The sequence below is a fragment of the Beta vulgaris genome, chromosome 9 (genome assembly GCF_026745355.1).
Source record: "Beta vulgaris subsp. vulgaris cultivar EL10 chromosome 9, EL10.2, whole genome shotgun sequence".
NCBI lineage: Eukaryota > Viridiplantae > Streptophyta > Magnoliopsida > Caryophyllales > Amaranthaceae > Beta > Beta vulgaris.
Genome location: NC_079210.1, coordinates 39,417,714 through 39,681,791, shown reverse-complemented (window position 1 = coordinate 39,681,791; position 264,078 = coordinate 39,417,714). Strand labels below are relative to the sequence as shown.

The 264,078-nt window shown below is 34.5% G+C and overlaps 13 protein-coding genes and 1 long non-coding RNA gene across 29 annotated transcripts; 8 read left to right on the top strand and 6 right to left on the bottom strand.

Annotated features, from left to right (window-relative positions):
- The first annotated feature begins 32,335 nt into the window (after window positions 1-32,335).
- Window positions 32,336-42,091, top strand: LOC104883143 (NADP-dependent malic enzyme). Its single transcript, XM_010667610.3, has 20 exons — window positions 32,336-32,614; window positions 32,788-33,059; window positions 34,905-35,025; window positions 35,143-35,217; window positions 36,057-36,208; window positions 36,308-36,413; window positions 36,547-36,612; window positions 38,224-38,319; window positions 38,407-38,478; window positions 38,590-38,673; window positions 38,760-38,858; window positions 39,280-39,327; window positions 39,420-39,473; window positions 39,567-39,665; window positions 39,767-39,856; window positions 39,970-40,047; window positions 40,378-40,452; window positions 40,536-40,626; window positions 41,423-41,551; window positions 41,630-42,091. The coding sequence occupies exons 1-20, from the start codon at window positions 32,585-32,587 to the stop codon at window positions 41,716-41,718; spliced, it is 1,926 nt and encodes a 641-aa protein (XP_010665912.1). The 5' UTR covers window positions 32,336-32,584; the 3' UTR covers window positions 41,719-42,091.
- Window positions 42,092-77,098: 35,007 nt separating this feature from the next.
- Window positions 77,099-78,681, bottom strand: LOC125493170 (uncharacterized). Its single transcript, XR_007269674.2, has 3 exons — window positions 78,442-78,681; window positions 78,108-78,189; window positions 77,099-77,198 (listed from the first exon to the last, which is right to left on the bottom strand). It is a non-coding gene; the product is annotated as an uncharacterized LOC125493170 (long non-coding RNA).
- Window positions 78,682-90,256: 11,575 nt separating this feature from the next.
- LOC104883142 (transcription factor MYBS3) lies at window positions 90,257-96,234 on the top strand. The gene is made up of 3 exons (XM_010667609.4): window positions 90,257-91,132; window positions 93,392-93,600; window positions 95,453-96,234. Exons 1-3 carry the CDS (start codon window positions 90,784-90,786, stop codon window positions 95,987-95,989), a joined length of 1,095 nt encoding a protein of 364 aa, XP_010665911.1. The 5' UTR covers window positions 90,257-90,783; the 3' UTR covers window positions 95,990-96,234.
- Window positions 96,235-102,318: 6,084 nt separating this feature from the next.
- Window positions 102,319-103,839, bottom strand: LOC130590222 (uncharacterized). The gene has a single exon (XM_057392263.1). It carries the CDS (start codon window positions 103,837-103,839, stop codon window positions 102,319-102,321), a length of 1,521 nt encoding a protein of 506 aa, XP_057248246.1.
- Window positions 103,840-108,663: 4,824 nt separating this feature from the next.
- LOC104883140 (histidine-containing phosphotransfer protein 4) lies at window positions 108,664-123,000 on the top strand. 11 transcript variants are annotated; one of them, XM_048636947.2, is made up of 11 exons: window positions 108,664-109,623; window positions 112,890-112,963; window positions 116,020-116,105; window positions 116,211-116,696; window positions 119,187-119,227; window positions 120,805-121,370; window positions 121,482-121,612; window positions 121,727-121,795; window positions 121,899-121,970; window positions 122,513-122,585; window positions 122,730-123,000. In XM_048636947.2, the coding sequence occupies exons 6-11, from the start codon at window positions 121,311-121,313 to the stop codon at window positions 122,775-122,777; spliced, it is 453 nt and encodes a 150-aa protein (XP_048492904.1). In that variant the 5' UTR covers window positions 108,664-109,623; window positions 112,890-112,963; window positions 116,020-116,105; window positions 116,211-116,696; window positions 119,187-119,227; window positions 120,805-121,310; the 3' UTR covers window positions 122,778-123,000. The 11 variants fall into 11 exon arrangements, with proteins under 11 accessions (XP_048492904.1, XP_048492910.1, XP_010665907.1 ...); XM_048636953.2 differs by lacking the exons at window positions 116,020-116,105; window positions 116,211-116,696 and having other exon boundaries at window positions 120,980-121,370; XM_010667605.4 differs by lacking the exons at window positions 116,020-116,105; window positions 116,211-116,696.
- Window positions 123,001-128,603: 5,603 nt separating this feature from the next.
- Window positions 128,604-133,436, top strand: LOC104883139 (protein PAF1 homolog). The gene is made up of 12 exons (XM_010667594.4): window positions 128,604-130,241; window positions 130,526-130,594; window positions 130,943-131,050; window positions 131,164-131,344; window positions 131,431-131,507; window positions 131,599-131,718; window positions 131,894-131,999; window positions 132,225-132,311; window positions 132,416-132,481; window positions 132,577-132,648; window positions 132,759-132,902; window positions 132,984-133,436. The coding sequence occupies exons 1-12, from the start codon at window positions 129,319-129,321 to the stop codon at window positions 133,131-133,133; spliced, it is 2,103 nt and encodes a 700-aa protein (XP_010665896.1). The 5' UTR covers window positions 128,604-129,318; the 3' UTR covers window positions 133,134-133,436.
- A 168-nt stretch (window positions 133,437-133,604) lies between these two features.
- LOC104883138 (MMS19 nucleotide excision repair protein homolog) lies at window positions 133,605-151,447 on the bottom strand. Of its 6 annotated transcripts, none has more exons than XR_788510.4 (22): window positions 151,201-151,444; window positions 151,023-151,085; window positions 150,835-150,889; window positions 149,279-149,376; window positions 148,432-148,590; window positions 148,243-148,302; window positions 146,870-147,058; window positions 146,157-146,210; window positions 144,432-144,518; window positions 143,607-144,327; window positions 142,692-143,071; window positions 142,451-142,524; window positions 141,673-141,778; window positions 140,680-141,539; window positions 140,081-140,156; window positions 139,861-139,972; window positions 138,408-138,484; window positions 136,436-136,516; window positions 136,061-136,140; window positions 135,879-135,932; window positions 135,182-135,270; window positions 133,605-133,807 (listed from the first exon to the last, which is right to left on the bottom strand). XR_788510.4 is itself a non-coding variant. In XM_010667592.4 (21 exons), exons 1-20 carry the CDS (start codon window positions 151,270-151,272, stop codon window positions 135,917-135,919), a joined length of 3,420 nt encoding a protein of 1,139 aa, XP_010665894.1. In that variant the 5' UTR covers window positions 151,273-151,444; the 3' UTR covers window positions 134,940-135,270; window positions 135,879-135,916. The 6 variants fall into 6 exon arrangements, 3 of the variants coding, with proteins under 3 accessions (XP_010665894.1, XP_010665895.1, XP_057247810.1); XR_788511.4 differs by lacking the exon at window positions 133,605-133,807 and adding an exon at window positions 134,940-135,065; XM_010667592.4 differs by lacking the exon at window positions 133,605-133,807 and having other exon boundaries at window positions 134,940-135,270.
- Window positions 151,448-165,056: 13,609 nt separating this feature from the next.
- Window positions 165,057-177,665, top strand: LOC104883137 (cysteine-rich receptor-like protein kinase 10). The gene is made up of 8 exons (XM_057392262.1): window positions 165,057-165,908; window positions 174,924-174,981; window positions 175,123-175,260; window positions 175,855-175,973; window positions 176,078-176,288; window positions 176,387-176,624; window positions 176,710-176,860; window positions 177,282-177,665. Exons 1-8 carry the CDS (start codon window positions 165,057-165,059, stop codon window positions 177,609-177,611), a joined length of 2,097 nt encoding a protein of 698 aa, XP_057248245.1. The 3' UTR covers window positions 177,612-177,665.
- Window positions 177,666-185,087: 7,422 nt separating this feature from the next.
- Window positions 185,088-185,642, bottom strand: LOC130590221 (uncharacterized). Its single transcript, XM_057392261.1, has one exon. It carries the CDS (start codon window positions 185,640-185,642, stop codon window positions 185,088-185,090), a length of 555 nt encoding a protein of 184 aa, XP_057248244.1.
- Window positions 185,643-191,565: 5,923 nt separating this feature from the next.
- LOC104883153 (uncharacterized) lies at window positions 191,566-192,150 on the top strand. Its single transcript, XM_010667623.1, has one exon. It carries the CDS (start codon window positions 191,566-191,568, stop codon window positions 192,148-192,150), a length of 585 nt encoding a protein of 194 aa, XP_010665925.1.
- A 5,322-nt stretch (window positions 192,151-197,472) lies between these two features.
- On the top strand, window positions 197,473-201,008 carry LOC104883136 (clavaminate synthase-like protein At3g21360). Its single transcript, XM_010667589.4, has 3 exons — window positions 197,473-197,977; window positions 198,707-198,960; window positions 200,493-201,008. The coding sequence occupies exons 1-3, from the start codon at window positions 197,609-197,611 to the stop codon at window positions 200,851-200,853; spliced, it is 984 nt and encodes a 327-aa protein (XP_010665891.1). The 5' UTR covers window positions 197,473-197,608; the 3' UTR covers window positions 200,854-201,008.
- A 16,102-nt stretch (window positions 201,009-217,110) lies between these two features.
- Window positions 217,111-218,417, top strand: LOC104883135 (protein OXIDATIVE STRESS 3). The gene is made up of 2 exons (XM_010667588.4): window positions 217,111-217,565; window positions 217,932-218,417. Exons 1-2 carry the CDS (start codon window positions 217,249-217,251, stop codon window positions 218,236-218,238), a joined length of 624 nt encoding a protein of 207 aa, XP_010665890.1. The 5' UTR covers window positions 217,111-217,248; the 3' UTR covers window positions 218,239-218,417.
- A 4,272-nt stretch (window positions 218,418-222,689) lies between these two features.
- On the bottom strand, window positions 222,690-225,699 carry LOC104883134 (uncharacterized). Its single transcript, XM_010667587.4, has 3 exons — window positions 225,506-225,699; window positions 223,900-225,389; window positions 222,690-223,052 (listed from the first exon to the last, which is right to left on the bottom strand). The coding sequence occupies exons 1-3, from the start codon at window positions 225,615-225,617 to the stop codon at window positions 222,993-222,995; spliced, it is 1,662 nt and encodes a 553-aa protein (XP_010665889.2). The 5' UTR covers window positions 225,618-225,699; the 3' UTR covers window positions 222,690-222,992.
- A 13,835-nt stretch (window positions 225,700-239,534) lies between these two features.
- On the bottom strand, window positions 239,535-242,670 carry LOC104883132 (protein IQ-domain 26). The gene is made up of 3 exons (XM_010667586.4): window positions 242,036-242,670; window positions 240,628-240,807; window positions 239,535-240,371 (listed from the first exon to the last, which is right to left on the bottom strand). The coding sequence occupies exons 1-3, from the start codon at window positions 242,435-242,437 to the stop codon at window positions 239,781-239,783; spliced, it is 1,173 nt and encodes a 390-aa protein (XP_010665888.2). The 5' UTR covers window positions 242,438-242,670; the 3' UTR covers window positions 239,535-239,780.
- Between the last annotated feature and the right edge of the window lie 21,408 nt (window positions 242,671-264,078).

Sequence of the window (264,078 nt, the reverse complement as noted above, 5' to 3'; positions counted from 1 at the left end):
TATGGCTAGTAGCCTATAGAGAGGGAACGTGAATCCAGAGTCTTTCACTAAATCTCTTTTTTTCAGTTGTTAAATCTAAAAAATCTATAAGCAAGTGATTTGATTATAAACTTAATATTGAGAATGAGGTAGGATGTTTAAACCTTGACCTCTCTCCTTTTCCAAAGTCCACCAATCAATGGTAATGGCAAATGCCTTTTTAATCTGTTAAGTTTCGTATCAAAATAGACATTATCATCCAAAAACTACTTTACTTTGGACAAAATTAGCCAGAATACAACATTGAGTACCTATTCTCATTTCAATTTTTAAGTGAAAACGGATCTAATTATATTATCCTCATCAAATAAACTAATATTATCACATATTCACACAACATCAACTTGGCACTAGACCTGGTTCTTGGACGGGTTGGTCATGGTCGGGACAGGTCGGAACGGGTAGGCTTGTAAAAGGGTCGCCTCGTAAAGGTTCATAGCATGCTGCATGTTGGGTCAATAGGGGTCACGAGTCAATTAACGGACAAGAAAAATAGAGACAAAAGTGAATTTATTGAATATGATTTCGTACATGTTTTTTTTTTTAGCAATATCTATTTATTTTTCAAAATTATTGAGTTATTTTATTACTCCTGTAATGACTCTATCCAATAATAATCCTGTCCATAAAAACCCTAACCAATAAAAGCCCTATAAATTGACATTAATTCTTTAGCCATTTGACTACCCTCTCCAATAACCTGGTCTACTTGATACCTCCCCTCAATCCTTAACTTTTTTTGTGAAAAGTTGTTCTAAAGAACCCCCCTAACTACAAAGCCTATGCGGCTATATCATACCGTATACCCAATTGTATCATATATTTAAGGCTATTATTGTTCATATATTTCCTCTTTTAGTTGAAATATTATAGCTAAAACTAAAATAAGACTTAATATATTAGTTGTATAATTTCAAACCAAGGTTGTTTAGAAATCCCCACATGTTTCCCCTTATTAAAAATAATTGAATAGTAAAACTATGGATTTTTTTTACTTTAACCACTTAATAAAATCACAAAAAATTCAAACTTAGAGTCACAACAAATTCCCTTTTTAATTATGACAAACACATAATACTTCTCCCTCAAAAATAATGTATCATTAATCATATTAAGGAAAAGACTTAACACCACTTTTGATCATACACAAAAAACATGATAACATCATAAGCATGATAATCAGAATAGATAGCTTAATATTCGCATGCAGGGTAATTCCGGTCATTAGTTTAAGTATTATACATTTATACCCATGTTTTTCCTTTTGACATTATCAAAAAAGAGAACAGCAACATGTCCAGCTATGTAAGAGGAGATATAGTCAGCAAGATAGTTCAAGTAGCTAAAGCAAGTAGTCTAGTGATGCTAGTGCTACATGTTAACTAGCTCACAATCCACAAAAGTATACAATGAGCATCCACAATAGGTCACTAAAATATCAGTTTTAGAAACAGTGTTGATGAAAAACATAGCCCAAAAGTAAGGAACCAAGCTGCCGTAGGAAGAAATCAAGAAGCAGAAGGTGGGTTCATGATCATGGAGAGGAGGTTCCTGATTTTTGCAATGTTGCTGTCCAACCACCTTGTCCCTAGCTCGGTCGCGTGCCAAGAGCTGTTGTAGTGCCTTGTTAACCTTAGAAACCTATTCCTGCATCTTGAGGCAGCCAGCACAAGCCTCCTTAGGCTGAAAACCCAAAAAAACCTTTTTTAACAACTCACCACCCATCAAACATAATTCCATCTTGCTGAGGACCCTATCACTCATAAGATCCCTTGGACTAACACCTTTTGAGGCCAGATCAAGTACCTCGTAACTCGTAAGCCCGAAAAATTTTGGTTAGTCACATACCATAGGGTAGAAAAATGGGTGTAAGGGGCAAGTGGCGCATATAATGGATCATGAGATGTGATAAACTAATGGGATGTCCATGGTCAAGCAACCACAATAATACTTGGTCCATAATCAAGCAATCCCCATTATTTTAAACTCTATGGAGAAGGGTTTTTGTGATTAAGCTTCAAGCAAGCTTATACTTTGCACTAGGAAGTGTTACAATTCATAGAATTGAATTGAGAAGAAAACATAAAGTATTCAATAGAAGACACATGAATTTTCTTCCTTCACTGCTCTATATTGGGAGCTCAGGACTTAGAACTAACTTCTTCGTTATTTGAGCGAGTTTCTTACAATATGTCACATTCTAATTCTCTGAATGAATGTGAATTAATGCTTATTCAAACTATTATATAAAAGTAGGAGAGGAAAGAAAGAAGGCTAACAGAAAGAAAAATACTTAACATAACTATTACAAAAAACTAACTAACTAAATGTAAGATGTGATTGTTTGTTGCTGAGCTGGTTGTTGCTTGTTATATCTTCTGCTTTTGATGAATGACTTCGACATTCTGCAACGTTTTATTTAACAGGAAGAGAGGCAGGGAATGTTTAAGCATTAAGGAGGGGTTGTTCAGTCAAAGTGCGAGAAATGGTGGTGTTATTAATGCCCTCAATAAACGGCCAATTTTTTGTATTGTAATCAGAGAAACCAGAAAAAGGAACTCCTAAAACATGGGCCAGGTTAACAACGTCCAGTTTAAGAACAACACCATTAATAGAAGACATCATCAATTGTCAAATTTCGATAAAATTGTCTAACTTCATCCTCATAAATAGCATCAGTGTAGCTTAACAAAGAGAGTTAGTGTTAGAGGATATTATGGGCAAGGCCCATTAGGTTAAGTTTAAGTTATGTTCTATATATAAGTAATGTAATTGTAGTTATTAAAGACACAATAATACAACATCTCTTCTCTCTATATTTAACATTTGTTAATAAGCATGCTATGTTATTGAGAAGTTTTAAAGACCATTATCATTACCATTATTTATTTCCAGTGCCAAAACTTGATTAGTACATGACTTAGCTACTTCACAATAGCTAAAGTATCTAAAACTACACAAACTTTGATCTTCCAATTTTGCAGCATATTAAGCTCAGTGCCAAGCGATGCTATCTTTACAGGGTAAGTGTTAATATTATTATGTGCACAAAAAATTATCAGGATAAGCTAACCATTGTACAATAGTGCTTATAAGCCTATTTGTTTTCTTTTGAATTCGCTCCAGTTGAGGGTTTTGATTTAGAAAAATTACTTGTCACATTATATGACTTATATCATCCTTTTGAGTTAGATAATATAAAACAAAACTTCAACAAATTATATATGAACAAATCATTTTTTTTTTCTTGTCACAGAATGCAACATGATAGCTCCACAATGGAACATGAACTCCCATAAAATAATCTACTGTATTCAAGGGAGAGCCAGAGTACAAATAGTAGGCAGCAGTTCCCACAACAGCAGGCCATTGTTTGATGGTGAGTTCATGGCCTTGTGATTCCTCAGAACTTCGCTTCGTTAGCAAATGTAACGGCAATAAAACGAACGTTATAATTGGACAAATAACAATAAAAAAAACACCAATAAAAATAAAACCGAACTCAAATTCTTGAATTCTTCAATTCTTTAAATCTTCAAGTCTTCAATGAACAAACCTCATCTCAAGATACAAGGAGAACCCATAAACCGTGTCTCACGACACACGGAGAGCCAAAACATGTCTCACAATCTGTTTTGAAACAGATCTGAAATTGAGACCAAAGAACCAATTTTTGTGAAAGTTGTGATGAAATGATCATCATCACGGAAACAAAAGAACAAATTTTTCGATTGAATGAACGTCATCAATATTTTGAAGAAACTCGTCTGTTTTGTAACAGATTTGAAGTAAAACCGAACAATAAACCTTAAAGCATTAAAAAAATAAGTCTCACATGAGACTTATTAATCAAGACCAACCCAACTAAACCCCATCAAGAAAAAAAAATCACACAAAACTCAGAAAACACCATTATCTCCAATTCTCCAAACTCACAAAACTATGCTACTACGCAGTGCATCAACTCCACTACTAAACTCATGGATCCCATCTCACACAAATCCGATCCCACAACACCCACTTCATCCTCTTCTTCTCCAGATCACAAACCATCCATCTCTCTTACGACATCGTCTTACCCTTCTAAACTCATCCGCGCTTCTTCCGATTCAGATCTCCGCCATCTCACCGCAGTTCTCCCAAATCCAACCTTTTCGGGTCGGGTATCGGGCCTGATTTCAGGTCGGGTACGAGGGTGTTGACGAAAAAATGGGTTTGGGTTTGGAAATTGGGATTCCAATTATGAGAGTGGGGAGAGTACGGATTTGTATTATCAGAAAATGATTGAGGCTAATCCTAGAAATTCACGTATTCTGGGTAATTATGTGAGGTTCTTAAAAGAGGTTCGAGGCGATTATGCGAAAGCAGAAGAGTATTGTGGGAGAGCAATGCAAAAAAAAATAGCACAGTGGACAAATATCCTGCCGGTGGGGTTAATTAATCAGCCACCACCCACTGGCGGGAGAAAGAAGAAGAAAAAAAAATTGAGAGGAACCCTAAATCTTAGGCTCTGATACCATGTTAAATATAGAGAGAAGAGATGTTGTATTATTGTGTCTTTAATAACTACAATTACATTACTTATATATAGAACATAACTTAAACTTAACCCAATAAATTTAACCTAATGGGCCTTGCCCATAATATCCTCTAACAGTGAGTCTTGCATACTAACAGAATCAAACAGGAAAGCAAACTCTTGTCTCGACACCTAGGAGGCCGAAAAAATAGAAACTGGTAAAATATTTGGAATAGAGGAGTCTGGTCTTTCGACCTCTTGGCTATTTTGGAAGTAGTGGCTTAATCTAACGATGGAGAAGCGGAGAGGCAAAGTCGTCGTTTCCTTTTTGGTGGAGATACTTAGTTGCTTATGGTGAAGTGGTATGAGTCATTTGTTGTTGTAATGTTGTTCTTCCATGTGAGTGGAGCGTTGGTAACCGGTGGCAGTAACAGTAGTGGAGGATAGGTTAGGGATGGGGTTTGCTAGTGGGTCAGTGGCCCTGTTGATGGTGGTGGAGATGGTGGTGGTGGTGGCGGTGGAATGACATGAGGAAGCTGGGGTGCTTTCTTCGCCGGAGGTTTGGCATTGTTGGTGAGTTGGGAGAAGCAGAGAGATGAAGGGGATGGGAGTTTGACAGGAGAAGAGAAAATGAGAGAAAGAGGGGGTTTGGTTCGATGGGTAATAGTGAGCTAGGCTTGGGTAGGTGAAGGAGATGGGCCAAAAGATGGAGGGGTGGGCTACGTGTGTTTGTGTTGCATAATAAGTCCACCGAGAGCTCTTTATTTTGTGAGAAATTATTTTCAAAGAAAATTTTGAGAAAATCATTTTTATTTCAAAACATTAAAATTGATTTTTCTTCAAAAATGAGGTCACTTGTGTAGATTTTCAAATTTATTATTGAGGCAACTTAAATTAAATCTATTAGGACAGCATCAATATCTCATTGTGAGTCCTTTTTATATCACGTAGACTTTTTCTCACAATGTTTCACGTAGACTTGTATTCCTACTCCAATATTACACATTTAAAGGATAACAACATGCAAAATACTTGACTAGTTTCCAAAAATTAACCCCAAAGCCACTCTAAGTTTTTCAAACCATTTACAAGCAATTGGCTTTGTGAGAATATTAGGTATTTGATAATCAGTGCAAACAAATTCAAGTGCAATATTTCCTTTTTCGACATGATCACGCAAAAAATTATATCTTTTTTCAATATGCTTGGTACGTGAGTGTTGAACATAATTTTTTGAAATGTTAATCGCACTAGTATTATCACACATGATTTGCACATTACCAACTACAACTCTGAAATTTCGAAGTTCTTGTCTTACCCATAAAACCTGTGCGCAACATAAGGCAGCAGCGACATATTTCGCCTCGGTTCTGGAAAGTGGTGCTCTTTCGATCTACAAGAAAACCTGCATATTCTACATCTGAAATTCCAACCAAATCAATGTTTCCTTCTTTAGGATACCATAATTACAGATTAGTGGTGCCTTTTAAGTATCAAAGAATCCTTTTCACATCTTTAAAATGGGATTCTTTTGGATATGATTGAAACTTGGCACAGAGACACACACTATGCAGAATATCTGGTCTACTAGAAGTGAAACAGAGAAGTGAATCATTCATGCCTCTATAGACCGTCTTATTTATCCTCCTACCATTTAAATCAAGATCTAGTTTAGTAGCAGTAGGTATGGGGGTAGAATGAGTCTTGGGATCTTCCATTCCATACTTTTTCTGAAGCTCCTTCACATATTTTTGTTGATGTATCATTATTCCTGTCTCAAGTTGTTTGACTTGTAATCCTAGGAAGAAGCTCAATTCTCCCATCATAGACATTTCAAAATCACTTTTCATTAGTTCAGCAAAATAATGACATAACATTTTCGTGGTTTCCCCAAAGATAATATCATCAAATAATTTGGGACAATCAACAATTCTTCCCTTTTAGTTTTTAGAAACAATGTCCTATCAACCAAACCTCGTTTGAACCTGTTTTCCATTAGAAAGATAAAAAAAAAACATTCATACCAACTCTAGAAGCTTGTTTTAAACCATAAAGAGTCTTATCGAGTTTGAAAACATGGTTAGAAAAATCGGGATCAACTAAGCCAGGAGGCTACTCTACATAAACAGTCTCTGTCACATTGCCATTAAGAAATGCAGTCTTAACATATAGAGCTTAATATTTTTAAATCAGCGAAGGCTATCGAAATTCTAATGGCCTCCAAACAAGCCACAGGTTAAAAAATCTCATCAACATCAACTCCCTTTTGCTGATTGAATCCTTAAAATACAAGTCTCGCTTTATTTCGAACAATCATCCCACTATCATCTAATTTATTTCAAAAAACATGTCGTACTTACGGCCTCTGTCCGAAACTTTCTAAGCAAGCCACTATATAAGAGCATAGTACGCGACATGTATTACAAAGTACGATTTGTTCTTTCCATCACTCCATTTTGCTGAGGAGTTCTTGGAGCGGATAATTTATAACGATCGATTCCATTTTCATTGCAGAACATTTCAAAATCAAAATTTTCAAACTTAGTGCCATGATCAGTTCTGACAGACAACAATTTGCAATTTGTTTTATTTTGGACTTTACGGATGTGGACAAAAAATAGCTCAAAGGTTTCATGTTTTCCACCAAGAGATAGAGTCCATACACCATGCAAATCTATAAAAATCATCCACAAATACTAGTACATATTTGCTACCACCTCTACTCCTTACTTTCATAAGACTACAAAGGTCCATATGACTCAACTCCAAAGGTTTAGAGGTGCTAACAAATCTTTTTGACTTAAAAGAGGATCGCACATGCTTACATCTAGCACATACTTTACAAATTGTTTCCCAATCAAAATTTATGGAACATCTACTATTTTCATTTTTCTCAGTTTGTTAAGCAATCTCGCGCACATATCCAAGTCTTTTATGCCAAAGAAAAGGATTATCTTGCAACACACCCATGCATGAAATGGTATTGTTAGGTACGTTGTTCAAACAAGTTACGTTGACATTATTTACCCACTTTCCTTCCAATATCATTTCACTAGAATCCTTGTTTATAATTTCTACAAATATATCAGCTAAATCAACATAATTAGCTCGATCACACAATTGTGATATGCTCAACAAATGTACTTACCAACCACATTCTCTATGGATTGTGTTAGGGATTTGCCGACCTTTTCAATACCACTTATTCTCCATTTTTATTATTGTCAAATGTAACACACCCTCAATGGTGGGCTACTAGTAAGAGGAATTGAGATTTATCACCATTCATATGTCTTAAGCAAGCGCTGTTGAGATACCATAGGCTGCTTCCTCTTACATTCACCTGCAAAAGGATCACTTGTTAGTTTTAGGAACCCAAATTTGATTGGGTCCCTTTCCCTTCGTTAATTGAGCTTCTAGAGATCCTTTATAACCCATATTTGATTCACGTACTTTATATTTTTCTCAACACACTTTTTCTTGGCATTACTAGAGATGGCGACGGGTCGATGACCCTATCCTAATTGAATGTTATGGGTCTTAATCTTTTGGACATTATGGTAAGGGTAGGGTATTGATAAGTCCTTTTTATATATAGTTTTTAGGTTTCATTTAGGTTATATTTTAGAGCATTTAGTTTCATATTTAGGTTCATTATTGCATTCTATTCTTAAGTTATACTTTTCTACTCCTATTCGGTATGTTTTCTTGTTTTTGATGAATTTCAAGCATTAAGGACATATTTGGAGTATGATTAGCTAAACTTGACGATTAGGAGCACGTGGAAGGAAGATACGATGCATAAGGATCACTTGCATACTTTATCGTACGAGTTTGAGCTAAAACAAAGCGGAAAATCATTAGAAGAAATGTGAAAAAAGAGTCACATCTACTTTTCTGATCATACATTTTGATGTGTTTATTCAAATCGAGTAATTCCAGCATATTTGGAAACTATACTTGAAGAGCTTTTCAACGATAGGTGGCACACCCCGAGGAGACTTCTAATCAAGGAGTTGTGCCTTTCGAAAGATTGCACTATTTCTGCTGGAATCCGCCATGCGTACGCGCGGATTACTAATCCGACCATTAATGATTTATTTAAGACTTTCCTTATCTTGTAAGTTAATTTCCTAGTCATATTAGGTTATTGAATATTATTTAAATTAGTTTTTCATTCTTTCTCTCTCCTCCCATCACGTTATTCTTAGTTTTAGTTTTTGAGGTTTTAGTTTTTCTCTTCTCTCTTTCTCTCTAGTTTTTAGTTGTAAACCCTAGTTTTTATTCTTCTTCATGAATTTATGAGTTTCATTAGTTTATTTTCTTAATTTTTTTAATTATGCTTTTCTTGGTAGATTTAGATTTCACTATTTATTTCATGATAGAGTAGTTTTTATTTCTAGGGTTTGGGAATCCATGTTTATATGATATGATTATTGATTGATATTTATTTGTGGTTTGATTAGTTATTGATTTCTCTAATTAATTAGTGTTTTATTATTAATCATGCAATCTGATCAATTGTTTGATTAAATATTGTTAACATCGTGTCATCATAGATCGAGAGATAGTATTCTTTAGAGGCTTACCTACAATTAGCAAATCTGATTATGTTGAGCGACCGTACTAGCATATGCTGATTTGACAGCGTTAATGCCTGAGCAAGGATTAACATGTGCTCTAGATATCTGATTGAGTGAACTAGTGGTGATATTTTGATAGATTATAGTTATAAACATGGTGAACCATTACCTTAGATCCTATTTTAGTTTGATTTTCGTAATTTGATTAGTTTGAAACTTTAATTCAAATATCTGTGATCTTGTTTAGTTTCTCTATTCCTTAAAAACTAGATAAAACGACCATCTCTCTGTGGATTCGACCCTACTTACCCTACTACATTGTTAGGAGGTTTGCTAGGAATCATTTTTGACATGTGTACGACAACCTATCAAATTTTGGCGCCTTTGCCGGTGAGACGGTATAGTTTTATTTAGTTTTTATTGTTGGTGAAATTAAACTGTGTATATATTTTATTTTTCGTTCTTTTTGTGAAAAGTTTTTTTTGTTGTTTTCCTCTCTATTTTAGTGTGTTGTTATGGAGTCGTATAACTATAGTTCAGATGGGGATGTTTTTTCTAATTATCAAGGATAATATGATTATTCTGGGTATTATAATGCGAATGATTATGTTTATGATGCATTATATGATTGTCAAAATTTACGAAATCCGTGCTTGAATTCTTTTGAATATTCTCATTACCTAATGAGTTTTATGTGCCTGATTATACCCAATGTTATCAACCTGAAGAGAATAATTATTTTCAACCTGAAACATCAGAGCGTCAGGAACTTTTTGACATGATGAAAGAGTATATTGTTAAAAAACATGAAGATTTAAATGAATTAGCTCATGATTACCAAAATATAGCGAAATCTATTGAATTCCTTGTTGTGCAGCAGTCTACTAACCAAGAGGTTATACTTGATGATACTGATAATAGTGTTGAAAATTATAATCCGAAAGAGAAAGACGTTGATATGACTCATGATAATTTGGTAGAAGGTAAGGGTGTAATTGGTGGAGTTGGTAGTTTGTGTCTCAATGATGACGAATCCATAGTTGAGAGTGAAGTGTCTGACACTTTTTCGATAAACTTTTCATCAGCAAATGAGTCTAAAGTTGAGAGTGAAATAGTGCACGAGTATTTGTCGGTTCCATTTGATACTGTTTTTGAGCCTCATGTTCCATTCTCTCGAAAACTTGACATAATTCCTTCATCTCCTATATTATACCCTCCATCGTTCCTTCTTTCTCCCCTTGTAAATAACTGTCATGCTGATAATGTAAATAATGTACAATTAGTTTCTTTTCCTTCTTTTGAGTCATGTAAAAAGACTAACAATTTTTCTTTTACTTCTTCTTGTAGATATAATTTTTCCTTTGATTTTTCTTTTTGTAGTTTTAGTAATTTTTTAGTACTAATTTTTTCCATTTTTCCTTTTCACTCTTATATAATATGCTCTGAGATGTCTGCAGGAACATATGATAAGCTTCTTAGAGCATTAAACTATTATGAGTGATCTACTAGTCTTAAACGGTCATGCAAGACCTTAAATTTGAATTTCTCGGGAGGCAACCCGAACATTAACTTATTTCCTCTCTTCTTTTCTTTACTCTTTTTTAATGATTTTTTGTCTTTGTTTCCTCCTTATTGAGTGAGTTTACTCACTTTGGTGTGTTTTTTTTGTGTTTGTTGTAGGTGGACCGAGATTAAGAAAAGAAATCAGAAAATTGTCGAAGTCTTGACGGACGAGAAAAAAAATCAGAAACACAAAAATCTGCCCAGCCCGCTGGTTGGTCAGCGTTCGCTGGCCACATATGTCCAACACTCGTTCTTCTTCCTCACGCAGTCCTTATTTCTCAAGCACCCCCTCCACCAAGAACTCTGCACATCAGACACCACCATCATCGGCGAACTTCTCTGGTGCCCACCACCGTCACCTCTTTCACTAACGCCAATCACTACGCCCTACCCAGCCGCCGCCCTGGGCTGGACAGCAAACTAGTCGTTCTTTATCCTCCGGCACCCTCTTCTCCATTTGTACTCTCACGCTACCTCCCTGGCTTCCCCTTCGTAGCACCACCATCAACCCCGCAGCCACAACACTACTCGGTCCTCTCCCTCTCTAATCGCGTCCTCCTCGCTCTTCTCCCACATCGCCCCTCCTCTGTCCCCGTTTCGTGTTTGCCGCCAACCGCTACCAGCCTGCGCCTCGATCGACACTTCCTTACCGTCAAAATAGAACACTTAATCCCTTACTGTCAAAATAGAATACTCAATCCCTTACCCTAGCAATCTCATCTTACTAGTGTCTTACTCTCTCGCTCTAAACTATTTTCTTTATTCATATTTAGATGTATGATACTTTTGGGATGTCAAAAAACTACGCATTCATATGTAATATGATATTTTTTGTGCTAATTCATAGCTTTAATATTGAATTGTGCTTAACAATTATATATACACGTGAAAATAAAAGCGATAAAAACATTTATATTGGACCCATTATAAACCCTACTCATACCCTATTGGACCTTATGGGTACGGGTAAGGATCCTAAGAAAATTTACCCTATGGGTATGGATAAGGGTCTAGCCTTACCCTATCCAAACCCTACCCATTGTCATCCCTATTCATTACACTTATCCATAAGGTGTCCATTTTTTCCACAAAAATAGCAAACTAAATATTTAGGCAAATCAACATATTTTCTTTTGTGAAAGTCTTTTTTGCCCCCACAATGTGTTTCTAGTCAATGTATCCTAGTCCTTATTTATCCCGATTATTAGCTAGACTAGTTATTTCTTTTACGATACCATTTCCAGAGTGAATCTTGCATGCTTCTTTCAGCTTCAGCTTCAAGGACTCAATATTGATCTTTAAATCTTCTTTTGTGTCGTTTAATGTTATTAAGTCCCTTTTATCCTTTTCAAAATCATTTTTCAAATCTAAATCTTGAGATATCTAGAGATGTGTAGTATTAGACTCCTGTCTTTTATTTCTCAACTCAGTTAGCTCTTGATTTTATTATTTGTATGATTAACAAGGGAACCAGATATACCACTCCAAGGCACGGAAACTACGCTTTCCTATTAGTTTAATTTCGCCCCTCTAGGATCAACGAGTTAACACGAAATAACCAATAAGATACAATGGAGAGAACGATTCACAAAGATGATATTTTAAGTCAACCAATAAGAACTTTGTGTTTAATGTTTGTAAAGAACACTTGAAAGAAAAAGTACAAAATTTTCTCTCAAGAGAAGCAATAGTTTGTTTTGTGAAAAATGAAAACTGATTCTCTCAAATCACACCATTTGGAAAGAAGTTAATCTTCATATATTAACTTAGAGAGGTTAATTATGAAGTGTCTACATCCTAAGTGAGTGAAAAGATACTTATTCATTCACATAAAACTGGATAAAAACTAACCATCACAAAGCAACGGACTGAAACCATCAAAATCAAAACTCGCAACGAAAAAGGCAGAAGCAAAGTGCATGGTGCGATACAGATCGCACCTCGCGACTAGGCATGTCGCAAACAACGACATATCTTGCACCCCACAACCTGGGCTTCTGAAGCTCTTGTTCGCTTGCTTTGTTTCCTTTCTTTTGTCCAACCTCCGTAAAACAATTCCAAACAACCTAAAGCCTATTTAACTATAAGTGTTCCAACAGATTTGACGTTTTAATTTGATTTTCGAAATCTGAGTTTTTGGTTTCTAGCACAGTGTATGGTATAGTGTTATTAACAACTTCTTTTGTAAGAGACTTTTTATACCTTAAGACGTTTAGCTCAATGTTTTCTCTTCAATAATTTTTTCTAGTTCATCATTCTTTTTCATAAGTCCTTCAACAAGTCCTTATATTCCAATTCCAACCTGACCTTTTGCTTGGATAAGTTTTTCGCTTCCTTTTTCATGTTTGAAAATTCATCATTCATTTCTTGGCAATTGTTGATGACATTTCCAAGCAAAGTAACAAGTTGGTTTTTTGAAGAGTTTTCATTTGAAGGTTTTCGAGAAAGAAGACTTACCTCACCATCTTTGTCCTCATCAAGTGAGTTTGAATTTTTCGCCATAAGACACAAGTGAGAGTTGTCCAGGAACTGTGCCTTTATCTAAGTTGTTTATACAACATCCAAACATAATTTTTCTTCATGCCACTATGTCTCTGATTGTTCTTCTTCGGAATTCGAATCTCCCTAAATATCAGCTATCATGGCCTTTTTTTATTCTTTCTTAGATTGCTCCCTTTTTTCTTTGGGCTTCTCATCATCCCATAACGGACATTCCTTAATCTTGTGATTGAACTCTCCACACTTGAAATAACCAGAATTAGTAGCACTTTTCTTAAAGTTAGAGGTAGTGTTCTTATCTTTGAAGTTTTCACTTTTTCTAAGATTGTTGTTTTTGTTCTTATTTGAGAAAATTTTGAATTCTTTGACTACATCATCATCGCTATCACTATATTCATTTTCCAGTTCTGTTCTCAAGGCCAATCCTTTATTTTTTGGTTCATTTATCTTCGTATCTAAAACAAGTTCATGGGTCATTAATGATCCAATTAGTTAGTTGTTCTAGTGAGAGTTTTGTCAAATCTTTGGCTTCTTGGATAGTAGTTATTTTAGGAAGCTAGCGATTTGTTAAAATTCTTAAGACCTTTCTTACTAAATCTTCAGAAGTATAGATTTGGCCTAGAGAACGCAATTTATTAGTGATTAGTTAGCGGTTATCATGGGCCAAAGCCGCGAGCCGGGCCAAGTTTCAGGCCAAAAAATCTGCGCCAAAGCTTGGTATTTCAGGTCGGACCTAGCGAGTTTTTTGGACCATTTTCGAGACGGGCCGAAATTTGGCCTATTTTTCCAAATCTTTAACTGATTGTTCCATATTCATAGTAAATAATTCATATTGTTGTACAAGTAAATCAATTCGAGATTGTTTTACCTCATTTGTACCTTCGTGAGCCAATTTTAAGGTATCCCATATTTCCTTTTTCGTAGAGCAAGCAGAGATGCTTGAGTATTCATCGAGTCTAAAACCATATTGGAGAATACTCATGGCTTTAAAGTTCTTCTCGGCATTTACGTAGTCGATTGAATCGTACTCGTCTTCGTCTTTGTTAACCAACTTTCCTTCAGCATTTTTGTCTTGGATAAGGATTGGTCCTTTTCTTATAACTTTCCAGTATCCATAATCTGATCCTTGGATGTTAATTTTCATCATAGCCTCCCACCACCCGTAATCTTTTCCATTGAAAATCGCACACTTCGAGTGTCTTTCTCGAGAATCATCTTGCATGTTCACGACTTATATTCTCTAGAGATGAGCCTTTCGAGTATAGCTTACTCTGATACCACTTGTTGGAGTACAAGGTGACATTCAACAAGGGAGTTTAAATCTATATATTGACAAAATTTAATCGATTTTCGCAAAAACAAAACTATAGCATTGTGCCTCACACAGTGTTAAATACTTGCGGATTTGTTTTTAAAGTTTCTCAAATGAATTCGTATAGAAACTAAAAGCAAGGAAATATAAGAATGAGACACGGGATTTTAACGTGGTTCAATCTCATCTCTGAAATCTACGTCCATCGTACCTATTCTATTATTAATTGAATCTTGAAATATCATTCTCATAATGCAATATAATCCCCCCTACTACTAGCTCTAGTAGTGCTCCCCAACACCTAACTCTAAGTGCTACTACTCTTTATAACGATAAAATCACAAAAAGATTTAATCATCACAAGTGTGCTTCTTAAATAAGCCAATTTAGAAATAAGGCCCTGTTCTTTTGAACTTATTTTGGCTGAACTGAAATGAAATTAACTGAACTGAATTCAAATTAACTGAACTGAAATTAACTAAATTGAACTACAATTTACTGAACTGAACTTAAATTAACTGAATTGAACTGAAATTAATGGGAGAAACTGAACTGAATTGTATTTTAAATTTTATAAAATTATAATAATCGATAATGATCCATAAGTATTAACATAATATTATCAATACTTATTATTATTGTTATTATTATTATTATTATTATTATTAATAACAACAACAAAAATAAAACAAAAAAAATGACAATAGAAATATAAAACAATAAAAATTATTATCATTATAATTATAATATTAATAATAATAACAATATTAATAATAAAAGTCACCAACAGTCATTAGAATACTCCCCAAAAATAAATCGACTTTACAAACAATATTTATAACACCTTACAAGCAATTACTAAGAACGTAGTAAAGGCAAGTCAAGGATCGGCCCACAAGGAAAATAGGGTTAATTTAAGTCTATCAAGTCTAAATTACCTAATTGAGGAATTTGGGGGGTTTTAAAAGATATGGTAACAACTAATGACTAACTACCATCAAAGATTCTAGCAAATAACTAGAGATGAAAATATCAATAGGGAAGACATTAGAATTAGGGTTACTAGTATGAATAAGAATGGACAACGACCCATAATGCAATTGTGATTCAAAGGAAACGATTATGCAAGATTAAGTTTTCCTCTAAAATACTCGAGTCCTTTTTTGAATGGTCCTCAAGAATACTCGCTCAATCAATCAACTAAATCTTCTCTCGAATGGTCTTTAGTCAATTGATTAATTCAATGAATTTGAAAAACCCCTAATAAAGGGTCTTCTTAATTTCTACTCAATATCTTGGCCTAGAAATTAAGTTGATTCATGGGGATGATAAAAGAGTTTAAAATTCGATTAAGAATATTTGAAAACACAATAAAAGGGTTACTATAGCTGAATTGAATTGAACTGAACTAAATTGAACTAAACTGAAAATAAGCCGGGGAGACCAGGCCCTAAAGCATAATCCTCAACTAATAAAAAAAATCCAATGTTTTCAGGCAAGCCTCGTATTTTTCTTCACGGATACAAATGGTGCGGGCGCACCAAAATCAGGTGCAGACGCACCATTCTTTTTGATCTAGTCGGACAATTTAACTTAAAATGGGCATAACTTCTTCGTTTTATATCCAAATCAAGCTTATGACCAGTTGTTGGAAACATATCGAAACGTCCTTTCACCTCCAACTAGAATTACCTTCATCTATTTTTGGTTTGAAATTTATGTCAATTTGAAATTCCCCATAAAAGATTTTATGGCACTATGGGCTCCTTTCTGCGAGCGAACATGGAGCATGGTGCAAACACACCATTTCTCAACGTGTGATCTATTTTCATTGCTTTATTTTGCCAACTTTATAACTCATATCCATCTTAGGTAGTTCCACATATATTAATAATATCGCAAAACATGGTGAAAGCAAATGTACTAGAAATTCGGTCAAAAATGACTGAAAATGTAGCAAAATATTACTATGATCAAGAACGATCAAGTGAATGAAATAGAAATGGAAATGGAGAAGAAAGAGAATCAAAAGGAGCTAAAAAGAGTCCATAAAGTGCGTTAAAAATGCACTTATCATGGTGTTTTCTTAATGGTGCATATGCAAGCTTTTTGTGGTTTTGCTTTCGCCTATTCTATTGACAAGGTTTGTCATGCTCTTTTTTCCTATGTTGTTGAATTCAGTTTTAGAGTGGTTTATTTCCTTCTTTTGTAGCCTTTTAAGAGGCATGCAATTTGGGGTGAGATTTGTGCTTCTCTTGCCCTTGGTGATATGAATAAGATCTGGGATGAAGTTTTAAGCAAAATCTCAGTATTCAACTAAAGTAAGCAGGAGATTCGACATGTCCTATATTTTAGCGAAAAAAGGAAGAAGCAAAGAAGAAAAAGGAAATAACCCCAGGACAAAAAAGCAAATGTGAAAGGGGTGGAAGAAAGAGAGAATGAGAAGAATAATGAAGGTGATGACCAGAATGAAGGTAAAGAAAAGGAGGAATGAGTTGGTGATGGTTAAGATCTTTTTTGTATAGAAATTAAAACTTTATTATTTTGCTATGTGATGGTTAAAATATTTTCTTTATTTTAGTGGTTGGAATCAGATTGTTTTGGTGGTACAAGTATCATAGCACTTGTTTTAGTTAACCAAAAAATTAGTTATCACTTTTAAATCATTAGTTGTTGGTTTTTGTGGATTGGTTTATGTTCTTTAGCCCTTACATTCTATTCATGATATAAGTTAATATTTTTGGCGTATTAGTTTAAACATTTTGGCAAATTAGCTAAGTATTTTAACCCTATAGTTTAGAGCTTGAAATTTATATGTCGACTTACATTACTTTTAGTTAACATACTCATTACATTAATTAGCGTTTTTTAATAATTAGTTAAGATCTAACACTTTTAATCTTTAGTTATTGATTGTTGTGGATTATTTAATATTTTTATCACTTATATTATATTCATCATATATTGGTTAATATTTTTGGTGAATTAGTTAAGTATTGTAGCACAATAGTTTAGAGCTGTTAATAATCTATATGTAGACTTGTAATTTTTTTTAATTAATATATCTTGTATATTAGTTAGTGTTCTTCTATAATTAATTAAGAGCTATTGAAGATTATTTAGTTTTCAATATAAACGAAGAAATAACTTTATCGTAAAATCTAAAATGTCAAATACAAAAGACAACCAGAAAAAAGAACTATAAAATAATTGAGCATTTGTAGTGATTATGTTCATTCAATTTGACTTTGAAGAAAAAATCAGGATCATCGGCTGCCTTTTGGTATAGGCGTATAGCATGTCAATCACAGCTTGTGCGTTGCCTCAATTTTTTTTCATTGGGCATAATATATATGATCTCTAACAGTGTGCCCAACATTCTATTATCACCTCCGGCTTCATTACACATGTAGCTATATGAGTCAAATAGTCTAATTCTAGAGCATATTATCAATTTGGCTTTATCATCACTCATTCTTCTTCCAAACCTGAAATTTTATTGTTGGTTAACTATTGTCGGATTAAACATAACTATTACTGTCAAATTTATAACTAATGAAAATTTTCATAATTTTATCAAAATATTCAACTTTCATACCTGTCAAATGTTGCCAAGATGGTTTTCTGAGTTGACGATTATGTATTAGGATATGATGCTTAACTTCAAAAACTCCTTCTTTATTGAGCTTAATTCTCATTGCAGCTCTAAAACTTGTTCGTGTAGCTGGTCTTTGCCTTTTCTCTTCATTATTTTACGACGTAGAAGAATTGTAAAACCTAGTTTGTGGTTGTCATTTGTGTTGGTGTGTCTCCATTTGTTGTCTTCCTTGCGTCTCCATGGAATGAACACACATAATATATATTGTTCTTTGACTTGTTTTGTTCCAACTTCTCTCCTTTTTGTAATTTGTGCTTTTCCTAATTGAAAATCCCAGAGGAGTAGCATGCTTGTGATACAACTCATACATCTCCTTCTCTTCCCTCGTAAAGCCCACTAGAGATCGTTTTATGTCATCTTCTATTATGATCTCTACAATTATATATTCGACTTCCAAGGTAGTAATGATAAAAGGCAATGTAGTAATTTAGTCGCATATTAATATAAATTAGTTATTTTTGAGTTTGCTTTAGCTACATTTTGCATATTGAGTGAAATTAGTTTAGAAAACAACATTATGTAAAGTTCTTTAGTTAGTTCTTTATGTCGTTTTCATTGAATTAATAGTACAGGGGAGTTATCTTGCTTGTTGAAGGATGAAGTAGGTTGAATTTCCTCATGTATTAGAGGATTTTGATGTAATTAAATTTTCATCCAAGCAATTAGGTTACGTCTATTAGTGCAAAATTGAAATTGCAAAATATGATTTTTGATACAATTTACTTGCATTCAAATTAAAACAATGAATTCGTACCATTCTGGACTACTGACGCATTATGAAGTTTAGATCTCAATGAATCAATGCAATATTTGTGAGTTTTAAATTTTTTGGATAATCAATGTAGGTTTTAGGAAGAATTCGTGGATCTCAAATCATCAAACAATTGAACCTCAATATTTTAGACATAGAATAGAGGAAAGAAAACAAGTTATGATTTCAACTTTTTGTAAACAATGTAGGTTTTAGGATGAATATGTGGATCTCAAATTATCAAACAATTGAATCGTCATGTTGTGGACAGAGAGGGGAGGAGGAAAACAATGTAGTTTAAACGACGTGTCGATGGACTAGAGAAAAAATAAAGAATGATTTATGCGTGATACTAAAATTCAGACCAATAAAATGTGTTATAATCTAATTTCTATGATATAACTACATCAATGCTTAATTAATACAATTCAACGCTTACCTAATAAATTGTAGCGATGAACTAATTCACTCAGATTTAATTTAAGATTAGCATAACTTATAAGTACAAGCACTTAATTAATTTCGCTACTGATTTGATACAGGCGTATAATGTTAACATAATATGAGCTAGTGTCATACAAACAATGCGTAGATGGTGCACCAAGGTGTAGGATGAGCATCCTGCACCTTGTCCAAAACGCAAGGCAAGAAGAATAAAACGCACCATTTAACATGCAAAAAGTAATTGATTTGACAGCCAATGTACATTCCCCTTACATCCAATGTACAAAATCGAAAATTCAAAAAGTAAATGATTTGACATTTACTGTTCACCATTTAATAACTGATTTGATGTCAACTGCCATCATTTCCCCCCATATACTGTTCACCATTTCTCTCTTTTCCACACTCAACCCACTCTTCCATGTTTAATGATTTTGTTTTTTAAATTTCATCCTCTAGTTACTAATATTTTTTGAGGTTGCAAGAACACAAAGTGAAGAAATACCATTGGCCACCTTTTGAGAACAAAGGGAAAAAATCTGAAGAAATATCTGAACCTCTACTTTGAATGTCTGTTATTGTTCATTGTGTGTTATCACATTGTTCACTATATCACAAGGATTGTACTTTGGATGTCTATTATTGTTCATTGTGTGTTATTGACGATTTTATGGGGGATGTCATTGTACATTTTGATTTTGTTAATGAACAACCACGAAGCCAAGAATGTACAAAGAAACATAATAGAATAAAAGTAACCCAATTCCTATAACTGATGTCAAGTGAGTAATTTGCAATCTTTGTGCACTGGTGTGTTGATTATTAAAATCAATATGAGTATTAAAACAAAAGGTCAACATATAACAACATGATTATAACCCAGTTAATGTACATGAATGTCAACAAAGTGTACATGCAAGGTACGTGCATGTACATGCAACTGTATGTGGAGCTAATAATAAAAAAAGGTACCGCAACCAACGTAAATAAGGATAAATTACAATATACACCGATGGTCATTACTTTGATCACTGAAAATAAGGATACATTATTGTTTGATTGAATGTTCACTGGATATGACTCAATGTACAAATTTTCTAGCAAGATTGTTCAACTACTAAGCTTGAATGTACAATGTTGTTATGACTGGATGTTCAAGTTATTTTATAAAACTGACTTTGTTCTGTGTACATTAAAGTTGCGTTAATGATCATTGTGTATGACTAAATATACATTAGCTTCACTAACATGCATGCATACCATATTCTATAGACACAAATAAAACAAAACAAAAAAAAAAAAACTCAATATGGGTACTGGAACAAAAGGTCAACACATAACAACATGATTGTAACCCAGTTGATGTACATGAATGTCAACAAAGTGTACATGCAACTGTAGGTGCATGTACATGCAACTGTAGGTGGAGCTAATAATAAAAAAAAAGGAACCGCAACCAACGTAAATATAGATAAACCACAATGTACATTGATGGTCATTACTTTGATCACTGAAAATCCCTAAATGTACACTCGTATATTATTGTACATCAAACCATATGCATTTGTACATTAAAAAAAGTTTTTAAAATGCAAAACAGAATATAAAATCAAATATCAACATTTGGAAATTTATAATAGAAATGAATGAAAATAAGGGAGAAATAAATGAAGAACAAAATAAATGAGAGAGAGAATTGAACCGCAACCAACGTAAATAAGGATAAACCACAATGTACACTGATGATCATTACTTTGATCACTGAAAATCCCTAAATGTACACTCGTATATTATTGTATATCAAACCATATGCATTTGTACATTAAAAAAAGTTTTAAAAATGCAAAACAGAATATAAAATCAAACATCAACATTTAAAAATTTATAATAGAAATGAATGAAAATAAGGGAGAAATAAATGAAGAACAAAATAAATGAGAGAGAGAATTGAAATGGTTCTTGAAAAATAAATGAGAGAGAAAGAGAGGGAATGAGTGAGTGATGAGAGAGAAAGAGTTGGCCCACTTTCAAAAATACTGCCAAAAGTCTGCCAAATTTTGGCTCTCTTAAAATCATCAAAACGACGTAGTTTTGCACGAGGTGCAGGATGCTCATCCTACACCTCGGTGCAGGATCTAAATTGCGTCATACAAACACTAATCGAAAAAATCAGAGAGATAAATCTTGGAGTATTTGTAGAATTATAGTTGGGACTTGATGTTATGGGACCAGCCAAAAGAAAAAGGAAAAAAGGGATTCCACTGAATTTTCTATCGAAGCAATATCGTTTCGCAGCGTCTCGTTGAATGTCTGGTTGCAGAAATCACACGCCTTGAAGACGCGTCATACATCATCATCCCATCTTTCCATCATTTTCAGCTCCTAATTCCTATTTTCGCTTTTCTTGGAATGAGAAAGGACAATTTTGTCTTTTCAATTTCTAATTAATGAGCTTAAATGTGACCTTTTTTGTCCACTGGTTAAAAACTAAAGAGAGAGGGGGGCCTCCTCTATGAAGGAGAGAAGTCTTACTACTAACTCCCATCAAACGAAAAAGAAACAAGTCTTTACTATGAACAATAAAATTTTTATTGATTAGGATGTCAAATTTTCAAATGAGATAATTTATGGTAAAATTATCAAATTATTTATATAGAAGTATATTATTTCTTGTTTACGCTATTTTTGAGTAAGCCATTTATTTGATATTATAGCCTTAATACCATCTATATTATGATAGTTTTCCCTCTGTTTCAAAATACAATGTACACACGATATTTGAGGTCAAACTTTGACTGTTAATTACTTGTAGTTCATGTTGATAAAAAAATATTTTCTCCGTCCTGCGACCTGCATAGTCTGAATACTTTCCTTTGATGTTTATCCCAAATTAGTTTGGACACTTTTGTTTTTGACACGACCCCACTATTATTACACTTAGGGTGCGTTCTATTTAACTTATTGGCTCTGAACTTATTGGACCTTATCTGAACTAAACTTATTGAACCTGAACTGAACTTATTGGAACTTATTAAACCTGATTGGACCTGATTCAACTTATTGGACCTGATTGAACCTGATTGGACCTTATTGGAACTTATTGACCTTATTGAAACTTATTAGACCTTATTGGCCCTGATTGAAACTTATTAGACCTTATTGGACCTGATTGAAACTTATTAGACCTTATTGGACCTGATTGAAACTTATTTGACCTTATTAGACAAAAAAATTGATCATTAATAACATAAATATTACCACTAACGTAAATACTACCCCTCAAAATTTTTTATGGAGTAATAATTATTATAATTCGTCCTTTAAAAAATAATGATTATTAATTATCTCTCATGATAATTAATTTAACAAAAAAATTTACTATTTATATATTTGCCTATACATAACTTTCACCACTAATATATCTAATAGTCTTGTTTTGATTTTATAAAACACTAGTAGAAAAGCAAAAATTTTAATATGAATAATAAAATAATAGACATAATACAAATAAATAATAGACATAATACAAATAAATAATAAAATAATGTAATTATAATTAATATTGCAAAATATTGTAATTATAATAATTATTATTATTGTTAACCTTAATTATTTGACCATGATTATAATATTATTTAATAGCAATATGAATAATCAAATAATAAACAATAATACAAGTATAATAATATACATTGTGGTACTTTAATGAAAATTCTAATAATAACATAATCAGCTAATAGTAATATGAATAATAAAATAATAGACATAATATAAATAAATAATAAAATAATAGGCATAATACAAATAATAATAAAATAATAGACACTAATACAAGTATAATACTATTAATACATTGTGGTACTTTAATTAAAATTCTAATAATAACATAATCAGCTAATAGTGATATGAAATTATGAATAACAAAATAATGGACAATAATACAAATTTTTATTAAACATTGACTATTTGGACCTTATTAGACCTGATTGGAACTTATTGGACCTTATTAGACCTGATTGGAACTTATTGCACCTGATTGGAACTTATTGCACCTGATTGGAACTTATTGGACCTTATTAGACCTTATTGGAACTTATTGCCCTTATTAGACCTTATTGCAACTTATCTGAACTTATCTGAACTTATTGGACCTGAAACTTAATTTTTTAAGTTGAACAGAACGCACCCTTAATCCATTCTAAAATATATATAACGAACTCTTCATTTCAGCTCTTTGAGAGAAATATTGTAATTATTCTAAAACGGAGGAATATCACTTTTCTTACAATCTTTTGGCCTGCATTCTAACCTGATCAATAAAAAAAAACTACCTAGTGTTCTCTCTCCTTTAATAAAACATACTCTACCAACTCTTTTTATATTTCTTTTTTAATAAAATAACATTCGATAATCACACTACAAGTTATCACCTTAAACTATGTGTCCCAAAAATTGTTTAGATAAGGAGTGATAAGAAAATATTACTATTATAGTTTTTTTTCAAGACGAATCCAATGTTATGATTTTTTTTTAAAAAAAAATCAAATTATAAGAGATATTTGTTATCAAAATAAATTTTCATAAATTATGAATGCCTTATATTTTAAAACAGATGGAGTATAATACTTTTTGACTTCTTTTTGTTCTGATTTGATTATAATATGCAAAAGACACATAAATTAAGATAAGAACATAGACAGGAGAAAGAGATAAAAAGAGTAAAAAACCAAGATGATCTATGTGATGAACAGATATATAAAGAGAAATAATTTCCAAAAGAATTAATATTGCAACTTAATTAAAAGGCCCAAAAATACAGAGAACGTAACTACATGTAATTAGTGGCTAGCTTACCCCCTCTTAATAGACAAGTAAAAAATAATTATTGATGATGATCTATATTCCACCATATACTCCTCAATTTATTTAGTTGCACGATTTGACATTTATTGTTATTTATCAACCAACTTTGACAAATTTTCTCACCATTATATATGAAAAAATATAGTTAAATAAAATCTTTTTAAATTCGTCTCAATGTGAAAATTTCAAATATCATATTTTTATAATTTTTCTTATACGCAATCAGAGATATTAACTCACAAAAGAGTGACTTAACAAACGTGAAAAAGCAAATGATACAATTAAAAAACACAAAAAAGTATTAGATTTTATTAGTAGTGGATAAACTATCCACTAAGGCTATGTTCAGTTCACCTTACTTTTACTTATTTGATATCAGATCAGAAAAAATAAGTTCACATCAGATTAGATCAGATAAGTTCGAATTATACTTATATTTAAAAACTTATTATTATTGTTATTATTATCATGATTATAATGATTATTTGTATTACAAATGCTATTATTATTATTATTATTATTATTATTATTATTATTACTACTACTACTACTATTATTAATATTATTTTATACGATTACTATTACTATTTACTAGTATATTTGCTCAAAAGGATTATTATTCTTGTCGTTGTTGTACTTAATAATTATTAATATTGGTATTTATTATTAATGTAGTTGATATTATTATAAATGTCATTGATATTACTATTTGAAGTTATTTGTGTTTAAGAATAAGAATGTTCTTTTGGCTTACGTGTTTTTATTATATTTGCTATAATTAACAATTTTGATATGCGATGTTCTTCTTGATGTTGTACATGCATGTAACAAACATGACACTTGTATATGATGTTTATTTTTTTTAACAACTTTGGCAGATTAATAAAAAAATATATGTTACTAGTTTATATATAAAACATGAGTAGCATGGGATAACCTAATAGTGTTGGTATCACGTTTAAAATTTTTCCTACAAGGGATTTCAACTTACCTTTAAAAACAAAGTTTATATAAAACAAGACTACGATATAAGAAAAATATCAAACAATAATTTTGTTCAAGATCATATGATTATATATATTAATAGGTTTATTTATAATAAAAAAAAGAACAAGTTATTGATAATAACAAAGACCATGTTGTTTGTTAAATTTACATATCATCAATATAAAAATAACATCTATATTTTAATTTTAGATTGTGTATTTTAGATAAATTTTGTATGCTCTTTCAGTATATGTTCTTCTTTTTTTTAATATCATTATATGTTCTTTTCATTATAACATAAATTATTATGATAAAGGATCTTGGACATGAACAATATGTTTTCTCTACCATGAACAATATTTTTTTACCTAAAATATGTGTTCATATATTTTTTAATTGTATGTCATATAATAATGTGTTTTTTTTTTCCGAAAAAAACTAATTATGTTATTATTATATTATTCACATTATTATTAATTATATTATTATATTGTTTTATTAGTATTATTATATCATTATTACTATTATGTTATTATTATTAAAAGTTGCTCATCATAATGAGATGGTAGTAACAGTAATGCTAGTAATGAAATACAAAGCGATAATAATATTAGTAATAACATGTTTTATAAAAGATAAATTCATATCAAACTAGAAAAATAAGTACCAATTAGTAAAAATAAGGTGAAATAAACATAGGGCATGTTCTCTTCGGCATAAAACAGCTGAACTGAACTGAACTGATCTGAACTGATTGGAGCTAAACTGAACTGAATTGATTGGAGTATAGCTGAACTAAACTAAACTGAACTGAATTGAATTGAATTGAATTAAATTGAATTGAATGTCATAAATATATAAATAATATTTAAACAACAATAATATGAATATTAAATAATAATTATAATGATAAGTAATAATAATGAATAATAATAATAATAGTATTTTGGATATTTTTAAATGATAGTTATAAACAAATAATATTAATAATCATAAATTAATAATAATAATTAATGATAATAATGATAATTAATAATTATTATTTTATATTATTTGTAGTAATATATAGTAATACTTTTTTTTTTGAGGGGAAAAGTAAAGTAGTGCATTAATTAATCCAGGGACAAAACATCCATAAGTACATAAGAAGAGACAATGCTGGGGAAATGAAATTCCCAACGTTGTTCATAGTCAAATGGCACTACTTTTGCTAAATGATGAGCTACATAATTCCCATCACGCCTTACATGCGAAAAACTAATGATATTAAACCATGAGCAAAGATTAATAATATCTCCAAGAATAGCATCCAAATCCGAGTGAAAGAGAGCTGCCGAGGATAAGCGAGACACAAGCACTTGGGCATCTGATTCAATAACCACCTCCTTCAATCCATGATGCTTCGCCCAAAGCACAGCCATATAAATTGCTTTGGCTTCAGCTACGTCAGGTGGCCACCACGCCCTGGTTCGACGAACATCCGAGAAAAGGACACTCCCCTTATCGTCACGAGCCACCGCACCCAAGCCAACCCACCCCTCACCATTCACAGAAGCATCGGCATTTACTTTCGGGCGCACCATTTGTTAGGACTAGGCAAAGACTGTTTTCGGGAGCCTACATAGATCCGCTCGACATATAAGGAGTATTCCTCGGCTTGACGAAACACTCGCTGGGCAACAACTTCGAGGGGTGTTCATATGTTTTCAAAAACATACTTATTCCTTTCATTCCACGGATTCCACGCTAAAAAACAACCACGCTAATATATAGTAATACTTGATGATGATATATAATAACAATAATATTTAAGAAGTAAGTTAATATTACTATTTTAATAATTAGATTTAATAATATAATAATATTTAGTAATAAAAATAATGATTGGGTTGGACCGCGAAAATTACATCATAAACCGTTTTGACGCGATTTGATTGGTTTATGGGCTAAAAAACGTGGGTTTATTTGTGCTTTGACCTAAACCATGTTCCTCCTAATAATAATAGTAATAATAACGAGTAAAGCTATAATAAACAAAATAATATATATATAAAAATAATAATAATAATAATAATAACACTTAATAGTAATAATATAAAAATAAATATATAATAATAATAATAATAATAATAATAATAATAATAATAATAATAATAATAATAAGAGTAATTAGTAAAACAAATTATACCAACATAATAATAATATTTAATAAAATGGTTATAAAAGAATAGAGCTGAACTGAACTGAATTGAACTGAGCTGAACTGAGCTGAACTGAATTGATTGGAGCTGAACTGAACTGAAAATAAGGTGGGAAAAACATACTCATAGTCTAAATAAACCAAGGTTTTATATGGAAAAAGTTGTATTAGGTGATATTGTTGGACGACATGTTATAAATTAGGCCTCGAAGTTAGTTGATCTATTAATGGAATAGATAGATAGGTCATTCCCCTAACTAAGCTAGACATAGTTGTTGCGTGTAGCCACTAGTCACTAGCAGTAGATCATCCTTTTATTCCTCCCCCAGGTATTGCCTTGCTCACCCTCCAAAAACAAAAAGAAAAAAAAAAGAAAAAAAAGTATCGCCTTGTTCTCCCTCTTAAAAGAAGGGGCGTTTGGTTCATATAATGGTATGAGTTTGGAATCAGTATTGAAACCAAGGTGGTATGGGTTTAGAACTTGATACTTAATACCTTGTGTTTGGTTGCATTTAGGAATGAAAAATCTTCTTTTATTTGATACCTAAAGGTAAGGTATGAGCCATACCCACCTCCCCCCATGGGTTTCTAACCCCATACCTTATGGGTTTGAGGTATGGGTTTAAAATTTAGAAATAAGTTAAACAAACACTAGGTATGGGTTTTGTTCATTCCAAACCCATACCTCATACCTAAAACTAGTGAACCAAGGTATTGCCTTGTTCTTCAAAGAATATGCAAAGCATGTTTCGGAAATTAGGGGATTAAATAGACAGATTTAAATTAGGACTTCATTCAATAAAAATAATTTGATCACTTAAATTTTATTTAGTTGTTTCATTTTGATCGTTACACTTGTTAATACTACCTCTGTTTTTTTAGTTGCAACGATTTGACATAAAGTAGAGAGGGAAAATGTCTAATCGTTGCAACTAAAAAAAACAGAGGTAGTATACAACTGTAACTAATTAATTAAAAAAACAAAAAGTTATACCATGCCTTATTCTCTTACGTACTTTTTTCGGTCTTATGGTGTTGATTTTTCCCTCTTGGATCATAAGAACTTTTAGGTTGGCCCCCTTGTTTAGGGTAGCTACCTAGTTTTTTTCCTTGTTCTTAAAAAAAAAAAAAAAACTAAACGAAACTTGTGACAAGAAGTTAACTAAAGTAAAAAAAAAAAAAATTAAATGTACCTAGTGCACACTAACTTAGTGTGTGTACCGAGTTGGGAATGATATTAATTTATATATTGAGTTTTATAGAGATATAGTGAACTTATACAATATGAAATTTCTTAGGGGAAAACATATAGTGAAATTACATACAATATAGTGGATGATTTAATTTCAAGTTTTAGCATGCAGGAAAGTATAGGTTATGTAGTATACATCGTGACACGTGCTTTAACATATAAAAAGGTGTAGTTTGTGCGTGATATAATATGATTCTGAATGATATAGTGACTTTATTCTTGATATAGTGGGTTTGTGAGTGATATAATTAAATGTTTATAAATGATAATGTAGTTTTTGCATGATGTATAACGTTTCTAAAAGATATAATGAATTTATAGGTTTCTGCATGAAATAATGGATTTCTGAATAATATAGTGGCTTTCTGAATGATTTAGTGAATTGTTTATAGATGATACATGCTTTCAACATGGTGTACACTAAGGTATCGTTTGGTTGCACTTGGGAAGTTGATCTTCCCTTGATTTTTCACTTCCCATGAAGTTTCACTTCCTAGGAAGTAAAAAAAATTGTTTGGTAGGCTATGGGAAGATGGAATTCCCATGGGAAGTGGCACTTACCTAGGGGGAACTAGGTAAGCAACTTCCCCCATTGTGTGGGAAGTAGAACTTCCTACGAAGTGCAAATTCCCATGATTTTGCCAACCAAACAACTTCACATACTTCTACTTCCTAAGAATTTGCACTTCCCATATTTTGTTTTGTCAACCAAACAAGGCCTAATATTAACGCGAACTAAGTTCACAAAATTCGTTAACTAAATAATTAAAATAAACTGAATAGAAGAATAGTGGAATTGAATTGGGCTTAATAAACAGAACTGAAAATCTCAATTGTTGAGTCAGCTTTTCGTTAGATATGCATCAGTCCACGTGTTCTAATTAACCCAACAACCTTTAGGAATCATTTCATCCGTTCATCCTCCACCCAAAGATCACAAAAGGCACAAGCTCACTTATTTCTTTTATTCTTTATCTGCAACAAACACTGTTTTTCCCGACAAACTAGTAACCCCATAGTCTTGGGACCCACGGATTATGGCCTCGGGTCATTCTTTTTCTTATGATAAGGAGAATTTCTTTGTAAAAAGAAGGAGAATTTGAAAATCTTTCTTATAAGAAATAAGAATCGAATTCCTCTTATAGATGTATAATGAGGACCTTACAACTAGGGGTGAAAGTTCGATGTACGGTTTGGATTAGGGCCTAATCCAATCCGATTCGAATAAAATTTGGATTTTAATTTTTCAATCCGAATCCAAACTAATTAGGGTTTGAATCCGATCCAATCCAATCCAATCCGAATTTTTGATACTTTAGATTGGATCCGATCCAAAAACTGATTTTTTTTTTTAAAAACTCTAGTTTTTTGATGAAATAAAATAAGCACAACAGCAGCCTAGTAGATTTAGAAATGAGGAATTATGTGCAGTTAGTGTTTTAGGGGAAGGATTGAAGTGCTATGTGTATTGGGCTATGGAGTAGTTTTTTTATAATAAAAAATCAGTTAAGCACTTAAACCCAATCCTGATACATAATACAAGGCATATTACATCGTATATTGAATTTTTGGATCCAATTACCCTCAATCCAATCCGATCCGAAAATCCAAATTTTCAAAAAATCTCATTACGAATCCAATCCGAACACAGTTCGAATCCGATCCGAATTACTAATTCGGATTGGAATGGATTGAATTTTATCCGAATAACTTTCACCCCTACTTAACACTATTAGATCAATCTTAATTCTTCGTAATTTTGAATCAGATGGCATTTTGATAGTGTTATATTCATATAAATTATAATGATATATTAGACTATAGGGGTGGATTTGGTTGGATAATAGAAGTATGAGATTTTGGAAAAATAAATTGCAGTAGTAGCATAAGATATATATGTAGAATTCAATTTCAATAAACTTTACTTTCTTTATACCGAAAAAAAATCTAAATGTTTACTAAAGCACATAATTTAAATTAATAATCCTTTCATCCCTTATTAGATTTATTAATTCTCTTGTTTACATGTTTAATGTATATTTTGTACCATTAATATTTTTAGTTACATATTAGTAAAAGTTATAAGGATTTGATTTTTCGTAATGTACACAACTAGTCGAACCAAATAAGTCTCGACTTGACTATGTTTTTTGGTTGATATTTTTTTTGAAAGATTTCCTTACTTTTAAATTGTGCAAAAATTAGAAATTAAAAATATATTGAAGGAGGGAGGAAGTAAGTTGTAATGTGGTATTAAATCTTATTTTATTAAAAAATAGATGCGTTAAGAGTTGATTGGATATTTTTCCTTTAAAAAGGAGAGAAAGTTATATATTTTTTCCTTTATACTTTTTCAAAGGGTTTAAGAACCCTAATATAATAATAGTATGACCATGCCAAAAAGGAAAGTACTCAAACTAATATGAGACAAATGAAAAATGAAAGTTTTAGACAGTTTTGAGACCAAAAAAGTTTTCGGTAAGAAGTATACAAATATTTGGTTGAGTACGAAGAATTTTTCTTATAATGGAATTTTATTTTCCCCAATGGTAGAATATCTACTTAAGAGAGTTGCAAAAAATTAATTTCTGCCATCCTATATAGTGTCGACCAAACAAGCCTTTTCAACTTTAATAAGGTATTTCAGTTTTTATACAATTACAACATCTTGATATTATGTTTCTCAACCCTTAATTTTAACCATTAATATCTTCAATATTTAATCAATAAAAATTATAAAATATTGATATCTTAAATATATATGACATCAAAATTAATCCAACAATATATTATATGCTACTACATTGAAGTAATATTTGTCATTTATATACTTCTATTAGCATATAGGAGAACATCTATTAGCATGTAGGAACACTTCTATGTGTTTACAGATGATTTATAAGAGTGGCAAAATATGTTTAGGTGATTTTTTATTAGATTTTCATTAATGTATATTATCAATATTTTTATAATTTTTTTTATACACAAGAAGAAGTTAGAATACCTTTTTCTCAAGTTAGAGTTTTATAATTTTAAATATTAATAATAAAAAAAATACTATTACATCTGTTTTATATTAGATGCTACACTTTCGAAAGCACAGAATTTTAGGTAATTTTTGGAGAGCAAAGAAATAAAGAGAAAGAAAAATGAAGGCCTATGTGATAAAACTCATTTAGGAGAAAGATAAAGAGGAAGTATTTTCAAAAAAATAAATAAATTATAACATCTATTTAAAAGCATCCTCTTATAGTACTCCATTCGTCTCATAATATAGTTCCCATTTTCATTTTAGGTGTCCCAAAATATAGTTCCTTTTTCATATCTAGTTCCACATTTTTTTGTAATTTGTCTAGAAAAATTGTGTCCCATCATTTATTTGCTTCTTGAATTTTGTTAATATTACAATTAATGCTCTTTTACCAATTATTTTTAATTCTCTCCTAAAATCATCTTTTTTCATACATTTATTTAAATAAATGATTTTTTTACTATTCCTCCTAAATTTTACCTACATAAATTACCGTAAAAAAGAGAATTGTGAACTCTATTTTGGAACAAAGGGAGTAATATAAAACAAAGGTGGTATTTGTTTGACGGCTGACGGAGTGGGTAAATTGAGAAGAAATGATGGTTAGAAAACTACTAATACTAGTATATAATAGTAAGAGGCAACACACGGTTTCTTCTCTCTGGCTCTCAAATAATCTGCAGCTTCTGAAGATCTGTGAGCTACACACCTCCAAAGGGCAGGTGGTTAGAGAGAAGAAAGAGTATTACTATTTCCTAGTAGGAGAAAACCAAGCAACACTTTCTCTCTCTTTCTTCATTCTCCATTATTTCAGCATATATATAACATATACCCAAACAAAACAAAAAAAAAAAACTCAAAACTTTCAACTACGCCATTCAACATGATCTCCCTTCACAGAGCCAATTTCTTGGTAATCTAACACAAACCCATTTCATAATTCTCAATTATATGAATACCCATTTCTTCAATTTCGTCCCATTTCTTTATTTTCTGATCTGGGTCCTTAAAATTACCCATTAATAAAAGTTTCGTCATTTTTTTAAATATAATTTTTGTAAAATTTTGGATTTTTTTTTATGGCAGAGCAACAAACCAAGTGTATCCGGGAGATCTTTCGGGTCGACCCAGTTGCAGAGAAGAGGTCCATCGGTGGTTAGGGTGGCGGTGGGACCCTCAAAAGGTCGATCAGGGGATGAAAACGGCATCGTTTTGACGGAGGAAATAAAAGAAGTTTCTTCTGTAATTGACTTGAATGAGAAATCAACGGTCAGCACTGGTGGTGTGGAAGACGTGTACGGTGAAGATACTGCCACGGAGGATCAGCTTGTTACACCTTGGGCTCTCTCTGTTGCTAGGTGAGAATAATAAAGTGTTGAAAAAGATCGATAATTTCTATGTTTGTTTTGTTAGATTTTCTATTTTTGTTTTTTTCTTTCTACTTTTATAAATCTTATGAAGTAATTATCATTTGTTCATACATCTTTTGTCTTGTGTGTTTTTGTCAAAAATATGGTATGGTCATTTTATGACGTTTTTGTATATTGTCTATGCTTTGGTGTTGTCCAATATTACCACTTATAAATTATAATTGTTTATGATATTGTCACACCATTTTTTATGTTTCAATTTTAGCTGAATATAGTGGAAATAATATCTCCACCACTTCTTAAGGATGTCATTTTTAAGCTGAGAGGTTGAGGATTTAAGTCTTATCAGCGCTTTGTATCTGAACCCCCAATAGTAGTAGTTATTTTAATATACTCCTAGATTTGAAGGAAGGAAGCATATTGATGTTAAAAAGCTCGATTTTACCCACTGGAGATAGACATTACTCCCTCCGTTTCATTTTAATCTACACACTTTGATATTTTACACTATTCACAAATTTTACTTTGACCATCATTTGTGATTTGTACGCGGATGAAAATATAGTCATGCGGGATCTTGTTAGATTCATATGTATTTTATTAATATGTACTTTTTGTAATTTTTACAAATACAAAACTAAAGATATATGTCCTCAAAGTTTTGCATTGGCATGCGTGAAAAGTGTAAGTGTGTAGATTAAAATGAAACGGAGGGAGTAATATCTAGTGGAATTTAACTCACCAACAGAATATCTTTTAATTGTCTATTTGTAGTGGGTGGATTATTGGGGAGATGCAACAATCTCTATCTTCCCTCACTATTGATATCTACAATGTTTGTTGTATTTGTGCTGTAAATCAAGTTGTTCGGATTATATTAATTGGGTTTAATTATTAGTAAGGATCAGATTCTTTTTTTTGACTTGAGATTTCTGCAAATACTTTCAATTCTCCATTGTCCGGTCTCATGTGGAAAATAACAAGTAGTGGAATTTGGAATTTAAGGTATATCACCAATTGGGAAGGTGCTGTCTTAGGCCCAAAAGAGTGTATTATGCAGTTGCGTGATTAAAAGATTTGAGGTTTGTTACTTGTTAGGGACTAGGGAGAGGTAGAAGTAGTAGAACTCACCGACTGTTCTTCCAAGGGCGTATGGTGTTACATTAATTAGACAGGAATGTTTGACATAGTAGGACATTTTCACTGTATTGAACTACTTTCACGAGGATTTTTTTTAAAAAGTAATATAGTAATTAGTAAGTCTTGTGTAACACTGATTTACACAAAAAATTATTGTAGATTAACTCACGTTTTACTCTATAGGGGTCACTCTTATGTGAAAGGGGTCATTTTTGAGTAAAAATGGTCACCTTTTACCTTAAGAAAGGCCATTTATACTGAAGTGAACGGGCAAAAAAGTTACCCTATCTTACCATAAATTATTGAAACACGGTCTTATATGAGATTTTATTGAAGTAAAATTAGGGAAATTGTAAAGAAACGTTAAATGGAATGTTATCTAATTTTTATTATATTAAACTATGCTGCTAAGAGTTAGTGACAAGGAAGGATCAGTGCTTATGAGGGTTGAATGTGATTTTTTCTACCAGTAGAGGCTGAATTGGGATTGAAAAGTCCTAAATAGTAGTCCCATTTTTCTAAATTTAAATTTGAATAAACCAACGTGGGTATGGGAATTAAAATCTTTCAAGGATCTGCTTATGCTATGGCATTGTATAGTACACGTGTTAATTACTTTACATGAACTTCTGTTATGAGGTTCTGGTTTTCGGAGAGGCAATAATGGACCTTTTTCCTTGTTCTTGGTTGCAGTGGTTATTCATTGTTGAGGGATCCTCGTCACAACAAGGGGCTTGCCTTCACAGAGAAGGAAAGAGATGCGCACTACTTGCAGGGTCTTCTTCCCCCAGCTGTTGTTCCTCAACAGCTTCAGGTTAATATCTCAAAAGCAATCCCAGTGATTAAATTTGTAGTTTTACATATATATTGTTGTAGGTCCATTTGTTGTAGTTGTTGTAACTGATCTATGTGCCGGGATAACAATTTGTAGGTGAAGAAAATGATTCATAATATCCGTCAATATCAAGTGCCCTTGCAAAAGTACATGGCAATGATGGATCTTCAGGTATATTATATTGATCACCGAAAAAGCTTTCTCTCCCGTCATTTTCTCTCTTTCTTGGTTAAATGAATCTCTAGTTGATGTCGCATTTTTTGCTGGTCTTTTTCTGGTTTTTGATGAAGATGTGATCGGAGCTCTCCATTTTGTGATAAATTGATTTTTGTATTTAGCATTGATTGTACAAAATACTGATATAGTATGATAATATTTTTTTTTGAGGGGTCCCCAGATGAATGATCTTGTCAGATCGGAACCTCCTGCAGGTTTGCGGGCACACACTTTGAGAGTGTGGGGATGATGAGGGGAAACCCTCTTCCAAAGTACCCTAGTAGGGATTGAACCCCCAACCTTGAGGGTGGAAGGTTCTTTCCTTACCACTAGGCCAAACTTAGCTTGGTGTATGATAATATATACTCTCTCCGTTTTTTAAAAGTTCTAGTTGCTTTCCTTTTTCATTCGTTTTTTAAAGTTCTAATCACTATGTTGTATTCCTCGTTTGGCAAAAGATATACATAATTTAATCATCCTTGGCCCACACACTCTCTTTCTCTTCCATGCTCTCTATCTCCCTTAAAATATAATAAACCCACACTCTTTCTCGTCATAACAAAATAAAATAAAGAAACCAAGTGGACCTACTTTTAACATGCTCTCTCCAATTTGCCTTAAAGTGTGTATCTATAAGAACTGAGTAGAATTTTAAAAAACGGAGGGAGCAATTGGTATTTAAGCTACTACAGGATTGGGTCTGTATTGTTGACAAATTACTTGAATAAAGTAGAATAGGACAATTAATTGGTTTATGGAAACTTAATGATGTCTGTATTTTCTGCTTTGTGCAGGAGAGGAATGAAAGGCTTTTCTATAGGCTCCTTATTGACAATGTCGAAGAGTTACTCCCAGTGGTCTACACCCCAACTGTTGGTGAGGCCTGTCAGAAGTATGGAAGTATCTTCAGGCAACCTCAGGGTCTCTTTATCAGTTTGAAGGAAAAGTACGTCTATAGTCTTATCACAAGTTTGATGGATGTATATACTCCTTTAGTTAAGTTCTATTGCTCAATTTAGCTAACAATTGACTGGGCTATCCACAGAGGAAAAGTCCTAGAAGTTCTGAAGAATTGGCCAGAAAGGCACATCCAAGTGATTGTTGTTACAGATGGTGAGCGGATTTTAGGCCTTGGAGACCTTGGGTGCCAAGTGAGTTATCTGTTAGTTTATAGCTGTATATATTTTATGTATAATTTAAAGGTCTGCTCGTGTTCGCTTTGAAGTTGATCAGCTCAGTTGTGAAGATGAAGATGACTGACTATAGTGGGTAATATCTGTACAGGGAATGGGAATACCAGTTGGGAAGCTTGCTTTATATACAGCTCTTGGTGGCATTCGTCCTTCAGCGGTGGGTGATTCCCTATACAATTTTATGTTCTTTATTTCTTTCATTTATGTCTCTTGATGAACCGCAAATTTTTCTTACCTGTAGACTGTGGTAGTTCAATCCATTTCTGAAGGGCGGATTTTATCTTGCTTTCTACTGGCTCTGGCTTTTTAGCTCCGCCTGAATAGTTGTTTATAATACTAAAACTAGTTTTTGGGTGCAGGCTGCCCCGGGATATTTTTTATATTACATTTTAGTAGTTCGAGACAAATAATGTCATTTGTGTCCATTAGGCAATTTGTTTCACCTTTCATTGTGGCTTGTTTTTGTTTGTTCAGATAGTGCTGATTGCAATGGTTATTTTTGGTACATAATGCTCCGAGTGATATGGTGGTGGTTATTGTTCATAATTAGTCATATCACTCCACTTTGTGATAACCCATGTTATTTTTGTGTGTTCAATGAGTTCAAGAAATCAACAGTCCTAATGTTTCTATAAAGCCAGTGGTTTTGGCCTTGGTTGTAGCTTGTGTTCATGTGTATTTGGTGCTTATTGCATGAAATTTTTCTTTGCCATAGAAAAGTTCTCTTTTGAGGAAGTTTCCTAAATGTCTCCTTGTACCTTTTGAAATCTTTTAAAATTTCATCAATTTGTAGTTCTTAATACAGTTTCCTATTTTCGGAACTTTAAAAAAATCTTTTAACTTCGTGGAGTTAAATCTTCTAGAGCAATTTAATTTCTTACAAATTTGTTTGTTCATTTTTTCAAATTAAATTCATTTCAATACTAAGACTTGTAAAGCTTGTTGTCAATTCATTTAGACTTATTTATAGTTTTTATTTTTTAAACAAGAGGCAAAAGCATATACTACCAGTTTTTCTTATTAATCTATTCACTTTGTACTTTGACACTATTCACATGCTTTACTTTGACTATCATTTGTGATTTATCCCTAAGGAAAAACATAGTCATATGGGATTTTGTTAGATTCGTCCCAATATAAAGTTTCCTAAATATCAACATTTTATTAATTTTACTTGTTCGTAATTATAGATATTAATGGTCAAAGTTTTGTGTTAGCAAGCGTGAAAATCAAACTGTGTAAATTAGAAAGAAACATAGGTGGTAGTATTTAACATTGGAATTTGTTGCAAGAAGGAAATTTAGCATGGTGGTAACTTAGATCATATCCCGTAAGGAGTTAGGGGTTTAAAACCTCTTACTCAAATATTTGGAACATTTGAAAGAGAGATGACATGTCACCAATACAATAATGCATATGACATGGGATCGCATGTAGCATTCATTATTAATATTTTGTTGTATTATTATCTTGTGATTTTTTGAAGGCCAATTTACCTTTGTTGCAATCATAGCATGTGCATATGTATTTACGAGCTAGCCAAGTTCCCCAGCCTATATACACACAATTTGTATTGCACCTTTGGGTGCTTCTTTCCTGTTATATACTCCTGTAAATCGTCGTACTATCCTTTTTGACATAGAGGGTGCCACAGAATGTGACATCAGATGGTGCATAGCATATGATTAAACTTGAATGCTATGTCCTTTTCGGGTGTGCTTGAATGTGCAAAGAGAAAAAAAGTTGACGTAACAATTTATTTTTTCAGTGTCTTCCTGTCACTATCGATGTGGGAACAAACAATGAGGCATTGTTGAAAGATGATTTCTACATTGGGCTTCGGCAAAAGAGAGCGACTGGACAGGTGGTTGTTTGTTACTAACATTATTAATATGGTGATGTTTAGTCTGAGTTCCACAAGGTACCAAATTCTGATGAAGTGTTGAAACAGGAATATGCTGAGCTCATGGATGAATTTATGGCGGCTGTGAAGCAGATATATGGGGAGAAGGTTTTAGTTCAGGTGATTTTATAAGATTTTAATTTGACTACTTGATGTAAACTTTTTTCTCTTTGCTTTGTGATGTCTTTACGTCTTTCTTCCCTAACCTTCTGTATATGTATGTGTGAGCAGTTTGAAGACTTTGCCAATCATAATGCATTCGACCTACTTTCAAAGTATGGTAGTACGCATCTTGTCTTCAATGATGATATCCAGGTAAATCAGGTGTCAGTAGTTTAAGTCTTCGAACCACATTAGCTTCAGGTTGAGTCATTTTTAACCCTGTTTCCTTATATGTTTAGGGGACAGCCTCTGTTGTCCTTTCTGGACTTCTTTCAGCGCAAAAGTTGGTGGGAAAGAAAGTAGCCGACCAAACTTACCTATTTCTTGGAGCTGGAGAGGTACATGAGTCATGACAATTTACCTTCTTTTAATGGATGTTGTATCTTTTAAGCTGGAATATGTGTTCCTAGGGAAGCAGAAAGTGGGTGGACGATATAAGGTTTTCAGAATGAAAAAGCTTCAACTTTTTTTCTTTTGAGATGAAAAAGCTTCAACTTTTGGATCGCCAATAATTCTGTTTAACTGCCATTTATTGCTTAGACTTATGTATTTTTTCCAGCTATGTTTCCCTTACTAAACACATGCATTGATATAGAATTGGGAATTACTATTCTAGATTAGAGCTTCTAACTTCCTTACCTTGAACACTTTCTGGTAGTTGGGTAAGGATAGTTTAATGCCTCTTTTTTTCCCTGCTCATCTTTGCTCATAGTGTAACTGCTGATGTGTCTTTATTTCTCATTATTACTGTTATTCCAGGCGGGCACTGGTATAGCAGAACTCATAGCTCTTGAAATTTCAAAACAGGTTAGAACACATTTCACTTTATTGATATATATAGTTCTTTATGGATTCTTGTGGTGATGTACTGAGTGAATGTTTACGGCTTATAAATGCAGACCAATACTCCTCTTGAGGAGGCTCGTAAGAAGATCTGGCTTGTGGACTCTAAGGTTCAAAAAACAGGACACACTATTCTGGATCAATGTTTTAGTCTTTGATCTTTCTGTCCCGTTCTGCTTTTGTAATGCACAATGTATCAACAGGGACTTATAGTCAACAGTCGCAAGGAGTCATTGCAACATTTTAAGAAGCCTTGGGCTCATGAGCATGAACCTGTGAACGGACTCCTCAATGCTGTCAAGGTGAGACTCTTCTACCCTGTTCATCTCAAATGCTTTCTGTAGAGCTTTAAAATGTCATATTAACTTTCTTCTCTTTGCTTCTTTTTAATTTCTGTGTACAGGCGTTGAAGCCCACTGTCCTGATCGGCTCATCAGGAGTTGGGAGGACATTTACCAAGGATGTGATTGAGGCAATGGCTACATTCAATGAGGTGCTGTTTTGTCATCCCCCCCCCCCCTTCTTGCTCTCTGTTTTTCCCATTCTTCTCTAGTCTGGAAGTGCTTGTTTTTGGAGAAGCCTAATTCGCTGTTCGACTTCCTTCAGAGACCTGTCATTCTTTCACTGTCTAATCCAACTTCACAATCAGAGTGCACAGCTGAGGAGGCTTATACATGGAGTAAGGTAAAGTAATTTGCCAATGTGGAATTTTCACAATCTTCATCATTAATTCTCCCTAGCTTGATCCCATCTCAAGTATCCCAGTTGATCTTCTTGGTTTTCAGCACACATTTTTATATTCTGTCAAATATCAGAGTTTGTTTATTTCCAACATTATAGCTCAAAGTTAGAACACTTTTCCCACTATATATTCAAAAATTATGATGATTTGCTTGTAAGTTCAACCAGAATAGTTCATGCGGGACTATAAATGTGGGAACTGATAATATTCTAGCATTGTTTTTGCCTCTAGTACTATAGAAATAACCCATACTGCTCTTCTTCAACTTCCAGGGCCGTGCAATTTTCGCAAGTGGAAGTCCATTCGATCCCATTGAATATGAAGGGAAAACTTTTACGTCTGGACAGGTCCTTACTAATGACTGGATAATGCTGTAAACATTGTGTTCTACATGTGAAAAGGTTGATCAGTTTTTAGTTTCCTTCTTCAGGCGAATAATGCATACATCTTCCCTGGCTTTGGTCTTGGCTTGATAATCTCTGGTGCCATCCGAGTTCATGATGACATGCTCTTGGCAGCCTGTAAGTGTATTCCACTATTACTACAAACTCCCAATTATTTGAAAAGGTGTTCTCCCCCTTTTTTGGCTCACGAGATTTAAAACCACCCACCTTATATGAATTGATATTGGTGCTTATTATGAGGGTGTTTGGCTAGTTTGACCAGCTGCACCTTATATGTTTTGGTAATTGGTGCATTGGATAGGAAATTATGGGGGTGTTTGGCTAGCTTGATTAGTGTTTGTATTGGCGATTTGTGTTGTTTGACCAGCGTCTGTTTATTGATTTATGATCTATTAGTCAACATTGTAATCCAAATACATCAATCGCTAAAGAACTCATTGTGATCTATCCCAATTGAGAAGTCTTCGGCTGCCCATATCACCTGAAGAGGAGGATACTGCCATAATAGTCACAAGAGATTGTTGGCAACTGTGCTTACAGAAACAATTGGCAAGGATGTTGCGAATCACATAATATTGTTAAATGCTCCATACATTTTGTAATTGATAGTCACATAACAATTCTAGGGTGTCTGGAGAAAGTTGTCACATAACATACAGTAATGGTATACAATTAGAGTTCCTGATGTCTCAACTCTCAACTACCACCAAGAGTTTTGGTGTCAAATCATGTCATATCCTTAGTCACAAGGAGACAGGGGTTGGGACAATGTAACTAATAATTTTGGATGGAGTACTGTTTCTCTTAAGAAAAAATTATAATTTATTTATTATCGTTATAATTATTTAAGTTATTTTTAACTTGATGTTCAACTTTTTTTGCTTACAAGTCATGAGACAATTTTTTGGTGCAGCGGAAGCCCTAGCAGCCCAGGTGACCGAGGAACACTTTGCTAAGGGTCTTTTGTACCCCCCATTTAAGAACATCAGAAAAATATCGGCCCACATTGCAGCCAGTGTGGCAGCTAAAGCATATGAACTGGGTGAGTTTCATTTCTTGCTGAAGGTTGTTTGCTTGATGTCATGCTAATGCAAACACATAATTTTTGTTTACCTTCTAGGCCTCGCAACTCGAATGCCGCAACCAGAAAATCTGATGAAGTATGCCGAGAGTTGCATGTATAGCCCTGCCTACAGAAGCTATCGCTGAAGTTTTCTGGATCAATTTCTGCTCTTCCCTCTTCCCTCTTGTTACACTTTGTTGTTTGTGGAATTTAATTACATAGTATAATTGCATTTGTTCGCTCTTGTAACTGGAGAAAAAAAAGAGGAAAATGAAAAAGAGGTGAATATACCTCAATGGTCAAAGTAGATTAGAAACCTATTACAGTTCAAGGAAGTTCCGATAATGATGAAAAGGGGAAATTCGTAATGTTGAACTCTTTAACTCGAACATATTTGCAGAAAAAAGGGGAAGAACAAACTAGGAATGAGAGTAGTGAATTCTTTTGTGTAAGCAGTTAACTAGTGTCATTATGCTCATTCATATGATAAATGTATAAACTTTGTAGTTTGCATAACCATATCACTTTATCTGCTTGTTGAGGTGCGCTTGAATTTGTTCAGAATGAATTAGTGTCAAATTTCATCCAGAGCTGGCAAGGGGGCAAGGTGGGTGGGGGTGTACAAACCGCGCTTGGCTACTGTTGAACCTCTCCTTATGATGGTCGATGTCGAGTGTCGACCACCGTACCTCTATCTTAGATTCTTGATGGTAAGATTGGAGCACCAAAAGTCGGCGTGACTGCTGAGAGGTCATTGAGAATAGAATACATAGAAGAGAGGAAGACGTTGCAATTATATTGAGGATAAAGGTGAAAAATCTGTTAATCTATAACATTAATATACTAATCTTTGTTTCTCAAAAAGTGTAATATTTTTTTTAAATAAAGGTATAGAGAAGGGGTCCTAATTGGATTGAAATCTTGCATAGGTCAATTCGGTTTGGGTTTGCACGCAAGGCTCCTTGGGAGCATGGGGAATGGTAAGGGGAAATCCCCACTCCCAAAGTGCCTCTAGTGGGATTTGAACCCAGAACCTCAAGATTGTGAGATACAAACCAAACCACTTGACCAAGTACTAATTGGTCTTAAAAAATGCAATATAGAAAAGTGGCAATCAAGACAACTAGAGAGAAAAAGTTGGGACCGTGCCTAAGAGAGAATCAACAACTTAATTAAATGAGACCCTTAACTAATTACCCAGCAAATTCGTATACTCATCGCGCACACGCCATCTACCACTATTCACCAATATCACCCGCCATCTTCCATCCACCACAGCTTGCTGCTACTGCTACCATCCCTTGTCCAACCCAGCTCCCCCATTGCCACCAGTCCTTTACCCAACCCACCTCCATCACCACCAGTCCACCACTGCTGTTAGATGTAGCTACCAACCCTAGCCCCCAAACCTCCTCTATCATCATTACCATCATCATTGCTTGAGATGACTCATAAAAGAGGGAGTCGGATGGGTGGATTAAGAGATGAGTGGTTGAGATTAGGGGTGTGCACTGGTCCAGAACTAGACAGATGGATCAAAATCTGATTTTTTTTTACCGAGACCGAAACATTGGTCGGGTGGATTAAGAGATGAGTGAATGAGATTAGGAGTGTGCACTGGTCACCAGAATTTTTCCGACCCGATATGGTTTTGCACAAGTTGGACCGAAATTTATATTTTTTTATTTAAGAAAATCTTTTTTTTTGCTTGGTTTACAAGATACTAGCTTTATATGCACGCGTGCAAAAATACGTATAAAATTAATTATTTTTAGGGAACGTAGAAAATTAAATTAATTGTTAATTATTTTTAATAAATTAGGGATATTTGAATTGTTGATGGTTTTCCTTTTGTAATGTTTTTTTTATCTTTTAAATTAATTAGGTAGTTTTCTTTTTTATTTTTAAATTTTTTATTTTTTAATTAAAGTAAGTAGTTAGAATAGAGATGTAATGAGGGTAAAATGGAGTTTCTAATATTTTGGTGTCCTATCCTTCTTTCCATATAGAATATAGATTTATAAATTCAATAGATTGAAAACTAATAATTCTAAAAGCAATAATCTTAAAGGCAATAAAAATGATGTTTTAATTTTCTAATTTTTCTAAATTTTAAATTTTTTTATTCAAACCTATTTTTACAAAGAAAAAAATTACGTTCCATTCCGGTTTAGAACGGATTGGACCAGAAACCCGAAATTCCAAATTTTCATGGACCAGAGATCGGATCGAAAATTTTCAGTATGGTCCATTCCTGTCTGGTTAGGTTCCGGTCTAAATTTCGTTCCCACTTCAAAACTGCACACCCTGAGCTGATATGACTAATGAGGAAGTAGGGTTGGATGGATCGATAAATTAATTAAGTTGAGGATATTAAGTAATGACATCTCTATTAATAATTGTTTTTTTGCATTTTTAGTTTGGTTGCACTTTTTATGACATTTTCCAAAGTAGTAAATGTTACACAGCTTGCACTTAAAAAGAAACGAATGAAATATTATTTACCCTCGATTTGAACATCTCATCATTGAATTCGTGAATAATTATTCTCAATTGAAATTTGAAATTCTAATTTGAAGAGATGAACAATTTTTCCAAGCTCAACAAAATACCCCAAAAGTGTAAACACTAGCTCAGACTTTTGAGCAATGACTAATAGTAAATATTAGGATTCAGAAATTAAAATAGGACAATGATACAGTAATTCTAAGGGTTGGCAATCCATATGTGAGAGATAGAGTGAAAGTATAATAAATATGTTAGTTGTAGGTAGGGTTAGGTTCAGGTTGAAAATTTCAACTCGAAAACAAGCCACCTAACCCATTTAATTGATTGGGGCCAATCAGGCAGAGACAACAAAATGATTTTACTGGGCCAAGCCAAATGAAAGGATGCATGGACATGAAAATCTCTCGAAATTAATTGGCCTTTGAAGTTAGTTAAGAAGACATTTGAAATCAAAATACTATATGTTTGGGTCAATTTCTAATCCACCTATTCTGGGACCTAGGAACAAATTTTCTTTAAAATATGTTTTACGTGTCGGGTTCAGGTCAACTCATTTATAAATAGGTCAGGTTTGGGTTTGAATTTCTAACCTGTTTGGGATTGCTGACCCGTTTATATAAACAGGTTGACCTGAAAAATACATGAACCGACCCGATTTCTAGGCCTAGTTGTAGGGACATTTTCTCTCTTTACAATATTAAATTTATTATTATGTTTTCTTTATCTCTCTCATAAAAATTACCAACCTGTTAAAATCACCCAAACATTTTCCTTAAAACCTTAAGGGCCTTCACTTCATTCCTTAGATGACCAAAAGATGATGGATTATGAGTGCGCCTAATTTAGTGTTAGGGCCTTCAATTCCTTAGATGTGCAAAGATGATGGATTATGAGTGCGCATAATTTAGTGGACTACGTAGGAATACAACAATCTACGAGAATGGAAAATTTGCAACGGAATTAGAGAAGGGCAAAAAGTAGGGCCGTAGGGGTCACTGATAAAAATTGGTGATTGTGGTCTTTAATTGGTAATGTTGCTCAAAAAATAATAGTAGTTAATAGTTTTCTTTTCTGAAAAGAGAAAAAAAAACTTATGAAGTTCTAGTTGTTTGGATGATGAATAGCAATAGTTCATTTTTTTATTCTCTTTTTAGATTTTTATACTTTTGTGATTCACTTTCAAGATAAGATTAATATTTCCTTCTTTTCTTTGGAGCATCATAATCATCTTAAATAAAAGAGCAACCATTTCGCTCTCCTGTTTCTCTCTATGAAAAGTATCACCCCATAATCTTTTCCCACCTCCCTCCTTAACAAAGAAAAACATAATCCCAACTTCTTTTCTCTCTCTCTCTCTCTTAATTTATGACCCTAGTTGGATAGATGGTATACACAGATATACCATGAAAATGGTGCACAATGGTCAAAAGTGGGTCAACAAAGCATAAAATGTAGTTTCATCAAACCAATTGCACACGAAAATAACATATTTTAATCTGCAATGAAGATCGAAAAATATAAAACCTATTTTTTGAATTGATTACTTTCATTCCCCACACAAATTCCCAAAGACTTTCTCTATCTTCTTCCCAAATCTTCCAAAATCATTCCAACCTCTCTCATTAAACTCTTTATTTTCTTCCACAATTCTCATACATGAATATGAAGACAAAAAGTTGCAAAATGAAATCGACTACAAAAATACAAGATTTATGCGTTTGCTAAGAAATGAACATGTTTTTCATCAGTGGCGGATGTACTGCTGGTCATTGTTGGTCATGTGACCAACTAATATTCCTAAAAAAAAAAATTGAAGCGTTTTCTGATTCTCACACGCTCACCCAGACCACTTCCTCTTTCTCTCTCTTTCTCATTCGCGAAACTCTAAGTCTTCGGTAAATCAGTAGTATTGAGCGACGCGCCGACGCCGCAACTGAAATTATATTTTGCCGGTGAGTTTGCCGACGCCGCAGTTCAGTCGAGTCGCACAGTAGCAGCGGTATTCAGTCGAGACTCGAGTCGAGTCGCACTGTCGCAGACTCGCATTCGGTCAGTCGCCTCCTCGCCGGTGCCGGTGAGTTTATTTTTTGTTTGAGTTTTTTAGGGTTTTGTTCAAATTTTGTGTTGTTTGATTTTGTTTTATTTGATTTTGTTAGGGTTTTGTTGTTTCAAAGATTAAGGAATCTGATTTTGTTAGGGTTTTGTGGTGTCTCAACTCTCAAAAAACAGTCAGTTCTTCAAGACTTCACTTGAATCACTTCTTCACTGAATCACTGTCGCAGCGGGCGGCAGGCGGGTGGAAGGCGGGCGGTAGCAGGCGGCAGGGGCGACAAATTTCAGGTATTCTTCTCATTCAACCTTTTTAATCTTTGCTTAATCGCTTCTTCAATTATTCTTCATTGAATCATTGTTGGGTTGTAAGTTGTTGCTAAAAATTGATGTGTATTTGTGTATTTTTGTCAATTTGATTTCATTAGGATTTGATTGTGTTGTGATTTGGGAATTAGATTAGGATGCCAAATTGACAAATGATTGTGTATTTATGTATTTTTGTCAATTGGATTTTATTACGATTGTGGTGTGAATTGTGATTTAGGAGTTATATAGGATGCGAAATTGACAAATGATTGTGTATTATAAATCGATATCAAAATATGAAAACTCGTCGAGAACAATTGTAATATTTTCTAAGTACTATTTGGTTGTAAGAAGTACTATTTTTAGGTACTATATATTTTATTGTAATATGAACTATTATTAGTCATAAATTGATTTTATTTGAGGTAGTTTTCTTTAAATTCATGGATTATCTTATATGGATACGCGTATCCGAACCCGTACCCGTATCTGTCTCTGTGCAACCTAGTTGGTAGTGACCAACTATTCATATATTCCTGGATCCGCCACAGTTTTTCATGTTGAACTTATGTTTCGTATTTTTCCCTCTTTTCTAGTGAACATTTCAAAATAGAATTATGACGTTGATGGTGGTTTAATTTGTGAAAAATGAAAACAAACTTGCAATTAATGTTCTAATGAATGAAGGAGAGAGCCTAGTAAATGAAGGGCATGAATTACTTCGACATCAGAAAAAGAGTGCAGCAAGAAAAAAAGCTAATTTCATTGTACTGTATATATGTTTGTTTGTATATTATTATAATATGTTCATTGGATTCACATTCGTCATACGTGCATTACATTTAGCCATATATTTATAGTGTGTCTTCATATGTTATGTACATTAGATCATATGTTTATTGTGCATTTGGCACATATTAGTTGTATTAATAACATGAATTCTGACATATGTTCATTGTCTTATTAGCATGTGTTCACTACAAAGATGTTGGTCAAATGTTTGTTGTATTTAAGTCATATGCTCATTGTGTATTTGTAATATCTTCAATGAAACGATTAATCATGGGTTAATCATCATATATTATCTACGGATTTGTGATATTTGTTCAAATGTTCTTTGTATGATGACATGATGTTTATTGTAGTATTTACAATTACAAAGTGCATATTTTTGGGATAGTGTTCATTATATTATTAACATGTGTAAATCATTTTAGTGAGATGCTCGTTATATTTTGTCATATATGCATCATGTGTCTGGGACATGTTCATTGAATTATTAAAATGTATTCATTGTGAGTTTGAAAGATTATATATTTTCGTTGTATTGTAAATGCGAAGAATTTTGTTTTGACTACTGTTCTTTTCTTTCTTGTATCAATTCAGTTCGACAGGATCAGACAAGTAAGGATACATATGGTGTAAAGATCTCACTAAACAAATCTATCATAAAAGGGAGGAAGTTCAAAAGTAGGAATATATTCTTAATCAACTCAATAGTTTTAGTTATAATAGATGTTCTTTTTTAAAGTCCTAATGTTTATATGAGACTTATTGTATTATTTTGATTATATTTCTGCCTTTGGGTAATACATAGCGTTTTGAATTTACCATCTTTTGTAAACCTGTGATTTGGATATTTATATAACTATTTATTGGGAAGTTCGTTATAGATAGTATGTTGTTCTTTGTAGAATCATATTTGTTTGTTACTAAGAATAATAATGACATCATATATATTCATCACAATATATGAACATATAAGTAATTTGAAAGAATATTTTGAATAACTTGAATGAACAAACTAATACTTTGATGGAGCAATAGACTAAATGAACTGAAAATGAATCAAATGAACAATAGTCAATTTGAAACATATTTTGAAAGTTGAAACTACGACCACAAACTCGTGTTACGGGGATCCTAGCGTAGGTGGGCAAACCCCTTACTTGCACATAAAATGGCTTTCAAAAGGTCGCCCGTTACTTACCGCTTGTGCGACTTTCGAAATGCAAACCCTTTACTTATTGAGAATCGCCTATCATGAAGGCAACCTTGGCAGCCTAATACCATCAATGAACAACCGCCTATTGACTCGCCAAGGCTTCGAGAGCAAACCCCCTACCAACCGCTTGTACGACTTTCGAGGAAGCCAACCCTTTACCGATCAAGAGGCTATGTTCAGGGGTCAACTTTGGAAACCTAGTGTTATGGACTTTGTTTTTTCACGACAAGCATCCCAGGCCTCGGTTAAATAACTGAACTTCTATTCATCGCCCTACTATTACTTAAAATCGCCCAAAAAAAATTTAAAATTACATTTATAACCTTTTTCTTCTATTCTTAAATCACCACCACCACTCACCTCCTGTTGGCTACCACCACCACCACTCATCTCCTGTTGGCTGCCACCACCACCCACCCACCTCACTCCACCATCCCCACCTCCATTTGAATCACCCTTCTCTCTCCTTCTTCAACACCATGTGTACCACCACCCATCCACCTCACTCCACCACCCTCACCTTCACTTCTTTTGTCGCACACAACCACCACCACCTATTTTCCCACTGCCACCTGCGACGTCCACCACCTCCACCTCCACGCACACGCTGAAGAAAACTCAATTTTTTTTAAAATGCGAACGTCCGACCAGGACGTTCGCCCCATGGTTCGAACGTCCGGCCAGGACGTTGTGGCCATGGGGCAAACGTCCTAGCGGGACGATCGCCCCATGGCCAGAACGTCCTGGCCGGACGTTCGAACCATGGGGCGATCGTCCTGGCCGGACGTTCGCATTTTTAAAAAAAATTGAGTTTTCAATAAAAATGTGTTGCTGTTGAAAGATTCAAGATCAGAGTTTACACTCTTCTTGCAAGGTACAAAATTTTAGCATAAAGTAGAACCAAGCTTGCATACTTTGAAATACGAACTTTACATGTTAACATGCTTATCACATACCATTGGGAAGTAATGAATATAATTTGAAGAACACTGTACCAGAGTCTGTAATAAGCAAGTTCTAAGAAATTCAAGTCCAAGATGTCAAACAAGAACAATAGCAGTTGTAGAAGGATAACAATGAGTCCAAATACAATGAAAGCTGAACAAGAAATTCAATGCCGAACGTTTGCGTTTTTAAAAAATTGAGTTTTTTTAGCGTGTGTGGAGATGGATGTGGTGGACATCGCAGGTGGCAGTGGGAAAATAGGTGGTGGGGGTGGTGCGTGGTGTGGAAGAAGGAGAGGGTGATAGGGCAGTGGTGGTGGTGGGGTGGTGGGTGGTGTGAAAAAGAGAAGAGGTAAAAGGGCGTGGGGGTGAATACCGGTGATGGGTGGTGGAAAAGAGGAAAGGGTAAAATTGTCTATAAAAATAAATTTTGGGCGATTTTAAGTAATTTCATGGCGATGTTTAACAATCCTCTTAAATAAGGGTACCCCCTCCCCCTTCCGAGGTGTTGCCCCACACACACCGCTTAGTGATAAGGAAGACAACTCCAATAGCAACACGGGTCGTCAAAGTGGCATCGGACCAACCGAGCATCAAATGGCGGCAACAAGGGTCTTTCCGTCAATTTCTTAGTTACACCGATCATTTACCGCTGGGCATAGGCCATATACACGGCTCTACTAGAAGTTAATGCATAGCTTGGGAGTATGGCATGACCCTTCATAAAGGGGATTTCAATTCTAAATTTGTAATGAGAAGTTCATACTAAGAGTTGAATTATATTAAGTAGAGGTATCTTTAACGAATTTTTGAAATTGGGTTTCTGAGATTGATAATCTATGCTAAAATGGGTGTTGGATAAATAGTTAGTTTGAGAAATTTTGTTTTGGAATATAAGATGGCATGTGAGGAAACTAGCAAGAATATCTTCTTAATAACTTAGTAGTTTTTTCCCATGCTGTTGTAATGGCAGATTTCTCTGCTAGCTGTGATTAATAAAATTGCTCCCTTTTCTTGTCACAAAAAAAAAACAACTTAGTAGTTTTTAGTTATATTAGATGTTATTTTGTAAAGCCCTCATGTTCATATGAGACATATTGTATTATTTTGAGTACATTTCTGCCTTTGGATACACAACATTTTGAACCTACCATCTTTTGTAATTACTGTTTTTTGGATATTTATATAACTATTCATTGGGAAGTTCGTTATAGATACTATATGTTGTTCATTTCATAATCATATTTCTTTATTACTATCAAGGATGTCTTGGCCTAGTGGGTAAGATTGAGGTGCTGTGAACGATAGGTCACAGGTTCGAATCCCCCTTCCCTTGTTTGTACTTTGTACTGCTTTCGTGGCTCATATGGATAAAAAAATATATTTGTTTATTACTAAGAATAATAACGACAACATATATATTCTTCACAATATATTAATATATGAGTAATTTGAAAGAATATTTGAATAAATTGAATGAACAAACTAACAATTTGATCAGTAATAGGCTGAATGAACTGAAAAATGAATCAAATGAACAATAGTCAATTTGAAACATATTTTGAAATTTAAAAAAATCGTAAATATTTTGGATTTTGAAAATCAACAACAATTTTGAATTTTAGAAACTCGTAAGCATTTTTGAATTTCAAAATAATTCCAAAATGTTCATTCGAAAATTTCAATTGTTCAATCAACAATAGCGTGTGTTCATGATATTACAATGTTCAAAAAATGATGTTATTTTGTTTTAGAACATTTTGAAATTTGGAAAAATTTAAATGTCCGAAATTGCAGTTGTTCAATCAACAACAGCGTGAGTTCATTATACTACAATGTACATTGTAAACTTGATGCTCTTTTATTTTAAAACATTTTAAAATTTGAAAAATTCATAATGTTATTCTAGAATTGCAACTATTCAATCAACAATTGTGTGTGTTCATTATACTATGATGTCCATTATTTTGCTGCTAGGTCACTCAGAGTATAACAAAATAGTACCGTTTTGTACTGTGCACACCATGAGGAAGATAGACCCTTGCCTACCTTCTAAATTGCGTACCCAATTGAATAATAAAAATGGAATGAATTAGATATAAAAAGAGCAAAATAAGAGGATTTTAGTAAGGGATGAGAAAAAAAGTTATAACCAAAATATTACAAATGGGACTATATTCGTAGAGTTTGGAAAAACAGAGTCGTTGATACGGGTTACCTCTCATGTACTGTAAATGACAACATCCAAGTGGCTCTGACATGCGTGTCAACAGCCACAATAAAGTTAACTTTTTTAGTCTACTACTTGTTGCGTTGTGACTAATTGGGGGGAATATTTTAAAAACTTGCGAGATTAAAAGTGGACCCTAGTTCCATGACAATTATGGTTTCAACAGTTGAATGTCCAATTTTCACGATTATCATCATTCAAACTTTATTTTGTTTGTTGTTAAGAGCAAAAAAATGAAAGATTGGGATCATAATTTTTTTTTTCAATCACCATTAAAGATGCTCTTAAGTTTCTTCATACGTTCATTTTCCAATAAGGTTTTTCATAAAGTTATTACTAAAAGAAAAAAAAATAGAAGTAACAAAAAGTGAGAGAAAAGTACCAAAATATATGAAGGAAGAACTAGAAAAATAAGAGAGAAGTTTTAAAAAGTAAGAAAGAGATTAAAACAAAAGTAATTATTTATTTATTTTCACATTCTTTACAAGTAGAGTACAACAATCATCATTGCTTAGAAGGATTAAGACTTAAGAGTGAGGGAAGGGAAGCCTCGAAGGTGGCCTCTGGCCTGAAAGATTGGGGTTCAAAGTTCAAACTAATATTATACTTTATAAGTTTTAACTTGAACTACATGAAAGTAATTGACCAGATTTAGCTTAGATGATATGAAAGCAAACCAAATAAAAGTGCATTTTCTATGACATTACTATGCAACTTCCATGCTATTATATAATCCTGTGAGTTTGTTAAATACTAGTAAATTGAAAATTGAGTGGGATGTAAAGTAAAGCCGTCAGATTCGATTATTCGAAGACCCAAAATTGTCACATGTCTAGTTTTGGGCTGACTCCTTCCTTCATGAATTAACCGCGTTTGTTTGGACTTTGGACTGAGTTACATTACAGCTATTTTCGCTCTAACAAAGTCTTCAGGAACCAGGGTAATTCTCTTCGCAACTTACAACTTGCAAAGCACGACTATCTAGTATCTATTGTACTGTCTACCTTATCTTTCCGATAATTATGGTTTGATTTTAAAGGGAGAGGGGAGGGAGTCGGGGGAGTTCATAGAGCAAATAGTATAGAATATAAATGTACCATGTAATACTTCATAAGATGGTCGTAGGATCAAATTTCATTAGAGGTACTTCGGGATAGGATTGCCTTATCTTTTTCCTACTTTCAAGTTTTCAAATGGTCTTAACTATATAGTTGGGTCAGTTAGATTAATATGTGTGAGGTTTCGATCTAATAGGACATTTCTTCTTACCAATTGAAAAAAAATTTAAAAATATTAGGAAAATTTGTCAGAAACCAACTTTTATAATCACTTTTTTGTGAGAAACCACCTTTTAAAAAAATTTGGTTAATTAGCCACCTTTTTTGTTCTTTTTTTTTGTTGGAAGCCACCACTTGTCGGAATCCGGCGTTGACCTTGATTTTCCGGCGTTGACCATCAGATTTTCGCCATTTTTTTCCAGAATTTTCGCCATTTCTTCCACCTAAGATGTCGGGGGATGCGAGGGAGGTGGTGGGCTTAGGGCTGGGAGGGTGGGGATGGTCGTGGGGGGTGTTTGCCGGCGAGTTGCGAGGGAGGAGGGGGGTTGCCAGGGATGCGAGGGGGGAGGGGGGGTTGCTGTGATGCGAGTGGGGAGGGGGGAGAAAGATAAAGGGGGAAAAATGGCGAAAATCTGATGGTCAACGCCGGAAAATCAAGGTCAACGCCGGATTCCGGCAAGTGGTGGCTTCCAACAAAAAAAAGAACAAAAAAGGTGGCTAATTAACCAAATTTTTTAAAAAGGTGGTTTCTCACAAAAAAGTGATTATAAAAGGTGGTTTCTGACAAATATATGATGTATAATTTGTCGTTTATTATTAGTAGTATTGCTTTGATTTTTATTTATGTCAATGCATAATTTTGCTTATCAATATTTTTAATTGTTTATATGTAAAATGGTTGAAAACTCTATGTTTTTTAATATACTTTGAGACAACAACAATATTTTTTATATGGACATGCTTATAATAAGGGTTGAAACTTTTGGATCAAATTAAAGCTAGTATGTACAAAAGTATTTTGTTACAACTAATACAAAATAGAGGAACTGAGGATCAATGTTGGCCTAGTGTTCCACCCATGTGATAGAGGTGCCCTCCTTGCAAGGAGTTCCTCTTCCTTACAAAAATTAACCGATAATTATTAGTCCACTAATATATGAAAAACTTGTAATAATACATTAAATGGTTTTTTCACTAGGTACTTCTGTGGTATGTCAAAATTCATGTGGTACCCATATTGTTTGAAAAATGCAGTAGGTATCCTTATTAATTTAAACAAAATGCATAAAATGCCCTTAGTAACTAATGACATCATGATTCCGTTAGCCATTAAGCCCTCTAACCCTAACCCCCTAAGTCCCTAACACCTAACCCTCACCTTCCCACCCCTAGGCCCCCTCCAACACCCCTCGCAGCCCCCCCCCCACACCCCCGTAGCCCTAACCCTAACGAATAATCTCTCTATGTGTGCACCAGCCAGTTGCACTATTCCCTCTCCATCTGAAGGCGCACCACGCCATCGCACCAAACCATCGTCCTCCATACATCATACTCTTTCAGTATTACTCTGTGCGAGTGGGCCATCAATAAGTGAAAGGCCTCAGAGCCCACGACAGAATTACCACCGTCCACCGACCAATTAAATTTACCTCTGTCTGCCTCAGCGACTACCGGGGGTTTGGGAGGAGGGTTGGGGGGCAGCGGGGGTAAGGGAGGGTGGTGGGATGTTGGGGTGGGGGGAAGGGGTGGGAGGGCAGAGGGGGAAGTGTGGTGGTTGGGTGGTTAGGGTTAGGGTGGGAGTAGGTGTTAGGGGGTTATAGTTAGGTTTATGGTTTTGAGGTTAGGGTTAGAGGGCTTCATTAGGATTAATGAATAACGAAAACTTGACACCATTAATCATTAAGGGTATTTTGTGCATTTTGTTAATATAGTAAGATTATCTGGTGCATTTTTTAAACAATAGGGGCACCCTATGAATTTTCAAATATCACAGGAGTACCTGGTGAAAGAAAATGATATATTAAAAGTAGAAGTCCTTCTTATGGTTACAAGTGCACTATGTAATACCCCGATAATTCTCTCTTTTCCAAAATACCTTTTCAATATAAAACTTAGAGAATTATCAAAGCATTATCGCCCGTGTGATAACATATCAGCTTATTCAGAATTTAACAGCGAAAAACATATAACTAACTTTAGAGTTGAAATTTAATAAATAACAAAGTCAACTTTAAAACCAACCAACAACGTTAATGTTAACTTCAAACCCAACTAAATATAAAGTGTATCAACTAAAGTACGATAAATAATCAATAATTTACACAAGCTCTCCATTCCCGAACCCAATTATGCATCATCTTCACACCTGTAAATGATAATGCACTAGAGAATCTGCTCGCCAAGAATGGATCATCACATGATCAATAAGGCAAAGCCATGATCAACACACACAAACAAAGCGTGTAATCAGCAAAGTTGAGTACATACTAAATAAATAAACAATCCTAACATGATACTAATAAATAGTAAACAGGAATAAATAATAACATAATAACTTGTTGATAACTTTTACTGAACCAAACTTTAACAAACATTCCGTATTACTTTAAATGGAATAGTCATTGGACCGAGTTGTCTAACAAAAACCAGAATTCCCTTTGGACGACGAAATATGGGCACGACTCCATATTCCCATGACCTACGATATCGAGGAACCTTTAAAATAAAAATAGGAACGGTGATCAATCCGAACCTAGAAAAAGCCATGGCACGCTCACTATGTACCCCAACTCTTGTTTGTCCAACTTCAAACGTGCACTTGTCTTTATTACTATCCAAGTTTCACTTTACGTGATTTAGCATTTCTTACTTGTTACGACACACAAGCAACACAGATAATACATAATCAAACAATCACAAAATTTATTATTATCTTAGGATTAGATAAGTGATCACACAACTTACAACCCAAGATTAATTCCTTCTTTAATCCAATCTTCCTTATTTGTTTAACCTAGCCAACAACCAACTTACCTTTCAAAGGTATAAAATATCAACTTATCAAATAAGGCTCTCGGTCCTCATAGAGTAGTGAAATAATAATAAAAGGGAATACATGATTCAATCATGATCCATACCAATAAATATATATATTAATTCCCCCATGTGGACTAATAATATAGAGTTCCCAACCAACATACTTGCATCAATCTTCCATACAACATGATATAAATCTCATAATATATTCTTATAATTAACATGTTTGCACAACGGCATAAAACATGCAAATTTTAACATTATAGCAATCATATATGAACCCAACATAGTCCCTATACATGATACTCCCTCCGTCTTTTTTTATTTGCTACAAGCACTTTTTCACAAAGACCAAGGAGGGAGTGGGGACCATTGACATAAATGGAATTAACAAAAAAGCAAATAGGTAAATTGTGGGACTATGTATTATATATGGAAACATTTACAAAATCAAGAAGGGAGTGATGGCAAATTTGTAAATAAAGTGTGGGACCTATGTACTATATATGGAAATATTTGCAAATGTAGCAAATAAATTGAAACACCCCTAAATGGCAAAATGTAGCAAATAAAAAAAGACGGAGGGAGTACTACATAACTTTCCTTCTTAAAATCATGATACTACATCAATCAACATATAAACATGTACGTACCTTGTGTAGACAAATTGATAGGCCATTTTAACAATCTTAAAATTCGCCTAGAGAGAATTCTCCGCCTAAAACAATCAATAAAAATTCATAATCAATACTCAAATAATTTTCAGCAACTTTAAAAATACTTTAAACACTAGTAGAATATATAAATGCTATTTGCTGCGGTTTAACCTATATGCAGCAATATTACACGCAAAAAGAAAAGAAAAAATAGAAAATAACAATATTGTTGCGGTTCCCGCCCAAAACCACAGCAATATTGTTCAACGAATACATTTTGAAAAAAATGTGGGGCCTGGGGAGACTCATATTGCTGCGGTTTTGGGCGGGAAACCGCAACAATATAATAAAAAATATTTTTAAAATATATATTGTGGTTTCCCGCCCAAAACCGCAACAATATTGTCTGCTCTATAAAAAAAAGGATGCGGCCCAATTAGGGTTTATTTCTTCTTCCTTTTAACAACTCCTCCCAGCCGTTTTTTCTAAACCTTCTCTCCTCACTCTCTCTCCTCTCTCTCTCCCTCTCATTTCCTCCTCATCAATTTAAAAAAAATTACGCTCTCCTCACTCTCTCTCTCCTCTCTCTCCTCACTCTCTCTCATCTCCTCCTCAGCAACGACGACATGTCTCCGTCGCCCAGTGGTGGTCATCTCTCCGTCGTGTTTCAACATCGTTGTCTCTCCGTCGTGCTTCAACATCGTCGTCTCTCCGTCGTGCTTCAACATCGTCGTCTCTCCGTCGTTTGTCTTTAGATCTCAGCGAAATTTTCACCCTCGTTGCTTTTAGATCTCAAGCGCGTCGTCAGCCCTCTTCCCTTGCCTCGTCCGTGTCTCCGTCGCGAGAAGAAGCCTCGTACCGGTGGTGGTTCGTCCATGTCTTCTTCGCGAGAAGCAGCCTCGTCTCCACCATCGCTTTTTGCCTTTTTTTTCGTTTTTTAATCTGTTTTTAGATTTTGTTTCAAATTTTTTTTGATTTTTTGTAATATATTTTTGTCAGATCAGTTTGTTATTTTTTTCAGATCCATTTGTTATTTTTTTCAGATCAGTTTTTTATTTTTTTTGTAATATATTTTAGTTTTTATTATATTTTTTGTAATTAGTCATTTAGTTGTAAGGTTATTTTTCTTATTTTTGTAATTAGTCATTTAGTTGTAAGGTTGTTTTTTATGATTGTAATTAGTCATTAGGGTAAGGTAATTAATCTTATGTTATTTCATCTTCAGTTTGTGTGAATTTGGTGGGTAGTGAATGGGTAAGTTGTATGGTTTTAATATTTCAAATTTAATTGCAAATTGATTTTTTTTTTTTGCCAGTTCTGGGACCTATTGCTGCGGTTTTGGGCCAGAAATCGCAGCAATATTGTGGAATAATATTGCTGCGGTTTCTGGCCCAAAACTGCAGCAATATTCCGTGTTAACTAGATAATAAATAAAAATATTGTTGCGGTTTGTCCTTAAAAACGCAGCAATATTTGTAGATATTGCTGCGGCTTTAAACCGCAGCAATATAATTAATACCTATTGTTGCTCCCTTAATTGTTGCGCGCCCAAAACCGCAGAAATATGCCACTTTTTGACCACATCAAATAGCATTTATTCTACTAGTGGAACCTCCTTTAAAAAATATTTAAAAGTTATTTCCATCATTAAAACTTCAATTAGTAACACTTCCTAGCATAGTACTCCCTCTGTTTTTTTTTTTGTCATTCTCCTTTAGAATCTTGACACTATTCATACTTAGAGACTTCTCAAATTTTTTCAATTTATAAGAAAAAATATAGTCATATAGGGTCTTGTTTGATTCGTCTTAACTAGTATATTATTAATATTCAATTGTTAAATTTTTTACTAATATATAATAAAAGATATTTAAGTTCAAAGATGTGCACTGGGAGATGTGCACAGAAAAGTGAGAAAGATAAAAAAAAAAACAGACTAGTCATTAAAATCTTTAAACTCCATTAATAATATTCTTTTTAAAATTCCAGCAACATATAATTTATTAAAACTTCGTTGAGACATACTTAAACTTATAAGAATAAGTAATTCCATAGTTTATAACATACTACTATGATTTTCCAATTCTTTGACACCCTAAAAATCCATGCTTTGATAATTAGAAATTCAATCCAACCATAAAAAATGAATTTGAATTTTTATTTCTTCAATGCATAAACTATTTAATCTTAGATTCATAATCAAATCCTCAAATTAAAGCTTTTAAATATAATTAAACTAAAACAAATCTTAAAAGCACAATCTTTAAATAAAACTTGAGGAGAAAAAAGGTAATCAAACTAAAACAAAGGAAAAAAAAGACACAGGGTTGCCGGCGTGATGATGTGGTAGCGGCGGCAGTAGTGCACGATGGTTGGCGGTGGTTTGATTGAGGAATGGAGGTTTCTTGTTGAAGAAGAAATCATTTCTTGGAAGGGAAGAAAGAAGGAAGAAGAAACGTGAGAGAGTGAGAGAGTGAGAGAATAATAGGGGCGCCGGTTATTTGTGTGGAGTGAGGAGAGAGAAAATTACGTGTGGGAATTTTTTTGGGTTTAATGTATTTATATATGTGTTTTTCTTGTGGGGTTAGGAAAAGACAATTGGGCTTTAAATAGAGTTTAATGATGAGTAGAATTGATGATTGAACTCCTAACACAAGTAGAAGTCCTTTTCCTAATCTAACCAGTGTTTGGATTTCTCAAGCCCATTAAGACTCCTTTTTCAAATCCAAAAAGTATTTCAAATGTTTTTCGAAGCATTAATAAAATATATTAACTTCTTTAATCCTTAAAATAATTTCTTTGACTTTCAAATACTCAACCTTTTAAAGATGTAAATTATTTTAATACTAAATAATATTTAAATATCAATTTATATACTAAAATATATTTATAAAATTCATAAATTTATGGGGAATTATGATGGCCTAATGAAGAAGATGGACCGAAATTAGGGGATGGTTTAGGGGAAGTCACATACGTGAGCCGGATAGGAGCAGTGGGCTGGGGACGCGAGAGGTTCGAAGGAGAATCGGTGTGGGCCAAAGTGTTGTTTTGGTCCTGGGAGATGTTGGGAGGTTGGGTAAGGGGAAGAGAGGAGGAAGGAGGAAATAAGATGGGTGTTTGGGCCTGCTGTGGTGAAGCGGTGATGGGAGGAGGAGAAGCGGGGGCAACAGGCCCACGAGAAGATGATGAAAAAGGCTCTCTAGGGGGCAATTGTGGAGGTATGGGTTGGGTAGGAGAGGTAATTTGTGGAGTTGGGTCAGAGGGTGTAGAGGGATGAGTTGGAGAAAGTGATGGACCATGAAATTCAAACATGGCAAAATCCTCATGAATGGGTGTATCGTAATGAGGAACTAAAGAATATGGGTCAATGTTAACATCGTCAGGAGTAATAAATTGACAAACATCTTCAAAAAAATTCACAACTCTAGACACACAAAATTCCTCAGTATCAAGATCAAATAATTTCCAATCCTTCTTGCCAAAAGGATACCCCACAATAACACATTTTCGACTCCTACTAGCAAATTTGTCACCCTTGGTTTTATGATTGTGAGCAAAGCAAAGACACCCAGAAGTTTAATGGCCTCATAAGCAGGTAAAGAGCCATAAGGACTTCAAAAGGAGATTGATTATTTAAAAGAGGAGGGAGTTCTATCAATGAGGTGAGCTGCAGTAAGGACACTTTTCCCCAAAAAATAGATAGGCAAGTGATCTAGCTTACGTTGATGCTTACGTTTCAACTCTCCCATTCCGTTGATGGGTGGCCACACAAGAGGTTTGAAAAAGAATGCCAGTAGCATTAAAGTAGTCATGGAGGCAATTGAACTCATTGTCATTGTCACTTTACACAATTTTAATAGTAGAAGAAAATTGACGATCAACCATGGCAACAAAATTCATTAACATACGAAAAAGTTTAGTTTTATCATCCATTAAATAAATCCATACAACTTTAGAAAAATCATCAACTATGATTAAGAAATTACGGGCTCCACAAGAGGAGAGATGCCTATAGGGATCCCATAAATCACAATGTATTTTCTCAAAGATGCGAGACGCTTTATTAATACTAATAGGAAGCTTATCTCTAGGATGTTTAGCATGAAACAAAATTTCACAATTATGATCTAGACAACCCTTGTGACCACGTAAAGGAGGGAGTAATTTCACTACTTTCTCAGAAGGGTAGCCCATTCGGCGATGCCATAACGCGAACTTCGTAACAACAACATGAACAGAAGCCTGAGAAGACACATTGTAATAGCCCTGTTTTTAAGAACCTTTATTTAAAAGCTAAAAGTGGATAAGACCATCATTCTTAATGGTTAAGCAAGCTTGTGGATAAGCATTACCATTCTTAATGGTTAAGAAAGCTTGTGGATAAGCATTATCATTCTTAATGGTTAAGAAAGCTTGTGGATAAGCATCATCATTCTTAATGGTTAAGAAAGCTTGTGGATAAGCATCATCATTCTTAATGGTTAAGAAAGCTTGTGGATAAGCATCATCATTCTTAATGGTTAAGAAAGCTTGTGGATAAGCATCATCATTCTTAATGGTTAAGAAAGCTTGTGGATAAGCATCATCATTCTTAGTGGTTAAGAAAGGTCAAAGAGGATAAGAACCATCATTCTTATTGGCTATAAGGCTTTGGAAACCAATAGATAAGTTGAGAAAGTCCTTGAGAGCCTTAAACATTAAGATTATGAAAATCGTTTGGAGATTGTTTTATCGGGTAGGATGAACTTCCAGTTAAAGAGCCTTTGGGATTGAATCCGAGCTCAGAACCCAACCAAACTTGATATATGACATGCTTGGGATGTCTTAAGGTTAAAATGGTCATTTATCCCAAGAATTACGTGGCTCAATAGGTAAATTGCTTACATAGTAAAACCTGGCCAGCTGAAATTACAGCTCAGACCTATCCTCAAAGAAAGCTGCTTACAGCTACTCAAGTGTCGATCTCTCAAAGAACTTTTTATGCATGAAAGCCAACACCTTAGGCTAACACCTCAAGCAAGAATCACCCAAAAACTCCAAGAAACCGACCTTGCCCAGAAGAGGTTTCCCTCCCCTGGGGGTACCGCCAGAACAGACTATAAAAGCCTGTTCTGGATTTTCGTCTCTTTTCTCTTATTTCTTCCTCTTGGACACCCACTTTTGTTCATATAACTCTTCTAAATATCCATACAAAGTAGTTAAGCTTTGGTTCCAATCTTTAGACCTTAAACTCATATAGAAAACCTTGCTGAAAGATCACATAAGTTGCTGTAAGTTCAACAGTTTACACCTCTTGTATTTAAGCTTAGTTTTTCATATCTATAAGCTTGTTGAAACTAATCTTTAGCATTTTATACATTCAGGGGGAACTGTAGGAGTAGTTAACCAAGTGGATTAAGGAATTTCGTGGCTTTAAGCATCCTTAGTTAAGGTACACACTTAGTTTGGTTTTACCCTAGAGATTTCCATACCTATAGTTAGGTGATTGTTTCTTTCTAGTGTAAAGTCTATGAAATGAATTTACTTATGATTGTATTTTATTATGTGTATATTGAGTATATTACATGAGTATAACATGCTAAGGTTCATTAGAGATGTTTCATTTGACCTAAACAACACTTATACACTAAGTATTACGATTATGTTCTTAATGGAATATGTTTAGTACATGGACTTGTGGAGTAATTATGATGATTAAGGTGGAGTTGTTATGTTATTGTTGTTGTGGAGTTGTTGTGGTGGTTGTGGTGAAGTTGTTGTGGAGTTGCTATTGTTGTTGTTGCTCTGTTGTAGTAGTGTTGTTGGGTTATTGTTGTTCTGTCATTGTGGTTGTGGTGGAGTTGTTGTGAAGCTGTTGCCTATTGTTGTTGTTGTATCGTTCTTATTGGATAGTCGTTGTTGATGATGCGAGGGAAGTCCTAATCTTAGAATTGGGAAACTGTTATAATTATTGTAGTTGGAGTTGATATGTATGAAGTCGAGTTATGAGTTATGGGAATGACTTCATTAATTTCTATTTGCGGGATTCAGTTTTATTAGCATAATGGTTGCGTTAGAAGAAGATAATTAGAATAGTTAAGATTGGTTGTTGATTATTTGTTATTGTTATGAGGTGATTATTGGAGGATGATTTTGGAATGGAGTATCATTCGGAATTATGAAGGAGATTATAATGTTGGAATTGATATATTGGTTAAGGATTTGAGTGCAACATAGAAATCAGTTTATTGAGGTTTATTTACGAGTCGAGCTAGCTTTATATTCTCAATATAATTGTTGGTAGCACAATTAGGTGCTTGATTTAGGTACAGTTGTGAGTTATGTTTAGTTTGTTTAGTTATATAATTTGGAATTATGATTATGAATTGGGATGCAAGTCGATGTAGCTAATATCATCGAAGTAATAGTATTAATTAAGGATTAAGGAAATTAGAATGTTAAAGGTTGATAATTTGTGAATTGGGAATTAGTTTAAGTTTGGTTATTGATTATTGATGTTATCGTGAGATGGTTGTTGGAGAATGGCTATGTAGACGTATATAATTCAAGATGATATGGGAAATCAAGTTATGATGCTTGGAGGTTTCGTATAATTGTTATAGAGTTGAGGTAACCTTTGGGTTCAGCAAAATATATTTAAATGCTCCCGTGGGCGTTATATTGAATTTTGGATATCATATATCGTTTGTGGTAATGGCCATGATTATAGATACATCTCTTGAGTTAGTTGTGAATTGCTATTGGATTGTTATAAAAGTATCATTTTGTTCAATTATCGAAATCGTTCGAAAATACTATATTTCTCAAAATATGATTTGGTATGATAATGAGGAAATGATTCAATATGAGTTAAGACCAGATAAGGTCGAATATGGTGTTATGTTATGAGTATTGAGGATTCAAGTATGAATCATTAAATATCTTATTTTATAAATATGAAAGTGAGGCATGAATAGGCACCCCGAGTTAGGGCGGGTAGAGTCCCTAGCTGTTGCCTTCCAGGAGGGGCAATTCCTGGCGTTATAGGACATGTCCGGGTAAGTCTTGCAAGCATAACAATAAAAGGCTGGGTGACGACCCTCAATAGTTTGGAGACAGCTGGTACTGCGTGGTACCCCTCTCCACTCGCGTTCATGCCAAACGATCTGATTTTGTGAAAATATATCAACTAAGTTGAGTGTGATTATCTGTTACTATAACTATGTGTTAGTTTTCAAAATACACCTAAACTTGTATTTTCTATTACACAGTGTGTACTCAGCTTTGCTGATGGTGTTGTCATTTTTGTGGCCTGTCACTTGGTGGGTGGCAGAGTCAAACATTGTTGCAGGTTTGGTGTTGTGAGCTCAGGGTTCTGAAGTGAAGCAAGATAAAGATGTCGTCGTAGCTTATGGATTGAGTTTGTATTTTGATAGTCAATTAAGGAATAGTCTCTGATATATTTTGTTGTATACAATATTTGGGAATATAGTCGAGATATCGGTGTAATTGAAGTCTTATATAAAGGATTTTGTTTTGTGGGCCAATAACCCACAGTCCAGATCGTTTTCTAGGTTATGTTTCCGTTGCGAGTAAATGTTTAATTCGAGGCTTATTAAGCATTGATTGTGATTAGTGAATCTTAAGTGTATTTACCTAGCAGCTCGGGAAAACGGGCTGTTACACACATGACCGCTTCCATCGAACTAGTAAAGTCCATCCTTTCTACATCCCGTTTCAATCAGTTCCCTCAGTGGGTCCTGCATAGCACACATAGACGAGAAAAATTGAATAATGCAGTGCAAATCATTAGTGAGTTAAGAAATAGAAAGTAAATTGCAACCAAATTGAGGAACCAACAATACATTAGAAAGAGTAATAGTGGGAGATAAGGAGACAAAACCCTTTTTAATAGCAACAACAGATTCACCATTAGGAAGACTAACAAGACAAGGGTCAATATCAACCATATCAGAAAACCAAGATTGATCACTTGTAACATGATGAGTTACACCTATGTCAATAATCCAGGAATTAAAGTCAAACATACTATTAAGCCTCTTAGGGGGTAACTGAGCAATACCCGGAAGTCCGACAAGAGCCTTCCATTGATATGCAGTGAAGAGAGTGGCAGGCGAAGAGGAAGAGGAGGCCACAGCTGAAGGAACAGTGGCCACGACATTGGTCTTGGCTGGGCCTCGGCCACGGCCAGATGAATTACGCCCCCCAAGAGTAGGCCGAGAGGAGTTGGAGCCTGCTTTGGGATAGCCCACAAGCTCATAGCAGGTTTGGATTTCATGGCCTATTTTATGGCAATAGAAAGACACTAATTTGGACCTCCATATCGAGGCTTCATGGTTCGACTTATGAAAAATGGAGCAGGTGGGTTGGTCTGTTGGACCACGCCCACGAGGAGGCTCGACGCGGGCCGCAAAATCGATCGCATCACTCGGCTGGGGATTATCCGGTTTGGCAAAACAGACTCGTTCGTCTTGCGAAACAGTTTGTAGGCTCAATCCAAGGTGGCAGCAGATCGGTAGAAGGAATTTGCGTGCGTAGACGCGAATTAAATTCAGAATTTAAGCCCATAAGAAATCACGTCATTTTTTCAGTTTCACAGCGTTCTTGATGAATAGTTCCAGCAATATAATTAGAACAACAATTGCAGAAAATCAAAGGAACATGACGAAATAATTCCTTCCACAAAGAATTAAGTTTCCCATATTAAACAGAAACAGGCATAATCTAGTTTGTTCACAGCGAGCAATCAAGGGATGAATTAGTTGAATACGAGGGCCATTAATAGTAGCAAAATGAGTGGTAAGATGGTCCGAAAGACGCTTAGCCTTGCGATATTTAGTTTACGTAACTTTGACCTCGTGATCAATAGTATTCATAATCCATAAAACAAGCATAGTGTTGACAGTAGTCCAGTCAGACAATGTGAAGGGGGGCGTGCATCCATGACTGTGCCATCGAGAAACCGGTATTTGCGGCGTGCTTCGAGATCGAGACGAATATCGGTGGACCATTTGTCGTAGTTGCCAAGTTGAAATCATGTAGGAGTGATAAAATCACCAGGTCTATCCCCCGCCCCTAGGTAGAACGGAGAAGCGACGTTGAGATGCGGTTGTTGTGCCAGAGGTGGGGTCGGCGGTGGTGTGGCCTTGCCATCGCTAGCCATGGATTATAATGTTGGAGAAAAATATTAATCTTGCTGTGATACCATGTAAAATATATTTAGGTTAAATTTGTGATGATCTTCTCATTGATGATCTTCTCATTGAAGGAAAGGGAATCCTCACCCACATAGAAACAATATGAAGAGACCTAAGATAAGGAAAGTCCTTATGATACAATATTTCCTAACAGTATAGAAGTCATTTCATGTGGATTCCATTTATTCCCCTTCTTTTATATAATAGAGATATAACTGTATGGGAATAATAATGACGCCACCTAAAGCAGTCTTTATTCCCAATTACCTTAATAATAACATATAGCCCCGATACGAGTATGCTCGTTCCTCTATTAGGAATAACTTGTTATATGGGCCGTAGGCCCTAAGAGGCTCATTTACTTTATTTAACCTAATAAATCACTATTATAAATAGGGGACTAACGGTCAAGGTAAAGGGAGATCTCTCCACACTCTCTACAAATTACCCTACTTTCTCCGTCGGAGGCTCCGCCATGGGGACCCCACCCCATGTTTGGAGTTCATCTTGCAGGCACATCTTATCGGCGAGGTTCAAGGACTATTATACAGGATGACCTCGTGATATCAGGTACCCTCTTGTTCAATACCGAAACAATTGGCGCTAGAAGGAGGGGCAATAATACTTAATTATTGCTCCAGAATCTTAGGGGAGAGATAGTGGTGGATATTGGTGGATGAACAATATGTGATTACATACTTATCTATGACAGATTTACACGCTAATAATTAATTCTAGATTTTACTAATCAGAATTAACAACTCTTAAGAATTAGAAAATCGGGGAACTTGATAATCATCACCATGATCGGTGAAATCTGTCGTCTTTCCGGCAGCAAATTGGTTCATTATTTAATCAAAATACCCGATTACCAGCGGAAATTGGATAGAAATCCATGAGAAATTTTATCAAAAGTGGAGCTTTTCACCTACTATACACAAACAAACGAGTATCACTGCCGCTTTATTAGGATTTCAAGATGATTCATTATGTAATCAAAATACCCGATGATTTATACATGGTGTCAAGGTGATTTATTGCTTCAAATTAAAAAAAAAAAAAAGGAAAAAAAAGGAAGAGAGGGATAGCAACAGCCAACAGCGCACTTCGTTTGAGCAGTAGTACTGGCACCGCTATATCACAATCTTCTCAAACAGAAAGCAAGCAACATAACCTTCACAAACAGAGGGCACAAATTTTATGAACCGCGATAATTAACATATGCATAGAGATAACAGATAAGTATGAAACTAATGTATGGGTAAATATATGCTATGGTAAGGCCAATTTTTGATCCAGTTGCTTTCAACCTTAGCTTATTCGACTTGGGTTCGAGCTAATTCAGTTCATTTATGGTTAACTTTACATCTTCATAACGCGTATATTATGATAAAAGGGAAAAGGTAACATTGGGTTATGAAAATTTAAGTTCTGGGTAACTTTCGAATTTTCTTGGAGAAATTGTAATATTTCTACATAAAATTGTAAAAAGAGGATTTGCGAGGGGAAATAATTATATATATACGGGATGGATTCGCTGAAAACCAAGACAAAGTTGAAAACTGAAAACTTGAGATCTGGACCGTTGGATCGAACAAACCAAGATCTCGCGGCTGATATGTCTTGTTGTTAGTTTCTTGCACCATACTAAAACTTAGCTTAATTTTTCAAGAGTACAGGCACGCTTCTCTCTCTCCCTTTCTCTCTCCCTGTCTCTCTCGTGAAATTTGGATTCGCCTCAAGAAAAATCTAAGAATTATGATTCAAAGTCATCCGATTCAATTTAATCGAGATTCAAAGGAGTTTATTTCACTTGCTTGCTTCAATTTTAGTTTTCGAAATCCCTAGCTATCGAAATCCCTAATTTTTCGATTGCTCTTGATTTCGAAATCTGTGATTGATTGAAGATTGTTGAAGATCTGAAGCTATTGATCCAGACTAAGATGGAAAAAAGGTATTTTCGATTTGTACTGGTGTCCGATTATTTTCTTCAGATTATTAACATTCGTGGATTAGTTGTTGCTTTTCGTGGATTTGTTTTTGCTTTTTGTGGATTAATTTGAGTAGTTCAATTTCCTATAATTTCGAATCAAGCTTAGAATTTCGATTTTTCAAGAAACTTCATACTGCTTTAGTTTGAGTGCTTCAAAGTAGTGATTTTTGGTTTTTGTTATCAGTTTTTGTTATGTTTGTAGTTTATATGTGATGTGATTCTAAATGCTATGAGTTATAGTATGATTAATTTATTGAATTCATGAATTTGTATGTTAGATATAGCTAAACTATTGAGTTCTGGGTTTAATCAAATTGTAAAGATAACTATCGTTAGATTTCATCTTCTTGTATAAGAATATGTTCATTTTTCTGGTTATGAAATATATCAGCATATGCAAATTGCTCGCCTTTTTCAGTTTTGTAATTTGGGGAACTTATTCTTTTGGGTAATTTTCAGCTTGATATGGGTAACTTATACGAATAAATGCGCAACTGAGTATATGTCGTTAAAACTTATGTTGTAAAACTCTAATTTCGCTGATGATGATTCTCGTTTACTGGAACTCTGTATATTTATGCGTGATTTTTGGGGTCTCAACATGTAATCTTGTAATTCCAGTGGAGTAATCTATCTACTATTAGACTAATTTAGCATAGTTTGGTATGACCTATATGATGTTAATAAGACATAAGACAACTGATCTCCAACGTTGTTTATATTAATGTCATGTCATATGAAGATGTAGTATCACATCGCATGAAGTAGCCAAAGTAGCAGCTTTTGTATATCTTCCTTCATTAACTCATGTACGGTCAAATTTAGGCCTAGAAAAATACCTTTTACGAAGTAGTTTGTAAGGTTGAATTAGCAGTGTTAATTAGAATTAGGTGCTTTATGTTTAACTTTTTATTACTAAAATGTCAACGTTGTCCCATGATTATTCGATCGGTGTATGTGAAGCGTGTATGTGTCTGGCCTAAGTCACAGTGTGGTGCTGCTGCATCTGTTAGAAGTGATCAATGAGAGAACCGGATATCCCACTCCAAGGCACGGAAACTACGCTTTCCTATTAGTTTAATTTCGCCCCTCTAGGATCACCGGGTTAACACGAAATAACTAATGAGATACAATGGAGAGAAACAATCCACTTAGATGATCTTCTAAGTGAATCAACAAGAACTTGTGTTTTGTGTTTGTGAAGAACACTCAAGAGAAGATTGCAAGTTTCTCTTAAGCTAAGCAAGAAGTATTTGAGAGTATAGAAAAATTCTGATTTTTTCTAACCCTTCACTCATAGGAATCCCAAGGTTTATATAGGAGAATATAAACCTTTCATTGACTAGAGTAGTTAATCCATAACCCCCATTTTAATCACCCATCAAAGGCCTTTAATCAGCTGATTTAAGGACCTTAAAGGTCATTAAAATGAGCCATAACATCACAACGGACATAAAACCGTCAAGGCATCTTTTCGCATTCCAAGGCAGAAGACACGTCGCGACTCGCGAAGAAGCTCGCGAGTCGCGAGGCGCTGGTCGCGACTCGCGACGGCCACTGGTCGCGACTCGCAACGGTTGTCGCGACTCGCGGCCAGTCTTCTGTCTCCCTTGGTTTATCAATGCGTTTTGCCACTTGATGCACTCTAGCCTTTTGCATACTAGACCTCCTCCTCTTCTAGTACATACCCTTATGAGTTTCAAACCCATTACCCTATAAATGTTCCAACAATCCTCCTCCCATTTATAGGGTAATGTTGAAAAGTTTTTCAACTTGCTATAAATCGCAAACACACATGTTCATGCATCATGGAAATATCTAACGATTGAATTTCCATTTAGTAAAAGTAATCTTTACAATAATTTAGATCATAATGATAGACAAAGCTTTGAATCATATAACCATTACAAATTATTGAAGTTACTAATACACACAAACATAAACTAGGTTCTTAAAACCTCCGACACCTATGAAGCCTTGGTGTCCATATCCATTCATAAGCATTCCAAGTCAAGCCCTAGACTTGATGAAGCGGCCAAACTTCTAGCTTACATAGGTAAATCTTTCCGGACATGCTCCTACAATTGAGCACCTTATCAAAGATTTATTAAGAATAAAATTCAACCTCTTTATCATTGTAGCAACAAGCACTAACCTCGGGATGTATTAAACAAGTGCTCCCAACCTCTTAGAGAAGTACTATCCTCCTTGAATTTGAGATCTAACGTTGTATTAGACATCAAATAGAGTTTTCCTTCACCATAGGTTGATCAATAGGCTTAAGACCCATCCCTTTGTTCATTTTGTTCACTAGTTCCCTTGACAACGGTTTTGTAAACGTATCCGCCAAGTTCAAACTAGACCGAACAAAATTAATAGTTATACAACTATTCCTTATCATTTCCCGCACATAGCTATGTCTAACTCCAATGTGCCTTGACTTGCCATTGTAGACTTCACTATATGCTTTAGCTATGGTTGATGCACTATCACAATGGATAGCAAGAGGTGACATTGGTTTCACCCATAAGTCCACCTCACTCAACACATTCCTTAGCCATTCCGCTTCTTGGCAACAAGAAGCCAAAGCAATGAATTCCGATGCCATAGTGGAATCCGTTATACATGTTTGCTTCTTGGAAGCCCATGAAATGGCACCTCCTCCAAGAAGAAACACCCAACCACTAGTGGATGAATAATCTTCCTTATTCGAAATCCAACTAGCATCCGAGTAACCTTCTAAGATAGAAGGTTCTCTTTTATATGTTATGACATAATCCAAGGTCTTATTCAAGTACCTTAACACTCTTCTCAATGCTTGCCAATGCAACATACTAGGATTACTAGTATACCTACTGAGCTTGCCAATAGCAAAGGCTATATCCGGCCGAGTGCTAGTCATAGCATACATCAAGCTTCCAATTAAGCTTGCATACTCCAATTGTGAAATTGGAGTACCACTACTCGGAACCAAGTGAATACTAGGATCCATAGGAGTAGCAAAATGAGTCGAATTTGACTCATTATACCTCTTGACCACTTTCTCAATATAATGAGATTGTGATAAAGAAAACGACCCTTTCCCTCTTATTATTCTAATACCTAGAATAACATCCGCTTCACCCAAATCTTTCATGGAGAAGCTAGAGGAAAGGAAGACTTTGGTCTTTTCCACTTGTTCCAAATCAGTCCCAAAAATAAGCATATCATCAACATATAAGCAAATTATAACTCCTTTACCGTTATTATCAAATTTGCTATATACACACTTATCGGACTGATTTATTTTGAACCCACTAGACAACACAACTTCATCAAATTTTTGATGCCATTGCTTAGGTGCTTGTTTAAGACCATACAAAGATCTAACTAATTTGCAAACTTTAGTTTCTTGACCTTTAACCACAAACCCTTCAGGTTGATTCATGTACACTTCCTCCTCCAATTCACCATTAAGAAAAGCAGTTTTTACATCTCATTTGGTGAATTACTAGACCATGAATCGCAGCTAATGCTATCAATAGTCTAATAGTAGCTATTCTAGCTACTGGAGCATAAGTATCAAAGTAATCGATACCATATCTTTGCCTAAAACCTTGGACCACTAACCGGGCCTTATGTTTTAGTATGGTTCCATCGATTTTCTTTTTCCTTACAAAAATCCATTTACAACCTAGGGGTTTGCAACCGGGAGGTAAATTAGCTAAAATCCAAGTGTGATTACCCATTATAGAATCCATTTCATCATTCACTGCCTCTTTCCAGAAAGCAGAATCATGAGACTTCATAGCCTCATCAAAGGACTAGGATCCTCCTCCATATTGTAACAATATGAAATTTGAGTCGAAATTGACTCCCTTGACCCTTCAACTAAATATAGTTGAAAATCCGGTCCAAAAGATTTCTCTTTTCTAATTCGTTTACTTTTCCTAATTTCCGGTGTTGTAGTATCATGATCATTTGAAATGTCATCTACAACATTGGAACTAGTACTAGGTATCATGTCCTTTGGTCTTGGAATCGATGAGAATCTAGTCTCATCAAATATTGCATCCCTTGACTCTATCACGGAGTGAATAGAGACAAAGTCATTGGGCTCAATGACATAAAACCTATAGGCTTTGCTATGTACCGCATAGCCTATAAAAATGCAATCAATTCCTTTTTCACCTAAAGTTTTCCTTTTAGGTTCCGTCAATTTGACAATTGCCCTACAACCCCATACCTTAAGGTAATTGAGATTAGGCTTTTTATTACACCAAAGTTCATAAGGGGTAGTCTTATTCCTTTTATTAGGAACTCGATTTAAAATGTAACATGCAGTTAAAATTGCATCACCCCAAAAACCGTCATTAAGACCCGAATTAGAAAGCAGTGTAACCATTTCTTTTAGGACCCTATTTTTCCTTTCCGCTATACCATTACTTTGAGGTGAGTATGGGGCGGTTGTTTCATGAATTACACCAATGGAACTAAAATAACTTGGATTATAATATTCACCACCCCTATCCGTTCGAAGTCTTTTAATCTTTTGATTAAGTTGGAGTTCCACTTCGATTTTAAAGGTCTTAAACTTTTCTAGTGCTTCATCTTTAGTAAATAATAAATATATGTAACAAAACCTTGAAAAATCATCAATAAAAGTTACAATATATTTTTATTTCCTAAAGAAGGTGAACTATGAAAGTCACACAAGTCACTATGCACCAATTCAAGCAATACCGTTTGTCTAGTCACACTAGGATAAGGATTTTTTGTAATTTTATTTAGCACGCAAGTGTGACACTTCTCTAACTTTAAATCGAAAGGAGGTATCAACCCCATTTTAGACATGTCATATAATCTACGATAATTCACATGACATAAACGATTGTGCCATAGAGAAGAAACATCAAGCATGTAAATAGAACTAGTACCAATTTTATTATCAATACTAAATTTAAACATTCCATTACAAAAGAAACCTTGTCCAACAAAAATACCACCCTTGGAAAGTACAAATTTATCCGACTCAAAAACAACTTTAAAACCATACTTATTCAAGAGACCTCCTGACACAAGATTCTTCCTAACTTCCGGTACATACACAACATCCCGGAGAGTTAAAGTCTTTCCCGAGGTTAACAACAATTCTACTTGGCCTATGCCTCTAGCCTTTACCGTAGAATCATTCCCCATATACAAGATTGGACCATCATCCAAATCTTTCAAAGACTTGAAGAAATCCTTGTTATTGCACACATGTCTAGAGGCTCCCGAATCTATCCACCAAGAATCATCAACCTGCACACACATAATTTCAGAAATCATAGCAACAAAATGCATTTCTTCAATTACATTAACATGTGCATTGTTACCTTGGTTTTGAACAACACTAGGTTGTGTGTTCTTTGTCTTCTTCTTGTTGTTAGAAGGACAATCCCTCTTAAGATGAGGACCATTGCATATCCAACAAGAGAGGGTCTTCCTCTTCTTGTTTGCAACATTGGTTTTGTTATGTTGTTGTTTGTTGTTGTTGTTGTTGGATTTCTTGGTCTTACTAGACCCACCAACCTCTACCAAATTAACGGTAGATTTAGGAATACTAGGAGTAGTATCCTTAACCCCATCTTGAGCCCGGATCCCCTCTTCAATACGAAGATGAGTTCCTAATTGCTCCATGGACATGTCTTCCTTTTTATGTTTTAAAAGATGTTTTGTATCTTTCCAAGAATTTGGTAATTTGTCAATGATTGAGGCAACCGCAATTGCCTCATCCATCACCATACCATGTGATCTTATTTGGTTCAAAATATGATGAACCTCATGGAATTGCTCCATAATAGGCCGATCATTAGTCATTTTAAAAGAATTAAAATTACTAACAAGGAATTTCTTACTTGAAGCATCTTCCGAAATGTACTTGGCCTCAAGAGCATCCCAAAGTTCCTTTGCACTCTCCACATTTTGGTAGAGATCAAACAACGGGTCGGTAGAGAGTTGAGAATATGACCACGCAAATGTAGTCATCATTCTCCCACTTTGTCCTCTTCCTAGTAGTCTCAAGAGGCTCTTCCTCTCCATCTTCCGGGATGGTGGCATAGGAGTTGATAAACATACACCACATTCAAGGCGTCAACAAGAAGTGCATCTTCTTTTGCCACCTCGATAGCCCACCCCTCAAACTTATCCAACTTTTGGAAGTTCATAGTCATGTCCTTGAGTGATTGAGCCATATCCGAAAAGAAAGAGAAATTAAACTAATAGATTGTTAGAGTGATCAATGAGAGAACCGGATATCCACTCCAAGGCACGGAAACTACGCTTTCCTATTAGTTTAATTTCGCCCCTCTAGGATCACCGGGTTAACACGAAATAACTAATGAGATACAATGGAGAGAAACAATCCACTTAGATGATCTTCTAAGTGAATCAACAAGAACTTGTGTTTTGTGTTTGTGAAGAACACTCAAGAGAAGATTGCAAGTTTCTCTTAAGCTAAGCAAGAAGTATTTGAGAGAGTAAAGAAATTCTGATTTTCTTCTAACCCTCACTCATAGGAATCCCAAGGTTTATATAGGAAGAATAAACCTTTCATTGACTAGAGTAGTTAATCCATAACCCCCATTTTAATCACCCATCAAAGGCCTTTAATCAGCTGATTTAAGGACCTTAAAGGTCATTAAAATGAGCCATAACATCACAACGGACATAAAACCGTCAAGGCATCTTTTCGCATTCCAAGGCAGAAGACACGTCGCGACTCGCGAAGAAGCTCGCGAGTCGCGAGGCGCTGGTCCGACGACTCGCGACTGGGGCCACTGGTCGCGACTCGCGACGGTTGTCGCGACTCGCGGCCAGTCTTCTGTCTCCCTTGGTTTATCAATGCGTTTTGCCACTTGATGCACTCTAGCCTTTTGCATACTAGACCTCCTCATCTTCTAGTACATACCCTTATGAGTTTCAAACCCATTACCCTATAAATGTTCCAACAGCATCATAACGCAAGGTGGACTCCTCAAATGGTGGTTTTAAAGTCAATGTAGATGCACATGTGATGAAAAATGGTGGTGTTGGTTTGGGTGTTGTGGCTAGAAATTCGCAAGGAGAAATTATGGGAATGGTCGTATGTAGGAAAAGCTCTTGTTGGAATCCTCTTGTGCTGCAGTTGCAGCTTTGAGATTTGGGGTTCTAGTGGCAGGAAGATTGGTTCTAAATAATGTCATCATGGAGACTGGAGAGTGATTGAGAGCAAGTGGTGAAACATGGTACAATAAGTAATGTTGTGGGATATGCACATATCTACTTATTCTATGAAGCGGTGAAGAGAGCTCGAACTTCTTTTAATTTTTATCTATTGTTCATGTTTGAAAGAGTTGGGAATATTGTTGCTCATTTGATTGCTAAATGGAATATTTTTATGGACACTAAAAGTGTTTGGTTTGATTTGTTTCCCCTGTGTTAGCTTTGACGGAAATCGACTTGTTATAAAATTTTCTCCACTTTTCTTCTAAAAAAACATAAGATGAGCAACTAATGATATCAACTAATGTTGGGCAGGGGGTGTTGTACAGGGGACTGTGTGCAAGGGGTTCGTGGGTGGAATATACACATTTGTTTATTTGAAGACTAGACACCACCCTAATAATATCATACATTACTTGAATTGATCGATTACACAAAGGATAACTTATACTATGATAAGGGTAACTAATAAGATAATATGAGGAACTAACGATTTTATATACTTAACAAGTAATCAAGATACAAAAGTAAATTATTACAGAAAGAGGACAACTTAAAGCTCATAAAGGGAATGAATGAACACAAATATATATTTGAACTTTCAAAACAATAACACACGTTAACTTGATGTTATTAGATAAAGGATGACTTAATGGTATGATAAGGGTAACTAATTCGATAATATGAGGAACCAACGATTTTATATACTTAATAAGTAATTAAGATACAAACGTAAACTATTAAAGAAATAGGGGCAACTTATAAGTTCCGAAAGGTAATAAATGAACACAAATATATATTTGAACTTTGAAAACAACAATACACGTCATTTTGACGTTGATTAGACAAAGGATAACTTATAGGTTGATAAGGGTAATTAATAAGATAATTTAAGCAACAAATGGTTTTATACTTAATTAGTGATTAAAATACAAAAAAGTAAACTATTAAGAAAATACGGGTAACTTATACGCTCGTAAAGGTGAAAAATGACCATAAAGATATATTTGAACTTTGAAACAACCATACATTACATTGACATGATTAGATAATAGATAACTTAAGAATTATGTTTAATTACCTTCTCTAGCTAAAAGTTGTATATTGAGTTTGTTTTGTTTTGTCAAAGTGTTACAAATTTAGTTTTTTAGACAAAATTGAAATATTTAGTAGTATTAGCAACAAAAATTTAGATGAAAAGTTAGTATTAAAAAGATAAAACTATTAAGGTCCACAAAATAGAGATTTCTTTAAATAATTACTCATTAATCATTTACAAAGTTACTCATATAGTATAAATTGATAAGAATAACTAATTACATAATATGAGCAACTATTAATTATTCAAACTTAACTAATAATTAAAGGGTAATGCTAAATGCAGCCCTTAGGGCTGCATATAAGCATTAAATATCTTTCCTAAACTAGTATAAAGTTGGTTATTTATGACAAAAAGCATGCATTTATCAAGGTCATTAATGCTTGTTTTACAAAATAATTTCCATTTATAGGTTCTTATATGCAGCCCTAAGGGCTGCATTTAGCTTTTCCCATAATTAAAATACAAAGGTAAACTATCAAGGCAATTGGGGTAACTTATAAGCTTATAAAGGTAACTATTATGAAAATAGAGGTAACTTATAAGCTCATAAAGATAAACTCGTTTTTTTTTTCCTATCCTCTTCACTTTTTTTTTTTACTTCCGTTCTCCAAATCAAGCATCTTCTTTCCTATTTGCCTTCTCTTAATTCACGTTCTCCTCCCCCATTAGCAGCAACCCTCTTCTTGTGGCTCTTACCTCAACATCAAACACATCTTTCTTTTTTTGTTAAAATCACCGAGTTTAGATAGGGTATTAATCCTTGATTCATTCACATCTAATATAACAAGAGTGTTGAGCTTAAAGAAATCGCCTCCCAAAGCCTGAGTAATGACATAAAAACACATAACATCACAATTATCAAGGTCATTAATGCTTGTTTTACAAAATAATTTCCATTTATAGGTTCTTATATGCAGCCCTAAGGGCTGCATTTAGCTTTTCCCATAATTAAAATACAAAGGTAAACTATCAAGGCAATAGGGGTAACTTATAAGCTTATAAAGGTAACTATTATGAAAATAGAGGTAACTTATAAGCTATAAAGATAAACTCGTTTTTTTTTTCCTATCCTCTTCACTTTTTTTTTTTACTTCCGTTCTCCAAATCAAGCATCTTCTTTCCTATTTGCCTTCTCTTAATTCACGTTCTCCTCCCCACATTAGCAGCAACCCTCTTCTTGTGGCTCTTACTCAACATAAACACATCTTTTTTTTTTGTTAAAATCACCGAGTTTAGATAGGGTATTAATCCTTGATTCATTCACATCTAATATAACAAGAGTGTTGAGCTTAAAGAAATCGCCTCCCAAAGCCTGAGTAATGACATAAAAACACATAACATCACAATTATTAGAATGTATGACAAACAAAAAAAAAGAAAGTCACGAGCAAGTTTAAGAGTTAACACCACAAAACAAAAAAAAAGAAAAGCAGGACTTTGAGAGCATAAAAATTTGCAATAACTAGACAAAGATACATGTGTAATGCAGACATAATTAGCTTATTGCTAGTAAAGTGTTAAGCAGAAAATTCCAGCCAAAATCAAATAGCCTAAAGAAAGCAGCTCTAATTCCTTCCGAGTGTCTTAACTTAGGGCCAACCTAGCACTAGACCTAAGTAACATGTAACAACACAAGCAACCCCTCAACACATAAGGACAAATAAAAAGATGACAGGGGTAACTAGTAATATAAAATGAGCAACTAATGATAATAGAAAATTAATCCAACACAATAGGCAAACAAATGTGCACAAGTGTAGCAAATAAGTGAGGAAGTGCAAATCACTCAAAACACAATCAGCAACACCGATTGAATACTTGTTGACAACAAGTTTCAGCCTAAAAACATATTGAACATATACATGACTAATATACAAGAAAAGTAAATGCAGGAAAGTAGTGACCAAATAAAGCCAATCGAACAAAAAGGTTTAAGATACATATTATACAACAAAACTTAAATGTAACATGACATTCAATCAACAAAACAGAATAAAAAATAAACAGAAATTTTGAACACACAAGCAAACACTAGCAAGAAAAAGTATAAACCCTAACATTCATCAATTTTTTAAAATAAAAAATCTGACTAAAATAAAAACAGATGACTAACATCTGGACTGAAAAAACATAAAACAAAATCATAAAAGAGAACCAACAACCACATTCAAAAAACAAAAATCACATCTAACAACATATAACAATAGATTTAACAACTTACGTTCAAATTCAAGAGCATCTATAACTATAACAACAACTTCATCAACATTCAATTTCCTCACAGGTAGCTTTCTGAATGTTATCTTCCCAATTCATGATAAGAAAACAGAACACACATACTTAGCTTCTTCGAAAATATTTAATGAAAATTTAGTAAATCTTGCAAAAAATTAATGTGAACATACGAAATTTTCTCTTCTAGATCTAATAAAAGGTTCACAATAAATTTCCGAATAACAAGATCTAGATCTAGAGATTTTAAGAATTAAAGTCAAAAAAAAAATTGTAACGAAAATAAACTAAATTCTAAAGCCAAAAAACAAAGGAAAGCTTACTCAAATTATCAATGGAGGATGAAAAAGTTGCGCAAAACAAGAAGAAGATTGAGCCTAGTGTAGAGAATAACGTTTCAGAAGATAAACGAAGGAGAAAGGAAAGAGGAGAGAGAAAGTTTTTGAGTTTCAGAAGATAAACGAAGGAGAGAGAGGAGAGAGAAAATTTTTGGTAAAAAAAGGTTGTTTCATATTTGCCGCACGATCAAGGATGAACGACCAGATTATATTCATTGATTTATGTCCGCGCGATGAAAGATCAACGGTCACGATTCAATGTTTTCAGTTTTCATATTAAGAGCTGTTTTCACGAGATCTTATTCTTATAAATATATATACTTCCTCCGTTCCGTTTTAAATGAAACGTTTGCTTTTTCACGCAACCCAACGCGCTTCTTTAGTCATTAATATCTTTAGTTGTGTAAAAGCAAAAAATATAAAAAAAGTTATAATTTGATAGTATACATCGAGACGAATCTAACAAGATCCCACTTGACTATGTCTTTGTTTATATAATAGCGATAAATTGGAGTTAAAATTGATTAGTGAATAGTGTCATTTCATCCAATGTTTCATTTAAAACAGAACGGAGGAAGTATATATATAGAAAATGACTGTTGAAAAATTTAAGTCCTATTTTAGCCTCTCGATCTTTCATCTTTGATAGTTTTATAGAATATACTAGATTTTTTTTAAGGATCAGTTTGAAATTGTGGTAGAGTGTGCTACATCAGCAACATCAGAACAATTATATTAGTTTAGGATGAGGTGCTTAATTAAAACAACTTTTTTTTGAGGGAAATTAAAAAAAACTTTGTTAACCTCGAGTATCCAAATAAAAAATATCCACATAAATAAACATGTAGAATGTTTCGTATCAGCGGGCCACTCCTCCTTATCAATCTTAAAAACGAAAATCCAAACTTGAGATACCTAATTGAAATTTTATCAAACTTATATCACCAAAATAATAATAAAAATAGATTTTTCACCTAATTCCCCCCAAGTCATTGTTTTTTTCTCCAAATAATACCCTCATACTTTTTCAAATTCACTATATACCTACCACTTTCTTTGAAATTTTGCCATATACCTTTAATGACTAATATTAGCTTTCTTAGTCCATAATCCTTAATTCCATTACAAAATTCTAACTGATCCCTACTTAAGTCATTTACACTAATAGACCATTAGTAAATTGCGACCTATGGTCAATATAGAGGAAAGAGAATTATGGAAGAAGAGAAAGGAAAATCATATAAGGTATTTCACTTGTTGTCGATTAAGGTAAATGGGTCCTATAGATAGGAGTGTAAGTGGATTAGGCTAGATTAGAATTTGCCAAATCCAAATTGAGTCCAATGTTTTTTGGACTTGAGAAATCGAGTCCAACCCTGATCCAAACTTTTTTTAAGTACAGCATAGTTCAGTTTGAAACTTTTTTTCTGGAGTTCGTATCCGATCCATTCCAATTCAATCTGATTATTATATAATAGGCTCTCTTATATTTATCCCTAAATTAGTTTGAACACTTTTGTTTTTGGCATGATCCCACTATTACCATATATATTATTTCTTTTTATACTCTTTTGGACCCACACTCTACCTTTATTGCTAAAAAGTTAACCAACTTTCTCTCTCTTCTAATAAAAAAAATACATTACCAACTCCTATTATGTCTACTAATTTAGTAAAATAACATTTGATTACCACACTATAAATTAATACTTTAAATTATGTGTCCCAACAAGTATTCAAATTTTTGTTGAGACGGGGGAGTATATTAATTTTTTCCCTATTTAGGTTTGCAATTTCTGTAAGGATTGAACAATTAAATGTTAAAAAGTTGGATTCATTACATCCATACCACAAATTAAGTTCCATACATCTTCAAAGTTTTATAAAATACAAAGTGCAAAATACAAAAGGCGCCAAAAGAGTTAAAGTAAATTTTGTTTTTCCAGTTTTCAGTTCTCACTTTCAAAATTTTAACAAAAATCCTATTTTTTATACATTATATGTATATGTATATATAAGCCTCCTCCTCGTCCCTATCCTCTCTCCCTCCTCAAAAAATCCTAATCCTTTTACTAGAGTTTGGGGGTGTCATCATCCATTCAATGGTGGTAAGCCCGCAATTCTTCTTCTTTTTTCAAGCTTTTATTACTTTTGTTGTTAATAATCTTTCATTCTCTCTCTTTTTGAAATTTTTCTACCCATTTTTTTGGGTTATTTCTCTCTTTTCATGGAAGTTAGGAGTTTGATTTTATTTTCTTCCTCATGAAAGTTTTAAAATTGGTATGGAAAATTGTTCGTATTGGTTGAAGTTCAAGACCATCAACATCGGGGTATTGGAAATTCAGATGCGATCAACATGGTTAAATCAAGAATTTTCTTCCTCAAACTATGTCAAAATGATAGATTTCCCCATCAGTAGAATTTCTTTGGGCTGCCCTCGCACAGGGGCCCCACCCAGAGGCCCATTACAAGCCAAACACCCCCACCCCCATCCCCCCCTCCATTAAATCTCAAGCAAATGATTGGGGTAGGAATTGAACCCTAGACCTTGTTAGGAAAGATGGGAAAGCTCACCACTTGAGTCAACCCCAATTCCTGTGTGTGTGTGTGTATATATATATATATTATAAGCTTAGATATTTTTTGGATCGGATTGGACTTATTGGACTCCAAAGGGGTGAGTTCAAATCCAGTTCAAAAATATTTGGAATATTTCAGTACGAGTCAAATCCAAACATTTTTCCGTCTAGTCCAATCCAACAAATTTGGACTGAATTAAATTAGACTATGAATCTTTTGCAATCTTAACACCCCTACCTAGATAGCTTAATGAAGATTTAGTAATAGAATTAGAACGAAATTAATAAGTAGAAAAGCTAATGAATGTTTGTCGATAAGGATATATGGTGATTTTTCTAAAAACTTGAAGATATATATGATGAATTTTGAACGTTAAGAGGATATTTGATGAAACAAATTACTCAAATACGTTTGATGAAAAATTCGTAATAAAACTTCCCATTCTTAAGGCTTCTTTATAGTTTGACTCAATGGCCAATGCACCAAGACATGTTGTCATAATCGTAGTCCTTATCAGCCAAAAGAAAGAATTGGGATATAGAAAGTTACAAAACAATTAAATATCGTGTCATTAATGCGGTAAGCGTATTGGGGTAATTAGCCAATTATAGGCCGTCCACATAGATTTATTAATTATAGTTTCAAGTTTGTTGGAGCCCAACTAGATATTTTTGTTATCAATGCTAAATGTAAATGGTAGATACTCCTTCCGTTTCGTTTATAATGTAACAAAGGAGTATTATTTGTAAGATATAAAATATTCATTTGTTACATTTAAAATGAAACATAGGAAGTATATGGGTTAAGGATATTAAAAAAGTAGTGTCCGTTTTGTTCATCTTTTTCTCCGTCTTTATTATACAGATAAATTTTGATAATATCTACTCCCTCTATTTCAAAATATAACGCATTCATGCTCCACAAAAAATTTCTTTGACCACAAATATCTCTCATAATGATAAACATAAATAACAAAAATTATATCGTTGGATTTGTCTTGCAAAATACTATAATAACATTGTTCTTTTAAATTTTTTATCAGCATAAATTGAGAGTAATTTACAGTCAAAGTTCGATCTAAAATATTGTGTGTGTCTTATATTTTGACCACCTTTAATAAGTTTAGTAAATGGGTCTCTTTACATGCACGAAGATCATGCGATCAATAGAGTAATGGGTCTCTTTACATACACGAAGATTATGCTTGAAGATATACCACATTCATCTTCTTTTAGTTGCAGCATTTTTACTATCAAGCTTTTGAAAGCACATTGTCTTTTTCATTTATTAAGAAATCAAATTGTTAGATTGTCTAATTAAAACAAAGATTCTAACTTCAAAATGCTTGTTTCATTATGTAATTGTATGTCTGAAACTTGCATACCTTCTTAGGGCCTGTTCTCTTCGGCATAAAACAGCTGAACTGAACTGAACTGAACTGAACTGAATTGAACTGAACTGAATTGAACTGAACTGAACTGATCTGAACTGAACTGAACTGAACTGAATTGAACTGAATTGAACTGAACTGAACTGAATTGAACTGAACTGAACTGAACTGAAATGAATAGTGATATGTGAGAGTAAAAGTATTGTCAAGAGCTGAACTGAAATGAACTGAACTGGTCTGAATTGAACTGAACTGAATTGAAGTGAACTGAACTGAATTGATCTGAACTGAACTGAACTGAATTGAACTGAACTGAACTGATCTGAACTGAATTGAACTGAATTGAACTGAATTGAATTGAACTGAACTGAAAATAAGATGGGGAGAACAGACCCTTAGCAAACTTTTGACTCATGAGACCTGTCATATATACATTAATTATCTTCCAAAAATTCTATTGAGGAAAACGGTTTTGACGTCCATCAACCATATTTCACAATCATAATATGAACAATTGCTAAGAAAATTTGAATGGTATTAAGCATTCCATCTGGTGAATAGATCTCATTACAGTTCGCATAATGAATTTGCTTAATATTTTTAGCCACCAATCATTCATTCACAAATATAGATATTTCCTCCATTTTGCTTAACAATTTGAAAAATCCACTTGCGCTCGTTGTATTGATACCATTAATAAATTTAGAGTTTGTGCGCAACATGGCCGCTTTATAGATGGTAGGCTCATCAATCTATAACATCAACCTATCACGATGCTCGGTTATGAAAAATTAGGAAGATTCTTTTAGGTTCACATGAGAAAGCTCTTTACATGAGAAATGAGAAATGAGAATAAATCTCAACCACACGATTGGATTAGAGTTACAACACTTGTTCATTAGAGTTATACCCTCTAGAAAATTTTGAGCCCAAAAAAAAAATTTAATTTTTTTTTCTAATAAATTCATTCTCATTTCTCATGTAAGTATGCATTCTCATATGAACTAACTTCTATATATATATATATATATATATACTAAACAAGACTACTGCAAAATAAAAAAGGGGTACCCATATAATATTTTAGGGGTTACGTATAACAATAGAAGGGGTTACACTTATAAACAAAATGGGGTTATATATATAAATAAGATGGAGTTACTCATATGATTAAATGAGGTCGAATGAATAAAGTTTCTTTTATTATTAAATGTGGGTTACTTGTCCAATGGAGAGAAAAATACTTCATATATTCTGTGAGGAATGTCGAACACCTTTTATATGCTGATTTTGAAATAGTTTTCCATTATTACAAATATTAATACAATCTAAAATACACATAAAGATTTTGGTAATATATAGAGCCTTGCTAGCCTGCTAGGTAACAATTGGCAAATAATTGACCAACTATTTTCAGCCTTCTCAACAAAAGTAAGAATTGTTTTTTTTTTTTTGACAAGGGGATGTGAGTACTAATTTATATATACCGGCTATGTAAGTAGTACTTTTTATTTATATTACAATTTATATACTACTATTAAATAAGCAAAATATGTTTCTTATGTTCGGTGGATGACCCATTATTTTAGGCCTAGGGTTTCAAATATAGATTTTAGCCATCATCCATATATCAGCTTACATAATTAGAATAAAAAATTAATCCTCACTTACATAATTAAGACAATATTCTTCTTCATAAATTGTCAAATTTAATACATACTTACTCCGTAACTAAATACTTTACCCACTTTTTTGTGCTTTTGCCAATGCACTTCTTGGACCTTGGATCAACAACTATAACATGAGGAGAGAAAAAAAATTAAATTAATGAAAAAAAATTAAATTAAATCGAAAGCTATTGAAAAGTGAAAAACCTATAAACTTAAAAGGTAAAACTAAAGTCGGGAGGACTTCAATACCAAAAAAGAATTGGGAAACAAGAGGTTCGGGTACTCGAGGTACCCATTTATTGTATATATGTGGCCCATCACTCGACCCGGTTCACGAATTTTTACCCGACCCGACAAAAAACATCAGATTTGATACCCGGTTTTTTTTGTTGCGGGTCATCAGATTTTTCGGGACGGATAATTCAGGGTGGGTTTTCCTAAACACCCCTAAATTATACCCATTTGCTAAGTTCATTGGTACAAGCTAAGTATATATGTGAACATTTAGTTTTTTAAGTTTATCTCAAAAAATTTGATGATGGGAGTCATTATCCAAAATGGGTCACTTTTAAGTCAATATTGGTCACTTAATTAAGTAAATAAGTTGTCTTCATATAAGTATTGTACCTGGTGAACTGCTGATATATAAAAATATTATTTGACAATCAACATAAAAGAAAAATTAGGAGTCAATTGAAACGATTCAGTTCAGAAATGTTTGATATAAAAAACTATTTCAATGTTATAGCTTATGAAATTAATAATAAGACATCTTATAGCTTAAATTTACTTGAAACATTTTTAAAAACTTGATAAAAATGTGTGGCAAAATAAGAGATACAGAATAACTGCATATATTGGACGAGTCTATCTAAATCTAAATTAGTAGTCCTAATTATAATTAATTTACGTGCAACATATATTATAAAGCTTTATAACTAACTTAATATCCTTCTTTTCAAATTTCATAAACAAAATTCGTCGACGACTAGAACTCCATTAATTATGTAACCAGTTTCGAGAAAATAAAAATAAAAAAAAGACAATACATAATAACATGTGTAGTCGTGCAAACCACTTTATATAAGCGTGTAAAAAGATAAAGTATATTATGCTTGGAATGGCGCAACAGAATCATACCAATATCACAAAGTACACGGTTTTACATGAAATGAGTAAGTTTTGTGCGCAAAAGTATAGTTAAATGCAATATACAATTATATATATGATCAATTTTTTAAAAAAACATCCTTAAATCTTTTAAAAACATGGGGTTAATATTAAACATGGAACGAAACATTAGAGGTCAATTTATTCTAATCGAAATTTATGGGTCTAAATTGCACAACTGGTTTTCAAATTGGGAGAATTCGATTTGCTACATAAAGATGGCCATGTATTTTGTTGGGTGAAAGTTAATATTAGGCCAAAGGAAAAAAAATTGAAAAAGTATATCATATACTTTAAACGTCTAATTTCTTTTAAGAAGTAAATACATAGTTAGACAAAGGAGCAGTTAATGTCTTTAATAAGTCAATCACTTTATAAATTTATATAACATAATCTAAGGGGAAATAACATCGATATAGATTCATTATCTTATAATTTATCAACTTTTGACGCAAACATGAAATATATGCACGTATTCAGTATTGTTGGAATGTAAATATTCTTACAAAACAAAAAATTCCCGTGCATTTTGCACGGGCCAAAAGCTAGTTACAAATATTAATACAATCTAAAATACACATAAAGATTTTGGTAATATATAGAGCCTTGCTAGCCTGCTAGGTAACAATTGGCAAATAATTGACCAACTATTTTCAGCCTTCTCAACAAAAGTAAGAATTGTTTTTTTTTTTTTTGACAAGGGGATGTGAGTACTAATTGCTCTTCCTAGCTTTACTAGCCAGGTTGTGCGCATTAGTAACTTCACTTCTATTAACAAAAGAGCAAGAAATAAAATCAAATTGAGCTACCAAATCTTTAATTGCAGTTATTAAATTCCTTGTGAGATCCTCTGTACTATCCGCTATCAGTGCCTTTACCAGTTCCCGACAATCTGTTTTGATAGCTATTGCTCTTGTCTTGTTGGACCAACTTTGAAGGCAACATTGTAGAGCTTGGGCTTCGGCTTGGACATGAGAGGAAGTCAGAACTTTGTATGCTTCGAAATTGTTTGTATTTCATTCTTCGATCCAAGCAATTGTGACCTCCCAAGAATTGTTGATTGGGTTTTGTTTCCAAGCTCCGTCCGTTTGAACATAAGTGATGTTATTCCCTAAAATATAACCTCTCGTCCACGACAGGTCCCTCATTTTCCTTGCCTTATTTTGCTCCAGATTGTGCCAAGTTTGGAAATGGCCTAATATGTTCATCATCTCTGAGTGGATAATCATTATCCGATCCGACGAGGGAGAAGCATTTCTGAAAACAATTTCATTCCTGTGAAGAAATAGCCCATAGCGTTGCAATGAACATGTTAGTACTTGGACTTATTGTTGGGTGATCTTGTTGCTTGTCTTTTTCCCGTAATAGCCTCATAAAGTTCCTTATCCATAAGTCTAGTGGGATGAAGGGGTTGTTCATAGGACGGATGCCCATAGTTGTCAGCCAGATTTTGACGGAGCAATTACAATCTCTAAAGAGATGCTCCATTGTCTCAAAGCTAGTACTACATAAGTGACACTCTGCAGGTACCTTGATTTTCCTTTTGATTAGATTTTCCACTGATGGGATAGCTCTGTTAACTATCTTCCATAAGAAAACTTTCCATTTGGGGAAGATATTGAGGTGCCAAAGTTCTTTGAAGAATTTTCTTTGTCTGAGGTTTGGATTATTGTTATTAGCTTCTTTGATGCTCGTCCAGTATCCCGATTTTGCGGTGTATATGCCCTTTTGATCTTGGCTCCATAAGAATGTATCAGGAGTCTAAGTATAAGGGAGACGTATTGACAGTATATCCCTGGCTTTTGTTCTTGTGAAGTTTCTCCATATCATGGAAGCATTCCATTGACCTTCCGTTATGAGTTCCTCTATTGTAGATTGTGGAGTAAGGTTGGAACCAGTCGCCTGTTGAGGAGAAATCTTCTCTTTTCCTACCCACCAATCCTGGAATATTCTTGTATTTGCCCCGTCTCCTATATGGTGTTTGAAGAAATCTTTTTTTTCGGAGGTTGCTTTGCACATACTTCTAAAGGCATATGAAGTTGCGGTTGGAATTTTTTTTTGATACCTGCCGTGAGTGGATTAGCCTTGTACTTAGCTTGATATAAGCGATGAATAATGGAGTTATTTGCATGGTGGACCCTCCAAGCTTGCTTGACTAACAAAGAGTTATTTTCTGGTTCCACGTTCCTTAAGCCAAGCCCCCTCTTCCTTATGCAGTTCTAATAAGGTTCTTTTCCTCCCGTAGATGGGTTTCCTGTCTTTTTCTGATTTCCACCAAAACTTTAAAAGAGTGGAGTTAATATTATTGGTGGTTGTTTTTGGAATTTCGTAAATTAAGAAAATGTTTGACACAGACATAATCTTCATCATCTTCTTCATCAAAATCATCATCGACATTATTCGCACTATACACTCTTCTATTTTTCTCACCGGGTTGAGATATTTAAAGATTTTTCATCTCTTTCATGGGTTTGTCTTCTTTTGTATCTTTTAGACGCATTTTAGGTTCAATTTTAGCAATTCAAAGTTATGTCAAATTTATGGGAGATACAAGTTCCAAAACTAGGAGTTGGAAAATTTTAATTATGAACAAACCTTCAAAATTTTGGAATACCAAGTTTTCAATTAATCTTAAATATAGGTCTGTTTGAAATCCATTTTTGTGTGATGATTGAAGTTTATAGATAATTTGTTCAAATGAAAGAGTGTTGAAAGTGCTCGTTGGAGAGGAGGAGGAGAGAGAAAGCGCTCTAGGGAAAAATCGGAATATGTTGCTCCACTTGGGTTATTATATGGGTCGGCCATACAAAAGGAAGATACTCGGTTATAGACCTGGGCATGGGCCGGGCGGAGCCTGTTCACAAGCTCGGCCCGCGGGCTTGGGGAAATGACGGGTCGGGTCCGAGCCCGTGAGTTGTGGGCCGGACGCATGAGTGGCGAGCAGTGGCAGATCTAGAAATTCAGAAATGGGGGTACGGAACAATGAGCAACTAGATTCATAAAATATATCATTTTTCCTTCCCTAATCTTTGGCTATATTTTATTTTTTTGGAGCCAAATTTCGCCAACTTTAACCAAAATACCATTAATATATAAGAAAAAAATATCATATGATATAAATGCTCCGATACAAGATGTGGATAAAGGTAATGAATTTGAATTCCGAGGAAATTTTGAAAGATAAATTATTGTAGAAGAATATGTTGATATAAGTCACATAATCATGTTAATGGAATAAGGTGACAAATGGTTATTAGAAGATAAAATGATGACTTAATAAGTACATAGAAGTGATGAGATAAAAAAAATACAAAATAACCCGACAATTTTAATATAAGTTAGCAACTTTCTTAATTCATATTGGTGTATGTATAATAAGAATTGCATATTTAACTTATTTAGGAGGGCCTGAAGGAGTAAGAGGAAGAAAAAATGTTGCTAAAGAACATTTGAGAAAAAAGAAAGAGTAAGAAAAAAAAAGAAAGATTGAAAGGTAGATTACAAGAATTGAACATGCAACCTCACACTCCTTTATCAATTTCCTCTCCCTTACCACTGAAACAAACACTAGTTTTGATAAAAGTCTGCATGTGTAAACTATATAAATCTGCTTTTCTAAATTAATGGGGGTACAGTTGTACCCACTGTACCCCCAGTGTATCCGCCCATGGTGGCGAGTCGTGCCGGGTCTAAAATTTCCTGATTTTGTCCAAGGTTCGCGGGCCGGGCTCGTGCCTCCTGCAAGGCTAGCCCGTCTTCTATGTTTTTTTTTTTGGATCTTTGACAATTTCAGGCTAAAAAACAAAGGAAAGGGGTGTTTGATTCGCAGGCTCGTGCCGGTGCGGGTCTCAAATAAAATTTCTTGATTGTGACAGGCTCACGACCCACGTAGCAGACAACGGATCAGGTCGTTTCGGGCCTCGAGCGGGATTGTGCTGGGCCGGACTGACCCGACCAATGCCCACCTCTACTCGGTTATGAAAAATCCATATCTCTTAGAATGCAAGACGTACTCAACCAGACACATGTGAAACATTCACAACATATTGTAGTTTTTGATAGTTATGAAAGTTTCTTTTTACATGCTCTCAAATTTCTCTTTAAATTGTCCGACCTTAATCCCGTTATCGTCCTAGTTTTATACGTGAAACAAGTATCAACATAAATAGCCTTGTCAATGCTAACAACTCAAATCGATCTCCTATTAGTAACATACACAAGGAAAGGATAACCCAAATATAAAAAAATACTCTCTAAAATGATTATACGTGTAGAGAAAACACGACAAATAAACAACATGAAGTAAGTATACAATGAAGAGACGCAGGTGATAGCCTAGTGGTGTAGGTATCATCTCCGACTACAAATTCTGGGATCGAGTCTCAACCCTTGCAATAAGCAGGGATCCCCAATTTTCTCCCTCCTTGCAAGGAACTTCATTTTACCTTAAAAAAAAGTATACAATGAACATTTTTTTAACATTTTTTTTTTTTTTTTGAGGGGATCCCCAAATTTCTTGATTGTGATATTTTTTAACATGATATCACCTTAAAAAGTTGATTTGAACCCAATAGAATCTTCCTCATAAATATTCGATTTCTTACCTTATATGAAAATATCAAACTCTATTACTCCCTAATTTTTCTTACTAATGTAACACTAGTCTTCTCGTATACTCTAAATGCATATATATATTTAGATCATTAACCGTGTATTATTGAAACTATGAACAATTAATATTTTTAAAAAATAGATGTTAAAACACAATTTTGACAAAACCTTAATCCATATAAGTAACAAAAAAATATAGTAAAGGTTAAAAATCAAATGTTACACTTGCTAAGAACCACAAGAATAGTCATAACATAGGCACTCATTCAAACCATAATAACACCAATCAACACATAATTTCTCATAGATCTCAATCATTCTATTTAGAATACAAATGACTCATAGTATAAGCCTTTATACATTGAATCCATTTTTTAGTAAAAACCCACATATACAATATGAAATACTATAAACTAATTACACACTTAAAAGAAAAAAAAAAAGAAAAAGAAGCAAGCAGGACGTTGGATTCACTCCACACATGACGCACCGCGTTCTTTCTTTTCTTTCTTTTCTTTCTTTCTCTTCTCCTCTCCTTTATAATCCCATAAAACCTCCTTTTTCCTAAACTTCAATCCTCCCTCTGTTCTTTCTTCTCCCAAAATTCATTCTAAATAAAAAAAACACTCAACTACTTCTCTCATAATTTAATTACTCACCACAAATCAAATTTGTTGTTTTTTTTTTTATCCTAAACCCAAATCCAATCTAATCCACCCAAAATCACCATTTTTAATTTCATAATCATACATCATAATCCAATCTCATCAACTCAACACCCACACCCACACCCCACATCCACATGCAAATCTTCCACCACCCTAATCTTCACCTTCTCTAAAAAAAATAAAAATAAAAAATAAAAATAAAAATAAAAATAAAAATCCTTTCTTCTGTTATTTCACCATGACTAGAAAGTGCTCTCACTGTTCCAACAATGGCCACAACTCCCGCACTTGCCCAACGCGTGGAGGTGCTGTCGCCACCAACTCATCTTCTTCATCTGTTGGTGTTTCTGGAGGTTCTTTTAATGGAAGTGGTGGTGTTAAATTATTTGGAGTGAGATTAACTGATGGGTCTTTTATGAAAAAGAGTGCTTCAATGGGTAATCTTTCTCATTATCACTTATCATCTGCTGCTGCTTCGCCTAATAATACTACATCGCCTTCTCCTGATCGTCTCGCTGATGGGTATTTATCTGATGATCCTAATCATGCTTCTTGCTCCTCTAATCGCCGCACTGAGAGGAAAAAAGGTACCTTTTTTCTTCATTGGATCAAGTTTTTTTAATTATGATTTGAGTGAATTTTATGGGTTTTTTGAGGTTTTTGTGTGTGTTTTTATATGGTTATTTGTAATACAGCCAATTTAATTTATGTGATGTGTGTGTTTTGGATAAGTGGGTATATGATTAATTTTATTAATTTGTGTTAATGGGTTTTGGTTTTGATGATGAATGCAGTTTGTGTCAATCAATTCTGAATTACATGTGAATTAATTTGATGATTTTAATAATGCCCATTTTATATATGATTGTCATATTTACTCTGTTGAATGCTATATGTGATATGAGTAGTGGGTTGTTTATGTTGAGCTTGTGTGTAGAAGGAAAACTTGATGGAAAGAGATTTTTGGAGTGGGGAAACTTTGTTTCGTTTGTTTTTATTTGAGGTGGGGTTAGGGTTGGGGGGGACAGATATAAAGATGTTACACTTGTGTATGGAAACTAAACTTTGGAAATGTGGTGTTGGAGAGAAATGATGGATGGATATTACAAGAAAGGCTAACAGCTTATTTTGGCAATTTGGGGGGTGCACAGATGTTCCACGTAACGTAGTTTCGCTTATTGGAAATGTTTGATAGGAAGATGGTGGTGGTTGTGCTTTTAAGGAGGGGATTAGACATTCCTGTTTTTTCTTGATAATCCTAAATTATTTGTGGTCCTGGTATCTGATTTTATGGATAGCCCCTTATCTTAATTGAAGGAAGTGGGATGTACAAGGAGAAGTGCTGCGTACAAGTATACAATGGTACAAGTTGGGGTTGCATTGTGTCTGCTGTTAGTTTTTCGGTCATGTAATTGTGGGGACCCGTTAACACCTCTACTTTTGTTCCATTTATTATGAAAATTTGTTGGTGGAGTTGAGGTTTCTTGGACTAGTCAGAGAGCATTCTGTCCCGTAAATGATTTGTATCAATGTCGCTTTCTAGTGGTTATTGTCGATATTACGAATGAGAAGGACTTGCTAATAACAAGAAAGTGTGTTTATTAGTCATTTAGAAGTTTTGGGTTGTTTGGAAGGAGTAGTTGCACGTTGCATAGGCAATATAACATCTGTTGCGACTAAAGTCTGCAGAATTAATTGATATGAAGGTGGTTGTTTCAAATATGTGTTACCAGAAGCTTCTGAGTGGTTGGTACGAACATGGATACTTGATGGCCGCATTACCAACTGTGACATTGTAATTTTATTTTGTATTCTGATTTCTATAACTACTACACATGGATGGCCGAGGTGAAGTATGAGACTCTGGAGTCTCTGTTGCTGGTAGTGTACTATAGACTCTTGAACTTTTCATGGGAATGACTTGGGAATTGCTGGTGAAATTGAAAGGTCCAGTAGGATTCATGTGTCTTTGTGTTATTACAAAATTGATGATGAATAGAAACTGAGAATTTCTGGGAGGGGAGGGGGAGTAAGTGATCTTCCTACAAGCGGGTAAGCTCTTTGTGCGATTTTTACGCGACTATGGTCTCGGGGGTACTAAAATTGTGCTGTGAGGTTATCTGTGAGGTGAGTGGTAGTAGTATTGGTTAAACATCAGGCCTCGATTGTTTTGAGGGGTCCTCACTGTGGATGGCCTCATGGCCTTCATGGACTGGGATCACGTTTGCAAATTTCGACGATCTCCCCGTGTTAATTTTAGCACTTGTCCTCATGATTGTGCTTTTGCCTTTTGAACTAAACCCTTTAAGAAAGTCTGTCAAAGCTCTATAACTTTTGTCAAATACTTGAGGAGGGTGCTCATGATAGCTATATGGAGTCCAGAAAACTGCGGAATTGTTCAGATATCATACTATACCATTTCCTAATATTTTGCGGGCTTTAGGCCTCAGTTAAGGTGCTGATGTCTTATAGCAAATTAATGGTGCATGTACTTCCCGGTAAATGAAACGCCCATGTGAAGGACATTTGCATAGTTGAGCGTCCGCACGTCAAGGTTAATTCTGCAGCCAGCTTATTAAGTTATGATTTCGGTTGTCTAATGAGGTATAGTACTTTGCTTTCCCTTGAGAGGGGAGGGGGTTCTAAAATTTAATTTTTCTCTTTAGCTTGTATAAAAAAATTATGAGATGTACTACTTAAAAGTTAAAACTGCAGAAACAGTAGAGATAGTCTTGTTCCCTTTGGTGCTTTAGGAATGTCAGATGATGATGATCTTTACAGCTCCAAATGATTTTCTTCATATCATATTTGCCTGATTTGGCTATTTATGTTACTATTGTATTCAGGTAAACCATGGACCGAGGAGGAGCATCGGTTATTCTTAGTTGGACTTCAGAAATTGGGTAAGGGAGATTGGAGAGGGATTGCACGCAATTATGTGGTGTCGAGGACTCCTACCCAGGTGGCGAGCCATGCTCAAAAGTACTACATCCGACAGATGAATGCCACTCGTAGAAAGAGGAGATCAAGTCTTTTTGACATGGTTCCAGATATGGTTAGTTTTTCTTCTGATCTATGTTGCAGCAATGTATGACCCTGACAAACAATGCTACAATATACGACCCTGAAAAATAATTGCTACAATGTATCACCTAGAAGGCTAGAAATTCCTATTTAATCAAGGCAATTGGGATTTTGTGCAACTATAGCATAGCTCTAAGGTTAGAACTAGGATGACTATAAGACCAACAATATATACGAGTCTAAGGGTTGGGCATTTTAGAAAGGAGGATATCAGATGCATATGTTAAGATGGATGTGGATTCACCTTAAGAGATGAGATTTGGAATGAGGACATTCGGAAGAAGGTTAGAAGTTGCATATAAGTAGATGATGCACTGGTAAGGGTAGTGGAGAGTTAGGATTATGAAAATTCTAGAAGAAGTTTGGGGAGGCCAAAGATGACATGGATAGGCGGCGCAAGAATGATATGAAGAAATTAGCAACTGGCAGAAGAGAATAAAGGTTGCTGAGGATTATGCGGACGACCACTAGAAATAAAATCTTGACTTATGCAACTGACCCATTCTATTGGGATAAGTTTTTGGTGTTGTCGTTGTTGTTGACATGATTTTAGGTATAGCTTGCAGGAATAAATCATGATTTACAGCATAGAATAGATGACAAGGGTGTGTAATCTTCAGAATTAAGCAAGCATGTATAAATTTGAAAGAAGTCATTTATAAGTACAAGAAGGTTGGTGAAAGTGGAAAAGTTATGGGTCTCATCTGTGTTTGCTCGTCTTATCTGGTTATCCATGTGCAGAATGGAAAAAGGAAATCATATAAGATGTTGATAGAGGCCAAAAATAGCCAACAGCCAGTCTGTTTTTTATTTTTTTATTTTACCGTACGTAGTCCATATTTGCATCAAGACCAAACTTCGGTTTGATACTCACCCTTAAGAATAATTCTCCCTTTGAAATGTATTTGGTATTAATTCAGAACTGAAAGCCTTTTGATTTTCCATGGAGACAAACATGGATACGACACAGAGAAATGATTATATAGTATAAAATATATATTCGTGTATCAGAGATATGCCAGTCTCCAAGTACTCGACAGAAAACATGCCACCTTCTGTAAGTGTGTGCTAGCTAGAATTAGCCTCATGCAAGTTGACTTTGCCTTTTGGTCCTGTAATAAGAATGATCCCTCGCTTTTGCTTTTCTCAAGTTGGGCTTTTGCTTGCTACTGACTTACCCGATCTGTCAAAATATTGTTCAGTACGAAGGGTGCATATATAGGGCATTTATAATTGCTTAGTGTTCTGACTATAACAGGCTGAGGGCTATCTTGATTTTTTCATGGGTAAACTCGTCCCTGCTTGTTCTCTCATGCTTCTTGTTCCCATCACACAGCATATAGCAAGTGGAGCCGAATGCCGATATGTCCTGTTCATTTCGGTTAGGCCCTGTTTAGTTCAACTCAAATATATTATATTCCGCAAAAATCAGTTTTGATTAGCAAAGATGAGTTTCAATCAGGAAAATTCAGTTTCAACAAGTGAAAGGTGTAATCAATCAGTAAAAGTAATCAGTTAAGATGGGATTAGTATGCTGTGTGAAAAGTCTTGATCAGGTGAAAATAATTGTCAATAATGGCGTGTTTTTGGCATGATAGTATATGTGACTTTAATTTTCTCGGGTGTGGTTCCTACTGGTAGAGCTAGCTATTTAGTAGCATGGTACTCTGTAACTTCCTCTCACCCTTGATTTAGGTGATTTTCGGCCACCTGTTACTTCCAATTCTTTTAGTATTGCTTTTTGCCCATTGACATACTTAAAAGGTGCCGTAAACCACATAATTTTTTATTTTGATCTTCTCATCCATGTCCTTATTTCCCAGGTAACTGAAGAGCCTGAAACTGTGCCTGAAGATCAATTGCTTCCTCCACCATCTGAGCCTAAAGATCCCGATAACACAACTTCATTGCCATCATTAAATCTCTCTCTTAGTACAGAAGCCGAGCCCATGGAAGCGACCTCCACAGAAGAAGTTAAAGAAAGCAATGAGCCTCAGGCACTCCCAAACAACAACTTCACCCCCGCTATTCCCGCTTTCTTTGTACCCATTCCATATCCACATTCTTTCTGGCCTCAACCAACAACTCACCCTGAAGAAGATAATAAAGGTGAAAACTCACAGCATCATCAAGTGTTAAAGCCCACTCCAGTGCTTTTGAAAGAACCCGTGAATGTTGATGAACTTGTGGGACTGTCTCAACTCAATCTCAGTGAGACTGAAAATACCCCTACAGTCTCTCCACAGCTCTCGCTAAATCTTCTTGGTGCTCCATCTCGGCAATCAGCGTTTCATGCGAGCGCTCCTGTTAGCAGCTCGGAGTTAAATGAAGGAAAAAACAGTGCGATTCAAGCAGTCTGACGGGTATTCCAATCTGTTGGGTATCTTCTGTTTTGTCCTGTGTAATTTAGTCTGTTATTGTAGCTGATAATAGGGTATCTGTTAGCTCTTGTTAGGATTTGAAGTTTTTTTTTTTGTTCTTATGAACGAACCTCTTAGATTTTTATTAGTTGATCCACATTCTTTCTCCATGTAAGGAAACTAGAATATTTCAATAATTGAAAAAGAAAAAGACAAGGGAAGCAAAACACCCGTCTTGTACATCATTTTGTGAACTTTCTTCCGCAGTTGCTACTTGCTACACCCTCTTCTTTCCCTACACGCAGTTAAAGCAACACATACAATTTTTAAGACTTTCTCATGATCTGGGTCTTAATAATATAGACCTATACCCTACACTTTGACCCTAAAGCTTTTTAATATTCTTTTTGGAGAAAAACCTTTGTATTTATCTTTAGAGAAAAACCTTTGACTTAAACTTGGATTCAGATCCGGACCCTTAGGGTCTAGAAAAAGTTGGACCCAAACCTTTAAATTGGGATTGGGTCCAATAGAGTCCAGTTAGAATTCTGGACCCATGCCCATCCCTAACTCCCTTGTTCATCAAGGAGATCAATTAATTAGCAATTTATCTCTATTATATAAGAGAAGGGGGGAGCAATGGTGTCCTCTTTTGAAATGCCTATTTTGCCCCCCTTCCCTTTCTAAATTATAAAAGGAATGTCAAAATCAAAATCGACACTCAAAGAAAATTATCGAAAATTAATTTACAACACTCACTCACAAATCATTTAAAAGAAGAAACTTTACAAATCACTCATACAATTGACAAAATCACGTTATAAAAATCACGCAAGTCACTCAAATAATCAGGAAACTTTGTTAAAACTTAAAATTAATATACTAAACAAACTAATAACCTAGAACGTCAATACATACAAAAACATTTACAAAAATTTACTTACAAATCACTATTCTCAAGAACCCTTCACAATTAAGGTGGGTCATGATAAAAAATAGAGGTGTATTTGTAGTGAAATCAGAATTTAGAAGTTAGACAAGGAAAAAAATTATTTACTTTTTTATAGTGTTTCCTATATATAAAGAAACTTTTACATATATTTGGACCTATCTTTTTCTATTATATAATAGCGATTAATTATCAAGGTAAAAAGGTTTATGTAAAATATCATTCAAGAATTAAAGTACAACATTTCTCTATTATATAAGGGAATGGGAAGCTATAGTGTCTCTGAATGAAAAGACTATGTTACCTCCTTCCCATTCTAAGTTACAAATTCACTTACAAATCAAAGGGGGCTTCAAACAAAAATACCAAAAATATAATTATAACAATCACTTACAAGTCAACTAGAATCATAAAATTGCATAATTTACTATATGCAATTAAAAAACTTAAAAATTCACTTACAAACTACAACCTATGAAAAAATTGACTTGAAATCAAAGTGTCCACTTTCTTTACAATTTATGAAGTACTGTACTTAATTCAAAAATCAACTAAAAAATTATAATATTAGAAATCATAAATAAATTCAATAAAATTTCTATATTGTTCATAGAATTTAACTTCGAAAAGTAAAAAAAACAAAAACAAAAAAAATGGTGAGAGACTTAAGTGACAGAAACTAAACCAAGTAAATTTTGCAACTAATTATACTTCGTATGTTTAATGTTCAAATTTTGACTCTTATGCCGAAGAAAATCGAGTTTTTGTTTCGAAAAAAATTCAAGCACGCATCGCGTGCAAAAAATTCTAGTACTAATATATTAAAAGGTGTTGCTAAGTAAGGAACGATGACACGTGGCACCTTCGCTTTGAGCGTTTTATGCCATGTAATCCACATATACTTAATAAAAATAGAAAATGCATTATGTAAGATTCGATCCCATGATCACAAGCATATATGTTAATATGCAAGTGATATTTAATAGGAAAAATTGACAAAAATAAGCCAACCTTTGCCCCGTATTCCAGAAATAAGCCAACCTTTCGAAAATCCAGAAATAATACAACCTTTGCATCATTTTTGCCAATTTTAAGTCAGATGACTTAAAACTGGTTTCACAGGTAATCTATTTTGATTTTTTTTCCCCTCCTAAATTCTGATTTCTCTCTCCCCTCTTTATTCTAATCTCTCTCTCTCTCTCTCTCTCTCTCTCTCTCTCTCTCTCTCTCTCTCTCTCTCTCCACCTTCTCTCCTCTCTCCTCTAATATCTGATTCTCTCTCAACCACCTAGCACCATCATCATCACCATTCTCTTTCATCCTTCCGACCTCCGTCACTACCTTCATTCCCACCTCAGTCACCACCGTCACTCGTACCAACAACCACCGCTAATGTCTCCCTTCTTTCTTTCTCCCTAACCTCCTTCAACAACCACTCTCCCTAACCTCCTTCGACAACCACTGCCACCGCCAGACGAACAACACCACCTTCGATATCACCTTCGATCTGCTCATCATCATCTTCGATCTACTTTTCCTTTGATCTGCTTCTGTTGCTTCTTCGTGGGTCTAGGTGAATTTATGTGGCTTTCGGCGGGTTGGTGGTGGTGGGGGTTTGAGTGCTGGGGTTTGGGATGGGTGTGTGGTTTGGGAGGGGGTTTGATTGTGGGTTGGTGGTGGTGGTGGTTTGAGTGGTGGTCGGGGTATGTGGTTGGGTTTTGGATCTAGTAGGGGTTAGTGATTGAATTTGTTGAATTTTTGGGTTCGAATTTGGGGGAAAATCTGGGTTTGAATTTGGGGGATTTTAGGGTTCGAATTTGGGGGAAAATGGGGTGGTTTCGGCGATTGTTGAGCTGGTGTCGGCGGTTGTGGTGTGGATTTCGCTGGTTGTTGGTTTGTTTCCGACGGTTGTGGTTACTGATGATGATGATGGCGATATAGCTTATGGCAGTTGTGGGGAACAGGTTGATGATGAATGTTGATCTGATGATGTGAATTGATGATGATGATGATCTGATGATGTGAAGTTGATTAATAATAATAATAATAATAATAATAATAATAATAATAATACTTAATAACAATAATTATTAATAACAATGATAATTAATAATAATTAGTAATAATAAAAATTAAAAATTAGTGATAATAGTGAAAATTAGTGATAATAGTGTAATTAATTAGTGATAATAGTGAAAATTAGTGATAATAGTGTAATTAACCTGAACCAACAGGTAACTAACCGGTTATATCATCACTTGACCCAAAATTGGCAAAAATGATGCAAAGGTTGTATTATTTCTGGATTTTCGAAAGGTTGGCTTATTTCTGGAATACGGGGCAAAGGGCTTATTTTTGTCAATTTTTCCTATTTAATATTATTACTTTAAAGTAAAATCTCTATAGATGAAAGATATAATTATCCGAGACATAGCTCGAATCCAAATACTTGTTTTTCAAATCAAAAGGTAGCAATATTAAATAAACTTGCTACTTCGAACTTGATTATGCCATCCCTCTCTTGCCTTTTAAAAAAAAAAAAATCTCTGGATAGTGTGACGTTCATGTATGCTCATCTCATTTTTGTTGTAAAGGGGATTAAGAGAGTCCATTCTTATTTTTGCTTTGAAAAGGAGTCCATTGTTATTTTAGTACTCCAAAGAGATTAAAAGAGTATATATTTTTTATTTTATTATTATTTTTTTTTAATAAGGAAAGAAAACTTAAGCAGACCCCCTTCAATCAGGGGGCCAACCTAAAACATCCTTTCGGATGATAAGGGAAAAGTCAACATCATAGGGAGGAAAAGAATATAAGAGGGAAGAGCAAGAGTGACCCCTATGAGCCATAAAGTCCGCAGCTCGGTTAGCTTCTCTGAAAACATGGGAACACGAAAAGGAAGCAAACTGAGGAAGCTTCTTCTCAACATCACACAAGATATTGCGAATCTCCCAAGGCGAAGGCCAAGCTTTCGATACAGCATTAATAACCGAGGAGTTGTCTCCCTCAACTTGAAGATGGGAAATACCTTGCGCGAGAGCACCACGAATACCGATCCAGAGCCCCCAAGCTTCAGCCTGAAGAATGGAGACCGAATCCCCTAACGCTTGGGCACCAGCGAGCACAACATCCCCCTGCACATTCCGAATCACAAAACCACAAGCAGAATGACCAGTGCTAAGACGGGAACCATCAAAATTTAGCTTAAAAAAGTTGACAGGCGGCGGAGACCAGAAGGACTTGGGCCCAGACCTCACTTTACGACATCCCCGAGAGGAGGAGGAAGGATTAACCAGAGGGAGAGAAGCACTGTCCATTGAACCAAACCAATTAGCCACAAACTTAGCAATAGCAATAGCCGCCTGCCTATGAGAGATAGCTTCATCACGAAAAATTAAGTTATTACGAAAAAACCAAATAAACCACCATCCAATGGCAAATCTCTCAACAACCAGGGAAGGCAAGGAATTCTGACAGAGCAAAAGAGCGTCTAAGAAAGAGGAATCACTATTCGAAAAAAGATGAAAAGGGAAACTCGGCCACCCGTGAAGATGATGAAGGATAGAAAATGCGTCAACAGTGAACGGACATAGAAAGCAAAGATGAGTAATCGACTCAGAATGAAAATTGCAGAACACACACTCCTGGGGAGTAAAAACATGGCTTTTTTCCAGACGAGACTTAGTAGGAATACCATCATTGCACGCCTTCCAAAGGAAATTACGGACCTTGGGAGGGACATTGAGCTTCCAAATCCAGGAAAAAGAGACTTTAGGAACATCACTCCCTACCAAACCTTGGACTAACAAAGCACCTGATTTAACCGAGTATTCACCATCTGGCGAGAGGCCCCAGATTAATTCATCTTCCAGCTCTTCAGAAGGGAGAAATAACTCAGAAACTTGGGAGACCAAATGCGAAGGAAGGAAGAAGCTAGCTTAGCAATATTCCATATTCCCCCTGGGAAATAAATTCACACACCTTCATATGAAAAGAACCAGCAACAGGGCTAACCAGATCTGCAATTGGGTGTTGAAAGACCCAATTATCGAACCAGAAATTAATCTTACAGCCATTGCCCACCTGCCACCGCAGCCCTTTCCTAAACAAAGGCGCAGACTCAAGAGACGCTTCCACTGCCACGAAGCCAAAACCGACGGCTGGTGAGACAACAGATTGCTATTTTTAACATATTTTTTATGAACCAGCTTAACCCAGAAACTATTATTGTCCTTAAGCAGCTTCCAGAGAAGTTTAAGCTGCAGCGCCATATTATTAACTTCCGCCTTCCGAAGGCCAATGCCACCAAAGCACTTTGGCTTACAAATCCTATCCCACCCAATGAGATTGGGGACGTACTCAAACTATCCTTATTCCAGAAAAAGTTCCGATAAGACTTATCCAAAGAGGTAAGGATCGGTTTCGGAAGAAGGAAACTCTGCATTAAATAATTGGCCTTGGTGGCAAGATTGGCTTGAATTAAGACCGACCGACCAGCTTGAGAAAGAGAGTTAGCTTTCCATTTAGGAAGTTGATTTGTCACTTTTACCGATACACTACCGAAAGTCTCTTTGGTCACCCTAGAAGAAATAATAGGGCATCCCAGGTATTCTCCCAGATCATTAACTTCCTGCATACCCAAAATTTGAGAAAATAAACTTTTGGATGCCGGATCAACATTCTTAGAAACTTGAAAAGACGACTTGTGATAATTCACTAGCTGGCCAGACATAGCACAATATTATCCAATATAGAGCGAATAAAAGAGCAACTTTCATTAGAAGCCTTAGCAAAAATCATGGTGTCATCAGCAAAGGTTAGGAAAGGGATCCGCATTCCAGATTTCCCAACATGGACACCCACTAATTTACTTGAATCGGAGGAGGCTTGCGCTAACTGACGAGCTAGAAGTTCCGCGCAGAGAATAAACAAGTACGGGGAGAGAGGATCCCCTTGTCTGATCCCTCTTGACGACTGGAAAGAGTCACCCGGGATTCCGTTAACAAGAACTGAAAAAGAAGCTGTAGAGATACACTCGGAAACCCACGCCACCCATCTTTCCGAAAAGCCTAATTTGCGAAGCATAGTAAGAATAAAAGGCCATTCAAGTCTATCATAGGCTTTCTCCATATCTAGTTTAATGGCTAACCACCCTGATTTGCCCCCCTTCCGCCGGAAGGAGTGAAACACCTCATGAGCTAACAAAATATTATCTTGAATCAACCGTTCAGGCACAAACGCACCTTGAAGAGGATGAATCAATTTTCCCATAAAACCTTAAGCCTGCGAGTAAGAACTTTGGAGATAATTTTGTAAATAGTGGAGCACAAACTAATGGGTCTGAAATGGTTAGCCGAGGTAGGATTGTCAACTTTAGGAATTAAGCCAAAAAGGTATGATTGATCTCCTTAAGAAGTTTACCCGAATGGAAAAAAGCTTGAACGGCTCGGATGACTGAATTGCCAACAAGCGTCCAATACTTTTGGAAAAAACCCGGAGGGAACCCATCAGGCCCGAGGGATTTATCCGGAGCTAAATCAAAGGTAGCACCCTTAATCTCCTCCCCTGATGGAGGAGCACAAAGGAAGAGATTATCCTCCTCTGAAATAAGGGGCGAAATAAGACTAAAATCCGACTGGCTATCGAAGGAGCAATCCGGATTAGAGAGAAAACGCTGGGCAAATTCGTGGGTGATAGCGCTAGTAATCGCAGCGGGAGTCGTCAAAGAAATGTTATCTTGAGAGACAAATTCCGAGATTTGGTTACGATTACGCCTTATAGATGCATGAGCATGGTAATAACTAGTGTTAGCATCCCCTTGGGTAAGGTAAGTAGTCTTACTTTTTTGTTTCCAAAATTCATGGTTAAAGGCCAATAATTTACTACGTTTAAGTAATAGCAAATCTTGTTTTTTAAGAAGTTGAATATTAAGCTGGTCATTGAGAATAGCTGATTGAATGTCCTCTAATTTACGGTCTACGGTACGAATTTGACGAGATGAGTTACCAAATTGGGTTAGGTTCCACTTTTTAGAATTTGTCTTTAAAAGTTTGCACTTATTTACTAATCTAAACATGTGAGATCCTTCAAAATGAGAACACCACGATTTCTTTACAATATTATCATAGTCCTTTCGGGAACACCACAATTTATCAAATCTAAAAGGGAAGGCCTTAGCGCGGTTTAAGCACTCGAACTCAAGCGAGACATAGCAATGATCTGAAGAGGTGAAATTATGGTGGCGTACTCTAGCTTGGGGGAACTGGGCCAACCAAGAGATGCTCGCAGTTGCTCTGTCTAAACGTTCATAAATATTATTCTCCCCCCCTTCCTTTTTTCGCCAAGTATAACGGGATCCTAGAAAAGGAATTTCAGCACATTGGGCTTGCGAAAAGAAGGAGGATAAAATCAAAGTTCTTGAAGATGAAAATCTAGCCCCTCCTAATTTATCTTGGGCACATCCTATTTCATTAAAATCACCCAACACGACAAAAGGGGTGGTTAATGAGTTTATGTACAAAACAAGTTCTTCCCAAAATTCAGATTTTTGGTCTTGTCTAGCAGGAGCATATATAAATATGATAGCAAAGATAAAATCATGCGAGAGAGAATGATAATTACAGACCATAAAACGACTAGACTTTAAAATTACTGATAACCGAAATGGATTGAGATTACAATCTTTCCAAAAAAGCCAGATTCCCCCCGCAAAACCTTGCGTTGGAATAAAATCAAAATGGTGAAAACCCAACTGCTGGGCAGTGCTACTAGAGGGAGGGGATTGGGTCTTGACTTCACACAGCATCATCACACTAATACGGGAATGTCTACAAAAGTCCTTCACCTCTGGTAGTGCATTTTTTCGACTAGCACCACGAATATTCCAAAAAGCAATTGACATAATTAATTATTACAAACCAACATAATCAGGGGGAGGGGCTACAAATTAGTTTCTTTTCCTCTTCAGGGCGGAGGAAGCATCATCACACTCCATGTCTTCATCCCTTCGCCTCATGGAACCAGACTGAGAAGAGAGAATAACAGGACGAGAGGGGTCCATCCCCATCTGCTCAATATGACGCACAATAGAACTATCAGAGTGGAGAGAGTGGAATGAACTTTCAGCAAAGCCATCCAACTCCCCCACATTATCAGCAGCAGCATTATCTAGCAGGAAGGTGTTATCACCATGATCATCAGAGAGAGGAGAGCTATCAGACACCTGTCCCTCCACCTGGGGAATCAACCTAGATAAAGGTGTCTCCACATCAGGAGGAGGAAGCACTGGCTGGACAGCAGGAGAGCACAGAGGAGAGAGCCCCTCGCCCGCTACTACAATCTCTTTAACAACCTGGTCATAATGACGAAGAGGGACAAGAGGAGCCAGAATAGTCGCCTCATCATCAGAGGAGTCATCAGACATGACTGGGTGGGCCACAATAAGCTTACCTTTACCTTTTCCATACACAGGGGGAGGGGAATAGCAGCAGCATCATTAGGCAAACAGGGAGATTCTTTAAACACAATTCCTCTCCCAGTAGGGGTAGGAAGCAGACCAGCAGAACCAAACTTAGAACCAGACTTAGCACCAACAGAAGGGGGAGTAGAAGAGGCTTTAAAGACATGTTTAGACTTAGCATGGACCACTCTTGCTTGCTCAGCAGTGGAGTCATGCAGTTCTTGCCCAGTAGCCTTAGCCAAAGACATAACAAGTTCTTTTTGTTTAGGATTCTTCAAAAGTTGCACAGTGATCTCTTTTTTAGGGGTATGTAACAGAGGACAAACATCAATGACATGAGCTATTTCACCACAAAATGAACAACCCACAGAAAAATCTTCATAGTAAATGACATAGCCATGAACCAAATCACCAACACGACATACTTCAGCAAATTCCAATAGTGGAGCTTGGATATTAACACGAACACATGCACGAGCAAAACGAATTTTGTTCCTTAATAAAGAGCTTTGATCAAGTTTTATAAGGGCCCCAATATCATTAGCAGCAAGTAAATTGGCCACAGAATCAAAATTTAACAACTCAGTAGGGAGACGAGGGATCCTTACCCATAAGTCAACCCATTGAATTTCTTCAATATAAGGGTCAAAAGAGGGCTTCCAAGGTTGAAGGACCAGTAGGTCCCCTTGGATATGCCAGGGACGAAGAGACCAGACCAATGCCAGATCCTGAGGATTAGCAAATCTGAGGAGAATCCAGCCATTACCCATTTCAAGGTGATCAACATCACCTTTCACAAATTTCCAGTCAGATTTAGTACGGGCCTTAATAGTGCGAATATCAAGGGGAGCAGAGAGCATTTTGCCAAATAAACAGGAGCGAGAGAGCTCAGCAATATCTTGTTTGACCTGGGGTAGGTCATCTAAAATAAGAGACTCTGGGAAAACAGGAGGGGGAGGGGGGTCTAAGCTAGACACAGGGCCAGTAGTATCTTGAGTAGGGAATGAGGAGGAACCTCAGAATTCAGACCAAGCACCTCAGAATCAGAAGATATGACAATAGGATTAGGGTTATTTAATAGCACCTCTTTGAAAGAAGGAGGTGAAGCCATATTAATTGCTAACAACCAAAAACAGAAGAAAAATCTTAACACAGAAAGATACGAGGAGAATAAAGAACTGAAAGAGTGAGATAATTGAATAGAGCTTACCAACCAATGCCTTTTATAGACAAAAAACCAAACCTGGAAGGATAGGAGAGCACCACAAAGGTAGCCAGCTATCCCAAAGAGCCTGACCATCGCATTTAATGCAATGGTAGAAGCATGCAAAGAAGAGCTAGCCCAGTTCAGAAGGAAAACCTTTGGCCTTCCAAGAACAGACACAATTTTCAATCCAACGAACCAAGAATTAACACCACTGCAGCACACAACCACTGACAACCCATAAGCACACTCATACACAATTAATGCAAAAGCCCAGAAAACCCTAATTAATTGCTTTCTTTTAAACTTAAATTGAAGAAAATTAAATCCCTCAAACCAAATCGAAGCTTTTTGGGAGTCTCGAGAAAGGAGAGAGAAGGAAAAAGCACTCCGAATGAACACTTTAACAAACTGAAAGAAGGATTGCAATGATTTCAAAGAAATATCTTGCTGAAATCGATTTGGGGAAAAATTTGGGGAAACTGAAAGGACGCAATTAATAGCCGCCCAACACTGAGAAGCTATCAGAAAACACCAATAGCTTAGCCTCCTACTTCCATACGAGACAATGATTAGGAGGAAATCGAAAAGACAGGACGAAACGGAGGGGAAGAGAAGGTGGCGAAAAGGGGGATACTTTTTAGGGTTTTCTGGGGAGAATTCTCTTTCTCTCTCTAACATCTTTTTTCCTTTTACGATCTTTTAATTTTCCTTCCACCATATATTTTTTATTTTATGAATCAGTTTAATCACTTTATGAGAAACAAGGACATTTTGGTCGTATTGAAAAGAGTGATAAAAGACTAAAAAATGGATGTATATAAGGATATTCCTTCGAGCAAGTGTGGTGGTTGTAAATGGAATGCTCTTATGTTTGTCATCACTAAAGAGGAAACTCCTTTTAATTCACACTAATTTTCTAGATAACCAATGAAAACCATGTGGCATAAAATCATGAAAATCATACATCATACACAACTTTCATTAGCTAGTGCTCTAAGATTACACTCAAATATCCCTAAAAAAAATTATTAGACGCAAAGTCTCCTATGAGAAAGTCTACTAAAAGCATAAGTGCATGGGAATTTATTTGTAAAAAGAGAATTTAGTGCACACTCCTATTCTAAAATCTTAACTTTTCATAACACTTTACTAACCGATAATTCGAGATTAAATGGTCAAGTCGTGTATTAATAAATGTGGCAATCAAATTATTGTATTAATTTTGTAGGGAGTAATTATAAATTTGATTAAACATGAAAATAGATAAGAACATCCAAAATTGTACAAGAAAAAAAAAATGGCTAGAAACTTAATGGTAGGTTGAAGTGTTGAAATATCCGCTCTTGTCTATGAATGGGCAAAAATCCTAGACACCCCTATGGTCAAGCGTTTGATATTTCTACTAACCATAGGTTGAAGTGGGAATTTTAGATGTCCCAACCTATGCTTATTTGCTCGGGCATCCAAGATTTCCGCCTATTATAGATTGGAGCGACATTTTAGAATACTAAATAACACCTATTTAAAATAGACTTTTCGCGATGTCTTTTAAAAATTTTGATGTATGGTTCTTCCTCCTATCTTTGGAAATCCCAACGAGTGACAAACTCAGGCAGCCAGAGCTTGTTGCCGGCAAAATTAATGGTGTATGAGGTGGTTGTTCTTAACTTTATTGTTGACAAGGTTAAGTGAAAAGTGAGGGAAGATGAGATGAAATGGTGATACGAGAAAATGAAGGGAAAGAGAAAAAGTAAAAAGTGTAATGGATGATGCTAGGAAAATTTAACAATCCTCAAAATAGAGTTTGCTTTACATTAACGCTAATAGTTTGTGAGATTCTAACTATAGTTAATGTTTGTGGTGCTCGTGTACCCGAATCATAGTTTATGCTACTCATACACCAAAGTCATAACTTGTAACATATTTTTTCGGGTAAAATCAGATACATAGAAAACCTACTTTATTATTAATCATTTGGACAATGTTTAAACATAATAATAGTACAATATTAAGATCACTTGGAAATTAACCAAAATGAGGAACTACCATGTGGCGAATATCTTAGAGTATGACACTTATACAAATTTATTTAAACCTACCACATAGCTAAAAGGGTATTATGTTTTCTTTTGTATATATTGATGGGATAAGAAGTCGTGAAATGTGATAAAGGCCTTGGCCCCCTATGGCCTTTGACGAATCTTGTCTCTTAATATTATGTATTTCTGTAATATTTCCTTCGTTGTTAAGTGTTACATTCACTTTTTTGCGTAACCTAATGTGCTTCTTTGATGATTAATATCTTTAGTTACACACAAGTAAAATTTATAAAAGTTAATATTTTGAAAGTATACATTAAGACACATCTCAGAAGATCCATTTCTCTATTTTCTAATATAATGGCAAGAAAATAGAGTGAAAATTAGTTGATTAAAAAAACTCAATCATAATTGAATTTGAAAGAAGTATAGAGAAAGCGAAAATAGTAAATTGTATTTTTAAACAGAGAAGCAGAACCAAGATGAAAATAAAATTAAGAATAGGTAGTGTTCCGTTATGGAATAAATGGTACGTTATGAACCGCTATCTCCTTCGTATATAAGCCGGTTTAATATCCTGCAAAAGAGAACACGTAAGCTAACCTCGGGGGTTGATTTGAGGAACTCCCCTCCGATGCCTAAGTCAATAATGGGTAAACCGGTAGCTCTCAAGTGGAGTATAATTTGATTGTGAACGTACCTTATGACTCAGATCAACGGGGTATTTGTAGGAGCCGGCAAGAGTCATTGCTAAGGTAGAACTCTGCTCTTATTGGCTGGACGTAGGTATATCCTTTTGGAATGTACTTTTATCCTCTATCGATGTTTATCTTTAGACCTATAGGCACATTTAGATAGTAACTGGATCAAGTCTAGGCCCATGTGAGAATGGCCCGAGGTATCCTCACGAAACCGGTATGACAAAGTCAACGATTCTGTGATAAGTGCATTGACCATGACGATTCATATCGGTCTACTGTGGACCGGTATGGAACTTAGTTAGCCCTCATATAGGTAGCATTAATAACTATTTAATTAATCTTCAAAAGAATATTCAATTTTTTAATAATTGTAAGTTGCATTTTTTTGGGGAGAAATTGACCGCAATACCACGAACTATGACTTGGGTGCGCGAGCACCATACATTGACTAACATTCATAATATCATAAACTATTAGCTTTGGTGCGAAGTGTATCATTAATGATGCCAAAGGTCAATTTTTGGGCGAGATTCCACCTACGCCGTCATTAATGGTACGCTTTGCACCAAGATTATAGTTTGTAATATTTTGGCTACTAATTAATATTTGTGGTGCTCCTTGTACCCAAGTCATAGTTAGTGATATTACGACCAATTTTGTCTTTAGTCAATGAATTTCGCTATACATGCACGTGATTATCTTATATTTGCTAAATAGATATTCATGCAAAAATATTTATCAAAGAAACTTTAATTTGCGATCAATTTTCCTTATTATTTAATATTATTAAATGTGTAACTATAATTTCACGATCTATTTGCTTTCGCACGCATCGCTACATATGATACTAATACTTAAATATCACTACATATGGGATTGTTCTCCCCGGCTTTCAGTTCAGTTCAGTTGCAACTAGTTCATTTGCAATCAGTTCAAGTCAGCTCCAATTATCATTTCTATTACTTATAATTTAAATCAATTCAGTTTAATTCAATTCCCTTCAGTTACAATTAGTTCAGTTTAATTCGCTTTAGTTACAATCAATTTAGTGTCGAAGAGAATAGTTACTTAACATCAGCAGGACATTTTAAAACTTGCTGTTGTATTACTCCACTGTGCACATGTGGGCCTGTGGCCGATCACGGATGCCATAGTTCAGCTTTCGCGCCATTTTTTCAACTGATCGATTTAACGAACCTCCTGTTCTTCCACAATTTTCGATCCTTTCCTCTATCACTGGTTCGATTTTGCATCAATCTCAAAACCCCGACACCAAATTGTAAGAAATCTATTTAATTTACGCCTTCTATTTCTTCTCTTTTTTGAATAATTTCATTTCATTAGTTTGTTACCTGAAAATTAGGGTTTCTGGAACTTTTGAATGATCAACTTTAAAATAATAATGTGAGATTAGCTTTTACGATGCTCAAATCAATTGAAGGAAATTTCTGAATCAAATTGCTCGTTAATTGTATTGCATTTCTGTGTGTTGGTTAAATTTTCGTTTCGTTTGTATTTTCAGTTTTGCGAAATTTCTTTTGTTGGCGTCTTAACAAATTTCTGGTTAATGCTGTACATTTTGTTCTAGTTCATATCTACTTTTTGGGTGTTAGCCTAAAAAATTAATTGTCAAGTATACTATTTTGTAATGTCGGGGAAATAATCAAGGAATCAATTATTATTAGATTTCTTAGCAGACACCTGTTTAAATGGAGTGCTGGAGAGAGGACGGAGAGGAGCATTCTTACCTAATTTTGTTAACCCTGATGAATTGCTATCTGGAAAAGGCGGATCGGTAGATGCAAGTGGTGTAGCTTTTGGCCAATTTAGCAGAAGTGATTAGCGAATTGTGTTCCTGTACCAATCCTCGTATTGTGAATCAGGTAGCACCAGAGAGGAGACAACCACTGTAGGGTATTTTAGTGAAAGCATGGTACCTTTAAGTATTAGAGTTTTGATTATTGTAGGTATTATTTCAGATGTACAGTGTATATGACACGACACGAGTGCTTAAGGTTGGACAAAAAGTAGTAATATTGTGGGTGCCTGGGTGGTGACATTGTGGGTGGTGGTAAAAGCTATTTGTTCTGTTTAATTGGCATTGAAGAAAAGGGGAAATATTCTCATGTATACTTACTGAGAATTAACTATACCTTGCTTTTAAGTGGAGCAACAGGACAATAACTACCTTTGCTTATTTCACCTTGAAGTGAAGCTTATTGGACCATGTAATGAGTATGGAAAAGGCATCAATTATATTACTACCCAAGTAAGAAACACAAACATACTTTGTCCACTGATCTATTGTCAATAGGACCAAAGGTTGGGTGTGTTATATAAGCCTTCAATGTTTCTCTCTGCTTGCTACTTAGATTTTTCTCATTTCTTTTGGTCTTCCAACTTCCTTATGCTAACAAATATGTTTGATTTATTATATATGTCAATGTTGGTCTTAACTAGATTTGTTAAACTAAATGTAAATTGTCAACCTGGTGCTTCTCATAGGACTTTCTTGCCCTAACCAGATAATGTTATATAGCTTTACATTGCCTACCTTGTTTAATACTCTTGATTTCCTCTCCAATTTTGTTGGCTACTTGTTGTGTCTATTATACGTGTTAGTTTTCTTATATGCATTGGCTATTGCTCCTAGGAATTTGAAACCATTTTTAGTTTGTCTTTTCTTTTTTTAGGTGGAAGGTGTTAATTAGATCTTTTTTGAGTTGAGAACATAACTAACTGAATCAAGAATTTTCTTTCATGCTTGAGTCATGAAAATCGAGATTTTAAAAGTCAAAGGCTCCTCATATCTTTTGGACATCATCTGTGGAATGCAAATGATATGAAATGCATGATGTTTCCCCAATATATGATCCTGATGAGAATTACATATAATAACTAATTGAGATTCCCATTTCACTTTGATTGTGCTTTTATATATTTTGACTTTTTATCAACTGTCCTAATAATTTATTGTCAGCGTGTATTTGACGCAGAATCCTTCAGAAGCCATTTATGTATTGGGCATTTGTAACTATTCGTTTTTTGTGTAATACGTCAACTAAGATATCCGATGAGACATGGCGGTATAACCAAGATTAACAGCACACTGAAAAACATATACCGCTTGAACTTGTAGTTTTGATTGTTGTGTGGTATTTCAAAAGCCACTGATTGGCTGATTGCAGAAGTCATTATTTTGGTTGTTGTATTATATTTTAAAAGCCACTGATAGTTTAGAACTCTAACAAAATGGTAAAGTATTTTATGTGAATAACCTTAGTTGATGGATGCATATTTCTGCTTGCTTTGAAATGCCATATATTTTATGGAATATGACAGTTTACTGCTTGACGTATCTATTTTCTGAATAGATTCTAGGCATTTTGGCTAGATAGTTATTTGAGTGTATTGCTATTTCCTATGTGTATACAATCTCTTTACCCTTCACTAGAGATAACTCAAATTTCTATTTTGAGAGGGTGGATAATTCAAATCTTGTAGCCTTGTGCTATGCCTAGACTTTTTATTGGTTTAGAAGAATTTTTGATGTTTGCAAATTTGAAACTCTTCATTTGGGTTAAGATGAATGAATCCTTTTGTGGCAAGATCTTGTATAAAAGGATATCACAATAACTTACCATTTAGGGTATAATGGTTTGTTGTTGACTAAATGATCTTTTGGGTTAGCTTTTATTGTCCTACTTAAGACTTACTTTCCTTCCTTATATGTTGTAAGGTAGTATGTTGGTCAAACCTTATCAATCGAAGATGTAACAAATAGAACATCTTCAGCTTTCGTAAATAAGTTATGAACCGTATCTTGCCTTAGCTATAGCCTTTTCAGTAACATTGGATAATGGCGTCTATAATAACATGTGAATTACTCTGAAATAAAGTACTGCTAATGTTCATTCATGAAGTTATATAAGAAAAGGTGGGCTTTGCAGAAAAAAAGGAAAAAAGACTTCTTACGTAAATACCCTAGTATGAGTGCAATCCAATTTAGACCTAACATGAGTATCTTCCGTTTTCAAACTACTTTGGAGGTCCTCTTGAAAATGCTTTATCTTGTATGCATGGACAGTTGATTGACAAGCTTTTACTTCCTCTTTCTAATGTTCTGTTTAACATCCAGATTCAATTTCTGTTACATGTATAACAGGTTAGAAAGCTAGGCGGGGAGCAAAATAGTTGTGTGAATTCATTCAATAGTATGGTTATTGTGATAATTTAACTTCAAAACACAGTTTCATGATATTTTACAAAAAAAAGTAGTTGGGAAGTGGAGAAGTGGAAATTATGAATTGAGCAATATTTGCCTTTCTTCTTTGTTTAATCTAGTACTTCTAATTACCCTTTATAATATGTTTAGTTCAGTGAGATGGTGGTCACTTGGTCCAAAAGGAAGATGATGGAGAAGCTTTTTTGTGATCTCTAGTATAAAGCTGGATCTTTATGTGTCTACATTTTCTCTGTTTGTTCTCCTGTTTTAAGATTGTGCTTTCTCTTACGTAACTGACTACTCTAATCTGGTACTGGCAGCTAGTTGGAAATCTTGGCTTTGCTATGTTGGGTAATATGATGGTTGACAGGACTCTTAATGGTCTTTGGTCAAGGTAAGATGATTTCATGCTTATATGTCTTCTAGTCTACGTTGCTTCAATTTATATCAATTAGAACGTGATCCTAGAAAAAATGTAGTATGGTCGACATACTACAGTAAGTCCATGTTCATAAGAGAGATTAATGTGGGTTATACATTAATTCATGTGTACTTGCTCTTGTACTCATTTCTTAAGAAAGTTTCCCACTTTCATCAGCACTATACTTCATATGGCATGCATACTTAAGCTTGCTCCTGTATTCATTCTTCTATACAAATTTTGTTTTTTGAGAAAGGATATCAATTAACATTACTGGCTCCATTATTTATCAAGTATGGATGACTTCATTGAGATCTTCATAACTGTTTAAAGGAGTTTTGCTGATTAGCTACTCGGGGATCGTTGTAATTGAGAAAGAAGGAATAATAGGAAAAGTTGTGCATTGGCAAACATGCCAAGTCGTTGGGTACAATTAAATAAAAACTGAGGAAGTATGAGTGTACTGGAGTTAAGATGAAGAAGCAATATTTAGAAAAAATTGCATTTTGATGAGTGTTTCGGGGCATTGTATCATGGTGTGAATGTCTAGACACTTGATCGTGTGATGAACACTTTTCTTTCAAGCGATGAGGGTAGAAGCCTGATGCGGGACGCAACTTGTTTATGCGTCTTGGTGCACAAGTAATATTTTAGAGAGGATAAGGGACTAGAACACAAAAACATTATAAATGAATTTGAACTAGAGCCATGCCACGCAACCAAACAAGGGACACCCTATGGGCTTAGAAAGCGTAAAGTTAAACACAGTACACAGAAATATAGGGAGGATCCATATCGCCTATACAAAGGTGAAATTTTAGACCAGTAACTCCTATTATTATGTATCTTATTACAGTGCTAGCATTAAGTTGAAATTAGATCTCTTCTTCTATATAATTTTGAATTTTTACTCAGGTATTATCTCTTGCGTTGGTGGAGGAAGCGCCACTTTTTGTTACTTGAAGCCAATGAATTTAATTGGCATCCTTATATCAATATCCTTGTATCTTTGAGTTCAGCTTTTCCTAACTCCGAAGGAAGTTATGTTTTATAAATGTCTTGTACTCTCGTTTATGAATTTATGATATTCGAGAAGAGAACCAGTTTACACAAGTCTTGTCAAGAAAATTGAATCATACAAAATCTAAATAATCAATTCATAAATGAAAGAAAATGAGAGCATACTGAAAGAACTTTATATTGAAGCTATAAATAGACTTCAAGGGAAAACGAGAACATACTATAAATAATTGAATAAGAAAAAAAGTGAACTACCCTTCTAGGAAATGTTCTTACCAATTCCTATTGAAAGGAGAAGAGATAAAGATAGAAGTAAGTTGGGAACTTAGTTAAGATAGTGGTTCCTTGAATTCCAAAGCTTTTACAATCTGGGGAGGATGAGGATGAAGAGATTCTAGTAGTTGATCATGTTTTAGAAGTTTTAAGTTAGTCTTGTACACTCAATATATGTTGGCATACTTGGAGCTGATTTTTTTTTCTATATACTGTTGAAATGTATAACCAAAGGAGTCAAAATAGGGCTATACATAAGTAGATTGTGCAGACAAATGCTAGTAGGGATGGCTAAAGCTTTTTTTTTTATGGTAGATGCTATGCTTCATGATGTCTATTCAAACTTGGGATACTTGCGATGATGAGCAGAATAAATGCTGCAAGCAGAATATCTGCGGAAAAGAGTCCGAGTGAAAATTACCTTGAAGCTATCATCTATATGTATTTCTTTCGTTTGCACAAGTTTCAGATTATTCTTGTGAAACGCTTTCTTGATGGACTAAAGAGGATACTATTCTAGAAAACCCTGAAAGCAGCTAATTCCTTAACATGGCAACCCTTATGTGTCTCAAGAGTCCATTGCACAAGAGGCTTCATGTTCACTTGATAAATTGTCCAATCTGTGGAGCACTAATAAAACTTGTGCAAGTATAATTCTATTTAATGGTATTAAATACCCTTATGTCTTGAAGGTTCAACTGTATCCTGTCATCTTGCCATGATCCGGAATAGTGCTCATTTTAAAGAGCGGTCATCTTTGCTTGATGATTTTCAAATAATGCTGATTAATTTCAAAATAAAGCTCAACCTTGGTATGTTTGTTGCTGTTGATCTTTCTACTAAACATTTATGAAATTTGGTAACAATAGAGAATAAATAACAGGGACTCAATGTATTGTTCTCTTTTGGCGTGAAAAATGTTTTACTTCCACCTCATGGGGTAAGAAGATAACTCTAAGTGATCATATTCATAATAACCCTGTAATACCAATTGTATACTTCCTTATCCACTATTTTTTTAATTTGTTTTACAGATTGTCTTATTTACAGACTATCTCTTAGTTAAATATAAACACCTCTGTAAGGAAAATGAGTTGTGTTTTTTAAGAAATGCAGAGTAATAGCCTCTTGGAGTTGAAAGCTTTACCTATGAAGTCGCTATGTCGAAGAACCAAAAGCTTATGTTCTAAGTTATTGACTGAAAGAGGCTATATGCACCACTGAAAATGTTCAAATATATTGCTCAATTAGCATATAGGACAGGACAAAGAGGACAAACAAACATCGTGGAGCCTTTGGCACACATTAGAGGCTATGTATGACATGGTCCTTTTATGTTAAAGGCTAAATTTGATGTAGCTTGAAAGCGACTGACGGTTAGGATTTAGCATGTTCGTACTGGCATAATGTGTTGAAATGTGCTGATTTTGGTTGTAGAAATCATGCTTACCTCCTTTGATCATTGGTGTGCTAAGACATGGGTATGACTGCCTATCCATAATCCAAGTGTCAAACACCTCGGGGCTCAGTGTTCTAGACACGAGGACAATGTGCTAAAATAGACATGATTACGTGACATTCTTACCTTTGCGTGTGATAGTTTTCACGTTACTATGACATATACATATATTTCAGGTTGACTATTTGCAAGTTCTTCCAAAATTATGATCTCAGGTCCATTTGTTCCCTGTTGTTTTCTTCTTATATATTTTTTCTCTCTGACTTTGTAACTCAAGATGATTAAAGTATCTTCCAACGACTAAGTGTTGATTAAGAACATCATAGTTCGTACTTCGTACCCTCTGCCAAGTGTGTGTCACAGGTATGTGAGACCAAATAAGAGCCGAAGTAACACATATAGTAGTTTCTTTTTTTCTTTTTTCACCAAGAATGTTGATATGAACTAATACTTTGCTTTTGTGGCTAGAATTAGGGAATTTCTTGCTTTTGTCCAGCTTTGGCTTGGTATGATGTTGCAAACATGAAGTGATTTAAAAGCAACAAGTGTTGGCTTCGTGCTTCAATTTCATCCATGTTACTAGTACTAATGTTGTCCAGGCCGGGATGCTTATCAACATAGGAGACAGTGATAGGAGAAAAGGAACCACTACCTATGCCTGAAGGAAACATGAGATCATATTCTGATCCCCCTCCACCCACACCCTCCTATCTTTTACTCTTAATTCTTTAACAAAGGAGTAGATGTGACCACACATTTGCAAAAGGATACATTAGAGAGGCTGCATGTGTAGGAAAGACGAGTCTGATTTTCACTTCTCCCAACTCTCACTTGGTTTTGGAATCAGAATAAAGGGAGAATCTCTGTCCTGCACTTCCTTTACCAATTAACAATCTGCAGAAATTTTGCAGTAAGGTGAACAAAGAGGACATGATAATGACAAATGATTTAAAGGTAAAGTTTTTACATCAATCATCATTGGTACTTTTCTTCCCATTGGTACTTTTTCCTTTTCTGGTTATCAATGATTCTCTTATCGTTGTTTTCTGCTGTTTTTAGTGTTCCCTGCCCAAAGAATCAAACTTTGTTTTCTTAAGCCATGAGAAGTATCCCAAGGATGCCTATTTTAACTGAACTAGATAGAAATTGAATCTCGGATATGGATTCCTCAGAAGTAATTAGTAGTAATGTTCTTGAGAACTAAGATAGTTTTCTGTTTTCATTTGTGTTCTGGGAAATGTGAACTGTTTTTTTTTTTTCTTTTTCATACTGGTTCAAGTAACTTATGGCATCTTATGTAGAGTATTGATCTGTGCAAGCGTATAGGAGTTTTAAGTTGAAAGAGCATTGAGTGCAGGTTAACGGATCAAAGTCATTTGCTGAACTTTACTACTGTAATGCTGTATGAACACAAGTTTATCGTCTTTAGACTTTAGATGTTTAGATAAGATCAGAACTGTGTCGAAGCTCAAGGAGCAGCTTGAGAATTCAGTGCATGACTAGTTTCACTGAATGGAAGAGATTACTAATTCACTGTATGAAAATAGGTACGAGAATGCATTTTATTACCTAGTCTTTGTTAAATTAGCCCTATAGTACACCCTGCATGTACAAATTTGCCTCAGATTGCAGTTGTGAAGGATTTAGCAAATTAGGTAACACTAATCCTAGTTTTAGGACGTAGATGGTAGGCTAGCCGCTAGTAGTGTTTAATATCTCTCCCTATCTAATGGAGTTCTGCCTTTAGATGTGATCATCTTCTATTCTTCTGTAAGATACTGTTCCCTATATGGCACTCTTAGAAGTAGGTTTAGCCTTTTTGGAAGATATATCTTTGCAAATTAAACTGATCTTATCCCACAAAAGGTTAGCAGGGAAAGCGAAGACTGTTTATTTGAATAATCAGAATTCACAAGGTTGGCACCTAGAATTCTAAAGAAATCCAGTTCTATTCCACAACCGAGCAGGATTCGTTAATAACTACTTGTCTGATATTGGTTCATAATATTTGTTTTTGTTGAGTGCCCTGTCATTTCTTGCATAAGTTCTAATCCTTTTGTGATTGATGCATCTGTAATCTCATTAAGTTAGGACAGAATCTTCGTTACATAATGTAAAACATGCACCTGTTCCGCCCAAAAAAAGGAAAAAGGAAAATAATGGTTAGGTTTGGCTCTTTTGGGATAGATTCTCTTGTCTTATACCACAAATATCATATTATCCCAACTTACTTGCTACTAACTCAGTTTTTTTTAATTGGCACATTTTATTATATAGTCATAGGTGGGTTTTTTCTAATCGGAACATTTAGCCCCTTTTTCTTATATGGTAGTTGATTCATCAGCTTTCTTTTACTTTTACGCTCGTTCTCTCTACCTACTTTACTTTTACTCTCATTCTCTCTACCTTTTACACCTTTTCCTTGGTCCATGTGAAGAAGCAATTGTGCCAATTAAAAGAACAGAGTACATATTTCTTGTATAGACGTCTCAATTTACCTGTTATACACCTCTTTCACAGGCCTTTCCTCACAATTTCTTGTCTAGCTTTGGGGTCTCTTACTTGTAACCCTTATTTTTATCCTTATCTTTTCTAATATCCTCGAAATTCACGCCAAAAGCTAATATAGAAAGTTCTAAAAGCTCAATCCATTTCTTATAGATCTTCCTATTTTCCATTTAGTCAATTTCCAAAAGATCTTCGTACTTTTACTTTATTCCTCTCTTGGTAAAGGTTTGCTCCCTTTCTACATTACGTTTTCCTATCGAACCCACATAATTCTACACTTTCTCACAATCACATTTTCTCTTCTATTAAGATATACAAAAAAAAAAAACTCACTCTCACACTCCTCCTTACCTTGGTACTTGATGACAGTAAATAAGATTTTTTAAGAAATAAAGAGAGCATATTAGAATATGATATCTAATCCTAAAAGTGATTTTTATGGTTAGGATGGTGGGCAATCACAACTAAATGTGGTATATGCCAAGCAATTGTTTTTGCTTAGTGAATCTTGTGTTTTATGATTTTTTATAGCGCTTTCCACCATAAATTGGCTACAAATGCAGCATGTTGCATACACTGCACTATCATTTTTTGAGGTTGCATGCTTGTCATGTCAAAAAAGCTGGCCATTTATCCTGTCACCATTAAGGATGAGCATATATCGAGCTTAAATGAGCAAATAAAGATTTATTTGGTTATTGATATTAGAAATATTAGATTAAATATCTTATGGTGGAAACAATTGGGACAAGAATGATGAATCTGACATGCATTGAGTGTTCTTTTCACCTTCTTCGAATTTATTGGCTGTGAAATTAACTTATCTAAACTTTTCTTTATGTAAATTAGTAGAAATAAGTGAAAGTAACCTATCTATTGAAAAGATGCGCAAAATTTGATGTCCTTAAAGTTGAAATAAATCTAACTCCTTCTCAGGTAATTTGGCATAGGGCTACGAAATTATTTGGTTCTGCAAGGTAAACAGTTGATTAATTACTACTTGTATTCATCTTTCATTAAGTCATTTAAGAAACTGTGCAAGCTGTCAGTATAAGTTGTTTGATGGAGTATTTTAGTATGGACAAGGCTGAATTACAGGATTTCAAGACTATAGCGGCCCGTTTGGTAGTTGGTCATAAATGGTGGTAATGGGAATGAATTTGTGTGTAAATTTGTGCAAAATATCATTGTTCATTCCCATGGTAATGCTAATTTATTTTAAAGTGTCCACTTTCCTTCTTGAATTTTCATTCCCATCCAATACCACCTTGTAGGTGGTAATGGGTGGTAATGGAAATTGCTTCTCCTTGGAGACAAAAACACAAGTTTAGGGGGTGAGATTGCTTGCCCATGGAGAAAAAATGACTACCCATGGAGATATTAAGGGTGCTTCCCTAATAAAATTACACTTAAAATTCATTCCCATTACCGCAATCTATTAACGACTACCAAACGGGCCGTAGATGTTTTATACAGGTGAGGTACTTGTACTGTCAAGTTCTATCTCACGGGTAAACTTAAACTTTCTTCCAACTGGTTCTTTTGTTTATTATCTAGAACGAAGAATCTCATGCAAGGGCATCATAGTCTTCAGATATGCTGAAGATTCCCCATGCCTTCTTGGCTTCTTGCAATCTTGCCCATCCAACGTTTTCATTTTTGAGAAAAGAAGTGGCCAAAAAGTAGTTTACAATTGCTTGTTACTCTATTTTATTGGTCGATTATCTAGTTTCTTTATGTGGTATCTCACTACGCTATCTTATTGGTGGATTATATAGCTTCTTGGCAAATTTCTTGTTCACACCCGCCCACTAAGAAAACTCTTGTTAGCTAAATTTTAGTTAACTAAATAGAAGAACAAGAATGCTAGGATACAAAAACTTAGCTGGCTAATCATCTAGCCATGCTCTACTATTCATGAAGTCATGACCAGATCAGTGTGACTTTGGACTGTTAATGTACCAAATAGGAAAATTATACATTATGCACCTAAGTGTACAAAACTATGTAAATCCAATGATGCGTTGCTACACATGCTAGACTGATGTGTGCATCACGCGTCCGGGTGCATCAACTACATGCACATGTCACATATCGGTGAGTGTGGTCTGTGGTGCATAGGTTGGTAAGTATACTCGGACTCTTTTTTTCACCTCAAGTATGCCTGTTGGATTCTCAACACTCTGGCATGGATATGGACACTTTGACACTTTATTTTAGGCCAAAAATTTACGTAAAATTTTCATGAACTAGTTGAGTCGAACACTAGGAGTAGTACCCATATCCTATATGAGCATCGAGTTCAAGTAACATACATACGGGTGCACCATGTAAGCAATGCATGAAAAAGAGGCACCTACTTTCTTTTACAATAATGACAAGAAGGCGCAGACATAAGCACTATCCAAAAATAGGTGAAAAATTTATGCTTGCCCCTGCTATTGTCATACAACCGATGTTTGAACTAAACCCTGAATTGTATATTGTTTCAAAGATATTTACATGCATTTAGAAAGATGAGAAGAAAGTTTAATCTGAACCTTGTACTTCACAGAATCAAATAGGAATCGAGTGTATTAGACGCTAAGGCCCCTGTTGCACTTCACTGGAGCATACAGGAAATTTTTTGGAATCTGCTGAGCTAATTTTCACGGCCAATAAATTGACAAACAGGTTATGTCAGTCTGATATTATCTTTTTGATTTTTTGTTTAAAACTCTTCCTGGCAGAGTTTAAAGGCAGAATGCTATGCGACCTCACAGTGCTTCCATTATCTGTTGCTTTTATGCTCCATACCATATCATTCATCTCACATATCATTCTTATTGTGGCCCCCAACATCCCTACTTCAGAACATTCTCACCTCTTTCCTTCCTTTTCTTATAGGTTTCACTGTTTTTGTTCCTTTTTTCTCCCTCCCTATCCTCAAATCCTACTATATAAACACCATTTGGCGCCTCAATATGATATAAACAAACACTCAAGCCTCAGCCTCACCTAAGAGCACTAGAAACACACTACTCTTACGTACACCCGCTACAAAACCATCCTTTTGCACTGATGGAGCGTAACCAGTTGCATCGACAAGTTACTCAAATGAGGCAATCTTTCTTTGATCAGGTTTTATTTTGTTCCTCTCTTAATCCTACTATGTATTTAGAAGTTGAATTTACTCTCTTAATTCCTCATCTTTTGTACTGTTTTCTGACTTATTAATGGGGTTTCTTTCAGGGATTTTTGGATGACCAATTTATTCAGCTAGAAGAATTACAGGATGACACTAACCCAAATTTTGTAGAGGAAGTTGCAACTCTTTTTTACAGAGATTCAGGAAGGTTTCTAGCCAGTTTAGAGCAAGCAATGTAAGCCATTTTTCTTCATATTTCTCTTAGAAGGAACTTCTGAAATCACACAAGCATGTTGCTTCAAAAGTTTAAACATGAGACACTAGTAATGGAGTTGCGCTCTGTTTACAGGGAAAAAAGCCCGTTAGACTTTGTTAAGTTGGACAACTACATGCAACAGTTCAAAGGAAGTTGCTCAAGGTGCGCATGATAATGGTGTTAATTAGATAGACTTAATGCTTAGGAGTAATAATCTTTCTTTGGACTTGACAGTTTCTAACCACAAAATTGTTTGTTGATGCAGCATCGGAGCTAAGAGGGTGAGAAATGAATGCAACCAATTCAAAGAGTATTGCAGGGCAGGAAATAGTGATGGGTAATTCTCTTTTTGTCAGGAATCTTTGTATAATCAGTGTAATTCATGGGGTCTGCTTATTCTGATCAACTTGAGAAAGGGATACCATATCTTCCAAGGAAACTCTAGTTCAAAAAATAAATAAAAAGTTGTGAAGACAATATTTGAGAATCTAAGACAGCTGAATAGCCTATGTTATTCGAAGTTGTGTATTGGTGTTATACAGCAGTACGTGTCCAGGTGTTAGAATCGGCTAAATTGTTGAAATTTTCAATATGTTCGTTCCAAAATAAAGTGTCAAGGAACTGACACAAATCCAAAATACTTGTGGTAATATGAAATTATGAACAGGCCGAGCTTATGTCAGTAACTTCTAAGTATTAATAAGGTTATGTATGGAGGGAAAAATACTTTCGTAACCTACCTTATCAGACAGCTACATAAATTACGTAATAAATCTAAAGTAACAAATCTTAACCGCCAACTGCCTTTTAGTGTAGAACCATCTTTTTTCCATTCGTTTCTAACTTGTCTTGCTTATTGCTTTTGCATGGTGTAAGCAGCTGCATGAGGACTTTCCAGCAATTGAAGAGAGAGTACGCGACTCTGAAGAGAAAGCTTGAATCCTATTTTCAGGTTTATATTTGCTTTATTTCAGCTAATTATATTCTTTTTCATAGTTGTAAGAAATAACCAGAAGTGCTTACTTATTTATTCATGTCTCCATTTTTGTTACTATGAATACTTTCTTATGCTAATTAATTTGTTCATGATATTCAGTTGGTTAGGCAAGTTGGACCGAGGGAGATGGCTACTCGGCGGCGTTAGATGCTGGGTTTCCTCAGATAAGTGGCTCAGAAATGGGGCTGGTGAACTTTGTACCAGTTTATGATCTAAGAATCTCAGTTGCTGGAGCCTTAGGCCCTGCTTCTTGATCTTCACTTGATGAAATGGGAGAATTTTGCATGTTGTCCTGTGCTTTCAACTCCCTTATGTAAGAGATTAATGTTGTATCCGTTCTACGATAAATGAAAGGCAGGTTAAATCATAACTTTCTGGTGCAGTTTTTGTTTGTCTTGCTGCTGAATATGTCTTTTAAGAAAACTCTTTCTTTTGGGGGGAGGAGTGGAGGCAGTGCAGGCGGTGCAGCTGTCTAAAACTGACCAACTTGACCGGGTTGGGCTGGAGAATATTGTAACCTGAAACCAATCTGCATCCGATCCGAAAGTAGCCCAAAGCATGGATGGTGGACTAGAGACCACCTTCCTCTACGTGGTCCTACTCCAAACGCATAATCTTGAATATAAAACGCAAATTTGAAGAAAAGGAAATTAATTTTTTTTAAAAATGGTATAACTCCCAACAACCCTGGCTGATAACTCAATTCCGCGGATACCGCTCCAAAACTGCAATTTTCTATCTACTTTTGGTACTACAAAATATCTATGACATTTCTTCTGCAGAATTGCGATCTGATGAAATTTGGAAGAAAAGGAGCGAAAGAAAAAAAAAACGTTATCACAGTAAACTTTTTTTAAAAAACAAAATCAACTACTATCATTTATTACTTTTTGTATTTGCAAACATTGATATCTCCCCGTGAATTGCGAATTCTCCCACATTTGATATCACATTAAACTTTTTTTAAAGAACATTAATTAAATTAAAAGAACATATTTATAGGTAAAAAGAATACATAATTCAAAATTATATATCATTTAATAAAAAAGAACAAAGGTAATAATGGATAAAAATTTAAAAGAACATATTATGTAGGAAAAAAGAATAGATAAACTAAAATTATCTCATTTCATAAGAAGAACGTAGGTCATAACGGGAAAAATTAAAATAAAACAACATACATAATTACGTTAAAAGAACATATTTTATTTCTAGGTAAAAGAACACATACTTCAAAATCATCTCATTTTATAAAAGAACACAAGTCATAATGGTAATAATGAAAAACAAAGTAAAAGAACATACCTCCTTACATCAAAAGAACATATTGTTTAAGTAAAAAGAAAAGATGCACAAACATTTACTAGAACATCATCCTCTGCAATTTTCATAACAAAATCCAAATTTTGTTTCTTTCCACATTGTCTCAAGATTTGAAGTATTTTTACTATGTTCAACAATAATATATGTATCCGTTATTGACATATATCTTGAAAAAAATATGTCTAATTTATAAAAGAACATATCTAGCTTATAAAGGAACGTACAATTCAAATTTAAAGATCATACTTTCTCTTAAAAAGAACATGCTTTTTTGTTTTTGATCACCACCTTATTAAAAGAACATGGGTCGTAAAAAACAAATAGTAAAAGAAGGTACAATTAAAATAAAGATGATGTACTTTTATAAAGTCAAGGGAACAAATAATTTACAATCAAATAACACGTCTAATAATATCTTTTTTAATGTTTTTATTCATTATTGTTATTTTTTATAGATTTTTGTTTCTCAACTAATTATATGTACATGTTCTTTTATAATCAATATGGTGTTCTTTCTTCCAATATATCTTGTTCTTTTTATATTTTGATGATACTATATAGTTTTTTATTTCCCAAGTATTATGTGCACATGTTCTTTTATTTGCTCTTTATTTGGTTCTTTCATGTTCTTTGCATATGTATTCTTTCAACAATTGCAAATATATTTTGAAATCAAAATTAGTTGTCTTTCTATAATTGTATAAAATGGTAGAATGCTATGATTTAGTTTTTTTTTTTAATCAATGGAAAACCTTCCATGTGCGCTAGTAAGTTTAGCTGTTTAGGTTATAAATTTGAAAAGTTTCCTCCACATGATACGCCACTTAGTTTAGATGGTAGTTTTTTTATTTTACTTTTAGCAATATATCTTCCGCATTATGTACTTGTTTTGGAGCGAGGAATTGTTAAGATGTAACTTTTTAACTGGTAAGATGGTAATTAAAGCTTAGTTTTTACTTTTTATATCTTAAACGATGTCGTGTGAAAACAAGTGCACGGTGTGCTACATGCACCCGGGTGCACATACGAAATTGCGGATAGCTAAACGGACTCAATGTAAGTCTAAAACTTAATTAAATTTGTCCGAACTTGATAAATTGATGCCTAAATATGACATGACCAGATTAATAGGGAACTTGAATTAAATCCAATTCATTATTATGTCGATCAAACCCACCAAATATTCAAGTAACTCATAAGTAGTCATGACTCATATTATAGATAATTTATTGAGACCATAAAACAAAATGTCAATAAGATATATAATAATACAAATGTCACATGCATTTTTCAAATATCTATTTTGGACCATATTAAAATTATTAAATTAAATGCAATTAATTGATAACCGATTCCATAGTCATTTTACACAAACTTTCCTAGTGATGATTAATTACTTCCAACTTACGATAATCATGTTGACATTGATCATATATATCTTTAATTAAGTATAAATAAAAATTATAAAAAGTTGATATTTTGAAGATATATTTTCGAGACAGATCCAACAAGATCCTCACATGACTATGTTTATGTATAAATAATACAAGATGGTTGACTTAGAATTTGTGAATAGTGTCAAAAGTCAAAATAGTTAAATAAAAAAACCAAGGAAATATTACATTATTAAGGGTGTGTTCTCTTCAACTTATTGGCCCTGAATTTATCTGAACTGAACTTATTGGAACTTATTAAACCTAATTGGACCTGATTTAACTTATTGGATCTGATTGAACCTGATTGGAACTTATTGACCTGATTGAAACTTATTAAACCTTATTGGCCCCGATTGAAAATTATTAGACCTTATTGGACCTGATTGAAACTTATTAGACCTTATTGGACCTGAATAAAACTTATTTGACCTTATTAGACAAAAAACTTGACCATTAATAACATAAATATTACCCCTAACGTAAATACTACCCCTCAAAATTCATTATGAAGTAATAATTATTAAAATTCATCCTTTAAAAAATTATTATTATTAATTATCTCTTATGATAATTAATTTAACAAAAAAAAATTACTATTTATATATTTGCCTATACATAACTTTCACCACTAATATATCTAATAGTCTTGTTTTGATTTTATAAAACACTAGTTATTTAAAGACGAATTGCAAAATATTGTAATTATAATGATTATTATTATTGTTAACCTTAATTATTTGACCGTGATTATAATATTATTTAATAATAATATAATCAGCTAATAGTAATATGAATAATCAAATAATATACAATAATACAAGTATAATACTATACATTGTGGTACTTTAATAAAAAATTCTAATAGTTATATGAATAATAAAATAATAGACCATAATACAAATATTTAATAAAATAATAGACACTAATACAAGTATAATACTCCCTTTGTTTTTTTTTATCTTTCTCACTTAGAATCTTGACACTATTCATGCATAGAGAGAATCTTCTCAAATGTTCTCAATTTATAAGAAAAAACATAGTCATGTGGGGTCTTGTTTGATTCGGCTCAATTAGTATTTTATTAATATCCAATCGTTATAATTGTTACTAATATATAATGAAAGATATTTAAGTTTTAAAACGTGCATTGGAAGACGCGCACAGAAAAGTAGGAATGATAAAAAACAGAGGGAGTACTATATAATCATTGTAGTACTTTAATTAAAATTCTAATAATAACATAATCATCTAATAGTGATATGAAATTATGAATAGAAATAATGGACAATAATACAAATGTTTATTGAACATTGACTATTTGGACTTTATTGGACCTGATTAGACGTGATTGAAACTTATTGGACCTTATTGCACCTAGCTGATTGGAACTTATTGCACCTGATTGTAACTTATTGGACCTTATTAGACCTGATTGGAACTTATTGCCCTCATTGGACCTTATCTGAACTTATTGGACCTTTAGGGTGCGTTCTCCTCAACTTAAAAAATTAAGTTTCAGGTCCAATAAGTTCAGATAAGTTCAGATAAATTCATATAAGTTTCAATGAGGTCCGATCAGGACAATAAGTTCCGATCAGGTCTAACAAGGTCCAATAAGGTCCAATCAGGTGCAATAAGTTCCAATCATATCTAATAAGGTCCAATAAGTTCCTCATCGGGCTCATTTGAGGATCCCTTTATCCCCTCAAGTGAGTCCCCTTCATCTTAAAAGTATGACGCTGACATATTTATCCTCAAATAAAATTGAATTAAAGAAAATAAAATAAATAAATTCATTACGATTAACATCAAAGAAATTTAAAGTTTAGATATAGTGAATCCTGAGTAACCTCAAAATTTGATAATGCTAAAGAAAATTATTATGTTGTTTTCAATGTCAATCATTAATATTATATGCCTGAAAATGTCTCCAGTAAATAAAAAAAAAGAGTGTATATAACAAATATAATGCAGGAAATATATCCAAGTTATCTTAATTATTGTCATACATAATAATAATGTATAAATTTAATTCTATACCGCATTAAAAAAAATAGGGAATTTCCCAATGGTAACTCTCTACTATGAAATATTTGTAATGGTAAATCGTTTTTTTTTTTCAGTTTCAAAAATAACCATATACTTAATAATAATATACAAAAGTAACATTACTGACGGTAAAAGCGTCAATTCAACTGTTAGTTTTATTGGTTTACCTGACCCAGTTTAACACCAACCCCCAACCACCACCAAACCCACTAACATGCATCCCACCCTACCACCACAGTTCCAACCCTCCACCATTGTTCCACCCCTTCACATGAATCCCACCCCACACAAATGTCCCACTTCTCCACTACTGTCCCACCTCTCCACCTAAACCCAACCCCACACCACTGTCCCACCTCTTGAAACCACTTGACTCATCGAAATCTTAAACTAGCCTTGAAACCACCACGCCCTCAATTTGAACCCTACTCTAACCACCAAAACGACCATTTAACTCCTCGAAATCACCTTATCTACAAGATAGAGAAAGAGATAAATAGAATCGCAGCGAAGCAGACACAGAAGGGAGGGAGACTCGAGCTAAAGAGAGAGGGGGATAACACCAACATCGAATAGTCGCAGTCACAACAAGAGCAGCGCAACAACGATAACGCCACCACCATCGGATTAAAGAGAAAGAACATATGAAACAGGAACACCACCAGCCGCAGTAACGTGAAAGGGAGAGAGAGCACAATGACGTTGAAGATCTGGAGACAACAACTAAAGACAAAGAGAGATGCGAAGAGAAGTCACGGTGAGGGAGAGAGTTATGAGGAGAGAGAGAAAGTAATTGGGAGGGAGAAAGTGACGGTGGTATGGTGTTTCGGGTGGAACGGTGGTCCTAGTGTGGGGATTTATTAGTGGGTTATATAGTGGTTTGGGCTTGACTTGGGTTAAGATAGTAAATAAATTTAACTGTTGAAGTAACGGTTTAACTATCATTGATTTCACGGTTGTATAATATTATTTTACATAAGATTATTTTTGAAACTCAAAAGAAAAACTTTTATCATTGCAAATGTTCCATAGTACAAGGTTAGAGTGAAAATTTCCAAAAAAAAAAATAACCAATGGATTACAAAGACTTAATGCTTCAAAAATTAATATTAACATAATAAAAAAACAATATTTAAGATACTAAACAGAATCAGATTAAAATTTCATCGAGAACTTCCAAATTTTATTTGTTTAAGGAAAGTGGTATAGATTAGAAAGAAGGAAGAAGGAAAAAAAGAAGAAGAAACATAGAAAAGAAAAAGTTTATAACCCTAAATCTCCAAATTTCGTTCCGTAGAATTTGCTAGGGAAATTTCATCTTCCTCTACAAATTACAGATTACAGATTTCATACCAGTTCTGTTTCTATCTTAAAAACTCCGATTTTGAATTTCGTATTTCCAGCATCAATTCAAGTGAGTTCTCGAGGAAAGAAATTGAAGAATTTTTTCGACGATTTTAAAAAAGTTGAAGGTTTGTTTAGGACTAATCTAACTATAAGTTATAAGATTCAAAGTTTTGTAGTTTAGCAACGAATATTTGAGTAAGAAATATTCAATTTAATTCACTAGTATTATGCGAGCTCAAATAAATATGAATTCCAGATTTTGGGGGTTCAATTGAATCCAATGAAACTCCCTTGGATACGCCACTGGATCAAATAGTAGATAATTGATCAAAAATTTGGGGTGTTTGTTTTTAATTAGGATTTTTGGGGATTTTATTGGGTTTAAGTAGAGTAGCTGAGTATAATATTTGAAACTTTTTAGGGTTTTCTATCAAGTATAATCTTTGCTTGGGTGGGTTTTTTGAATTTGGATTGTGGAATTGAGTATCTGGGTTTGTTTGAAGAAATTGTGAGGCTAATTGAGAATTTGGGCTATGGCTTCTTACCGGCCGTACCCTCCTCCTCCACAACAGCAATCATTTCCACCTCCACCTCCAGCTCAAAACCCGCTTCCGCCACCGCCACCCAGACCGCAATCCCATGGGAATCAGTACCCTCAGAATTGGGGTTCTGCCTCAGCTCCTTATACTCAAAATTATACACAAGTGGCTCCCAATACTAATTTCCAGCATTCTGGCTATAATTCAGCTACTCATCAGTACCAACCACCCCCACCACCGCAGCCACAACCGCAGCAATACCCGTTTCAGCCCCCACCACCTCCACCTGATTCATCATACCCTCCTCCCCCACCGCCTCCTCCATCGGGTAGCCAAAACTCGGCCAATGTACATCAACAGTATTACCCTTCTTCCCAATATTCTCAATTTAATCAACAGCAGCCTCCATTGCAACCACCTCCTCCGCCACCACCCCCTCCACCATCTTCCCCGCCTCCCAATTCATCTGTTCCTCCACCACCACCCCCTCCTTCATCCCCCCCTCGACCACCTTCTCAAAATAAAGAGAGTGGGGGAGACAGAGGGAGGCATGAGAGAGATAGAAGGGGATCGAAAGAGGGGAATAATCATACATCTTCCAGGCAGCAGAAGCCTCCGGTCCCTCCTGTTCCTGTGAAAAAAGCCAATGGGGCTTCAGGCAGAGTCGAGACAGAAGAGGAAAGGAGGTTGAGGAAGAAGAGGGAATCAGAGAAGCAAAAGCAAGAGGAGAGGCATAAACAACACTTGAAAGAGACGCAGAATCGACAGAAGCAACCCCAGGTTTTGCCTTCTGGAGGGAAAGGTCATCTGTCAATTTCAGGGTCAAGGATAGGTGAGAAACGGGCTGCTCCGGTTTTGGGTGGTGACAGAGATGAAAACCCGATGAAGAGACAGACAGCATTTATGTGCAGGATGAAGTAAGTATTATATCCCATCATTTGAAGTTCATGTTGGCTAATTTTTTGAAAGTTCCCTTTTGAGGACAAGTAGACTATGCAGGTTAAACTTTTTTCCGAATGGATATAAGTTCAATTGATACCATTTATAATCTTGTTCCCTTTCTTTGTGACTCAGATATTGGATGTGTATCCTGCCCTTAAATCCACTTGGCCTCGCTTTCTGCAGTTTTCATAAAGCTCTGAAGATTCTTTTTATTGTATTTTCTGCTGATATGCGGACACTAACATATGATCCATGATAGGTTCCGGAATGAACTGCCTGATCCGTCTGCCCAGCCAAAGCTTATGACTTTAAAAAGAGATAAGGATAGGTATGTAGTTCTTGCCTGATATTGGGGTCTTGTTCTGCTGGAGGTTTGCCTTTGCTTTGTACTCTTTCGTCTGCTGGTGGCTGGTCTCATATTGAACAGTTGTTGATTTGAGGCGTGTGGTCTCTATGTGTGGCATGCGCAAATATTGATGCTTATCATCCTCCTTGAAATCCAATTTTCTATAGCATTTCTTTTTAGATATTATCGAGTCTTCAAGAGGTCACAAGTCATTTAAACTATGTCCTTTTTATTTACTGCCCGAGATTTCTCTTTTGGCATTCATCAGATGTGACAGTTGATTCCACTTGCCTTCTTGGTGTGCTTTAAAGTTTTCGTCTTTGTTTGCAGATTTACTCGTTATACTATCACATCATTGGAGAAAATGCATAAACCAAAGTTATACGTTGAGCCTGATCTTGGCATTCCACTTGACCTCCTTGATCTCAGCGTCTACAAGTATTTATCTTCTGCTGCTGCTGTTTAGACTATTTCCTTGTTCGTTTCCTCCTTTACAGCAATTAGCAAGTAACTCTTGTCAATTTTGTTGTTATGCTTCTTTTAATTTCTAGCCCTCCCAAAGAGAGGTATCCTCTTGCTCCACAAGATGAGGAGTTGCTGCGTGATGATGACCCAGTGACCCCATTGAAGAGAGATGGAATTAAGAGAAAAGATCGTCCTAGTGATCAAGGGGTCTCTTGGCTTGTTAAGACGCAATATATTTCTCCTCTTACCAATGACGGGACCAAACAGGTTGATATCTGTGATTAGTTGTGTTCTTAAGAGTTTGTGCAAGATAATTTACCATTTACTGACTGGAAAATTATGTGCATTTGCAGTCATTGACTGAAAAACAAGCAAAGGAATTGCGTGAAATGAGGGAAGGGCGCAACTTTCTGCAAAATCTTAACAACAGGTATGGGTCATTTTTTTCTTTTATCTGAAACTTTTTTTGTAGGATGATTACAATTTCAAAACTCTTTGCTCAACCATTTACCTCTTTTTAGGGAAAGACAAATCCAGGAAATCCAATCATCATTTGAGGCTTGCAAATTACGCCCTGTACACGCAACCAATAAAAACTTGAGGCCTGTTGAGGTTCTACCATTGCTTCCTTATTTTGATCGGTATGATGTTTCATTTGTTAGGTTCTTTAAATATTTTTATTTGTGCTACATTGTTTTAATCTTTAGACTATCTTTGATGACCTATACTTTTTTCAAGCAAAACCTGGACTGTCAGACTGATGTTACATTATACAACTTGAGTACTTGCTGATTCATTGATGATATGATGCTGCAGTTATGATGAGCAGTATGTCGTCGCCAACTTTGATGGAGAACCTACAGCTGATTCAGAGCTGTTCAGCAAAATGCACAAATCTGTTCGCAAGGAACTTGAATCAAGGGTAATGATAGATCTTTATACCTACCTAGTTAGCAGTGCATAGTGATATTCGTTTGGAACTTCTTCCTAAGATACATTAGCTTTTTTTAGTAGCTTTTAGTTATGATTTTCTCGAGGCTTCTGCATTGGGATATTGACTGGAATTGTTCAAGGCCATGATATTTTAGTGTTGGATGGTGATTATTAATCTGAAGTCTGAACTGATCTAGTTTATGCTTTGCTGTAGGCTGTAATGAAAAGTTTTACTGCAACAAGTTCTGATCCTGATAAACCTGAACGATTTCTGGGATACATGGTCCCATCAACAGAGGAGGTAGACATTACAAGATTAGCTATAAATTTAAAGGATTATTTTTTGCACTTGCACTGGGCTACAACTAGATAAAATTTGCTGACAAGTCTTGTTGATATTGACAGCTATCAAAGAGCATTGATGATGATGACGATGTCTCGTACTCCTGGGTCCGAGAATATAATTGGGATGTATGTGCCATGATTTGATTTTCATCCGCCATATTAGTTTGGTCGTCTATTCTTGCTCGACCCTGAATATTGTTGTTATATTGTCTCATTTGTAGGTCAAAGGAGAAGACCCGGAAGAACTCTCAACATATTTGGTGTCATTTGACGAAGATACTGCTCGCTACTTGGTATTCTCAACCCCCCACCCAAATTTAACACAATATAAATGAAGGGCTAACAGTTGTTGACTTTTTGCTGTTTTTAGTTCTCTGAATGCTAATTCTCATTGTCGTTGCAGCCTCTTCCTACAAAACTTTCATTGAGAAAAAGGAGAGCAAAGGAGGGAAGGTCCCATGAAGATGGGGAGCAGTTTGTTCAGCCAGGCAAGCTTACTGTCAGGCGAAGGGATTCTACCGCCGTCATTGAGAGGAAAGAATCTGTGGTATGACGTTAAACACACATCTTATCCAACTAATTCAAAGAAGTTGAAACTACTGATGGGATTTTACATGTGTTTTTTCAGAACGATTCATACTTTAGATCAGGTCCATCAAGATCAGGGAGACCAGAATCTGATATAGAAGAGGATGATCAGGAGCGTATGGACGCTGGGGACCCTGGGGATGATCAAATGGGACATTACAGTGCCGGGGAAGATTATATATCTGAATAATGGATCATTTGTAAACATAAGTGAAAGCAAAATAGTATCACCCAGGAATGGCTTATGTCAGAAGATTTTTGGTAGTCCAATTTTCCTTTGATTTTATGGTAGCGTGTTTTTCCTTTTTTCTGTTCATCTCAATAGGTTAGATAACGACTTGCTTCAGCAAAAGAGGGAGCTTGGGGCACTGTTGAAAGCAGAGTAGATAGTAGAGAAAATTTCTGTATTTATTTTTCCCAAACATTATAGTAAAATCAAAACGATCAAAATACCGGAGTTGAAGGTTTCATTTTAAAAAAAATCATTCTTGTATGTTGTTTGTACTGCAAATCATTCTTAAAATACATCTCATGGGAATTATGACTATATGAGCCAATTCTCTTGTTCTCAGCTTTCACTCACGGCTTCAATGTTCAGTCGCAATTGCTTTAATTTGCTAATGCAAGGTTATGTCTCAAAAAGATAATTCGAGATCTGCACTAATCTAAACAGGGTACTTTTCAATGCTTAATTCATATTTCGAATATATTTGACATCCATTTCCAGTAACAAGATTCTGAAACAGATTCGACATAAGAACAAAAATCAATAATCAAAAATCAATATGCCATCTTCATATTTCAATATCAACACATCTTCAGTGGTCTTCCTCGCAGTGAAAAAGCAGTTATGGTTTCTGGTACCTGCACAATAAAACTCGACGCTAACTTTTGTATTCGTTTAAATTGAGCAGATGTGAAAGAGGAAAGGAACATATGCCATATTTGACATGAAGGCATGAAGCATAACAAAGAGTGAAGATGGATCAAGCAAAACTTCATTAAACTCATCATTGTCATATATAAATGAAATGAAATCTATCATACAGAAGAAAAAATGTCTGCTATATATCTACGGTGACAAGCACCCATATTCTATAGAAATATACAATAAATGGATATAACATGGCTTTCTTGTCTAAACACTTTGCTTATAATGGTATGCAATACTTTGCTTGACTTGGTCTTTAGTGAATACAACCTTTTAAAATAAATAAATGTAACACTTTGTATTTTGGGCTGCTTCAAAATGTAGGTTAACATTATTGTGTTAGGCATATGGGTTCTTTCTATCTATTTCCTCGTTATTTCCTTTCTTCTTCCTCAATAGACAATATATACAAACCAAGTGTTACATTTATTTTAAAACAAAAGTATGATACAACAGAGGAGTCGACATCTCTTTACCCACAAATCCCAGTACCAACTAACCTTCAACCTAGCATTTTTATTACAAACACGAGTAAAACCCTACACTTTATAGGTTTGATGATCAACACATTATAAAACCATCATGCTACTCAAAGTTCATTTCATAAACCCGTGTCAAATCCTCAACACACCGGCATAAGTTTAAGCATTTGACACTCCATTTCAGACCAAAACATGGAAATTTGTCCTAGAAAACTTAGTTCAACCCTTGGTACACATAGTCACATACCCCATGTTCAATAAGAATACTAGAGTCCAAGCAAAATAGGTTCCAACCAATAATAAGGTGACGTGTTGCAGTTTAACTGGTAGCTCAAACAAAATACCAATTTCGCAACAGTAGAGCACACTCAGAACTCGATTATCCTTGAATCTCATCCATCATTCAGACATGCATTAGCCTCTCAATAATTTGTAAAAGGTAGATCATTTCATTATGTTTTAGTTTCCCGTAGGAAATCAAGCCTTCATATACTCTCATCCTAGTTAAGTGTAAGGAGTAGAAATGCAGCTGTTCTATGAAACAGATCAACAAAGAAATAAAGTTAAAGATAAGAATCTAACAGAACAGAACCATTGAATGACAAATAATCATATCATCAAAAGGATTAGTATCCTATACAACAACTGCAACAAGGATCTACTACGGATGCTGCAATTGCTGGGGAGCTCCATACGAATGGAAACTTATCTATAAAAACAAGTCAATTAGTAATAAAAAAACAGGCTGCTCTGCACGTCCCATGACGAGAAAATATACAATTGGAGAAATAGTATTTGACAATTATACTTCTAAAAGCTATCTACCTTTCTGAGACTGGTTTCTTATGATACAACAGCCACTAAGCTAAACCACCATCCCATATTCCGATATTGGAGTCGATATAACAGAAGAGCTGCAGAAAATCAAACTCCGTTTTAGTGCAACATGTATGATAAATTAAGGTATGAATAGGAAGACCTACTACTTTCTCTCCCTATTATCTGTACCTAAGTCCTGACCCCGACTAGGATGCCTCTTATTATTACAAACATGTTGTTTAATCTAGCCTACTGTGCATGCAGAAATCCTCCCCTAGCTTCCCCTTCTTGTGTCTACTTACAGCCCTTCTGATAGGTGGCAATAGATAATGACAATGGTAATCCATTTATAGGTAATTTTATGAATAAGTATCACGTCAATGTGCATAATAATGCTAGTTCATCTCTTTTTCTTCACAATTTTTTTAATTTCCAACCATAAACAATTAGACCGATTTAGACGTGTTAATTAGATTCATGTAGAAAGACCACATGTTTAATGAGATTTAAGTAGAAAATCACATGTTTCGAGATGAAGTTTCACTATCAAGAACGTTGACATGGGACTTCCTTTACATAATTATATGTAAATTTCATTATCATTACCATGATCTACTGCCGCCTTCCAAAAGGGCCATCGGTGTGAAATCGTTTTGTACTAGTCATTAGTACTCTATTGGTATAGAATAATGATTAAACTCACCTAAGAATTTAATTTGGCTACACTGAAAAACAGACTCTTCATGTGATTGAAGACCTGAAAAATCAATTATAAGAAAATGATATTATAAAACAAGAGGGAGCATACGCTTTGCATCTAGCCATCTCCAAAGGATTTTATATTAATAGAAATAAGAAATGTAAGAGCATTAAAAAATGGCAAACCATGCTTGCCGGCATCTGACAGCTTCTTGGCGAACGGTCCTCTTTGGATCATCAAGAACCTTAGACAAAGCTCTCAGTACCTATGTTTTCAAACAGGAACATCCACCATACATAATTTCCATCAATATACACTGACTTGGGGGTAGGGGTACTTTTTCGGATTGCTCCGTGACAGATAGTAGGAAAAAGCCAAAATGCTGAAAAAAAGAAGAAAAAAAGGAAGGTCTGCACCCTGTAGCCATCAACCAAAACAAGGTTTTGTCCCACCAAAGAACTGTGTGCTGAACTTAAAGGGGGGATAGTATAGAAATCAAGTCCACCAGGAAACTGAAAAATTATATGCAGTTGCTTTTTGTGCATAGAAAGTTGTATAACCTGTATTCGCATTGGATAGATTCTTGTATGGGGCATCACCGAAACAGCAACAAGACATTGTATTGCTGTTTCTCGTACAAGCTGCATAGATTCAGGAGGAGCTTGTCAATCAGTTTATCACAATCAAGCTGAATTACTCTCATCAGCACTACCAACATCGGCCTTTAGAATCAAGTGTCAAGCAGAGAGAATAACAATGTAAGCTAAATTTATATGTATCAAAATTCTGTTTCTGTTAGGCCAAGTTATTTCAAGGATCAGAGCTGAGAATGAAATATAAAGCAAAGGAGAACAGAGAGCTAACAAGAACTTCACAAATTGTTGTATTTTCATATACTGCTGGGATACTAAATACACAAATTGTTATATTCGGGTATACTGCTGGACTACTAATGCAACATGGCTGTTGTTGCATATACATGTCTATATTCACCAGTTAATGAAGAGAATATCAATCATCCCAGAAATTTGGTGGTCTAAGCCATTTATGTGTATCATCAAATTCTTAGTTCTCTCCCAACGAAAAAATAGAAGAGGATGGGACATGATTCTTGATTGCATGCCATGGATGATGGACCTATTCATGCTAGCCCTTAACAAGCATAGATAAAAAAAACTGGTCTTTTAAATACCAAGCATGTCTTTCGACCCTCGATAATCCTCTAGAGCAAATTTTGGAATGTGCCTAGTCGTCTGCACCCCCCTTTCCCGGTTCCTTCCACTCCATATGCCTCTGCATCTTTCTACTGCCACTGCCTTGAACATACTTGTAGGACTTCCCATTTCACAACTTCCTTTCAAAAATGTGTTCTCCAGAGATCTTCTCGAGACAGCCTGATTACTGATAACTAATCCAGCTGGTTAGGTAAGGCTGAACTCTCAAACCCTCAGAAGCCGGATGCAGAAAGGCTGTTTCAGCTGTCATTGTTAGATACTAAAGTATCAATTGTTAGTTACTCAGTAGTGCCACATACTTTCGGATGAACGGAAGAGATGATGGAAAAATCAGACAACTAGAAAAGTTGGTGTTACAGACTGAAAGCCACAAAGGAACAAGAAAAGATAATAAAGACATGCCCTTGAGCTTCCATAAACATCCAAGGATAGTAATAAATACTAACTTCGTTTCTTAATATTTGCAACATATGGAAATTGCACATGAACCAAGGAGAAGGAGAAAGAGTGAAACATGGTCCACGTCATAAAAATATAGAAAAAACTTCCCTTGTATGAAACCTTACCCAAAAGCCAAACCCTCTAGCCGTCCTCTCTTTTGTCTCTAAAAACCCTAGTTTTCATTCTTGATCTAGGGGCTACCACCACCCTTTGGGTGGTGATATTCCCCATTTATTCTCTTCATTGTTTGTTTTTAAGTTTGGTTTACAATAAACCTTCCGTCTCTCTAATGGAGTGTTGTTCTACCCATATATTGGGTTATATCTGTCCATATTTGGGTTTTATCGCCCTGCTTGTGAGAGTTTTGGTGCTTTGCTTCTGGCGTTTTGTTTTCTTTAACAAGAGATGTCGAATCTTCGTCTACAATAAGTCAGAATTACAACAGATCAATAAACCCCCTCATAGAAGATTGTATCAAACAGTGATAGGAAAGAGGGTTTGCAGAATTGTTAGATCTTATCAACTATCGTGATCTTGGCATAATAGGATTTTGTTTGATCCAATTTGATATGTATTTGTTGGTTCTGAATTATTTTGTAGATGTTATATGACTTTAAATCATTGAATTAATTTTTATTTTAAAAAAGAAACTTACCCAAAGAGATATGTTGCAAGTATTGTAAACCATAAATAGGAATATGTTGCAAAAATTAAGACCTGGAGGTAGTATATGAATCTATAGAAGGGCCTATCAGTTATATATTAGATGCAAAACTAGGTTGCCAGATAATGTTTGTAAAGCAGTTCACAAGATGTAAAACAGCTCTAATATGCACTATATTATTACTAATATTACCATCTTATGGGGGTACGAGAGAAGTCCAGTCAAGCAGTTTATTACAACATGGGCATTCTCTACAGCAATGTCTTTTCCTGCACAAAACAGACGAGTAGAAAATGCATTTTCATTTGGTATCTGAAAGTAGTAGCAATAATTTCTAGAAAGCATACAACATCTTAGCTAGAATGCAGAAAACTAATAGCCATCTCAGGACAAAGTCTTCGGCTTACTTAGACTCTTCATGTTACCTAAATATCCGTGTCGGATCCTCGGTACTCCGACATGGATATGAAGAACACTTTGTTTTGCGCCAAAATCACAGATATTCTTCATTAAATACAATGAGCTGGACACTTCGATATATACCAGTCTCCAACACAAGAACTTGAGTTTAGTAACATAGGTTAAAACCTTCTAGAATTCTAGAACAGATATAAGTGAGCTCTCCAATAATATATCTAAAGCATTAATTTTATAAAACTACTTCAATCTCCAAATAGGAAACTGAATCCAATTTAAGTCCTGGAACTAAAAGAGTTGATGGAAATCAATGCAGATGTAGATATAGATGCCTTTCTGGAAAAAAAAAAGAAGATTTAAAAATCAATGATAATTGATCGTATATGTGATTTAATATTCTATTCCCTCTACCATTCCATATTATCTGCCTTTTAAGAGCCTGTTAGTCCTTACAATGATAATTAAAATTGACTAATTATATTTTATTGACGCCTAGGAGTTGATAAAAACAGAAAGTATTGCATTAGAAACTAAAAAGGGACAGATCTACGGTTCAAAATAGTTGATTAAGTGGATAGATGACATACAATGGAGGTAGTATTCTTATTGCACGGGAGAAAAGAAGAGCCAAGAAGAGGGAAATAGGACGAGAGAGATGCTCGCTGAGACATGCCAATCCAGCATGGATTTAGGATAGGAGAAAAAAATCTCTTGCAGCCTGTGATCGTGCTTGTGCTCGAAGGTATGTTACTCGGACTCATTATTTTACCTCAAGTAATGCTCTCGGATCCTTGAAACTCTTGACATTGGTTTGGACACTTCGACATGTTATATTGGGCCCAAATTATGGAAAATTTTCACAAGTAGTGTATTGGACACTTGAACACGTACTGTGAGTTCGTGTAACATAGGGTCCAAGCATGAAAAGGCAACGCTCAATTGGAAATTAGCACCCAGGTGATTGTGTGCTCACCACTCAAATGCAAAATGCTAATGCCTGCACTTGTGACTATATGCACCTATGTACACTTCAGATAGAGCGGTAGCGGTTGTCCCTTTCAGATTCATGACCATTATATTTATTGGTATTGTGATCAAATCAAAATTTTGGTCATCAACACATCATTTAAACTCAAAAAAAGCAACAAACTGTATTTACTATCTAGTATAGTAGTATTTACATAGAAAAGTAGAATTCACTCATCTTCAATGATGTAGAATAACATACCGTGTTTATCCATTAGGAGGCCCGAAAAGACCAGAAGGAGATTATAAATCATATCTTTATTGAGAATGTCCTCACTAAGTAAAGAGATTGCATCCAAGAGTACAGGAAGAAGCTGTAGAGATTGTTGACAAGTTGAGACATACTGCCAACTAAAAAAAAAGCAACCAGAAAAGAAATTGAACTTGAGAATAAAGCTCAAAGGTTCACTGTAGAACAAAACCTTCTTAGTTTCTATCACGACAGCTGCTAGAGGTGTATTGGAGATAACATGTCCAATTGCCCGGTAAAGCATAGATCTGGAATCGCAAGGAGTGGAACAGCCAGTTACTAGATTATCACAATAATTTCACATCAAACTCAGCAATAATAAAGCATATAAAGAATGCAGTTATTAAAACTTGGCGTGGCTACTACGGCCACATAGGTTTGTGTACGTGTTCTAATAACACAACATATATCATAAGGAATAGATCCACATACATGAGAAAGCAACAAAATCAGTAGTTCTGTGTTGCCACCGCAGAATCTGATGAAACTAAAATCTTGTACTTGCCTTAAAAAAATCAAAACCCCAATAGAAGAAAAACTCACAAACTTCCCTGTTAATCTACAGGCAAATGAACTGACAGATATTGTATCAGACAGAAGGAGGGGCTATATTTAGTTAGAGGTTTTGAAATGTACAATAAAGTGATGTGCTTGATAGACATTAACAATGTAACACCGGAAATCTACAGAACCTACGAGGGCCAAGACTTTAGTATTGCATATAGGGAGAATTAGAGAGAGAATGCAAAAGGCAATGGTACATAGCGGTACCTCACTGTATGTAAATGGGTCTTTTTTACTGCCGACAGCAGAATTGGCATCACAGTTGAGAAAAACCGTTGCTTGTAAAGTGGCCTTGCAGTTGCATGAAATGTTCTATTCAAACAATCCTCAGAATCACTCATAAGAATATGAAATGCATCTGCTGCAGACTTTGCCAATAATGGCAGCACCTCCTCTTTCTCTGACAAACCTTTATTCTCAGTTAAGGCTTCTGATTCACTGCTTGAAACCAAACATCTCAAGAAAATCATAGTTATGTCTTTTAACTTTTCATGGCCCCTCATTAGGAGCCCTTTCCCTATCCATGCAAGTCCAGAGATATAGTGGACCTGAAGTGGCACACAATCAGCTGCACTTGGACAAAGCTCAACAAAATCAAACATCTCAGAGTTACTTGAAAGAAAACTGTCACTGCAACTACCCAAACTCCTTTCCAAAATCAATGTCAGAGCATCATCCAGGCAAAAGTAGCTTGAGTCCTGCATGGCATTGTTCTTCAGAGGCATCTTATTGACAATTGAGCCTAACGCTTGAGCCGATGTCACATGTCCCTTTAGGAAAGCTGTCAGCAATAGTTCTAAGACAGTTTTGATGTTAACAATTTGTGTTCTAGGACGAAGTGCAATGACTACAGATGCAAACAGTGATGTAAGCCACTCATCTCTACCCGTGAAACCATTTGTATCTTCTGATATTTGCAGCCCTTCTAGCTTGGAAGGCACAAAGTTGGGCGTGAAAGATAAATTTGATGAAATCACTTCAGACGCTTTCTCAATGACTCGCCACTGATCTTCCTCCGACAGCATAGCAATAGCTAGCTTTAGTGCCATCTTTGTTGCATCAAGAAGCTGCCAAATCAAAGAAAATATTAGTTCCCTCTTCATAGAGCTAATTGCATTCAGCTACAAGAAATAAGCGGAGCTGATATGCACATAGTGAAGACCATAATTTTGAGAACTTAACATGAATTTATGTACTCACCTTTCCTTCAGCAGGAAAATGGTTTTCGGTTGTTGCTTCCATTTGGCCCCATATATCAATGGCTAAGCACAATGGGACACCCTCAGAGATCTTAAACGTGTGCAACCTACATCACATGAAAAGATTCAAGTCAACAACTTATTCAATCATTGGCTTCAGCGATAAAATCGCTATCCGTGTGTGAACGCAAGATGGTGAGTACACAAGAATCAAAGTCGAATAGACAATTAGAAGTTTAAAACAATTGAAAAACAACCATCTAAATGGAAGCATATACAGAGACAAAGAACCACATAGATAACTACAACCCCCAAGATAGCCATGTAATATTTGCAATGAACCCAAAACATACCTGGGGTTGGAAAAGATTTCTAAGAAGTTTGGTGGCTGGAAACCTTATTATTTCCTTTTATAAATAATAAATTAATTCAAGGGACTCTTTAGATAGCTAACTGCCTCAAGTAACCACCAAATGTTTCCAATGAACCAACAAATCTGATGTTGGAAAAGGTTTCCAAGATGTTATGGCTGGTTTAGATTATGATCATTGTTTAGATAACGAATATAGTTACTACTCCGTTCCTAGTGTTGCAGTTGACTTCTTGCAGATATTCAGGAGTGTAATTACCAAGTAGGGTCAACCAATAGTGTACTACCATAGTGATATATGAAAAGCTAATTGAATAATTATCCATTTTATAGAAAACAGGAAATTGAGAGCTGAAAAAAATGACACTTTCAGTCTGATGAAGGGAGAATTTCTCTAGTTGATGTATACCATGGAAGTAACTTCATAGAGTAGCAATCCAAAAGCTGTACCAGTTCCGCGCTCACCTTCACATCTTCATCTACCTAGTTGATAAAAGGCCAAGGACACATCATCAGGTTGTGTAAATGCACAATAGGATGCAAAGACTTTGCGGAGATAATAGAATATGTAGACAAAAATGAATGCTAGTACATTACATTATATGACGTAGCTGGTCAAACAGTTAATAAAGGTAGAATAACATACATACATAAACTTTAGCAAACTTGGCTGATATAGCTTCTTGTACTCCTTCAACAATTCTTGACAAAAACATACGACCACTAGAACTGATACCAGAAAGTGCTTCTAGAAGTAGAGAATAAGGCATTGTAGGATCATCCAGCAAGATCAACGAGACCATCCTCTCAACAACAGTAGAAATGTAGCTCAAAGACTTCTTAGAATAAGGGTATTCATTTAAAAAAGTACCAGTTTCTGCTAGTGCAGTAAGTGATACTTTCCACAGAGAAGTCGTGTTATAATTATTAGTGACAATCGATACCAATATAGCCAATATATTCTCAAATGTTGATTTTGACACTGGAACAGAATCTCCAGGGAACGTCGCCAGAATCTGAAGACCCTTCACTGCAGCACATAGTAAAAAGCATTAAAAACGAGAATAGGTGAGAATTAACTGGTCAAATATTCCACTCTTATTTATCATTAATCATTAAGACTCAGATTTTTTTCTGAAAAAAAGAACACAAAAGATATTAAGAGGAACCATATCAACCAGAGAGTAGTAGTTAATAATGGTAATCACAAAAGCTGATGCTCAAAAATTTCAGGTAGAAAAATCCCTGTTAGTGAAAACTGAAAAGCCTTGAGATACTTCAACAATGAAGTTTTGAAGAGACATGCCAAATTATAGCATTTTTAACCAGGAAGGTACTTAACTTTTCTCATCATACTGGGCTGATTAAATTTTTGCTAATTATTTTCCTGAGTACCAATATCTGAGAGGATAAGGGTACCAGAAGAGGACGCACATGGAAGGTTTGGCGGATGCTGTGAACCTTGGGAAAAGATGGATAGGTACAGACATTGACCCATATATTCACTATTTTTTTTTCATATATTTCATGATAACAGAAAAGTATTGCAAAGCCACAACACTTACCTCTTAAAGAAATATCTGCATCATGATATTTCTCACTCGTACTTGGTACCAAATCAGAGACCAACACGTTTGTCAACGAACAAGAACATCCAGCTAGCGTCTGGCACCATGCATCGTTGACAAAATCAGAATTTGAAGTGAGTTGAACAGAAGCAACAGCTAACTCTCTGCATGCACCAAGGATTTCAATGCACAAGTATAGGGCACTGAAATTCAATCGCTGGCATGGTATATTAGAATCTATAGCTAGCACATCCTTTGAAGAACTATTCGCCGAAACCCCAAGATTGTCCAGTAAACGGATGAAGAGAGTATCAACCACTGTATTGCACAAAGCAGTGGATTCCTTCGCCAAAACTGAGAAAAGGCGACCGACAAAATGAAGTTTCTGCTCGTTGTGTGGTAGAACAGAACCAGAACTTCCAGAAACAACAAACAAATTGATAAGACAATTTATGTCCTTATCTTTGAGAACTAAGTTCAGGAAGCCATTTTTTTGTTGTGAGGCAACCTTTTGCAGAAGATCTAGAGCTTCTTTTGTAATTTCATTCTCTTGAAAGCCCATTCCATCAGATAATTCGGAGGCCCAGGATGAAACATCTTCTGATGGCAAATTACAGATTGCAGGTTTCAACGAACTCCATATTGCTTCAGCATGCTTTGCTATTCTTTCAGGCCCATATTTCACAGTGCAGTAGCTTAGATACTTTAGTGAATCAAGCTGCCAAAATCAAATCTAGTTCAGACAGAGCAAAGTGTATAAAACCCTTATATTTGATGCACTGAGGAACAGATAAAAATCTGCATGTCTGCATTCATACTAACCTTTGCTAGAGGTAGATTGGAGGAGAGTTTCTCCAGAAGCAAAGGAATGGAAAATGGCTCAAAAAAGGGTGAAGCAGAAAACGCCATCTGTACATACAGAAAACAATTCAATCCTATAACAAAATTTGTGAAAAAGAAAAAAAAAAAAAGGGATAACATTTTGCATCTGAAAAATACATTATTTAAAAGCAATAGAAAGATCTAGAAACATTTTTATATTTCAGATTACAAAACCCATTAGAGTTCGTGTTATTTCCTAAAAACTCACGAATGAAGTGAAGTCAAAACCCTAAAATACCCCACCCCTTGCAACCTAGTCACATGGACCCTCAGTTGTTAGGCAGTCCCATCAGGCTAGCCATGAAGGCACCTTAGCACAATAACAAGTTATATCAACACACTTTACTAGATCCTTTGCCAGTATCCCACCCTAAAATGAAAGAGCTTTCTGGAATATGCATAAAGACCAGCTTCCAAAAAGACCTACATTACTGTAAGGCAAAAATGTCATAGATCATAACCTATGTTACTCAGACACGGATTGAGTGTCTACTCGGATACGGGTGTCCAAGTGTCCGACTCGGCTTGTAGAAAAAAAAAGGTCAAGTTTTTAGTTTAAAATGAAGTATCCAAGTAAAATGTCGTGTCAGGTACGACACGACACCCCGTTTTCGAGGTAAATTAAGGTGTCTGAGTAACACTAATCATAACTTACTCGTCCTAGCAAACATAGTCATACCATCAAGGAAAATGCAACTTAAAGCTGCATAGTATGAAGTCGTCAAAATTTGATGCTTTGGAGCTCCATACATATTGGAGCTCCTGATGATCCTGGACAGCTAGAATAAGTAGAAGTCTATCTGACGGAGCATTAACCCATGGCACCAACAATACAAGCATCAATGACACTATGCAGAAAACCACGCCTTCAACTTTGAGAATAATAATACTGCAATTCATAGCAACAGTAAAGAATGAAGCCTAAGACACAAAGCTCTTCTGCTGAATACTCCTTTTCATTGTAGGTCAAATTAAGTTTTGAAGCTAACTAGATTCACCATAGACACATAACAAAGTGGCACCAGAAACCAGATCAAGCAATATCCTGAAGAGAAGACATTTCTGGAACCTCTTTGGACTCAGAAGTCACTGGACAAAGACTGCATGCTCACAAGACCAGCCCCCTTCCAGAGTTATTAGGGATGACATCTGACTCTGACAATTATAAATTGGTAACAAAGACATCAACATGTTGGGGGTTAGAATTTTTTTGTAACCTTAGATCTATTCTTGCAAAAGAGCTTCACAATATAATGTTGAGGAACAAAACAGACAGGGTATTCTGAAGAGAAGATTCTGTGATACAGAAGCCTAAGACATAATTCCAAATTAAGGGATGATGAAGAGAGCTTAGGTTGACTATATATGCTGACAGTTTGCAAGGCATTTTATAGTTAAACACTTGATAGTCGTAAGTCCATATTTTTAACATCATTATAGGAAACTAGAGAAACTCCTACGAAATTTGCAAACACAGAACGCTTCACATATCAATTAGACGGAAACAATGGGATCTTAAATTAAAACAACCAGTACTGTGACTCCAACAATTCATAAAACTATAAAAGCAACCAAAACATTTAGAATATAGCGGAACTTTGTAATAATGACAATGTTGAATTGCTGCTGAACAAAAATCAGTCAATAAAAGCAACAATTGCATACCATCAATGCCCTTGAGAGGTCATCTCTGCTGACATCAACATCTTCACTCTTTGGCTAGAGAGGACATTTCCAAAACAATATCAAATAGAAATTATTCCATGAATATCAAACAATAAACAAGATGGAAAAACTTTCTGTGCAAGTAATAGATGATAAACATTAAAAGCAGAACAATCAGTTGATCATCTAACATAATAAAATGAACAAAGTATCTCAGCAATCAGCATGAATGGAGTATATCGATATCTGAATACATGGGTAAAGAATCATAACCATATGGATAGTTAACAGAAGGGTAAATCAGGGCAGAGAGAAAGTTGATGAAGCTAATATAACAATCTGAAGTAGATCAAGTCGTGTCATCACCACCACCTTCACCAAAGAGTTAAAGACTTACATACGGTGGGGTTTGCTACATAAATTCTCTTTTCATAAATGAAGATCAGAAGATGTCAATTCAAAATGAAGATGCCAAATTGTCAACATGCAGAGAAGCAATCAAGTTGCATATCTTCAGAAAATCTTTGTTGCCTTATGAAAACATTCACTATTTGTTTAAGGGGAAGAACGGAGAGGGGGGGGGGGGGGGTTAGGGAGTATCTCAATATCAAGTATGAGTAAGCCCAGGAAATAGTGCTGATCTAGATGGAGACGACATTAGGTTAATAAAATAATGCATAATTATGAATGATTTATCGATTGATCAAACTTACATGTGTATAATGGATAGGAAAATAACGACCAATAATATCAAAGAGATCCTCAGCAAAACTTGCTACAGGTCCAGAAGGATCAGGAAAATTGTGCGCTAAACCCTCAACAATATGGAAAACATGCATCAAACACTGAGGATCTTTTTCTCCTTCAATGGCTTCACATACACCATAAACGATGTGGTCACCCTAAGACATACATGAAGCGCATTTAGTACGATCATTGAATTCCAAAAACTGAGAAATATGCAGACTTAAACAGCAGATATATTTTAAGAACTTTACACTAATATATAGCAAAGAGAGACATAACTCCAAGCTCCAAATGCAAGATATTCATGGAAAACCATAAAACGTCGGCAAGCAATATGTATCCAGTTTAGTGAGTTGAGTTGCAAATACTTAAATTTTGAACCGAGTTGAGTTGCAAATACTTAAAATTTGTACTACGTGAACCGTAGAGACAACATAGAAGCATTCCCACCAACACAAAGTGCACATATAAGCCACATACAATTTTTCCAAAAGCGAAAAAATATCCATAAATCAAACAATTTGACTAATGAGATAACAGAATAAGCGTGAATAAAAATATTGGGACCTTCTAGTGCATCAACTAGTACTAGTCAGCATTTACTAACCTCCTTTACCAAGTGAATATCATTTCGATAGGATTTGAATTGAGATAATTTTAGAGGAACTACAACAAAATACACAGGAAACACATCCTAAGACCTTGCAAGATAAACTGCAGAGCAAAAATCAGGCACTAAATTTATATACAGTGAGGTAATGGCCTATAAGAAAAGGTTGCTTATTAGTGACTATTGAAATCGAGGGCTAATTCTTCATTATAGTGAGTATTAGAGACTGTAGGCCTCTACCACCAGCATCATCCGAATTGCAACGTAGCAATTTTTCAAGTCATTTTATCACCAGTGAGAGCCTAATCATGGCTTCACAATTTCACATGCTCTAGTCACTGAATAATATAATAGTCATATGTTCATGCCATGAATGAAAGATAGAGATCAATTTACACTCTTGTAGCAAGCTAGAATTCTGAATAGAAATTCTACAGCCATATTACACAAGTATATAGACATCATTTGTTTAACAAGCTACCATGACTGCAGTCTGCAGCCATTATCTAACACAAGTTTTGTAAGCAACCAATGACCATACAAGATGACGAGAAAATATGCAAACCAAAACGCAGATATAACCACGAAGCTTCACACATCAAATGATCATCATTTAAGCTATAGATATACACATCAAGAAATAAAGATAATAATTATTTAATAAATACAGATAGAATGTACTAGAGGAAGACCTGAGATAGGTTTTGTACAACAGTTTAGATGACATACCAGTGCAGCAAGCGATTCTGGGTGGCGATCTAGAAGGCATTCCAGAAGTTCAAAGCACAGCTGCAGCAATAACAACAAAGATAAGCGAGAGAAAAGGAAAATGCGAATCAGTGCCACAAGCAAGAATATAACCTTTCCAACAATTATACTAATACCAATATTCACACAAGGTAATTTGTCCCATCGTACCTTTCTATCATGTTGTCCCAGAGATTGCACCTGCAAATTCTCCAAAAAAGATTGGGCCAACATCTTAGCATCAACTCCAGTGATCACACCTGCATTAGTTTTTCTTTTCACAAGGGCCAAACAGCCAACAAGTGCACCACGCAATGCTCTCCAATCTGCCTAATGCAAATTATAGTATCATACATCTCCTTACAGAAACAGCAAATAGAAAAGTAGATCCATCCCAAAATTGTAGAGCATTTCTAATATTTGATGGCTAAAACTCGTTGGTTTAGACCACATATATATCAAAATATATATTAAGTCATGATGCGAATATAGTATTTTTAATACTTATCTTATGGCATGTCTTCGTGTGACTATCATGTCATTATTTTACTTTACATTACAATTACGGAACTTAAATCGTCAAAGCTAACAAGGTTTGACCCAAAAATCAACCTAATTGGGAAGGAGGGACTAATTCTAGTTTCAACAGTTTACCAAACAATTTTTTATCATATGCCACTCAAATATGTAAAGCACAAGCAAGGCCATCAATTTTGAAGTGATAACGGCAAAAGAGTTAATGTTCATAAGTCAACTAATTCAGCATTGATTTAAAGGTTAAAAGAAAATTATTAGCAAAGACCAAATAAACTAAAAGAAAAAAGATTGAAAACCCAAAGAAAAAGTGAGTAAAGATTAGTCAACAAGATAGTAGAAAACTTACTTTACTCTCAAAATACTCAAAACAAATGTTTTCTTTTATTAAGGCAAAATTAAAAACATAAAAGGCAAGCTCAACCAAAGTAGAAAAGGTTATCTTCACTTAAAATATAGAATTCATAAAGAGTTGTAGACTCACCAGCCTCTCACTGAAGAATCCTACTAAGGTGTGGATACTAGTACTATCTAGTGGCTTCGTTTGAAGATGCCCAAGCACTTCCGCAAGGAGAAGTATTCCTAAAAAGAAACAATCCATCTTAAACATATAATTTGGGCAGACACCACACTTGGATCAATCAGTTCAGTTATCATAGCAGAAAGAAAACATATTGCAAGACACAAATACTACAAAATCATTGCCTCTGGACACCCATCTACTACTCAGGTGATTAATTTACCATAATTATTTAGCATGTGGCTTAACTCCGCCGATTACCCCAATCCAGCCAAAATGAAAAGAAGACCAGCTTGATTCAGGTAAACACCTGACGAGAACATCTATTTGGAAACTAGGTTAAGCTGTGATGTTTACCTAGCTTCAGCTACAAACGAATGAAATTCTACAGTAGTATGTGAAAGTCCAATTTGCTCGTTCAACTACACCACAAGGCATTTCTTTTTCTTTGATAAGTTATTGGTTCAAATTTCAATTGCTACACTTATAAAGTTTAATGCAAGCATTGCTTAAGTGGATATAAGTCCTAGGCAATGTACTCTTCACCATAGAACAAGGAGGTTTGGTCTGATTTTAAGATTTTATACAATCTGGCCTACTTCTGTCTGGGTTTGACAGGCCTGGTCTGAATTAATTTGGACTCTCCCAGTCAAACTGTTCTAATCTACTCAGAATTTTCGGTGAAATTTTGTATATCAAAACATCTAAGTCTGGTCTGATATAATCTAAATATATTATGGTTTAGTTTGATCTGAACTTTTAAATCATTTAGAACTGAATGGTGTAGTCTGGTCTAGTTTGATCTGATTTCAGCAAGAATAAGAAATAAGATTTTATAAGTGTAGGAAAACATAGCTGAAGCCATCTTGTTTTCCAAGTACATACCAAGAACTAACTCAAAATTTGCTCTCTCAAGGCTTATTTATGTTTGACAGACTATGTTCTAGGGAAAAACTTAATCTTATATCAAAAGCATATATATCATTGATTCCTCTCAATAAGCAACTTGATATTTTAAAACTCACTTTCTAAATACAAGCAAACTAAGCTAATCTTACATTCAACTAAAAGACCCATGAATAGCTAGCTTTATTCTTTTAGTTGACTATCTAGCAAAGTCAAGTTCTTACCAGTTTTTTCGGCTTGAACCTATGGTTTCAAAATGAAAAATGACTTTAACAATGGCGTCCCCAAAAAATCAGAAGCATGCCCTGCTTCTCAAATAACATTCTATAGTTTAATCACACCACCTGGGCTGCAAACTATTCACCTGAACTTATCCAAACTAAACTTATAGACCTAATTATTACGCAATAACCTTCAATTATAACTCAAAAGGGAAGAACATTTCCACCCTCGTAATCTCAAGCTATCTGTATGACATAATTTTTTACTCATCAGCTATCTGCATAACATACTTAAAATAAACTAAAGGGGTGTAAAATTAATTCTTTAAAACCAAATTATTTTTTAAAGCGAATTCATCGAAATCATCAAAGTCTAAAGAAGCAATTTACTACCTCTTGCACGAAGAATATGGTCAGTGGTGGTCAAATACAGCTCCATTTCCCTGACCTGATGTTACTCAAACAACAAATAAAAATTTGATAATGTAATGCTATGATAACAATACCCAGAAAGAAAAAATCGAAACTTTTTGAAGAATTGCAAAGCAAAAATATCCAATACTAGTACACAAAGCTTTTACCAGATATTCCATTGTAATGATGTCATTCTTCAGGAGAGAAGCAATAGAATTAACACTTGTAGACTGCAAAAAAAAAAAAACAATTAAAAGGGTCATAAAATGGGACAATTGTAGTTAAAATTATGAGTAATTGTAAATAACATTTTGGAAAGCATTTGAAGAAATGAAAGTATGAAACCTGTTGATCAGAAGAGCTTGAAGAATCAACGAAGGATTCGATGTGCTTCACCAAAGAACTCTGTGACTCCATATATTTGCTTCGGAATTGTACACAGTCAAAGAGTCACAACTCACAACTGAAGTGAAGGAGGATTATGGGACTTGAGAAGGAGAAGACAGCCAGCTTCGTTTTCGAGGGTTTAAGGGTTTTAACTTTTAAGGTTTGTCACAGGAAGAAATCGCACTATTCTACCTCCTGGGTTCCATATTACATGTAACACTTAAATTTTTCATCCATGTTAATACAAAATTTTGAGAATTATATTTTTAGTTTTGTATTTATAAAAATTATAAAAAGTATATATTAAAAAGAATACATATTAAGACAAATCTAACAAGATCACAACTAACTATATTTTTATTCAAGTATGAGTCACAAACGATGGTCAAAATTAAATTTGTGAATAGTGTGAAAAGTACAAGTATTGCATGTAATATGAAACAGATGGAGTATTTTTTTAAATACATAAAATCTTGTAATTAGAGACGTTTGAGCAATAAAGGTGATTTTGTTATTGCCATTTGTAATTGTGTTTTTTATTTTCTCCCACAAAAGATGGTATATGTAGGTCGGATGAATAATTCACTTGTTAATACCAGGGGCGTAGCTACTTGGTAATAAGGGGTAGCATATTTTTTGAAAAAAAAAGATTTAGCTACCGCTTAATTGGTCGCAAAAAATTTAGCTACCGCTCCAAGCGGTCGCAAATGATGTTAGCGACGGCTCTATCAGTCGCAAAATGGGTCCTCATTTTTGTTGAAGAAAACTACAATAGTGCCATTGTGGCAACTGAAAAACTTGGAATGTTAAAGATGGTAAATAATTCCTTCTAGTGTTTGTGCACCACTCCCTTACTATCTTTTACATCTCTATCTTTTCTTGTAGCTCTGTCATCTTCAACATCACCAACTCTTACACCTCTATCTTTCACTGCAGTTCTGCCAACTTAATATTACCACTTTTACACCTCTATCTTTCCATGTAGTTCTACCAACTTCAACATCACCAGATCTCTGCAAAGTAGAGATTTTTTGTTGCCTCCTTCTGATCAGATGGTATAGGGGTGTAGACGTGTAGTGAGTACTAAATCAACGCTGACACTGACGACTAATGTGAGGAATTAAATATCTGGATTTCTTATTGCTTCACTTACAAGGAAAAATGAATATCACAATTAATTAAATTGAGAGAACATTGGCGTAATATAAGTGGAGTGTGATTAAGAATCAATCAAAATGATCATATAAACCAAAAAGATATGGCGGAAGCTATGGACAGTAATCCAAGAAAGTGCATAATATAATTTTGTGGAGTGCACCAACATAAATTTTTGAGGAACGAAAAAAAAATTGTGTCGTGTGTAAAGATATTTCAAAGTTATGAAGAGAAAACAAGATATTAATATCTCAGGACATTTTTTGTTCTAAAAGGCCCCTAATGAGAATGTGGATTTTTTTTGGGCATTAGATATAATCGTAATATTACGCTACCCCTAACTATAAATTCTCAATCTGCCCCTGGTTGATACATCATGTCATTGCAACTAAACGTCTAATTTTGGACGGCAAATACATAATCATTTAATCTGTTCACTATTTACATAATATATTATAACACTCCCCCCTTGGACGGATCATAAAATGTAAACTAAGGGGTGAGAATTGCCTCACTAAAAACTTAACATTTGAAAATACCTAATAGTATAAAAACAAACATAAAGGAAACAGAGTACAATTGGGATTTGATATGCCTATATGATTTTCTGCCTCGTTAAAACCTTGCTTAGAAGAACCTTATGGGATAAAAACTTGGACGAAGGAATACAGAACATATAGAGCTCCCCTTCAATTTAACATATATCCTAAAGGCGACGCATTTCCCTCCCTTACAACCCTAGCCAACATAACTCTCCCCACTCAACCCTAATCCCCCTCCTCCTCACTCAACCCTAATCTTCCTCACTCCTCTCCCTCATTCACAGGGCCCTCTCACTCCTCTCTCATTCACTTTGTTTCCTCGTTCTCAAGCACCACCACCACACATTTGTTGTTCTCAAACACCGCCAACGGCAACGACGCCAAACACTAACGGCAACGCCACCGCCAAGCCACGTCACACCGCCAACGCCTAGCCACGAAACCTTAACGACAATTTGCCAACGCCAAGCCACAAAACCCTAATGATAGTCTGCCAACGCCACCAACCACGAAGGGAAACGACCGCGTCCCAGTCTTCAACGGCGCCCATCTAGTCTTCACCTCCTCGAAAACGCCGACCACCACCTACACTTCACGGTTTTTTTTCGTTTTTTAGTTGAATTTGTTAATTTCGTTTGTATAATTTCATTTTTCGTTTGTATAATTTCGTTTGAATAATTTCAGATCTAGTCTCTTTTTTCGTTTCTTTTTTTTTCTTTTAATTAGTTTATATTATGTAATTCAGATTTGATTAATTACTTTATTTTTTTCATTTCATTTCGTTTGTATAAATTAAATCCACTAACTTCGTTTGTATAAATTTCATTTAATTTCAATTAGTTAGTTTCTTATTTTTCGTTTGTATAATTTCATTTACTTTATTTTAGATTTTCCTTGTCTGTAATGTCCCCATTTCATTGTCTGTATTGGCTCCATGTTTTTGTTGTCTATAATGGCCTCATGTTTTCGTTAAATGTAAATGGATTTTGCTGTTGAACTTTTTTTTTTTCAAAAAACAAACAATCTGATGCGGTCATTCTTGGAAACCACATCAGATTGTTACCATACTGATGCAGTTTTTGACCGCATCAGTTTTTTTTAGCGGGCTGCAGGTCCATCTGATGCGGACCAAAATCGCATCCGTAAGCTGGATTTTGACTGCATCAGATGGGGTTCTTTCCACTAGTGTTATGCTCTCTTTCTGGAGAAATGGTTAACCAAGATAAATCATATGCAGTGTTTAGCAAGAACACGCCAAGGAACTTTGCTCGACTTATGCAAAAAGGCTTAAAAGTCAATTCAAAAGCCACACTGGGAAAATACCTTGGATGCCCCATGGACGTGAATGGGAAAAAACTAAATATCTTTCAAGATCTTCATCAAAAGGTTGAAACTACAATCTCCGGATGGAATTTCACTCATTTGAACTTAGCTGGTAAGCTCATTCTTATTAATAGCATATTGATTGCATATGCATCTCATATAATGGTAACATATTGGATCCCGCAAAAAGTCCTCAAGAGCATTTCCTCTTCTCTCCTTCGTTACTGGTGGAAATCGAGCACAGGAAAGAAACCTGTCTATTGGCAAAAGCGTGAATTCTTAGAAGAACATAAACACAAAAGTGGAGTGGGCCTGAAAAACATGCGTATAGTGAATCAGGCAATCCTATTTAAACAAGCTTGGAGGATCAGCCAAAATAGCCAGTTACTAATCAGCAAATTCTTCAAAGCCAAGTATTATCCGAACTAGTTTACAAAAAGTTTACAAGGGAAAACACCATCAATCTGCTCATGAAGCACAAGGAGCTTAATGAGGAGTGTCCATAACATGGCAAAAGGTGTAGGGTTTATAGTAGGTGATGGGAAGAGCATAAAGGTAACTGGGGATATATGGGTGGGAAAAAAAAGCACTGACTCTCAAAGTAGGTCACCAAGTTCAAGATCCTGAAAAACCCATTTGGGTCTCCAACCTCATCTCAAGAGATAGAAAATGGAATATGGAGATGATCAACCATTGGTTCGATGAGGAAACAACGCTAAGAATAATTCATATCCCACAGAAGGAAAGTTGAGATGAGCTTCACTGGTTAGATTCTCTTAGGCGAGAGTACACTATAAAGTCAGGTTATTGGTTTTTGAAAAATGGTGAGAAACCAGCTCAAAATCACCAAAATTTTTGGAAGGAATTCTGGAAATTGAAAATTTGGCCAAAATGAAAAATTTTCTATTGGAAGCTATATAATGGTGCCTTAGTCACTAGAGTGAACCTTAGGAAAAGGAATATCCTAAGCGAGAATCTTTGTCCACTATATGGGTTATGCGAAGAATCTGACACTCATGTGTTTAAAGAATGTGAGATCGCAATGAGAATTTGGAAAAGTTCATCCTTAATTAGGAATTAATGCCAATCAACCAAGAGAAATAAACATTAAAGAATGGACAAGGAATTGGTTGTGGTTCCTAATGCACTTAGACAACGATGTGGAGAGTAAAGTCTTTGATTTCATGGCTATCTTATGGAGCCTGTGGATAATGAGAAATAAGATAGTTTTTCACCCTTCTAACTTGATAAGGCCAGCTATTATGTATGATTGGATAAAGGTATGGAAGGAAAGATGGATGAAAATACAAAACCAAAGCAGCAATGAGGTTGGCAAGCAAAATGCAACAAAGGAGAAATTGATCAACTCAAAACAAACTTATTGGAAAAAAAATGGTCAAAAGAGGCCCATGGAAATATCCTGATAATTGACAGGGCATGGAAGATTGATAAGACCAAAGGGTCAAGAATGGGAGCAGCATATGGGTGGGTGCTGAAGACAAAAGACAAAATTCTAGACCAAGGAAAAGGTAAAATTTGTGCAAATTCTCCACAACAAGCGGAAGCATATGTCGTACTTTATGGGATTATCGAGGCTCATAGAAAGTGCCTCCAATCATTAGAAATTTGGACGGATGCAATGAGTAATGTGAAAGGCTGCCAGTTATCTGAGAACTCGGAATCGGACATAAGACCCTTACTCCTTTTAGATAAATTTAATTTAGTAAATCTTCTTCATGTAGCTAGACCTAAGGTCAATCCTGCTCATCTACTTGCAGTTGCAACAAGAAAGGAGTAAGGGTTACCATTTGTTTGTATTAAACGTTGTAAAAAAAAAAGCAGTATTATCATCATGGATGATAGTTGGACCTTATTATGTTTCTTTATACCACTTTCCTTGAAGTATTTGATGAGTCAAACATCCTACAAGGATAGAATAAACCCATGCATATCTGTTGTCCTGCATATATATTATATAGTGGAGTAAGTGTTTTACTCCATCCAGTGCTTGTTTATAGGTTCATATTTGTATTTAGCTAATAAATTGACCGAGAATGCCATGTATGGTCTAGTATTCATGATTAAATACATTAATAACATGTTTGGTTCGTTTCTAATAAAATAGAGCTAATAAGAAAAGCCCAGCCCGCGAACCTGGCCCAACCCGAATTTTGGGTGGGTTTGGGCAGATCTTTTTGGCTCGCGGTCGAGCCCGGCCCGATTTATTTTTGGCTTTGGGAAAGCCAAAAATGACTTTTATTTTTGGCTCGACCCTATATTTGGCCCCAAATAACGGGTTTGGGTACAAAATTTTGGCTTGACTTGGGCAATGGGCAATTTTTAAAGGCTTGGTCCGGCCCGTGATCACCTATATCTCTATTATATAAGGGAAGGGGGGAGCAACGGTGTCCTCTTTTGAAACGCCTATTTTGCCCCCCTTCTCTTTCTAAATTACAAAAGAAATGTCAAAATCAAAATATCGAAAATAAATTTACAACACTCACTCACAAATCACTTAAAAGAAGAAACTTTACAAATTACCCATACAATTGAGAAAATCACTTTATAAAAATAACGCAAATCACTCAAATAATCAGGAAACTTTATCAAAACTTAAAATTAATATACAAACTAAAACTAATAACCTAGAACGTCAATACATACAAAAACATTTACAAAAATTTACTTACAAATCATTATTCTCAGGAATCATTCACAATTAATGGTGGGTCATGATAAAAAATAGAGGTGTATTTGTAGTGAAATCAGAATTTAGAAATTAGACAAGGAAAAAAATTATTTACTTTTTTATAGTGTTTAATTTCTTATATATAATGAAACTTTTACATATATTTGGACATATTTTTTTCTATTACATAATAGCGATAAATTATCAAGGTAAAAAGGTTTATATAAAATATCATTCAAGAATTAAAGTACAACATATTTCTATTATATAAGGGAGGGGGGGGAGCTATGGTGTCCCCGAATGAAGAGACTATCTTACCCCCTTCTCATTCTAAATTACAAATTCACTTACAAATCAAAGGGGGCTTCAAACAAAAATATCAACAATATAATTATAATAAGTACTCACAAGTCAACTCATAAAATTGCAAAATTTACGTTATGCAAATCACTAAAATGAGAAAACTTTACAAAAACTTAAAAATTCACTTACAAACTACAACCTATGAAACAATTAACTTGAAATCAAAGTGTCTACTTTCTTTACAATTTATGAAGTATTGTACTTAAATCGAAAATCAACTAAAAAATTATAATATTAGAAATCATAAATAAATTCAAAAAAATTTCTATTTTATTCATGAAATTTAACTTTGAAAAGTAAAAAAAAAACAAAAAGAATGGTGAGAGACTTAAGTGACAGAAACTAAAAACAATCATACTTCGTATGTCTAATGTTCAAATTTTGACTCTTAGAGCATCACCAATGGCTTGGTTGGTCTTGGTTGGTCTTGGAGCTTTTTTCTTTCTCTCTCCTTCCCTCCTTCTTACACCTCACATCCCACTAAAACTCCCACCCACTCATATTTTTTTTGTCACAATGGTGTGGTTGGTCTTACTTGGTTTTTCTATTTCTCTCTTCTACTTTTACCATATACTCTATCTTTTATCAATGTTTATTTTTATATGAAATAGATGATTTAACTTAATAAAAGCTAATTAAATTACGTTAAATTAATTATGATAAATTAAAATACGTTACAAGCTAATTAGCTAATTAGCTTATGTTAAATTAAATTAGCGTTAACTTGAGATTATAGTTACTATGTGTTAATTAGCTTATTTTAAATTAAATTACGTTAACTTGACATTATAAATTAAAAAAACGAACACATTACATAATATAGATAATTTACAAAACACACATACATAAAAGTTGATACATAAAGATAGATAATTTAAAACAAAAATACATGATAGATTAATACATAAAGATAGATAATTTAAAACATACGAATACATGAAATTTTAAATTTTAAATTTTAAACATACAAATGGGAAATTTGAATCAAATTCCGGATTTTGTAGCACACTTTGATCGAATTAGAAATTATTTTGGGAATTTGGTTGGTGGTTTGGATTATTTTGGGAGTAATTAGTATTATTTGAATCCATAATATTGGCTTAGTGTAAGTAATATTAGGTAGGAGAGAGTAATTAGAAAAAAATAAGTTGGGAAAAAGTGTAGGGAAATATATGAAATTTGGGCTCAATTTATAGATAAAAATATTTTATAGCTCTTAGTGTAATTTTTTTTTTATAATACAACCTGATTTTTTTTTAATTAAAGTTACAAAATCTAAACGTTAATATTACCATTGAATAAATTATCAAAGCAACTTATTCTAACACTCCTCCACACGTGGCAGCAAGAGAGTGGCTGATCAGTGGGCTCTGACGCGCGTCAGACCCACTGACAGCACTCTCCTACTTTGGGCCCCGCAATTTCCTTCAATACAGCGTTTTCCTTGTTTTTTCCCTGTTATTTTCGCTCTTTTGTTCAATGCACAACGTTTAAATGGGGCCCAATATTTATTTCTACCCAGCTTCTTTGCCACGCGGCACAATTTCACTCGTCTTGGGCGCTCCATCCAAGGCACATATGGTCTGGATTTCCAGACCAACCAACCCAAAGGGCCAAGTACCCCAACAACAAAACCAAGTAAAGCTAGCTTTACTTTTTGCTAGACCAACTAAAACCAAGCCATTGTAAATGCTCTTATGTCGAAGAAATTGAGTTTTTGTTTTAAAAAAAATTCAAGCACGCATCGCGTGCAAAAAATTCTAGTAATAAAGGAAAGGAAGGGAAGAGAAGAGAAATGAATGAAAGAGAAAAGAAAGAAAAGGAAAAAAAAAACCTTAGGGACAGTTGGCTATCGTTTTATGTTTCCTGTTTTCAGTTTTTATGAAAACCAAATATAAAAACATAAAAATCAGAAAAAGTAGTTTCCAATTTTTGGTTGCTAGTTTTCAAAATTAACATGTTTAGTACAAGTACAACTAATTTTAAGTATATTATACCCCTTATATCATATAACTTTTATATTCAAAAAACCAAAAACTGAAAAATTTATAATGATACCGAACGGGCCCTTAATTTCCCATTTTTGGTTTAAGTTTTCTCTTTTCTGCCAAATTCCTCCAATTTTAAGAGGAAAGGAAAATGAAAATTTTGTAAAGATACTTTCCTTCCACTTCCTTCCATTTGCTATCTCTTATAATGTTATTTCTAAAACAAACATTGGAAACTAAAAATGTTTCCTTCCAATTCATTTCTTTTCTTTCCAAATCCCTTCTACCAAACAAGTTGTAAGGCTTCAATGGCACTTAGGTATGATACTTCAATATCGAGTAAATCATCACCTTACTCTGAAGGGTGCAAAGGATCTTCATCAACTTTTAAGCAACGAACGATCATAGGTGAACAAAAAGGGTGTGATTTATCCATGTAAAAACCTTTTAACACTATATCGTCATAATTGGATTGGTGAATAAGGATCCCATCCTTTAGGTGTTTAATTTGTAAATCGAGACAAAATTTGGTCTTCTCGAGATCTTTCATCTCAAAATCCTTTATCATGCATTTAGTGGTTTCTTCGATTTCATCGGATGTCCCAATGATGTTTAAGTCATCAACATATAATGCAATTATAACAAACCCATTTTCAATTTATTTGATGAAGACACATGGACTAAATTGGCCGTTTTTATACCTTCGATTTAGGAGGTATTCACTAAGATGGTTATACCACATCCTTCCAGATTGTTTTAAGCTGTAGAGTGATTTTTTCAATTTTATAAAAGGCAAATTCTTAGATTTTGACCTAAAATCTTCAGTTAGATCTAGTCCTTTTGAGACTCTTGTGTAGATATCGGTGTCAAGTGACCCATATAGATATGCCGTCATGACATCTATGAGGTGCATTTGTATTCCTTTAATTTGCATGCAAATAGACGTAAAATGAATTTCAGTTTTGTGGCATCCACCACCAGTGAGTACGTTTCCGAAAAGTCAATTCTAGGTCCCTAGGAAAAACCTTGGGCTATAAGCGTTGGTTTACATCGTATACTTTCATTTTTCTCATTTCGTTTTCGCATGAACACCTATCTGTACCCAATGGGTTTCTTTCCCTTTTGGGTCTAGGCTACAGCCTACAGGGTCGAACACTTCTCGTTTTGCGAGAGATTTTAATCCTACATGAATGACATCTTTCCATTTAGGCTAATCACTCCTTCATCCACTTCTTGGTTAGATGTCCTCAACATCAACGATGATTTATGTGTCACTTGGTATGTAAATATACCATTAATTGAAGTTTTTACCTTGTCCTATTTTTTGCTAGTATGGACAAGATTTATTGAGATTTTATGATTGTCGAAGCTCGCCTTTTCACACTCCCCCTCAGATTAGCATCTTATTCTTTTGAGTTCATTTTGGGGGTATATGACGTTTTTGCAATTTGAAAATTGCTCCACTTTAGACCAATCGTTAGTTTTCTCATTGCTTATTTTCATTCTTTTAGACTTCCCCGTTTTCAAATATTTGGTTCCGAGTGGTATTCCACCTCTTTTGCGTGTTACGTATTCATTTGCATGTGGATTTTTCTTTATTTTATCTTGATATTTCAACCCTTACATGAGCATACACAACAGGTGTATGTGATTTTATCACTCTTCTTGAATTAGTGAATGCATATGGCAATTGATAAGCAATGTTTTGCAAGTGTATGATTTCTACATTTCTTGCTCACACATATTTAATCTTTGATTAAGATATGATACATTTTTGGCATTCCATAATATTTCATTCCTACAAGGACCTACTTTATCTCACTAGTAGAAAAACGACGATTTGCGTCTCCCGAAATACGTCGGATGCAAAGCAAAACGACGCAAAAGTGTTATTTGCGTCGCACATGAAGGAGAGTGCGATGCACATCATGTGTAAATGAGCACCAGGATGAGCTATCTGCGTCGCATCGACCAAAGGTGCGTTGCAAAAGCTCAATGTGCATCGGACCACGTGGCCCATATGACGCAAATGAATTTCACTATCAGCGTCGCATCGTATTTTAGTGCGTTGCAAAAGAGCAAATTGCGTCGAACCTCATGGCCCATCCGACGCAGATTTGCGGCCCAACCAACTCCAGCCCACTGCGCCTCTTAACCTATCCCTTAACCTAAATTCTCGCCGCTTCACTCCTCTCAAATTCTCTCACTCTCTCTCACTCTATGCGCCGCTTTCACCTCTCAAATTCTCTCACTCTCTCTCACTCTATGTGCCGCTTCACCTCTCAAATTCTTCACTCCTCCAACCTAAATTCTCCCTCCCTCCCTCCCTCCCCCCCCCTCACTTTTAAACTCCGTTTTCCGGCGACTTTCAGCCAATGAACGACACCGACGAAGAGTAGCGAACATTATTGAAACAAAATTTGCAAGTCTCTTAAATTCTTGCTGAGGTTCACTCTCAAATTCTCCTCTCTCACTCTTGTGAATGAACGAATTAGATTCCTCCCCCTTTGCTGCACACCGACAACGCAAATAATATCAAAGGAAGACGAAAATTCGACGCGAACAAGATCAAAGTACAATCTTGTTTCACAGGTATGATTCAACGCGAATATTTGATTTTCTACTTTAGTTTTCAGATCTGAAAATTTGTTTTTCATTTTCAGATCTGAAAAATTAAAACTTCAATCATTTCTTTTTATTTTTATTTTTTGTATCTAATTTTTTTGTTTATTTTTTGGTTTTTTATGTTTTATTTTCAGATCTGGAATTTGTTGTTCTCGAAGTTGTCTCCCTCGAACACATCGAAAAACGTCGTCATTCAATGTTCCTTTATTATATCCAGTTTTAATTTTACATTTTTTTTTACATATTTACAATGTAATTTGTTTTGTATATATTGTATATATTTTTTTACATGTGTTTGTATCTAATATTTACATATTAATGCAAAGATTTATTTGTATATAATATTTACATATCAATGCAAAAATATTGCGATTTTAAGTATATTGTGGAATATTATTTGTTTTTGGAAACTTGTCTTGATTTACCCAGAATGGTGAATGAAAATATGCAATAATGTGAGTTTGAGAGAAAATTGAAAAAAAATATGCAAATTTCAGTAATTTGCGTCGCACTGACGCAAATTTCTGAAATTAGAACATGTTGTTGATTTGGGATATATGCGTAACTTTTACCTGATTTGCGTCGCACATTGCTGAAGATGCGACGCAGATGCCTGATTTGCGTCGCACCCAGTGCTATGTACGATGCAAATTTCCCTTCTATCTAGTGTTGGGGAGAGCCATATGTGTTGCACCGTATACAACGTGCGATGCGAATAGGTAAAAGATTTGCGTCGTTTTCGCATATGACGCAAATCAATTTTAGGTCATCTGTGTCGAGACCTGTGATGTCGGACCCAAGTTCGACGCAAATAGGCGTCCCAGGTCCGATGCAAATCGACATTTCTCTACTAGTGTCTCCTCATTGGGTTGGGAAAATTGTCTCAAAGTGACAATGGGTGAACCAAGCGGTGAAAATAAAGGTCGCTAATGGATGGTTTTATATATCTTATGATGGACAATGATTCAAATCCAACATAGATTTCCAACCTTCTATGTTGGCCCCTCTTAGTACGTTGTGATGGGGCTATGAGAACGTAGACTGCACACCGAAAAATTCGTAGGTGATGAGTAAAGCTTGGTTCCTTTCCAACAACTGTAATGGGGATAGATCATACTTGGCGCCTCGACTTAGTAAAGTCGCAATATGTAATATAACATGTCCTTATGTAGAAGATGGGAGTTTTAATTTCATGAGCAGTGGCATCACGACTAATTGCAACCGCTTTATGAATGCTTCTGCTAGGCCATTTCGTGTGTGAACTAACTATTGGCTGCTCCACATCTATGCCAATTGACATGCAATAGTCATTGAAAGTGCGGGATGTAAATTCTCTAGCTTTATCAAGTCAGATCTTCTTCATAGGATAATTTGAAAATTAAGCCCTTAAACACGTAATTTCAACGAGCAGTTACACGTAAAAACAACATGTTTTGTCCATAGGAGACTAATGTAAGACCAACGTGTTGATGAATCGATCAACACCAGAAAATATCTGAATGGTCCATATGATGGGTGTGTTTGGCCCATTTTTTTCAACTGATGCTCACGATTTTTATCATCATGCTTGATGCTGGTGACCTAAGCGATCATGACACAAAGTGAATATTGCTTGATTGTCTACCTTATGCCGAGATACCAAATTTGTTTCAATTGGACTGATATAAGTAAGATACGATCCTGAGGAATAAGTTGGCTCTTCTTTGAAGGATAATTTCTTGCCAAAGTCACATTTAGTAAGGTACATGTACTTCTTTCCACTCTCGTTAATGGTTCCACATGGTAGCCATTTGTACCTAGATCTTTCAAAGTCAATAGATTTCTTTAAGTTTTACAATATAATGTGTTGTTTTGTAGTGACTTACATTCCTTTCGCTAGCATTGTACATTGAGCCCTCCACCATATTAGCAGTTCCCACAATAGTGCTAAGGAGTCCCTTCTTGCTTGAGTTGAGTGAAGTATGACTTGTTACTCAAGATGGTGCGTGTAGTGGCACTCTCAATAAGTAGGCATTGCTGAGTGCCTTTGTTTGTCATTATCTTCAATAAAACATAACTTTGTCAAAATGTAACACAAAATTTATTCATGAAAAAGGTGCATTAAGTGAAACAATAAAAAAAAGATGCAAACTACACTAGACATCCTAGAAAAGTAAGACAAGATTACATGATCTCTATTATATAAGCCAAGGGAGGAGGTGTGGTGTCCTCTTTTGAAGTGACTAAAATACCCTTTAATAATTTAAAATAATATTTTTCTTTTTATAAAAAGTTGAAAAATGAGAATCAATAAAACTTGGCATACGAATGGAATATGCAATACCATTAATAACTTGACAAACTAGATTAACACAATCAATTCACGAAATCAATTAGAATCTTCAACCAAAAATAGTTAGCAATATATCGTGATAAAATAATATTTTATATTTACAAAGTTCAAAAAATATGGTTTATTAACATCTATAATTGTTAAAGAACTATACTAAACTCGCTGAAAAGAAAATTATTAAATCATCGACCAAATTTTACGGTGACGGTATTGAACAGTTAAAAATCATTCACCTTTAATTTAAAAAGATAATAACATCTACAAAAGAACCTCAATAATTTACATCATTATTAAAATAATTTTAGATAAAAAAACATGTCCATTTATATATAACTACATAAGATTGTCGACGCACGCATCGCGTGCATATGCAACTAGTATAGAATGGTAAAGCAACAACGTACAGTAATATTTTTTTATATTACGAACAATATACAAGCCAAAGTTTCAAAATTTCACCTTGAAGAGAGGAGTAGAATAACAAGAAATAGGATTGAATATTATTAGTAATGATGCAATAGGCTTTAGTTTGAGTGTTTGACCACCACCATTCCATTGAATATCATTTAAATTTTCTTTGATAATGACTACATAATTTGTGTATATTTATTTCAAGCATAGGAAGGATAAGCTACAAGTACAAATACAGTTGTTTTCATGTTAGGTCATTACCTTGTTTTTCAATTCCATGACAAGTAATATAGTAGGAGCTCATCCTACAATCTAATCAAGCTTAAGGTGATAATAAATTAGAGTACTTGTATAGTTCCATCAAGTCATCAATATAAACCATATTTATGCCTCAAACAATATGCTCATCGATATTTGTTTTAGTTTCTCTCATGCTTCCTTTGATGATGATATTGATTCCTATATCAACATCAGCTCCAAATCTTTTGACACAATACTGCCCAAACACCACCATGTTTGCTAACAACAGCCAATATGAAACCAATCTCAACGCTGTCTTCCGATCTTTATCCTCCAGCACCAGCAACACCACCGGCTATGTGCAAGCAGTAGTCAGAAACAGTTCAAACGAAGCCGTGTATGGTCACTTTCTCTGCCGTGGAGATCAATCTGTGTCCTTGTGCCGCGAGTGCGTGGATACTGCCACAACCTCTGATCTTCCCCGCAATAGATGTCCCAACAGGAAGGTGGCAATAATATGGTATGCAGAGTGTATGGTAAGATACTCCAATGAGTCCTTCTTTGGAAGAATGGAACAATCTCCATGGTTTCCCATGGCAAACTCAGAGAACACAACAGGGAACATGACACGGTTTATGGATGCTGTAGGGAATATGATGAATGATGTTGCGGTTCGAGCGTCAAACGGCGGGCCTGAAAAAAAGTTTGGGACAGGGATTTTAGAGTATTCGAGCTTGCAGACGATGTATGGGATGGGGCAGTGTACTCCAGATTTGAGTGTTTCTGATTGTAATCAATGCTTGAGGATTGCAATTAGTCTCCTTAGAAGTAGTATTGGTGCAAGGAGTGTCATGCCAAGTTGTAATGTGAGATATGAGGTCTACCCTTTTCTTCAAAATGCTACTTTTTTTTCTTTTCCGCCATCGCCGCTGCCATCATTGCCTCCAACGGTGACTGCTGCCGGCGGTAAGTTTGACTGTTCTCTTCTAAAACTTCTATAATGGCGGTCCTCACCGTTTTTTTCTAACCAAAGCTTATATCTTCATTATATAAGGGAGGAAGGAGGCTATTATTAAATTACCAAATTATTTTTATAATTTTGAAATTTTAAAATCTATCCTTCAATATTCATGTATATATAAATCACTTAACAAAAATAAAATTATCCTTAGTTTTTTCTACAAATCCAATTCAAAAGTCAAACCAAATATTGCACAAATATAGAAAATAAATCACATGTATAACTGAAAAAAATATTTTTAATAAATTTAAATCTAAAATAAAAATAAAGAAATACAGAGTTAATAATTAAATTCAAAAATTAGACGACAAATTGGGTAAAAAAAAATGAAACAAAATAAAATTTAAAAAACGAGTAACTAAAATACTAAACATATTGCAAGTATATAAAATTAAATAGCAGTTTAAGTTTACGAAAGTTCGTCTAACTAAAAACATGTTACAACATGCATCGCGTGTAAAAAAAAATGCTAGTAGAAAAGGTAAAAAAAAAACTCATCTTTTATTTTTCTTTTTTAGATTTTGGTTTCTTCAATAAAATGAAAAATGCCTAAATTAGAAATTGGATTAATGTTTGGAGTAAGAATGAAGGTAGGAAATAAGGAGGAAGAACTGAAGAAGGAATGAAAGAGGGTTTGTACTGGGCCGGGGAAGACATCTCTATTTACTCTTTTTTTTTTTTCTTTACTCTTTTTTAGTGTGAGAGTAGATAATGGTTTTTAATTTCTTAGGGGAGTAAATAATAGTTTAGTGTACTTTCCTTCTATTTTGTTTGTTATGGGATTATGTAATGATTCATAGTTTTAAAGACATTACACTTAAGGCCTGTTTTCTTTGGCATAAAACAATTAGACTGAACTGAACTAAACTGAATTGAATTGATCTGAACTGAACCGATCTGAACTGAACTGAACTGAATTGAACATAACACTGAACTGAAATGAATAGTGATATGTGAGAGTAAAAGTATTGTCAAGAGCTGAACTGAACTGAACTGATTTGAACTGAATTGAATTGAACTGAACTGAATTGAAAATAAGCTGGGGAGCACAGGCCCTTAGTTGTCTAATACTTCATACTGTTTCGTAGGTACACCGTACTTTTTCATGCTTACCAATGTAAATATTTAAACATTAATATCTTTAAATTTGCATTTGTAAAAAAATTTAAAAGTTGATGCTCTAAGAGTATTTATCGAAATAAATCAAACAAGATCCCACATAATCATTTATTTCCTTACCGATTAATCATGAATGATGATCAAACATAAATTGTTGAATAGGGTCAAACTCAAAGTGTAACCATTAATGGCCCGTTTGGTAGTTGGTCATAAATGGTGGTAACGGGAATGAATTTGTGTGTAAATTTGTGAGAAATATCATTGTTCATTCCCATGGTAATGCTAATTTATCCTAAAATGTCCACTTTCTTTCTTGAATTTTCATTCCCATCCAATACCACCATGTATGTGGTAATGAGTGGTACTGAAAATTGCTTCCCCTTGGAGACAAAAACACAAGTTTATGGGTGAGATTGCTTGCCCATGGAGAAAAAATACCTCCCTATGGAGATTTTAGGGATGCTTCCCTAATAAAATTACACTTAAAATTCATTTCCATTACCGCAATTTATTAACGACTACCAAACGGGCCGTAAAAAAAATGGAGTATGTGACAATGGTAGTGACTTAAACATACATTTTAATCATCCATATTTTTTTTAAATACTTATTGACCCAACCCTTATCATACATGTTTTTTGAAATTTCAATTTCTCCATTTTTCGTTCCTGTATCCGTTCTTGTTTCCATCCCGAAGCTACAAAAGGTGAGGAAGTATTCCCCCATATCCGGTATGGGCCAACTTTTCCCATACCATTTACTTGATATGATTAGATGTAGCCTAGATATATAGATGACTAACAGTCCGGGCCAATTCAGCCCAGCCCACCTCGTGGGCCGTGTGGGCTGGGACCGCAAAAAGCCCAGTCCAGCCTAGCTCGAACCGTGAAATTGGTGGGTGGGTGGGTCGTGGGCCGTATTTCTTGAGCCCAGCCCACTAAAGCCCGCTACTAAAACCATCCAGCTCAGACCACGAAAACGGTCCAATCCGACCCATGAACCGGACCAGCCCGACCCAAGTAAATATTGAACCAAAATTGTGTATATTTTAATCAAATTGTATATATTTTAATCAAATTGCATATATTATAATTCAATCAAATTTTAAAATAATGAAATTATTCATTAATATTAATAATTGTATATATTTTAATTCATTTTAAAGATTTTATGTAACAATAATGAATAATTTCAATGATTAAATAATTTTGAAAAACAATTCTCAAGAGGCCCACCAGCCCGGTCCATCCCACTAGACCCACGAACCGCTTTCCAAACCGTAAAAACCGGTAACAGACCAGTATGGGTCAAGATTTTTTAGCACGCGGACCAGCCCGCCCAACCCATTAATTTCAAGGTCTGATCCTGGGTTGTGAAATCGCAGCCCAGCCCGCACCAATGGCCATCACTACCCAAATATGATATAATAGCTAACTGATATGATAAGATAGTGTTAAGATATTATATAAGATTTCAACTAATAATCCCCAAAATAAAAATATAAGAAAAAAAAAATTTAATATTACTTTTGTCATAAAAATTACATAAATACCATCGTATTGAACAATACCGGCCACTGGGTATGGGAATATCATTGCTACTACAAAGGTTACCTAAAGTCCTAAATGCCTAAATCTTAATGTTTATTTGTGAGGTCAAACGACTTTTTTTATTTCCGTTATTTATATTTTTTTTTTTTTTTTTAGCCAGAAAGAAAGAAACTAGGGAGGAACCCAATTAACAGGCCACCCTAAAGCATCCTTACGGATGATTTTGGAAAAAGCAATATCAGGAGATTCAAACCAATAACAGAGATTAGTAGTGGAGTGGCCATAATGTGCCATCCAGTCGGCAGCAAAATTAGATTCTCTAAAAACATGCTGAATATTATAATTATCAAATTTTCTCAAATCTTCCGCTGCATCATTAATGAGAGCATTAATAGACCAGGGAATTTTCCAGATTCTTTTGATAGCTTGAATAACCGAGAGATTATCACCCTCAATTGTAATATTATTAGCCCCCAGATAGAGAGCTCCCCTTATACCTTCTCTTAGACCCCAGGCCTCGGCAACTAAAATAGAATTATTATCTGCTATGGCGTTAGCACCACTAAGCAAAAGATTCCCCACGGAATCTCTAATAACAAAGCCATAAGCTGTACTTCCATTCAGTAACTTGGAACCATCAAAATTAAGTTTAACAAAATCAGAGGAGGGGGGGAAAACAATATTAGGCCTAGGCTTTTTAGCTGCTTTAACAACCTGCTGACTATATCTAAATTGGAACAATTAAACAAGGAACAATCTAGATTATGCATATAAGCTTTAATCATTGCCCCTAGTTTGGCTGGAGAAAAGCTTTCCTGACGAAAAGTGATACTATTTCTAGCATACCAAATGAACCACCACACAATAGCATAGAAATTGAGGTTCTTAAGACTCAAACAAGACTTAAGATTGCACAAATACTCAATAAAAGAAAGATCACTATTATCAATAGGAAGGGGAGAAAAAAACCCATTGACATTAACTATTTCTAAAACATCATGTACAAAAGGACAATCAAGAAATAAGTGATGGTCATCTTCTGAGTGGTAGTTACAAAAAACACACTCTAAAGGAAGAAAAATATGACTCATTTCTAACCTCTTTTTAGTAGGGAGACCATTCTGACAAATTTTCCACAGAAAGAATTTAATCTTGGGGGAATGGACAACCCCAAATCCAAGCAAAGCTAACCTGATTGGGCGGATCTAAGCCATACCCTTGAAGCAGAGCAACACCCGACTTAACCGAATATTCTCCATCTGCAGTAAGGCCCCAAAAAATCCTATCTGCCACTTTATTATAAGGGATAAAGATTTTTAAAATATCTTCCACTACATTAAACGGAACATAGTTTAAGAGAAGTTCTTTATTCCATTGAGCAGCATCTGTAATGAAAAATTAACCATCAAATCCTCTGACCCAATTATAGGGAGTACTTCTTTTAAATAGGGTAATTAAACACCCAATTGTCATTCCAAAAAGAGATAGACTCCCCATTCCCCACCATCCATCTAAGGCCTTGCTGAAAAGGCGTACGAAGCGACATTAGTTTACGCCATTGCCAAGATACATTAGCTTTAGTTTTATAAGTGAATAAGGTGTCTTGTTTTAAGTATTTCTGCTTAACGAGTTTGACCCATAAATTGTTAGGCATCCTAAGTATTTTCCAAAGAAGTTTAAACTGAAGAGCTAAGTTATTAACTTTAGCTTTTCTCAACCCCAATCCTCCAAATTTTTTTGGTGTACAAATCTTATCCCAACCTATCAAGTTAGGAGCTTTAGAGTTCTGATCTTTATTCCAAAGAAAATTCCTATAGTTTTTATCTAAAGAAGATAGGATAGAAGGAGGGAGAACAAAACTTTGCATTTGAAAGCTAGCTTTAGAAGCCAGATTTGACTGGATTAAAATAGCTCTACCTGCTTGAGAAAGAGAATTGGCTCTCCACTTGGTAAGCTGAGAGGAGACTTTTTCTTGAATAGAACTAAAAGTTGCATTTTGAACCTTGCTACTAATGATTGGGCAACCCAAATAGTTACCTAGTGATAGTGAATCATCCATCTGGAGAATATTCTGAAAAACACTTAATAGTTCTACTGGGTATTGTTAGTACATTGGAAAGCAGACTTATGAAAATTGACAAGTTGGCCTGACATTGAGCAATACTTGTTAAGAATAGATTTTATAGCATGACAACTTTCTACTTTAGCTTTTGCAAAAATCATTGTATCATCCGCAAAAGTTAAAAAAGGAATGTTAATTCTAGAATGACCAAGAGTGACCCCTATCAAGCGAGAATCTATAGTACTAGCTTGAAACAATTGACGAGCTAAAATTTCTGCACATAGAATAAAAATATACGGGGAAAGAGGATCTCCTTGACGAATACCTCTAGAGGGGAAGAACATATCTCCAGGAATACCATTTACCAGAACGGAAAATGACACAGTTGTAATGCATTGATGGAGCCAATTAATCCATTTCTCGCAAAAACCCAATTTTTTAAATGTTGCCAAGATAAAGCTCCATTCTAGTCTATCATAAGCTTTTTCCATATCTAATTTAATAGCTAACCACCCTTCTCTTCCTTTTTTATTCTTAAAAGAATGGAACACTTCATGAGCTAATAAAATATTATCTTGAATTTGTCGTTCAGGGACAAAGTCCTTGTAAAGGATGAATAATCCGACCCAACACGACTTTCAATCTATTAGCCATAATTTTTGAAATAATTTTATAAATAGTTGAGCAAAGACTTATAGGTCGAAAATGATTTGGGTTAGATGGAGCTTCTATTTTAGGAATAAGAGTTATAAAAGTATGATTAATTTCTTTTAAGATTTTACCTGAGTGAAAAAAAGCTTTAATAGCCCTATACACTGAGTTTCCCACAAGAGACCAATACTTTTGATAGAAGAAAGGAGTAAAACCATCTGGACCCGGAGATTTATCCGGTGCTAGATCAAATAGAGCAGATTTAACTTCATCTATCGATATATCAGCGCATAGGTCTATGTTATCATTTTCAGAAATTATACATTCTAATAAAGATAGATCGGAGTTATAATCAAAATAACAATCCATATTCTTAGAAAATCTCTTTTTAAACGCATTAGTAAAACATTCTTCTACTAATTTTGGTTGAGTAACTAAACGGTCTGACGGATCTTTAATAGAAGTAATTAAATTACGATTTCGTCTAATCGAGGCACATGCATGATAATACTTTGTGTTTGCATCCCCAAATTTTAAATTATTAGACTTAGCCTTGATTTTCCAATAGGAGTCTTGAAAATCTAACAATTTTGTTTGCTTAGCTAAAAGAAGATTTTGCTGTCTAATAAGTTGAGGGCAATCATTTTGTTCAATAAGTTGATTTTGAATTCTACCCAACTTTCCTTAACACTACTTAGTTGTCTAGATATATTCCAAATCTGGTAGTGACCCAAGTTTTAGCTTTCTCCTTTAAAAGTTTGCACTTTTTTGTTAAGCAATACATATTCGAACCTTGAAACCTTTGACACCAAGTTTTCTTGATTAAAACATCAAAATCCTTTCGAGTTGTCCATACTTTATCAAATTTAAAAGGAGGAGCTTTTAGATTACTATGAGTTTTGATTTCCAAGGATATAGGACAGTGATCTGAAGAAGAAAAAAGATGATGAATAATTTTTGCATTTGGGAAAGCATTTAACCAACTTATACTCGCAACCCCCTTATCTAACCTTTCCAAAATATTATTTGGACCACTTCTTGACTTTCGCCAAGTATACGGGTTCCCTTCAAAAGGGAGTTCTATGCAGTCGATAGCAGAGTAAAAATAATTCATAATAGCTAATCTGGAAAATCTAAATTCAGCCCCACCTAGTTTATCTAAATGAGAACTAAGCTCATTGAAATCCCCTACTAAAATGAAAGGGCTTTCGAGCCGTCTAATAAAGTCAATTAGTTCATCCCAAAATTCATACTTCAAATTATAATTGGGAGGAGCATAGATGAAAATAGCAATAAAGCTAAAATTAATGGCTAATAGCTCAATTTTACAAGCCCAAAAACGAGAAGATTTACTAATGGATGATAAAACAAACGGATTACAATTATCATTCTTCCACATGATCCACATACCCCCTGCTAATCCCATTGACGGAAGGAAGTCAAAATGAGTGAAGCCACAGTACCTAACACATCCCTCAGAAGGAGGAGTTGGCACTTTAGTCTCACATAGCATCATGATTTTAACTTTCTTGGATTTACAAAAAACTTTTACTTCTTCCATAGCTAAATGCCTCCTCGAACCTCTTATATTCCAACTACTTATAATCATAAAACATAAACTTTTGAAAGGCAAGACTTACCTAATTCTTGCCCCTCGACAAACCTCATAACCATTATTTTCTCCGCACAAACACTACATGAGCAAAAATTCAGATTAGCAAGATCTCTGGCATTGAAAACCAATGTCAATGCAGTGACCGAAACTGGATGAGCACTATTGAAAAAAGATTTGATTTTGCTAATTTCATGTACGAGACAACAACTTTAAAGGCCCAAAGATGGAAAGAAACCAACTGATTCAATCTCCCATTAGCAATAGAGATTGACATTAAAAAGGAGACTATCTTTGCAAGCATTACTGAAAATTGAAATATTAGGCCATACGAGAATATGCTAAAGACTAAATCAGGCCAACAATTCTTATCAATTAGAATTCTAATCCCCAAATAGGAATGACAGAGCCTAAAATAAAGATTTGTAAAGCAAACTTGCCCAACTTCATAAACATCCCAAAAACTTCTGAGAGAGAGAGCAATAATAATAATTAGACAACTGAAAAACATATAATGCCACTTTAATAACAAGAAGCACTTGCTCAATGACATTTTTCTTGACAGAGATTTGGCATAAGCAATAACCACAACCTTCTATAATCAAAGGAAAAGAAGAACAATCTTCTCCATCCCAATAGCCCAAATAGGTACTACCACCCTTAAAAGAAAGAGTTCTGGATAGGAATTGACAATTAAAATTACAACTAATGCTGCACCAACCCTTCAGATTACGGAAAATCAACATATAGAGAAATTCTATAATAACAACCAATAGGCAGAACAGAGATATGGCCTTGAAATTAACAAACTTACTGAAGATGGAAATCTGCCACATAATATTATGAGCCAGCGAGTGATTATCTATATCAAACAAGCTAAGATTAAGTAACCACAGTTCTGACAGGTTCATAACTAGATGAAAGGCTATCCTATATATTTTTTTAAACAAACGTAATTTCGTACACAAGCTTCTAATTTTGAGATATCTGACATTAACAAACATCCTTAAGATCTTAAATGAAAGCATTACATATTGAATGACAAACAATCTATATATATTCATCGAAACATGACTAATAGCTTGCAAAAAAACATTGCATTTTTCTTTACTAGCTTTCTGACGAACAAAATAGTCAAGGCCCTCTTTTGGCACACGATAACAAAACCAATTTTCTCCATTCCAATAGCTTCTAGGGCCTAGAATGGAGTGAAAAAATCCAATCCAATAGCTTCGGTAGCCTAAATCGGAGATTTTAGAAAATAACAAGTTCTTGCAATGCAAACAAAATGAATTTCTGCATATTTTTCCTAACAATTGATAAGTCTTCAACAAGTTCCTAATGTTATTGAATAACATAACTATAGCATCAAACAAATAATAACTTATACTAGAAAGTAATAGGTATAAATAGAGCCATACCATAGCAACTAATTCAAGCTTCCATTGTAAGATAACAATGGAGACAAGTAACTGCAACTTCCCACTCACTTTGACCCCAAAAAAGGGAAGTTTGGGAGCTGAAAGACAAGGAGTCACAATACAGTGACTTCCTACTCACCAAAACCCCGAAATCCTTTGAGAAAAAAATACCATCACCCACACGAGCACCAATGATGAGCCGCAACAACAAAGTAGAAAAAGACCAAAACCAGGCAACCACCGCAGCGAAACCCGAAGCCCTTAAAACCCTAGCTAAGAAACCCACTTTAAACTTGAAGGGAAGAAAAAAGAATTCTTTAATATCATCAACTACATGAAGCGAAATCTGAACTGAAGAAGAAGATGAAATTATTTGGCGAATTTCAGAGAGAGAACAATTCTTTCTCTTAGAACTCAAACTTTTCTTTTGAGAGTTGATACCCCCAAATTGAGGTAATCTTCTGGTAAAATTTATGGGAATTTTGGATAAATGGATGCCATTGCATCCTACAAATACTAGTATAATGGAGATGATGATGATTAAACTTAGTAAAGAATTCTCAAATTGGGTGACTAGGAATTTCTTGAAATCGATTTGGGGAAAATGCAAGGGGCTAGGTTTTCTATTTTTTCTGGTTTTCAAAGACTTAAGTCTAGAGCCTCTCTCTCTAACTTTCTCTCTCATTTTTCCTTTTGGTAATAGACATTTCCGTTATTTATATGGCCAAATTAAATTGGTGACTTAATCATTGCTCGTGGTCAAACAACTTTTTCAGGAGAAAAAAAAGTATCAATCAAGGTGATCATTGCCATTGTTGTTCCCGTAGCTTCTGTAATATTGGTTATACTCTGCTTGGGGATTTGTTACTTTGAGCCGAAATCTAAGAAGCTCAATACTCAACCTGTGGAAAATGGTAAGAACGAAGATAATAAGAGCATTACATGAGAACATGATTACATGTAGACCTGACAAATTGGGTCTTCTAGTTCAGGTAGGGTCTACTACGTTTAGGTTACTAACTAGTATTTAGGCTCGGGCGATGCCCCGGATTTTCTCTTTACTAAAATTTATTAGTTAAATATGTATTTTCATCCTCATTTAAAAAAATCACCTTATTCATTATATGTATTTCAAACGTTTTCCATTCATATGTCATCATTAATTTTGATTACAAAATCAATAATGATATGGTGGAGTAATGGTTGGATTTCTTACTTTCATAATTGAGGTTGTGGGTCAGCATTAGTTGGGTGTATTTAAGTTCATGTTTGATGTTTGTTTCGAATCAGATATTATTCTGGTCTATCTTCTTCGAGTAGTTTGCTATTTGGATTTCGGGTCATCAATTACGCGTTTAAATCGGGTATATGGTTGTGTCTATTTTTGCCAAGTCTTATATCTTAAATCGCCATATTAATCATCTCCATTATCAAAAAAAAAAAAATGAACATATTGATCTTCATCATATTGTGCTGGTCACTAAATGCCTCCACTATGGATGTTACAGGACAAGAATTGATAACCGTCGAGTCTTTACAATATGATCTTAGTACGCTTCATTCGGCCACGGATAATTTTTCAGATGAGAATAAATTAGGTGAAGGGGGATTTGGAAGTGTTTATAAGGTAAGAGAAGTTCAAGCTTACAACTAATATGGTATTAGGAGAAGATATATCTAAATGTCATAATTTTGTTGGTTTTTCTCATGCTTATGAATCATGGAATCTAGGGTACTCTATCAAATGGACAAAAGATAGCAGTAAAGAGGTTGTCTTTAAGCTCTAGCCAAGGTGTTCAACAATTTAAGGCTGAGGTAATGTTGGTGGCCAAGCTTCAACATCGAAATTTGGTGAGGCTATTGGGATTTTGCTTAGCAGGAGAAGAAAAGTTGCTTGTGTATGAATATGTTCTCAACAAAAGCCTTGATTACATCCTCTTTGGTATGATACTCAAATCTGTAACTTATGATTTCTCTTCTTAATTTAAAATGTTGGAGTTACAATTACATCATTGTAACGTGATACTATGTTATTCATAGATGATGAAAAACAAGGAAAATTGGACTGGGAAAGGCGTTATAATATCATATTAGGGGTTGCTCGAGGAATGCTTTATCTCCATCATGATTCTCGTTTGAAAATTATACACCGCGATCTCAAACCAAGTAATGTGTTACTTGACCTTGATATGAACCCTAAAATTTCAGATTTTGGGTTGGCAAGGATATTTGAAGTCGATCAGACACAAGCTAGTACAAATAGAGTTGTAGGGACTTAGTAAGTATAATTTAATTTTTTTATCCTATATAAAATTCTGTAAATTCTCTAGAATTATTCATGTGCATACAACATCGTCTTTCAGCGGGTACATGTCTCCGGAGTATGCAATGCATGGAAAGTTTTCTGCAAAATCTGATGTATATAGCTTTGGTGTTCTAGTCTTAGAGATTATTAGTGGCAAGAGAATTAATGGTTTCTATCAATCAGGCTACGGCGAAGACCTTCTAAGCTATGTGAGTACCTCTTTAAATTATTATAACTACTTACATGCCCAATTAGATAATAACTAGAGAGATTTTTTTTTTGTTTTATTAGGAAATTAAGTCAGCCCAAGGGCTAACTCCTACCAGGCTACTAGCATGTAGGAAACACCAACACATTGGCTAGTAAGGCATGCATAGCATGCTAAAGAAATACCCCAACAGAATGCTGGGGGTAAGGATCGAACCCCTGACCTCAGGGGCCAAGGGGAAGCGCTCTACCACTTAAGCTAACTCCTATCCTTTAACTAGAGAGATATGAATAAGCGGGTGTAATGGTGTAAATTGATTGGACTGGATTGGACGTTGTCAAATCTGAATCCAGTCCAATGTTTTTGGGAATAGAGAAATAGAGTCTGAATTATATCCAAACTTTTGTTGAATTTGCATGCAGGCATGGAAGCAATGGATAGCTGGAACACCCTTGGAATTTGTGGATCCAACAATAAGAGGTTTGTGCTCCTCTAATGAAGTCATAAGATGCATGCATCTTGGTTTCTTATGTGTTCAAGAGTCTATAGACGACAGGCCTACAATGGCGACATTAGTCCTCATGCTGGAAAGTCACTCTGTCACTTTAAAGGCGCCTCAAGAACCTACTTTCTTCGGAAAAAGCGGATCCAATTCAGGCTTTGTGGAGCACATGGGATCAGATCAATCAAAGAGGAAGTTGATTCTTGGGTCAATAAACGATGTTTCTCTCACTGAGTTAGAACCAAGATAGCAGCATGTATGCATTGAGGAACATAGTATTAATTAATATACAATTGTTATGTAACTCAGATTGCTGTTCTGCAGAACTTATTGTAGAATCTCACATATACAATTTTTAATGTTTCACAATAATTGAATCTATTTATATATCGACATTCTCTTCGTGAATTCAGTCCTAATCACCCAACTATACTGTTAGATGAACATGTTTTTATTTTGGTTACACGATTAGCGACAAACTTATCGGTTTGCATTTGAGGATGCAAGTGTGCAGTCATATGGCTTAGCGAGTAACAGGAATGTCTCAATTTCAGCTGAAACGGGATCTAGCGGAGGAGAAATGACTAAGTTGAACAAATTCTAACATTTTAAGAAATGAAACCGAAGTTTTCGGCTTCGCTAGAAGCACAGAGGACAAGTAAAGGGGATGAATATGGAAAATACTTTAAGAGGCTTCCGAGCACATAAACTCCGACCCTATGGTGGAGAGCTCGAACCGGTTAGGATTGGGTAACTCATATGGCGAAGGTGTTGGAGGTAGTTAACGGTCTAGAAACTCTCACGGCCCGTTTGGTAGTTGGTCATAAATGGTGGTAATGGGAATGAATTTGTATGTAAATTTGTGAAAAATATCATTGTCAATTCCCATGGTAATGCTAATTTATCCTAAAGTGTCCACTTTCCTTCTTGAATTTTCATTCCCATCCAATACCACCTTGTAGATGGTAATGAGTGGTAATGAAAATTGCTTCCCCTTGGAGAAAAAAAAAACAAAAATTTAGGAGTTCATGGAGAAAAAATGCCTCCCCATGAAGATTTTCCTAATAAAATTATACTTAAAATTCATTCCCATTATCGCAATTGATTAACGTCTACCAACGGGCCGTCAAAGTTAAAATGGGTTTTTTTATCTAGAGGGAGTGAGGGACCCGTTGATTTCTGGTGGAATACCACAAAAAAAATCGCAAAACAACCAAATTCATGTTGTAATATGATTATGTTCAAAAGTTATAATTTGATTATTTAATTGTAAATCCAAGTTTATATTTATTTATTGAAGAAATAAAAATTCAGATTTACTAATTATGTTTGAATTGGATTAATTATCAAAGCATGGATTTTAGGGTATTAAAGGTCGGAAATTCATAGAAGTATATTATTGTTTATGAGATTGATTATTCTTATGATTTTAAATACGTTTAAGCATGTTTTAAAATAGTTTTGATGTATAATATGTTGCTGAAAAAATGAAAAGAGTATTGTTGATGGAGATTTATGATTTAAAACATGAGTTTTGAGAGTTTTTTTTGACAACTAGTATAGTACTACTATACTAGGAGGCTTTAATGCTTAAGTTTCAATGATAGGAAAGATTTTCAAACACTTTTGAGAGGATTTAAATTATTTTATTATTGCTGTAAATTTATAAGGGATTTATTGTGCATTTATATTGGTTGTTTTAGGCAGAGAATTCAATTTAGGCGACTTTTAAGGTTTTGAAAGTGGCCTCTTAATTTATATACACAAGGTACGTACATTCTTATGTTTTGATTAGATTCGTATCATGATTCTAAGGATGAGAATTATGTAGTATCATGTATAGGAAACTATTTAGTTCATATGTGATTTCTATTAAGTTCCTTACATGAGAAATGAGAATGAATCTCAAACACACGATTGGATTAGAGTTACAACACTTGTTCATTAGAGTTATACCCCCCTAAAAAACTTTGAGGCCAAATTTTTTTTCTATTTTTTGAATTTTTTTTTCTAATATTTTTTTTTTTGGAGTTACATCACTTTTTGATTAGAGTTACATCCCTTATTTATAAGAGTTATAGCGTGTAAAATTCATTCTCATTTCTCATGTAAGTATGCATTCTCACATGAACTCAATTATATATATATATATATATATATATATATAGGGTTGGGATCCTGTGAGAATAGGTCCCTATGTGAGAACACTTTTTTATGTGAGAATGAATCTCATCCGTAAGTTACCAAGAGAATCAAGAAAACGACATTGAGCAACTACACCTGCAAAACTATGAGAAAATATCATAGTGACCATGTATTATATCATAATAACCAATCTATCACATGTTTAAAGAAATTAGTCAAGAAAAAAATATATTATTTACTATTTTCATATCATGGTGACTCTCTGCTATATCATAGTAACCTTCTGCTGTATCATAGTAACCTTCTGCTGTATCATAGTAACCAACACAACCCTCTGCTATATATCAGTGACCCTCTGCTATATCATAGTAACCAACACAACCATCTGCTATATCATAGTAACCAACACAACCCTCTGCTATATATCATAGTGACCCTCTGCTGTATCATAGTAACCAAAACAACTTCTAGAAAAAATAGTGTGGAATCCGCAAATAATCGAACTAAAACTTTGAAGAACTAAAACTCCATGAACGACGATACAGAGGAGAGAGAAAGAGAAGATAGAGAGAGAAAAAAAGTAGCGTGAAAAGGGTGGGGGAAGAAAGAGGTAAGGGTTAAACTAAATTACGAAAATGCCATTACTCCTAAGTGTATTTAGGATGGTTAGATTAGATTAGATCCAAAGGTCCAAATTTGTTCTCACATAAAAAAGTGTTCTCACATAGAGGAGGTGTTCTCACAAGAGCCCTCCTCTATATATATATACTAGCTTTTTATGCACGCGATGCGTGCGATGACATTTTTAAGCGTAATTATTACTAAGTAGTAAACAAAAAACAAATGCAATTTAGTATTTAAGTTCACATCCATTTTGTGAATAAGATTATTTGAAATACAATCAAATAGTATTTAAAAACACTTTAATAAATAAGTATAAGTATCGAAATTGCATTTGTAACTACTTTTTTGTTGACATTAACTAATTTTCTTGAAAATCCACGCACACTCATTAGCCCAGTCAACTTCAAATATGTAATCAACGGTAAGGAACTGATTAATATCCATGGTGTTACTTGGTGGATGTAAAAACCATGAGTATTCTTTGAATCCGAAAACTTTCATAACTTTGTTGAAAACTGCTGCTCTTCCATTAGGCTGCAATTAATAGACATATTATTTTGTAGTTGTAAAACGATACGTAAAAAATATTTGGAGTACTTGACAAACCTGTTGAAGTAGTGATTTGATTTCAGTCAGAGTACACCGCAACATGTGTTGAGTTAGGTCGTTCATCAATGTTACTCCCATTTTACCATTCTTGTCAGAAATAATGAGTCGAAGCATTAATCTGTCAACGGAAAAACACAATTAATAGAGATTTGTGAATATTTGTAATATATGTAGATTAATGTTATACAGTTTATACCTTGGAATAGTTGCAGCATTTGTTAGATTGCACCGTACACATTTAAAGGCCGTTTGGGTGATGACAATTTTTCTTAAACAACAATTACATGCTTCGTAAATAATCTCATCAGGTTGTGACTCAATACGCCTCACATGAGCGACTAATCGACAATAATGAACCTATCATAGAAAACAACAAATATTCGTTATTTTGTTTTGTATTGATAATTCCACTAATAAACAAATTGAAAAGGTTTATAGTTATTTACACTCGTTATAGTAGGTAATTTAGATATCCGAGTACGAATGGCATTATAAACTGCAATTGATGAATGCATTGCAAATGGACATGAGCGGAAAGCCGCAACCCGTTTCTGTGCCAGTTTCTCCGTGTCATACCTGAATTATAGTATGTGAAAAATCAATTTGATATACATAATAAAGGTACGTATACATTTTTTTTGATTAGTTGATTGGTGTGAAACTGAATGTTGCATACCATGCAGATAATAAACTGGTAAATTTGTTCTCTATATTTAAGTATATTCTGTTGTAATAGCCGGTCGTAAGATATACCCCTGTTGACATAAATGATTCCAAAAATTAATCTTGGTCAACCATATACATATACAAATTTAAAAGCAATATCTTTGTTGTATGAAAAGGGATGTTATTCATACCGTGATAATTTTTCAGATGAAGCCCACATGCGACAACAATTGAATGTTGTTTCCCATAGTCAAATGGTCCATCTCCGAAGACATGAACATAATCATTCCAAACAGTTAATTTGATAATGATCCACCTGGAGGAATAAAGTTAAAAAAAGCAATGCACTATAATAATAAATTGTGATATTAAATAAAGAATGTGCACGTACGTGTTATCCATTATTGCAACATCTCTTTTGAAAGAGTTGTTTCCAACCGGTCGAATCGGTGATATATCAAGGAGTATTCCAACGACATCTGAGAAACATTCACCATGCATTAAATATGTGTTTTCGTAGTGACAACATGTATATGTTTGGAAATAAATAGACTTTACCGAATAATTTGTCACTGCAATCAACATGACGCCATATATGAGATAACGGCACTCTCTTGCAAAAATAAGTGGGCATTGCAAGGTCATCTTCATCTTCTAGAATGACATAAGATGCATCAGTCAATAACATCTGTCTGGAATCGTCAACAATGTCATTTGTGTAGTCAGCAGGCACTATCTGTACAGATTGGAGCACATAGATGTAGCCTGCTTGAAATCTCCCAAGAAATCTCTCAATATGAGGGGACAATACAGTACACTGTATGCCATCACCCTATAAAAGCAATAATGATAATAATTATTATGGTTGTAATAATGGAAAGAAAATTTCCCAATATAATAAGAGTTATTTATAATATTTACCTCACTATCAACAAAAAGCATTTTCCAAATTTGTTTGCAAGCTCCACGATGTGTGAAGGTGAAGATGTCAAAATTATGAACCAATCGTGCTCGCACATCATATTTTCGTACTCCGCAAGGAAATAAATGAGCAAAGGGTGTACAATGATATTCCATCCTAACAATGACCACAATTAGATACAAATATATATAAAACATCACTTTCAATTGATACTGTTTAATCAAAAACATCGCGTGCATTAAAACCATGTGTAAACTACATACTATCAGAAAGTATAATTCATAACATTTATTAGATTTTGTTCAAATATGGTAATAAGTAATATATAAATGTAAGATACACTATGTAGGAAGTAACAAAACTTCCTTGTACACAATATTTTTTGTGAACACTCCTTCCTTTCCTCTAATCTTTCCATTGTCGACAGTAATCTTTGTCGTGTTCTCGGAAATTCCACGCGAAAGTGCAACATACAACTGCCCATGGCTAAATACATGATCAGGAAGATATATCCCAACATGTGGGATGGTTTGCCCTGAGACTTGTTTATAGTTAAACCAAAACTCAACTTTACAGGGAATTGCTTTCTGACCATCTCAAAAGGTAACCTAATATCTTCAGCAGTTTTCAACGGAATTCTTGGCAAAAAGACCCTGTTTCCCCTTGCATGTCCAGTTAAAATCTCAGCATCGATGAAATGATCCTTTAGCGAATGGCAAAGTAGTCGTGTTCCATTACAAAGACCATTTTTAGGATCGATATTCCTGAGAAGCATTAGAGGAACGCCGAGTTTCAGTTTGAGCCCATGTGGAGGCAGTCCTGACGCGACAATTGAATTTAGGAACTCTTGTTGATACAGGTTTCTTGTATCATCAGGCACTGAATCAAATGAGTAGTATGTTCGTCCTTCTCCGAGAAATCGTTCGATAACCTTGTCATTGATTCTATCAGCATTTTCGTTCAATGGAGTGATGATTGCTCTTTCAACCATAAAATTTCCATCACCGATGTGTTCATTTAGATTGGGGAAAATTTGATCAATCAACCCATCAATCGAGGTCTCAGCAACAGTAGGGATAACCATGTTACTCGGCAATTTTATCATATCATCTGAAATGGTAGGTTCATCGCCATTTCCAATAGAGAGTAAGAAATTAGCGAATCCATTGTCATGTATAGATCTCATTTTTTCTCTCAATTGCAGAACCGAAATATGGTTCCATAGTGGAGACCTTATCAAGGATGCATCAATCATTTGAGCTCTTGTTCCATTTCTCACAACAGGTAGAACTTGCCTGAAATCCCCACCAAACACAATTATTTTTCCCCCAAATGGCAAGTCATTTCCCATTAAATCCTTAAGTGAACGATCAACTGCTTCAAACTGATACCTATGTGTCATTGGTGCCTCATCCCATATAATAACTGAAGAATGTTTTAAAAGAATGCCGGTTTTTGAACCCTTTGTAAAGGTGCATGACGATGAGCTATCTGGTTTTAATGGTAGTTGAAAAGTTGAGTGTGAAGTTCTCCCTTGGTGCAACAATGTGGCAGCAATTCCAGAAGTTGCTGTTGGGATAGCTATCTCACCTCTACCTTTTATAGTAGCTAATATAGCTCGATACAGATATGTTTTTCCAGTACCACCGGGACCATCAACAAAGAAAGCACCACCATTTTTTAAAGTGATAGCATTCACACTGTGTCATATGCATGTCGTTGATCAGCATTCAACTTACCTATGCACTCGGTATCCTCAGTAGGAACTGCACTGAGAAATACTCCTCCATCACTTCAGATAACTCGTCAATATTTTCACAGATTCTGGTAAATTTGGCAATTCATTGTAGTCTGATATTGTTTTCCTGAGCGGTCGTAATAAGCGATCCAAGTCTTTAAGAACTGTAAGTTAGAATTTCATTATTGTTTGTCGTTGTCGAAGACGGATAATCCTCAACCAACTGTGGGAAGAACTCATCCCACAGTGCACGTAACCCAGATGGTTGACAATATATTAAGATAGTTGCAAATAATCGTCTCAGTGCCGACGGCATTCTTACCTGACATGCTTCTCTAAGACATTGACATATGCTTTCATCATTCTCAATAAGACCTAAGGACTCAGCTGCAGCTCTAAAGGTAGGGTGGGGTATCCCATTGACAGTCCTTAAATGATCATATGATTAGGGCCCTTTGACATGGTTTAGTAACATTCTTAGGTAAAACCTTTCAACATCCAGAGGCGAAGCTACATACAATCGACCAATTACTCTCTGCATGGTTTTCCTTCGGCGCCACTCTCGCGTGGAATTAATCCATCTATATTTTTCTGGAAATTCTCTATATAAGTAATTTCTGGCTTAGGATCTACTGAATTCATCTTGAAAAACTCAGTCAACATTGTTTTGGAGTTCCTTGGGTCAGCCAAAATGCTTTCGATAGGCTGGTTTCCTTCGAATCTAACTTGGTGCATGTTTGGCAAGTGAACTTGCAGAAGGTCTACCGACGGGTTCATCCGAGTCATTGGAAATTTGTAAAATTTCCACATAGCTTCAGGTGCACAAATCCATCTTGCATCAACGAACTGTGCAATCTCATCCCCTTTATGAACTTCCATGGAAACTCTATCAGAACCCTTATGGATGTATTTGTATAAATATTTGACACACTTAATGCTGCTGCATATCTCTACATTAATGTGACAATCATACTTATTCAACAACCACGGGTTATATGGAACTACCCACCGATTATCTACAGTTACTCGTGAATTCTCACGTAAGGTACAGGTGGAGCATCTTGACGCCGACGGTAGATGGGATATGAGTCATTTCCTTGCTTTGTACAATTAGAGAATGACTTAGGAAACCCCTTCTTACAACTCCCTTGTTTCATGCAAGGTGAACGTGGATTCTGGACACCACATGGGTTGTGAATCATGTGTTTAAGAATCCTTTTATGGAGCTCTGGTTCTTGTTGTTGGTCAGGAATTTCTGCTCTCACTATTTTATCGTAATCATCAGGAGTGGCAAGCTTGTCACTTTGGTCAAGAATTAGTAACATATGAACATGTGGAAGCCCTCGTTTTTGGAATTCAATCACATATACATAAGCAACTACCTTCCCGAGAACATTCCTTTCTAACACATCCTTTTTTAACTCCTCGAGTCTGGCATGAAATACCCTTGTTAGCAAGTCTGGACGATCATGAGGTTGTTGGCCAGGTAGTAATTCTGCTACTATTTCTGACCATGACGGATTGCACATCATAGTAAGGAATATGTCTGGCTTGCCAAATTTGTGCACCAAAGCCATTGCATCTTGGTATCATTGATGCATATCTCGCGGACTCCCAACAAATGATGATGGAAGTATAGTTCTTCGTCCAACATTTTCTACATGTAGGTAAGAAAGTGCATAAAATAAGGTTCAAATAATGTAGGTGTCTATATTAAAGTAGATAATCACCGATATTATGTGAAATCATACCTGTATTGTGTTCTCCGGCATTGTATGAATCCTCTAGTCCCTTGTACAAATCTGCACGAATTGTGTCTTGGTTGAGTGCAACCCATCTCAAATTGGATGCTTGCATCTTTACACAGTTGTCCACAGCAAATTGTTGAGTTAACCGGCCAGCTCTTAAGACTATAGAATCATAACATTCTCTCATCTATTTCAAGTATAAATGGGTGAAGCAGTTAGAATAATCATAATGATTAACATTGAGGATAGAGAATGGTTGTGATATAGTATGTACCTGAAACATATACGAATAAAATTTTCGGCATGTTATCTTCTTGCCAGTTAAAGATCTGGTGTTTAAATCCCAACCGTAAGAGCCGTAAGGAAATAATAGAGGATATTGTAGTGGATCGTAATAGCCTGCAGTCTCTTTGATAGACATGAGTCGTCCAGCGACGGACTCTACCATGACATCCCTTTCTTTCAGGTTGGCAATATCATCACCTCCGACAACAACTGCTGCAACTTGAGAGGCTAAAGGCATTGAATAATTATGTTGGTTAGGAGATTGCTCTTTTATGACAAACTTGCATTGTTGTATGTCATCTCGTTGAGCAAGATGTCGGAGAGTATGGACAAAAGGATTATGCTCGTTCAAAATATTTTTAATCCTATCAATGATATCCACTCTTAACGTTGCATTTTCTGCCATTCGATGCTCATTTTCATGCTCGGTATCATATATGTACATTTGAAGGAATCGAGGACGATCATTTGAGTTCAAAGGTAATAATCCACCAATACGATGATAAATTGAACCGTGAGCACGATATGTGTACACACCTTGACGTGCGTCGGCTAATTCATCATCTATAACTACTCCCATTGAAGTAAATGCGAAAACATGATTATACTTTCGAATGTTCAGTCTAAAATGTTCCCCATCCTCTCCTTGATCAGAATAGAGGCCTAGTAGAGCAGATGACAAAGGGAATTCAGTTAATCTGACCTTCCCGCTCAAGCAACATAATTCTGATAATTCACAACTAAAAAGTCGTGCTTGACAGTGTGGACATGTTGTCACTGGAGGTAGACTGAATATGGGAACCCCATTACTCTCTTGGTAATCCCTTGCACAATTGTGATATCCACGTCGCCCGACCTTCCAAATCCTTATTCCAGAAGTTGCCGCTCCTGGCGTGTTATTGACATTGGAAGTGCTGCTTTCACCAACACAGAAGTGTCGAGTCGGCATGTTACTTTCAGTTGCAATCCCAGAATTATTGCTGGCATTAATGTCAAACAATAATTGCATTGCGTAAGAGATCGTATAAATTAATTGAGTAACGAAATTTAAGGCAAATGTTTATGTCTAGTTTAGATACATACGATTATGTCTTCCATGATCATGTGTGACATGACTTTGGTGATTAGTGATATCTACCATAGGCATCCTTATATTTGAAGAGGTAGGTACATCACGTTGATTCACAGTCTGACATTGTCTTTCAGTGGTGGGTGAGTCAAATTGAATGTGCAAAGGTGTTACCCTATCATCTTCTCGTCTAGCTCGCCTTCTTGCATTTTCAGAATCTCTTTGTTCAGGGGTCATTGAATTTCTTCGTATCCTTTTATTTTCCATCCATCTAATCCTACGTTCTTGAGTAATTTGCAATTCGAAGTCGTCCATTCTAAAATCTATATCGTATCAAATGTAATATTTTTAGTACAGTCTAAACATAAGAGTAGACATGAAGCACTACTTTTTAAAAAAGAGATTAACTTGAACTAATTAGCCATCTTTCATGGCTAGAAGAAGATCACATCCTAGAAACAAACAGAAAGTAAGCTATTATTACACGTTAACCCATAAATCGAGATTGAATTCTCTTCAACTATTATCAGTTTATCATCCATATTAGAAATTATAAAAAAAACCACCCTATAAAAAAAATTAAAATTTGTTGCACACGCCTAAGTAATTAAGGATTTAGATAAAGCCATAAAAGGTGTTTAAACTTATCCATAAAAGGTGTGCAATATTTATTTTGTTTACCCATATAAGCCAACTTGCTACAGACGGCTTAGCTGAGGACTTTAAAAAAATGTCGGCAAAAATTTGATGGATTATAGTGGTTCTAGACTTTTAGTAGATATACATAGTGTTGCAAGTTGCAATATATATAGTAGTTTCTAGCTCCTTCACTCAAAATTTGCTCATGTGTTTTTGGTTTTTTTTTGAAGAGTTGTAGTAGTGTAGTGGATGGAAATTGATGAGAGGTAGAAAAAGTTAGGATCATACTAATAGAGGATGCTACTTGGCCTTTTTGTTTCATGTGTTTGATGGGGAATTTTTGTAAGTGTAAGTTGTGTATGAACTATGGTCCATACTCCATACCTTTTCTATAATATGTTTTAGTTGAAAAGAATTTTGCATTATAGTACATCAAATACTATTAAGTCCTCCTCTTCATGAATCCTGATATGATTTCTATTATACACTCAGGACATAATGTGTGCATAGTACTCTTAAAAGTTCAATCAGTTACATAAAGTAAGAATAATTGGAAGGATTTAATAAAAGATTCAATTTCGAATAATTTTTTTCTTACACAATTCCTATTTTAGAGGGCTAAATGAGCGAATACTTATGTCCAAAAAGAATATTTTTAATTCAAAAGACATTACATTTCACTCATAATGTCCAAAAAGAATATTAAAGTTTTGTATCTATTTTTTTCATCTATTTAAAAAATTCAGCTTATTTTTTGTGCGACACATCACATCCTCAAATAACAACGCGACATTATAAGTAAGTAATCTGATAATTCCCATACATACACACTCTCTCAATAAATCTATTTACACACACTCGATGTTCGAATTTTACTTCATATGTCTAATGTTCGAATTTTGACTCTTATTGCGAAGAAAATCGAATTTGTGTTTGGAAAAAAAATTTCAAGCACGCATCGCATTAGTAGAAAATGTTGATAAAACACAAATCTAAAATACAAAGATAAAAATGAGGAAAAAGAAACTTTGTAGTAGAATCCCACCCACCAAAAGGAGGGTCCCATTCCCATATTTTGCGTCCCAAAAACACCCCCCTAGGCCCTAAGTAGACCATACTGCAAATGCAAACACATTCACACACACTCTCTCTCCAACTCACACCATACATCCATCTCTATGGGAAAGGTGATAGAGAAAAAAAAATTCATTCACCGACTCCCATTCACTGACTCTCAACTCAACAACAACAGCAAAAAAAAAAAAGAACTCTTCTTTCTTCTCCTTTCCTCACCCTCACCTCACCCACCCTCATCACTCTCACTTCTTTCCACTTTCCACCATTTTCATTCACCTCTCATTTTCTCTCTCCTCTTTCTTTTTAATTCATGGGAGAGGAGTACCCAATCTTACAAGCTCAGCAATGGGCTCTACGTTACGGGCCGACCCGATTCCCAACCCAAAGAACGCCCACCAACAATGGCTGCTCGTGCCGTACCCTACACTGGTGGCGACATCAAGAAATCCGGCGAACTCGGCAAGATGTTCGACCTCACCACCACCACTACCCATCTCATCAAATCAACTATGCAATAGTAGATTTTATCTGAAGGAAAGGTAATTCGCCAGAAAATGTAATGTTTGTTTTAATCCAAAAATTTTAAATCAATGTTTCCAAAATATAATCCGAATAGTATAAATCTTTTTCATTTTTTTCCCCTTGCCTAACATATAAATTATGATTTCACAAACTTAAATTTGAAATTTTCTGTCAGAGTTTGAAATTGGATTTTTTTTGAAATTAAAAAAATTGTTACTTTTATTTTGTTTTCCGATTTAACATGAAAATGAATTAAAGTTAAATGGTATAAAAGACCTTTTTTTTTTCTGAAAATGGTGCTTAATTTCACTATTTTTTTTTTAAATAACAAAAATCTAGAATTTTATACTTTTATCATGTACTCAAAAATTACACTTTTATCATGAAAATTATACTTTTATCATGAACATTTTATTTTCTGAAATCTAGAAATTAAAGGTGAGTTTTCGGGCTCCTCCCTCGCTAAACTCATTGTTTTAAATCAAACTCATAAATATATTTTAAATCTAGAAAATTATACTTTTAACATGAAATAACAAAAATCGTGTTTTTTTTTTTTGAAATAACAAAAATCGTTGTTTTTTTTTTGAAATAACAAAAATCGTTAATTTCAGTGATTTAACATGTTTTTTTTGTTTTTGAAATAACAAAAATCTATACTTTTATCTTGGTGCTTAAGTTCACTGTTAATGTAATTTTTTATCGGATATTTGATTTTTGCAAAAGTCGTTGGCGAATTTTTTTTATTATCACCCTTTTATCTTGGTGCTTAATTTCACTGTTAATGTAATTCCACTGTTAGTAATAATTACGCCTAAAATTGCTATTTTTTTTCAACTAATTTGAAATAAATTGCAAGATTGAAAGAATTGTGTACCTCTTTGGAAGATTGAAAATCGTCAATGGTCAAATGCGTGATATTCCCGGTGAAATTTTATGTTTTTTTTTTGCAGATTGTTGTGTATATCGTGTATAGGTATTGAATTTTGCGAGTTTTTGAGAACAATTGTAAGTGTTGATTGTGAATGTTTTTTTTATGTATTGAGACTACTGTAAGTGATTTGTGAGTTAATTTTGTGAGTTTTTTAGAACAGTGATTTGTATGTTAATTTTTATCTTTTTTGTAAAGTTCAGTGATTTGTGAATTTCTTCTAACGTGATTTTCTCATTTATTTCCTGATATAAGTGATTTGTGAGTGATTTAAGTGATTTGTTTAATTTTTGTAAAGTTTGATTTGCTGTCTAATACCGGTGGCTTTGTTTGATGTAATAGAAAATTGTAATATTGAAAGGGAAGGGGGGGCAAATTAGTCAGTTCAAAAAAGGACACCATAGGTCCCCCCTTCCCTTATGTAATAGAGATATATGTGTGTGTAGAAATATATATAGATTGATTTACTCCTTATAAATTTTCTTACTCGAGACATAGTATGGGCTTAATAGCTAGTTTTATAACATAAAGTGTCGATGATTGACATTTTCATAAAGTGTTAATTATTCTAGTCAGTACTTTGTACTATTAGATAAATTAATAAAATACAAACTCTAGTTTTCTTATATCTTAACCATTATAAATCCATTTTATTTTATTTTTGAATATTTCATAATCCAAAATTCATTTGAGGGTAAAACATGCCACCTCAAACACTAAAACAAAACTTTTTAATGTATTGGTATAACTTTTTTATTGTTATTAAAAATAAATAACCTCTATATCATAAGAGACTATGAGTTATATAATATAAAAAACCAAGAACAATAGAAAGTAGAAACCGTAATACAACAACATAATAACAATATGACTTGAGAAATTACAACAATATAATTTAAATTTAAAAAACCAACGTACCCATAAGATAATCAGTAGGTAATAGGAAGTTTACGTTAACCAAAACTCATGCACGTATCCTAGCATGAAACAATTTCCTATTCATATAAGGTGAATCCTTGTAGGAAGCATTACAGATTACATTACATATAATATATATATATATATATATATATATATATATATATATATATATATATATATATATATATATATATATATATATATATATATATATATATATATATATATATATATATATATAGACGAGGGATTCTAACCATTACCTAGTTTGAAGTTTCGATCATCAACAATCAACACCAACGACAGCCATGACCAATTTTATCGTTCCCGATGGCTACAAACTTTTACCAACTCTTAAAGAACTTCTTTTTACCTTTTTGAAACCAAAAATCTTTGGCGAAGAACTCCCGCTCGTCTATGGGTTTTCCGACGTGGATCTTTATAGTGTTCATCCACGTGAATTATTCAATGTAGATATGCACTCAAATGAAGAAGATGATGAGACACATCGGTACGTTTTTACTCAATTGAAGAAAAAAAACTACAAAGGCGAAAAATACAATCGGCGAATTGATGAAGTTGGAACTTGGAGAGGGGAGTTCAACAATGAGATTGAAGATGAGCATGGTAACATAATTGGTTACGATAAGTATTTCAAGTTTGTAGCGGAAGAAAAAGGAAAAGGAAAAGAAAAAGAAAAAGAAAAAGATGATAATTGTAAGGTGGAGTACACCATGCACGAGTATTCGTTTGCTCCAAATTATGATCATGATCAATTGTTACCAAGACAACCCAATGAAGATATAGTTCTGTGTCGAATTGCCAAAAAACTTATCAAAGGAAATAGACGAGCAACAAACAAGCGTGGCCGTGGAGTGATTTGTATGAGGTAGGAAGTTGATCATACAAGTAGTAGCATCAACAACGTCAACGGAACATGATGATGCAGCCGCCACCGCAACCGCAATTGAACTATGTCCTTACCGATGAACAACATAATAATAGTAATACTAATGAAAGATTCCAAGATACTATTGTGGAGTGTACAATAGCTTCAAGTGATGTTAATGTAGAGAAAAACGATCAAACTATGGAGCCTGTCTATTATGATGGTCAATATCATGAACCTCAAACAATGTTTACTTTGAGTGAACTTATGGGTGAATCGGGTAATGGTGAAGATATAAACGTTGTGGATGATACACAGATCGTTGCGGATGCTGATGATACAAAGGTTTTGGATGTTGTGGATTATATGGATGAAGAAAATGATCAGTTGGTAACATTTATAGAAAATTCTATGCTTAGTGAAGCTGATGATGGTGAAGCTTCGGACTCGCATGCTGCATTTCAACATCTTCCAACAGAAGATAAAGAGCTCTTAATATATGTAGAAAACACATGTTAGGAATTATCTTTAGATATTTAAGATAAATTTGAGGGATAACATGTTATCCTAATGGGCCCCTAGATGCAGGATGTATATATATATACTTGATTGATGAATGAGATAATCACACATAACATTAACCTAAACTTAACATGGTATCAAGAGCCTAACCTGAGAAATACTCTCTCCCACGAACCATACTCGATCAACAAGATCGACGAAAAAAAAACCGAAACCCTAAACCTAAAAAACCGAAACACACCAAAAATCGACGAACAAGACGTGATCTTCGACAAATTTTTCTATCACAATGACCGAATCTACCGAAACAAATATTCCCAAACCCGATCCCATTTGCTTAGTGATGATTAGTTTAGTCTGTTTGCTTTTTTAGGGGTTACTGATTATTAGTTTGTTTGCTTTATTTTTTAGGTGTTAGTGATTATTAGTTTGTTTGTTTTCTTAGGGGTACGGTACGAATGTGTATATCTAATAGCTTTTATTAGCAATTTAATTAGGTTGTAATGATGTATAGCATGGCATTGTGTTTTGACGAGGTTTTCTCCGAACGTGACGGTTTTGGGATCCTTCTCGGAGAACCCAAGTCAAGTGTCTTCCTTTTATTTGGGAGGCCACCCCACGAGGGAGAGGGTTTTTCCCCCCTCCTTATCAGGGAGGTTTTTGTCTGCAAAACCTTGTCTGCCATGTATGATAAATTATTTAATCTTTTTTGGAAAAGATGGTAGTACAATAATACTTATTCTTGTTTGATTGAATTCTTTGTATAATTACTTTCCTAAGATTTTTTTTTCTTCAAGGAAAACTATTGGAGATTGAATCTTGCAGGAAAAAAAAAATCAGAGAACTAACAGATGCTCAGAACTTGGTGGCTTCAGGAAACAAAAAATCAGACAATAACACTAGAAACATTAAACTTTTGGTGGCTTCAGTATGTTCACATATCATTTTAATAGAAGCAATGAGGTTTCGGCTTATGTTGAAGACGTTAAAACAACAATACATGGTTTTCGTCCATATTTTGATTTTTCGAACATGATGTTATATGATCTACAATGCATTTCATCAAGAGCTTACAAGATTGATGATGAGTATTTTGAAGATATTGATTTAAACAATATGGAATATTGTAACAACAAAAGTATTGGTTGATTATCTATCGATTGATTAAAACGTAATAATTAACGGCATCATTTTTTTGTACTATATTTAAATTCGAATAATGTAGTTGTCGTAACCTTTTTTTTTATCTATATCCTTTTTATTTATTTTTTCATATTTAATTTGTAATAAAATCGAATAATGTAATAAGATTCATCTATTTCTTTATTCCCTTTATTTATGTACTTATTTTTGTTCTCACATGTCACTATCAATTTATTAAGTACTTTGGTTTTTCATCATCAACTACTAATGGATTCTTTGTCCAATATATTGATTTTCATGATGAACTTATAATGAAATTGAACAAGTTTGACCCATTTAAAGGTTTCACCATCAATTCATTAAAAACAATGAACTACCAAATTAAATGCAAATGTCACACCAAATGGCAATAAATTTTGCCCTAAACTACATATCCATCTCTTTATATATATTCTAGCTCTTTTTTTTCAATCCACCAATTCACATAAAAAAAAATTCGGCTATCTCCTAACTCTTTTTCTCTCTTGAAGTTCCATACTTATCAATCTAAAAATCTCATTTTTAAACCAAAAAATTTAATGGATGCTCAAATTGCCAAGCATGTCAAAGATGTCAGTGAGTTAGTGCGTGATCGAGTTCATTGACCATTGGTCCACGTTTGATGAGAAGATTGCCAAATCTCTTCAAGCTTTAGATAAACTAGAAGAAGAAAGAATAGAAACCATGGGTTACATTGGTATGATTATCCAATATCGTAATCAAATTGAAATTGCCACAAAAGAAGCAAAGAGTACGGGTGAGTTTTTGAAAACTCTAATGTAGAATTTAGAATAGCTAACAAAATCTAATGTTCGTTGTTAGTATTAGTGATCGGTCATGGTGAACGATTTATATAAGTTCAAGTTGTTTTTATTAGTTCAAGTTATTATGTTTAGTTGAAGTTTTTTTTTTCATCATGACTTTTTCCAAACTCCTACTCTTTGATGTTGTTGAAGTGCAGCATTTCATTTAGTTGTTTGTATTAATCGCTTAGTTTCAATATAATATATTATGGAGTTTTATTGAAATTTATTTGTGTTTAATATTTTTTTGTTATTATTTGTTTATATTTTTTTTGTAGTTACTATTCAAATTTTAGACAGGCTATTTATATTATTGTAGCAAAATTTATTTGACTAAAAAAATCGTGCAAAATAAAATCCAAAATAAAAAATCGTTCTTCTTATAAGTATATGTTTTTAATATTTAAAAAAAATTCCTTTTAAATGATTCGAATTTATTATTTTAAATATATAAGGCAATATTTTACTATGTAACTGAAATTATTTATATATGACAATATGTTTATTTTAGGTATTTGAGTGATTCTTGGAAACATATATTGTTATAATTGATTCTTTTAGTATTATTATGTTATGAAATCGAATCATATATCATGAAGACCCTAATTCTATCACCATAAATATCCTATACATATTTAATTGTACTACTACCTATTTCATACACAATAAATCAATTCATTCAAATTGGTCACCCTATTTTTTGCAGCTAAATGGATAACGAATGTATTTCTCAAGATGAATAATATTCACCTACACGTTTGAAGATTTGGCACCTTAAAGTGGAAGACTCGAATTATTCATGGACGAAGAATTAAATAGTGATAATTGGTATATGGTTTAATATGTATTTTCTACGATAAAGGATTCCATAATCATTTTGGATTTAGAATATAAAGCACTGCACTTTCTTCCTTGCAATCCAAACCAAGCTCATAAAGTTGAAAGGATTCCATTTCAAGAAATCAACCTAAACAAAGGAGATGGTATACCATCTACAAACATAGCGTTGTTACATTATTTATCAAACGATGAGTAATATCATTTTATAATAAGGTATGGATTAGATAGAAAACTAATATATGAAAAATTAAATTATTCATTTATTACCGATTATAAAATGTTTCGATTCATTTTTTAAATAAGTGTACACAAATTGAACACCATGTAAATATTATATATTAAAACAAAATAATGTTTCACAAGCATTTTTAGTTGTTTTTTCAATTAAAACGTTTAGATTAATTATTAATCTTTATAAAGAAACCTTTTGTGTCATTAATAATTCTTTTCGTTTTATATGCATATAAAACATATGTTTAGAAGACATGTGCTGCAATAAGAAAGAAGGGCGAAATTGTATTGCCGGTAGCTTCGAGTGGAATTGCTTCTCTCCTCCTTCCACGAGAAAGTAGAACAGCTCATTCTAGATTTTGGTATCCCTTTTAATGTAACTGAGAATTCTACTTATACCGGCATTCGCCCTGGGTCGGATTTAGCTGCTCTTCTTCTTAAGACAAAACTAATCATTTGGGATGAAGCTCCAATGATGCATAAGTATTATTTTGAAGCACTTGATAGAAGTTTGAGGGAAATAATGGGGTCCGTTGATAGGGATAACTTGCATCGACCATTTGGAGGTAAAGTGATGGTATTCAGTGGTGTTCTCAGGTTGATATTATCAATTGTACCGAAGGGAACTAGGAAGGATATTGTGTTCGCTACCGTTAATTCGTCTTACTTATGGATTCGTGTAAGGTCCAAAGACTTACTCGCAATATGAGAGTACAATCAGGTTCCCCGAAATCTTCTGTTGATGAATTGCGAGAATTCTCAGAGCGGATACTAAGCGTAGGAGACGGAAAGGCTGGGGGTCCTAATGATGGTGATTGATGTCCTTATAGATCTTGGGGTCGATCCAATTTCAGCAATTGTGATAGCACGTACCCGTACCTACATGAGCACATTTGGGAAGCTAAATATTTCCAAGAAAGAGCTATTTTGGCCCCAACAAATGAGATAGTGGAGATAGTAAATGATCATGTTCTATCTACCATTCCTGGAGAAGAGAAAGTCTATTTGAGTTCGGATGCTATAAGCAAAGAGGAAGGAAACTTTGGAGTCCACGAAATATACTCCACTAAATTCCTCAATACAATAAAATGCTTCGGTCTCCCAAATCATAGCATTCGATTAAAGGTTGGTGCGCCAGTTATGCTTCTACTGTATATTGATCAAACATCTGGATTATGTAATGGCACGAGGTTAGTCGTCAATCATTTAGGTAATCGTGTTATTCAAGCTACTGTTATTTCCGGAAGTAATGTGGGTGCAAAGTGTTTATCCCAAGAATGACATTGACGTCGTCGGACTCCACCAAATTTCCTATCAGATTTCAGAGACGTCAATTTCCTTTCATGGTTTGTTTTGCTATGACTATAAATAAAAGTCAAGGACAATCTTTTTCTCATGTAGACATGTATCTCCCGAGACCTGTTTTTAGCCATGACCAATTTTATGTTGTTGTTTCCATATTTACGAGCAAAAAATGTCTGAAGATCCTTCCTTTTGACAAAGAACACGGAGTGCGTAGAAATACAACAAATATAATTTATAAAGAAGTATTTGCAAACATATAGATTGAGTTAAAAGGTTATATGTGTAATTAACGGTTTGATCACTCATATATGATGATTTTATGATGTTTCGTTATTTGCATCATTATTATTTTTTGATTGTTCCTTAGTTATGTTATAAAGCAATAAATACTTTGGTGCATTATGCACGGATCCTAAAACTAGTTAAATAGCCTAAAACTAATCCATGTTAGTAACAACAACAAAAAATACAAAAATTCGAACACAAAAAACTCCAATTGAACAAAGCCGCAAAAGTTGCCCAAGGGAATGAACAAAAACTTCCTCAACCAAAAAAAAAAATCAATATCCAACACAGGAAATGAAACAAAAGACAAAAATGGCGGAATCATTCACAGAAATCCATTCCCCTGAACAAAAACAATACACTAACTCAATCCATTTCCCACTAATTCTAACTCCAACTTTAAACTCTTCCTCCTTAATCGACGCAATTAAATCCCACAAAACATGGCTTCAATCCCAACTTCATTCCGCCGGAGCAATTCTGTTCCGAGGATTTCCTTTATCTACCGCCACTGACTTCAACGACGTCGTTGAGGCGTTCGGCTTCGATGAACTTCCTTATGTTGGCGGCGCTGCTCCACGTAGTAACGTCGTTGGCCGTGTTTTCACTGCTAATGAATCTCCCCCTCATCAGAAAATCCCTTTTCATCACGAAATGGCTCAGGTTTTTACTTTCTTTTCTTTTTTTTATACTCCCATTTTAGTTGTAACGGTTTGACTTTTGCGCTATTTAAGGATATTATAAACATGTTGGATTTCACTAAATGTGTTAGTCAAAGGTACTTACTGATTTGTTCTTAAATCATTGAATTTTGATTACTTCATTGTGTTTATAATATATTTAGATTCATGGTATGATTCTTTTAGCTAGTGCTCTGACTTTTTTGTCAATCAAATTAAGTCAAACCAGCATGTTGGATTAATTAATTTAAAGTTTGGTAGTACCTATGTTGCTCATACTCGGGACTCGGGTACCCATGTCGGGTTATGTGTCCAAGTGTCCGACTCGGCTATTTTTTGGATTTTTTTCTATTTTTTAGCCCAAAATAAAGTGTCCAAGTGTCCCATCCATGTTCGAGTGTCGAGGATCCGATACGGGTACTTGAGGTGAAATGAAGAATCCGAGCAATATAGGGTAGTAATAGGTTACTAGGACTCTTTCTTTGATTTAAATGATACACCCACAGGCTTAGGGATGGTTGATATGAGTTTTTGAGTAAATTCGTTAAATGAAGTATTCTTTGAATTATATGACATGAGAATCTCATGTGCTATGATATATGAAATGCTCTACCATTGATTTAAATAGCTCTTACATGAATGGTAAATATGGTGTTAAGTTGATGGGTTGGTTGCAGTATGTGAATTTCTTAAGATTTTCACTGGTTGACAGGTTCCTGAGTTCCCGTCGAAATTGTTTTTCTTTTGTGAAATAGAGCCAAAGAATGGTGGAGAAACTCCAATTGTTCTTAGTCATATCATATATGAAAGGATGAGAACAAAACACCCAGAATTTGTTCAACAACTAGAAGAGCACGGACTGATGTATGTTCGGGTGTTGGGTGAAGGGGATAATCCTGCATCTCCTATTGGTCGTGGTTGGAAATCTACATTCTTGACTGATGATAAGAGCGTCGCTGAGCAAAGGTTTGTGGCTTATGTGATCGTTAAGATGATAATCTGTTGGTATTGTACTATTGTGATTGTAAATTTGTAACAATGTCTGTGTTTCCAAAGTCCAAACTTCTCTTTTTATAGTCAAATGTTTGATAATATGGGCATTGGGCATTCTGTTGAGAAGATATCTGGAATGTCTGATCAAGCAAAACCAACTAAACCATAATCCATCCATTCGGATTAGGGAGTCATTTACAAGGTTTTTTAATTGCAGAAACTATGTTACTTGCATTCATCTTTTCAACTGAAGCACCTTTGTGGCTCCTTAATGTTCCAATATGGATATGGACACTTCACAATTTATTTTGGACCCAAAAATCAACGTGAAAGAGCTTTGGATGAGTTATGCTGTCCTGACAGAACCCAATATGGAAGTGTCTTCATTAGAATGCTTCCATACTTGTGTTGTCTTAGGTTGGATTTCGATATTAAATTCTAATCTTGTCAGGATCTTCTAGTGTTGTTTTTAATCACTATTCTTGTTTGTACCAATAGATAAATCAGAATATGAGTGAGCCACTGATGGACAGAACTATATGGAGTTCTTTCAGTAAATTGATGATCTCTTTTCAAATAACTTACCATCTTACAAGAACAAATTTTCCAAGAGTAACCTTTCAAAAAGGATTTATGAATTGATTCTGATTATCTAAGGCTGACAAATTTACCAATAATGACATGTTTTGTTGGGTAAATTGAAGGTATAATATTTTACATAATGTATATAACATTCAGGAAAATTAACTATAGGATCGGAATGATAGGAAAAATGTTTTCTGTAAAGCTACACTTTATAGCAGTACTATTAGTATATTTTATTTTCTTTGACCAAGCCCTTTTGGAAAGAATAGTGAATCTGTGACCAGATTTTTTTTTTACCAGAAAAGTTGGCTAGTTTATTCATTTGAAATCAAATCTGAGATTACAAGGTTTTGAGCCTCTACAGGCACTTCTTCTAACCACTCTCTCATCTCAGAAAAATTACGACTTAAATGGGCAAGTTTATGAGTGACCAGATGTTACAAGTTACAACTTGTGACATTTCTCTTGCTGCTGTATGCAACAGAGTTCATGACACTTGAGTTAAATATTGGGCTTCCTTGAAAAACTTGTGGAGTTGCATGTACCTCAGTAGTATAATACCTTTTTGTGAAATCAGTTTGATTAGTAACAAACTTCACTGCCACCTTGTAATTCTTGGGGATTTGGTGGTTCATGTGTGCCTCATTAAGAGGTGGGAGTCATTTTGATTCCTAAGCGTCTGTTATCTTTAACTTCAGTAACCTTAAGGATAGCTGATTCTCTGATGACTAATTTGTAAATAAGCGGTGAAAAAAAATCTTGCAGAACAAGCTCACAAGTGAATGGGAGAAAGGAAAACCAAGTGGATTTGCCGAATTGCCCCTTTCTCACATGTTCACCAATGAACAGCTTTCCATATAACTTCTCTCCTATGAAATGCAATACTAAATTGAATCTCACATATTTAATTCTTTCCTCAGGGCAGCTAAGTTAGGAATGAAGTTGGAATGGTTGGAGGATGGAGTAAAAACAATAATGGGTCCTATCCCTGGTATCAAATTTGACGAAAGTAGGCAACGCAAGGTTTGGTTCAACAGCATGGTAGCTGCTTACACAGGTTGGGAAGATGAACGAAATGATCCGGTCAAGGCGGTTACCTTTGGTGATGGAAGACCATTGCCTGCAGATATTGTTTATGACTGCCTAAACATTCTTGAAGAGGAAAGTGTTGCAATTCCATGGAAGAAGGGCGATGTGCTTTTACTTGATAACTGGGCTGTACTTCATTCTCGTAGATCTTTTGATCCACCACGCCGTGTGTTAGCTTCCCTTTGCAAGTAACCACTAAGTTCCCGACTTGTTTGCTGCTGTGCATGTCAACAGTATTATTTACTCCATTGGCAACACTTTTGTGCAAATAATGGATGTATAATCTGCTAGTAGTTGGATGGAATTAGATAACAAAAGCATGTATATATATATTTCTTTTATGATAATGCTGCTGCAGCTGAGATGAATATACTGAAGTAACACAACTGCTTCGTATATGTATGACAATAACGTGTGAGAAATAAAGAGTTCATACTACATGATTTGCGCTATCCATATTCTGTAAAATACTCCGCCTCATCCTCTCTCCATCAACTCCACGAGTGTTTTTGCAACAGTGGTGAACTGTATAATTGCTTGAATCTTAGCCCTTGATTTCAAGAAATCATCTTATTCATTAATTTATTTAACCTTAAAATTTTTTTTTTGAAAAGTAAATTTTTACTTTAAAATCTTCTAATTATTGTTTATAGAAAAAAAAAACACAATACTCTTCATTATAAGATCGAAATAAAAAAATTGAACTCCATAAAAAGCGTCAAATTTGACACTTTGACAAACAACTTGGCCTATTTTGTTGCAAGAGCCAAAATAATTACCCAGCTTTATTATCTATAAACATCTCATGTCCTAATTTGTTCGATGAATGGAAAAGAAGTAAACAATTATCAAACATCATACAGAAAGAAAGAATTACATAGTTATCGATATTACTTCCTCTGTTTCTTATTACATGCTACACTTTCAATATTGCGGATTTGAAGACAATTTTCTTAAGGGGTGATTAAAGTGTTGGAGGAACCCAATTCGTTCTCTCTCTAGTTTTCTCTCTAGTTCTCATTAAGTTCCTTATCACAATTATCTTCTTGATCGCTAGGGATCATCCTTTGGATCTATGATATGAGGGACCCTGGGAGTCAAGTTTGGTACTTCTAGGTTTAGGGGTTTAAATGTTAAACCCTTCTAACCAAATTTTCAAAAGGATGATTTGGTTCAACCAAATCTACTTATTGAACATCCGAGTCCTAAAATTGATGAACATTTGAGTCCTAAAGTTGTTGAGGTTGAAATGGAAGTATCTGAAGATAAGATGGAGTCTGAGGGGAGGTCGGAGGTGACAACTCCGCATAAGGAGATTGTTCTGCAAAGTAACTTTAACGCTCCAAAGAAATCGATGATATCCTGTAGGCCAGTGGTAAAACTTCATCTCAATGGTTTCCTAAAGCGAAATCGATCTTTGTTAACTCGATGGAATGGGGGGAAGAAGAACTTTTGCCACCCATGACTGCTCCAAATGTGGTGCATTTTTCCAAGGATCAACTGACCAAAATTAGGGAACTTTGGAAGCTTATTCTGATGGGCAAGTGTTTTGGAATTAGCATTAGGCCATCGGTCATGTCACAACGTGTTCGTTTTCTCTGAAATCAAAAGGGTCTGTGGAGGTAATTGACCTGAGTAGAGATACCTATCTTTAATCTTTATAGGTTCTCGCTCCAAGGATGATTTTGAGAAGGCCCTGTTTGAAAGACCATGGTACATAATGGATCATTATCTGCTGCTGGCGCGATGGCAACCAAATTTTTGGCCAACTCTTAATTCGTTTCAACAGGTAGTGGTATAGATCCACTTCCCTGAGTTACCTGTCGAGTATTATGATAAGTGAGCCATGTTCGTGATTGCAAAAGAAAGTAGGCAAACCAATCATGGTGGATTATGCTACTAATCATCATACAAGAGCCAGATATGCCAAAGTTTGCGTGGAAATTAATATTTCTAATCCTTTGATAACCAAGGTTTGGGTAGGAATTCAATGGCAGGCCATTCTCCATGAGAATATTCATCTTTTATGTTTTCATTGTGGAAGAATGGGGCATCTAAAGGATCATCGTGCAGAACTTCAAGGTCAACGACAATTGAGAAACATAAATCTACTACGTCTGATCCATGCACTGTGTCACATGGGACTGACATTCCACTTCTCATACAAATTTAAGTCAACCCTTGCCATCAAAAGCCCATGTTTCACCAGATCTCATTCCTTCTTTTACAAATGTTAGCAAAGCCCAAACTTATTATGAGGACCCTGGCTTCAAACAAGATCTCTACTAATAAATCGGCCCAAAAGAATTCTCGGTTAAATCCACCTTGAAATTCCTTCGATGTTCTCCCACGCAAAAAAAAAAACCTTTGTCTTTTGATAGCCAAAACCAAAGAAATTACTGGTCCGTCCTAGATCAAGGCAAAGATTTAAATCATATTAATAACACAATTATCAAGGATATGCAATTGCTTGTCGCGAGGAAAATCATGATGACATTCCTAACCCCCCCCCCCTAATCTCTTCACACTCTTCTTCCGCCATTGTTCAACCAGACTCAGATGACCAAGTGGCAAACCCCGACAATGAAAACTTAGACATGATGGCCATCATAAAAGGGCCAATCCAACTCTTGAATGTCCCCTCAGTTACCTTCCCTGATAAATCAAACTCTCCTTCAACTAATTCCACTCTCTCACCTCCCTATTCCCTAAATTCTTCTCCTGACTCTAACCCATCTTCTTCCCTAGCCATAAATGAAGCAATCCAACACCAGCAAAAATTGCCAAGAAACACCACATACACCACTTCAGAGTACACCTATTGTAACCCAGACATCAATCTTTCACCGTCAGCCATTCAACCCTTACCCATGACTTCGCTTCCACCCTCTCAACAATTAAACATATGCATCATCCTCGTCTCAACCTAAGCTCCAAAATTTGTTTCCAACCAATCGAAACCAAATCTATAGGAGTCTCTGAGCCTTCCAGTAACATTTGAGAAGCTCTTTATGATGAATTTGTCCCTTCAAAACCTCCAGACCCTGAATCCTCAATTCTTGAGCTTTACGAACTACCCTAAAAACCTAACCCTCAATCATCCAAATTTCATTCCCCCTCCACAAGAAATACCAACATTTCCACTAGTGGAAAAAAGCTCATCCTATGCGGTCAAAATTGGGCTTACTGATTCGATTTTGGTCCCCATTGGGTGGGCTCGCAGCAGTTTGTAAAGATTAACTGATCCAGTTTTAAATCGGATCAGTTAATGATTTACTGATCTGGTTTTGAAGGAAATTCTGGATCAGTTAATCATTTAACTGATCCAGTTTTCCTCAAAAGCGGATCCGTAAACCCCCACCCCACCCAAAATAAAACAATTTTTTTCATTTTTTTCATTATTAATCGATACAAAATCAATAATATATATAAATACTCATCTTATTTAGCAAATTATGCTTAATTGAAGCATAAGCATAAATAATTCACAAACTTTTATATGAGGCGGGCCACACCTTCAACTAATGGTGTGGCCACCCCTCCCCCTTTCCTCTCAACGACTCAACCCCCCTTTCCTCTCACGCCTCCCCTCTTTCTCTTCTTCTTTTTTTTTTACTCTTTTTTTTTCTTTTCTTCTTTTTTTTTCGTCTTTGATGTCTCTCTCATTTTTTCTATATTTTTTGCCTCGTTTTCTCTCTCCTCTTATTTTCCCTATTTTTTTCCTATTTTCTCTCACTTTTTTTGAACTCTTTCTTTTTTTTTCTCTTTAATGTCTCTCATTTTTCCTATTTTTTTGCCTCATTTTCTCTCTCCTCTTATTTCCCCTATTTTTTTCCTATTTTCCCTCTCCTCTTATTTCCTCTAGAATTTTACCATTAACACATTGATAAATAAGGACATGGCCAACTAATAATAAGTCTAAGCTATGCCTTGTAATGATGCTCGTGTCCCCTTTAAAAAAAGCCCAAGCGTGAATCCGTTTTCGGATAACCATATTTGAATGTACATGTAACCCTTATTATTTGTAACCTTATTTTATAATACGAGGAAGCTATTACTTCATAATAAGTAACTATTATTATTTGTACCCTTATTCTATCATACGAGTAACCCATTTATTCTACAAGTAACCCTCATATATATTTTCAAATGACCCATTATATTATAAAAGTAACCTCATTAGTTAATAAAAGTAACCATAATTATATGTTTGAGTAACCTTATTTATTTGTTTGAGTAACCTCATATGTTCGCAAAAGTAACTCTAATTATTATATAATAGCTTGAAATGTTTATGGAAAGTAATCATAAGAAAGGTACAAGTAACCCATTAATTAGTTCATAAAAAGTATCCACATTATATATATATAAAGTAATCTTATTTATTCATAAAAAGTAAAACGCGTTGCTTTTCAATGATAAAGTGTTACTTTTAGTGAATTAGAGATTACTTTATCGAATACTACTGACACTAGGGATTACTTTTTATAATGCTAAGGGGTTACTTTTACTGAAAGTATAGGTTACTTTTTGTACTTATAAGGGGGTTACTTTTTTTGTAAATAGGGGTTACTTTTATTATAAATAGGGGTTACTTTTACTGAAAGTATAAGTTACTTTTTGTAACGGTAAGGGAATTACTTTTTTTATAACTAGGGGTTACTTTTACTATAATTAGGGGGTTACTTTTTGTAATGTTAAGGAGTTACTCCTACTAAAAGTAGGTGCTACTTTTGTAATTATAAAAGGTTACTTTTATTGAAATTAGGGGTTATTTTATTTTAATTATAAGGGGTTACTTCTACAGTAAATAGATGTTACTTTTTGTAATTATAAGCCGTTACTTTTGTAATTATAAAGGGTTACTTTTACAGTGAATAGGGGTTACTTTTTGTAATTATAAAAGGTTACTATTACTGAAACTAAGGGTTGTTTTTTGTCATTATAAAAGGTTACTTTTACTGAATTGGAGGTTACTTTTGTAATTATAAGGATTCCTTTTACTAATGAAAAATAAAAATAAAAAACTCAAATCTCCTTCCTCCACCACAATCTCCTCTGTCTTCATCAAATCTCCTCTTTCTTCATCAAAAGAAAGAGAGCGTGAATCTTTGATGAATGAAAAATATGGCCACAATTTTAGAGTTTTACACCTCACACTCACACTCTCAAACACATCTTTCTCTCTCATCGTACACCTTCAACCATTTCTGCATATTTTCACACTTGAATCTCTCTCCTATAAAAACCCCAATCTTCTACATTACAATTACACATTACCCACTTTCACAAACACCTGAAAGAAGAAGAGAGACAACAATGAGTTGTAAAAATGGCGGGTGAAAATGAAGATTCAGAAGATTCTACACAAACAAAAGATTCAGAAGATATATTGTAAGTTTTAAAAGTTTGTAGAGTAAGAAATTTTCAATTTATTCACTATTATGCGAGCTTAAATTAAACGGACTGAAATTCATTTTCTCTCTCCTCCATGCAAATTCAGTCCAACTGCTTCATCTTTCAGGGAGAAATAATGGCAGGAGTTTCGTGTGAGGATGAAATTGAGGTGCGAAATTGCGCTGAAGTACGATTTGAAGATAATTATCAATTGAAAATTCTCTAGCTAGAATTCATGATTTTGAGGAGACAGATTTTTGAGGTGGTAAAATGACAAAAATGGAGTTTCAAGGAATTGAAAAAAGATTAAGGAAGAAGAAAAGATGACATGAGGTGAAGGTTCAGAAGGGGCAGCCATGGAAGCGAATGAGAGATGGCGAAGAGAAAGGAAAAAAGTGGAAATTGGGTTGTTGGAAAGAGAGAGGAGAAGAGGAACCTTCTTTTTTTTTGAGATCCATTTCTCAATCTGTTGGTTATCTTGTTCTTCCTCATCTGAATCCGAGTCAGCTTTCTTCTTTCCCACTAAATCTTGATTTGTTTCATACTTTCATCTAGGTAAGAGAAAGCACCTGAACTATTGCAGCTCCTCCAAGAGCTACTATCGTTCCACTAATAGCACCAATCTTCTTATTACTACTTGAATAAATATTACAAAGTACCAACGATGTGTAGACCGTATTTAGATTACAAAAATACATTAACGATATGCAGATCATGTTTTCTATCCAAGTTTGGGCCATACTAGTCACTGCACGCATCCTATGATATCAAATATATACATAAACATGCATTTTAATCAATTATTAAAATAATTATCATGCTTTAACAACTTTAAAACATAATAGCACCATCTTGATTTAATTTCATATCAAATCAAATGGTTAGTAACTTAAGATAAATTTTAATCACATTAGAATTTATCCCTTAAAGTCTCTCAAATATTAACCTAACAAATTTAATCAACTATTAAATTTAAAGAACAATACTTCAGCACTTTTAGGCACCACATATATTTCAATCACATTAAAATATAAACTTAGCATGATATTTAATCACATATACTAGTATGAAAGATTTAATCAACATATTAAAACTAACAACCTAATATAAATAAATATTATGAAAGTAAACACACAACATAGAAGTAATAGCATAGGATACCAAGCTTAATAGCTACTCAATACTACCTTCGTTTCCTAAAGTCTTCCTTGTTACTGTTCTTACATAAACCAAGGAGGATCCATTTGTGTGGGGTATGGGGTGGGTAAAGTAGGAGAGAGAAAGGAGTTAAGATAAATAAATAAATAAAAAGGGGTTAAAGTAGGAGAGAAAATGGAGTAAAATTGAATTAATAATATAATGGTGGACCATATGATAGGGACATGAGAGGGTAAAAAGGGAAAACAAAATTCAAAATAAGGAATAAAGTAAAAGAGAGAAGATCTTTTGGAAACGCACTGAAACGGAAAGAGGGAAGATCTTTAGGAAACGGAGGGAGTATGCATTAAGGGATGAACGGTTTAAACGTTTTAATCCGTTGAAAAAAAAAATCAAGAATTCATGCCACAAAATTTACATAACCATGTTAAGCATAAAATTTCAAAGCATGCAATTCATAAATCATACATATATTAACAACTTAATTAATATATGAAACAATATATATATATATATACACACATATGTATATATATATACACACATGTATATATATATATACACACATATGTATATATATATATACACATATGTATATATATATATATATATACACATATGTATATATATATACATATGTATATATATAAACAACTTTTATACTCCCAATAGATTAAAATCATATTTAATCATGCAAATAACATCCTCATGCTAATACCCTCCCCCTAAATGAATTAAAAAATTGAAGGAAAATATGTGCATCAACATGATCACATTAATCCATGTAATAGGCTAACTGATACGCTGTAGGACTTTAGATGCTTAATGCGGAAATCGAGTATCACATACTCAAACATCTAGCCCAAGATCTTTGTATAAATTAACATGAATCTAATAAGAGTATATAGAATAATACCTCTTGACGCGTGAATTCCTCTTACACCAAAAGCCTTCTAGTGGAGATCCTTTAGAACGTCAAACGTCGTTCCTCTAATGTTGGTCCACGAACAACCCTTGGATCACCATATATGCTAGTACGGAAGAGAGTAAAATTCTCTTTCTTTTTAGGTGTATGGCAATCGAATGGGGAGATGAAAAGTAGGGAGAAAAACTTATTTTTCTCTAGGAAATGTAATGTGAGTGTACTGACTTTGTAACCCCCATATTACTATATAAGGTGATTACAAAGGAGGTGCTTCACGAGACTTTATTTGCCTCATAATGTCATACACATTATGAGCCTAATAAACTCATAAGTTACATTTCACTCCACCCATCTAAAAACTGTTCAACCCTTACCCATTTCACAAATGGATTCGGGTAATATCCAAAAGTTGTCACATTGTGTGACCTCATAGGAAGCAATATATTATATTAGTAGTTGGCCCTATTTATACTAGTCCAACAAACCGCAATTAGCTTCTAGCAAAACGTTGCGGGTCACCTAATATTATTGAATATATTATCTCTATAATTTGTCCATTTATAATTAGTTTGTTACACTTTATCGAGGACAAAATCCTTCAGAAGCATATTGAAGGATTATAATCGTCGACATTGTAGAGAGAAAAGGAGAGGATAGAGAGAATCATATATAATATTAAAGCAAGAAAAAATTAGCCTACGTGGCAGCCTCATAGAAATTCTGCTCTCACAATTCACCCCCACATTCATAGAGCAATGAAATAGATGCCACGTGTCACATCCCATTAAATGATTTTGTTTGATTATGATATTATTAGTTTCCAAAATTTTAAAAATCAGTCATTGAATGCTTTAATTTAGGAAAATCCGTGATTTGGGCTGTAAAAAAAAGATTCCTCACTAGAAGGAAATCTCCACTTAAGCAAATCTTCCGAGGTTTTTCCTTTCCTGTCAAATATTCCATTCAGCTATTGTTTTTGAAGTTGAAAAATATTTGCAGGATGGTTTTAGAGTTGATACTGAAAGTGTTTAAGGAAATTTAGTTACACACAATTGAATGACTGTATTATAAATCCGTGTAAGAATATACACACATTCCTTCCTCTGTTTACTCTTTTACCTTTTTCGCAGTGTTCATAAATGACATAATCATCATATTATATATCATACTTCATGAAAGAAGTATAAAACAACTCATGGGTGATGGGTTGTATGAAAAAATTGCAAATGTGAAGTAGTATATGATATAATCCTGATAATATGTTAGCCAGCTAATTAATTTTCTTTTTTCTTAATTCACTTTTGGTAATGAATATAATGAGATGCTAGCCCGTTCAGGAGGAAATGCAAATGCATTAATAATAGTCATGCAAATTTATCTTATTACCAAATAAGAATAAAAAGATGTTTTGTTCAAAAAAAAAATGTCACACTATGACTATGATCAGAGGTTACATATAACAAAAATAATAAAAACAATAACAACTCAATCTTTAGTCCCAAAGTGGTCTAAGGTGGGCTAATATGAATCATTATAACAAATCATATCCATGACCAATACATACTAATTTTTTTTTTTAAAAAAAAAAAACAGAGTTAGAGCCTGTTCTCTTTTGCATAAAACAACTGAACTGAATTGAATCAAACTGAATTATATTGTAACTAATAGTAATGATAATAATTTAGGAATTGAACTGAACTGAAAATAAGTTGGGGAAAATAGTTTCTTGAAGTGAGAAAAATAAGACAAGAGACAATATATGAAACAAGAAATAAATAAGGTAAAAAAAAGTGAAAACCAACATATAAGGGTCGGTTCACTTCAACTTATTTTGACAAAACTATGGAGATATAAGTTCGAAAAAATATATAATATTAAAGCAAGAAAAAATTAGCCTACGTGGCAGCCTCATAGAAATTCTGCTCTCACAATTCACCCCCACATTCATAGAGCAATGAAATAGATGCCACGTGTCACATCCCATTAAATTATTTTGTTTGATTATGATATTATTAGTTTCCAAAATATTAAAAATCAGTCATTGAATGCTTTAATTTAGGAAAATCCGTGATTTGGGCTGTAAAAAAAAGATTCCTCACTAGAAGGAAATCTCCACTTAAGCAAATCTTCCAAGGTTTTTCCTTTCCTGTCAAATATTCCATTCAGCTATTGTTTTTGAAGTTGAAAAATATTTGCAGGATGGTTTTAGAGTTGATACTGAAAGTGTTTAAGGAAATTTAGTTACACACAATTGAATGACTGTACTATAAATCCGTGTAAGAATATACACACATTCCTTCCTCTGTTTACTCTTTTACTTTTTTCGCAGTGTTCATAAATGACATAATCATCATATTATATATCATACTTCATGAAAGAAGTATAAAACAACTCATGGATGATGGGTTGTATGAAAAAATTGCAAATGTGAAGTAGTATATGATATAATCCTGATAATATGTTAGCCAGCTAATTAATTTTCTTTTTTCTTAATTCATTTTTGGTAATGAATATAATGAGATGCTAGCCCGTTCAGGAGGAAATGCAAATGCATTAATAATAGTCATGCAAATTTATCTTATTACCAAATAAGAATAAAAAGATGTTTTGTTCAAAAAAAAAAAATGTCACACTATGACTATGATCAGAGGTTACATATAACAAAAACAATAAAAACAATAACAACTCAATCTTTAGTCCCAAAGTGGTCTAAGGTGGGCTAATATGAATCATTATAACAAATCATATCCATGACCAATACATACTATTTTTTTTTTTAAAAAAAAAAACAGAGTTAGAGCCTGTTCTCTTTTGCATAAAACAACTGAACTGAATTGAATCAAATTGAATTATATTGTAACTAATAGTAATGATAATAATTTAGGAATTGAACTGAACTGAAAATAAGTTGGGGAAAATAGTTCTTAAGTGAGAGAAGTAAGACAAGAGAAAATATATGAAACAAGAAATAAATAAGGTAAAAAAAAGTGAAAACCAACATATAAGGGTCGGTTCACTTCAACTTATTTTGACAAAACTATGGAGATATAAGTTCGAAAAAATTTAGGTGATTAGGTGATCCAGCGGGTTGCCAACCCTCTAATTATTGAAATTTCCTTGGCCAATAGTACATTCAGACATTAATTTTATGATTGTTCTCTCTCCAATTTATTGTAAATATATTAATATTATTATTTTATTGTGTCTAAGAGGGTTAACTTTAGGATCACTCAAAATTTTCCCACACTCTTACATTCAAATGAAACAAAAATATAAAACATCCACTTATGAACTTACGCTTGATATTAATATTATTTTTAAAGAAAATGTATACTTTGAATTTTGCCCATTCTATATAAAATTCTAAAATAAAGGATTAGCAGAGAGAGTGAAACATGGCCCATGTGCTTAAATTATAAAATATAGTTTTTTTTAATGAGCTTCGAGACACTAATTGAGAAGGTGAATCAACAAAATGAGTTAATTATATATCAAAAGAGGGATTTATAAGTATTCAATTTTAGTTGGTCTATAAGAGAGTAAAACTGTTGTTGAAAGATGTTATCGAATTAGAAAAGTTGTTAATTTGCATATGCACTTTTTTTGACAGCTTCTTTTTTCTTTGATGTAAAGGATAATATTGAAATGTAAATCATATGGAGAACTTATAAAACAACATACATTATACAAGTATGTGTATTTATATTTGTTTATATCAAAATTATCATTTTCTAAATTATTCTTAATATTAAATTGTGGTGGCTTAATATATCTAAAATTGTTTTTAGGAAGAAACTAATGAGTAAGGATTATTTCAAGTAGCAACGGGGAATAAGGTATTTAGGCAAAAAAGTAAAGTGGGAAACCCCATATGATACTCATTATGTCAGATGGAACGGGGAATAAGGTATGATATAATATTCATCGAAATTGTGGTAATTTCAGGTAGCAACGGGAATAAGGTATTTATACCCCATATGGTACTTATTCCGTCGTTGGAACAAAATTTCTTATGATGTTTCAAAAAAGACAGTTTTTTCGGCCATGTGTTAAAAGTCAAGGACAATCCTATCACATGGTAGGTTTGTATCTCCGAGACAGTTCTTAGTCATGGCTAATTTTATGTAGCCATTTCTCAGTCACGAGTAAAAATTGCCTAATAGTACTAATTTATGAGAAAAACATGGAAGTCTAACACTTTAAGGCCATTTCGAGTAAAAAATGAAGACTGTAATGTGGAGAGGGTTCTAAGACAATTGACCCCTAAGTGGTTATGGGATAAGACCAAGTTCGTGCAAATTTTCTCCCTTTTTGAAGCAGTTGAGATCATTAATTTACCTTTCTCATCTCAACCCTTAGATGATGGCTTTGTGGGGCTACACCAAAATTGGTATATTATATTGAATCATGTCATCACTTTATTAATTTTTCAAAGAATTCCCATACATAATATAAGTTATTAGCGGTTATCGAAAGTGTGGAGAAAATATGGAATTCCAAATTTCCTCTTAAGGTGTTGTTGGCTTTGCTTATGACTATGTTATACAACCTCCGTTCTTTTTCTACTGCAACAATTGAGTTTTCACGTTTGCCAAAACTATTTTAACTATTAATATCTTTAATTACCTTTTAGTAAAATTATACAAAATTGATATTCTAAAAGTATAAATCGAGACGAATCTAACAAGATCACACATGACAATATTTTTCCTTACATAAAAATCATAATATATAGTGAAAGGTTATGAGTGAATGAATTGTGTAAAAATCTCATTTTGTAATATTATAGAAATAGAATGAAGGAAGTAACTTCTTAATAAATTTCGTTTTGCACTAAAAAGAAGTCTTCCAAAACATATGAGTATCATGGATATGTTAAACAACTTTATAATTAATATAAAGGTGTATATCTCTTAAACACAAAGTTTTTTATCAAATTAACGTAAGAATCGTTTACACGTTTTCATTATAGCTGACATATACACATTGTTATTATAGTAAATAGTTTCCGTGCATTATGCACGGGCCTAAAACCTAGTTTTAAGAAATGGAGAGAAATGGAGGGACATGAATCAATGAAAAGGAAGAGAAATGGAGGGAAATAAAATTTGAGAAAGTTGGACAAGAGAAATGGAGGGAAATAAATTTAGAAAGTTGGACATGAACCACCTCACAGTCAAATCCAAAAGTTAACAGTCAATGACGGAAAAGTGGAAAAGGTTTCATCTCGCAAAAAAAAAAAAAATTGTTCAAGGTTGTAAGTTGCAAAAAAACGTTTAAAAGCTTGTTTTTCGCAAGAAAATGACTATAGAAGGTTGATTCTGACCAAAAAAAAAAAAAAACTCTGCTTTCTAAGATATTGAGAGTTAAAGCTGTACATTTGCAAGCGTAATAACTCAATTGTTGCAATAGAAAAACAAAGGAGGAAATAATAAATAGTTGAAATGTTGAATGTATTAGTTTTTGGGCCATTTGGGTGAGCAATTTGTTGTTCTTGCTCAGGAGTTGTTTTGTGACTATAAAGCATTTAGAATTTTGTTGGAAAGACCGTGCGAGGAAGTTGCGCAATAGTAGGGGAAATTTTGAATGATAGTTTAGTCACATTTGTTGAGAGAGATCTTTTTGTTCAAGTTAGTGATGATGATGTACTAAAATGTGTTCATACTATGAAAACTCGTAGAATGCTTTTGTAACTTCTTATCGATGTCACCAACGAATTTACATCCTATTTAGCTATTGTACTTTGATGTTTGAATTAATGTATTCAAATTTTTAAGTAAATGATTGAAATATTTTCTGACTGGCTCCGAACCTATATGGTTGAATTCTTGGATCCGCCACTATCATAAAGTACTTATTTTTGCCTCCCTTTTTTTTTGCTATGCTGATATGGCAGTATTTTAGTGGTGGTGTATGTTGTCCTGCATACAGTTTGTGTATGCGTATCATCTCCCAGAAAAATGGGTTTGTTCGACGGACACTACATCATCTGGGCTTCTATAAATTTGTAAGATAATCATCACCACATGGTTAAGGTTTATCATAAACTAAAAAGACACAATCTATATACTGATAATGTATGCCCATAAACTGATAGCACAAAAAAATTATTTTTATGCACAAAATGGTAACAAAAATTTATAAACTAATATGGAGTAACATAGGATTTTTCGCCAATTGCAGCCTTTTATAATAGCGAGTTTGTTAATTGCAGCCTATTCATTTCAAACTCTCCAATTGCAGCCTTATGAAATCGAGGTACCTTTAAGTTGCAGCCCAATTTCATTTTCAAGCCAAAAATGAAGTCATGTTAACCATAGTTAAGGTCCAACGGTCATTTTCAGGCCAAAATCCTCTACTTCTCTCTCCTCTAACCTCCATTTGCTCTCTCTCCTCTATCTCCTCTGACCTCCATTTTCTCTCTCCTCTCTCTTTCCAGGACCACCATTTTCTCTATCTTCTCTCTCTCCTCTCTCCTCTCTGTGCTGGCATTTCCAAAAATAGGTGTCTTTGCTCTACTTTATAAGTATCTTGTCATGCGAAAATCTATTTGGCATCCATTTTACCTAATAAGGGCGGGAATGGAATCCGATTGAGTGTAAGAACACGAAAAAAAGCACAGAAAAGTTGATTCAATTTGTGAGGATGAATATACTCGGAATCGTAGGGTGTCGAATGAGGGTACTAGTGGAGGAGGACATTTGGGAGATGACACTGAGACTTAGAGGAGAGTGAAAAAGGAGGTTAGAGGAGAGAGAAAATGGAGGTCAAAAGAGAGAGAGAAGTCGAGGGTTTTGGAGGGAAGTGGAAAAAGGGTTGAGACTTTGGTTAAGTATGACGTCATAATCAGGCTAATTTGGCCTGAAAATGAAATTGGGCTACAACTTAAAGGTATCTTGATTTTATAAGGCTGCAATTGGAGAGTTTGAAATGAATATACTGCAATTAACAAACTCGCTATTATAAAAGGCTGCAATTGGCGAAAGATCCAGTAACATATGATACTTCCTTCGTCCCAAAATATAGTTATTGATTCTTTTTGCATAGTATTCAAGACGTAACTCTAATCTACGATATGTTCAGTTTCATATTAGTAAAAAATATAAAAATTGATATTATGAATGTACATATTGAGTCGAATCTAACAAGACCTCATACGAGTACGTTTATTTATATAAATTAATGAGAATATTTGGTCAAAGATTTTGAAATTTGACTTCAAAAATAAAATTAGGAACTCTATTTTGGAACGGGAGAGTAGTATTTTTTATTTGTGGGTAAGTTGGGATCTTTAGGTTTCCCCCTTACAGAGAATGAGACTGGCTGACAAGACCTATAGATTTTGAGATGATGTCAATACCACTAGTTAATCAACTGTTACTCAACTAATAACATAAATGCATAAACCGAAATATTCGTCTCAGTTATTTACCCCTCAGCCAAGTCGTTCTCTTTTTCTTATATTTTAGTATAAATATACAATTAAGTTTCAGTCAAATCAAGAGAATTAGATGTGAACCATATGTAACCATAAATATTTAGACCAAACTAAACATAGCAAAACTAATTCAAACTAGATTATATCATAATGAATTCAGATTTCAGATGATAATCATGATATCATTATCATCTCATTTGAAGTAAAATAGAAGACAACCTAAGTCAAGGACTCAAGGTTCCTTAAAATGTTTACAAAAGTCAATACGTCAACAAAGAATTGAACAACGCGGCGTTGTTAGAAAAATATATATCATTTACGTAAATGACTTTTTTTTTTCTAATAGTGTGTGGACATTATAATATGATTAAACCAATTATCATGGCTATAAAATAAAAAAACAATTATCATGTTGCAAAAAGCACAAAAAAGAAATTAAAGAACATAAATGGTCGGCGAAGAAGCAAAGGTGACTCGGATATGGTCGATAAAGCTTATCCTTTCAATTTTTGTTCATAGTACATTAATAATTATCAAATATTTTCATGGTCTAAGTAACCCATACATCCACAAACCCCACATAAGATAGGATAATATCGAATCTTAAGGATAAGGTTTTATTTTTCAATTATGAAAAAGAAATCCATACACCTAATCTTCTAACTTGAGGGTGCACCCATATTTATTGTACACATTACCTAACTTTTTATTTTACTACTCCCTCCGTCTCATAATAGTGCATGTTTCTTTTTTTATACAGTCTCCAAGACGTACTTTTGACAGTTAATATCTTCAATTTCGTATTAATAAAAAAATATAAAAGGTTGATATTATAAAACTACACATTGAGACGAATCTAACAAAATCCTACATGAATATGTTTTTTTTATATATACAAATGAGAATATTCGATCAAAAATTTTAAAATTTGACCCACGAAAAAAGAAGTAATCACTATATTATGAGACGGAGGGAGTACTGATCACTCAATCAAGGCAATCTAAGGCTCCGTTTGGTAGGGCGTAAAATATTTTCAGTGTAAAATGATTTTCATGAAAAACAATTTACAATGGAAAACACAATTCCAAAATTAGTTTTCCGTTGTTTGGTTCGATGTAAAAAAAATGATGAAATGAAAGGAAAATGAAAGGGAAAGTAAGGAGGTAGTGAGAGGAGTGTACAAGAGAGAGAAGAAAAATAGTTTTCCCTTCATTTTGAAAGGAAAATGGTTTTCCATCCTTGGGGGAGTAATTTTACCCCAAGGGAAAATGGTTTTACACTCTTTTGCCAACCAAACAATGTAAAACTGAAAATAGAGGAAAACAGTTTTCCGGGAAAACGTTTTACGCCCTACCAAACGGAGCCTAAATGCAAACGTAGGAAAACCTTACACGTGGCATCATATTAGTTGCTTGTACATTCTCATTTAGTGTTACTCAATGTATCTTATAATCTCCTAGTAGAGGCAAAGACAACACTCGTTGTAAGCCATGTGGCATAAATCATGTGGATATATATATATGCTCCCCAAGAAAGATTCAATCTTATATTTTGTTGTAATACTTATACCATATTGCATAGAGAGTATATATTCTCCTTTCGCACCATACCTTTTTATCATTATTATCATTCAATTTTTCTCTCTTCTTTATTTTTCTGAAACTCATACATGAAGATGGAAGCATCACATATGCTGAGCATGTATCATAGAGAAGTATCAAATGATGAAGATCATAAGTTGATGGGTATGATAAGAAGAGATCATGATGGTGATTATGAAGATGATCATTCGGATATTAGTGAATCATCAACATCATTCTCCTTTGAAGGCTCTAATGTCTCCAATGAATCATCTTCATCAGATTTGCTTGATGATGCATCATCATCACCATCATCATCATCATCATCTTCTTCACCATCATCCCCACGACAATCAAATGGACCGTTGTATGAATTATCAGAGCTCATAAACCAACTTCCCATCAAGTAAGTTCCATTATTTTATGCATCATCATTGCCCTAATGATTGTAATAAGAAAATCTAATTAATTAGGTAGAGCGAGATCATCTTAATTAATTAGTTACTGAAAGGTTTAAGTTCTTACGATACGCGAATTCTTGGATGTTACTGTTACACCATAATTATAAGAACAATTGAGTTTTTTTTTTTTCATTTTAGTACAACTTAGGCTCCCTTAATGATATGTATACTCTTATCTTAGATGAAGTTCTAAATTAATGGTTTAAAAACTACAAAAATTTTAAATCTCTTCATTGTTAAGTACTTCTTTGATTTATTTGCACATGAAAAAATAGTTTTCTTATATTGTGCTTTTATATGATGTTTTGCAGGAGAGGGTTATCAAAATTCTACCAAGGGAAGTCTCAGTCATTCACATCACTAGCAAAGGTGACAAGTTTAGAAGATCTTGCAAAGAAAGAGACTCCTTATCAAAAGAAATTAAAAGCTTGTAAAAGTTATGGAGGTGGCTTAAACAATTTTAGGGCATATACTTCACCAAAATCTGCCATATCAAAGAAGGTTTCAAAGGGTTCTTTATCAAATTTATCTTGTTTAAGTAGAAAAGGTAGCTTTATAGGTAGTTGTAGACCTCCTATAAGTCCTCTACAATGCAAAGTAGCTTCTGATTTTTGTTAAAGGACAATTTTTCATTACTTATATAGTATATGTCGAGATTATATAGTGTGTGAACATAAAATGATATATATTTATGTATATAATATATAGTGTATCAAAACTTTGTATTATGAGCTTCCTCAATTTATTTGAGAGAAGATTTCGAAATTTTATCGGTTAGTTTATTATTTATGAATTCATATTTGATCTTCTAACAATAATGAACCAAGATTTGAATCATCTTTTGATGAGGCTCCTATGCCAACCTGGTACAGATTATAACTATGCTTTCAACAAAAAGAAAAAATTGATAAACAACTAATGAAATTAGGAGCTCTATATATAGTCAAACGAGAACTAACAAATTTAACATTGAGGAAGAATGTTGTATATCAACCTAGTACTAGATCAACCAATATTATTATAAAATAACCATACATATATTCATTTTCTTTTTTTAGGAAACATAAATTGAACTTTTTATCAATATAAGAAGATGGAGTCTTAGATCAAAACATTCCAGGAGCAGGATACAATTATAGCTATGATTTTGGAGATTACCTAACCCTATGATCAACAATGTTTATCTAGTCAATTTCTCAAAACTTTAATAATAGTAGTAGTTATTCATCCACCACCAACCAGGCAACCAACACAAATCAAAATCTATACAAATATATTAAAAGGCGTGCATAAACAAGAAACTGTACCACGTGGCGCTCTTCCTAGGGAGTTTTAATTCATGTAATCCTTGTACAATAAAAAAATTTAGAACTTGCATAGTCTAGGGTTTGATCCCGAGACCTCAAGTACATATACTAAAGTCTTAACCACTAGGCTATGTTATATTTAGTGTTATTCTCATAAAGTATTATATTAATAAATGAAAATTTCTTCTTACTCGGTGCATAATCCGGACCTAATAACTAGTTATATTTTAAGACGTGGAATTTTTATGACACTTGTCCCTACTTTTAATCGTTTCTTTTTACATTTTTCTTCTTCAAAAATAATATATACCACTACCTTAACCAAAGGGTTGCATATAATAATTAAGCTAAAAGCAAAAATATTAATTAATAAGCATTAATAACCTCTGAACTTACTCTTGTCTAGGGGTGTTAATGAGCCAAGCATAGTGAAGTTTGATTCAAAAAGCTTATGACCCGGCTCGAATTATGTTTTAACTCTATTGTTTTCCATATTATAGAAAATAAATGAAAAGTTATACTTAAATTTTGCACGATACTTGTGAAAAGCTCGCAATAAGTAGTCTAAACCAATTTATAAAATATATGTAAAATAATTTTTTAACTAAAGTTGAGTTTTAAGATAAATTAAACTAGAAAACAAGCTCGAAAAAGCTCAAAGCTCGACTCGAGTTCGAAGTAAAGTGTTACAAGCCGAGCCGAGCAACCCCAGGCTTTTTTGATCTCGATTCGGCTCGTTAACACTCCTACTCTTGTCGAAGTGCCTAAACTACTTTCTCCTTTGTTTGTACCCCAATAGCACTTATTTTGTGAAGACGCATGTATTAACATTTTTAAAGACTTTTTTTTATTATAAATAAGTTAATGTGAAGTTTTATTTTTTAATGTAAAATCATGTGAAATACTAGAAGAAGAATATAATGTATAAAAACATAAATGTACTTAATAAACATTAAAAAATTGTATAGTAATATAACTAATTTTAAATTAAAGGTGTATAAAACAACTTTATCGTGGAAAAATTTAAAGGCAATTAATTTTGTCGAAAGGTCGTTTTTTCAAATATTGTAAGTATTTCCCTTCGATCTACTCCTAAGTCCTAACATACACAGGAGAACATTTCTTATATCAGAACATGAGAATAGTGGAATTATAATCCATTTTAGTGATGAAGTAAACCGTTTTGAAGATACATGATAATACTTTTTCATGAAAATATAATCCTTTTAAAAGATTGGCCCTGAAGGGAAAACAAAAAAAGGTATCGTACAATTTAGCCTAAATGGACATATTGGTTAAAAAGTGTTCTCATGGAAACCTAATCATAAAATAAAGTTCACATGCGAATGTTTCATGTATGAAAGCTTACTACTTGAACCTAGCCCAATGCGTATGTGCGAGCGTACGTGTGTTTATTTTTCATGAAAAATATAATTCTTTTAAAAGATTGGCCCAATAGGTAAAAAAAAAATAGTTACTATATTCATCCCCATTTGTTCTTCTTATCTACTTACTATTTTAGAGAGAAAAAAAGTCAAGTAGGAAGAACATAAATAGGAACAGGAGAGTACAATTTAGTCAAAAATGAATTACGTATTGATTAAAAAGAATTACAACAAAGTATTCTCATAGTCATAGAAAAAATGTTCTCACATCCACATATAAAAATTATTATTCATTTATTTCAAAATAAAGGATATATATATTATGGAAAATTTCACAAAATTACCTTTTATAACCAACTTTTTTCAAAAAAAACTATCTTTTAAAAATTTTCTTTCAAAAAACTACCTTATATAACATATTCCTTTCAATATACCACCATTTTACGTTTATATTTAATATTAATCAATAAATGACAATTGTCGTAGGTGTTGTTGCCGATGGGGTAGCGAGAAAAGAAGAGAAAAATGGGAGGGAAAGAAAGAAAAACAATTTACGGTGACTCAATTATTAGTGATTAAACCCCATTTATGATAAAATTGTTGTATATTAAAACAAATTTGTTATATAAGGCAATTTTTTGAAAAAAAAAATAAATTTAAAGATAGTTTTTTGAATTTTTTTATTATAAAGAATAGTTTTATGAAATTTTCCATATATATTATAGTCGTGCTATAAACGAATTGCAACATATACTAGTCAAAAATGCTGTTACTTTTTACACCAAATTCTCTTCTAATATCCAAATTTTCCCTTCGGGGGGTTGGTTGAATAAGCTTGTCTAAATATTCTTTCAACCGAAATTCCAAATTAATACTCAAACAATGTTATGAGGACTGGGAATTGAAAGAATGAAGAAAAAGATGGATAAAGAAAGAGAAACATAAAACATGACATCATGAAAAGAGTATTCTTCTTAAGGCTGCGGTGTGAAAAGATCGCACAAGTTGCCTCGCTAGGCAGCAGCAACAGCTAGCACACATGATTGGAATATTTCAAGCATCAAAGTTCATCCCACCCCTGACCCCACAGACAAATTAAAGCACATAGATTGTGTTCACAAATTTCTACGGGAAAACAGTGTATGTAGAATTGAAATTATGGTGGTTTTCGCCAACATTTTCGAATACTCCATCTTGACTTGTACGCTTATCAATCTTGACATATGACATGTACACTTATCAATGTACAACTTTGAACATTAGTATCTTAAAAAAATTATAGAAAATTGATGTTTTGAAAATATTATACGTTGAGACAAATTTAACCTTCTCTTATATCTAACAATGTTTTTTATACACATGTAGAAATTTATAGTTGAAGTAGGGTACATGAATAGTGCAAAACCTACTCAATTCTAATTGAAGAGTCAATGATCATAAAAACGCTTTGAAGAATCCGAGAGAAATTTGAAATTGAAAATCAAAACCTACTCAATCGAGTTTGATTTGATTTAATCTTGATGTTCAAATATAATTTTTCACTACCATAATCACAACTTTATAAGATTAGGTTGTCCGTTGAAAAGTCTACAAACCTAACAAGACTCTAATAGGGAGGACATATCTAACTTGTATGAACTAAAATTAGGGGATTGGTCCCTATTCACCACAATTAAGATAATTCAAATTAACTCTTATGAGAATGGTAATAAATAAGAGTAATAAAAAAAAAGTGTTATAGATATTGTTAAAGGACCAACTCAACCAAAATTTTAAGCTGATGAATAAGGCCCTAGGAATAGATCTATACTCTATCATACCCCTTCACGCAAGAGCTCTTTGGGCTTGAAGTGTGGATGCAACACAAGCCTCCCTCATACCTGGCGCTAAATGTTCCATTGGGAAACAAGGGGTGGATGAAATTCGTACCCGTGCCTTTTTTGTCCATATCAATGGACCAACTCAACCAAAAACTTAAGCTGGTGGTTGAGACCCCGGGAATAGATATATACATTATCAGATATCTTGACAACTATCTTCAGAAATGACGAGGTAATATGGTAGCCTAACAAATTAAAGATAACTCAGAATTTCAACCAAAGTTGGGATAAAAAGTACTGTTGCAATTTGCAGTAGGGTAGCAGCAGTGAACCAAAAAAAAGCTCCTAAAACTTTTTACAGGTAAATATGGAGCACAGTATTGTAAAAAATCTGCTTTTTCTTCAAATGGATTCCACTTCATCCCATAATTTTATCATATACATACATATATTATGACATTTTATCCATGAATTTAATTTGCACCTTCGTTGACATTAACATATCCAATGAAAATAAGAAGAAATTTCAAAGGCAACTTTAAATGTGGTCCAAAAGATTCAAAAAGAAAAACAAAGAGATAAGATTAGTAGGCCAATGCACAGAAGTTAATTGAAAAGGGAAACAGAGGTTAGTCACTATCATAACAGAATAATAGCATTTTATAGTATGGAACATGATCATTTTTAGATCTAAAACTAATATTTCCTTTAATTTCTTACACTATATATAAAAAAAGTAACCTCCAACTTACTAAAGTGTACCTAATTTTGTCAAATGTTGGAGAGTTCAGACTATCTTAAACTAATTTCAGCACGAAAAACACTGAAATATGATGCTGTATTGCTGCTGTTTTTCTGGTTCATAGAGATCTAAATCCGCGGTTCTGGAGTCTTTGCGACCTCCGCAGCTGGCTGCCATCCTGTTCCACAATATAAACCAAGTGCATAAGTTTTTGCTCATCATTAGACCATGATAATTTGTGTGTTGATAAAATGACAATAATTTGTTAATCAAACATAATCATACTTTCATTGATTCTGACTAATTCACCAGTATAGTGTAACACTATACATTGTATACAACATTTATGTTGCATATTCTTGTACTAAGATTTGTTACCATAGGAAGTCTACACAACTAAAGTGCGTGTGTACCAAACAGTAATCAGGGCACGGGGAATTTATGATCTAAGAACTAAGAGAATACTAATACTTTCTCCGTAACAAAATAGATGTTACATTTTTTAAATGTAGTTGTAACAAAATAGATGTTACATTCTCTCTATCTCTCTGCTATCACATGGTTCTTCTTTTTTCTTTCTCTCTATCTCTTTCCTTTTCAAAAAATTGCCTAGAAAAGTGTGTTTTTTAAAAGTGTAACATTTATTTTGTTACGGAGAAAGTAAAAGAAGTAGGGAAAAGATATATATTAGAAATTCTAAAAGATTCTACCAATAGGATGAGATAAATTATTAGTCTATATGATTTGAAAAGGTTATGTAGCTAACAAATTCTATATAGACAAGAGAGAGAATGATGGTGGCCTGGTGGGACATATGTAAAAAAAACTCATATCACGTCTCTCCTTTTAACTCGCATAATTTCGCATAAAATCCGTCCTCATAGAGTCTAATATGTCCATTAGTTATTAAATATGTAAAAGTAACAACTATTAACAATGTGCACATAGATTAAGGTCAAAAACAACTACTCAATTTCCACTTGAGAACTAGGAAATACTTCATATGTAGTATAAGTGTAACTCACCTCTTGCCTAGCAGTCCTTTCCTCAGAAATATTGCTTGAACTTGTATGTAACTCTGAAGTAGAAGACGAAGGCACCTGGTTTCCCATTGGCCTCGCGGTCGGAATCGTTCTAGGAGGAGTCCTCTCACTCTCATTAATCGTTCTAAGAGGAGCCATCTCAATCTCAGTATCATTCTGACGTCCAGAATTTAATCTTGTAAAAACAGAAATCCATATTGAAAGAACCTTATTGGTCATGTCAAAATATCTTAACACACAAGACACAGCAAACACAAGAAGTAATCCAAAAATCAAATAAAATTGTGTTGGTGTTAGATAAAATGGTTTCTTCACATTTTCAGCTAACTGTCCTTCCCCAAAGTCTTCAGGTTCAGGAACTTCCTCTACCTCATACTCAGATTTTGGCCCAAAATTATCCATCTGACTTTCATGATTTCCCTCATTTTTCTGATCAGACACATTAAATGAATCTCCAGCAACGTTTTTTACCTCTTTTTTTGCTAAAACATGAATCTTTTCTTCAGAATCAACAAATTTTTCTTCTTGAGCAACCATTGGAGATTCAAAAACAAAGCTTTTTACTTCAATTCCCTCATATTTTGTTGCAGCAACAATGGCTGTTTCATTTTTCACACTTTCCACAACTGGGTCAGTAAAAACATCATCTAAAACCCTAATTTTCTCAGAATTCAACCAAGAAACCAAATTCTCCTCTTTCGATTTAGCAATTTCAGGAGGACAAATAAAGGGTATTACTTGATTTTGTTCTTGCCCACCTTCAAATTTATCTAGAATTTCAACTTTTTCACCAAATTCATCAGAAACCCAACTCTCATAATCAAGATTTCTCAATAAAACAACCCCAAAAGTTATGTTACCAAAATCTTGAGATTCAACTTTCATCCCATTCAAACTATCTAACAAAGGTGAAGGAGAATTCATTGAAGATATATACATGGTAGAAATAACCAACACAAAAAACACAATCAAACTTTTGAATAATACCCATTTTAACCCCCAATCTTGCTCTTCAATCACCTCTTCTTCCTCCATATCCTCCTCCATTATTTCTTGTTCACATTTTTGTTTCTTCCTAGAACTTTCTGCACTAAAAGAAGACTGAGAATCAGAAGAAACGCTAGGACTAAGAGTTAAAGGAACAATTCTACGCTTTCGATTCGGGTTGTATCGAAGGAATTTAGGCCGAGGAGAGAGATAATTGGTGACTGGATCATAAGGTGTTGTTGAAGAATCAGGAACAAAGGTTTCATCTTCATTGTAATTGTCAGAATTTTTACCCAAATCATTCTCAGCCGAATCAAATGATGAGACTTTACTCGATATCGAATCGGGATTTGGTGGTTTCCACTCTGATAAGATCTTCTTCTTGGGATTGAGAATCTTTGAAGCAGTAGAAAATGTGGGTGCCATGAAATTCTTGGTTTTTTGCTGTGAATTTCGTTGGTTTTCACTCTCATTTTCATTGTTTCCTACATTCATAGTAAAATGTACTTTATAATCAAAAGAAAATAATTATATGAAAGAAAGATTGAAAATTGAAATCAAAATTAAATGGAATTTATGTATTGGAAAGCAGATGAAATACCTGAAGCAGAGACAATGGGTGATGATGGAGTGATGATGTTCTTAGAATTATCCATTTTCTTGGATCTTTTTCTTTCTAAGTATTTGATAGGAGAAGTAATCAATTTTTTCATTGAATTGTGAGTTTTGGTGATAAATTGGAGGGAGAAGAACAGAATCTGGCAGGAAATGTTTCAATATTGGAAATATGACCGTTGGAGGTATTTATAGTATTTTATGATTTGTTAAATTTAAATTCTGAGGTTTCAGATTTCTTGACCGTTGGTAGCCTAGTGACTAGTGAGTATAGTGTAAATCTCTGATCTTGGGCCTAGAGGGCCTTAAGGTTTGTGAATTGTGACACTCTTTATAATAATAATATTTACTGGTAGGAAACTAGGAAAGGTTAAACCTAATTGTTAATTATACCATTATAGAGATTAGAGGCATTGGGTCGGCCCATGCTATGTATTCTAAAGGGTGCAACCTTCTTCTAGGCGTGATCCTAACTATGTCCACTAGTTGTTGGTTGGATTAGGGTAGTGATGAGAAGGGGGGGAGGGGGGTATGGGCGGGCTGAAGAAGGTCGACCCTAAACTAGTTTGTATCACGGGTAGGGTATGACCGTGGGATGGGCCAAAGGTCGGGTCTGGTAAACCAACCCAGTGCAAGTTTTCTATCGATTCAGCCAGTTCATATGCTAGATTCAACCAAAAAAGAAAACTTAACATTTTCAAAATGGTCAATCGAATGGATTGAACCAAACAGTCCAGGTTGTGTATAGGTTCAATGCGCAGGTTATCATGGGACCTACCAGAATTTCTTGAACTGTGAGCTAATTAGTCCTTAAACCCAATGAACGTGGTCGATTGGCCCATGGGATGGCTTGAGTCACTTCATCAATTGGATATCACTAGACTAGGGATATGAAGAGAAAAATTGTGTCGTGCTCTTTCAATTAGACTTCATGTTCTTAAACCCAATGAACAGCTTGAGTGAACTTCATCGATTGGATATCACTGGACTAGGGACATATAGAGAAAAATGGTTCGTGCTCTTTCAGTTAGACTTTATGTTATTCTCACTACACCTAGATGTACTTTTGTAATATCGTTATATATTATAAAGTAAATTTTGTAATCTTAAAAAAGAGCACTTATATAATCATAGAAACATTTGCATTTCCATGTAATATGGTAGAAAAAACATTTACATATAATAACTATAGAAAACACTGGAGATTTAGCAAAAATCGTTTGGAAATTGTGAAAGTTTCAATTAATACCATAATTCAATTCAATTAGATTCTAGGGGACTTTATTTTACTCCACTACTTTAATATTACATGTCTAATGCTTTCATTAAACCCCTATTTTAACATCCAACCTCCAAGACTCCAATATCTTACTAGTAAAACAGTTGATTGCTACTACTCCATTATAAGTAATTTGTCAAACCAAAGATTTAGTTTTGGATTCAATGAATCTTTCATGAAATCAGAAACTAAGTCCTTGACCTATATTTCAAAATTCAAAACTGTACTAGCACCTAGAAAATAGGACATATAGTAATCCTTGATACTTATATTATGACCCTAATTTGCTGTTAAGGACTGAGATTAGTGCAGAAACAGGCTCTTTTATATTGCTCTAGTAGATAAGATGTTGCAAGTAAGTGGGTTTTAAAAACCATAAACTGTTAAACCTCCCATGTTCTTGCAGGAAAGGGATGCTTGTGTTCTAACAAGTAACAACTTGGTGGTAGTAACAAAATATAGTACTGTTTACATGTGCCACTTGGTTGCTTGGCTGTATGGTTTCAGGCTTTGAGCTGTGAGCATCTTTTTTATGTTTGACAGACAAATTTTTTAACTAGGAAAAAATGCTTACTTAAATCCCAATTAGTTATATGTTACGTCATGCTGACCGGCTTTTTTTATCTTTTTATGTTCTCCGACATCTATACGTTTCTAAAAGCATGCATGCAATTATTTTTTTCATTTCATAACAAAGATGAATGCAATAAAACATTAAATTCAAAAGAATATGAGAATACTATACAATTTACATCCTGCACATCTAATATCTTCATTCTTCATAATAGACATTCATGATCTTCAATTAAAACTAAGATCCATAATGTTGATAGTTACATATTTTCACATGTTATATATATTTACTTTATAATATTATTTTACATTAATTATTACATAACTAAGAACAATTTCTCTCATAATTTTTCATTTTATCAGATAGAATATCAATATACTTAGGATATATTTTATTCGTAAAATTATACTTTGGATAGGTTTTCTAATTGTAATAGGACTATCCTAGATGGTAATCATTCTAGTTGAGAAGTTTTCCAAATCTAGCATGGTATTACAGCTTTAGGTTTCGTAGAAATTTTTTTCTTCTTTCCTGTTATCTGCGTCACGCCCACCGCGTGTGCCATCTAGTCCTCTTGTGCGCCACCCGCTTTCGCCCTCATGGCGCCAACTGAACAACCCGACCCCCCCCCCAAATCCGACTCCCCGCGAAAGGATTTCCACCCTGATCTTTTCATTCCGAATATCAAAATATATCCTAACTATATTGATATTCTATCACATCCCCACAGTCATAGTGGGAGGAGGGGGAACGCTGAGACTGGACTTAAATTCCAAGAATAACTGTCGCGAAAGACCTTTAGTAAAAATGTCGGCAAACTGATATCATGTAGGAACATGCAAAACACGTACCTGACCCAACGCAACCTTTTCCCAAACAAAATGAATATCCATATCAGCATGTTTGGTGCGTTGGTGTTGTACTGGGTTGCGAGATAAGTAAATAGCATTGACATTATCACAATAAACAATATTAGTCTGTCGGAAAGGGTAGTGTAACTCACTAGTAGAATAATTGCTTATTTATGCGGCTGAATTGTTGCGGTTTTACCCATACGCAGCAATAAAACACGTAAAAAAATCGAAAATCAACTTATTGTTGTGGTTGTAGGTGAAAACCGCAGCAATATATGTTACAAGGATATTTTCAAAATTATTTGACCAATTTGACCAGATCTATTGCTGCGGTTTCTTCATGAAACCGCAACAATAGATTAAAATATTAATATTTTAATATATTGCTGCGATTTTTATATACAACCGCAGCAATATAAAGGCTTAATATTTGTCAGTTGAATCACACCCTTAGATGTTACAATACCCTAAATCTAAAATAACATACCGCACCCCCCTCCCTCTCACTTCTCCCTCTCACTCCTACTCCTTCCTCTCTCATTTTCGCAGATCTACTGCTCCCTTTCTCCTTCACCATTTTGCATTCTCTCTCCTTCACCCTCCTGCACTCTCTCTCCTCTTTCTTCGTCGAAAATACACGGGAAGACAACAACCTCTTTCTTCGCCGGAAATACACGAGCGATGACACAACCTCTTTCTTCGCCGAAAATACATGGGAAGACAACAACCTCTTTCTTTGCCAGAAATACACGGCCGACAGTCGTTGCTCGCGAAGCCGTTGTCGCTCGACCGCTCGCGAAGCCCTCTTCGTTCCCTCTAACCCCTCTTCCTTCACCATTGAGCAACGAAGTGGTTTGAAGGAGAGAGAAAAAGAAGTGGTTCGAAGTTTGTTCTGTCGATTGGTGGAGCCGGTGAATGAGTGAATGTTCCGTCGAAATTTGGTGTTATGTGGATGACTCTCTGCCATTCTTCTTTCAATCTTAGTGGTAAAATGAGTAGATCTTGATTTGTTTAAGTAGATCTAAGGAGAGAGAGGAGTTACGGTTGTGGAGGCGCGGCATAAGGTGGGGTTAAAACTCCAGCGACGACGAGAATCGAATTGTCAACCGCCAGATCTGAATTTTTTTCCTTATTTTATTTTTTTAACCTTTAATTTTATTTGCATTCTTCAATCTTGTTCTTGTTTTTCTTAGTTTTGATTTTTTTTTTTTTAATTAGGATTGGTTATTGTTAGCAATTATGGAAAATTATGATATACAATCATATTAGTTTGATGTAATTAACTTTCATGAATTACATTTTAATATATGTTTTACTTCTCCATATTATTGTGAGTTGTGGTGTCAAGACTCTTCCTCCATTAGTCTGTTTCTCACTCTTAATGTTAGTCCTTTTTTATGTTTTGTAGTTAGATTTTGTTGAAAGTTTATGGTTTTTTGCAATTTTTCTGAATTTTATTCATCTGTCGAATTTAATGACAAAAAGCAAGACAAAAAAATTTGACCTACACCAATATCTATTGCTGCGGTTTTGGCTAGGAACCATAACAATATGCGTATTATTTATTATAAAATAGAGTATATTGCTGCGGTTTGCCCTAGAAACCGCAACAATATATTGAACTTTGCTAATATAAAATGAATATATTGTTGCGGTTTTCGCTAGAAACCACAGCAATATATTAATTACCTATTGCTGCCCCCTTAATTGTTGCGCGGCCAAAACCGCTGCAATAGGCCACTCAATGACCGCATCAATAAGCATTTATTCTACTAGTGACTCCAAAAGAAGATTATGTAACCAACAAATTTCGGCTATAACATTTGCTACTCCTTGATATTATGCTTTTGCACTTGATCTAGAAAGAGTAGGCTGATGCTTAGACTGCCAAGAAATTAGGTTATCACCGAGAAAACAACAATAACCAAAAGTAATACGATGAGTGTCAGGACACCCACCCCCAATCAACACCAGTATAAGTGATCAAACGCAACTGAATAGTGCAATATAAATGCAATTCATGATCAATGGTTCCTTGAATATAACACATGATGCGCTTTAATACATTATAATGAGTCTCTCGGGGATCATGCATAAATAGGCATACCTGCTGAAAAACATAACCAATATCAGGATGAGTAAAAGTGAGGTACTGCAAAGCACTTGCTAAACTACGATAATGAGTCGGATTTGCCACACGAGGACCTGAATTTGCACTAAGCTTAGAGTTAGTGTCAACAAGGAGTTGTTGCAGGCTTATATGTCCCTATATTTGCACGCTTCAACACTTTATGTGCATACTTTTCTAAGAAAGAAACATGTACGAAGGTATACGAGTAATAATGGAAATACCCAAAAAAAAACTGAGTGGCCCCAAACCAGAAGTAGGAAATTCAGATTTCAAGTGAGTAATGATATGGTCCCGCATAGCATCGAAAGATGTGCATAAAATGATATCATCAACATAGAGAAGAAGATATGCCATATTGTTATCCTGAGGAAAAGTGAACAAGAGTTGACACTCTAAGCAACAACAAATCCCATCTAAAGAAGAAAATGCGCTAATACCAAGCCCGGGGAGCTTGTTTAAGACCATAGAGATAAAATGCTACTTGGAAACTCAAAGAAGGGATTTGTAAGCGTAATGTGGCTAATGAGCAGTTAAAGTAGCCTTGCCCATTCCCTTTTCTATCCCTAAATTGCCTACATTGAATTGTTCTTGACCTCAAAGAAGGATGTGTAAGTGTTTGGTAAACTATAGCGCATATACACTAAACACCTCCAACAAAAATTTATAGTCAAAATACCTCAAAGTACGGACTTGGTTGCACCATGTACCATAAATAAGGTAGGTGACTAGAATTCTCACCTGCAACTAGGGATATTAATGAGCCTGGGTGTCTCGCAAACTATTCGAGCTCGGCTCGGTCAAAACTCGACTTGAGGGGGGCTCGACTCAAGTTCGGGATCAGCTCGAGACCATAACAAGCCGAGTCTGACCCTCCTTAAGTTTGGCTCGAGGGTTCGTGAGCAAGCTCGAAAATATTTTAGATAGTCTTTATGTAAAAAAAAAGTAATGTCCCACATCGATAAAAAAAAAATAAACACCAACCTTGTTTTCCCTATATAATCTTTACTCTTTAGGTCTTTAATTATAATTCTTGTTTGATTTGTCTTATTTTATAATGTTGACATTCACTAAATATGAAAGATCCAAAAACTTGAACTTAGTATAAAATTAATTATTCTACTATAATTCCATCACTTTAATTATTTGTGTAAACATCTTGGAAAAAGTTGATCAAAACAGCTATCAAACCTTACGTATTACACTTGCAGAACACATGACATGAGGCATGGCAGTTCGTATTATAGAACATGCAGCGAATTTATGTTGTTGGGTTTTAGAAATCCCACATTAGCGAGGAATGAAAGATTGAAGATTACAGTTGCTTATATAAGGTTGGACTCAGACAAGCAACCCATAGTCCCATACACTTTTTCTTGGCTCTTGCAGATGTAGACCCAATAGTTGATTCTTCAGTTGGGATTTTAGAAGTCCGACATTAGAGAGGAAGCAAGAGTAACAAGGCACCTATGTATTAAAGGGGCTTGTATAGGTCGTAGGAGTGTAATGTTTGATTGTTGGGCCTTACATATTTTGTATAGGTCGTAGGAGTGTAATGTTTGATTGTTGGGCCTTACATATTTAATAAGGATTAGCCTGACAATTATACTCATCAGTTTGACAAGATTTCATTAGGATTTTCCTAAATAAAGGCCCAGTGGATGTAAGTTTATCATTATAGTAGAAAATTCTTATTAGTTATTAATTAATCATATTTTATCATCTTAGTAGATAAAAATTAAATAATATGTTAAATATGTTAGTGGGTCATAATTAGCGATGGACAAATATCGGGTCTGTCTCGGGTAAAATTTTAACCCGGACCCAGACCCTTGAGATTTGTAGGGTCTAGTCCATGTCTATTTCTTTATTTTTGCCAAATTTTCAACCTTATTAATATTTCATGACCAAAAATGATCATCTAGAAAAAAGGCCCGTAAGAAAAATATAAACTACTATAATAATTATGTCAAGAGAAATTCATACTATTTAGGACATACAAATAATGTCTTGGAAGACTTATATCCAAAAATAAGGAAAAAAAAGAAGAATAAAAAATGTTAAAACTTATATATTAAATATTTTCAGGGTCTAAGGATCGGGTCTGGGTCTAAATTATCAAGACTCGGACTCGTAGGGTCTGAAAAATTTGAACTCAAACCCTTAAATTAGGGTCAGGTCCAGTACGGTTCGGGGTTGGGTTCTAGACCCATGCCCATCCCTAATCACAATCAAGTCAACCTATTTATTATAAGGTTGATGGTTTTTTAGATCCTAACCTATTTACCTTGCCAAATCTGGTTTAGGTTGAGGGGGGTTCACCCCACTTATCTTAATGAGCCAACAAATACTCAACGCATTACCCTACTTGTAATAGTTAAAATTAATTTGAGATAGTCCATAATTGAAATTATTAAAAGTAGACAATTCATAAGTGCAATTACAAAAATCATTTTTAGCTAGCGAATACAAGGAGTAATAGTTATCACAACTAAGGGTGTGCACCGGTCTAAAATCGAACCAGACCAGTTAGACCAGTGGATCGGAATTCGATTTTTTTTATCGAGATTTTTGGTACGGTCCGATTTTGGACAGGTTGGACCCGAATTTGCATTTTTTGATTTAAAAAACTCTTTTTTGCTAAGGTTTAAACGTATTAATAAATTCGATAGATTAAAATTTAATAATACTAAAAGCAATAATCTTATATGAAATAAAGATTAGGTTTTGACTTTCTAAAATTTTCTAAATTTTAAACTTTTTTTTAATCTTCAAACCTATTTTTAGAAAAAAAAAATTCCAGTCCATTTCGGCCCGGACCAAAAAGTTTTTAGCTAGTTTGGACCCGACCCGACCAGAAACCCGAGATCTCAAGTTTTCATGGACTGAGAACCAGTCCATTCTAATCTGATCTGGTCCCGGTCCAAAACTGCACACCCTCAATTACAACAACTACCTTTGAATTTCCTAAACTCCTTCCGTCCCAAATTAGTTGCTACATTTGTTTTTTCACAGTTTACGAGATGCAATTTCAAACGCCAATACCTTGAGTTACATATATGAAAAATTAATAAAAATTATATGTTTGGAAAATATAAATTGGGACGAATCAAACAAGATTCAATATGACTATGTTTTTTCTTATCTCTATTACATAAGGGAAGGGGGGAGCAACGGTGTCCTCTTTTGAACTGACTATTTTACCCCCCCTTCCTTTTCTAAATTACAAAAAGAATCTCAATACCAAAATGAGAGTCAAACAAAGCCATCGGAAATTAATTTTCAACAATCACTTAGAAACCACTTATATGAGGAAATTTTACAAATCACTCATAGAATTGAGAAAAGCACGTTGATCAGGAAACTTTACAAAAACTAAAAATTAACTTACACTAAAACTAATATATAAGACGTCAATACATACAAACATTCACAAAATTCACTTAATCATTGTTCTTAATAACCATTCACAATTATATACTCACAAAAATTACCTATAAACACAAATTTGAGAAAAACATAAGATTTTGACACTAATATCACACATTTGTCCATTGACGATTTGCGAACTTTCAAAAAGGTACATAATTCTTTTAACCTTCAAATTAAAGTTATTTCACATTAGTTGACTGTTATGTAGTTGAAAAAATAGAGATAATAACAATTAGTTGAAAAGGGCTTTTATATAAGTGAAAGTATTGGGTCAGACCGTCTAACCCAATATTCTCGTCAGACGGGCTGAGCCCAGTACTATAATATACAGCAAAGGAGAAAAGAAAGATTAAAAAGAAAAAGGAAAAGAAGGTTCAAAACATCCAAAGCTACAGACCCATTTTCTCTCCTTCTTCTTCGCTGAAACTTCCCTTGCTTTGCTGAAAACAAAATTGTGATGTTTTTGGTAGAATCAGCAGTAAGGTCATCTTCAAACATAAGTCATCTTTGAACAGCATCCATGGTAGAATCAGCAGTAAGGTCATCCATGGTAGAGGTGACCAAAGATCGAGCGAAGAAATAAGAAGAAGAAGAGAGGAGAGAGAAAGGAGAAGAAGACAGAGATTTGGGTTTGTTAAGAGAGAGAATCCTGAAACATCATCATTCATCATCATCGTTTTGCTGTAAGGTGCAGCTTGCACCAAAACTTCTAAGTCTTCTATTGCAAACTTGCAACGAAAATAATATACAGTGGGTTACTTGTACATACAATTTTGTTAAGCTGGCAGAAGAGGAATGAAGAAGAAGGAGAAAGTGAGAGGAAGTAGAGGTTAGTGTTTTATTTTTTTTTTCAGTTGGACTTTGTTTTCTTTCAGTTGGACTTTGTTTTCTTTCAGTTGGACTATGTTTCGTAATATGTATACCAACTGAAACAAATAATAGACCAACTGAAACAAAAAATGGACCAACTGAAAGAAATAATGGGCCAACTGAAAGAAATAATGGACTAACTGAAAAAAATGAAGACTACCTAAAAAAAAATGAAGACTACCTGAAAAAAAATGAAGACTACCTGAAAAAAAATTAAGACTAACTGAAAAAAAATTGGAACCACCTGAAAGTCGTCCGACCAAAGATTATGGTCGGACGAGTCCGACACAATATATTCTCTTTATATAATTAGACTTAAATTTGATTCATTTTCATATAAAATCAGAAAACAAGATGTGTATGAAATTGGATTCATTTATGACACTGATGGAAAAGTTACAAATTTAGTTTTTTTTTTAAATTCCAATTTAAAAGTTTTGCCCAAAACTTTTGCAGAATATCCATGTTCAAAAATAAATTTTGAAAAACAAAACAATATCAAACCTTTTTGCAAACAACTTTTGCAAAAATCCATTTTCAGAAGAAAAAAAATTTACATTAATTTGCGAAAACCATTTCATGCGAAATCAGATTGTGTATGAAAAATTTGAAATTTCATTTCACCTATAATTGAAACTCAAAGTGTTCAAATTTAGAAAAAAGGAGAAAAATTAAAAATGACCATTTCATGCAAAATCAGATTGTGTATGAAAATTCCTTTCAAATATAATTGAAACTCAAAGTGTGAGCATTTAGAAAAGGAGAAAAATTAAAATGATGAAAATTCTTAAATATCAATTTGTGAAATCAGAATTTAGAAGTTAGATAAGGAAAAAAAACTGAAACTGTATTATATCTTTCGGTTATAATTTTGGGATCATAGAGAAATTACTGAAATCCATATCAAAAACTATTATAAATTACAAAAATGAATAAAACAAAAAAAAGAATATGATGATATTTAGTAAAGAACATCATAGTAGTACTGATTATAAAAGAACATGCGCATATAAGACTTGAGAAACAAAAAATTATTCAAAAAATCGACTAACAACATAAAAAGAACATGGAAGAATCTTATTCACAAAATGGAGGTGAACTTAAATACTAACTTGCATTTTCAGTTTGTTTACTACTTAGTATTAGGCCTAAAAATATCATCGCATGCACAAAAGGCTAGTATATATTGAGTAAAAGATAGTCAAAGTTATGACGTAAATAGTACCTACGGTCAAAATGTAGCAACTAATTTAGGACGGAGGGTGTAACCAATATAAACAAACTTAAAAAGGGGGGGGGGTAAAAATGGCATACAAAAAAATTGTCGAGGACAATGCTGGCTAGATTCTTATCTACACGATGTACGAAATGTCCTGGGTGGTGTGATGGTGTTGGTTTCTAGTCAAAAAGGCTGGCACAATTACCTAAATTAACCTCATTATCAACTCCTATATGTCTTTTACTGGATACCTTTACCATGAGGCGTTGATGATGTAAGCCCACAAGAAGGTGTTCGTTCGGTTTCTCCAAGAGATTCTAATGCCCATCAGTCAAAATTCCCTCCTACTACTAATCATTACTACTCGTAAGAGATACCTAATCATTACTACTCGTAAGAGATTCCTAATCATGTACTCCTAACTTGCATCCGGGAGAAATGATCTAGTTAAAATAGGTTTGCTTTCACTTTTGAGTTTAGATAAATCGATTTTTTCACCAAATACTCTCGAGTTTTCGGTTTATTCATGAGGTATCATCGCACTTTTCAAAATACATAGTGTACTCCTCAGTTTCATAACAATACATCCAAATACCCTTAATGAATATAGGCGATAATTCATAACCTAACCCCAACCACTAAGGGCGGGAATTCGACAGGGGTGAGGGAGGGTGGGGGAATTCGACGGGGGTGGAGGGAAGTGCAGGAGGGTCGACGGGGTGGGGGGAGCTGCGGGATGGTGGGGGAGGGGTGGTGGAAGGGTGGGGGAGGGTAGGTTTAGGGGTTAGGATTGGTGTTTAGGATTAGGGTTAGGTTAATTACAATTTAAATTAAATAATTAGTGTTAATGACTAACGTCGGTTAACGTCGTTAGTCATTAAAGGCATTTGAGTGTATTATGTTGAAACTGAGGGATACGACGTGTATTTTCAAAAGTGCGAGGGTACCCGTTGAATTCCTTGAAAAGTCGGGGGTATTTGGTGAAAAATCGTAGATAAATTGGTGAATTAGGCTCCGTTCTTTTGAACTAAGAAAACTGAACTTATTTGAACCGAATTGAATTGAGAAATCTAAATTGTAGAGATAAACTAAATTGTACGTAACAGAATCGAGGGCAATTAAACAGAACTATATTGAATTGAGAATGAACCGAAATGAATTGAACTAAACAAAAAATAAGTCCAAAAGAACATGGTCTTAATAACGAGTCTCAACTCTCATGCATTATCTTGCCTAATTAAACCTAATTATTTGCACCCTCTAGATCAAATACTTCATTATTGCGTTATTTGTTCTCTCAATTAGCTTATCAAGCTTGATGTGTACAATATAGGTACGTTAGAAATAAGTAAGCGATTTAATTTTATTTTCTGTTTACTAAATAACCACAAAACATTATATAATTTTGTATGGGCATATAGGAAACGTAGGTGCAAGCATTTAATTGTTAAGGTAAATAAAGGTCTAGATATAGGGATTGTAGGTACAATACGTACTCTAAGGCTATGTTCAATTCACTTTATTTTTGCTTATTTCAGATCTAATCTGATCAGATCAGATTAGTTCAGATTTAAAAATCATTATTACTATTAAATATATTTCATTAGATATTAGTAAAAATTATAATAATTGAATATTAATAAAGTACTCATTGAGACAAATCAAACAAGATCCCACATGACTATATTTTTTCTTATATATTGAGAAAAATTTAAAAGATAAGATCTTGTAATCAGATCAGATCAGATCAGTTCAGATCAGTTCAGATCAGATCAGATCAGAAAATTTCAGGTGAACTAAACATAGCCTAAGTAAATTTAAATATAGTTTAGTTGCTAAAACTATTGGATTTATTAAACAATTCATGCAATTAGTTTCCTTCTCATATTTAGTAACTTATAAATTCAGCATTGCAGTTTAGATTGAACTAACTTATTACTTCCAATTCTGTTTTATCTGTCACATGCATTTTCAATGTCAACTAATTTATCATAAAATGCATTTTGGGTGTAATATGTTAATATCGTGAGTGTCATATGTTACACTATAATTTGTTGTGTAACATGCATAATAACATACAATTGAACAAAAATAACATGGACTATTCAAATACGACATGAATCTCATATCATTCTGTCATTTATTTCATGTCACTTGAGTCTTTTACAAAACAATTTGTAGGTTGATTATAAATTATGGTGTAACAATCACTCAAGAATTTGTGATTCACTTAAGACATGTCACATGTGTCAAACAACTATGGTTATGTTAACACCTTAAATATTTCAATTGCCAATTAAGGTAGGTGAAATTACGAAACGGATCATCAAAAAAGCCCCAATTGCCAAATACTCTATGCAAATCCTTAACCTTGGAAATGGTTTTTATTATTTTTAGTTAGACAACAACTGTAGATTTGAAAATTTGAAACTCGATCTGAGATTATCCTTATAGTTTAAAGAGAATATTCCTATCATTGAGCAATGGGATCTACCCTTATTATTTTACTTAAGGTAACAAAAACACATTATTTTTTGAGAGAACATCTGTACATGAAGGCAGGAGGGGAACCATTAGCCTCAAATAATCCAAAAAGAAAACGGCTTCAAGCTTTAGAAATCTGTGCAATATTAATTAAATTGTACAAACTACAAAGATACTCCTATAGTACTAAGAATAAAAAGAGGCCAAAATCTATACTGAGGACCTGCATGGAAGCTTACATTATTGACAAAATTAAAACTCTATTATTAAAGACTAACCAACTTAGGCTAGCTACAAACTAAGAATTTCAAATATTTCACCAAACTTTGGCATAGAGTCCCGAAAGATTATCAAATAAAGATAAAGAAGTTTAACTATATTTTATATGATATCGAATAGTGTTTTTTGCCTCTGCTTATTTTTGTTCCTATGATGTATGAAACATGAGCAATATTTATTTGGAGAATATCTAAGGGGACATGTGATATGATCAATTAGAAACGAAATGAAAAGGATTTGGATGAGAAGGGAAAATGAAAATATAACTGTTACTTTTAATAGTTGTTTGGTATTCTTATGGAATGAAAACAGTTGAGAAGTTTATGATTGAGGAAGGAAACATGATTTGTTTCCACTAAGGAGTTGTTTGGTTCACTACTTTTGGGTTTCAAGAAACATAATCAATTATCGATTCCTTTTCTTTTTGTTTGGTTTAACCTCTCATCAATCCCTTACCATTACTTGATGGTAATGGATTCCCCCAATGTGTTACCTTCCCTCCCCCTCAAGTAACAAGATCTAGTACTTGAAGTTAATGGTTATACTTCATTTCCATTCATTGACTTGAGCAAACACTCAATAAAGGTAACCATTTTTGTTACCATTCCCCTCTATTTGTATCCATTCCCTTTCCATTCCATATCTTGAACCAAACGACCCCTAATTTGATAAGACTAACAAATGGGGGATTGTATTTCCTTCCGTATATGATATTTATTACTTAACACTCAAACCAAACAATTAGAAATGAAAACGCTTATTAAATCCGTGTCTTACATCAAATTTTTATATACCAAATACCCTCTAAGTGAGATCAGAAATGGGCTTATGTTTGCTTGAGAATATAACCACCACATAGCTTACCAAAAATCAGAAAAAAAAAAAAAAAAAACTCATTCTAATGAAAATTACTTGATTTCTTTAGAATATACAATCACCCTGTGTTTCCAGTCTTTCACTAATCAGTTGCATGGTACGTAAAAGCTACTAACCTACTGAAAAACATAATAAAGACTAATTAAAGAGTAAGAAGCTCTTAATTCTCCTTCTCTACTCTACAAATATTTCTTTGCTTCACTACTCAAATTAAATCACAAAGGGATATCCCTACATTTGGGGTGAAGGGAAATTGTGATATATTTTCACAAGTTCAAAGTGTCTTGAACTTGAGAACTACATCTTTGCATTCTAACACCACTAATGCTATTTCTTGCTGCCATTATCTCATCCAATGATAGCCTACTTTTGTTCCGGGCCTCGGGCCTTTGCTTAGGTGCACTCTGAGACCTTAACTTGGCCCGAAACGATTGCGTATCCGCCATGTAGCTTGGAGAGTTGGAGTAAGGCCTAAAGAAGCTATCCCCACACACACTCTTGGTGGGTGTAGGAGGACCATTTGATCGAGCCGAGTTCGAAAATCGAGGTGTACTTTGGGCTGTTGAGATCCGACATTCATCCCCATAGAAGCTCCAATCATAGTCTTTGCTGGGTATGGATACCCGGCCCGGATAAGGATATGGTAGAGGTGAAGACATTGTGGGGTATTGCATATCTTCCCCACTAAAATCATACAATGAAGGGTTGATCCTCCTAGATCTTGATCTAGGCTTATTATATGTGTCAATCTCAACAATTTTTGGACTCCCTTCATATGCATTGTTATATACTCGTTCATATGAAGTTGATAGTCTCTTGCTATGGAATTGATCACTTCTAGTTTCATCCAACCTTTCCTGGAACCAAAAAAAAGGACATAACTTCACACATTAGTCACCAAAGATGCAATATAAGGACATCGATTGAGTGACCTTAAGGATTGCCAACCCTCTTATTATTGAATTTTTATTGGTTAGGAATACATTAAAACATTATTTTTATATCTCTTCTCTCCTCATTTATTACATACATATTAATATTTTATTCTTATGTGTCTAAGAGGGTTGGCAACCCTAAAGGTTACTCAAATTAAGAGCAAACTCCGACATTTACCATCGATTTTCGTGATCGGTTTTGGGCTAAATTAGCCCTTTGAGATCGTACAGATGCCTGAGCTCTAATGAGGGCCTGCATACTATGGAGAGTTGCTGCAGCTCGCTTTCGTACAAGGTATCCTCTAACATGAGCTTGCAATTTTACCAGCCCCTTTAAAGCTTTAAGTGCTCTTCTGGCCTATTTAGTTGATCACAATATTAAGTTAGCACATCTCCCTCTAAGGAATACAGTATAAAATCAAAGGCGTTTGGCTCGAAACAAATCAAACATATACATACTCCTTCACATCACTTTACAGCTAGCACAAGCAGTTTTACCAAGGATGTCTTGACCTAGTGGTTAAAATTGAGGTCTGTGAATGATATGTCACATGTTCGAATCCCCCCTATCCTTCTTTGTACGGCCTAATAACTAATTGCTAGACTGGACATATCCCCCCTCAAGTACATAAAACAAAGCTAGTTCTTCATTGTGAGTATTTTTTTTCACCAAGAACAATAATGAACAATTATGGAGACAATAGTAGGCAAAAAATTCAAAACAGAAAAAAGTAGAGGGAACTTGCCCAAAAAGAAAAGGAAAAGAAAAACTGTTACATTAAGTTTCAAATTCAAATATAGCATGATAAGGTCAAAGACTCAAGAATAGAGGGAGCAAACATGGGAAAGGAGAGAAACAAACCTACTAAAAGTTGACCAAATACCTCTTGAAGTAGTAACTTCAAAAACCTTTTTGAGTTACCACAACACAAGTACCTTTTTCTTACCTCTAGAAAGTGAGAAAATCATGTACTCTTCAAGTTCCAACAAACTTCATAGATATGCTATTCCTTTTTCAAAACTTTCATCAGTACACACACTCACACTTTTGGAAATAAAATTAGCAAATTTAATTTGGTACTATAAAAATCTAACTAAAACAGTTTACCATATTAGAAGATCAAACAAACAGACCCTAGAAAAAAAACCCTTAAATAAGTAGCAAATTAACAACCCAAATAAAAGATTCAACACAATGTTTTGAAAAAAAAAAATCTACAGTAAAAGATCAACGTTACAAAATGCAAAACCCACATCAAATTTAATTCATACTCCCTCGTCCATATTGTTTTTTTCTTTTTTACACGGTTTTTAAGATATAATTTTGACCTTTAATATCTTCAATCTCGTATTAATAAAAAATATAAAAAGTTGATATTATAAAACTACACATTGAGATGAATCTAACAAGATACACATGAATATGTTTTTTATATATACAAATGAGAATATCTGGTAAAAGATTTTAAAATTTGACCTACTAAAAATAAAATAGATATTATATTATCGGACTGAGGGAGTATTATACACGACTAACACGAAATAAGAAGTAATCAATTAACATTGGAAAAAAAAAACCCACATACCAAATAACCCCTAAAAAGGGTTTGAATCTTGATAGCAGCCATTCTGTCTCTTCCACCAGCAGAAAACAGAGTTCCCCTGCCTTTGCTAGTTAATCTAACAACAGCAACAGCTGCTTGAGCTGCCGCAACGGCCGCATCGGCCGCTGCGGCAGTAGCAGCAGCAACAGCAATAGCATGCTTAGTTTGTTCAATTTCAGTCTCACTAATGTAATTTCTAAACCATTGATTTTCCTTATCTTTAACTTTCTCCTTTGTTGGTTTAGTAAAACTCCACCTTCTTTCAACCATACACATTTTATCTCTCTTCAAATCATCATTATTGATAGATTTAGGCGTTTTTTCCTTGTCATTTTGCTTCTTCATCCCTAAAAGTGACTTCAACCAACGAGTTGCTCTGCCCATTTTTACTCTGTTTTTTTTTAAATTTTTGTAGAAGAAAAAACAGGGGAGAAAAAACAGTTTATAAAAAGGAGGAGAAAGATGGGTTTAAAGTGTTAATAAAGAAATGTCAGAGGGTTTAACATGTTGAAAGTTAGTTCTTGAGTGGGGAAGTTGTGGGTTTAAGCATGGAAGTGAGAAGAAAAGGTTAATAAAACAGAGGTATCAGTTTCGCAAAGTGGTATCAATAGTATTTATAGAAGCAATGGATTTTAAAATGGATCCTCTTTTTTATAAAAGAAAAATTGGAAATTGGAATTGTTTAATAGGGAAAATGAAGTCTTTCAGTTATTTAATTATTCAAAATGTATGATGATGCAATGGAGTCAAAAAGTCAAAGAGAATTGGGTGGGTGTTTTTTCTTTATTTTCAAAGGGGAATAATTCTCTTATTAGAGTCATGTGAATACATATTCTAAGTTCTCTTCACCTTAATAATTTGAATTGAATTAATTTAAATTGAGCTGAACTTATTAAATTTGATTGGACTTGATTGAAACTGATGAGAATTTATTGGACTTGATTGAACCTGATTGGAACTTATTGGACCTGATTGAAACTTATAAACCTAATTGAAACTTATTGGACTTGATTGAAACTTATAAACCTAATTGAAACTTATTAGACCTTATTGAACCAATTAGAACTTATTTGGCCTTATTTAACAAAAAAAATTGATGAATAATAACATAAATACTATTTCTCAAAATTTATTATAAGATAATAATCATTAAAATTTATCCTTCAAAAAAAATAATTATTATTAGTTATCTCTTATGATTAACATCTTAAGAAAAAAAAATACTATTTATATGCTTGCCTATTCACAACTTTCACCACTAATATATCTAATAGTGTTGTTTTGATATCATAAAACACTAGTAGGAAATTAGTTAATAACAACTATATCTTTCATTGTTGTTAGTAACGAAAATATGTTATATCTAGTTATTTAAAGACGAATTGCGAAATATTATAATCATGATAATTATTATTGTTAACTTTTACTTGACCATGATTATAACTTTTTTAATAATAACATAATCGGTCAATAGTAATATGAGTAATAAATTAATAGATAGTATTGCAAATATAATACTATATAATTATAGTAGTACTTTAATTAATTTTTTTAATAATAACATATCAGTTAATCGTAATGTGAATAATAATCTAATGTACAATATTACAAATCTAATACTATATAATACTATATAATAACCATAGTGGACTTTAATTGAAATAATTCAAATTTATTGATTATTGACTATTGGAACTTATTGGACCTGAATAGACCTTTTTGTAACTTATTGCATTTGATGGAACTTATTGGAATTTGGACCAAATTGAAACTTATTGCCATGATTGGACCTGAACTGAACTTATATGATCTGAACTTATTGGACCTGAAACTTAATTTATTTAGGTGAAGAGAACGCACCTCAATACTCCCTCTGTTTTTTTATATCTTTCTCACTTTTCTGTGCACATCTCCCAACGCACATTTTTGAACTTAAATATCTTTCATTATATATTAGTAAAAATTATAACGATTGAATATTAATAATGTACTAATTGAGACGAATCAAATAAGATCCCACATGACTATATTTTTTCTTATAAATTGAAAAAAATTGAGAAGATTCTCTCTCAGTATGAATAGTGCCAAGATTCTAAGTGAGAACAATAAAAAAAACAGAGGGAGTACCAATTATCTATATCATACTCCCCAATAATACAAATATTTAATAAAATAATAGTCACTAATGCAAGTATAATACTATATAATTATTGTGGTACTTTAATTAAAATTCTAATAATAACATAATCAGCTAATAGTGATATGAAATTATGGATAATAAAATAATAGACAATAATACAAATGTTTGTTGAACATTGACTATTTGGAACTTATTGGACCTTATTAGACCTGATTGGAACTTATTGAACCTTATTAAACCTGATTGAAACTTATTGCATCTGATTGAAATTTATTACACCTGATTGGAACTTATTGGACCTTATTAGACCTAATAGGAACTTATTGTCCTGATTAGACCTTATTGCAACTTATCTGAACTTATAGGACCTGAAACTTAATTTTTTAAGTTGAGGAGAATGCACCCTTAGTGATGGCCACTAGTGCGTGCGGGGCGGCCAGACCGTGGGCTGTAGTGGGCTGGACTAGACTGAGATTTCACGATCCAGGTTCGGACCGTGAAATTAATGGGTTGGGCGGGATGGTCCGCGAGTTGAAAAATCTTGACCCATACCGGCCTGTTACCGGTTTTCATGGTTGGGGAAGCGGTTCTGGCAATTCGTGGGTCTAGTAGGCTGGACCGAGTTGGCAGGCCGACATGAGAATTTTTTTTCAAAAATTATTTGATCATTGAAATTATTCATTATTGTTACATAAAAACTTTAATATAAATTAAAATATATACAATTATTAATATATGTGAATAATTTCATTATTTTTGAATTTGGTTTAATTATAATATATACAATTTGATAAAAATATATACAATTTGATTAAAATATACACAATGTGGTTGAATAATTACTTGGGCTGGGCCAGCCTGGTTCATGGGTTGGGTTGGACAGTCTTTCGTGGATCGGGCTCAAAAAATCAAGCCCACGATCCACCCACCAATTTCGCGGTTCGAGCTGGGCTGGACCGGACTTTTCGCGGTCTCAGACCACAAAGCCTAAGAGGCGGGCTGGGCTGGATGGATTGGATTGGCCCATATCGTTGGCCATATCTACTCCCTATGATTGTTTTGTAATTGCAATATTTTGATTTTTGCATTTGTCATATAATTAAACATTACAGATATTATCTATTGTAATTTTTGTATGTTTATATTATCAAAAAATATAGTCAGGATTGATGTATAAATAATATAAAATTAAAACATTGCTTATAAAATTAATAATGTGGAAAATATGAGAGTATCAGACAAGAGGTTGTTAATCAAATTTGTCTTCTTCCCCATAGTAATTTTTACCAAAAATATCATGGACAAAGAGTTATTATTAATTGTGAAACTTTGTTGGATGACAATTGATATACTTCCTCCTCCGTTTTATAATAAGTGAAACATTTTTTTAAAAAATCTTTCAATTTTGTTCGTGCTCAATACTTGCTGTAAATCCTTGCTCCTTTTTTGTTTTTTTTTTACTTCTGCTCGATAAGCTATTCTTGTAGCTTGACTCAAGTTTGCTCATCTTAATTTTGAATCTCGTATTTGCTTACCACATAGACTACCAAAAATTAGAGTACATATTCTTACAAAATACATTAAAATTTAGAGAGTATCTTCTTTTTTCTTTTCTTTTTTTCCTTCCTCTTTTTCCTTTTTTAGATTTGCTTTTTAATCTGACATATATCTTGTGAAAGTGTGCATTATAGGACAAAAACAATGGTCAGATTAAAAGTAAAGCTCTGATAAATTAAGGTAATGAAAACAAGAAATTAAGGACAAAAAAGAGAGAAAAGAAATTTTAATTTGCCTACTACAGCTACTGCCATTTTAATCCTCAAAAAGTTTATAGCAAACATTAAATTAAACGAATCAAAAACTTTGCCTCCCTTTCTCAGTTTCAAAAAAAGGGTTCCTCCACCAATCATATTAGCTAAATTTTACTTTCTTTTCTTTCCTTTATAGAGCAATGTACCCCACCCAAAAATGCTTTCTTTTTTTTCCCTAAAAAAAATTTGCTTTCTATTTTCAATAAAAAATAAATTTAAGCTGCATTACAATAAAGTTAGAATATTAGTAATAAAATTTTTGAATAATGGAAGAAGAGAGAGAAAATTGTCATATGAGTTTTTTCAGTGACTGACAATCCCGTGAACAATTTCAGTTATGTTTCTCTTCCATTTTTTAAAAAAGAGTTGGTATTTTTTTGACAAAATTTTCAAACTATTTACATAAATTAAGGAAAAAAATTCAGACTTTGAAAACCATTAATGACTCATAAGTCATAACAGTATAATTAATTGTATGAAGAAGATGGCAAATGAAGCTTTTTTTTTTAAGTTCTGATTTTTGTTTACATCTGGGTTGTTCTTGTTCATAAAAAGTTTCATGCAAAATTGTACCTTTTAACTTTTATTACTGAGATAATGTTGCAGAGGGGGGAAAAAGGAATTTAATAATTGTGGAAAATTAAAGTTCAGGGCATTGATAATCTTTCTACGATTTGATGGCAGTGAAGTGAGACTTTCCATTTCTGCAGAATATCTCTGAGTCTATCATGCTTTGGTGAACATTTGATTTGGAGGGTTCTTTCTTATTTTTCTCTATGACTCTATTTTCCTCTCTCTTGCTTGATTTGAGATGGTTTTGGCGTTTATGTAAGATTTGGAGTGGGTGAAATTAATGATATTGAAGGTGTCCTATCAAGTAAAGATAGCAAAACGACCCGACAAATTAGGAATGGGCATGGTTCAGAACAGGGATGGCAGTAGGGCGTGTCAACTAGGAGACTCGTTCCATCCAACTACGGTGGAAATGGGTCTAAGTTTGGTGGAGATGGAGGGAGAGATGGGAATGAAAATAGTACACATAATGGGTGATGAAGTGGGTGTGGATTTTATCCTATACATGCCCCACCTCTTCTTCATATTATGCCCTAGTCTCTATTGAAAAACGTATTAGACTATTTATTATTATAATTTAATTTAAATACTTATATTATTAATAATTTTATTTTGCAATTGTAGTACTGTCAGATTGTTTGGGATTATTGGGAGAATAGTTGCTGGTATGAAGTTGGTACAACACGGGTACAATACTACTTCCCTTACATGTTTTTTAGGGATCTAGGCAAAGTTTTCGACGATTGAGGATTTTGTTTCGAAGCGATTTTTAGGAACGACACATAATAATGACAAATTAACAGGATTATAACAGGCAAGAATTGCAATCACAAGCAAATGTCATATAACATGGATGCAAAAGTTTCAACCTAATTGCAGTTCTATGTTTGAAACTATTGGTCAGATTTAGGTTAATTCTGAAAGGACCATGAGTAAGAGATTGATCCCACGCTTTGTACCCTTGTTAAAGAGGTGGCCACGTGTAAGACGCACTCCAGGAGAACAATGCCATGGTTGGGTACGTTTGCTTATCACTAAGATCCAACATTATCACTCATGGATTTTTTCGGAAGGACAAAGCGCAAACCCCCCACGGGTGATCTCACACGTAGAACATGTGCTAATGAGGCAAGGTAGATTGTCCTTATAGTGACTTAAACAATAGTCACGCATATGTGAAACTGCAATGTCATTCTAATGCATAAAAAGAGTATGAATCGTATTTTTCGAGTTTCACCCACTCATTGAAAAAAAAAAAATAAGTTTTAAAAGTCGTAACTTGTGAAGTCGCCAAATTGTAGGCGCGTTTTTATTTCGCCTACACGGGATGAGCGCGTATTTGTATTTGACTACCCCACTGTAAAGGTTTTTGTATTGAAAACATTTTGAAGTGGCCAACAAGACTTTAAAGGAAAACTCATAAACCTAATTGATATTGGAAAATCGCAGGGATAAATTAGGGACCTATCCAATGTAGATTTCCCCGTATAGACTCCATAGATGGTCAGAATGAACCAAAGATTGAGTTCGAAGGTGAGGGTACAAACACGATCAGGAACCATGTTGCCCATTGCTAGCCTCTACTTAATATGTATTCATTTCAATGTTTATGCAAAAGAATAACCACATAATGTTTTAATCACCCTAAAAATAATTAATTTAGGTTGGTTCAGGAAACACATAAAAAGACTATTTTTTAATGATATGTTATTATGCAATCAATATTAAACGGAACCTAATATGTTGTCCAAATTAATCTGATTAATGTCATAACAGTTCTTTATGTCTTGATTAACAAAAATAACATGTGTGTGATAAGAGCAATAAAGCAGGACAAATCATATAATATGCATAGAATAATCAGGCAAGCATATTATGATGTATGAAAATAAATAAAAAGAAATACAAAAGTTTAGAATATATAGTAGAACGATTTTATATTAAAGATCTACATCAGGAAAGAAAACAATTAGTAACTTCAATATGATAATAATTAATTTATTCACGGGCCCTCATGATTATATCGTAGCTCGGGCCTGCAAGATTGACAACCTTCGGGATGAGTAATCGTGAAGCCTGGAAATCTGAATGACTGAAAGTATGTAGATTTGAATGTGTTTTGTGTCTGAAAGGTATGATTTATTGTAGGGAGGTTATGTGTTTCGTAAAGAGGTCGTAAGGTATTCGTATTATAAAAGCCGAAAGTTGTGTGTAATCTGTCCTTAAATCTGCACGGAAATCAAACCTATTTATAGGCAAACAGAAATGTGCCTTACGCGCCAGCTGCGTCTGACGCAGGATGACATGTCAAGCGCATGATGCGGCATGCCCAATAGAAAGCGTACACGTGGTACATGATTCAAAAAAGGTAAGAAACAAAATTGCGCTTCATGTAGAGCTGTGCACCAAGCGCACAACACAAGTGCCACGTGTCCGGAAAAGCTACGCCTGACGCACAGACGTACGCTTGGCGCACAACACTACGCCAGGTGCATAAAGCTGGTGCACTTGGTAAACCAGCCTGACTCTTGATTCTTTACCAGTTTTTCTAAAACGCGTTTTATAAGATTTTCTTTTATCCTTTAATTTCGAAAATCTGATTTTACGGGATAAAATCTATTTTTATCTTTAAAAAATATCTTTGAAAATATTTATTAAAATAAAATGATTAATTATTATTAAAGAATTAATTGGGCTTTTTAAAGGATTGGGCTCAAATACAATTAATTATCATGAATAATTAATTGGGCTTTAAAATAAGACTTTAACACTTTTTGAAAATATATGAAAATTTGAGTTACATTTTTGTATTATGAATATATATTTCGATACTTTCTTGATTTATGCAAGGTGGAGTGTTGGTACTGAGCTTTTGCTGACGTGTGCTTATTTGTTTGTATTTATGGTTGTTCTTCTTCCCTTTTGGGGTTGAACTTGTGATGACCCTTATATACCTTGTCTAATGGTGAGCAGTTAATACTAGAGCTTTTTTATTGTTGGATTCACGATGTTTAAGGTAAGGACGAAAATTCTTAGAGAAACTTTGTATTCGAAGAGCTCCAAATGTAAATTGTACTTGGGTTTAAATATGTATCGGTTATATTTTACTTGTTAAAGTTTTGGTTTCAAGATCTCTTAGATTGGTTTGTATTTTGTAATATTGATTAGTTTCATTTGGTTTGATTCCCTGTTGAGGTTGTTCCGCAAAAGCGTCGACGAGTTGGGTTTTGAGAATGAAAATATTATATTTTATTGAGTTTATGAACAGGCTTAAATTATTTACCATTTTTTGGTTGTACAATTTCAAAGGAATCTTTGTCGAAATTTTGAGTCATATTAGGAGATATTTTGGGGCCTTACAAATACACCAAGAAATAGACCAACCTTTCAACCGCCAATATTAAGTTAGTCTAAATCCCCTCATTGAACGCCCCCCCCCCCCTTCTCCCGTCTCAAGTGGAATTTTGATGCCTCATATGACCCAATAAAAGATTATCCAGCCATTCAAAGAGTCCTTCGTGAAAGTAAAGGGGTATTCATGTGTGTTTTCTCCTCGCCTATTCCAATCACTAAAATCAACTCGGCCGAAGTCTTCACCCTCAAAAAAGCTCTTCAAACCACCCTATCTTGCAAGCATGAGGATTGTCATTCCATTACCATTGAATCCAATTCTCTCAATGAAATATCATGGTGTAACCATCAAAGTATTGGGCCATGTAATCTTGGCTTTCCCCTGAACTTTATCTGGAAATCATTAAGATCTCGTCCTTCAATCTCCATTTTTCACAAATGTAAGGGGGAAAATATGGTTGAAGACGCCCTTACAAAAAAGGGCCTAACTAGAATGGATGAATTTTTGGCCTGGTTTTAAACCTTTAAGTCGTTTATTCTAATTGTAGCTTGTTCTAGGCTTTCCAGTCCCTTTGGGCCCTATGGTCACTTGTATGTTGTAATACGTGCTAACCTACTGCTATGAAAGGAACCAAATTATCAAAAAAAAAAACTTCTATTTAGCACCTCTTTTCCAAAAGAGAAATCCTAACCTAATCAACTATATATGCTCATGAGCAACTCGAAACCTTAACGAATTGAGTCGAGTCGAGCGAGAGAATTTCAATCTCGATAAGAAATAGCTCGACTCAAACTCGACAAGATACCTTAGAGAGTTGAATCACGCACTGGTATGCTCATGACCGACTCGCTCGATAAGCATTCCTAAATGTTGTGTTTGTCTTCTATATATCATTTCTCATTGGCAACCTTGTAATTCCTGGTCATTCTCATGACAAGTTTAATTTAATTAAAATCTACCAAATTACTAATAAAAATAGATGATTTTCGAGATTGTAAACAAAACAACTGAAAAGTCTATTAAAGAATGCAGGAGGTATTATTGTCATTGCTATTATTATAAATGTCATCGATATCATTATATGAAACTATTAGTGCTCAAGAAGAAGAATGTTCTTTTGGCATTTGTACATTTTCTTTTTTATATTTGTTCTAATTACAAATTTTGATATGCGATGTTCTTTTTGATGTTGTACATGTAACAAACATGACAATAGTATATGATGTTTATTTTTTAAGCAATTTTGGCAAAATAATATGAAGTATATGTTAATAGTTTATACTCCCTCCGTTTCATTTCAATTGTTACACTTTGACATTTTACCCTATTCACAAATTGCACTTTGACCCTTGTTTGTGATTTATACGTCAATAAAAACATAGTCATGTGAGATCTTGTTAGATTCGTCTTAGTATGTATTTTAATTTATCAATATGTACTTTTTATAATTTTTACAAATACAAAACTAGAGATATATATAGTCAAAGTTTTGCATTGGCATGCGTGAAAAGTGTAAGTGTAACAATTAAAATGAAATGGATGGAGTATAAAACATGAGTAGCATAGGATAACCTAATGGTGTTGGCATCATGTTCAAAAATTTTCCTACAATGGATTTCAACCTATCTCTAAAAGATAAAGTTTATATGGAACAAGACAATTGATATAAGAAGAAAATTTAACAATTTGCTCAACTTCATATGATTATATATATTTATACGTTTATTTATAATAAAAAAGAACAATTTATTGATATAACAAAGAACATGTTAGTTAAATCCAAATATGTCATCGATATAAAAGTAACATCTCTCTAGTATTTTTAGATTGTGTTCTTTAAATAGATTTTGTATGTTCTTTCACTATATGTTTTTTTTAAGGCAAAATTGGCTTCAACACCACAAACTATGGTGATGGTGCATCTAACGTTACCAACTTTGACTAGTAGCCAAAACACCACAAACTACTGGCCTGGGTGCAGCGAGTAATGTTGTTAAAATTGAGATTCTAGTTTGAATCGAAAACAACCTTTAGAATCGAATCGTAGAATCGTAAGATTCTACAAACATGTATAATCAAGATATTGCACTCAATCTTCATTGAATATGCTAAAATTGTAAGTTAAAAGACCTAAAAATTGGAAAAAATAGTTGTTTACCCACTATATTGACAACAACTAACAATATATATCTCTTCTTTTCTTTGTTAGCATGATATAAACTTGCGAGATTTTCGCTAGTCAACAGAAATGTATAGAATCGTATAGAATCGTGAATCGAATCGTCTACCATATTTTGAATCGTAAAATCATAAGATTTTAAGATTTGAATCGCGATTTTGATATATGCTCACGTGACTTAGTCTTCTAATCAATAAAAAAAATAGTATAAATGAAAGAAAAAGGGTAAAATGGAAAAAGAGTTAACACGGATACCTTGCAATTAACAAGAAAAAGTTAGCTCCAATTTCAATTATGATACTCGCTACACATAGGCCAATAGTATAAGGTATTTTGACTACTAGTCAAAGTTGGTGATGCTGAGTGAACTTTCTCTGTAGTTGCTGGTCTCGAGGCCAATTTTACATTTTTTTTAAGATCATTATATGTTTTTTTCATAAATATCTAAATTCTTATTATAAACAGACCTTGTACATGAACAATATGTTCTATTTACCATGAACAATATGTTCTTTTTACCTAACATATGTGTTCTTTTATTTTTAACTGTATATTCATATACTAATGTGTTCTTTTTATAAAAAAACAAAACTAATTAGTCTATTATTATTATTATTATTATTATTATTATTATTATTATTATTATTATTATTATTATTATTATTATTATTATTATTATTATTATTATTATTATTAAAAGTTGTGCATGATAATAAAATGATAGTAATAGTAATACTAGTAATGAAATACTCCATCCGTCCCATAATATAGTCCTTGTTTCTTTTTTACACGGTCTCCAAGGCGTAACTTTAACCTTTGATATCTTCAATTTCGTATTAATAAAAAATATAAAAAGTTGATATTATGAAATTACACATTGAGACGAATCTAACAAGATACCACATGAATATGTTTTTTTTATATATACAAACTAGTTTTCCACCCGTGCAAAAATGCACGGGAAGTTTATTTTTTTGATTTAATTTTGTATATCAAATATGATATGTGTATATATTATCATATTATATCTTCACTATTTGAGAAATAGTTTACATTAAGATTATTTGGACCCGTGCATAATGCATATGAATTTTTAGTTCTTAAATAGTTTTTTTTATTCCAAAATTATTGGAATGGCTACATTTAAAATTGAAGACTATAAATTGTAAATTTATATTTCATGATTTAACATTTTCATTAGGGCTGTCAAAATTAAAGCCGACCCAATATGATAACCCGACTTGAATTTATTCTGAAAATTTCGGGTTTGGGTTAAAATTTTCGACTTGAAATAAAAAATGGGTCTGCCTAACCCGACCAGAAAAAATAATGGGTTAGGTTCAGGTTGAATTTTGAACCTCAAAACAACCCGAATAATCTGATTTAGAAGTGGGGGTCAAATTCAAGTCAGGTCAACCTGAAATAAACCTTACTTTTGTAATTTTTATAATCTATTTTTTGTTTATCTAACTTGTATTAGACCAAACCCATTTCTTGAATCTAAATATTGATGCAACTGTTTTTTTTTCTGAGGAATAATATTTGATGCAACTAAAAGTACTCCAAAAGTTGAAAAAAAAAGACAATGAAGAGTTGCCAAAAGAAAACGGGAAAATTAAAATATAGTATGAAGATTGAAGACCATATGTCAAGGGATATCAATTTTCTATCTCCTAGTCACCAGGTCTTCTGCCTTCTTCCTCATTTCCTCTGCCTCCATGACTCATGGGTATGATTATTGTTGCAAAATTCCAGATCGTCAATCTCTCGCTTTAAACTTATTATTCCCTCTCGCTTCAAAATCGCCAATTTCTCTCCTCTTTTTTTGTTCTAATTTCTCTTATGAACCCAAATATTATCTCTTACCTTCTCTCTTCAGTTCTCTCGGATCAGCTCAACTTTTTACTTAATTTTAGCTCAAAAGATTTAAACAACAAAACATATTGCATTATCTCAATTTTGTAAGTTCATTTTTTTTTTTAAATTATGTGTTTGGTTTCAATCTTGCTGGGTTGCTTTCTCTTTACTCGTTATGAGTATATGACATGGAGAAGAGTTTGCTTTCAATTTCTTTTAACAACAAAACTTATTGCTTTCTCTCTCTTCAATTTTTGCGAGTTCTAGAGGTTTGAAAGAAAGTACTAAATGTAAATCATTGGTAGATGTTTGAATTTATCTAATGGTTATGACCAGTTTTATAGGAGGTGGGTGAAATCTTTATAAATGTAAATCATGCATCGATTGATCCTATAAAATAATTATAAAATAATTAGGATTTTATGTTTGGCACTCTCCTTAAAAATAATTAGGATTTTATATTTGACACTCTCCTTAAAAAGTTAGGATTTTATTATAGACTATGTAGTGATGATTATATTTGCATAGATCAAGTAATTTTAATGGGTAGACTAAATTATAAATTTACCGAATTTAGGGGATTTTAATTGATGCATTAAAAAAAAGCATTTAAAAAATATCTAGATTAAAGCGGCAATTAAAAATAGCATTAAAAATTTACCAAACTTGGTAATTGATCATGGAACTGATTAGGCATGATTTGGTGACATTTGTACAACAATTATATGGCGAGTTCAATGCCCATAGCAACCATGTTGCCACTTGTCCAAGAAATAGGTTGTGCTGACATGGCAGAAAATTCATTTGCACTTGACATGTGGACGGAAGAGATGTGTAAATGACACGCAGGCAAATTTTTCTAGATATATATATATATATATATATATATATATATATATATTATAAGGGAAGGGGAGAGCAATGGTGTCCTCTTTTGAAATACCTATTTTGCCCCCCTTCCCTTTCTAAATTACAAAAGGAATGTCAAAATCAAAATCGTCACTAAAAGAAAACCACCGAAAATTAATTTACAACACTTACTCACAAATCACTTAAAAGAAGAAACTTTACAAATCACTCATACAATTGAGAAAATCACGTTATAAAAATCACACAAATCACTCAAATAATCGGAAAACTTTATTAAAGCTTAAAATTAACGTACAAACGAAAACAAATAACTTAGAACGTCAATACATACAAAAACATTTACAAAAATTTACTTACAAATCACTATTCTCAAGAACCATTCACAATTAATGGCAGGTCATGATAAAAATAGAGGTATATTTGTAGTGAAATCAGAATTTAGAAGTTAGACAAGGAAAAAAATTATTTACTATAGTGTTTAGAACTTAAAAGTTAGTATTGTACTTAATTCAAAAATCAACTAAAAAATTATAATATTAGAAATCATAAATAAATTCAATAAAATTTCTATTTTGTTCATAGAATTTAACTTTGAAAAGTAAAAAAAAAAAGACAAAAATAATGGTGAAAGACTTAAGTGACAGAAACTAAACCAATCAAATTTTGCAACTAAAAACAATTATACTTCATATGTCTGATGTTCAAATTTTGACTCTTATGCCGAAGAAAATTGAGTTTCTGTTTCGAAAAAAATTCAAGCACGCATCGCGTGCAAAAAATTCTAGTATATATAGATAGATGAGAATATTAGGTCAAAGGTTTTAAAGTTTGACCCACCAAAAATGAAATATGCACTATATTATGAGACGGAGGGAGTACAAAGTAATAATATATTTCATAAAAGATATATTCAAATTATATCAAATAAGTTTAGATCATTAAAAAAAAATTGAAAAGTTGCCTTAGTTGGAGAGTCCTTTCAAACTTCTTAGAATGTCAAGGCCTAAAGGGTGTTGTAATTAATAGTCGAGCAGATACCATAATGTTAATTTTTGAAGAATATGCTACTATAATGTTGTTAAGATGTTGCTATCAAAAAAAAAAAAAAGATGTTGCTATCAAGATAGAGAAGGAACGAAAAAACTTCCAAGTAATTTTAATATCTTCTGTTTCCAATTTCTTGGCTTTTGTGTTATAGAATTGGTGGGGGCTTTAATTAGGTTCCTAGAAGGAGCTTTATTATATCAGTTGATGATAACAATGGTAGCAATTAATCATGTTGTAGTTGCTAAACTTTGTATAAATTTTGAATTTTGAAAGTACTAAATTTGGTTTAGCAATTAAGCAACAGCAATGAGCAAAATTATATCAAAGGAATTATGATGCCAAGTTTGAACAAGTTGAAATCTGCAGGTCATGATGGATCGCATTTTATGTCTAATTTTAGAACCCTCCATGCTTTGCTCATTATTATATCGACTGCAGACAAGTGCATCATGTCTTTTCTCTCTCCTCTTCCTTTTTTTTTTTTTTTTTTTTTTTTTTTTTTTTGATAATTTGTGACTCATTTTATTGATGAATCCAAAGAATGGAGGAGGCCTCTAACTCAAAAAAGGGCATTCCCCCACTAGGTGGGCGAAATTTTCATAGTGTCTAAACACACCCTAAAGAGAGGAGTCCCCCACCATTGATTTTTACAATCTAGTTACTGATACCAGGGATTATTACCTACCAAGACAACAACAAAGTATCATCACTATGAGCTACAACAACAAGCCAAGGGGCCTATAGTCTGCCAGATTACTAAGCATCAGTAAAGCTAGGTGACTGTGAATTACAAGGAGAATATCTGTTGAGATTTTATAGCCATGCAATGAAGTTATCTCGCCTTGAAAGCCCTTGCTTGGCAAGAGCATCTGCCACCTGGTTGGATGACCTCCCTTTGTGAATTATTTCAATTTTTAGCCCTCTAGATCCTGCAGATCTAATGAAGTTGAGCTGAAAGCCCAGGTTCCACGGTCCGCCCTGCTTGGCATTACACCATGACACTGCATTGGCAGAGTCTGATTCGATTACCAATAGTGATGACTGAAGAGTGATATCTGAGTGTGAAATTGAAAGAGCCCGGTGAATTGCGAGAACCTCAGCAAAGTTAATCTCCATGGGGGGAACTGGGACCGAGAATACACATATGAAGTGGCCTAGATGGTTCCTCAAAACTCCACCAACTGCCGCTCTATGGTTAAGGGGGTTATACGAAGCGTCAACATTCCACTTTAGCGATCCATGATCAGGGGGGGTCCAGATAGCAGATGAGGGGTGAGGGGCTTGTAAGGGATGAGGAATTTTTCCACCCCAGACCAAACATTGCGGGTTTCTCTGAATATCTGTAGGTGAATAAGGGAAGGCTTCATCCCAACCGGAGATCCACCAACCCAGGCGGAGCAAAATGAGATCATGGAGGCTTGACGGGGGAGATGATGTATTTTCAAAGATCCGAGAGTTTCTCTCTTTCCAGATTGACCAAGATATGATGAAAAAGGTTGCTGCCCAAACTTTTTTGAAAAAGGGGGTCTTTATCGGGGATAGCCATTGATCAAACAAGCCGCGGAGGGTCTCAGGCAGGACCCACTTTAACCGCCAAAGATCTAACCACCAGTTCCAGAGACTGAGGGAGAAGGGACAATGGAGGAGCAGGTGGTTGTGCTGCTCAGGTGAGGTGTTGCATAGGACACAGATGTTCTCGCTTTGTGGGATTATACCAATTGAGGCTAACTTGCATCTGGTATTTATGCGGCCCAGCAGAGCCATCCATACAAATATTTCAACCCTGTGTGGTACTAGGCCCACCCAAACACCTTTAATTGCGTCCGTATGAGGAGGGAGATTTGCTTTTGCCATTTCTGCCGTGAAGGAGCTTGTTGAGAAGCTTCCAGATTTGTGATAACTCCACACCAGGGAGTCTTGGTTGCTAGGATCAAGGTGAACCATATCAAGAAGCTCAAGTAACTTCTCTTTTTCATCCAAGTCACGGGCTCTGTGGTGCCTGGCCCAAGAGAAAGACCAGGCCCATGCCAGACCATCCCAAAAACAATGGGATGCCACAGGTGCCATTTTATTCGTAGCAAGTAAGTAGAGTCGTGGGAACTGGGCCTTTAGAGGCTTTGGGCCCAGCCATTGGTCATGCCAGAATAGTGTTAGAGCTCCATCACCTACAAGACTTCGGACCCCATTAATTGCAATAGCCTTTGCGGTTGGGCTTTTGATTATGGCTGATACAATTTTTTGCCATGGGCCACCTTGCCTTGGAGGATCAAGGTCCCGGATTGTGAGTGGTTGCTTGTACTTATATTTGTGCCATATTAACTCCCTCCATAGTGGACTTGTGTCATTAAAAAATTTCCAAATCCACTTGAACAATAGAGCAAGGTTCCTGTGGAAGATATTTCCAATACCTAATCCCCCAAAAGCTTTAGGGAGCTCTATTACCTTCCAAGCTACCTGTGACAATGCTCTTTTTCCACGGTCGCCACTCCAAAGGAAGTGCCTCTGCAATTTGTTGATTTGCTCGATTACGGATCTTGGTATGGGAAATAGGGACATAAAGTAAAGTGGTAGGCTGGAGATTGAAGATTTAATTAGGGTAACTCTTCCTCCAATTGACAGCAGTCTACCCTTCCATGAGTCAAGTTTTTTCGAAATACGCTCGAGAATTGGTTCCCATGTTTTGATTCGAGACGAGTCACCTCCAATAGGAAGTCCCAGGTAATTGAAGGGCAATGATCCGCCCTTGCATAGAAGTGAAGCAGTGGCATCCTTCATCCATTGGTTCGAGACATTTATGCCAATCAAGGAGCTCTTATGAAAGTTTATTTGCAATCCTGATGCTAGGTGGAAGAGTATAAGGACTTTTTTGATATTTTGCAAATAGTCAATCCTTGGAGCACAGAATATCAAGGTATCATCTGCGTACTGGAGGTGTGAAAGTTTTAAACCTCCCTTTGATACCTCAACTCCTTCCCAGAAACCGAGTGAAATTGCCTTGTTGATGAGCAGATTAAGGGTCTCAACCACCAACACGAATAAGAATGGTGACAGTGGGTCCCCCTGACGCAGGCCCTTTTGTAATTTAAATGGTGGCGAGGGAGAGCCATTGATTAGTACTGATGAAGAGGCTGTTGTAACGCATGTTTGTATCCATTGCCGCCATTGTATCGGGAAATTCATTTTCTCCAAAGTCCAATCCAGAAAAGCCCAAGATACACTATCAAAGGCCTTGTGAAAATCTATTTTTAATAGTGATGATGAAGTTTTCCACCTTTTACATGAGTCTATCAATTCCCCTGCTATTAAGGCGCTATCAAGAATATGGCGCCCCTCTATGAATGAAGATTGGGCCGGCCCTACTAGCGAATTCATCACCTTTTGAAGCCTCATTGTGAGAAGTTTTGCCACTATTTTATAAACACAGCCCACCATGCTTATGGGGCGGAAGTCTTGGAAGCCTTTGGGGCTATCTGTTTTCGGGATCAAGGCAATAAAAGCCATGTTGCATCCTTTGGGCAGCCTTGATGAATTCCAGAACTCTTGGACAGTCTCATAAATCTCCTCTTTAATTACATCCCATGCTTTCTTAATGAAAGTGAAATTAAACCCATCCGGCCCAGGGGCCTTATCAGAACTACATGAGGCCACAGCCTTGTCGATCTCCTCATGTGAGAAAGGCGCTATAAGATCCGCAGATTGAGCTTCTGTGAGATGCTTGAAATCTAGCCCTTCGAGCAGTGGTCTATTATAAGATTCTTCTTTGAAGGCTTTCCTGAAATACTTCATGGCTTCCAGTTTAATTTTCTCCGGCTCCGAAATTTTGTCCCCATTCACCTCTATCGATGTAATGCTGTTCCTATGCTTTCTAATTGAGGCTACCACATGGAAAAACTTCGTATTTCTGTCCCCTTGTTTAAGCCACTTAATTCTTGACTGTTGGGACCAGTAGGATTCTTTAGTCTTCATCCAGGACCACAAATCCACTTGCGCCTTTTTCTTTTTTTCAAGTTCAAATGAGTCTAGATCTCTTTCGTTCGAGATTTTATCCAGTTGGTTGATTTCATGTTCCAGCTGTTTGATGTTTGCCTCAATATTGCCAAACACTTTCTCATTCCAGTCTTTAAGATCTTTTTTGACTGTTTTGAGTTTCTGTACCAGTCCCATTGGGGAAGATTTCTGCCATGTATCTTTTACTAGCCTCATGCATCTTGGATCTGACAGCCAACAGTTCTGAAATTTAAAGGGCTTCGGCCCCCAGTTTCTGACAGAAGAATTTAGGAGTAGAGGGCAGTGATCCGATAAGCCTCGATTAAGGAGAGATAGTTTGAGTGTCGGGTAATGAGTGAGCCATTCTGGATTTACGAAGCAACGGTCCAGTTTGCTTTTAGAATTCCCCCTAAACCAAGTGAATCTTTCTGTTGTAGGGATTTCAGTGAGCTGTAGGGATTGAACAAATTGCCTGAAATCATTAGAACCGGACTGGGATATAGCTAGACTGCCTCGGTCATTTGATGCAAGTGTTTCGTTAAAGTCTCCTATAATGAGGCAAGGAAGTTTGGATGTTGTCCAGAATTCAAGAATTTCTCCCCACACAACTGCTCGCTCCTCGACTGAGCATGGATTATAGATGGATATGAGGGAACAATCCCAGTTCAGATGTGAAATGGTTCCACGGACTGCAATCCAATTTTTTGAAACATGTGATGAGGACACTGTAATGAATGTTTTTGACCACAGAGTCAAAATTCCACCCGCATTACCGTCAGCCGGGCTGAAAGTCCATGCCACCTCATTTGAGTTCCATATTGATCTTATAAGTTTGGGGTCAATTTCCCCTAGTTTTGTTTCCTGTATGGTGATGAAAAGGGGGTTGTGGATAGAGATCATTTTCCTAAGGGCACTTCTTTTAATCCTAGCCCCTAGGCCTCTTATGTTCCATGAAAGAATGTTAATCATAGATAAATGAGATTAAGTGAAGAGACAGGAAACTTATCTCTGAGATGCGTCCCAGTTAGCTTTCTGTGCTGATAGAATGGACTCAATTCGTTCTTTGAGTGCTGATCTTGGACCGTTGAATGATGCCCCAAGAGCATGGCCCATTTCTCTCCTCTTCCTTAATCGGTTATAACTTATAACAAGTGTGTGTGTTTTGTAATTTACTTCATTTGAATGCAAATGGAGGGAGAAGATCTAGATAAGATGTAGCAACCATATAAGTTTATCATGATGATGACTTACAAAGTGTAACCTTGTAGGTTGAGTTCACGGGTTGTTTTTTCAATTATTCGAAAAGTTGGGTTCCCAACTTTAAGGGTGCGTTCTATTTAACTTATTGGCCCTGAACTTATTGGACCTTATTTGAACTGAACTTATTGAACCTGAATTGAATTTATTGGAACTTATTAAACCTGATTGGACCTGATTCAACTTATTGGACCTGATTGAACATGATTGGAACTTTTTTTGATAAGTTGCTGATTTCATTTCATTGAAACATAACACAATGAGGAAGAACTCTACTCAAAATGAGGTATCCCCCCTACTAGGTGGGCGGCATTTTTATAGTGTACATACACACCCCATAGAGAGGAGTCCCTCCCCATAAAATTACATCCTAGTTTCAATGAACAATAGTCTCTATCGATCCATTGTTAGATTCTAACAAACCGACTTTGGCAGCCATAAACTAAGTTCAAACTCAAAGGAAATTACATCCAGGGGGTACATTATACTACATGAAAGGAAAATGAACTGGGTTGTCTGCTAGACCCAAGCCAAAAACTCGTCCCTCCTTGTTAGCCCTTGTTTGGCCATGGAATCCGCTACAAAGTTTGAGCTCCTCCCTTGAAAGCGACCTCAATAACACCCCTCAAGGTGAGATCCCTAATGAAGTTTAGGATGAAGTTTAGATTCCAAGGTCCTCCAGAGGTTGCATTGCACCATTTGACGGCATTAGCTGAGTCGGATTCGATACAAAATTTCGAGTTTGCGGTGCGGCTGCTGCTCAGGTGTATTTTTATGGCTCGGTGGATTGCTAGTACTTCGGCTCAATTAATCTCCATGTGGGGTATGGGTGTCGAGAAAAGGCATATAAATGACCCGGAGCTATCCCGCAATACCCCACCAACGGCCGCTTTTGCTCGTAGTGGATCCATGGACGCGTCAACATTCCACTTTAGAATATCATTTGGTGGGGGGGCCCATGCGATCACACAGGGCTTAGATGAGAGAGGCGCAACTCGAGCTGCCGTAGTGGACCATAGAAGGTAGTGGGGGTTCCGAAGGATTTCGTCTGAACTGTACGGGAAGGGATCCCCCAACCCTTTAATCCACCATGACAACCTTAAGAGAATAAGATCTTTTAGTTGGCTCAGCGTGGATGATTGGTTCTCAAATATTCTCCCATTTCGTTCCTTCCAAATTGTCCACAATATGATGAAAAAACTAGCTGCCCACACCTTTTTGAAAAAAATGCCTTTGCTTGGATAGTGCCATTGGTCAAAGGCGTGCCTCAAGTCTAAAGGAGGAACCCAATTGAGGTTCCATAAACTGCACCACCATACCCATATCTCCCATGACTTGGTGCAATGCAGAAATAAATGATTGTGACATTCTTGAGCTGCTCCGCATAGAATACAATTCGAGTCCTCACTCGAAATAATGCCCATTGCGGCAAGTTTCGATCGATCTTGTGTTTAACCTGCCAAGGATAGCAAACCATGTAAAGATTTCAATTCTATATGGGACAAGTCCACGCCATATACCTTTTACAGCATCAAGATGATAGTGTGAATGAGCCTTGGCCAATTCTCTAGTGCAGGATTTTACAGAAAATAAACCGGACTTGTCCGGTTTCCAGATGAGACTGTCATCCCCATTGGCACGAAGAATAACTCTTCCCAGTATGGAGTTTAGCATATCATTTTCCTGAATATCCCGAGGCCTTAGAGCCCTTTTCCACGAGAGGCTCCATTGCCATATATTACCATCCCAGAAACCGCATGAGCTAGGCCACTAATGCATCAGGGAATTGGCTAATGGAATATAGGCGAGGGCATGCCATCTTTAAAGGATGCTCGCCTACCCATAAATCATGCCAAAATAGTGTTTTGCTACCGTCACCTATTTGCATCCGAACCTTGTTGGGAATGAAGGTTTTTGCCATATCATGAGTGAGAATCGTAGAGCAAATGGATTTCCAAGGACCACCCTTTTTTGGGAGAGTAATGTCATTAATCGAGAGAGAGGCCTTGTAGCCATACTTGTGTTTAACCACCTCATGCCATAAAGAGTTGGGTTCTTGGAAGTATCTCCAAACCCATTTAAATAGAAGAGCCACATTTTTATGATGTAAATTCCCAAAATTCAGCCCCCCAAGATCTTTTGGAATTTCGAGAGACTTCCACGCAATCAGCGGAAATTTACACTTTTCAGGTTTTCCTCCCCAAAAAAACCTCCTTTGAATTTTTATTATCTTCTCTACGACCCCTTTAGGAATGGGGAAAAGAGACATATAATATAGGGGTAGATTAGATAATGACGCTTTTATGAGCGTTGCCCGTCCCCCGATAGATAAGCTACTACTCTTCCATGTGGCTAGTTTTTTCTCCAATCTTGTGATGACTGGATCCCAAAGATTGATCCTGGATGCCGAGCCCCCAATTGGCAGACCCAAGTAAGAGAAGGGCAGTGTGCCGATTTTACAATGTAGTACCGTGGCAGCTTCTTTAACCCATGACTCGGGAACATTTGATCCCCATAAGCGAGCTCTTGTGAAAGTTCGTTTGTAGTCCTGATGCAAGCTGGAAAGCTACTAGAGCATTTTTAATATTCTGTAGGTATTCTAGTTTTGGTGGGCAGAAAATAATTGTGTCGTCCGCGTACTGCAAGTGCGAGATTTTTAGACCCTTGTGACCAATTTCTATTCCTTCCCAAAGTGCAAGCCTGGATGCTTTCTGGATGATGAGGTTTAACGGCTCAACAATGATGTCGAAAAGGAATGGTGATAGTGGATCACCCTGCCGAAGTCCACGCTGCATCTTAAATGGCCTTGTAGGACAACAATTTATTAGAATAGAAGCCGAGGCCGTCATCACACAACTTCTTATCCACTTCCTCCATAGTGGGGGGGGAAATTCATTTTCCCAAGTGTCCAGTCCAAGAATCCCCATGATACGCTATCAAAGGCCTTGTGGA

What these genes read in the sequence shown, in the direction of transcription:
- LOC104883143 (XM_010667610.3), top strand. Translation starts at nt 32,585, where the DNA reads ATGATCTCCCTTCACAGAGCCAATTTCTTG. An exon ending in CTCTTGAAATTTCAAAACAG is followed by an intron (nt 39,328 to 39,419) that starts GTTAGAACACAT and finishes TTATAAATGCAG; the next exon opens with ACCAATACTCCTCTTGAGGA. An exon ending in GACTCCTCAATGCTGTCAAG is followed by an intron (nt 39,666 to 39,766) that starts GTGAGACTCTTC and finishes TTCTGTGTACAG; the next exon opens with GCGTTGAAGCCCACTGTCCT.
- LOC104883142 (XM_010667609.4), top strand. Translation starts at nt 90,784, where the DNA reads ATGACTAGAAAGTGCTCTCACTGTTCCAACAATGGCCACAACTCCCGC. An exon ending in CCGCACTGAGAGGAAAAAAG is followed by an intron (nt 91,133 to 93,391) that starts GTACCTTTTTTC and finishes TATTGTATTCAG; the next exon opens with GTAAACCATGGACCGAGGAG. An exon ending in TTGACATGGTTCCAGATATG is followed by an intron (nt 93,601 to 95,452) that starts GTTAGTTTTTCT and finishes CTTATTTCCCAG; the next exon opens with GTAACTGAAGAGCCTGAAAC.
- LOC130590222 (XM_057392263.1), bottom strand. Translation starts at nt 103,839, where the DNA reads ATGTCAATTGCTTTTTGGAATATTCGTGGTGCTAGTCGAAAAAATGCA.
- LOC104883140 (XM_010667607.4), top strand. Translation starts at nt 121,311, where the DNA reads ATGGAGCGTAACCAGTTGCATCGACAAGTTACTCAAATGAGGCAATCT. An exon ending in AGGGCAGGAAATAGTGATGG is followed by an intron (nt 121,971 to 122,512) that starts GTAATTCTCTTT and finishes TGGTGTAAGCAG; the next exon opens with CTGCATGAGGACTTTCCAGC. An exon ending in AGCTTGAATCCTATTTTCAG is followed by an intron (nt 122,586 to 122,729) that starts GTTTATATTTGC and finishes CATGATATTCAG; the next exon opens with TTGGTTAGGCAAGTTGGACC.
- LOC104883139 (XM_010667594.4), top strand. Translation starts at nt 129,319, where the DNA reads ATGGCTTCTTACCGGCCGTACCCTCCTCCTCCACAACAGCAATCATTT. An exon ending in GCATTTATGTGCAGGATGAA is followed by an intron (nt 130,242 to 130,525) that starts GTAAGTATTATA and finishes GATCCATGATAG; the next exon opens with GTTCCGGAATGAACTGCCTG. An exon ending in TTAAAAAGAGATAAGGATAG is followed by an intron (nt 130,595 to 130,942) that starts GTATGTAGTTCT and finishes CTTTGTTTGCAG; the next exon opens with ATTTACTCGTTATACTATCA.
- LOC104883138 (XM_010667592.4), bottom strand. Translation starts at nt 151,272, where the DNA reads ATGGAGTCACAGAGTTCTTTGGTGAAGCACATCGAATCCTTCGTTGAT. An exon ending in TCATTACAATGGAATATCTG is followed by an intron (nt 150,890 to 151,022) that starts GTAAAAGCTTTG and finishes GAGTAACATCAG; the next exon opens with GTCAGGGAAATGGAGCTGTA. An exon ending in CAGAATCGCTTGCTGCACTG is followed by an intron (nt 147,059 to 148,242) that starts GTATGTCATCTA and finishes TGTATGTCTTAG; the next exon opens with GGTGACCACATCGTTTATGG.
- LOC104883137 (XM_057392262.1), top strand. Translation starts at nt 165,057, where the DNA reads ATGCCTCAAACAATATGCTCATCGATATTTGTTTTAGTTTCTCTCATG. An exon ending in TAGGTTTTCTATTTTTTCTG is followed by an intron (nt 174,982 to 175,122) that starts GTTTTCAAAGAC and finishes CAACTTTTTCAG; the next exon opens with GAGAAAAAAAAGTATCAATC. An exon ending in TACTCAACCTGTGGAAAATG is followed by an intron (nt 175,261 to 175,854) that starts GTAAGAACGAAG and finishes TGGATGTTACAG; the next exon opens with GACAAGAATTGATAACCGTC.
- LOC130590221 (XM_057392261.1), bottom strand. Translation starts at nt 185,642, where the DNA reads ATGGCTTTGGTGCACAAATTTGGCAAGCCAGACATATTCCTTACTATG.
- LOC104883153 (XM_010667623.1), top strand. Translation starts at nt 191,566, where the DNA reads ATGACCAATTTTATCGTTCCCGATGGCTACAAACTTTTACCAACTCTT.
- LOC104883136 (XM_010667589.4), top strand. Translation starts at nt 197,609, where the DNA reads ATGAAACAAAAGACAAAAATGGCGGAATCATTCACAGAAATCCATTCC. An exon ending in TTCATCACGAAATGGCTCAG is followed by an intron (nt 197,978 to 198,706) that starts GTTTTTACTTTC and finishes ACTGGTTGACAG; the next exon opens with GTTCCTGAGTTCCCGTCGAA. An exon ending in AAGAGCGTCGCTGAGCAAAG is followed by an intron (nt 198,961 to 200,492) that starts GTTTGTGGCTTA and finishes TTCTTTCCTCAG; the next exon opens with GGCAGCTAAGTTAGGAATGA.
- LOC104883135 (XM_010667588.4), top strand. Translation starts at nt 217,249, where the DNA reads ATGAAGATGGAAGCATCACATATGCTGAGCATGTATCATAGAGAAGTA. An exon ending in ATAAACCAACTTCCCATCAA is followed by an intron (nt 217,566 to 217,931) that starts GTAAGTTCCATT and finishes GATGTTTTGCAG; the next exon opens with GAGAGGGTTATCAAAATTCT.
- LOC104883134 (XM_010667587.4), bottom strand. Translation starts at nt 225,617, where the DNA reads ATGAAAAAATTGATTACTTCTCCTATCAAATACTTAGAAAGAAAAAGA. An exon ending in ACCCATTGTCTCTGCTTCAG is followed by an intron (nt 225,390 to 225,505) that starts GTATTTCATCTG and finishes CTATGAATGTAG; the next exon opens with GAAACAATGAAAATGAGAGT. An exon ending in AAAGGACTGCTAGGCAAGAG is followed by an intron (nt 223,053 to 223,899) that starts GTGAGTTACACT and finishes ATTGTGGAACAG; the next exon opens with GATGGCAGCCAGCTGCGGAG.
- LOC104883132 (XM_010667586.4), bottom strand. Translation starts at nt 242,437, where the DNA reads ATGGGCAGAGCAACTCGTTGGTTGAAGTCACTTTTAGGGATGAAGAAG. An exon ending in CCCTTTTTAGGGGTTATTTG is followed by an intron (nt 240,808 to 242,035) that starts GTATGTGGGTTT and finishes TCAACTAAATAG; the next exon opens with GCCAGAAGAGCACTTAAAGC. An exon ending in ACCGATCACGAAAATCGATG is followed by an intron (nt 240,372 to 240,627) that starts GTAAATGTCGGA and finishes TTTTGGTTCCAG; the next exon opens with GAAAGGTTGGATGAAACTAG.